We start from the raw sequence: 226,231 nt of genomic DNA on the forward strand, positions 1-226,231 counted from the left end.
ATAATCCTAGCCTAGCAAACCAGACATGTTAACCAAAGGGGGCCCACACCTAGGTCAAGGCAAAATAACCCGGGTTAAGTGACTAAAAATATGTACCTAATGGTATCCTGGTGCCTTTCTTACCTGAATTCCTGCAAATTTTGACTATGACATTTATGTGTGAAATTAAAATGGTTTTATTGATTTATATATTTTAATATTGTATTATAACAGAATGTATAGGCTGTTTTTTTTTATTTGTTTACTTTGCTTTGTAAAGAGAAAAAATAAACAATATTACAGAAAAGAAACTTCTAAAATGTTATTTCTATTTTAAAAAAGATGAATATAAATACAACCTGGACACAGTTGAAGCGATTTGTAATGATATTGCAAAAGGCTAATAGGAATATATGAGTTAAGTTTCAGTATTACATATAGAAACAATTGAATGATAAAATACACAGTAATTTGTATTAGTATACTGTATCGTTTTTGTCATAAAACAAGACATTTAATGTATGCTTTAGCCTGTTTAGACAAAATAAAATGTTTAAGTTTAATAAATAGGTAAGGATTCAGAGAACAAAACACCATAAACTGTAAAATTTTTTAATAATTTAGATTATGTAAATTTCAGAAATAATACATGAGATACGCTAAGTACAATACAATATATATAAAAAACACACACACACTCGACTTCAACAGACAACAGAACGCTGGTAAACAATTAACAAAATTGTTACAACTTATTTAAATAATTTACAAATTAACTTGTTAATGTACTATTAATACAAATTGACAATATTTTGATTACAAAAGAGGGTTTGTGTTAGGCCTACAACCAGTCTCTGCAGAAAAATACTACTTTTATTACACAAAGAATACTAAGACAGTACTATTCCAGTAATACATCTAGGTACATAACAAAACAGCTCATCACCAAGAGACCGCTGCTGTAACACAACCTTCGTAGCTCATTATAAATGCATGTTCCATTACAAAAAAAAAAAAAAAACAATTCTAATGAATAAAACATACATCAGGAAGTATTACGGAATAATTTCAATTTAAATTACAGTACTACCAAAACTTAGCAGTGGCTGTTTTACAATTTTTCAAATTATTTCTCCTAATTTAATTGTGAAGAGGATCTTCATAATAAAAAAAGGGTTGAGAAATGAGAGAACAGTTAAATACAGATAACTGTGAGGATGTTATAAGTAATTAACATGCTAATTGTACTTGTGATTTTTGCAGATCTAGAAAAAATTAAATTGAAATTCCCTTTGCAAATAATCAGATAGTTGATTCTGAATTTAGTAGTAACTATGAACTCTAGAATAGATCAACGGTAACAAAATCACTTGTGAAATTTACACCAGACACCCTTATTTTGTTATAAAACTTCATAACCTCTTTATGAGTATGCTTTCTGGCAAAAAACCAATTTATATTATTATAGCGCACTTTAGGACTATCCACAGTCTTTCCTAAGCTCGGAACACATCCAGCTGTGTTACAATGCACTCTACTTTTATTTTATTCACATGAGGCATAAATCGTAATTAGACTTTCCCAACCCTTTTTGTTCTGCTAGATCTAATAAAAAAAACAGCCACTCAAATACTGATAATTAGATTAAAATATTTTACTGAGTTTTTTTTGTTATGGACCTTTTCTGGCTATAAAAATGTAGAGTTCAAGCATAGTTGCATTACTAAATCGTAAGTAACAAAAAAAGTAATCATTGTAAAGAATATTTTCTTTGATATAAAAAAAATATTTCCAATGAACACCACGTTCTGATCCAACTCCAAAAAAAATTGGCAGAAATATGTAACTAATGTGATGCACAAGAAGTATTTATCTATCACATTAGTGTGGGCAACTATTTAATAAAATTTAACCCCAGTTTGCATCGTATAGCAACAGAAGGTTGCTTTGGTTAGTACAAAACTACTAATCAAACAATTGTTTCTAAGTCAATTGCTGTTATAAACACTTTTATTTTGGCATCACCAAAATGTTAAACTTTCTCTATAAGAACGAACGTAATGAAAGGTAAACTCTTTCTACAAGCATCTAACACTGGTAATTTTACATAATTATATGTGCTTAAATCTCGTTAAAAAACAAAAGAATCTCAGTGATTACCTACTAGAAAAAAAGAATTTACTGCACTAAAATTAAGATTTGTTGTAACCGAAAGCGTCAAAGTACCTTCATTGTACCAAAGTTTCTGAAATGTTGCTGCACCAAGTGGAGATTGTGTATTATGCATTTCTTGCTCCAGGCAATCATTGTACAACTTATTCTCTAATTAATAACATTAGGCCAAATTGTCTGGAAAGACTGTATCTGATTACAGTTAGACTTTTAGTAAGTACAATTTTGCTTGTTCCTTCATTTTTGCTAAATTTGAGTTTATGAGGTTTCTAAATCGTTCTACATTATCAAAATGCTATTCTTTCTCAATCAACTTTATCTGCAGAAACAAAAAGATATCACGATTAAAGGTATCATGTTTATTTTTTAAACCAGACCACCAGTATTTTCATTGCAGAAATTTCAACTAATTCCTTTCATCCCTAATAATTTGCTAACCAGAAAACAGTTTAAATTACTAATTTTTTACAGTTTCACGTCCATCTTCATCTGCAATTCGGCAAACTTTTGGTATTTACTTGAATTTAGGAAGTTGATGGGTGTGCTGAGATTCGTACTTTTATACCTGAAAACCACTTTTACTATCCAGCTCTTTCCGTCCTTTTAAATGATTTTCATATTACAAAAGTGATTTTCCCTTGAACCCACCAAAAAAAAAGGAACTAGCAAAACTGGTATCACAAAGGAGCTGCCTTTCAAGACGTATTGCTCAACTCCGAGTAGGTTGTGCACTGTTTACCTAGTACGAGTAGTGTATATACTGTCCTCAGGACTTTTAAACATTCATCAGTGAATGTGTAATTCGTACATACATCACCATAAAGTGTAACAGCTTGTAGATAAATATCAAATTACTTCTAGTCCATATTACATTTTTTTGCTTTGACTTATGTTTTTGATTGTATTCATACACTTATTTATAAAATTTTAAATACACATTAATAATCTTCAAACTTGCCTACAAAAATGTAGTATATTACGACTTCCAGAGACAATGTTTAAAATATATAACTAAATCTAAATTAACCATACATTTTTATACAAATACTATGACCATTTACAAAACTGTTATGCATTAACATTTTAGTCTAGATAAAATGTACAATAGAGTTAGTTGTAAACTTCATCTGTTTTTACTAAGTTTTATTAACTTTGAAAAAACAGTTGATGGTAAAAAAAGAGGTTTTTACAAACAAATATCTTACAACTTAACTTACTCTGTTTATGATTTGTTCGACCAATGCATTAATTAGTCTCTCTATAAAACCTATGATCTTTCAAAAAAAACTGCTAAAAAACTTCCCATCGAGGTTGTTAATTTACAATAACATAAAACAAATAAAATTCATGATTTTCAAAGCCACTGGAAAGATTGACTAAAATAATCACTATTACATTACAAGAGATACAACAAAAATCTTAACAATATAATACAATAATTTATTAACAATATACTGGTTGTATTATCTTACATGAAAGAAATTGTAAAAAAACTAGTACCATTAAATTATTTCGTAACAAAAATGCAACACAGCTAAGATTGTTGTAAGTTTCATACGCTACGTTTATATACTTTTAAACAACACAACCAATTCGATGGACAATCCAGAAAATTAATATCACGTTCGATACGGCTATTAAACGTTTGGTGTATTTTTCAATACTGTTAATAGTTGTAATTATTGTAAAACTAAGGATTAATTTAATACTTGAGCCTTATACTGAAAATGTAGTCTAAATCGTTCAAGTAAAACCTTACTTCACTTACGACGGCCAGAATACAAACACAAAAAGCTGTACTGTTGCGAACAGTGACACATATATCGTCTCTAACACTAGGAGTATATCACATGGTGGATAAGCTTATTATTTACAATAGACACCGAGGGGGGACAGAGATCAAGCTTGGTCCCTACAAACGGAATCAAGTACTGCTGGCTCGGGAATGTCACGGGTCCCCGGCTAAATGTCATGGACGCACTAACTAACACTACGGGGCAGACGACAACACAGACCTTTTGATTTCAAACCTCATTTTCGACGATAATACAGTACACATATTCCAAAAGTTCTGTAGGAACTAACCGAAAATAAATTAAATATAAATAGTTTCAAACGATCTGTTATACCATGCAGCACATTACGATACGATTGCACCTAAAAGACATTGCACTTGACGTTTCGATGGCAGTAGTGACTTGGCTAAATGGATTACATAGAATGTTACAAGTACTTGTCGACAGTAACAGTAAATTTAGTTTTAACACCAAACGATGAACACACAATGTACAATACGGTTTCTACGTTTCTAGAGCTCATTAATGTACTTTGTTCTAGCTACACTAATTTTCATCAAAACAATTATAAAAACCAGAAGTAGGTGATATGCTCTGTGTCGCCGGACCTGGGACTGTCTCCTCGGTCAAGTCTTGACCAGATCTGGACAAAAAATGGAAACAATTAAAATAGGAAGTAGCATTGAGTACAAATCACAAGAGAAATACAATTTTGTGCTTCTCATTACAGTAACTCTCAAACATTTTCCTATATATATATATACATATATATAAATTTACAATTGACAGGGTTCCCACTCAATCTAAATACTCAAATTCACGGCTAATTCACCGGTTTTCACGGTTAAAAAAAATTAAAATTCAAGGTCGGAAAGTTTTCATAAACAACGTTACCGGTACAAACAAAATCGTGTTGGAGAGGGGCGAAGTTGAGACGTAAACACTACAGACGCGGCAGAGCGGTAAAATACAATATAAAACTTCTTCCCATTTGACTAACGATGTCATTGGTCGTGCAGGAATTGACGGAAACGTCTAAAAGAACGAAATAACAATAGGCTTCGGTTTACGACGCAAGCAATGAGCGGCGATGCGCCCGATTTTATGTGCGATTTGCTACATAATAAATATAACAAGGCATATTTATTTTTACAAAACATCATCATAAACAGTCATCAAAGCAATGACAAAGACAAATTTCAATATAATTAGCATGCACATAGCTCATAATTTTCTTTAACTTACAAGTTTGTTGAAATCTCAAGAGAACTTTGTTGACACAGGTTAGACAAGATGCAGGGTGACAGGATTCGTACGTTGGCTAAGGCTAACTCGTTTGAGTCCATGAAGTACACTTGCGTGATTATTAAAACTATTTTCTTGTTTAACACATTATTATTATTATTTCGATCGATTTTCTTCCACAGGAAAATTTTTACATAATCACAGGTTCACATTTTAATTAGTACATAAGAAAAGGCAATTTTATTGAAATTAAAATAACATATAAACGTTAAATGTATAACAAATGATATACAACTTGTTATAAGAAAAGTTTATTTGGTACCAGTTTTATACAAAAAAAAATTATATTTTGTACACATAAGTAAAGAAATTGATAAAAATGTCTAGAATAAAAAGTGAATTACGATTTGCACTTTTTGCTAAGTTCCTGTATCTTATCGTCTAACTCAGCTGCCCTTTTCCTGGCGTCGGACAAAACCTGGAATTTTTGTGCTTCCAATTCTTTTTTTTCTATTGCAGCTTGCTTCCTCTCTTTCTCAGAATTAATTTTGTCTTTCATTTCTTCTCGTTGTTTTGCCAAGTGCTCCGAGTAGTGGGCGTGGGAATTTTTGGCAGCATGAACTAATTCATTAGTGATTTTCCATTGCCTCCAATCCTCCTGCTGCTGATATGCCGTCACAAACTTTTTCTCAACGGCGACTAAACTCTCCTCCTTCAAGTTTTCAACTATACACTGTTTGTTGACAGAGAAGCCTCTTTCAACAGAAGAATTTCCGTGAGAAAGTGTCAGAATGAGTTGAATGAAAAGCTTTTAAATCTTTATATCAATTCTCATAAATAAGAATAAGATTGGAGTGCCGTAGCTGGGGGAAACAAATCTTTCATGTTGAGACATGAAACCAGCTGTTGTCCCGAGGATGGGTGGAGTGGAGTACACGATATACCCCTTCCCCTTCCACTCTCATTGACAGTAGACAACAAAGGTTATTTTTACCATAACATCGCTGCACCACATTACAATAAATGAACCTTGTACGATATATTTTTTCATCTGCATGAAATTGATTAATAGCGTTAACGTAGTCGTATGGAACCCGACAAAATTATACTTGGACGACTTCCTCGATTTGTAGTAATAAAGCTTAACAACTACAAAGTTACTTGACGTTTGTTGTTTTCCTGGTTAGAAAAAATGCAATGGTTGGTTTTTTTTCTAACGTTTTTATAACATGACGGTTTCATTTGTAATATTTTACTAATACATTATACAATGTAAACACACATTCACCATAAAAGATTTAAAACTGTGTACACTCGTAATATCCATGCAGCTTAGGAAATCAATAAAAAATATTATTGATAAGGAAAAACGCATATCACTACCGTTTAATATCTAAAGAGATGAAAAATAAAATTGTTTTCCTCAAACGACCTTACTGGTAATTAAACAGTTATATAGGCCTATAAAGTTATGGTCTCGTCTGCGTTAATTGATATGTGTCGTGTAGGTTCTGCTCCGTCACATTATTATACTATGTATTTTACGCAAGACCCTAAATTAATTCAATTTATTGTCCACCATAAATTAAAATTTTTTATAATTATTACATTGTGTTAACAGTCATTACACACAACGATATAGATATCGTACTGAATAGCATTTTTCTCATTAATATTTAAATAAAATAAGGGATTTAATAGAATGAAATTAAGTTAAAATGTAATTTAAATTCCTTTCATTAGATTAAGGATTTGTATACTTTTTTTATTTTATGAAAACAATAATAGACTATATCTGATACAATAAAACTCCAATACGAAAAGTGTTTACATTAAACGACAATCTATCAAGTAATTAAATTGTGTTATTAATCTCGCGTTCAATCAGAGAATGCCTTGTTTACAGCCGCGTAGCGTAGCCAAGGCCCGGAACCTGGCGACAGACAAAGACAGGCCTCACGTGATTTGAGCCGGAAGCGTCATCTCCCACCGGCCCTTCCTTTTCCTCATTTGTTTATAAACCATATTATCAGTAAAATCGCTCAGATAGTAGCACCTGTCAAACTTTGTGGTCTATCCCCTAACATTGCGTGCTACTTTTTACTTTGCAAATAAGCGAAGGTCAACTCCCCCACCCCCCCCCCCCCCCACCCCCCCCCCCCCCCACCCCCCCCCCCCCCCACCCCCCCCCCCCCCCACCCCCCCCCCCCCCCACCCCCCCCCCCCCCCAAAACATCAAACCGATGAATTGGTCATTCTCACTCGTAATGGAGTGATGATTTTTCCAGTATAATCTTTGGGACAGAATTTTTCAGGTTAGCTGATAGATCACGTTTATTGTGATGCACCACATCAATGTTACTCTTAATATGATATTCTTTTTATTTATACCACTTTTAAAAGATTCAGAATTTATTAACATCTTACAAATGCTTACAAAAATTTTTTAAAATTACTTTAGGGGGCTTAGAAAATAAATTTCAAGTTTCAGGGGAAGATACCAAAATAGGAAAAAGAAACCTTTAGAATTTTGTTGATTTTATGAAAGCCAGGAAAATATTGAGTAATAAATTTAAGATCATTAGGATTAATAGCAATGGAATTATTTTTAGATGCTCAATTTGTTTATCAACAAGTTAATTTAGATACCTCCTTTAAAAAATGTACATTAGACAGTCTATTTAATGTAGGTATGAATGTCAGATTGATTGCTACAAAGATGTTTTGCCCTTATTGATACACTCCTTAGAGATAGATTTTTTTTAATGTGAATTGAATGGCAGCTGGTGGAGGGCAAATATTACATGTTTTTGCTGTCTTTGATATGAATTTTTGTTTTCAAATTATGATTTTTAATAAATACATCAGAATCCAAGAATGTTACTGAATCTGGTGAGGTAGACCATCTAAATTTTAAAATTTACTAAATTTATTGAGATTAAAAAGAAAGTCGTTTAAGTTTTTTTTTAAAACTATATAAATTCTGCAGATTAATGGCATGTATTGTACAGATTTATGACTGCAACCCAGTCCACTCTCTGGCTCTTCCCTCAGATGTTAAAAATGCATGCAATCATATAGGATAGAGCAACCAACCATTGCAATCGCCGGATCTTAGTCCCACCCAGCCAGTTCGTCCCTGGAGTCGACCAAGATGCCTGATATATCGACTCAAAATGTATCTGAATCTGATTCTTGAGGAGGAGATGAGCAATGCCCCTTGGGTTTACCGGTTTTGGCATATCCAGTCAGCCTGCCCAAGCTGACTAATTATTATGAAGATCTTACCTTATAGATAACATAGTGGTTACCTTATTTCCAACTCATCCGGTTAAGGAATACGAGTACATTCTAGTCGAACCCTAGGCATATACCCTTCTTCATTAATGAGCAGCTGTCCCGGGCCGTTGGATAGTAACTAAGGCGCCTGGCCCCGACGGTGTCCTTGTAGGAGTGCTGAAGGTAGAAGCTTGGAAACTGTCTACAGCTGCTGCTGATTATGTACAATCGCTGCTTGCAAGAAGGCACTTTCGATGATCGATTGAAGGTCCAACGCCTGGCCCTCATAAGTAAAGGTAAGGGAGAGATCCTGAAACCCCGACGGAATACAGATCTCTCTGTGGCCTTTCTGAGCGTCAGCACGGTTTTCAGATAGGTTCGGGCAGACCGCTCTACAATCGAGGCGGTGGCGTAGGTTTTAGATGCCTTTCGTGGCGGCTCAGCGGGGTAATCCATCGCACGCTCCGCCTAGAGACGTGCGTATAGCGTTCAACTCAGCTAGGCGAAGCTGATATGCTAACCGCTATGTGCGGAGATTTATTATTGATTGTTTGCGGTGGAGGCACCTGAGTATTACCCTGGCTGGCCCAAAGTCACTACAGGAATTTGTTTGCAGTAGAGATGTTAACAAAAACATTATTATTTAGCTAAAGATGTATACTAATTTAACACGTTCACTATAATTGTAAGCTTTTAGAAATAATTTGGTTGAATTTGAACGATTTTCCATCGACTTTTAAAACAAAACTGTACTGAACGATGGCAAGCGTCCGGAAAATCCGGTTTCCTTCACAATACTTCCATTGTCAAAAATAAACTTCAAACAAAAAGTTCTAAAATAGACTTTTGTACATATTTTTGCTATTATTTCATTCTTTGTTTTTGTAAATCTTTAGATTTATTTGTTTGTACTTTAACAATAAACTTTATAGTTTTTCTAATTGTTCTGTAACATTTTTTGGATTAGTTTAATTATTTTTGTGGAACAATATATAGATTCATTACATTTTTCTGACTCGGAAATAGTTTTAGGGAAATATGTTATATTAATAGATAGATATGTTTATGGTATTTTAGACAGATTTTATCTTTGAATTTTGAATTGCTCGAAAAGTGTCTCAGAAACCTTACATTGTCTACTTACGTGGATATATATATATATATATATAACAAATTTATTGTTAAATATACCTAAGCGACTCATACATTTTGTCATGTTAGACTTTTTATGTTAGTTTTGTTGATATATGTAAGGAAGTTCATAAATATATTTAAGGCAAACTTAAAAAGGATGAGCTAAACCAATAAAGCATATAATTATCAAATAAATGTAAATATATGTGTAAACGTCCCGTAATAAGGAATTTTAACTCAGAATAACTTTTATCTTGCTTATTTAATTTATTTAATAAGCCGAAATTTACTATTTATTTATACAATATGGTGAAGAAGCCATCTGTGCTAAATGAGTACCCTTGAGATCGGATGCTGAATACCTTCAACCAGTTATTCTGAAATATTGACAAGTTTCATCTTGCATCCTGGTGTCCAATGTTAGCTAGTGTTACGGGACAAGCGGCACTTGGCCCGCCGCGTACTGTTGTGTTACAGCACGAGCAGCGCGGCCTAGGATTCTAGTGTGACCTTAGTTAAGCCTCCCTAAAAGTGCGCGCCCTGCTTTTTCGTGAAATCTTTGATTGGAAGGTGACATACTTGCTACTAGATTGTATTATATTTTCTTTCTATTTTTTTTGCGGGGTGAAGATTTCAAAAAAAATTTTCTATTGTTATGACTTTTTTTATTATAAAGCAACGTATAAGAAATATTAAACATGGTAAATAATTTATGAAAATAAAGTAATTTTCTAACAATCAAAATGTTTAGATACTTACATATACTATATTTACATATAATTCTTCTTAATCTAAAATCACACAATGTAGTCTTCACGTTTATTTTCAAATGACAATACGGATTGTGCACTGTCACATGAAAACAATTGAAAACTATTTATAATAATACAACATAAATTAACAACAATTTGTATTAAGAAAATACGTACTTTTTAACTATTTTGACTGCCAACACATTTAAAAAAGGTAAAGATGGTATAATTACACCATCACAATAACCGTTTCAGCAATAAAAAAATTATTAAGGGGTACTGTGTTACTTATTTTCTTAATACATCTCTTATAATAGCCCTATACAGTGAATTTCAAACTACAACAGTTATTCAAATATATACAGTTTAAAATTTAGAGAGTGGCAACAACCTAATTTAATTAAAATTTGTCTCATATAAATTACTTGCTCCGCCTTGGATGAAACCCAGATCTCTCAAGCGCTGAGTGAATTTGTTACCAATACACCACAGATTTCTTATTGTTGTGGTTTAGTTGTTTGGCCGTTTATGTCACACGTGTTTAAATTACTAAACTTATATATACACAGCATTGACGGGATACGTGGAAGCATGACGAGCGCTTGTAGTTTGACGAAAATGGACCCAACAACGATAGATGGTGGCCCCCAAGCCATGCTTGCGCTCTTGCAGCCATGCTGCCAGTCACAACACCTCTGCTGGTGAACCCCAACCATGGCAGGAGAATGGGGAGCAATCGAAGGCACAAATAGTGCAACAGATCCAACTACTGTCACTAGGACGAATGCGATAAGCCCCATAGCCGCGCCTGTTCTTTTTTGTCTACAACAAAGATGAAATTTTTCTCTCATAAAAGCTGCTATTTGTATGATAACCCTACCCATAACAGGTGAGTGAACTATTTTCAAACAAAATTTAAAGTAATTAAACGTGTGTAATTTCTATTGGATCAAAATAATTTTGTCAAAACGAAAGTTCTGTTAATACAGAATAATCTACAAGAGTATCCGTTTTGTAGCCTGTCTGTTTGTTTTATGAATGGAGTACACCTGCATATATATGATCCCACATAGAAAACACATTGAGATTTGTTTTAGGCTGTGTTTTATAATAAATTAGTCAATTTTTTTAGTTGACGAAAGAAAAACTCTAGCCTGCTCTTGCCATTCCAGTAATACTAGTAGTTTGACAAAGCTTGGCATTTAAATTGTTAATGATGATTGGAAAAAGTAATTTTTCATAAGTCCTAATTCTACAGGATCGATACATAACTGGATTTGGTTTTGTAACATCGACAACTTTTCATTCTGAGTACAATAGCGTCTAATATCATAGCTCCGACGGTTACCGGAGAGTACCACAGCACTGGTACTTTCAAATATTAAGTCATTTTTATTGGGCGATAACAATTTGTGAATTGCTATGATTCTATTTATTTACTTACTGTTACACTCATATTTGCAAGCAAGTCCGTGATGTATATTAATAGGGTCTTCACAGGGAGTACTTTTTTAAAATGCACACAACTGGTATTATTCGGTTGATAAGTGATTGTAATAAATTCTAAGATATTCCTAAGTCCAAGAATCCACTTTCAAATAATTAGATATTTTAGTTTTAAGACAGTTGCGTCTAAATTTTGAAATCAGGGAGCAAAACAGCTTTTTTTAGGCACCGCTAAGATATTTCAAATGTCTAAGTGAATAAGCATGAATACGTTTCTTGAATATACTCGAAGAATTCAGTAGTTTGCTATTGACTTATATGACCGGTGGAGTGAAGCCTGTTGTTTGACTCTATTTGTATTATGTACTGAGGCTTTTAATGTTATTAATTACAGAGCCAAAATATAAGTTTCAAGCATAAATTGTGCATGTATAATGAACTTACATATGATATCAGTGATTAAAATAAGTTCATGAAAATCCTCAGTATAATAGTACGTAGGAATTATAGTGTGACAGAAGCACTGTAGGTTTTATCCCTTTCATTACTGGAAAGTATGCATCAGCCCTCTGTGAACCTGAAGCAGAACCTGAATTATCATACTACTGTGTAAACTGAGGCTGGAGATAATATAAATTAATTTTAATTTATATGTAAATTATATAATACCTCTAATCACTATAGCTCTGACTTGCTACACTCTAGTCCCTTTGCCCTTAAAATATTGCACTTTGTTATCGGTGTTTTTGGTGTATTTCGTATATACTTTGCAATGGACTGATGGTTAGTTGTTACCTGTGATTGCAGTCTCGAACATTGTAGGCTACTTGCCGGCAAGTCAGGAGTTTAGGACGCAAGTGCGTAAAAGTTTGGCGGATCTCAAGTTCAAACTTTTTGCCCTACTGTAAACTTCAGATTGGCGTTTAAATCATTTAGTTGTCTCTAACAGGTTTCCAGTAATATTAGTTCAAAATCCTGACATCCTCTTTTGAACTCCCAAATAAACATACTAGGCTTACAGTATTTTCAACTTCTTCTAAAACTTAATTTGGAATATAAAATATTGCCTGCACTAAAGTGTAATAACTGATGTCTCAGTGATTTAGTGATATAAATGGGTTGGTCTCTTGGGGAGTCCAATGTAGTTACTGAATCACTATTAAAATACTATTAAAGCTGAATTTTTGGTCTATCACAGTAGTTCTGTATGTGTTTCTTACACTACTGCAGTTTCGTTATAATAACATATTTGAGACCCTAAAGAATGAAGTAAAATAAAGACTTCACATTGAATTAATTAATGACGTTCGCTATTCTCTTTCTAACATACCAGAAATGTAATTCGGTACTCTGATAGTTACTTAGATAACGTTCTAGGCTCAAGCCGAGTACCTTCGTGTCTGCAAACGTAAGACACTCTCTACAAATCCTATGAAATGCTAAGTGCTATTATAAGATTTAAAACTTTTACCTATTCGAGAGCATTGTAAGTAAAAACGAAGACACTTAACGCACGATACGTAGACAAATTCTGAATAAGTATTACATTAAACAAATAGGCAAATTTTGAAAAATAATACATACACGAATCGTACAATAACAATAAATCTCCTTGCTCGGCGAGAACGGTTCGGTAGAGATTTGGATATTGAATGGAGGGATGGGGAATTTGTCCTTAAATTCTAGCCGTTATCAGTTCGTGCACTTTTCTCATTTTTTTACTGTTGCTACCGCTACTGTATGACGTCATAACGTTATTCACATAGTGTAATATTTATTCCAAATCTGTCTAAGTGTCGCTCTTAATGTCACTCAGATGAGAGAAAGTTTCACATCTCACGTTAGGACCAGAACTAGTGCAATGGAAACTGCAGTAGTGCAAATAACCGCATAAATGACAACTGTGACGGACCAGGCAAATTAAATTTGTATGGGTCATTGTTACGAACTGTAAGCAAGGAAAATGTGTGTGTATAAATAAACCGGGGAGATACCAAGTGGTCTAGACTGATGTTTACATATTGATTGCACATTTTTGGCCTCGCTTATCTCACGAATATTGAAATAGCTATAGCGCTGGCCCTATGCCAACAACCTCAAATCACTGATGTACATGACCACGCCCACAACCAAAGCTAGTGTGCTGGCTACAGATTAATTGATGGACGGTTTGTAATCAATTAAATTTTGTCTCGAACTCATATATTTCATGTTCAATAACATAATAATAATAAGCCAATTATAAAAATCGTTTACAATTCTTAAATCTGAGTTTGATTTCGCTTCTTAATTTGAAGTAAAAAAGAGAAAATGTGCATTATTAATGATTTTGTTTTCAAATTGTTCGTTACTGATGGACAGCAGTTCAGAAATTGCCTAAATAAGTCTAAAGTTTGAACACGTTTAGTTACACGGTTAGTCCATACTGTTCAGTGTGGAAATGGTACTGTACTTACAACATTACAGTGTTTGGCAGAGTCCATTTTGTCAAAGGAAGGGGAATCACATCATGAAGAGGCTCTTCAAAACTAAATATTTAGATCTGTTGAAATAAGACAGTTAACTTTATTATTACAACACGATTGGCCCTGTTCTGTTAACGATAAATATGTGATAAAATATTCATATTCGACAAATTTTCAAGCCCTGTTTTTTTTGCCTTTAGCTTAATGATTTTTAAATGTTGCCGGTAATTTGGCATTATGGAAAATATGAGTCTACAAAATACCTTAAAACTTCGTGATCATAATGCACTTTTATGATGAGCATACTTTAAAATAATATATTTGTCAACATTGGGGAAAAAGTGTGATCTCCACTAAAGTTTATAGTTGTGAGTAATCGCCAGATTAGATGTGGCAGGCGTGATGTGGTTTGAGTTTCAAACGTACTAATACATATAAGTTTAGCTGCACCAGTAGCAGCACTAGTTAGATAAGAGAGTAGTGGAGTGTTTAGTCTAATATCTGTGAGTAGAGAGCTATAGTTGCCTGCTACGCGAAGATCGTATGCCTCCTATAGTTGGCACACATACAGTTGGAGGAATTTAGCTGTGCTCGTAGGGTCCTAATACTACCTTTTCAACAAATAAACGCTATCTGTGTGGCGGGTTGCGTTTACGTGCTAGCGCTGAGATGAAGGCGCAACAATCTCTTTAACGACTTTAAACACACGATTTCGATTTGCAGATTAGTATTGACAAATACGTTATTTTCAAAAACACGTTAAACAACACTATAATAAGTTTAAAACAAGGATAAGTCCTATTATTGTTATTATTTGGTATTCTCTTATTATTTAATTCTAAAAAATCAGCACTGTCACAAAACAGACTGATTGTAATGAGTGTGATGAGTTATTTGGCTCAATACGATTCCTGAAAGGAGGGTTTTACCCATGAGTCACAGAAAATGTTTTCGGGACTCAGCGCATAACCCTACCCCGCCACCCCTCCCGCCTAATACCACACACGCTCAAGGTCACGCGCGCAGCTAAGTCCTCGAACTGTACCTAGGAATCTGCCAACAATTGACTAGACAAATCTGTAAAATCCACGAAATAGTTAATAGAAACACACGATTACAACTACAGATACCAAGAATGCCAGAAATACCAGATGTTCAGAATATAACTTCCAAATCCGTAGTTTAATAAATTAATATTCAATAGGTAACGGTATGAATGTAAATAGTAACAAACAGGCGCGTATACAGAGGGGATGTATGAGGAACAAGCCCCCCCCCCCCCCCCCCACCCAAAAATCTTGAAAATGAGCTAAATTATTAACTGCTAATTATTAAATGCTGAGCTAAATGAGAATAATAACTGTATATCCTTCGTTGTTAGTGTCTTTTTAGTTAAAAATTACTATACATGTTTAATTTTATAAACATCATTTCACTTGCATTTCCCTCAGTTTATCTATTTAATTTAAATATATTGGACCCTAAATACTTGGCATAACTATCAAAATACAAACAATTAAAAATATTAGGAAGCACTGCAAATGTTTTGCACTTAGTAAATTAAACGTAGCTTATCAAAAATTGATTACTTAACATCTCCTACCTGCTAGTACGCTTTGCGATTCTCTACTAACACTGTCTTAGGCCTACTTGAATAATGAAGAATGAAGTATAGTATTAGGTGCCCAGAATATAGCCTACGGTCAAAATCGTACTTTAATGAAGTAATATTCAATTCGTACTGGAACTATAAGCTGTAATTAACAGAAGCGTATTCAGAGGGAAGATATGAAGAATAAAATCTTACCACCCACAAGTTATGAAATTAGATAAATTATTAAATATTTTTCAAGCTTCTGTTATTTGGTGTTAGTATCTTTTTTTAGCTATACAGCACTGTATGTGTTTAATTGTATAAACATCATTTCACATTTCTTTCCCTCTGGCTATTCATTTCATTGTATTATATTGAACCCTAAAGATTATTTGACGTAACCTTAAAATACAACAACAAAAAGAAAACTATTAGGAAACGCCACAATTGTTATACATTTAGTAAAGCAATAAACTTAGTTATTAAAAATTGACTGTTTAACAACTCTTACCTGTGTTGTGAATAAGTGTTTTAAACACGCCAATTGAAATTTTGCAGTCAATCATTCATCTTTCAAGATACTCGTATGTAGAACCTGTCAAGAAATGGACTCAGCTACATGGTTACTGATTGACATATTACTTTAAGGACTTGATATTATAAATATAATGATTTACGACAGTGGATTGGTATCTGACAAAACGGTAAGTATGAGTATTTTCTTTAAAACCATGTACATTAGTATGCCTGTGCATGTATGTACTTTTAAGCTAAAATGTGTACTTTACAACAGGAAAACTTTAACAAAAATGTGGCAGCTATTATATCACATTTTCAAATATTAATCTATAAAAACTAGTCATCTTTTATAACAATGTTGTAGTAGCCTATGATAGTAAAAATATAAAATGAGTTAAAATGATCATGTTATTGTGGTTGATAACAGTTTTAAATACTTATATGTTGTTTATTTAAATGAAACACGATTGTAATAAATGGTGTTAGGAATTATGTTAAAACATAAAATTGCGACTTATTGATAAAGTACACAGTTAAATATTGAAGAAGCAGTAGTAGTACCAAAACTTAATAAAAGGTAACCTACCAGTTACTAACCCTTAGTATATAGGATGTGATGATTTCTGACGCCTAAGAGACTAGAGTGGTTCTGATAAGTGATAGGTTAGAAAGAGGAGGGAAGGAAATAAGTGGCTGCAGAGAAGATAACCCTTGCTAGGTGAGGTGCATCACAGAAAAAAAATTTATCCCAGAAATTTTACAGATTTTTAAGTTGGCGCTGTAATCCATCAAGGTTACATTGTGATTTTTTTTCACAATAATAATGTTTATGGACCACTAAAAAGCTATCTTTATTACTTAAAAATAAGTCTGAGCTCGTCATAGTTTTGCGTCTTGAGCTTCTTATCAAGTAAAATTATTGTAACGTGATAAATTATATGATTGACAGCAACATAATTGACTGGACCGACCAACTTTGCAATGTAGATGTAACAAAATATACTAAACATTTGAAACTCGTTGAACAAAAATGTAAATAACTCATTTAGATTTAAAAAACGTAACTTACAAACCTTAAAAATACTTGTATTTGGTATGTTACAAATCTTCCACTGTTAGAAGTCACAAAAACTACAACGAACTCAAAATAATGTTTAAAGAATATAAAGCTAGCTAGGTTCTCTCAGGAACCTTACACTATCTACTTACGTGGATACATGTTTTAAAGGTATTAAAGTCGAATAATTATAAACATTGTGGAAAATACTTTGTGGGAAAAAAAAAAGTTAGTCCTAGAAACAATGTATATAGTTTTTATTTACAGGCCATTGAAATGGGAAGTTTAAAGCACAAATCAAGTTTAGTTGGCTTACTCTTCAAACATTTTGTAAGGACAAGTATGAAAAATTATCCAATGTCCAATCAAAAGAGACACGTTTTGAGTAATTCAATGTTAAATACCTTAGCGACTCATTCGTTTTCTCATGTCAGACTATTTATGTTAGTTCACTGATATATGTAAGGAAGTGCATAAATTTATTTTCAGTAAACTTAAAAAGGAACAAGCTAAACCAATAAAGCATGTAATAATCAAATGTTAGTCACCTAAAAGAATATAGTTTGTATTATATTTTCTTTCTATTTTTTGTTTTTGTGGATGAAGGTTAATAAAACTGTATGCTATTTTTGTGATAATTTTGTATTTTTTGATCAAGGCATCATAAATGTATGTATTAACCTTAACATTATCCAAAATTTTTATGGAAAAAACACAACCATTTTTGACAATCAAATTAACTTTTTGAGATACACTATCTCTATATAATCTTCTTAGTCTGGTCACATAAACTATAGTCTTCACGTAATTTTTAAAGTGCAGTATGGAAATTCCGTGTGGCCAATGACCTAAAACAAATTAAAACTATTTGTAATAACACAACATTAGTAACAATAATAATTATGAAATAGCCTGTAGCGCACTAATGTTCAGAATACTTCAACTGATATTGTGTATTTTTCTTTTTTATATTTATTAATATTTTGTCAGATTTCTCTCTCTCTCTCTCTCTCTCTCTCTCTCTCTCTCTCTCTCTCTCTCTCTCTCTCTCTCTCTCTCTCTCTCTCTCTCTCTCTCTCTCTCTCTCTCTCTCTCACTCTCTCTCTCTCTCTCTCTCTCTCTCTCTCTCTCTCTCTCTCTCTCTCTCTCTCTCTCTCTCTCTCTCTCTCTCTCTCTCTCTCTCTCTCTCTCTCTCTCTCTCTCTCTCTCTCTCTCTCTCTCTCTCTCTCTCTCTCTCTCTCTCTCTCTCTCTCTCTCTCTCTCTCTCTCCTCTCTCTCTCTCCTCTCTCTCTCTCTCTCTCTCTCTCTCTCTCTCTCTCTCTCTCTCTCTCTCTCTCTCTCTCTCTCTCTCTCTCTCTCTCTCTCTCTCTCTCTCTCTCTCTCCTCTCTCTCTCTCTCTCTCTCTCTCTCTCTCTCTCTCTCTCTCTCTTCTCTCTCTCTCTCTCTCTCTCTCTCTCTCTCTCTCTCTCTCTCTCTCTCTCTCTCTCTCTCTCTCTCTCTCTCTCTCTCTCTCTCTCTCTCTCTCCTCTCTCTCTCTCTCTCTCTCTCTCTCTCTCTCTCTCTCTTCTCTCCTCTCTCTCTCTCTCTCTCTCTCTCTCTCTCTCTCTCTCTCTCTCTCTCTCTCCTCCTCTCTCTCTTCTCTCTCTCTCTCTCCTCTCTCTCTCTCTCTCTCTCTCTCTCTCTCTCTCTCTCTCTCTCTCCTCTCTCTCTCTCTCTCTCTCTCTCTCTCTCTCTCTCTCTCTCTCTCTCTCTCTCTCTCTCTCTCCTCTCTCTCTCTCTCTCTCTCTCTCTCTCTCTCTCTCTCTCTCTCTCTCTCTCTCTCTCTCTCTCTCTCCTCTCTCTCTCTCTCTCTCTCTCTCTCTCTCTCTCTCTCTCTCTCTCTCTCTCCTCTCTCCTCTCCTCTCTCTCTCTCTCTCTCTCTCTCTCTCTCTCTCTCTCTCTCTCTCTCTCTCTCTCTCTCTCTCCTCTCTCTCTCTCTCTCTCTCTCTCTCTCTCTCTCTCTCTCTCTCTCTCTCTCTCTCTCTCTCTCTCTCTCCTCTCTCTCTCTCTCTCTCTCTCTCTCTCTCTCTCTCTCTCTCTCTCTCTCTCTCTCTCTCTCTCTCTCCTCTCTCTCTCTCTCTCTCTCTCTCTCTCTCTCTCTCTCTCTCTCTCTCTCTCTCTCTCTCTCTCTCTCTCTCTCTCTCTCTCTCTCTCTCTCTCTCTCTCTCTCTCTCTCTCAGGGAGATGCAAAATTCTGGAAACCGGTTTAACAGGTCATGACTCCTACAAAAAACTAAGATGTCTTAAAATAAATTACACATTAACATTCCTGACAATGAAGTAGTAAAAATTATGTGCCACATGATATACCTCCTATTTCAAACATTCCACCCAAAATCAAGATAACCGCAATTTCAAAATGCCCACCGTTGCCGTCATAACTCATAAAAGTGGCGCATCCGCCTACATATAAATTAGGCGCCATTATGATGCCTTTTGGCTCGCCTTGTATATGAAATAAATAAATTGTGGTTTAGTGTATTCAATTTAAAAATAAGATTAATAAGAACTATAACTTACCATCATGCTATTATAGGCCTAAGTTTCAATTTAAAATATAGTTCGCACATCGTAACATGTGGTGGATTCGTGGCCATCGCATGTAGATGGGCGATAATGGATCCAGGAGGGATTTTGCCGCCATGCCATGCTACAGCCCTCTCAGCCAGACTGCCAGGCACAACACCCTCGTTGGAGAAGCCCAACCATGGCAGGAGAAAGGGAGCAGTCAAAGGAATAAATAGTACAACAGATCCAACAGCTGTCACCACAACGTATGCTATAAACCCCATTTCCACGCTTGGTCTACTTTTTGCCTATAACAAAGATTCGATTTTCCTTATAAAAAGTGCTAAGTTTATGCTACATCTCCCCATAACAGGTGAGTGAACTCATTTCTAACAAAATTAAAAGTAATTAGCGTCTAATGCAACCAAAAGTGATGGGATCAAAATAATTTGGTTACACGAAGATTAGGTTAATACAGAATAATTTACAATGTCGTCTTTTTTGTGTCCTGCCCTTTATGTTTTACGGATGGAGTACATCTGCATATCCATGATGTTACATAAAAAATACATAAAGCTTTGTTTTATGCTGCTTTTGTATAATAAGTTTTTTATGTATTTAAGTGATAAACAAAACACTACTAGTCTGTTCTTGGCACTCCAGAAATATCACCAAGCTAACAAAACCGGCATTTGGTATGTCACAGACTCGACTCTTGAAATCCCGAGCCATGTTCATCTGAAGAGATCCAAAAAAGGCGGCGACGGAAAAGGTAAAAATTATCTTTTTACATTGTTTCTGTGACAGAGTCTATTTCCAGACACTGCACTAAGAGGAAGGTGAACTGGATTTAAACTCCGAACCAACCCATCCCACCATAGCTACGTTATCTGTTTCTTATGTTAGTACAAAATCATCATAAATATTGTATATTGAAATACATTCTGTATTATTTTTCATATGGAATATATTAATGCTGGCACCACTTATTTAGCCGTGGCTGACCAATCACCTGTTTCCGTCCTTCCCTCTCCTAGTCTATGACTAGATGCCATTACATATCCCTGGAAGGCCTCGGTATTTAATACGAGTAGTAACGCAGTGTTTTTATTAATGCCGTCAATGTGCGTATATGTGAGGGATATTTAAAATCACATTATAACAAAAACATTACTATATATATATATATATATATATATATATATATATATATATATATATATATATATATATATACAAAACCTTAATGATGTTATTTACGAGTATAATAAACACAAGAATAAAAATATTGCCTGTAACTACAAAAAAATCTAAATTTGGTGGAGCTAAGTTTTAATCGTACTGCAAAATTTCAATAGATAACATCTTATTAAAACACGAATAGGTCCCGTTATATGACATGAACCACTTAAACAAAATGCTCCAAGCCTATTATGAGATGACATACAATTACAATTAGTTTGAACGTATAGGTAATTTACCAAACTATATAAGGTCACGTAATATTTACAAAATATCATAAATGAGCAGTACAGTGATTATGTAATTAAGGTTTAGCTTGCAACAGTATAGCAAACTCTGACCGCTAGATTGCATGAACATCGTCGTTTCCTGTTTTCTGCGATAAGCAGCCTTCTGGTTCATTCCACCTCCGCTCCAAGTACCTGAAATCGGTTATCTGTCCCAACTGTTCATATTTCTCTCTCCCTCGATCTTCCTGAACCCTAGATCTGGCAGTATCAGTATACTATTTTATGTTTAGCATTCGTTCTCTTAGAATTTCGGAAAAAATATTTTTATACTCAATTCATCAAGTAATCGGTATTGCCCCCTTATTTATATATCAATAAATATACACTTGTTTTGTTATATATTAATTTCATCAGGTTGAACGTACAAAATATGTAACATTTGTAAACAAAAACTTCAAGTTTAGCAGAACGATGCGAAGTAGTAAAATCTTTGTTTATCTCATTTAAGCCTCCGCGGCAGCTATGCCGGCTTCGAAGTTCGGTTTTTTATATTGTCAAAGTACATGATTGTACCTCCCCGGGATTTGAACCCGTGATCTCTCGGTTAGAGAGCCGAGAAACCATTAGTCTACGGGGGAGGAGGACTACAGTAAAAAGTTAAAATTGGTTTTTAGAACTTTAAAAATATAACACATATAGCCAAATTTATTAGTTTAAAAGTACTATAAAATTACCATTTTTGAACCTAATATAAAAAATTTCCCTGGAAGCCCCCATACTGATCTGGGGGTGGTTCTATACCCCCGAGTCAACGGTGTACCGGACACCTCCCAGAGAATATTTCTGGGTGCACCACTGACTCCCTCATGGATACTCCTGCCAATGGTAATCAAAAGATACCATCATATTGATATGTCAGATTTGTTTTGTCTCCTTTGAACAAACTGTTATAAGAATCTGAAAATGCAGTATACATGGAATCTATCAGGCATAGTTCGTATGGGGCATTTTTAACATTTTTAGAGGTTAAATACGTTATAGCCTAACCACCCGATTTCGTCAAAGATTTACAAGTGGGTTTGAAACACTTGCACATCCTTTAAAGAAGGATAATATCGATTTACCTACTGTAACTGTAAGTTGGATTGTATCAACACGATAGTATATCAGGATTTACGATAGTGTATAGGACAAAACGATAGCCTTTCATAAAAAGCTATTCCGGTAGACAGGGACAACTATTTTTTTAATACGTACACTGTAAGACACATTTTTACCCGTTTTTCAAATTGAGAAAGGTCAGATGGCGTTTTGTGTAAAGGGTAAGTTAATAATTTCAGCATTTTCACAAAATAAATAAACTTAAACTTCAAGTAAAGTTAACATTATACTCATAATTTCAGTATTATCTAAGTTGCCATGTTTGCATAACCCTCGGTTATTTTGATTTTCAGAATCACGTATTGAAACCATCATTGAACTGTGTCTTGTCTGTGTATAACCAAGGTAGGTGTACGCCACACCACGTGTCGAGGTTTTAGTCAAAATTTAAGTCTATAGCTCATTCTATTCTTGATATGCCCTGTTGACAGGCAGAGTCTAATACAGAAAATAAACTTTTCATCCCCACGGTAGACACACAAGAATTGTCAGTGATAGGCTTCAATGACGTTCAGTCAAATTTCGTGGTTGGAGATGCACCACCATTGAACTCGATGTTCATTGTATAAAAATGAAGTTTATGTAACAATTAATTTGTATAACTCAGTTCGTTTTTTAGATAGCGTTCGTATAGACAAGCAGAAATTAAAGAGGACAAACCTCGAGGATATGCCGTCAAACACAGGTTAACTTTTCAATGAATAGCTCTCTTTTAGAATGTAAAACGTATTTTCGGTCACTTTACAGGAATTACAGGCCTTTAAATTAGAAAATTTAGGCAATTGTGTAACCAGGCTCGAATAAAAACAGCTGAAAATATTTCTTTAGCAGTATGAATGTGAATTAAACCTTTTATTATATTAGTTGTGTAACTAATACTATTATACCTTCAGGAACTGATACATTCAAAATTATTTATGACCGAAGGAAATTATATTTTTTATAATCATAATTTCAGAAAACAACATATTTGTTAATTAAGTTATTATTTAAGAGATTAGTTATTTTAAAATAAAACACAGGTCAATTCCTTGTCCGAATGAAAAATTACAATGAATTCATGTTTTGGATTAGAGAATTAGAGAAAAGTGTTTTTATTGTAGATGTAATGAAAAGAGTTTACTTCAGTTTTATCACAAATGTGGGCCTTACTCTAAAACCTCTGTGATGGATCTAGTAAAAATACCTCACTACAAACTGCTGAAAAAGTACTTTTCAATTTTGAAAATTACTTTACTAGTATTATCACTAAACACTACAGTTTCAAAAGTAAATTTTTCTCACAAGAATATGATTTTGAACCCCATATGAAAACCATTTTTCAAGTATTAAAAATATTATTAACCTTTTCGAGGTGGTGGTTCAAAACGTAATAGAATTGTGGATTTTGTTTTTAAATATACCTAATTTTCTACGCTATTACACGTAAAATAAGAACATGTTTAAACTGCAACAAATTTCAATAAAAATGATGAACCGCATACACATATTTAATAAAAGCTTATATTTGTAAAATAATACACAGGTATTTCGGAAAGAGTTGAAGTAGATTATTATTACCCGGTACGATATGTGTCATTTAATTGCAAACGCGTATTTAATAAAGGTTTTATTTATATTGAAACAGTTTGTCTAATAGTATTTGAGGGAAAGTTTCTCAACCGTCTTTTGTTATTGAAAATAAATTCATTAATTCCGTATCTATATTAATAGAGGGTGGAGTGTAATACGGTGAGTAACACCACCCACAAGATATGAAATGTAGATAAATCATTAAATGATTTTCAAGCTTCTGTTATTTATAAACATCATTTCACTTTTTTTGCTATGGTTATTCATTGCATTGTAATATATTGAACCCTAAAGATTTGACGTAACTATAACATACAACAACAAAATAAAAATATTAGGAAAAGCCACAACTGTATATTTATTAATATAATAAACTTAGCTTATTAAAAATTGACTTCTTAACAACTCTTACCTGTGTTGTGAATAAGTGTTTAAAACACGCCAATTGAACATATCCAAGATAAAGAATCCAATCATTCACCTTTCAAGATCTGCAAGAACCTGTCAAGATAATGGTCTCAGCTACACGGTTACTAAATGACACATTACTTGAATATTGTAAATATAATAATTCACGACAGTGCATATGTACCTGCCAAAAAATTAATATAATTATTTCCTTTAAAATCATGCATGTGTGTAGGCCTGTGTACGACTGAACTCAGTGTGTTTACAAATTTATTTATATGCTATTTTCTCATTGCTATCTTTGTTACCCATAAGACCAATCTAAAAATGTTCGCTAACGCTCAGCCAAATCCCATAAATTGACGTGCGCCATCATTGAACTTAGTGTTGCTCGTACGAAATTGAAGCTTCAGCAAACTTTCAAGTCCTTAGATCAGGTTGTGTTCGATATATCGTGCGGACAAAAATGAATTTCCCAAGTTCTCGAGCGATAGGCTTCGCTGCAAAATTAGTCAGTAGTTAATATTTAATGGTAATAAAACATGTATATGTGTGGCACCCGGATCTCTCACTTGCCGGGTGAATGTGCTACCATTACACCACAGAGCCCTTACTTTTTCCGATTCGATTATTTTGTATTTGTATTTCAATCATTTATTGAAATAAAATCATGTATATATATATATATATATATATAAAATATATATATATATATATACACACACATATTCATTTAAAGTTGTCTGACGAAGATACTGAAAGGCCTCGCAAAATTAAATTAATAATGGAAAATGTGTTGTAATTCACTAGTGATATTCAATTTAAATATTTCCAATGCTCCAATAATCTTCATTAAATTTTTATTTAATTTCGAACATTTAAATCTTTGTTAATTATTTTTTGCTTTATAAAAATACACTGTTGACACTTAAAACAAATTTTAATCCTATTAGTTATAAATAAATGTTTTATCTATTTTTCTTAGTTTCTATTAGTACCACTGTATTTATTGATTAGTATTGTTTGCCCTGATCATTTTAGATTTTCTTATATAATTTAGAAAAATAATATTTTTTCAACTTAATTTAAATAAATTTGCTATTACTGATCTCTACTGGGAATGTAATACTTATTAGGCTAATCTAAATAATGTAATTCGTATCTTCGTTGATTCAGAAATGATGAAGAAATTATCATGGCTGTGACGAATCGTGGCTATCTGTCTGCTTGTTCGATGTCTCCACAACTATCTGAACTACAAACAACGCTGTAATTCAGTACATCATTCTCAGAGGAAGGTACTGGTGTGACAGAATACTTGTATATCAAGGTAAAGGTGCGCGGACTGATGAAAAATATAAATAAATATACGTTGATAGAAAACATATTTGAACAAACGTTGACTGTAAGTGGCAGCTGTTTAACTATATTTTGAAATATTACTGTAAACAAACTTCAATTTTCTAACAATTCTGTACTGTAGTCTATGTGTATAAAAAGAATAGCGTGGTGTAAAATCATCGTTTGGTCGATACACCAACAACTTTAAATATTGATATGTAGTTAATGTGAAGTAAACACAATTACAACAAATGGCGTTAGGGATGATGTCAAAACATAAATATTGCAACTTATTGATACAATTACACCATTAAATATTGCAGAAACATTTTAGTGGTATCAAAACTTAGTAAAGGGTAACCTTCCAGTTGTAAACCCTTTGCAAACAGGATGAGAGGATGTGTGATGCCCACCAACACATACAGATTAGGGTGGTTTCTGGTAAGTGATAAAGTTAGAAACGGGAGGGGGGAAATCAGATGTGCAGAGAGGATCACTCCTGACACATACAGATTAGAGTGGTTTCTGGTAAGTGATAAAGTTAGAAACGGGAGGGGGGAAATCAGATGTGCAGAGAGGATCACTCCTGACACATACAGATTAGAGTGGTTTCTGGTAAGTGATAAAGTTAGAAACGGGAGAGGGGAAATCAGATGTGCAGAGAGGATCACTCCTGACACATACAGATTAGAGTGGTTTCTGGTAAGTGATAAAGTTAGAAACGGGAGGGGGGAAATCAGATGTGCAGAGAGGATCACTCCTGACACATACAGATTAGAGTGGTTTCTGGTAAGTGATAAAGTTAGAAACGGGAGGGGGGAAATCAGATGTACAGAGAGGATCACTCCTGACACATACAGATTAGAGTGGTTTCTGGTAAGTGATAAAGTTAGAAACGGGAGGGGGGAAATCAGATGTGCAGAGAGGATCACTCCTGACACATACAGATTAGAGTGGTTTCTGGTAAGTGATAAAGTTAGAAACGGGAGGGGGGAAATCAGATGTGCAGAGAGGATCACTCCTGACACATACAGATTAGAGTGGTTTCTGGTAAGTGATAAAGTTAGAAACGGGAGGGGGGAAATCAGATGTGCAGAGAGGATCACTCCTGACACATACAGATTAGAGTGGTTTCTGGTAAGTGATAAAGTTAGAAACGGGAGGGGGGAAATCAGATGTGCAAAGAGGATCACTCCTGCTAGACGACGCGACGTGAATCACAGGAAAGAATTTTAGCACAGAAATCTTTACAGCTTTTTTAATTGGCGCTCTAATCTGTCAAGATTAAATCGTGAATTCCTTGCATAATGGTAATGTTTATAGACAAGTGAAAAAGCTAGTTTTATATTCTTTAAACATAATTTTGAATTCGTTGTAGATTCGTGACCTCTGCTTCTTATCAAATAAACAAAGTTATGTGGCTAAAGAACTCAAATTTATTTGTTGATTGAATCTCTAGTGGGAATGTCGTTTTTTTGTCTACAAGGGAAATATAATTATTTTTGGCTAATTTATCAATTTCCAGTCGGTCAAAAGCATTAAACAACTAGCCCTCACCCGGGCCTTTGTACGAAATTTCCTGCCGAATAACAAATTGGATAGGACTCAAATAAAATTATTATATAACCAACAATTAATACAAAACAAATAAATATCGTGAAAAACAAATTTGTTATTAGCGGTTATGTATAATATTTGTAGGTTTCGGCAAAGAACTATAACATTTAAAAGGGGAAATCTTATATTTAGATGGTCAAGTTTCCAAACAAAAAACTGATATATCATGTCAACATTCCTTAAGTTCATTCAATTTTAATTAGGTTTATGATTATGGCTCTAAGTGATAAATTCATTTTAAGTAAAGCAATTTTCAAAATTATTTCGGTTATGTTGAATTGCATGTTTAGATAATAGTCTCTCAGCGTTTTAGTAAACATCATCACACGAATAATTAGTTGTCTTACTCTTAAAAAAGTAGTTTTTTATAATATAATTTTCGGACAAAATATACAGGCACATGCGTTGGACTGAGAAGCCTAATATAATCAATAAAAGTTTACTTCCGGTAGTTGTATTCCACTTAAGATATACAGAGCAGAGTGAAAAATCCTAAATTCCAGCTGAGCCTTACTCTTCGATAGACCTCCATTGGTGATAAAATATCTTCACAGTACATCAAACTGTTATTGTCAAATGTTTTCGAGATAATGTGTGGACAAACATTCGCAGGCATACACAAAAAGGCATGCATTTTTAACTGTTCCACTTATTATATTAGTTTAGTTTCCTTGACGGACGCGTATGCCTAATTAGTAGGCCTCCCGCTTCGCTGTTTTCATTCATATCCTCGATGAAAGTTTTCGGAAGGCAGAAATATCAGTGAACCTGATACAGTACATTTTATGCTCTCGATTCCCAACCCCTGTTCGCTATATTACTTTATTTCCTTGGTGCGGTCCAGGAATTATAACAACATTCACATACCTAAACAGTATCGTATGCCTTATCAGAAAAAAGGACGCAACGTCCCCTCGACGATTTAACATCATAAACAACTGCACTTAGTATCTGGTCTTCCTTTGTGATTCCATTCACTATGGTCACTGGCTCTCTATTATTTCTTCACATTATTCTAGTGTCGGTTTGGTTCCTCCAGCTGTTGTCAATATGCCGTCCACAAAGTCAAAGAAACACATTCCAAGTACAGTTAGTACATGTACATATTTACAATGTTGCAAAAGCTCATCATGGTCCAGAATAAACCGATTTGCTTGAATTCGGCATTGCTGTCATCTACAATAAAAATACAGCAAACCTGATTTCCATTACTATTTGTATCACACTAAGACAGCTGACATCTGTTAATGCACATATAAAATACTGCAACACTGACAGACTAGCTGAGTTCTGTGACTTGATTAGCTGTAAAAAATATTGCTATTTTACGTTTAATACATTTTTAAATATGCTTTTAAGAGTATTTGGGATGCGTAGAACCAAATACAGATGTCACCTGAACTGAAATCTCCAGGAGAAGCAAAAACAGTAAACATGCTGCTAAGTTTAGAAAGAAACAAATCTTGTAGTAAAATTAATTAACATGTGTGTTCCCACCTCAGATGTTGAGATACATTTAATTAAAAATAGGAATAGGCCTACCTTGTTTTAAAAATAAAAATTAGATGTGCCTGTTTTTTTCAAAATTTATTTAATAGGATTTATTCACATTACTATCTTTGAATGTATAACCTCAAATAGACAATACACTGCTAACGACACAACCAGCTAGTTAGCAGAAATACTGGCTTCTGATTCTCTGTTAAGGGAAATACCTGTTGGTTGCAACTTCCCATGGATTTAAATGTATTTTATCAGTTTTTAATGTTAAGATAAGTAAGGATTTAATTGACACAATGAATTAAAATTTTGAATTTGAAAACACGCCTCTAAATACGTCTGAGTACTCTATAGATGCGTGTGTGGCATTTCTACTACCGGACGTGATCCTGAATGTATAATGTAAAAACATCACATATTTATTATAGAATGGGAGGAGATCAAATTGGACGAAATTATACTGGAAAAGTGATTTTTTTTTATTTATTTACCTAAATATGTAATCACTTCTATCTCGAAATAACGAAAGCATTACAATGAAAGTAGTTAACCGTACCGAAAAAATCCAGAGCAATAACATTTACGAGCTTATTTAGCTAACATAAACCTCTAACTACATCTACAGCATCATCCAAAATATTGACGATTGCCAAATATGTTTATCAAACATCTATCAGCACAAGTACAGAGATGAATCGTGACAGGAAGTACAAAACATTTTACGATTTAGATGAATATATCATAAAGGAGATTGTTTTATCCATTAACCATTAGATGCCATTGAGAGAATAGTTGAATTAAGCTATTGAAAAGCCTATATAGACACACAAGAAATCTATGTATTTATAAAAAATATTAATAATGGACTTTTCTGTACTGTTGTATTCTAACTTAATTCATATTTTTGTGTACTTATGCGCTACCACTATTGCGCTTGTGATGTTACTGAATTTATAATTATAACTTTGTAAAAATGAAGGGAGTTTTGTTCAATTTGAAACTGTTGTGGGCGACTGTTATGTGGCTGGACTTATTCGTAGGGTCGTTACCTCTCCTTCCAACCAAGTATAAGCAAATTCACAACTAGTTTCTTATGAGATCTATGTTTTTCTCACAGATCTCCCAGAACGTGTCACAGTCAAGAAAAACATGAATCAGGTGTTGTATATTTTGACTTGTTTTTATAATATCTGAACAATTAAAAACATTTTCAGGGCATCAACTTTAAGTACTGTGCCAATGAATGTTGGATTCTTGTAAACATTAGATTGCTGTTTTATAGTTGTACGAAATTAACTACACACTTTTTATAAATCTACAAACGTCTGTGCGGTACATACAAATGTAAAATGTGAGCGAATGAAAGACAATTGATTTAATAACCAGTTATGGCTTGTGTCAACTCAGTACTTTCAGTAAAGTTGCTGCTGGAGGCATATTTGTGGATGCGAGTATCTCACAACGATCGTAATTCGCACAATAAATGTGCATATATGAGTCCTATTTTGAAGACATATCTATAGCTCGGAAATGGAAGCTACCCCGGCCCAAGTGACTTTTAGCCTGCGTCATTGTCGGTTCATTTTCTTCCCACTCTTCAGGCTACGATCATTCAACTCAATAATTTTGTTATATTCATTAAGAAGAGTCTTGATGTACGTGGACGGACTGTCAAGAACTTCACTGTAAAGAACGGACTATTTGAACAGCCAGTAAACCGGACTGAATAAAAAGAGGTCGGCAGTGTTCCTGTGGTCCCTTGATCGTGATAATACGTAAAGCTTTTTTTGTAAAAGCAAAGTGTGTTTACATCGTAAAGCATGTCTCCACAGAAGGATACCATACATGGTATGGTTATGGAAGAAAGACTGATAGACTGTAAACAGTGAATTCTGCGTTAGCTAACCTTTTAGTTTTCTAAAGAAGTCGAGGACTCTATAGATATACTGCACGAATAGCTGAAATATATTCCAGGACCGGTCAGGATGCATGATGAACCCCTGAACTTTGACACTGTTCGAGAATGTTGCTGAACGACAAAGAGTGCAAAGCAAATACCGCGTCTTACAAGTGAATATACGATTATACGAACGTTGTTATTTATTTACACCCACGGGAATGCCATTTTAACATGCAAATATTTGTAAGTGTACTAAATAGGATATTACTTAACCATAAATTATGTTGATAACAACGGAAGTTAACTGGTTTTGGCGCTTTAAACACACTGCACCATTGACAATTCATAACTCGGTAAACTGGAAAAGATTTGGGTACTTTGGGATTATACCGACCACACCCAGACATGAATCGTTATTTCACATTTCGTTTCTACTGATTACTAGATTAGCGTAGAACAATATTTCGTCAATATAAAACAGGAATTGTCTTATCGCAAACACCTCCCCATCCTCAGACAGAGGTCAAAGTCGAGCGTCTAGTAGATAACGTGATTGCAGAGTCTCGCCGCCCGTTCAGCTGGTGCATCGCTTTGTTGTACTTCCGTGTTTTACCTCTACATTTCTCCAAACACAAAAATTCAACAAAAAACAAACATTTACCAAACTAAACTTTTTATTAAAAAAACACTCAACACTTTGTTTTTATTCTTGATCACATTCCGCCACCCAAAATGCGAGTGCCTCCGGCCATCAGCGCGGGGCAGCACCGAAGGTGCTGCCCCGCGCTGATGTCGACGAAAGAAAAACATCCCTCGAGATAGTACCTATCAGTAAAATATCAAATTCTAGAGGGGCTAATCAGAAATATAAATTGAATTGTAATGGAAAGGCAATGATGTACCGTGCAAATCACGTGATGCCGCGCGGCCTGCCGTAATCAGGGATTCTCGAGAAAGATAAGATAACAGCGACAACAATACCGATCACAATACCTGGAAATGCTTGTAAGTTTGTAATTTTGTAATTGAAGAGTTGTTTTTTCGTTCTATCATGTTTGTTTCTATAAATTTCTATTTTTGTGTTCTTCATACTGGTGTGGTCGGTATAATCCCAAAGTACCAAGATTTGTAATGTTTTGGAGTATGTAGTTTTAGAATTATATGGAAAAAGTTGCCACAAAATTACTATCTTAACCGACTGGCTCTAAAATTCAGCATTGATCCTGTTACGGAACTCAGCAATTGTTTTGGGCGTGTAATTTTGTAAACCACTGGTTACAAATTCACTTCATGCTGGATTAAAAAATAGGTTAGTATTTAAAAAAAGTGAACCAGACCAAATTTTATTTTGGACTCAAATAGCTTAGACAGAACAGGTGGGATCCCATTTCTTGGACAGTAATATATTACACTGCATAGGACAGCAGCTATGACTTTAATTGAACTTTGAAGGATGTGGATTGCCATTTGTTTTTTTTTTTTTTTTTTTTTTTTTTTTTTTTTTTTTTTTTTTTTTTTGTTCTCTTAGGACAAGAAGCTTATAAATTGCACTTAGTCCTGTAAGGACCTTTGCGCTGCTTCCGGAGTGATAGGATATTCAGGATGGGTAAGGTTAGGGAGTAGGGGCCGCCTCCTATCGAGATCCATGAGGAAGAATTAGGGCACTACATCTCAAAGTCATCCCGGAAGAAGGGAGGCCAGCTGTGAACCAGCCTCTCCAGTCAAAGTAGGCAGGGGGTGGCACACCCTTGTTGAGGTTAACAAGAGCCTCTGAGGTAAGGGAACAAACCCCACCAACTCCAACAGCCATCCTCCACAGTAGGCTAGACCTATCGAATTGCCCATGAATCCAGAATCTCAACATTTGCGGTTAGTGATGTGCCGCTACTGGACATCCATAAGGTTGCCCAGATTGAAGTGGCACATCGGTTTTTTGCTGTGCCCAGTGGTGGGTTCAACTGGTAGGTATGTGGATTGCCATACCATATATGTTAGGACTACAAGAGGTTTTTAGGTTTCGAACCATATCATTACATTTTGCAGGGGTGAGAGGAGTTCAGGTTTTTGGAACAGAGAATTTCGATGTTGAACTAACCCCAACTTATAAGGCTGAAATTTCATATACGGTGTTCCGTATATTTAAAAACCCCTGTTAAATACAGTAGAATTTTGCGGCAGCAACTGAATGTGTTCCAGGCGGCGTTACACTATCTGCATGTGGTTATAGTTTTTACTGTTTTTAGTTCTCCTAGCTAGGTTTACTTTGGGTTTATAACAATTCTCAGATATAAGATATGTTTTATGAAATTTAACAGTTTTCCTCTGTACATTCAGTATATTTAAATATAGTATTTGCCTGAACGAATATCTTTAGCTTATTAAGTCCAGGGGTACCGTGTTTAGACAGGATTTATTTATATTATAATTACGCTTGGATGTGCCAAGGGCATATCTACCTTTACTTTTTGTTGGGGAATTGTTGTTAAACAGAATCTGCACTTTACAAAAAAGATAATTTATTAAATTTAGATTCAGATTCAGGTTCAAGTTTAACAAGGGTTTCCAATTAACCTTGGAGAAGTTGGATCAATAAACAAGTATTTTCCGATAGGAGCAATTTTCTTTTCATCAATAAATTTAGAAGTAAAAGTACAATCTTTTTGCCAAAAGGAAGAAACTGCTTTATAAAATACTTACATACGCTGACATTAAGGAAATCACTGCAGGCACAAAAAGTTATGGTGTATATAATAGCTTATTGTATAAAAATATATAACTACTTTATTTACATTTGAATTGGACCATGTTTTTGCGAGTTTCAGCTAAAAAACTGGAATTTCACTGGGTCTACTCTCTCTTAACTTATAGTGGCCATAACATTACTTTTTACAGTACAAATATTTTTGTTTCTGTAATGTAATTATTGTTTGGGTACGCAAAGATATAAATGCTAAAAGTTTAATAGAAAAGCGTGTGAAGAAGGAAAACCCTAGAATCCAAACGAATCTTTGAACAAAGGTATGTGGAATTACATTCCGAAAACAGTATTTTGTTAGGCTAAACACTCAACTTTGGAGTATTTATGGCAGTTTGTATTTTTAATACAAGTACCTGCAGGTTTATTGAAATAGTTGGCCTAAAAGCAGGCATTTAGGTGAGACAATGAAACAAATTGACGAACGGTGAGAAAAGAAGGCGGAAAAGGCGAGCAAGGAGCTTGATAAAAGACAAAACAACACCAGAGTCTCCTAAAAAGAAAATCAGAGGATAAATTTTAAGAAGAGGGTGATGCATCTATATATACATCAGAAATGAATTAGGAGTAGGGTGTTAAAACAGATTTTTGTGTTTTCCGAAAATAAAAACTGTTAATACAAATTTTCTGCTATTAAAATTATCTACTTAAAATTTGTTTGACATACTCATAAGATCTACATACATAACTGGAAACTCAAATACATCTAAAATTATAAAAATGGATTATTGAAAAATAAATTAAGTTTTTATTTCAATTTCAAAGAATGTGTTTTTTGGGATCACATAAAAACTTTTTATATCATCAAATTATTTATTTCAGAGTGTTCACATGTGTAAAATACATGTATTTACAGATGAAAAAACCAGAAGCATGATACTGTTATTATTTCCTGAGAAAAGGGGATCTTAACATGGTGTAAGATAGAGCGCAGTGACCCCCTAATAGGCAACTTTGTGGTCGGCAATCACAGGATTTTCCCTACAAAGTCGATTTTGTGAAGTGAAGGTTATGTAGAATACCTTATAAACATAGTAAGTACAACATGTGCTGTTTAGTTCTGTGTCACTTTTGAAGTTTATATTAAAGTCACTACATAGAACAACAATTGTTCAATTAAACATAAAACTTCTGTCGAACAGATAGAAAACATCTTTCAGGTTGGGGAGTGGTAAGTAGAGATAAACAATATTTTTCGTTCTACAAAGCCAACAGCACCAGTTATTTTTCAAGGTCCAGTTCCATGCAATATGTCTCCTATAGTGTTAAGACTCATGTCACTTCTTGCGTTTATAGCAATTTCACCATTGTTACAAACATGTCTCACAAAAATAATTAGTTTTAAGAATGGTTAGTCAAACTTACCAGCTAATTAAACCAGTCAGATTGGTAATAACAGTAGCTTTTACCATCAGCCCTTCCCTAATTTTTAATACTGGTCGGACTTTTATTATTAAAGTTACAAGTCATGGTTGAAGCACTTAAATCCTCGTATAGAATGAAATCTGCGACCTCTGTAAGTTCATGGAGGGTAAGCTCCATCATTACGAGTCATCGTACTGTTGCTAAAACAGTATGAGTTGAGATCTGGTGCTTGGTAAAAGACGATGGTTAAAGACGCTATCTTCATTGGTCCCTTTTTCATAGTTCCCAAAATCCGGGAGGATTGAATAAGGAAAGAAGAAATAGAATTAGACAATGTTTACTTGGTCTGATATACAAATGGCTCTGTGATGCAAGGAAAATTGTTTTAATATTGTCTATAGTTCATCTTCCAGAATAGTACTTTGCGTATGACTGTAAGATTGCTGCATAATCCACGAGATTTGCAGACTGAAATATTTGCTAACTTAGCCTGAACCAATATGGAATTGACTAGGCGTTATCTCAATCAACGCGTTCTATCTGATAGCCAGACTGCTCTCATAACTTTTAAAAATGGAATTTACTTCAAGACTGGCATGGGTATGCTTTAAGACTTTATCACTTCTAGATAAGTGCAAATTCAATACATCTTAGTTGGATTCCTTTCCATACCGATTTTGATGATAATAAACGGACTGATAATAAATTGTCGAAAATTATAATTCTTGTGGTAAGTCAACTACCTTACCAGGCAATTTTAAGATTACCCAAAGACAAGAAATTCCTAAGTTTTTCTTCTTTTTTTTAAGCCTCAGCTTTAAGCTATGCTGGCTTCGATGTTCACTGGTTTATTATTATTATACTGATATTTATTTGCAAAGTACACTGAATCGTGTCTATGCCTGATTGGACCTCCCCGCGATTTGAACCCGTGATCTCTCAGTTAGAGAGCCGAGACTATATCCATTAGTCTACGGAGGAGGACAATTCCTAAGTTGGCAGAGCTTCTCTGGGTAGACATTTGGGAATAGTCGTTATTCAGACATTTAAAAGTATCAACATTGATACAGTGATCTGGCTGGTAAAACTTAGTATAGGCCTTGTGAAACACACAAGTTTTCTCATAACTATATACCGTACGTCATTTCAAGTAAGAAACACAGTTTTAAATACACTACAGAAAACCCTGGGTGTGGATTATTTAGTCGGTTTAAGTAGATTACCAAACACATAATCTTAGACTGTGAGGTACTTGACATTTGGTAAAGACGCTGTTTGGAATCTCTCAGTAGCAGGTAACGAATTTGACGTCATTATTGGGCAGAATATTCTAGACTTCGTTGAAATTACAGGGATACGTAAGCCCTAATAGCAAAACCTGTGTTGTAAAATTGTCTTACACTGAAGAGCTAGAAATTAAGAGTTCGTATACTCTTGTTTTAATACCATCAATGCTGTACCAATTAACCTTCAAAACTTTAAATACAGAGAGCCAGCCACACTGTAACTGTATTTAGAGATGACAGCCACACATAAATTTACTTTTCTCCCTACTGCTCGAGAATGGATTTATACGAATTAAAATGTAGCATATTCCGTGATATTGTGGGAAGTTTTATTTTAATTACTCAATTATGTAGAATTCAAAATAAAATTATTTTAGTTTTGTAGGCATATCAAGGATTAATTACCTGACAGTTTAACAATTTTACTTAATTATTTAACAGAGTTAATCACAAACTATCCACTGAGTTAATTTTTTTTTTTATATCATACAAAAGGCATGATACAAAAGTTGTATTTGTTCACCTATTTCAAGAGCACATTATATTATCTAATTAATTACTCACACATCAAAAACCATTGTGAGTGAGACAAGACAGTTACACCAGGGTTTTATAAAGGACATAAATAATGATACTAGAATATTATCCGGTTAAGCAACTATAATTTAATATTCATATCGCCATATTTCTTTATACAATTTTTCATATAAGCACGGGAATAATGACACACACTATATGTATATAATTGCTTCTACCAAAAATCTAACTTCTTTTAATTCTTGTGAGCCCCAGTACTCTCCAATATCGTGTGAGTGTGTGCAGATTAAGTAAGAAAGTAGTAAGATATTTTTATATTTTCGTATGGAAAACCTGAACAAAATAAGTGGGAACTGCTATGTACCGTAACCGTACCTTTTTGCGTCCGCGTCGTGATGCCTGTTCGCAATCGCTGTTCGTGATTCATGTTTGTGTTGTTATGTGACTATTGAAACAGGGGGTTTATTTGTGTTGTAATTCAATATATTATACGTTTGAAGATTATAACTAACAAGAACTGTTATTTACTGATTGATCAGTCATTAGTTCTATTTTTTCTGACGTTTTAGTTCGTCTTTATTGCTTTGAAAGAGTTGGTGTTCTAACCTATAACAGCATTATGTCCTAAATGTTTGTTGTTTTATAGCTTAGAAATCAGTGCGATTCTGTGGTAAAATATAATTTATTCGTATTATTAAGGTCTCTTAGTACACAAGATGGATATGGGAGATATGAGCAATCTTGATAGGCAAATTGAACAGTTGAAAAAATGTGAAATCATAAAGGAAGCCGAAGTCAAAGCCTTGTGTGCTAAAGCAAGAGAGATATTAGTTGAGGAAAGTAATGTACAAAGAGTGGACAGTCCTGTTACTGTTTGTGGAGACATTCATGGTCAGTTCTACGATTTAAAGGAGTTATTCAAAGTTGGAGGTGATGTTCCTGAAACCAATTACCTGTTCATGGGTGATTTTGTAGATCGAGGATTTTACAGTGTTGAAACTTTTCTTCTTCTTCTTGCACTAAAAGTACGATATCCAGACAGAATAACTCTAATTCGTGGGAATCATGAGTCACGCCAGATTACTCAGGTGTATGGGTTCTACGATGAGTGCTTGAGAAAGTATGGCAGCGTAACAGTCTGGCGTTTACTGTACTGAAATCTTTGATTACTTGAGCTTGTCAGCCATCATTGATGGGAAGATATTCTGTGTGCATGGAGGATTGTCGCCTTCCATTCAGACTTTGGATCAAATAAGGACCATTGACAGGAAACAAGAAGTACCTCATGATGGACCTATGTGCGACTTGTTGTGGTCCGACCCAGAGGATACTCAAGGATGGGGTGTAAGTCCACGAGGAGCAGGGTATCTTTTTGGCTCAGATGTTGTTGCACAGTTCAATGCTGCCAATGATATTGACATGATTTGTCGAGCACATCAACTTGTCATGGAGGGCTACAAATGGCATTTCAATGAAACTGTTTTGACTGTGTGGTCAGCACCAAACTATTGTTATAGATGTGGAAATGTTGCTGCTATTTTGGAATTAAACGAGCATCTTCAGCGTGATTTTACAATATTTGAAGCAGCCCCTCAAGAAAGTCGGGGCATTCCTTCTAAAAAAACCTCAAGCTGATTATTTCTTATGAGAGCAAGCATTTTTTGAAGAATGCATGGACGATTTGAAAAAAATTTATGAATACTAAAGGAGTTGTTTTATAGTTAGTTAAGTGAACAATTTTACTGTAGGCCTAGTTAACATTTTAGGCTACATGAAACAAAAATAGCTCTATTGTAAGTTTTATAAGACTTGTTAAAGTGTTTATAATTGTGTCTATTACTTGATTTCTATAAATGAAAAATCTCCAGACAGACTTCAACAATCCAATTCAGTGTGGTAGAACTTCTGATTGCCAATGGCTTATATAGGCTATAATTAATGTTTCTATTTTTGCTGGGCAGAAATGAATGATGCTCTATGTCATGAAATGGTAAGTAATTTTAAAGATGGAAAATTATATAAACATTGTAAGAATTCTTTGATATCTAAGTCTAGGCCATAGTTAGTTTTGTAATGTTATTGTTAATTTTTTTAATTGCAGTGTACGAGATTCTTCTTGTTAAGGTAGTTTATCTTAACTCTTATTGTGTTACTATTTTTACGTCTTGGAGTTTGATAATATATCGAATTTTTTGATAATAACAATCGAATAACAAGTGTAGGCCGCTTATTTAAGACTCCCCAACTATACTTATGGTAGTTTATCATAACTCTTATTGTGTACGATTTTTACATATCGGAGTTGGATAATATATCAAATTGTTTGATAATAACAAGTGTAGGCCGCTTATTTAAGACTCTCCAATTACGCTAAAAAAATCAGCTACAACTCTATATCGGTCCAATAAAACAATCAAATAAAATATTGAATTCACATAGCCTATTGATATATTGGGGTGAGTACGATAAGCGGACTCAGTTTTTTTTTTATATCAATATTGATAAACAATATTACTTAATTACAACTTTCTATATAACCAACAAATACAGATTTTTTTAATAATAATCAAATTGTATCAACTATAAACACTTTCATATGATTTATCTTTTTAAAATGTATAATCTTTTATGGGTAATAACAGATAGTAGAAAGCTCGTAGAGAACCGCAAAACAAAGTTTAAAAAATTGGCATATCGGCTTGCTTACAGATAATCTCTGTATTTTGTACAGAAGATAAATACGGTTTTCTTGAGAAGATTCTTCAAGAACTTCTTGAAAGCGGTTAATCATTGCTACCCAGGAGAAAACATACCGTATATATAATTAGACATATTTAGTATTTTCTGTTATAATATGTTGTTATCATTTCATTGCTATTTGAGTTTTTACTATTTCCTGTTCTTATCTAACTGTTTGTTTGATTTGTTATATATAATATTAATTATTTTATGATACTGTCACTATGTATATAATTTCAAATATGATTGTTATAATGACTATAGAAATGTTGATATGAATGCGTATTTAATATATAAATAATTAAAATATAACTAATCAATATAAAAACTCTGTCCATTTATCGTATTATACCCCATATATTGAATGTTGCCTATAAAATACAACAGAACAAAATTTCAATGTTTTATTCAATTAAAAACAGCATATTATAATATATGAAAAAAGGTAAACTTTAGCTAGTAAATATACTAAACAAAATTGGGCCTAATACACAAAACATCCATATGAATTAAAAGCAGATTAAAATTCTTATTGTTTTACTGGGTACAAATTTAAATGTTTCACGGTTTTTATGGAAATAAAAAAAAGTTCAAAAGTTCTTGTCAGAAAATGTTACTTACATTTTGTAAGGGTGTCCTGCAGTGAAATCTTTCAAAATAGGTGTGGCTTCTCTACAAAAATTAGTAAATCAATTACAGTTTTTGTCCTATTGAAAAATATTATGAAGTGAAAGTATTTAATAACATCAGATTACAGGTGTCCTAAAGATGAAATAAATCAAAAATCATTATCCAAAAATTTTAAATTGAAGCTTACATATTAATCTTCTGTCCCTACCCAGATTATTTATTATTATCCTATTCAATTTTAGGAGAAATATCTAAAAGTTTAGAAAAATATAAAGAGATCTTGAAAGTTTTTTTAAACTAATTTGAATAAAAATAAAGCAATAGAGTTTATAGTAAAAGAATGTAAAACAGTATTTAAACTTACTTATGTTTTTTAGACTGTATGTAGACTTGACTGATATTTTCCCCTTTATTTCCTTAGGTGGAACATAGGGCTGCCACAAAGTCTCCACCGCCATTCCTTTTCCTCATGTTCTCAGCCATTTCTGGCTTCACGTTTTGCACAGGTTTTTCTTACCAGTTCTCCAACGTCTGCTTTTTCTGCTGTCCGTGTCTCCAGGTCATGCCTTGGGCGGCCCCTTTTTACTACTGGCCTTGAGGGTTCTATTTCCTAATCATAAACTATGCTCTAGCTATGTTGTTATGGTCCCATCGTCTCATTGTATGACCCTATCCAGCCCCATTTTCTTTTCCTGCGTCGGGGGATTGGTCAATTCGATTGGTTTCTTGCCCACTTCCTACGCCATAGTTCCCGCTCGTTTGTCCACAGTTATCTGGCCACACATATCCTGTGATATATTACAGTAGGCAGAACAGCGGAGATTTTACAAACAACCCCAACCTGAATCTTCAATTGTGAGCGCCGTTGTAGTTACCTTCCATGTTTCACACAGGCGTATAGGCTAAACGATCCCCCCCACGACTTCACATTCACTATTAAAAATCCGTAAATCTTGAGTTGCGCTTTTTTCTTATCATTGCCGAATCCTCCAAATAGGCCACAATTGTGAGAAGGCTTGCTTTGCCTTGCGTAATTCTGCTGTGCCTTATGTCCCACGCGTACTGCCCCCACCATTTTCCACGCTTTAATCATGCTTCCCAAATAACAGAAATTAGGAACTCTCTCAATACTTTCATCCCCGATCTTGAGATTTTCCTGGTTTTGACTATTGACTCCGGATTTCTTTTCTGTCTTCTTAACATTTAATTCTGAGTCCACGCACTCTCTAGCTGCTTCCAATCTGAGGTCACTTTAACTTGGCTACTGCATATGACACCAAGCGTATGGGAAAGGAAAACATAGGTCCATCTGCACAAATCAAGTTCTTGCCAATCTCTCTGCTCACAAACTCCACTGTATACCTGCTCGGTCTGTTATGGACCTTCTCAAAACAGCGCGTCATATTGACAGGATATCATAAAGCCAAGAACATGAATAAAACGTCAACCTGGAAACTATATAATACCATAAGAAAGAGAATAGGAGACAAAAATACATCCTTGTTTAAACTCCTTGAAAAAGTACCATGAAATGGTTCAGGGAAACTTTTACCTCATGATCGTCTATTTTTGCAGGAATGACCCACTATAGCAATGCCCTAATCTTAATTTATTATTTGCTTGGGGAATACCAAATCGTCTGCATTGCCTCCCACTATTCTTCATCTATCCACACTATCGAATGCTTTTTCAAGAATCTATGAATGAAAGGTATAGTGTTGCTTGATACTCTGTAAATTGTTCTACAAATAACTCCTCAGTGTGTTGATCTGGTCTGCACAATTGATTTTCCTTCGCCTGAAAACGCACTTTGCTCCTCCTTCTTTAGCCTTGTCTGGTCTACAGACTCTCTTCATTCTATTTAGAAATTTATTCTACAAAGTATCTTGCTCGGTGACAGATGTGTGAGAGTTATTCCTCTCCAGTTGTCACAATCTGCATAGTTTTCCCCTTCTTTTGTATTTTCACCTAAAACCCAGTATTCCCCATAACTTTTGGCCACATGATTCATTCTCCCAGATATCAGTTTATTTAGGGGGTGGATTGAAAAAGTGCGGCTTCAGCTGCATTCAGCTAGAAAAACTCTTCCTGGATTATGAATCCTCTCCTGGGGCTTATACAATTTTTCCAGCTTTCTGATAGCGGCAGGCATTTTCCGTTTCTCCCCGGGGCAGTCACTGCTATTTGTCTCCCAAGAAAAAGAACCTGTTCGTCGATTACCATTGCATACATTTGCTCATTTGCATCTTGCTCTCATAGCTTCTTTCATCATTTTGGTTTACAGTGCGGTTTAGGGACTTACATGAAAATGTCTGTCTCCTACCTGTTTTCAAAAACTGCGCCTCTTCCGTCACCAACAAAGCTCCTGTTTTACTTTTACATTTTAGGTTTACTGGCCGCGCAAAGGCGTTCCTTCTCGAGCAGTCTCTTTAGTTATTCACAATAGAGCCGTCCTTACTACTCTCCCCTGTCCAGCTGCCTCCCTGTGCTAGACTGTACGTAGTGTATAGCCTAAAAATGTTGCATCAATAAATTATGGAAAGGACAGGAAAATGTAATATTTGTCGTGAAGGGAAGCAATTCGGGACGCCTCTGCACTGCTTTTAAAACAAAATAATGAATGTTGCCGCAAAATTATTAAACATCAACAAAATATTTTTTGTAATCACAGTTTTGCCAAAAAGACTAACAATTATATATTATTGTGAAACCCCCCCCCCCCCCCCACCCCCCCCCCCCCCCACCCCCCCCCCCCCCCACCCCCCCCCCCCCCCACCCCCCCCCCCCCCCACCCCCCCCCCCCCCCACCCAGGGGAAATTCATTTTTGTCCGCACGATATATCGAAAACGACCTGATCTAAGGACTTAAAAGTTTGCTGAAGCTTCAATTTCGTACGAGCAACACTAAGCACGTCATTTTATGGGATTTGGCTGAGCGTTACCGAACAATTTTAGATTGGTCTTATGGGTAACGATGATAGCAATGAGAAAATAGCATATAAATAAATTTGTAAACACACTGAGTTCAGTCGTACACAGGCCTACATACATGCACGATTTTAAAGGAAATAATTATATTAATTTTTAGGCAGGTACATAAGCACTGTCGTGAATTATTATTATATTTACAATATTCAAGTAATGTGTCATTTAGTAACCGTGTAGCTGAGACCATTATCTTGACAGGTTCTTGCAGATCTTGAAAGGTGAATGATTGGATTCTTTATCTTGGATATGTTCAATTGGCGTGTTTTAAACACTTATTCACAACACAGGTAAGAGTTGTTAAGAAGTCAATTTTTAATAAGCTAAGTTTATTATATTAATAAATATACAGTTGTGGCTTTTCCTAATATTTTTATTTTGTAGTTGTATGTTATGGTTATGTAAAATAACCATCTTTAGGGTTCAATATATTACAATGAAATGAATATATATATACATATAGTGCAGTGAAACTAAAATAGACACAAACACCAAATAACAGAAGCTTGAAAATCATGTAATAATTTATTTACATTTCATATCTTGTGGGTGGTGTTACTCACCGTATTACACTCCACCCTCTATTAATATAGATACGGAATTAATGAATTTATTTTCAATAATAAAAGACTGTTGAGAAACTTTCCCTCAAATACTATTAGACAAATTATTGTTTCAATATAAATAAATATTTTATTAAATACGCGAGGAGGTACAATCATGTACTTTGACTCACTTTGAAAAAACTCACTTCGAAGCCGGCACAGCTGCCGCGTAGGCTTAAAAATGAGATAAAACAAGCATTTTACTACTTCGCATTGTTCTGCTAAACTTGAAGTTTTTGTTTACAAATGTTACATTTGTACGTTCAACCTGATGAAATTAATATATAGCAAAACGAGTGTATATTTATTGATATATAAATAAGGGGGGCAATACCGATTACTTGATGAATTGAGTATAAAAATATTTTTTCCGAATTTCTAAGAGAACGAATGCTAAACATAAAATAGTATACTGATACTGCCAGATCTAGGGTTCAGGAAGATCGAGGGAGAGAGAAATATGAACAGTTGTATGCGTAACAATGGACCAGAAGGCTGCTTATCGCAGAAAACAGGAAACGACGATGTTCATGCGATCTAGCGGTCAGAGTTTGCTATACTGTTGCAAGCTAAACCTTATTTACATAATCACTGTACTGCTCATTTATGATATTTTGTAAATATTACGTGACCTTATATAGTTTGGTAAATTACCTATACGTTCAAACTAATTGTAATTGCATGTCATCTCATAATAGGCTTGGAGCATTTTGTTTAAGTGGTTCATGTCATATAACGGGATCTATTCGTGTTTTAATAAGATGTTATCTATTGAAATTTAGCAGTACGATTAAAACTTTACTCAACCAAATTTAGATGTTTTTGTAGTTACAGGCAATATTTTTATTCTTGTGTTTATTATAAATAACATCATTAAGGTTTTGTATATATATATATAGTAATGTTTTGTTATAATGTGATTTTAAATACCCCTCACATATATGCACATTGACGGCATTTAAAAACACTGTGTTACTACTCGTATTAAATACCGAGGCCTTCCAGGGATACGTAATGGCATCTAGTCATAGACTAGGAGAGGGAAGGACGGAAACAGGTGATTGGTCAGCCACGGCTGATTTTTTTGCTAAATAAGTGGTGCCAGCATTAATATATTCCATATGAAAAATAATACAGAATGTATTTCAATATACAATATTTATGATGATTTTGTACTAACATAAGAAACAGATAACGTAGCTATGGTGGGATGGGTTGGTTCGGAGTTTAAATCCAGTTCACTTTCCTCTTAGTGCAGTGTCTGGAAATAGACTCTGTCACAGAAACAATGTAAAAAGATAATTTTTACCTTTTCCGTCGCCGCCTTTTTTGGATCTCTTCAGATGAACATGGCTCGGGATTTCAAGAGTCGAGTCTGTGACATACCAAATGCCGGTTTTGTTAGCTTGGTGATATTTCTGGAGTGCCAAGAACAGACTACCGGTAGTGTTTTGTTTATCACTTTAATACATAAAAAACTTATTATACAAAAGCAGCATAAAACAAAGCTTTACGTGTTTTTTATGTAACATCATGGATATGCAGATGTACTCCATGCGTAAAACATAAAGGGCAGGCCACAAAAAAGACGACATTGTAAATTATTCTGTATTAACCTAATCTTCGTGTAACCAAATTATTTTGATCCCATCGCTTTTGGTTGCATTAGACGCTAATTACTTTTTAATTTTGTTATAAATGATTTCACTCACCTGTTACGGGGAGATGTAGCATAAATCTAGCACTTTTTATGAGAAAAACGAATCTTTGTTGTAGGGGAAAAATAGACCAAGCGTGGAAATGGGGTTTATAGCATACGTTGTGGTGACAGCTGTTGGATCTGTTGTACTATTTATTCGTTGGACTGCTCCCGTTCTCCTGCCATTGTTGGGCTTCTCCTACGGGGGTATTGTGCCTGGCAGCCTGGCTGAGAGGGCTGTAGCATGGCGTGGCGGCAAAATCCCTCCTAGGTCCATTATCGCCCAACTTCATGCGATCGCCACGTTCGGATGTATGGACTATGCTTTCAATTTAAAAACTTATAGCATGATGGTAAGTTATAGTTCTTATTAATCTTATTTTTAAATTGAATACACTAAACCACAATTTATATATTTCATATACAAGGCGAGCCAAAAGGAATCATAATGGCGCCTAATTCATATGTAGGCGGATGCGCCACTTTTATGAGTTATGACGGCAACGGTGGGCATTTTGAAATTGCTGTTATCTTGATTTTGGGTGGAATGTTTTAAATAGGAGGTATATCATGTGGCACATAATTTTTACTACTTCATTGTCAGGAATGTTAATTTGTAATTTATTTTAAGACATCTTAGTTTTTGTAGGAGTCATGACCTGTTAAACCGGTAAAAATGTGATAGTAGTTATGGGTGTTTCCAGAATTTTGCATCTCCCTATGTGTATGTATGTATGTATATATATATATATATATATATATATATATCTCGTATAAATGTATTATATATATATTGTGTGTGTGTGTGTGTGTGTGTGTGTACGTGTGTGTGTGTGTGTGTGTGTGTGTGTGTGTGTGTGTGTGTGTGTGTGTGTGTGTGTGTGTGTGTGTGTGTGTGTGTGTGTGTGTGTGTGTGTGTGTGTGTGTGTGTGTGTGTGTGTGTGTGTGTGTGTGTGTGTGTGTGTGTGTGTGTGTGTGTGTGTGTGAGGAATCAGAAAAAAAATATTAATAAATATAAAAATACACAATATAAGTTGAAGTATTCTGAACATTTGTGCGCTACAGGCTATTTCGTAATTATTGTTGTTACTTATGTTGTGTTATTACAAATAGTTTTAATTTGTTTTAGGTCATTGGGCACAAGGAATGTCCATACTGCACTTTACAAATAACGTGAAGACTATAGTTTATGTGACCAGACTAAGAAGATTATATGGAGATAGTGTATCTCAAAATGTTGATTGTCAAAAATGGTTGTGTTTCCATAAAATTTTGGATAATGTTTAAATGTATGATGCCTTGATCAAAAAATACAAAATTATCACAAAAATAGCATACAGTTTTATTAACCTTCATCCACAAAAACAAAAAATAGAAAGAAAATATAATGCAAACTATATTCTTTTAGGTGACTAAAATTTGATAATTACATGCTTTATTGGTTTAGCTTGTTCATTTTTAAGTTTACTGTAAATATATTTATGCACTTCCTTACATATATCAGTGAACTAACATAAATAGTCTGACATGACAAAACGAATGAGTCGCTAAGGTATTTAACATTGAATTACTCAAAACGTGTCTCTTTTGATTGAACATTGGACAATGTTTCATACTTGTCCTTACAAAATGTTTGAAGAGTAAGCCAACTAAACTTTATTTGTGCTTAAAACTTCCCATTTCAATGGCCTGTAAATAAAAACTATATACATTGTTTCTAGGACTAACTCTTTGTTTTCCACAAAGTATTTTCCACAATGTTTATAATTATTCGATTTTAATACCTTTAAAACATGTATCCACGTAAGTAGATAGAGTACGGTTCCTGAGAGAACCTAGCTAGCTTTATATTCTTTAAACATTATTTTGAGTTCGTTATAGTTTTGTGACTTCTAACAGTGTAAGATTTGTAACATACCAAATACAAGTACTGTTAAGGTTTGTAAGTTACGATTTTAAATTTAAATGAGTGAATTACATTTTTGTTCAACGAGTTTCAAATGTTTAGTATATTTTGTTACATCTACATTGCAAAGTTGGTCGGTTCAGTCAATTATGTTGCTGTCAATCATATAATTTATCACGTTACAATAATTTTACTTGATAAGAAGCTCAAGACGCAAAACTATGACGTGCTCAGACTTATTTTTAAGTAATAAAGATAGCTTTTTAGTGGTTCATAAACATTATTATTGTGAAAAAATTCACAATGTAACCTTGATGGATTACAGCGCCAACTTAAAAATCTGTAAAATTTCTGGGATAAAATTTTTTTCTGTGATGCACCTCACCTAGCAAGGGTTATCTTCTCTGCAGCCACTTATGTCCTTCCCTCCTCTTTCTAACCTATCACTTATCAGAACCACTCTAGTCTCTTAGGCGTCAGAAATCATCACATCCTATATACTAAGGGTTAGTAACTGGTAGGTTACCTTTTATTAAGTTTTGGTACTACTACTGCTGTTTCAATATTTAACTGTGTACTTTATCAATAAGTCGCAATTTTATGTTTTAACATAATTCCTAACACCATTTATTATAATCGTGTTTAATTTAAATAAACAACATATAAGTATTTAAAACTGTTATCAACCAAAATAACATGATCATTTTAACTCATTTTATATTTTTACTATCATAGGCTACTACAACATTGTTGTAAAAGATGACTAGTTTTTATAGACGGATGTTTTAAAATGTGATATAATAGCTGCCATATTTTGTTAAAGTTTTCCTGTTGTAAAGTACACATTTTAGCTTAAAAGTACATACATGCACAGGCATACTAATGTACATGGTTTTAAAGAAAATACTCATACTTACCGTTTTGTCAGATACCTATCCACTGTCCTAAATCATTATATTTATAATATCAAGTCCTTAAAGTAATATGTCACTCAGTAACCATGTAGCTGAGTCCATTTCTTGACAGGTTCTAGCATACGAGTATCTTGAAAGGTGAACGATTGACTGCAAAATTTCAATTGGTGTGTTTAAAACACTTATTCACAACACAGGTAAGAGTTGTTAAACAGTCAATTTTTAATAACTAAGTTTATTGCTTTACTAAATGTATAACAATTGTGGCGTTTCCTAATAGTTTTCTTTTTGTTGTTGTATTTTAAGGTTATGTCAAATAATCTTTAGGGTTCAATATAATACAATGAAATGAATAGCCAGAGGGAAAGAAATGTGAAATGATGTTTATACAATTAAACACATACAGTGCTGTATAACTAAAAAAGATACTAACACCAAATAACAGAGGCTTGAAAAACATTTAATAATTTATCTACATTTCATAACTTGTGGGTGGTGAGGTTTTATCCTGCATATCTCTCCTCTGAACACGCGCCTGTTAATTACAACTTATAGTACCAGTAAGAATTGAATATTACTTCATTAAAGTACGATTTTGACCGTAGGCTACATTCTGGGCACCTAATACTATACTTCATTCTTCATTATTTAAGTAGGCCTAAGACAGTGTTAGTAGAGAATCGCAAAGCGTACTAGCAAGTAGGAGATGTTAAGTAATCAATTTTTGATAAGCTACGTTTATTATTTTACTGAGTGCAAAACATTTGCAGTGCTTTCTAATATTTTTAATTGTTTGGGTAGTTATGCCAAGTATTTAGGGTCCAATATATTTAAATTAAATAGATAAACTGAGGGAAATGAAAGTGAAATGATGTTTATAAAATTAAACATGTATAGTAATTTTTAACTAAAAAGACACTAACAACGAAGGATATAAAGTTATTATTCTCATTTAGCTCAGCATTTAATAATTAGCAGTTAATAATTTAGCTCATTTTCAAGATGTTTGGGTGGCGGGGGCTTGTTCCTCATACATCCTCTCTGAATACACGATTGTTTGTTACTATTTACATTTATACCGTTACCTATTGAATATTAATTTATTAAACTACGGACTTGAAAGTTATATTCTGAACATCTGGTATTCTGGCAAAGGAGCATTCTTGGTATCTGTAGTTGTTATCGTGTGTTTCTATTAGCTATTTCGTGGATTCTACAGATTTGTCTGGTCGATTGTTGGCAGATTCCTAGATATGTGTGCCAACTATAGGAGGCATACGATCTTCGCGTAGCAGGCAATCATAGCTCTCTACTCACAGATATTAGACTAAACACTCCACTACTCTCTTATCTAACTAGTGCTGCTACTGGTACAGCTAAACTTATATGTATTAGTACGTTTGAAACTCAAACCACATCACGCCTGCCACATCTAATCTGGCGATTACTTACAACTATACCGTTAGTGGAAATCACACTTTTTCCCCAATGTTGACAAATATATTATTTTAAAGTATGCTCATCATAAAAGTTCATTATGATCACGAAGTTTTAAGGTATTTTGTAGACTCATATTTCCATAATGCCAAATTACCGGCAACATTTAAAAATCATTAAGCTAAAGGCAAAAAAACAGGGCTTGGAAATTTGTCGGATATGATTATTTTAAGATATATTTATCATTAACAGAACGGGGCCAATCGTATTGTAATAATAAAGTTAACTGTCTTATTTCAACAGATCTAAATATTTAGTTTTGAAAGAGCCTCTTCATGGTGTGGTTTCCCTTCCTTTGACAAAATGGACTCTGCCAAACGTTGTAACGTTGTAAGTACAGTACCATTTCCACACTGAACACCATATATCACAAATTACAACTAAACGTGTTCAAACTTTAGACTTATTTAGGCAATTTCTGAACTGCTGTCAATTAGTAACGAACAATTTGAAAACAAAATCATTAATATTGCACAATTTTTCTTTTTTTACTTCAATTGAAGAAGCGAAATCAAACTCAGATTTAAGAATTATTGTAAACGATTTTTATCATTGGCTTATTATTATTATTATTATGTTATTGAACATGAAATATATGAATTCGAGACAAAATGTAATTGATTACAAACAGTCCATCAATTACTCTGTAGCCAGCACACTAACTTTGGTTGTGGGCGTGGTCATGTACATCAGTGATTTGAGGTTGTTGGCATAGGGCCAGCGCTATAGCTATTTCAATATTCGTGAGATAAGCGAGGCCAAAAAGTGCAATCAATATGTAAACATCAGTCTAGACCACTGGGTATCTCCCCGGTTTATTTATACACACACATTTTCCTTGCTTACAGTTCGTAACAATGACCCATACAAATTTAATTTGCCTGGTCCGTCACAGTTGTCATTTATGCGGTTATTGCACTACTGCAGTTTCCATTGCACTAGTTCTGGTCCTAACGTGAGATGTGAAACTTTCACTCATCTGAGTGACATTAAGAGCGACACTTAGACAGATTTGGAATAAATATTACACTATGTGAATAACGTTATGACGTCATACAGCAGCTGTAGCAATAGTCAAAAAATGAGAAGTGCACGAACTGATAACGGCTAGGATTTAAGGATAAATTCCCCATCCCTCCATTCAATATCCAAATCTCTACCGAACCGTTCTCGCCGAGCAAGGAGATTTATTGTTACGTACGTTTCGTGTATGCATTATTTTTCAAAATTTGCCTATTTGTTTCATGTAATACTTATACAGAATTTGTCTACGTATCGTGCGTTAAGTGTCTTCGTTTTTAGTTACGATGCTTTCGAATAGGTAAAAGTTTTAAATCTTATAGCACTTAGCATTTCATAGGATTTGTAGAGAGTGTCCTACGTTTGCAGACACGAAGGTACTCGGCTTGAGCTTAGAACGTTATCTAAGTAACTATCAGAGTACTACATTTCTGATATGTTAGAAAGAGAATAGCGAACGTCATTAATTAATTCAATGTGAAGTCTTTATTTTACTTCATTCTTTAGGGTCTCAAATATGTTATTATAACGAAACTGCAGTAGTGTAAGAAACACGTACAGAACCACTGTGATAGACCAAAAATTCAGCTTTAATAGTATTTTAATAGTGATTCAGTAACTGCATTGGACTCCCCAAGAGACCAACCCATTCAGATCACTAAATCACTGAGACATCAGTTATTACACTTTAGTGCAGGCAATATTTTATATTCCAAATTAAGTTTTAGAAGAAGTTTAAAATACTGTAAGCCTAGTATGTTTATTTGGGAGCTCCAAAGAGGATGTCAGGATTTTGAACTAATATTACTGGAAACCTGTTAGAGACAACTAAATGATTTAAACGCCAATCTGAAGTTTACAGTAGGGCAAAAAGTTTGAACTTGAGATCCGCCAAACTTTTACGCACTTGTCTCCTAAACTCCTGACTTGCCGGCAAGTAGCCTACAATGTTCGAGACTACAATCATAGGTAATAGCTAACCATCAGTCCATTGCAAAGTATATACGAAATACACCAAAAACACCAATAAAAAAGTGCAATATTTTAAGGGCAAAGGGAATAGAGTGTAGCAAGTCATAGCTGTAGTGATTAGAGATATTACATCCTTTACATATAAATTAAAATTAATTTGTATTATCCCCAGCCTCAGTAACACAGGAGTATGATAATTCAGCTAGCAAGGATTGGAAAGCAAGGACTTACAAATACAGTCTGCTTCAGGTTCACAGAGGGCTGATGCATACTTTTCCAGTAATGAAAGGGATAAAACCCACAGTGCTTCTTTCACACTATAATTCCTATATACTATTATACTGAGGATTTTCATGAACTTATTTTAATCACTGATATCATATGTAAGTTCATTATACATGCACAATTTATACTTGAAACTTATATTTTGGCTCTGTAATTAATAACATTAAAAGCCTCAGTACATAATATAAATAGAGTCAAATAACAGGGCTTCACTTCACCGATCATAAATAAGTCAACAGAAACTACTGACTTCTTCGAATACAAGAAACTATTCAGTGCTTATTCACTTAGACATTTGAAATATCTTAGCGGTGCCTAAAAGAAGCTGTTTTGCTCCCTGATTTCAAAATTTCAGACGCAACTGTCTTAAAACTAAAATATCTAATTATTTGAAAGTGGATTCTTGGACTTAGGAATATCTTAGAATTTATTACAATCACTTACCAACCAAATAATACGAGTTGTGTGCATTTAAAAAGGACTCCCTGTGAAGACCCTATTAATATACATCACGGATTTGCCTGCAAAGGTGAGTGTAACAGCAAGTAAATAAATAATAAGTAATAGTAAATAATAGAATCATAGCATTTCACAAGTGTTATCGCCCAATAAAAAGGACTTAATATTTGAAAGTACCGGTGCTGTGGTACTCTCAGGACACCGTCGGAGCTATGATATTAGATGCTATTGTACTCAGAATGAAAGTTGTCGATGTTACAAAACCAAATCCAGTTATGTATCGATGCTGTAGAATTAGGACTTATGAAAAATTACTTTTTCCAAACACCATTAACAATAATTTAAATGCCAAGTGCCAGCTTTGTCAAACTGCTATTATTATTGGAATGGCAAGAGCAGACTAGAGTTTTTCTTTTGTCACCTAAAAAATTGACAAATTTATTATAAAATACAGCCTAAAACAAATCTCAGGGTATTTCCTATGTGGGATCATAGATATATGCAGGTGTACTCCATGTATAAAACAAACAGACAGGCTACAAAAAGGATGATCTTGTAGATTATTCTCTATTAACAGAAGTTTCGTTTGACAAAATTATTTTGATCCAATAGAAATTACACCTTCATTACTTTAAATTTTGTTTGAAAATAGTTCACTCACCTGTTATGGGTAGGGTTATCATACAAATAGCATATTTTATGAGAGAAAAATTTTCATCTTTGTTGTAGACAAAAAAGAACAGGCACGGCTATGGGGCTTATCGCATTTGTCCTAGTGACGGTAGTTGGATCTGTTGCACTATTTGTGCCTTCGATTGCTCCCATTCTCCTGCCATGGTTGGGGCTTCACCAGCAGGGGTGTTGTGACTGGCAGCATGGCTGCAAGAGCGCAAGCATGGCTTGGGGCCACCATCTATCGTTGTTGGGTCCATTTTCGTCAAACTACAAGCGCTCGTCATGCTTCCACGTATCCCGTCAATGCTGTGTATATATAAGTTTAGTAATTTAAACACGTGTGACATAAACGGCCAAACAACTAAACCACAACAATAAGAAATCTGTGGTGTATTTGGTAACAAATTCACTCAGCGCTTGAGAGATCTGGGTTTCATCCAAGGCGGAGCAAGTAATTATATGAGACAAATTTTAATTAAATTAGGTTGTTGCCACTCTCTAAATTTTAAACTGTATATATTTGAATAACTGTTGTAGTTTGAAATTCACTGTATAGGGCTACTATAAGAGATGTATTAAGAAAATAAGTAACACAGTACCCCTTAATAATTTTTTTATTGCTGAAACGGTTATTGTGATGGTGTAATTTTACCATCTTTACCTTTATTAAATGGGTTGGCAATCAAAATAGTTAAAGAGTACGTATTTTCTTAATACAAATTGTTGTTAATTATGTTGTGTTATTATAAATAGTTTTCAATTGTTTCATGTGACAGTGCATAATCCGTATCGCCATTTGAAAATAACGTGAAGACTACATTGTGTGATTTTAGATTAAGAAGAATATATGTAAATATAGTATATGTAAGTATCTAAACATTTTTATTGTTATAAATTATTTTATTTTCATAAATTATTTACCATGTTTAATATTTCTTATACGTTGCTTATAATAAAAAAGTCATAACAATAGAAAACATTTTTTGAAATCTTCACCCGCAAAAAAATAGAAAGAAAATATAATACAATCTAGTAGCAAGTATGTCACCTTCCAATCAAAGATTTCACGAAAAGCAGGGCGCGCACTTTAGGGAGGCACTAAGGTCACACTAGAATCCCAGGCCGCGCTGCTCGTATTGTAACACAACAGTACGCGGCGGGCCAAGTGCCGCTTGTCCCGTAACACTAGCTAGCATTGGACACCAGGATGCAAGATGAAACTTGTCAATATTTCAGAATAACTGATGAAGGTATTCAGCATCCGATCTCAAGGGTACTCATTTAGCACAGATACTTCTTCACCATATTGTATAAATAAATAATAAATGTCGGCTTATTAAATAAATTAAATAAGCAAAATAAAAGTTATTCTGAGTAAAATTCCTTATTACGGGACGTTACTAACATTTATTTGATAATTATATGCTTTATTGGTTTAGCTTATCCTTTTTAAGTTTGCCTTAAATATATTTATGAACTTCCTTACATATATCAATAAACTAACATAAAAAGTCTGACATGACAAAATGTATGAGTCGCTTAGGTATTTAACATTAAATTACTCAAAACGTTTCTCTCTTGATTGAACATTAGACTTTTTTCATACAATCCTTACAAGTTTGAAGAACAAGCTAATCAGTTACAATATTTACAACTAAACTTGATGTGTGATTTTAAAAACATTCCCCTTTCCATGGATATATATAGTTAACTATATATATATATATATATATATATATATATATATATATATATATATATATATATCTATATATATATATATATATATATATATATATATATATATGTGTGTGTGTGTGTGTGCGTAAGTAGACAATGTAAGGTTTCCGAGACACTTTTGGAGCAATTCAAAATTCAAAGATAAAATCTGTCTAAAATACCATAAACATATCTATCTATTAATATAACATATGTCCCTAAAACTATTTCCGAGTCAGAAAAATGTAATGAATCTATATAATGTACCGCAAAATAATTCAACTGAAAAATGTTACAGAACATATCTATCTATTAATATAACATATGTCCCTAAACTATTTCCGAGTCAGAAAAATGTAATGAATCTATATAATGTACCACAAAATAATTCAACTGAAAAATGTTACAGAACAATTAAAAAAACTATAAAGTTTATTGTTAAAGTACAACAAATAAATCTAAAGATTTACAAAAACAAAGAATGAAATAATAGCAAAAATATGTACAAAAGTCTATTTTAAAACTTTTTGTTTGAAGTTTTTTTTTGACAATGGAAGTATTGTGAAGGAAACCGGATTTTTCGGACGCTTGCCATCGTTCAGTACAGTTTTGTTTTAAAAGTCGATGGAAAATCATTCAAATTCAACAAAATTATTTCTAAAAGCTTACAATTATAGTGAACGTGTTAAATTAGTATACATCTTTAGCTAAAGAATAATGTTTTTGTTAACATCTCTACTGCAAACAAATTCCTGTAGTGACTTTGGGCCAGCCAGGGTAATACTCAGGTGCCTCCACCGCAATCAATCAATAATAATCACCGCACAGAGCGGTTAGCATATCAGCTCGCCTGGCTGAGTTGAACGCTATACGCACGTCTAGGCGGAGCGTGCGATGGATACCCCGCTGAGCCGCCACGAAGGCATCTAAAACCTACGCCACCGCCTCGATTGTAGAGCGGTCTGCCCGAACCTATCTGAAAACCGTGCTGACGCTCAGAAAGGCCACAGAGAGATCTGTATTCCGTCGGGGTTTCAGGATCTCCCTTGTCTTTACTTATGAGGGCCAGGCGTTGGACCTTCAATCGATCATCGAAAGTGCCTTCTTGCAAGCAGCGATTGTACATAATCAGCAGCAGCTGTAGACAGTTCCAAGCTTCTACCTTCAGCACTCCTACAAGGACACCGTCGGGGCCAGGCGCCTTAGTTACTATCCAACGGCCCGGGACAGCTGCTCATTAATGAAGAAGGGTATATGCCTAGGGTCGACTAGAATGTACTCGTATTCCTTGACCGGATGAGTTGGAAATAAGGTAACCACTATGTTATCTATAAGGTAAGATCTCATAATAATTAGTCAGCTTGGGCAGGCTGACTGGATATGCAAACCGGTAACCCAAGGGGCATTGCTCATCTCCTCCTCAAGAATCAGATTCAGATACATTTTGAGTCGATATATCAGGCATCTTGGTCGACTCCAGGGACGAACTGGCTGGGTGGACTAAGATCCGGCGATTGCAGTGGTTGGTTGCTCTATCCTATATGATTGCATGCATTTTAACATCTGAGGGAAGAGCCAGAGTGGACTGGGCTGCAGTCATCAATCTGTACAATACATGCCATTAATCTGCAGAATTTATATAGTTAAAACTTAACGACTTTCTTTTTAATCTCAATAAATTTAGTAAATTTTAAAATTTACATGGTCTACCTCACCAGATTCAGTAACATTCTTGGATTCTGATGTATTTATTAAAAATCATAATTTGAAAACAAAAATTCATATCAAAGACAGCAAAAACATGTAATATTTGCACTCCACCAGCTGCCATTCAATTCACATTAAAAAATTCTATCTCTAAGAGTGTATCAATAAGGGCAAAACATCTTTGTAGCAATCAATCTGACATTCATACCTACATAAATAGACTGTCTAATGTACATTTTTTAAAGGAGGTATCTAAATAACTTGTTGATAAACAAATTGAGCATCTAAAAATAATTCCATTGCTATTAATCCTAATGATCTTAAATTTATTACTCAATATTTTCCTGGCTTTCATAAAATCAACAAAATTCTAAAGGTTTCTTTTTCTATTTTGGTATCTTCCCCTGAAACTTGAAATTTATTTTCTAAGCCCCCTAAAGTAATTTTAAAAATGTTGTAAGCATTTGTAAGATGTTAATAAATTCTGAATCTTTTAAAAGTGGTATAAATAAAAAGAATATCATATTAAGAGTAACATTGATGTGGTGCATCACAATAAACGTGATCTATCAGCTAACCTGAAAATTCTGTCCCAAAGATTATACTGGAAAAATCATCACTCCATTACGAGTGAGAATGACCAATCATCGGTTTGATGTTGTTCATCAAAATTATGAGAGACCATTATCTGCTCTTGCGATTCAACACAATCAAAATCAATTATAAAATTGCTTCAGTCTGAAAGGAATTTCCATTTAGAGGCAAATCCCAACCAAAATACTAACCTGTTAAATTTAAGAAATGTTGAAATCGCACATCAATTAATTTTAAAACCAACGTAACCAAATGGGTTGAACGTTTGGAAATGGGCGATTCTCTTTTCCTTCTGCCATAAACTTTGAATTCTATATACACACTTACAAAAATATTCTACATGCAGCTGATTGGAATGTTGTTGTTTATGGTGTTTATTTGTTAAAATCCTTATTTGGTTGTTTTTAATTCTTGGCCTGCGTTCTGTTTCTGTTTCATTAAATCGGTGTGTTTCTGATGAAGGGTTCTGGGAATTCGAAAATTAAAATAGGAACACTGGGTTTTCTGATTTGTTTAAACTTTGAACTACTTGGAAGAGTATAGTTATATATGCGACACGATATAACTATATAGTTATATAATATTATTATCTAAGATAGTTCTAGAGTTGCTGAAAATGTTGGAACTATTCAACCAAACACACGGAACGTGACAGAAAATGTTAGCAAAGCCACGGGTAAGTATTAGTAATAAACATATACGTGCCTATATGATATATTTTAAACAAGACATAGAAAGTTGGTTTCGTTATCTTTAGATTGAGAGGTTTATATTAGTATTTTGAGCAATATGTTTTCACATTGAAGTTTTTTTAAACAGTAATAAATTGGATTACTCTATACCCGCTCTTGGGTTAACGACAATATAACACGTAATGCACCAAAAAGCCTGACATAATGTGAGTTTGAAGTAATGTGTTTTCAGTTATATTTAACAGTTTAGGGCACAGTTTTGAACATCTACGTAGAATGTACTGCGTATACGAACCAGGATGTAAGTAAAGGAAGACAGATTTGCTTATGTAAGTCTGGATACAACAAACTACTGCTAGTTTTAATATTTATCTTCCAGGCTGTGAGAGAGGGTTTCGTGCATTTACACTCTCCTTTATATAATTCAATTATAGAAAGTTTTATTTTAACGTATTTATTGAAATTAATTTATAAAATACTTTTAAAGTTTTTATGCTTTAGTTTGACTGAACAATTTCATGCGTGTATCATGATGTTCTTTGATTTGTGTTATGCTTGTTGTTTAAAAATTTACAATAAAAATTGAACTCATATACTTTATAGTAATATTTAAAATGCATTGGTAATCTATTATTATAATTTAACAACCTGGCTACTTATTTATGTGTAGGAATAGAAAATGCAAAGAGTCAATAGTCTTTACATTGCTGGAATTTGAATAGACAAATCGCTTACTACCGTATTATTGGCAAGGCAACAAATTATAAGGAGAAGATATAGATTTTAGAGTTCAGAAAACCACATTTCGTATGAAATCCGTTTGCTTCTTCCTATTTTAGAGTGCATGACCTGAGCCTTGCATCAACCCCCTGTACTTACAGTACATTGAAAACACTTTATAGCGATTCTGTTTTTATGAAAACGAATTAGCAAATTCTTACAACTTTTCCATTTGTAAATGACATGTAAGTATGATAGTGTAATTTATACTCTGCTTGTTTCATAAGAAGTATTTTTCACAAGTAACACATGTATAAATATTTGACGTTTAATGTTTTCTACGGATTGATTGCATTAGAGTACCGCTATTGTGTATAGGAGTAGATGGGAGCATAACACTAAAACAAAGGAGTACTATGAAAAACCAGTAATTTCAGTTAATTCGTCATTAATATATTTCTACTTTTTAGTAACCTAGATAAGTTTTCCAATGTCCTTTTAGTTAAATAAATAATATACAGAAATCAGTGCAACCAAGTAACGCCTTTAACAGTAAAAACGTATTTTATAATTATTATTAACAACGGTACTCCACCAATTCACAAACATTAGCATCAGTATTTTGTTACAAATATTTCTGAATAAAAAGAAAAAAAATTGTTGACTGTAACATATTAGATGTATACAAATAAACATATAACTTTAAATTTTGATAGCATTATACGTGTTATACGATTATATATTTGAATTCGAAGAATGAAGACTGCGTGAAAAATAGTTATACGTATTTGTGTACCGGTACTAATAAAAACCAAAGACATATAAACACTTAGATCGTGGGGGTTTGGCCACCTGTTAACGAATTGTCAAAACGATTCCATTCGTTGTCAGAAGAGGCGGACAAATTCGTGAGTTTTTATTGGCTGTAACATTGAATTCCCTCTTAAATCATCTTTTGAATTTACCGCTTCTCTGTGTATTTGACCCACAATTAAATAATTCTCAATTAAATTTATTTAAAAATAAACTGAAGTACAAATAATAATAGTTATATATTTTTTTGAGCACATTTCAAGTAATTATGCCTTTAAAAACGTTAACGTTAAAAATGATTTTTTATTACCTAACAATCTCTGTAATCATTGTCGTTTTTGGCGGGTGAATAGCGTCTTGCATTATTTGGATGTGGATCTGACTTGAGGCTGGTCAGCAATACAATTCTCTTGTAAATTTGACTTTATTTTCCTTTACGTTTTAAATTACGATATAATTCTTATAACAACTAGTATAGGAATATCAAGTAACTATTGTAATAGGTATTTCATTTGTACACTGATAAAATTACTGTAACCTAAAGACCACCATGCCACAAGCTAGAGTTGAAGTGTATGACAAAGAAAACACCAGTCCTAAATATATTCATGATGCACCTCACTACACTAAGGTAAGTGCAATTACAATTAAATAGTTTATTATTTTGTTTAATTATTCTTAGCTATTTACAAGTTTTATAACGAATGGCTACACCAAATAAGGCATCTAGTTTACCCTAATTGGTAATGACCTATAAATATTGTAGCAACTTGACTTTTTTCATAATTTTTGTTTTCAGTGGAATTAGGCCTGTGTGAAGGCAAGAAAACATGGGTGTAATGATATGTTCGGGTAGGGTACGATAAGCGGACCCGGTTTTTTATATCGAAGAATATAGTCATCGATATCTAATATTCGCATCTTAAATCCTAGACTATCAATCGATATAAAAGTACCTATAGTCCTCAATAACAATCATATGTTTTAAATTAAAATATGAATTTAATATTTAAAGTGATCAAACAAATTAGTATAACCAAAATTAGGAAAACTGAAGACGACCATATTTGCTACTCTCACAGTTGCAGTGGTTTCTTTCCCACAAATTTCACATAATGGGGTTTTCTGTACGAGTCCAACATGTTGAAGCCACGAAAAAGCAACGTCGTGTAGTTTTCTAAGATTGACTGCCATTTTTAATAATCAGAATTACTTTATGTAAAATTGAAATATTATTATCCTACATGTATTATTTTAGAGTGTTTACAACTGTTGATATAGATTATTTGTTAATAGTTCAAAATAATTAATCAGTATCGATTGATTATATCGATGGTTATGATTAAGTAATATCGTTTGCCAATTTCGATATAAAAAACCGGGTCCGCTTATTGTACCCTACCCATATGTTCATATGTATTTACGTAACCATACCATGGACAAAAATCCATTTTGGTCAAAACTCAGCAATGCCATGAAGCTGAGTTTTTATATTTGCTTCACAAAGGCTAATGAGACGTAACTGTTGGCAAAGATGATATTAGGCTATTAATGATTATTTTGGTTGTGCTACATAATTCATAAAAGAAAGTTTGTTAGTTTTGCAAAAGGTTACTTACTATTTATTGAGGTTTGTTGCAGGTGGATTCTCCTAGCGTTTCTAATGGAATAGCCAGTCTGGTTTTACGAGATTCAACTAATCTAGTCAAGAAGGAAGAGGCAAATGTAAGTGTTGTGATGCAGGATTTAGACTGATTTAAGTTAAACATTGCTTCTTAATTCAATAGATTTAAAATTTGATAATTTATAATCGTGTAGGTTGTATTTATTTTATATAATTCACTATAACCACTTAATTGTGTTAATTGCCCAAAATGTTATTGGGGTAGGGTACGATAGGCGGACCCGTTTTTTTATATTGAAGAATGTAGTCTTCAATACCTAATATTCGCATCTCAAATCCTAGACTATCAATCGATATAAAAGTATCTATAGTCCTCAATAACAATCATATTACTATGTTTTAAATTAAAATATGAATTTAATATTACAGTGATCAAACAAATTATTATAACAAAAATTAGGAAATCTGAAGACGACCATATTTGCTCCTCTCACAGTTGTTTCTTTCCCACAAATTTCACATAATGGGGTTTTCGATACGAGTCCAACATGTTGATGCCACAAAAACAATATATTTTATTCGTGTCTTATCATTCAAAGGAATGTCTTGCAGTTTTCTAAAATTGACTGCCATTTTTAATAATTGTAATTACTTATGTAAAATTGAAATATTACCCTACGTGTATTATTTTAAAGTGTTTACAGCTGTTGATATAGACTATTTAAGTTAATAATTCGAAATAATTAATCAGTATCGATTGATTATATCAATGGTTATGATTAAGTAATATTGTTTGCCAATTTCAATATAAAAAACCGGGTCCTACCCTGTTATTGTAGTAATTTTGGTCATTTAATCTACTGGTATATCATTTTACCATATCAGTAAAAAGGCTCTGAAGTAGGCTAATAAAGCTTAGGAGTCTTGTTTATATAAAGTTCTAGATGTTTGATTTTAACTACTGATTGTACACCCTTAAAATATCAAACATTTTTGTGTTTTGTTGAGTGGATGATTCTTTACTTTAAAAAATTAAATTGTAAATTGTAAACAATAACATTGTAGGCGGCATTATTAATAAAAAAAGATCAGTTGGGGTAATTGATGCAATTACTTTAGGCTCTGGCATTCAAATCTTTATACTAGTATGAGATGTGCCATTCACAAAAAGTGTCAGAAAATTAATTAAAGCAAGTACAATATTAGATTTTTTAGTTAATGTAATGTGACTGACCGATCTGCGAGTGGAGTACGATAAGCGGACCTGGTTTTTATATTGATTAGTTTAATCATTGATACTTAATATTCATATATATAAAATATTGAAGAAGAGTTTATCAACATAACTATAGTGATAATAACAATCATATTTGGAATTGAAATAGTTAATTTACTATACGTGATGACAATCTCATAAATAATAAAGGAGCTATAACATTTAGAACCATTACAATTGGAAAAATGAAAAACTCATAAATGATTACAACATAATAGACATATATAACAGATAATACTAAGTATGTGCAACTATTTTGGTTTCTCCTGGGTAGCAATGATTAACTGCTTTCAAGAAGTTGTTCAAAGCATCCTCTTTAGATAACCGTAACTCTCGTATGTACAAATACTCACATAGATTACTTGCACGCATTTCGGCTGATATGCCATTTTTTAAACTTTGTTTCATGAGCTTCCAACTGTGTTATTGTCTATAAAAGACAATATGTTAATTATATGAAAAATTTGTTAAAGTTAATACAAGTTAGTTAGTGTTAAAAAATTAGTTTCAGTTCATTATATCGATAGTTATAATTAAAAAAAAAAAAAACAGGTTGTTTATCGTACTCTGCCCTGATCTGCTTTTGGTCATAGGACAGTTCTTAGTGATGGTGAACTGCAGCTTACGTTGCTGGCTAGATGAATTTGTGATCAGACCTTCTGGGGTACTTACCTGACTGGTGTTATCTCGCAGATTTGTTAGTTACTAGTCAATAGTACTGGCAAGATGCATTTATAATCAGATAATTATTAAGTACATAAGATCAATTTTCCAGAAGTGAATTTTTCTGGAGTAGACTTTAATTAGCGGCCTACACTCTTTATTCGGTTGTTTTTATAGAATGGTTTGATTTTTTTTATTTTAATGAATAATTTGATATTAAAATTTATTTAACAAAATATATGATTCCTGTATATTAGTTAGTCATTTTTCATGTAAACAATAAACAGCAAGAAGTAACTAATTTGTTGAGAATTTGAAAATGACGATGAATATGGGGAAATTATGTGATATATTTCTACATATAAATGTAAGTTTGGTTACTGCCTTCACAAAAGCGGTTGCTCACTGATATCCACGCTATTTATAAATATTGTAACGTATTTCTGATTTGGCATAGTTGGATTTGTTATTTTGTAATGTTATTGTTAAATTTATGTTATAAAAAAACCGTTAATGTCTTATTATTGTTGTTAATGTATTAAAATTCTTGTTTCGTTGACGCCAATACCGATCTCTATGATTGTGTAAATAAAGAAAGATTGTCTAATGTATAATATTAAATTTGGATAATATATGGAATAGTTCAATAATAACAATTGAACAAGTGTAGGGCGCTTATTAAAGTATTCCCTTTTTCTAATCGTGAACACCATTGGCCAGCAGTGAGGTGGTGTAGTATCTTAACTTTGATCCCTCGCAGGGTGATAAACAAAAAAAATCCCTTGAGATAGTACATATTATTTGGTAATGGATCAAAAGTCCAAGTGTTTTTGATCATGATTGCACAAATTTATGTTTTATACAATGCTGTTGGTTTCATTTACAACGGAGTAGTAAATTGACATTGTTTCAGAAACATAACAGCTTTTCTAAAAACGATTTTGAAGAGATAATGCTCAGTAATTATTTTTTACCTTCAATTAAAGTACATTTTTCTATAATGTAAAATTCAGTCTACATATCATCTCAGTTTATAACTATTTGTGACAACAGTTACTGTATAAACAATTATTAAAAGTTAAATTAAACTGAATAATACAGCAAAATAATAATTTGTGTCAATGTTTTTTTTAGGAAAACAAGATTTTTATGAGAAGTAAAATAAAATTTCTTTCAATTTGTTTTATATTAACAATTACATCCAGTTCTTTCATTAAACCACGTACATTAGTGCTGAATCAAACATAATGTGATTTGACAAGATGTTAATCTAATTCTTTAATCTGATGAAATATTAAGAAGCTTACATGCATCTAACTTCAACCATTATTTGTTTTCATTAACATCAAGAAATATGTTCTTTTATATGTAAATGAAGTTACACTGTTAATTAAATACTAAATAGAACAGGCATTTCTTACTTTTTAAATTTCTTGGATTTTTGCCATGAGTTTGTTGAACATATCTATTAATTTATAAACAAAACTAATAGATCTTATCAAAAGAACTTTCTTTATTCCAACAAAAATAATTCATATCCATTACAATACTGAATTATATAAAAATATAAACACCAATATTATTTGTATATACATTTAATCTGTTGTTCAACTCTATATATTTTCCTATTGTCTTTTGGAACAGTAAGTACTCTAGTTCAGTTTAACCTCACTTGAGATGTTTCATAAATAATGTGTGTTTTCTGTATATGCTTACAGTGTTACTACTCTGTTCAGACTTATGTTTTCATTTGGGTTTTTAAAAGTTTAAATGATTTCTGGAATTCCTAAAATATTATAGTAATTCAGTTCATTTTATAGGTTATGTTTCCATATATTCTCTTTTTTATTAAATTAAAAATTTTAGTTCACTACATTATGTACAACACGAAGTCTCATACTAATTGTAATGCTGTTAAAACTGTTATCTCAAAAACTCACATGTAATAAAATACTGTATTTATAATTTAAGAAAATAAAAATAAATATTTAATTAATTCATATAAGTTAATTTTAAGAAAACTCTAACATATAATTTTATCTCTTTTAGGTAACATTTCTATTATTCTCATGCTCAATATCTTATAAAGCAGAATATGTGTGTAATAGACTATAATACATATTTTGAGTTAGGCTATTCTACGAATTCTGCTATAGACCTCCATGGGATGTGCAGAATTCTTGTCTTGTGATTTGCAATTCGTTACAGTATACATTTCAGACATTTTTTTTTTTTTCAATTTTACGTATTTTGCTCTTTCCACCATTTTTTTAACTGACTCCTACGACTACGGTACCCTAACCTAACCTTTGTTGTGTCTGTCGCCAGGGAGAGGGTAAGCTGGAAGTGGTGGAGGGAAAGTTTGACCCCCAGCTGGAGCCACTGTTGCGTGAGAACCCACGCAGATTCGTGGTGTTCCCTATTGAATATCATGACATCTGGAAAATGTACAAGAAGGCAGAGGCCTCGTTCTGGACAGCTGAGGAGGTGGATCTCTCTAAGGTACATTGTGGATTGATACAAAAGAAATAGTATGGTTGCTTGATTTTTAATTGTCTTTGCTCACGATCTAAAAATCTAACCTATGTGCTGTCAAGTAGTAGGTTTAGTTATTGTTCTTATTCTGTCAGGCCTTTATCAGATACATCAACATATCATAGACAAATATCATGTTTTGCTTTTTTATAAAATAAAATAAATGGAATCTTTTTTTTTATTTAAAACAGTAAACTCCTTTTATATTACAATTAAAAATAATTACAAGAGGGTGTGTTTTTATTGTTTAAATAAATAATAAATATACAACAATACGAATAAGGTAAAGATGTATAAATAAATACAAAAAAATGTAAACAATAATCTACAGCTAGAGAAAAAAAATCCTATGATTCTGAAATACAAATAATAAATTCCTTTTCCCAAAGATAATTTAGTTTTGGACAGTTATAAGTTAACCGTTTGTACCCTCTTTTGTTAACATGAAGATGGCTTATCAACTCTCCAGTTCAGTCCTGCTGTACAGCACCATTTTCTCACCCTGCTCGTATTTTAACTGCACGCACATCAACCGTTTTGCCCTCCTGTTTAGTAGTGCCGAAGAACTGCGAAGTTGCAGCCTTTTTACTGTAAATTCTCTATTACTCTTTAGTGTCTTGACAGTGTTGTAATGACATATGAAACTACTATAAACAAGCTTTATTGCTGAATTTTAGCTCTTTTTGGCAATATGTTACTGTTATAGACGAGCTATATCTACGGAGTATCGTTCAGTTTTCGACACTTCGTAATTAATTGATTAACATTTTCACTATGGCTGACTGGGAACATTATTCGAAAGGCTATGATAACTACTTTAGTAGGCTCTGTATTTTTTATTGTTACTCCTCTTCCTTATCGCAGTTCCTTATTGATGTTATGTTGACATTGAAAGACACAGATATAAACTAAGAAGTTGAAAATAGGTGGTACCGATGATTTGTAACCAAATTCCTCTTATAATCCACTAGCGAAGAAATTTGCTAGGCCACTGCATCTTATTACTTTTATTGCAAATGCACCTAGTAACAAGAACCATCACCATTGCACTCAGAGTAATGGTTGATATTATAGTGGTTTGAAAATCCACTAGAGAATTGGAAATTTCTGATTGAAAATGCCATGTTTAAGGTACTGGTGTGGAGATATGTGATAAGGGGCTAAACGATACCTACCTGACAAAGGAGTATGCCATGCGCCATGTTCAGTGGTACTGGACAGAAGAGTTATTAGCATAAACAAGGGCTAAACAATACCACATTGACAAATGAGTACGCCATGTTCAGTGGTACAGGACAGAAGAGCTATGAGCATAAACAAGGTTTAAACAATACTACACTGACAAATTGGTATGTCATGTTCAGTGGTATCGGACAGAAGAGCTATGAGCATAAACAAGGTCTAAACAATACCACACTGACAAATTGGTATGTCATGTTCAGTGGTACTGGACAGAAGAGCTATGAGCATAAACAAGGGCTAAACAATACCACACTGACAAATTGGTATGTCATGTTCAGTGGTACTGGACAGAAGAGCTATGAGCATAAACAAGGTCTAAACAATACCACACTGACAAATTGGTATGTCATGTTCAGTGGTACTGGGCAGAAGAGCTATGAGCATAAACAAGGTCTAAACAATACCACACTGACAAATTGGTATGTCATGTTCAGTGGTACTGGGCAGAAGAGCTATGAGCATAAACAAGGTCTAAACAATACCACACTGACAAATTGGTATGTCATGTTCAGTGGTACTGGACAGAAGAGCTATGAGCATAAACAAGGTCTAAACAATACCACACTGACAAATTGGTGTCATGTTCAGTGGTACTGGCCTGGAGAGCTATGAGGACAAACAAGGGCTAAACAATACTGTGCTGACAAATGAGTCTGTCACGTCCAGGGGTACTGGCCTGGAGAGCACAAAGGGTTAAAAAGCACTTATGTTATTGTCAAACTTGAACAGAACCAAGCATTAGTAGGCTTTGTTTATTTACAATTGATTACATATTTACAAGAGTCAGTACTTCAAACATTTACAGGGTACCTTCATGTGCACCTCAATTATTAAAACGAACACTCAGAGCACCCTTTGTTTATTAAAGAGGTTATATGACACTCAGTGAGTGCTAAAACACGATTATAAACCTAAACGATTCCAATAATTCCTTTGCACCTAGAATGTTACGGCAAAAATAAATAAATCATGTATGTATAAACATAATGCTCAGGTTATATAAACTGCTAATGTCACTTTTAGTATATTTTATAATTTTTGTTGAAGATATCCGAAGAAAAAAAATCAGATGCTGGCAATAATGATATACATATTATTTTTTATAGTACATTAGTATCAATAGTGTTGTTACTTTTATTCAGACAAAAGTGTGCTGTTCTATAAAAAAATAATTTGATCCCACTGTCACAGTCATAATTTAGAATTAAAAACAGACCACTTTTTTCAATAGTATCACTGTAATCTTTAAATTGTGTAAGTATAAACATTGATTATGAAATCTTTATCAAAGTAGTTGAAGTGGTGGATTATAAAACAGTGTGTCAATCTTACATGAGCTATCTATTGTCATCTTAATGTCACCCGTTTTGTCTGAATTATAAATATAACAACACGTCAGAGTTATATTTACATTAACTCAAATTTTATATTTGATTTTAAACTGGTGTATGCCTTTATACTTATGGTTTTCTTGTTGAGCCTAAAAGAATGTTTCTAAAAAAATTTTATTTAGCTACAAAAAAGGTTACTTTGCTTTAATTGCTAACATATTGTAATAGCGGGATATTTAAACGTATTATTCACAGTTTTATTTTTGTAATATACAAACATGCATTTTTTCTTTTTAATATATTTAGTATGATTATTTATTTAAGAAAAAGATTAATTAAGTACAATAACTAACTGAAACTTAACTATTGGTTAAGATTCATAATTACAGATAAAATTAATCTAAATTTATACTTAAATAAACCACAAATAAAAATGGATTCATAATTTCTCAAGTTACGTTGGTTTATGTTTTCATTTCTACTATTTTAAGTATTATGTCTAATACGCGAGTTTGTGTACTAAATAATTGCAAAATAGATAGCGAATTTTAGTTAAACAGTAAATCACTTCATTAACCTATTTAAAACTGATTGGAGATTAGCAGCTAGGGTTCCAGGATTAGGTTTTTTAGTATGCAGCACCATGTACATTTTTGTCATCTCTTTGTAACATGAACTGAGAATATATTTACCCAACATATTCTTGGATGAAAGTCATTTACAGATTATGTACACTACGGCTGAGACCTTGGATGGTTGCCATCAATTTACTCTCACCCAATTCTCCATCATTATTTTCATCAATATTTTCTTCACATTCAGTCTCAATCTCACTTCAATAAAATTTTTAAAATTATCCAGGTTCAAACTCCTCGTCACAATATCAACTGTCAAAGAACAACAGTTGCTTAGAGAAGATTATAGCAATCAATAACAGAGATCATTGTATGTACGGGGAACAAATGTGTTCAAAAAGAGAGTGCACACAGTAACAACATTGTGCTTTGAATTATGGTTGTAAACATCTGAACTAATTTGTCATGTCTGAGGGTGGGCAGTTCATATTTTTAGTCTTTGTGGCACACGAACTGGTGGACGGGCAGCACCCATCTTTCGTCTGTAGTTATAGGAGTTAATAACTTATATGATCAAGTTTTGTGTCCATTCTCGTAAATATTGTACGAGGGGTATTAGAAAAATAAGGTTCCATATGCCGCCGAGACAGAATGCGATATGTTGGGAGAAATCTGGCAACACTGTCTTACTCATCAACTGCCCCTCTCTCTATCCATACCACTCGCGCCTCGCTACATCCACCAGTGCCGGCCTAGCTGTCTCCGAAGATGGAGCTCCCTATCGTTGTTACTGCCAGATGCAAAATTCGTGCTGTGATACGTTTTTTAAATGCAAAACAGATTTCACCTATTGAAATTCATCGTCAGTTAATCAAAGTTTATGGGGAAAACTGCATATCTGTTCAACACGTTCGGAAATGGTGTAGAGAATTCAGTGAAGGCCGCATGGAAATTCACAATGAAAACCGAAGTGGACGGCCTCATGACAACCGGAAGGGCCTGCTTTTGATCAACTTTTTGCCTCATGGAACGACAGTAAACCCTGACAGATATTGCGACACGTTAAGAAAACTGAGACGCGCGATCCAGAACCGCCGGAGAGGAAGATTGTCCAGTGGTGTGAGGCTTCTCCGTGACAACGCTCGACCTCATGTCTCACGTCAAACTCAAGAACTGCTGACAAATTTTGGCTGGACTATTGTGCCCCATCCCCCCTACAGCCCAGACCTAGCCCCAAGTGATTATCACTTATTCCCAAAATTAAAGGAACACTTGGGTGGCCAACGCCTCAGTACCGATGATGAAGTCAAGGAAGAGGTTACTCGATTCCTCAAAGGATTGGTGGCAGAATTCTACAACATGGGGATAGAAAAGTTGGAGCATCATCTACAAAAGTGTTTGGACAGAAACGGTGATTATGTGGAAAAATAGCTTCACTTTTACGTTTTAAATTGATGTATAACACTAAGTAGAAATATAGAGCTGTCTGTTTAAAAAAATCATGAGAACCTTATTTTTCTAATACCCCCTGTGTATTTAAACACTTACACCCCTAAGCTAAGTGTCACAGTTATTAGCTGTGAACAAATAAGCTTGTATAAATTCAGGCAGCAAATGCTGAGGAATGCAAAGAAAATATCCTACATTGTATCTTGTTTTATATATGTTTTAATTAAGAAATATATTATTTGTACTTCCAATTTTTTATTTTTGTGTCTTCTTAAAAGAGTAACGTGTGGTGAAATTGTGTTGAGTTGAAATACAATAATCTACGTACATATTTTACTTACACAGCTAATGTGTTTTAGCAATGCTATACTCATTGTGTCAAAGCCATAGAATCCTACAGTTAAACTAATCAAAAGCACTAGCAATATTTATTATTATTATTATTATAGAACAGAATTTTTTAATTTTCTTTTTGTCACTGGTGATTTGGATGAAAATGTTGCATGGTTAAATGATTTTGAATTGAGATTCAGTGAAATACGTTAGGGTCCAGTCAACAGTTTCTTTGGAAATAGGTCTATTAATTAAGCTAAGAAAATGTCTTACATTACCATAATTTCTTATTGGTGAAACCAATGAGTCTTTATTAGTAGTCTTAATTGTAGAATTAAATGTATGGTAACTAAAATGTGGTTTGTTTTTAGTTCATCTATTTTTAACTTATTTTATTTAAATTTTGTGGAAATAACATTCCCATAAACTTTTGGCAGTGAGGGCTCATTTTGTAAATGCTTTTCAAAACTAATGATTAGCAAATAGTAATGATTAACACCTTTACATTAAGTGGTCTAGGCAGTAATTAATGGATCTGCCACAGTAAACGTGTTAAAAGTATAATCAACGAAGGCTACTAAAGCATACAACTCATTTAATCCAGCAGAATTTTAACAGGATGTGATTTTTAACAGGACATACTAGATTGGGAACGGCTAAATGACAGTGAACGTCATTTTATCTCTCACGTACTTGCCTTCTTTGCTGCATCCGATGGCATCGTTAATGAGAATCTCGTAGAAAGGTAAACACTTTTTTACTCTCTAATAATGACACTAATTTATTATTTATTGGATAAAGTTTTTAAAGAAAGATATGTTTATTAAATATTTTCATTCACCCACTTATCATATTTTTCGTTTATCACCTTTTATGAGCATCTAATGTCAGTTTTCAGTCGATCTGATCATTCAAGAGTACAATTGTCTTTCAAATGACATACCAAATTTGCCAGTAATAATGAAGTTATTATTTATCATTGACATTTAAACTGTAATACAATAAAAATCTTTGAGTTTTAGTTATGTTTTGGTCAATGGTCTTTATTTGATCTTTAGATGGTTACGATTCGACATTGCTTTCTCAAATGATTGCTTTATTTCTGTTGAGTCAACCGCAATGAATTTTTTATATGAATTTCATTGTTTTCATGACAAATTTGGTGTTTACGTCTAATGTCCCAGTTTAAAAAAATATGAATAAGTAATAATAGCAGTACTAATTGATATACATATTAATTGATGTTTTAATTCTAGCAATAGAAATAAAACAGGTAAGTCATTCCCACTTTAGGGCCTTTCCTGAAACCAGAAAAAAATTTAATTCATTTTGATAAAGAAATTCATGACACTAAGCTCCTACTTCAGGTTATGCACTCATAATCAATTTTCCACTGTTTATTAATCTATATTTCTTTTCCTAAAAAAAATAAATAAATAAAATAAATAAAAATAAAAAAAAAACCTAAATAGGAAGTTTTAGATTTGTTGATCAACTAAAGAAAATGTTTTCATCCTTAGAATAATTCTTTTCAGAGATTTGTTAAAATTCAGAAACATCCTGTTTATATTAATAGAAATTTAATAATTAATTTTTTAATAAAAACCCCTTTTTTGTTATTTTTAAATATGGAAGTTTACATTGTTCTGGTCTCTCTCCTCAGGTTCAGCCAAGAAGTCCAGGTGACGGAAGCTCGGTGTTTCTATGGCTTCCAGATCGCAATGGAGAACATCCACTCAGAAATGTACAGCCTGCTGATTGACACCTACATACATGATGCTAAGGAGAGGTTGGTATAGTGTGTACAAACAGTGCTAAGTGCAGGGGTCCAACTCACAAAAATTCTACTTTTTCCTACTCTTTAGCACTTTTTTATCAAGCAATAAGATCTCTATTAAAAGAATGTAGGTTAAAGCTGTTAAATTCATTTTTAAAATGTTTTCTTTCACTGTATAATTTAATAAAAAAAACTACGATTTTACTTTATTGTTGACAGGGACTTTCTGTTCAACGCCATCGAAACAATGCCCTGTGTCAAGCGCAAAGCTGATTGGGCATTGCAGTGGATCGCCAGCGAGACCGCAACGTTTGGTGAGCGTATTGTAGCGTTCGCTGCAGTCGAGGGTATCTTCTTCTCCGGTAGCTTCGCTTCCATCTTCTGGCTCAAGAAGCGTGGCCTCATGCCCGGACTAACCTTCAGCAATGAACTGATCTCACGTGACGAGGTAAGTGTATTACGATTTAGAATACTTCTCGTTTTTAATAAGACTAAAAATAATACAGTTTCCCCTACTGGAGACCTAAAGAAAATTACTTGTCATTATGACGGTTGGTTCTTTTTTTCGCCTCTCGAAGGGAAGTGATGTTGACGGGAAGGAAACCACTCTGTCCCTATCTACTACTTGTTATTAGCCTATACATACGTGCGTATTATAAATATAAAAAGTTAAAGTTAACATTTATGAGTGCTCATGTAATCTGAGTTTGAATGTAGGTACTATCTCGAGGGATGTTTCCTTTTTACGCCAGAAGTGCGAGGTGGTGCCACCAAAGTCCAAACTGATGGCCAGGGGCATTTCCAATCGGTACTTTCCCGACCTCAGATCGTCCAGCGTAAATGCTCCTGGCCATCAGTGTGGGCTTTGGTGTTGCCACCTGCACTTCTGGCTAAAAACACCATATTTATTGCAGGCGGAAAAAATTGATTTCTAGAGGCATTATTCACTATTATTACTCATAGTATTAAAATTAAAATGTGCTATGATAAAGTTGTTAAACTTTTAATCTTAAAATTTCAACATAATCTCTGATTAAGATACCCATGGTGTTTTCACAAGCCTTAACCCTTCCCATACCGTAGACGGATATATCAGAATGGTAGACTGATCAAAACGCCAAAAACAAGTATATCCGGTATTACACATTGTATCTCGTGGAGAGTTTTTTAGTTCACAAAAGACCTTCGAAATGGCAAGTGCTTGCTCTTGCCTATCCTGGTTGATAAGGAAGTATTTATAGACGACCTTCACTCCTCAGCAGGGTGAGGGGGGTGCCCTGCCGACCACCTGTTCCTCTATTCTGTCTCCTACAGAGTCATAACCAAATATATCCCTTGTCTGCCCAAATGATAAGACAAGATGATAGGCCTTATCTGTGAAATGTTAGATAAGGAAATTCTCTAATTACTAGTGATAATTTATTAGTTTAATTAGTTTGTACCAAGAATTTCAATTTTAATCAAATTCAAAGTATAGTGAATTGTTATTTTTAGATTTTTATCAATAGTTAATTTTAACTCAAATTCCCTGTTTAAATTTTTTTTTTTTCATTTACATCTGGATAGCGTATTTATAATAAAAAATTAGCTTTAAACTTAAAGAAAAATATATTTTATAGATGTCTTGGCGTTATAGGGAAATCAATGGCTTTATTATTAGCGGTGTGAATAATACTTAAATTTTCATATGTCAGCCTCAAACCTTGAAAATGTTTGAAGTTTTGTGGATGCCCCTAAATAAACTTATCTTCATTTAATATTTTTCTTCATTTTTTTATGTCATAGTAAATTAAGAGTTATTTGTTCATTTATGTTTTTGTTAAAAACTTTTTTTTATTTGTCTGAGAAAAAGTTCTTTGTTTGTTCACCATTAAGTTGATGGACTTTTTTGGAAGTCATCTTGGAAAGTGTAGAGCAAAGCAAAGAATGATCTCCAAACAATATCGATACTCTAAAATTATTTTGTCTTGTTGTTAGCTTCAATAAATGTTCATGAAGTTCTGCATTAGTTTCTATTGTTCATAATAGCATCTATCAACAAATAACTTTTCACACTTTTTTACTTAATTATTGTCAGTAATTTCAACAATTTTACTAAATTATTGTGTACATGAAATTTTAGACGGTTTTACTTATTTTTTAATCTAAGAAAGAGTTGCTGTTGGGCATTCATTAAAGACACCATTAAACTTATCTATTTAAGTTCAACTGTGTCATTAAAAAAACATCTATATGCACTTTTTTCCTTTTTCTAAAAAAAAAAAACTTTACAGTGTGACTCAGAAATAGTATAGGAGGTAAATTGAATAACATTTATAAACACATTCTTTCTCTGATGTATGCATATCGATTCAAAATGTAGTTTCTAAATTTTGTTGTTTTCATCCAAGACTCCTTCTTATTGTGTAAGATAAAAAAGGAATTTGTGTTCATATTGCAGTAGTGTGAATTATTTTACAGTTTTATCAGTATTGAGTTTTTTTAATGTAAAACTGAATCACCTTAAATGTGCATGAATGTTTCCAGCTGACATGGGTGGATATGTCAGGTAATACTAAACAATGTGGGTGGAAATTAATGAAGGATATTAACGTGGTGGAGGATAATGAAGGGTGGAGATTAACGTAAGGATAAAAGAACACAAAGAAAACACGAGAAAGGGTTTCACAGAAAAGTCAAAAATTGCAGACCATTGTTGGTCCGAAGACCATCATATGAATTGGGATGAAGCCCACATAATACATCGGGAACCACATTTCTTCAAAAGGAAATTAATTGAGGCAACATACATTAAATTGGCAGACCAACCAATCAGTCAACCATCAGTCGAGATTAGGCCGCTTTGGTTGCCAATTCTAAAAAATGAACTAAAGAGAAAACCAAAAGTATCAAACGGATCGGATATTTGTAATAAACCAATGCGGAGTCACAATATGGTTTTAAGAAGTTCATCTCGCATGAACCAATAATAACGAAAGGGCCCATTCCTGTTCCCCTTCCCTTGTATGTCCGCCATCTTGTTTTAGCCAGCCGTCACGATTGCCATTGGCTAGTCCCTCTGGTCAGTCGTAGGTGGTCAGTAGACGAGTGAAGACGCATTGTGACCTGTATTCCGTAGTTTACTTTTAATGATTAGTGTTTTGTATTAAGTGCATGTCTTTAGTGTTAGTGAAGTTGACAACAACATGTAGGTTGTGATTCCTGACTTAGGCGTGCCACAACGCTTTAGTAAGATTTGTTTATTTTAACTTAGTTTGTAATTATGTATTAGGTTAGTTCTTTACCTGAAGAAGAGATCAGATTTCAGATCTCGAAACGTAGTGTTACTGTTTTCTTGTTTCACTGAACGATGGCAAATGTCCGGAAAAATCCTGTTTCCTTCACAATCCTTCCATCGTCAAAAATAACCTTTAAACAAAGAATGGAAATTAATCCTTTGTTAATTTAATTTTGCTTTATTTGGAAAAATATATCTAGTTATGGTTATTAATTATTAATTTAGATTTAAAAACCTTACTAGTGCAGTTAAATAAAAAAAAAATTAGAACATAAAAAGGAGATGTGTTATAAATTATAATGATAGATATTTCTTAAGATAAATTGTATAAACAAATTTAGATTATTTAGGAATTTGTATAACTTTATATAAATGTGTGTATTTATTTAGTTGAAAACATAGCAGTTTCAATGAGAACCAGTAGTTTGTTGTTTAAGATCAATGCATTAGCACTAAATAAGTTAATGTGAGTGCTGTGTGCAACACCACTAAGCTAACTGTGTCCATTTACGGGGAATGATACAGTTAGTCACAATCATTTTGAAATGCATAATAAAATATTTTACTGTAACTTCAAATAAAGACCTAATTCAATGAAACGTTGTTGAAGTTATGCTCAATACAGGTCCTAGTTATTTAACGATATTTTGAAAGAAATCAAAATAATATTTTACTTCTTTTTTAATATAAAAAAGTGTTTAATTTATTAAAATAGTTTTGGTTTTCTAAGTAATTTTATAAAGCCTTGTGCTAAGTGAAATATCTAATTATATTCTTGTTCCTGTGTACTCATAGTACAATATGAATTATTTTAATTATTTTTTAAGATAAATTAATTTTTAAAATTAAAGAACATGTGCTTTATTTAAAATTTTCTTAATTATATGTACATTTTTTTAACTCACCACTATGATTGTAGTTCAAATTGCATCTGTATGTATTCTGTGTAACTCTTTGAGAGAGTCTTTGAGTTATGAAGGAAACCGGAACTATTTTAACAAATTAATAACTTATATAAAAAAGTAAAATGTATTATTTATTTCTTCCAAAACTTTAAAGTTCCATTGAATTTGGTCTTATTTGAGGTTATAGTAAAATATTTTATTATGCATTGCAAAATGGTTGCAACTAACTGTATTGGCTCCCTTAATATTTTTTTTAATCTTCAAAAGATGTTTGTATGTAGCCTATATCCACGTTGTGTGGCTGGCATTATATAGAGTAGTAAGTTATATTCTCTCGACATTCAAATTGTTTTTATTTAATGCTCTTTTTAATATTGGATACAAATGTAAAGGTGAACGTAAAATTTACAATTATTGTAATATTTTGGTTTGGCATTTGATTACTTGGTATAAACTCAAAAAGTAACTATTTTCTTTACATTCCATTAATTTGTGTCCTGGTTCATACGTTTCTCCAACAAACCCTCTTTAACACATTCGTCGGAGCCAGCAGACCAGCACGTGTGGTATGGACGGCTCCAATTGAGGCCATTGTGAAACGCTAAACAGATTGCTTCCACATTTTCCGAATTCGTTAGTTCTCATTATACTTTTTGCCACATCGAATGGGTTAATTAGTTATGTTTAGTTGTGTAATGTTTAGTTGGATGAGGCATTTTGAACATTGCATATACGTGCATAATCATGATTTGTATAGTGATTTGAAAGATATTTCAAAATGAGAATATTTTGATTGGTCTTGGAAATGAGAATCGCTCATTTCCAATTTCCTTTTTATGGATCAATCAAACATTATCATTTTGTAACAGAGCCGCTTGCTCAGCAATTTAAAATTTTGCTATGGAAGAAATTCTGGGTGTGTGCTACACGATCGGCTATTCCGGAAACAATTGGCGAAATTCATCTAGCATTGTTTCTCTCAAATTATACCACGTGTGTGGTTTTTTTTTTTCAATACAACTGGCGAGCATATAGTTTTTAGTATGAAATGAATCCAGTAGCTGTTGATAAATTCTTAAAACGATTTCTTGAAATTGTTTTAAAATGATTGTATACAGAAAGTAATGTGGTACGTCTGTTCAGGGACTACACTGCGACTTCGCCTGTCTCATGTTCAAACACCTGGTTCAGAAGCCATCAGAGGAAAGAGTGAAGAGTATTATCCGGGAAGCAGTCGTGATAGAGCAGGAGTTCCTGACGGCAGCTCTCCCCGTCAGCCTCATCGGCATGAACTGTGATCTCATGAAGCAGTACATCGAGTACGTGGCAGACAGACTGCTCTTCGAGCTTCAGTGCTCTAAGGTTAGTATCGTTCAGGCATTACAGGCTCATATGATAATGACTGTATAATGATTTTTTCAGCCTCGTTTTTATTTTTTAGAAACAATGTGTAAAATAGGTTTACTCATGTTATAGTTTTATTTTAAAGCCTCTAAAATAGTGTTCATAAGATTATACTTAAACATTTTAAAGTAAAACAAGAGCCATAGATCTATAATGTAAAACCACAATTTGTGTTTATTAAATCCACAGTGAATATGGTGTTAACAGAAAGTTCTCAAAATTACATACCAACATTATATAAAACTAAATTAAAAATTAAATAAATATAAATCAAATCAGATTTTCATACTTTGTTTGACCTGCAGCTCCCTTAATGTATAGACTACTTTCATCAGCGCCCTTCAAAGGAACCAATATGAAATTCATCCCAAATATGTCAGAAAATACCTTGAAACTAATATATATAAATATATATTTTTTATTCTAAAAAATAAAATTTCAATTAATAAAATATTTTAAATTTTTTCCTTTGTTTTAATGAGGACACATATTCTTTTTAATAAATGTGAAATAAATAAATGAAATTAACAATAGATGTCAAAGGATTGTTTTTCCAAAAAAAATACTTTTAACCTTCGCAATCCTTCTATTGTCAAAAATGGGCTTGAAACCAAGAAAAGGCTCAATTATTGAAAAATTAAAGCACTAGTATAACATTATGTAGTTACTTGTAGAATATAATTTGTTTTCAGTGAACCTGTTATTAACAACACTTTATAACATATAGGTAGATACATTCAACGCTTAAAAAAATTAGATTCCGTTAAAACAAAAAATTTGGCCCAAGGTCTATCACTACCCCATTTATTAAGAACCTGTAGCAAACAACCCTTAAATTTATCCTCTTAGAACAATGTTAAACTTGAAATGATTTTACACTCAAAAGGTCATAGAGTTACAGGAGATATATTAATATGCATCCAAACATTTTTTAGTTTTTCAGTGTGCCCTTTACATAAAAGCAATGGCCGATGTAGGACAAGTTCTTTTTGTGAATTGCTGTCCAGAAAGATCAGTGTAATACAGTGTAAAGATGCTTTTAAAAATATGAGTATTGAATTTACAGTTTTTTAAGATCAGTATGTTTTGTACAAAGTTTGATTTCTACTATGAAATAATTGCTTTGGTTGTTTCGATTACCAGGACCGGCTGGAAGAATAGTGAATGTCAAATGAATTTGTTTTCATTTTCTTAACGGTGCTTTTTGTTTTTTCAGATCTACCATTCTGAGAATCCTTTTGACTTTATGGAGAACATCTCTTTGGAAGGCAAAACCAACTTTTTTGAAAAGCGTGTCGGTGAATACAAGAAGAGCGGCGTTATGGATGAAAAGACCGAGAATGTGTTTGATATGGAGGCCGACTTTTGAACTAGGTCCTCGTAATCTGAAATTAATATTGTCTTTCATACAGCAAAGAAACCAACAGAAAGTAATCAGTTATATTTGAAACTATACTAAAAATCTCTTCCTTTGTATCTGAAATAATAACGTACTTATTTATTGTTTGACTTTGAATTCAAGTACGATTCAAGAGATATAGTTTTTAAGAAAAATTGTATTTAATGTTTTATATTTGTAAATACTAGATTATTTGCTCTTTATTATACTTAATAGTTTTAGTAACTCTATCTACTGTTTTTTCTCTTTTAATTTTAGTGAACTTTAAAAGTCACCAAGTTTATTTTAACATAAATTACACACAGCTATACACATGTTAAATTTGTATTTGAGTTCTGTTAAATAGACTCGCATTTAGCCCACCATTTAAATAATATCCCACTGTAGTATAGTTATAATGGATTGTTCAGCACTCATGTACCAAATATGGTACATAATATAATATTATACGGTTTCCTGTGTGGCAGGTATATTTAAATAAGAGATTCAGGAATAATATTAATATTAAAAATGTTAACTATACCAAAAATACATAATATTCAATTCTACTGTTGTTAAAATGATCTGCCTAGTATACATGAACTGTATTACGTTTTATCGTAAATGCCATTATATTTATATAAAAGAAACAGGAAATGTTAGAATGAAGGTTTATATTATTATTCCTGTTCATATTTTAGTTCATAATATAGTATTTTTTAAACTCTATTAATATCCTTTATTTTTTGTTTAGTCAGTTTCTCAGTATTTCACGTGTGATTTGTACATTTCTTTAGAATAAAGTAAGATAAGCTTTGTATAAAAATGTGTTTCATTATTAAAACTACCTTCTGTTTTCTAAGGTTGACCCTGCAAATTCCTTGTTAGAGATGGAATTTCATAAATGTACAATTTTAACATTTTTAATTCATTACCAGTGAGGGAGTGGTGGGGGTAAGAAAAGGAGTGTTTCTTGAACTGAAGAATAGGTTGATGCAAAACATGATTTCATTAAAATCTGTTTTCAGAAAGAATTTTCATCCCTTTGTTTGGAGTTTGTTTTTGAGGATGGAAGGATTGTGAGGCAAACAGGATTTTTCCGGATATTTTCCATTGCTCAGCGATACTATACAATCAGTAACACTATGTTTCGACACCTCCAATCTGATCTGTTTTCTTTTGTTTTTTTATTAAGTGCATGTTTTAGAGTTAGTGAAGTTGACACACAACATAGTAGTTGTGATTCCTTGACTTATGCGTGTTACAATGCCCTGCTATGATTTGTTTAATTTAACTAGTCGTGGATTAGTTGGTCATTTACCTGAATAAGAGATCAGATTCCAGATCTGAAAATGTTGTGTTACTGATTGTATTCACTGAACGATGGCAAATGTCCTGAAAATGTTCATCCTTTGCACAATTCTTATTGAAATGCTAGTAATCTGGCAATAATAAAGGAACAAAAACAGTACAGGTTGAATAAAAAGAAGAGAAATAAAAGCATAGTATTGTTATTGGTTTGTTAAAAATTCTAAAAAAAAAAACAATTGTTTACTTTCCTGTTTTTCAATATTCAAATATTGTTTGGTGCATGTCACTTGGAAGGATTTTTTTTAAAAAAAGGTCATGGGATTAAAGAAAAATGGAAACAGTCAAATTTTAAATTACTAATTCTATTGATCAATTTTAAGTTTAATTACAAAAATATTGAAACAATACAGTGTATGTAATTGCTTTCTCATTCTTGGTTACTGTTAATTTCTTGGTATTCAACTTAGCAATACAAGTTAAATTTTATGTAATCAGCATCATATCTTTGTCACAGCAACATGGGCATGCCCTGCACTTAATATTTTCGTCAGCCTTTGAAAAATGATCTTTTTTAAGATTTTGATACAGAATTCAAATGGACAGTATTAATACATATAAGTGTTTGTAGCTCCTGAATCAGGGTTACTTTGTAACTGTGACAAAAAATGCATTACTTCAAGCTACTTAAGCAAGGTTACAATGGAACACGCATTTCAATTCAGGATTATTTGGGACATTTTTGTACAACTTCCATGTTTCTTCCTTTAATAGTTTAGGAGCTGCAGCATTTTTAAACCCTTACCTCAAAAAAATAAAAATGTTCTACAGTTAAAAAAAAAATTTTAACTTCATGAAAAGAATCAGAAGTTAACCCTTCCCACGTCGTAAATGGATATATCAGAATGGCTGACTTTGACTAAAACGCCAAATACAGTTATATCCAATATTATAGATTATGTCTCTTGGAGAGTTTTTCAGTTCACAAAAGGCCTTTGAAATGCCAGGTGGATGCTCCATGCTTATCACGGTTACTAAGGAAGTATTTATAAACGACCTTCACTCAGCGGCAGGGGGACGGGGTGCCCTTTGTCTAACTCCGACCACCTGCTCCTGCTCGTCAGTTCTACGTCTCCTACAGAGGCATAACCAAACATTCATGGCGTGTATTACTGCTGTCTCAGTTGTCACGATTGTGTGCGCGTCTACTACATATCTCGTTATTATTGTTCATCGTGTGGTAGTGTTATGATTAGTTTGAAATATGTATTATTAAGTTATAATAAAAATTAGCTTTGTACTTAAAGAAACAAATTTTTTTACTTGGAAGTAAAGTTGATGGATTTATTAGTGGCATGTGAAGGGTTAAATGAATGCAATGTGGAGTCAAGAACAACTATGTAAATGCTCTTAAGTCTTAAGGTATTTTTTGTCACATCTGGGAAAAGTTGGCTCCACACGCGGGGGTCGCCGAATCTTTTTCAGGTAAAACTCTGCTGCAGCATGTCATCAATAATAATTTACTGAATGTTGAAGCTACCAAGCATGTGATGGAATGTCATCAAACCTCTTAAGTGAATGCTTCTCCAGCATTCCAATGTCACTTGAGAAAGGAACATTAATGTCTTGATCGCAAAGTTCTGACAACTGAAAAGTATTCAAGCTGGCCTGCCTGTAGGTAACAAAAGGACTTCATAAGGGTCAGGGTTTACTAGGGGTATCACTTCACCAACAAAGTGCTTCTTTTGACTTTCTAAATTTATTATAATTTGGGACTAAAATAAATGTGCTAGAAGTGAATAAACCCGTACATATTATGTTCACAAAAATGTATTGTTATTGTTATACATGTTTATCTTGATAACCTTATACAAAGGATTGATTCAGTGACTTACTTTACTGAATAATTCCTTTTTTGGCAACGCAGTAAAATTAAAAATACTTGTTCAACATTAGTCAATACTATACTATTGCTTTGCGTTTTCTTCTTTGATTTAACAAAACATTGGATTTTCAAATGTTATTTATAAGTACTTATTTTATGATTGATGGATTTTGTAACAATATTCTGAAAGAGAAAAAGACACTTTTTGAATAATATTGAACAAAAACTCACCATGGAAATTTCACCAACTTAATTTTTAAGGCTGTACACTAAAAAATGTACAACTGCGTTCCCATAGTTTGAACAACGAAATCAATTATGATCACAAGTACTCTCACTGGTTGTTGAGGAAGTCAATACAATATCTGTTCTCGCGTGACAGCGATCTTGGCAATGCTAAGATACGGAAGTTTTACTGTCTGACACAACCCGCAAGAGTTTGAGTGTCTGTTTACACTTAATTTTTACTATCGGACACAATATTTTTGTAATTTATTGGAAGTGTCAACTCTCCCAAAGTTGTGTAAAATAGCAATAGAAGACATAAAATATATTTGGATCTTTATCTAAAACAGTTACTGCATAAGTGTATATTACAACATATTTAATTAATTCCCAATGTAAAATTTATACTAAATAAATAATTTTCACATTTTGCCCAGTTTAAATACCAACTGATTCACAGATAATCGAGAAACTTCTTTTTATAGTGTTTAAATTAAATATAAACAATATTAGTACATTGGCTCTTCACTTGGCAGTATATAGTGACTGTGTGTGTCACATGGCAGAGAATATACACAGCCAGGATGATATATCTAAATGAATACATGGTAAGTAAAGGGTAAACATGTTTAATACATTTTGCTCAAACCGTTATCCGTATATTTAAACATAAAAATTGGGAGCTAATTTAAAACTACAGGTGGAAAAATAAAGGAAGATCTTTTCAATGACAATGTATTTAATTAAACAAGCTTAACCTAACTTACAAAAAATTAACTGTGCAGATGCTATAAATAAAATTTATAATTTCTCCATACAAAATTAGAAAAATAACATCAAATCAATAATATGCAAGTGATTGTGTCAGTTAAAGTACAAAGTAATAAAGATAATAAAAATTAATCATCTCCAATTAAGCAATAACAAAATAGTATATTTCATAACAGTTTTACCTACATGTATATTAGTACAAAGTTGTGTCTCCTATATCTACACTCATCAGATTTCATCAGTCGTTTGTCATATCAAAACTTACGCAACTACTAAGAAAAATATACACATCTTTAAAGAGAACGTTCTCATAATTGTAAATACTTATGATATGGTTTACCTTGCTATGTAATAATTGGGCTATCCAGAAAGTAACATACATTTTGACATGGCACGGCAATGGGTGGGACTAGCACCACCATCTTGACGTCAAAGTGTTTACACTCAGTACGCAACCAGCCGTGGTAGATTGTACATCGTGCCTACTGTAGTTGTATACAGTGGAGTGCTGGAATTTTAAATCCCACCAGTTGCGAAGTGCGATCTGCGATAACGTTATTGTTGGTAAAAAAATTACAAACCATTTGAAATTTATCCACATTTGTGATGTGTACAGTCAAGGAATAATGAGTGAAAGCCACAATTTTAATGAGTGGATTGATTTAAAAAATGGACAAACCAGTGTTAGCGATGAGCATCGCAGTGGTAGGCCTAGTTTTGTGAGTGTTGAATCGGTGGCAAAAATCAATAAAACAATCCTCTCAGAACATTTCCTCTAAATGTCATGGAGTTTAATTAATGAAATTGTGGTTGGTAAACTTGGTTACCAAAAATTTTGAGCCAGGTGGATTCCGAAAATTTTAACAGAAGACCACAAAAAACAGACTTGCTGCAGCACTGACATTTTTGGAAGACTACAACAAAAGTGGAAACAAAGTCATCGATCGTATTGTAACCGGTGAATAGACTTGGGTAAAGCACGTCAAGTGTAAAACAAAATGGCAGTTGATGGAATAGGGACACGCATTTGCCCAAGAAACCGAGGGAATATTCAAATCAAATCATTTATTGTTAGGACACAACAATAGTGTATAACAACGTCAACAAGTTATAGTTCAAAAATTCAAATGCTGTCAGCAAGAAAAATCATGACTACTGTGTTTAGGGACGCTCAGGGTGTGATTTTTGTTTATTTTCTTTAATGTGGCCAAACTGTCAACTTAGAGAGGTATTATCAAACACTCAGAAACTCTGCATGAAAGTTCGTTTCTTCTCGACAACGCTCATTCACACGTGGCCAATCGTATCCAAGAGCTCTTGGATGGGATCTTTTCAATCATCCGCCGTACAGCCCGGATTTAGCCCCGAGTGACTACCACCTGTTCCCAGTGATGGCTCGCTACACAACGATTCCAACGCCAAACTGTATGCTGTTGTAAACCAGAACTCGCAGGCGGCGGATTTCTACAGAGAGGTATTGAAAAGCATGTACCACATTACATTATGATAAATGTCTTAATTTAAATGACGATTATATACAAAAATAGCCTAAAAGTTTACCTTCAAAATGTAAATAATAACAATTTTTAACTTTGTTAGTTTTTTATTTCAAAATTTCTTACTTTCTGGACAGCCCTTACATGTAGGGGATAGAAAAATATAAAAATAGATTTCAATCAGAAATACATCAAAATGTTCTAACATTAAAATTACAAACTGACACAGAATATTAGAAGTACAAAGTTCAAATGCGGAAGTGATACAAAAATTATTAGTTTGAAGAAAAACAAAAACAGCACACTAAAGCTTTGAAAAACTTATGGCACAAACCCATAAAAACCTTAAACTAAAATCCAGAATTCTTCATTAAGATGAAATGAAGATTTTTTCAATTCATAGTAATTCATCAAACAAGCATTGTAACGTATTCACTTACGTCATGGTTGGTTTTATTTACATTTGAATGTTTAATTTTTCATGGTTGTCAATACGAAACAAATATAAAAATACTGAAAACACTAATATGCATATATAATACTTACATATAATGTACCACTATATAATAAATGCAATGACATCAATGAAATGGACGTTTCAAGATACAACCTACAATAAGTTCACCAAAACCTATAAAATATATATATTTCCTTATAATGCATTATTCTACATAATACAAAAATAATCCTAACCTTACTTTAGTTTTACATTGTGTTTTTGTCTTTTATATCTTGAAATATTGAATTGATGTTTTATATAACTTCATTAACATCCTCATTAATATTTAATTAAACTTCATTATATTAACTTTTGTAAATATTTAAATTCGGAATTGACAGCTACAACACAAGTATTACACACACATTTTTGCCATTTAAAAATGTAAAGACTATATGAAAAATGTAATACCTATTTTAGACAATTTATGTGTTTGGGTAACATTCTGGAAATTACATTTACATTTTTTTAATAGCACAGTACATAAATATATTTAACATTAATAATTTCTCTTTTATTAACCTTGAAAGTCTCTATCTCTTTTTATGATGAACTAGTAATTTTCAATTTGTTAAAACATGATAAAAATGATAAAAAAGACCTGTAACACCAGTTAATAGGATTTCTAACATTTGCTATCTTTACATGTCACAACATATAACACCAGGTTTCAAGAATTGAAATCTACCCTCTTCCCTCAAGTGTAATAATCTGAGTACATACATTTTGTACCATATAATGACGGCAAATGTCAGAAATTCTATTATCTTTTAAAACGTCCATTGCTAATAACAAACTTCAAACAAAGAATTTACCAGTTACTTGTTTTACTGTTTTCGGTTACATCAAATGAAGGTCTATCTGAATTTACCGCAATCCAATTGTATTTTTTTGGCAATTACAAGGCAAAATAGTTTATTACTCGTAGTTTTATCTCTGTATAACATATTTCTGTGATGAAAATAGAATGTTATATCAAATAAGATATTGTATTACTGAATTAACTAACAACAGCAAAAAGCTATAAGTTTCAAAGTTACTTGAATTAAATGTATATTTTTACAATTAATTTGCTATAGGTACTTAGCTTTTGTTATTGTTGTGTACACCTAACATTTGGTTACTTTTATGTAAACTTTTCAGATTTAAATTGAATTTTCAGAAACTACTGAAAGACAATTACAATTTTTTTATACTAATAGTAAGTGTTCAACTTAAGAATATTTTTTTACAAATTTTCAAAACTGGTATTTGAAGATTTCTATTGGACACTTCCAGGTTACAAGTTATCTGTAACTTGCCATTTTTGTGTGTTTGCAAAGCATATTACATTTATTCATACATTGTAATGCTTACTGCATATTTGTATAGTAATAATGATATATTAACCCATTGAGGTAGTAATTATTTAAAACCCTGCTCAGACTATAGATATAGCTTATTACGGATTTTGATTATTGTTATATCGATTTTTGATAAGCGACAGAGAAAATTTGCACCATTTTGAGTAAAACTGTCACTATACTTACTATACTAAATTGAATTCATTATACCCGTCGTAAAATGTTATTTGTTCACATATTATACAGGAAAAGTAAACAATCTTAAATAAAATACATGTATTGTTTTTCCCCTTTGTCAGATCTAAGAAAGAAGAAGGATGGCACTGTTTCAATTTATTTATATACAAACATAAAGCTCGCCTACACCAAAAATGTAATGTTTTTTAAAAGTCATCATAATTTTCTCTACCATTTATTGCATACTAACAAATTCCATATTGTCACTGAAAAGTAATTTTGGTCTTGATAAAGTTTAAATAACGAGTTATAATATTGTCATGACTGGCACCATTAATTGGTTATTTCAATCACATTCAAAATTACTATCTAATCACAATTTATCATATCAATCGAGTTTCACCAGCAAGCACTAGAGTGGAGAAGACTATCTCACGTCTGGGTTTATGATAATGATAGTGACTAAAAATAGTTGATAAGACAAACCCAGGAATTATTTCATCGATATTCATATTATCTTCACTGTTCCCCAGTTCTTTTGATTTCTGGGAAGACTAAAGAGGCACTTGATGTAGTCATACATCGCATTAAATGTTGGGAGCTGCACAGCAAATGACCTTGTTTTTAACTAATCAAAAACAAAAGAAATTGCCTTAAGCAGCACAAAAGAAAGACTGTCAGCATTTCCCAATTTTGACACTGTAAATACAATGGAACACCTGAGTGTTGTTTTCAGCGCCTTCTTTGTAATTAGAACAGTTAAGCATGTTGGCACAGAGGATACGGTGAGAACAGCTTACAACTCCCTGTAAGAGTGCCATCGTCTTTGTAGGGTGTTACGGTGATTGACAACCTGAAGCGTGTTCTGATCACTTAAAAAAGGATAATCAGAAGACTGGAGGGGAATCTGCAGAGGTGCTTCTAAAGAATTGGAAATCTCAACAGTTACCTACGTCTATATGCTGGAAGTGATCTGCCTTGCATCCTCAAGATAATTGTAGAGCCAGATGGATACTCAGGCCTACCAGACGAGAAATGCAAGGAACTTTGCTGTGTCGATTCACCAGTCGTCGGTACCAATCGAAGCCTTCATACGCTGGAGTCTAGTTTTTTAATGTCCTTCCTGATATACTCAACAGAGCTAACCCGGTCAACTTAAAGAAATCATCAAGTCTAGTTGCTCCAACGACTTTCTACACCATAAGTGAGTTTCTGGATTGACCAAATTTTACCATGTAAAGCAAGTTCTGGACTGGAATTATTATTATAATTACATTGTATCAAGTGACACCATTTTCAATCTTGAAGATTGTAAAATAAAGATACTCTCATTCTCACAAACAAAATAAATTGCAAATTCGCAGACAATGGATAAAACGATTTTAATATACTCAACATAACAATTTTGTTCTTTACAGCTGTTTAGCTAACAACCATACAGACACAAAAATAATATCAGTACAGAATATCCAAAGAGAATTGCATAGAACTTAGAAACAGCGCAAGTCAAATACAGATAATAAATAGACTTCAGACCCAGCATCCAGACCCCACCATGCAGCCAACTCTTGACTCTACCTCAAAGGGTTAACTGTGATTGTGTGTGGCATTCAATTTTTAAGTTTAATTATAAGAATATAGTTGTAAAAGTAATTCTTTTATTTAAGTTTACATATCATCAATTACATGTCACAAAAGTTATTGATTTTAAGCTCATAGGTTTTTCGTATTGTATTGGTGCAAGAACTAACAAAGCTGGAAATATAATTTCATTGTATACAGGGTATTCCATAACAAAGTGAAAATACTTCTGGTTTTCATTCTGTGTGCAAAAACAAAGACACAAGTTTGTTTAACATAGGTATAAAAATAGCTATATTCAACAGTTTTAGTTGATAAAATAATTTAACTCCAACCTCCGGAAATAGGTAAGGTTTGATGAATCCAAATTTAAAAAAATTTGATAGTTCAGTTGATTTTAATCTGAAAATTCAACTTTAATAAATTTCAAAAGTCATTACTCAATCAAATATAAACATTGTAATTATTGGAACACTACAACCATGTTTGCCAGCAGCGTCAATTTGCAAATAAACATCTATCCATAGTGTGTCTATAAAATTGTACAAAAGCTGTCAAAAGTTATATTTTGAACACAATTACACCTATAAAGTACAATGACTTGTTTTACTACGTAAGACTTTCCCAAACGACTTTCTGTGTTTACAGTTCTTTATTGACGATGGATGAATGTAAAATAAACATAATTACAGACATTTGTTATTGTTGTTCCAAACAAATTTAATTTAATATAAATCTATTACAGTACAATGGTACTACTTCACATAACTTTATTTATTTGATAATCTAACATGTAACAATTAATAACATTATTTAAGTGTACTGTATTCATACAAAATTGTCAACAGAATTAAACTCCCAGTAAATTTAACTGAATACTTGTAAGCTACTTGTTTGTTCAAGAGCTAACAAAGTTGTTTAAGAAGATTAAAAGTTACGATTTTTATTTCAAGTATTGTCATTTTTCTTAAATGAAACTTTATAAATAACACTTCTGGCATACACTTTATACAATATATTGTAGGTCAATATTAGATATACCTATAATATTCAATTAAATTACATCTAGTATCATCTAATTTGTCCAAGGGGATAAAATCGATTTCCAACCTAACACTAACAAAGCAATTTTGGATCTAAACATGTTTATTTCTTTATTTTCACAAACAGAGTGAGATCCTGTAGTACCAGCACATTATTGTACAACACCCTGTATTTTAATAGACAATAACTAAGGTACAGAACATACAACTAACATTATAAATAGAAACACTAAACTACAATAAATACATAGTTGATTTCACCTATAGACCATATTAAATAAAGTGTAAAAAAGTAATAAATAATCAAACACTACATTAATAACAAGTTATTCAACAGAGAAACCCAGATTTAGAGGAATGAAAAAAAAAAATTAGTGAATGTAGGAAACTTTCTCTTTGGTGAGAACAGACAGCGTACACAGCCAGAATATCGGATAGGTAACTCAAGTGATTTAAACCAAACAAACTAAGTCACTGAATCTTTTGTCATTTTCTGTTGTGTCGTGTCCAGTGACTTCAGGTCTCTCTTCATCGGCTTTGCGATTTCTGCGTCCATCGCACGCCCTGGCTGTAGTTTCTCTCCTGGAAGGACCAGCTTTGGATCGGACAAATACAAAGGACTCTTGATTATGGAGTCTGTTGCAATCTCCACTTTCTCCTCCTGGGGTTTTGAATCATCTGGCAGTTTCTTTTCGGAAGGTTTATCTTTATCACCACACTGTTCTACTCCCTCGTCTGTTTTCTGTACATCATCATTATTGTGGACAGTATTTCTCGTTTCCTTTGCCGCCTTTCGCATGTCTGACACCTCCTCAGTTTTTGTTCTCTCCTCTACCGTTAGATCCCGCTTCTCTCTCACCTCGTCCTCTGCGAGTATCTCTCTCCTCAATATTTTCGAGTCTACACCTCCATCATTGTCATCCACGACTTTAACGGCCTTTACTCCCTCGACACGGGGAGCTATGTGTTTGACCGCTATCGGAAGTGGAACACCGTCTGCCATGTTTTTCTTCACTATATCCATATTACTGGCTGCAATAACTCTAACAGGGTCTAAATTACTATTTAGATTATTTTCTATTTTTGGAATCTTTTCATCGTCCTCTACTTTCTTAAAAACAGCATCCTTTTTGTTCTCTTCAACAACCACTTCATTCTGAACTTTCAAATTCTCACTTTTAACAATTTTTACAGGTAATTCTTTATCTACTTCCTTCAACTGCTTGTTCTCTTCCACCAGCTTCTCTTTCTCTAGTTTTATATCCTCCAGAATCTTCTTCTGTTCCTCAAGCAGCTTCTGTTGTTTCTGTTCATTTTCTTCCAGCTTCTCAATTAGTTCTTCCTTTTTCTTGAGTATTTCCTGTTTTTGAACCTCTTTAATTTCATCATCTTCTTTTTTGATGGCATCACTGTTAATCACTCCCTCCTTCTTGGATTCTTGATTCTCTAAAACCATTGATCCTCGTTTAGCAGACGAGTTCATTAAAACAGGTTGATTTTCTTTGACAGACGGATTCACTAAAACTGGTTGATTTTCTTTTGCAGGTTGTACCACTAAAACTGATGGATTTCTTTCGCCAGGTGGGTTCACTAAAACCGGTGGATTTTCTTTGAGGGACGGATCCATTACATTAGGTAGATTTCCTTTGATGGATTTGTCTATTACAACTGGTGGATTTCCTTTAACAATTGATTCTATTATGACTGGTGCATTTTCTTTTGCAATTGGTTCTATAGCTGGTTGGTTTCCTTTAGCAGGCAGTTCCACTAAATTCAGTGAATCGCCTCTCTTCATCTCCTGAACCACCGCTGGAGTATCGCTGACCACTTTAACCACCGGTGCCTCAGGTACCGGTGGCTCTCTCCTCACATCTGCTACTTGAGGTGGGGCTGGAGGTACAGTCACCAGAGGCACCAGCTCTACATTCTTTACTGAAACATCATCAGCAAAACATAGAGAAACTATGTTACACAAACTGTATTTGAACAAATAATATATTTAAAACAAAGAAAGTAGAATTTTTTAATGTTAGTCATAAAGACTAACGTTTTCATAAATAATATTTTATTCCCCAAACCTTTCAGTCATATTTTCCTTTTATATTCTTTACTCTTTGTTTTCTTTGTGTTGTTGGAAAAGGAATATAAACTAACACTGCAACCTCGAGATGTGTGAATAGTATGTATTCAATGAAGATAAAATAATGAGTAAATCGTCAATAAATGATTTCAATATTTCAATTTTTTTCTGCCCAACATTTGAAATAGGACCACTGTAATGAGATTTTACAGAAGACTAAGGAGATGAAATTCAAATTAATTAAAAATAATAAACTAGTGTAAATAAAACATTTATAAACATAAATATCTGTAAATATAATTTTTTATTACTTTAAGCTGTTAAAATATTTGTTGCAATAACAAATGAACTATCTTAAAATCAGAATTTATAAATTTCGGAATTAGATTTTATATAAAAGTAATACTGATTATAAAACAAATTTGCCATTTCCCCCCATTAGTATTGACTCATATAAAAACAACTTCATCAGATCATTTCAAAGTCAAAGTCAAATCATTTATTGCCACAAACAATACAAGGATTGCACAGGCAGAGGTCAAATTAAAGTAAAATTATCTAAATTACTAAATTTAACATTACATACAGAACCAAAACATAACATACTAAAACTAGTCTTTCTTCTCAAGTAAGTAATCCTGGACACTGTAATATTCCTTTTGAATTAAAAATTCTTTCAATTGGCTTTTAAATTTGTTGGGCTCCTTAACATTCTTTAGATACTGTGGTAGAGAATTAAACAATGATATGCAGGAGGAATATGTTTTATTTCTGAAAAAAGTGGTGCTATGGCGAGGTAGGGTTATGTTATTGTTGTGACGGAGTTGGTATCTATGAGTATGTGTAATATGAGAAGTAAATAAACCAAAATTCTTGATTAGAAATGTCAGGCTGTTGAGGATGTATATTGATGGAAAAGTGAGTATGCCTTTCTCTCGAAATAGCGATCTGCATGACTGATTTCCGGCCAAGTGAAAAACTATCCGAACAGCTCTCTTCTGCAACCTGAAAACATACTGCGTCTTGGTGCTTTCATGGCCCCAAATTGGTACTGCATAAGATAAATAAGGGTAAAAACAACCATGATAAGCCAACAAGAGGATGTCAGCACTTTTGAAACAGGCAAGTCGAGACAATAAAAAAATACTGCTACTTAGCTTACCTGTAACTTTCTCAATATGGTTTGAGAAGTTCAGATTACGGTCAAAAACAACACCAAGATAATTAACAGTGGCTGACGGACTAAACTCGGTATCCCCTATGATAATATTCAAACATTCATTATCCAACTGGTTTCTGATTGCAAAATCAACTAGCTTGGTCTTTGCTGTATTAATACATAAAGAGTTTTCCTCCAGCCACTGAAATAATGAGCTCCCGTCTATGAAAATTTGATTTAGTTATTTTAGTTGCATTTGATTTAGTTTAGTTATTTTATTGCATTGAGTTATTTAATCTAAACATGAATAATGAATTTGAGAAGGCTCTGAATTATACATTACCAATGTAGTCAGATAACAAAGACTATTGTTCCAGCCTCTGACCAGGATGTTTATTTTCCTTGTTGGTTGATGTAACTTTTCTTACTTGTTTGATCTCAAACACAATCGTCTTGCTCATGTTGAATAAAACTGAAACTTACCCTTGGTGGCCTGCAACAGCGGGGGCGGCGGAGCCAAGTTGCCAGAAATTGCCTCTTCAGTGGCATACAGGTTGGCGTAGGAGCCCAGCACCATTATAAGGAGGCCTCCCACCCAAAGCACCTACATAGGAAAAAATAAGGCAACATCTTTCATAAAAATTATAAAAAACAAACATTATTATACAAAAAACAAAACATTTGACTACATTCGGTTATAACTAATTTATTTATTTGCGATTGTAATCATTTTAATATTACTTTGTATTCCTCATTCTATCAAACTTAGCACGCAAATTTTTAAACATGAATGGCAATTACAATACAACCTCGTTTATCCAGACCTCATTTATCCGGGTCTCTCCAGTTATCCAGATTAGTTTTACAGAACGGAGGGAGTCCAATTTTTTAAGAATAAACAATTTTCATTGAATTTCAAGAGTAATCTTTTTTTCATTGACACATATTTGGTGTTCAAAGAAATGTGTACAATATTATAACAAATTAACAATGATGTAGCGAACCTATGAGAGGTTGAGGATGTGAACGTGAAAGATGTCTGAAGCTTGCTTTGAGGAATTAAAAATATTTGTTGCAACCATCTTCTCGTTTTATCTCCTCAGTGAAAATATATAAAGTTTAATTTCCATGCAATACGAACATTTTTCCAGTGTAGTCAAACGAACAACAAACATTGGTACTTTGTTTTATTTCTAGAGTTGTGGACATGATTAGAACGAGCTTCTGTAAACAAATAAAGATTTTTCATATCAAACTTTAAGGTTGAAAAAATGTACTTTTTAAAAATTATTTGTTCTTTTTCTCTTTTCTAAAGAAACTGAGACTATTTGTGAGTATGAATTTGTCTGTTCCGAGGCACGGGTAAAAGTTTTAGAGTGGGTGAGTTTAAGTAAATAATTAACAACAAGAGACTCAGTAGGCAACAGGATTAGTCTTGACAGACAATGTCATGGTAAAGTTTGTTTTGTTGCAGAACTTTTAGTTTACCATAAAAGCGTGCTACTGTGTTACTACTATGTGAATGATTATTAAGGAGTTACAGCTCATTTCTTTTAACAATTAAATACTAATTTTACAAATAAAGAGGAAAATAATATTCATAAGCAATGTTATTGTTAGCTAAATATACAGGGTGATTCAAAACTAAACGGCAATCTCTCGGGAGCTTATTCTATAGCTAAAAACAAGTAAAAAAGTTCATATAACCATATGCCCGGAAACGCTTCGTTAGCGAGTTACGCCTAGTGAAAGATTTCGCCCGGATTTCAGAACCCTTGGTGAAGTCAGGCCGTATAAAAATGGTAAAGGTAGTTACAAAGATACAAATACGATTGTTTTTTATGTTTTTATATCTGACAAATTTATTAAAATTCGTCCCAGAGCTGTAAATGCAATACTTTCAGAGATATCTTACGTAAAACACAAGAATTGGTGCAAAGAAATAACACATTTTTGTGTTTAACGTAAGATTACTTCCATAAATGTTAAATAAAGGTCATTTTTTTCTTAAACAGATTTGTAGAACATTTAATTCTGAAAAGATTCATGTGAATTACTTAGGAAAAAATTTAATAATAGGTATTGAAATTTAGCTTTATTTAAAAATAAAACAGACGCACAAAAATGCATATTCTTATCTGCATAAAATATTAACTAATGTTTAGGTTGTGAGTAACAGCTGATCATTTATTCTAGACTGAACATTAACATAAAATGTATTTACCTTTATAAAACTGTAATAATCACCTATAATAGTTGCTCAAAGTGTCCTCCGTTGTTAGCAATGCACGTTTTCGCACGACGAATCCACTCTTTTCTAGCGCGTTTCATAACGTTTGGAGCATTCTTGATAGTTTCTGCCGCCTCTGTAATGCGATTACGTAACTCCTCTATGGTGTTAATCCGTTTTGAATAAACAATTGACTTCATCCAACCCCATAAGAAAAAGTCTGCTGGCGTGAGGTCAGGAGAAAGTGGTGGCCATTTTACTGGTCCATTTCGACCAATCCATTGTCTACCGTATGTATCATTTAAATAGTTTTTCACATCATTAGAAAAATGTGGAGGTGCTCCGTCGTGCATAAACCATGCATTTATTCTGTTTTGAACAGGAATATCTTCCAAGAGGGTAGGCAGGTTTGTTCTTAAAAAATTTAAGTACGCTACTCCATTAAGTCGATTAGGGAGGAAAAATGGACCAATCAAATTATCACCCAGAACACCAAGCCATACATTGACTGAAAATATATGTTGAAAATGCCTCGTCGCAGTTTCATGTGGGTTGTCGTACGCCCAAGTATGGGTATTACGAAAATTTACAATTCCATTTCTAGTAAAACAGGATTCATCAGTAACGAGAATACGCCGAAGAAAATACTGATGTCGTAAACAATTTCTTCTTAACCAGCGGCAGAACATCTTCCGTTTATTAAGATCTTGCGGTAATAAGTCTTGAACACGTGTTATATGGAATGGGTACAACTGTGCTTCATGAAGTGTCCGCCATACGCTTGACTGGCAAATATTTAACTGACGTGATAATCGAAGAAAAGAGTGGATTCGTCGTGCGAAAACGTGCATTGCTAACAACGGAGGACACTTTGAGCAACTATTATAGGTGATTATTACAGTTTTATAAAGGTAAATACATTTTATGTTAATGTTCAGTCTAGAATAAATGATCAGCTGTTACTCACAACCTAAACATTAGTTAATATTTTATGCAGATAAGAATATGCATTTTTGTGCGTCTGTTTTATTTTTAAATAAAGCTAAATTTCAATACCTATTATTAAATTTTTTCCTAAGTAATTCACATGAATCTTTTCAGAATTAAATGTTCTACAAATCTGTTTAAGAAAAAAATGACCTTTATTTAACATTTATGGAAGTAATCTTACGTTAAACACAAAAATGTGTTATTTCTTTGCACCAATTCTTGTGTTTTACGTAAGATATCTCTGAAAGTATTGCATTTACAGCTCTGGGACGAATTTTAATAAATTTGTCAGATATAAAAACATAAAAAACAATCGTATTTGTATCTTTGTAACTACCTTTACCATTTTTATACGGCCTGACTTCACCAAGGGTTCTGAAATCCGGGCGAAATCTTTCGCTAGGCGTAACTCGCTAACGAAGCGTTTCCGGGCATATGGTTATATGAACTTTTTTACTTGTTTTTAGCTATAGAATAAGCTCTCGAGAGATTGCCGTTTAGTTTTGAATCACCCTGTATAATAATTACAAATTATAGCAATTTTCAGCAATTTTGATACAAAACTCCTTTTTTTCAATGGGCCTATATAGACGATAGCCTATTTATGATCCTGAGTTGATATAAATATTTTTAAATCCAAAGTGTAGTTTTCACTGATATAAATAAGACTGATAGATAAAAAATCAAGAGTTGGGCGAGTTGTTATTAATTTATGACACAGATGTTACTAAAAAGGAGGATGAAGTTTGACTAAAAAGTAAATAAGTGGCACCAACTACCAAATATACAAGGCAGAACATTCAAGCCAATTGATTGATTAGAATTGGGGAGGCAAATGGTAAAGTTCATTATCTAAGTTGTATTACACAACGATCACGTAATGAATAAAAATGTAAAAGGGTCCGGAAGGTGGAACTCACTGATGTAAAGACGGTTGGTTACCTGAGCCAGAAGTCGCTCATTGTTCTGCCTGGTGGTGAGGCACAGGAACAGAGTGGCTGGCATCATGATGCAGATGAGCACTCCGATGGTGGAACCCACAAGCCCCAGCACCAACTCAATGTTGGGTATCAGTATGCCAGTCACCAGAGACACTGCCACAATGGCGAAGGTCAGACATTTGAACCTGCCCTCTGTCATGTGGTTGGTGACACTCAGCAGCTCCTGGTGTGGAGGGATGCCCTGTACATACCGGTTTACATCAGACATTTGAACCTGCCCTCTGTCATGTGGTTGGTGACACTCAGCAGCTTCTGGTGTGGAGGGATGCCCTGTACAGACCAGTTTATATCAGACATTCGAACCTGCCCTCTGTCATGTGCTTGGTGACACTCAGCAGCTTCTGGTGTGGAGGGATGCCCTGTACAGACCAGTTTACATCAGACATTTGAACCTGCCCTCTGTCATGTGGTTGGTGACACTCAGCAGCTCCTGGTGTGGAGGGATGCCCTGTACAGACCAGTTTACATCAGACATTCGAACCTGCCCTCTGTCATGTGGTTGGTGACACTCAGCAGCTCCTGGTGTGGAGGGATGTCCTGTACAGACCAGTTTACGTAATGTTCATTTATTACTGGATAGAGTTCATTTTACTTTTCATTCTCGATTGAGCTACTAATATGTCACGTATTATATGAAACAAAAATGATCGCCTATTATGCAAATTTGATGCACAACTCAGAAAAGTTTCAAACAATGTGAGACACCTGCTCATATACACAACACAATTTGTCCAGTTCTGAGATTAATGCTGATGTTCATAATTATAGAACTAGGCTGAAGGATAATGTAATTTTGTAATATTTATATCCATACTACCACTCAGTTAAGCTTTCTTCAAAAGTGGGTGAATTACCTCTTATAAATTAAATAAAAATACTAAAGTACATTAGGGTTAGTTAGCATGTACAACACAAATTAATATTTTGAAGTTGTAACCTCTTTGTTGTAAATTGAATTGTATTGATTGTTAACTTACTGATATTGTCATGTACAATTGGTATGTATCAACACAATCAATTATTGTATTTTATTTGAATGCACACAAGCTATTGTGCTAATATGATGCAAACCTAAGAATCTATTGTTTCAAAAGACAAACAAAGGTTATAGTGGTAATATGATCAAACACAATTTTGCTCATAAATGAATAACTCTGAAACTATCTTAAAAACACATTTCAGACACTGAATGTTTGTACGAGGTTATCTGAAAAGTAAGGTCCGATTTGCTGTAACTATTAGAGCGGCGAGCAAACAGCACAATGTGTGCAGCGCCCTGACTCCCAACTTGCCTTGCACTTGATGCCATTTTCAGTGAAATTATTGTAGAATGCTGTTTAATGTGCGAATTTAAGATGTTCAAAACAACTGATAGCCTTTATATGATGAGTGACAGCAAAATGCGGAATTGGGTGAGAACTCTCAGATATGGACGGGAAAATATCCATGATGAACTGCAATCTGGCCGGCCATTAGTGGCCACGGAAAATTTGGTCAATGTCATTGTAAAACGTAAGTAAAATGACATTGTCTCTTGTCAACATTTCAAATTGTGCTCACATTGGGTTCTCAGGCTGCTTACTAAGAAGACAAGATGCGAAGAATGGGTTTTTCTCTTGAGTTTTTGGTCTGATATCATGAGGAAGGCACAGACACAAACAAGAGTTTGCACAACTCTTGCCCTATACAGATGAGCAAGACCACAACTTTTAGAGAACACTGTCACATGTTTCGACATTGTGTGAGAACGAGATATGGGTTTTTCACATAACCCCAGAAACAAAACACCAGTCAATGAAATGGCGACTACCTTATTGGATATACATGGAATATTGTTAGCCAAGGTTATGGAATGGGAAAGAACAATAAATGCAGCCGCTTATTGCGCTACTCTGACTAAACTTTGACGTGCAATACAGAGTAATTGACGTGGCCTATTGACTTCTAGAGTTCTCTTGTTGCATGACAACGCCAGACCACATTTTTCCATCCAAACCCAAAATTTCATCAGATCATTTGGTTGGGAACAGACTGACCACCGTCCGTACAAGCTCGCAGAACGTTATGACAAATGGTAAAAAAAATTAAAACTATGTTGAAAAATAAAGAAAGATGTCAGGAATCAAATAAAACATTTATTTTTATAAGAAATCGGACCTAACTTTCCGGATGACCCTTGTATGATTAACCACATATATCATACCTGCGTAATTATGTACAGATACATCGTACAAAAAGTCTCTCTTTCTATATATATATATATATATATATATATATATAATTTTTTAATGTTTCTCTTGTCTTTAACAATTCTTAGATAAATTTATACAATAAACTGTAATGATATTTTAAAAGTTTCCTGTTTTTGTCAACCCATTCACTGTAACAATATAAAGAAACCATTTTCATAGGCTTTGTCAGGAGTGATTCGTCACAAAAAGGTGTATGAATTTTTCAGTTGTGGCCACTCTCCTTATGACAAATAAAACATTTTATCTGCTAAAATAAGTCTGATATCACTGTACCACAGAATTTGAGAGAAAGGAAAGTGGGAGATATCTTTGCACAACTTTTACTCAAACAGTTACAAGTTCCCACTGATTCATTAACTGTCGGTTCGTAGCACTTAACTCACCCGCCTGAACAGCAAGGAGTGTAGGCTGGCCCTGCAGGGGAAGATAACCAGAGGGAAGCTGACCGCGATACTCAACACAAAGCCCATCTTGATCACCTCACTGGTAGGTGTTGGAGAGAAGCTCAACATCAGGTTACCTGTACATACATTGACATTTAGCACAGGTAAGTCGCAGCTTAAAGGTCAGGACACACATACCCACACTGCGCCCGACACATGAATCGGCCGAGTGTTGGTGTGGGGCCGGCTCGGTTACTGAAACCACATGTGTCCGTATGCTGTCCGAGCGCAAAAATCTCACTGATTGTACCAGAGCAAAACCAAAGCATATTTCTTTTGGATTTTAAAGTGACAGATACTTCAAAAAAATTTTCAGCAAGTAAAAAAAATATTGAATTAGTAATTTCGTAAGTCTTTTTTTATAACTGGTAAAACATAGTAAATATTTGTAGTATATATACTAGAGTATAATGTTTTTTCATACTCTCGAACCTTATGACTGCAAATAAAACATTTTAATTTTAAGACTGTACTGTAATTAGAAGGATAAAATTAATATGAATGGTCATAGAAACATTTCAAATATAAGCCCTACAAAATACAGGAAAGATTTTTGACAATTAATTTTCAATACATCCAAAATAAATATAGTATTACACACAAAAAATAAATAAATTCTGGTTATTTTTTAATAACAAAATTATATTTTACATTATTTTAATTTAATTGGTTTAAAATCACTAAGTATACATCATATTTTATAATTTTTTATAAAATTCTTGTGCTGCAATTCTTTCACTGTATGACGGCCGACACATGGCCGACTCACATGTCGGGTGCGGAGCGGGTATGTATGTACTTGAATAATTTGTATTAACCATAAGTAGTTTCAAGCTCCTGGTTATACTTTGACTCCAGTTTAAAAACTACCACAAAACTAAAAATAAAACCAAAATCATTTCTCAAATATAGCAATGTTTAAAGATGAAACTGTGCATTGAAGCTTGCCACATCAGCATGACACTTCAATGTTTGTCAGCTGGACAAACAAGTTCCATTCACGGACACTCTATATAAAAAATCACAAGGTGAACATTTCCATTTCATTAATTTATAAACGTGTCATCTTCGATCTCTCATCTTGATGTATCAAAGCAATCTTGTGTAGGTTTGGACAATCGATCAAATTACCATTCATTACGGCAAGAATTTGCATGCATAAACAGAGTGATAGGTGACACCATGTTAGTAAGACAATAATTGTATCTTTAATACAAAAATGTAGTATCAGAACTGTAAAATGCCAATCAATTGAAAATTATCTCTATAAGAGTAAGTAATTTACCGATCTCAGAATTTCAAAATACCTGAATGTTTGAAATATTTAAATTTGAAAATCTTTTTTTGCAATCATGTTTGAAATTTGCATTTAGAACCCACACTTACCTTTTCAAAGTTCTTCTCAGAAAAAAATGTTCATAACATTTATTTGTAGTTCACGGAATGCTCAAACGAACAGAACAACATTCCAAACTATTTCGATTACTGAAAGCAGAACAAAAGTATTGCTGCTAACCTATGTTGTTTGTTTTTTTTAACTTAGTGTTACTGATTTTTTGTATCACTGAACGATGGCAAATGTCCAGAAAAATCCTGTTTCCTTCATAACCTATGTTATTATAATAATTCTAAGGCTCATATGGTAGGGATCATAACCAACATCAAAACTTTCCAGTTCACACTTCCGGTGCGTCGAAACATTGCTTACACAATTAATTTGAGAGCGTCACTGTGGATACCCATCTTCAGTCAACAGATGTTTCATGACAGATGTTAAACTGAAAATGGCTCACCACAGTGAGGGCGAAATATTTCAAAAATTTAATTGTGTAAGCAATGTTTTGACGTAGTGTGAACCGGGAGACTTTGATGCTAGGCTGTGGTATTATGCTTAGAAACTGTGATCTAAAAAGTTATATTTACTCTAATAATTTTAAAAATATTATCATCTTAACTTATTTAATTTTTTATAATATTTAAAAAACTACTTCTGACCTGACGAAAGTATTTGTAAAACAACTGAACACTACTGCAGATTTCAAATACGATTTAACTTGTTATGGGCTAAACAGAGTACATCTACATTTACAAGAACTGGGTATACTGATTCTGTATAGATTAATATTAAAAAAATTAAAAATAAGGAACTATAGTACAAAACATATCAATGCAAGCCTGCATTGTGGCGCAGTGTTGCTAGCTATAACGAAAGAATAACTAGTGATTGGATAATCAATTGAGTTAATTATCGAGTGATCGCTACTGCTCAACTTTACTTTTCATCTATCTTCCTGAATTCTTTACTTCCATGACTTCAATTAACATGTATTTACACTATGACACAAAAATAATAATAAAATTTAAAATATGCAGAATAAGTGAATGCCAAAAAACAAAACGGATGTCTACGACCGGTACGAATCAAGATGTCGTCGCATCACCTCATACTGAGAATCAGATGGTATAAGTCTCATGTTAAGAGGTGGAAAGTGGGGTGCGGACCCCATATGACAAGTTTGCAATGATGTCTCATACAAAAGCCCCCTTGGAGTTCTTTACAATCATAGAATATAGATGAGGTTTGGCACCTGAGAAAGGCTGTGTGCAGAAGGCCACGTAGCCAAAGAAACCCATTGCCATATACATGAGAGTGCAGAGGTTCACAGCAGAGCCAACGATAACAGTCATCTTGTCTAGCGAGGCGTTCGGTATCGAATCAAAAATCTCAAACAGCTGTCTATAACACAAGAAACACAATGTAAGGAAAAAGAATAAGATATGTTTAACAAGATATATACATATGATATGAAAATAATAGGAATATTTAATAAGATTATAGATCTTTAAATAAATCAAACTAATTTTCTTCAAGCTCAACTCAAATTAGCATTTAGAAATTCATATGTATTACAATAATGCCTTCTGGTGCACAAAAATGTATACCCATGTGTAAAAGATTTTATAAAACGTATCAAATGACTACTAATAAAAATGCCATTTGACATTAAAATTAATATCTGAGGATTTAACAGACCGCTCTACACTTATAACTACTTGATTTTATATTGACTTTATAATGATGAACTCTAATATAATCCAATTGTTAATTCGTGTTGATCAAGATTGATCGAGACTTTAACGTATCAGTCAAACAGAATCATTCTAAATCTTGCGAATCGATGATCCCCGAGAGGCCAAATTTAGGTAACTTACGTTTGACAAGACAGAGCCATGGAGAAGATGGGGATACACTGCAACAGTCCTGCAGGTCTCCAGAGATGTACTTTGTCCATCCAGTCCCAGGCCAGCAAGTGGGTAGTAGCTTCTCCCATCACCTAGTTAACACAAATTCTTTGTAACAGACTGTATGTTCCCAATCAACTTCTGCAGAATTGTAATTGGTAATATCATAATACGAAGGCTGGCAGGAAAATAAAGAACATTTTGGTCTAGTGTAGCAGAAGACAGGATTAGAGGGAAAATGTTCAGACAGGATTCTTTATGTAAGAACATCCTCATACTCAGCGCACATATCCCACTATGCTGACTGCTGCTTTTATTTAAGTCCGGAAGTACAAAGCAATTTGCATTTCATAAGATCACAACCTATTTTTGAGAAATTGCTAAAAAAAGTGTTTCTAAGAAAGGAATTTATGTCTGCCATGCTAATATTGGTTGAGATCGAGATAGGAAGGTAGCGATTATATTATTTACATTATATTTCCATCAGTAGCAGTAATGTGGTGCATCACTAAGACACCAGATATAAAAATAAATTTGTGATCCCTTGTCCTCATTTGGAATTATATAACAAAAAATACAATATATGTAGGAAATAAATTTTTAAGAAAAATTCTGGATTATATAAAAAAGTGAGGGTAAATTTAATTGTTAAAAAAAAGTTAAAAGAGTTTTTGGTAGGATTAACTTTATATTCTTTAGAAGAATTTGAGCACTTTCCCATAAGACCATAATATTAAATTTTATAATACTAAGTGCATACTGTTTAATACTTAATAGGTATATGTAAACTATTAAATTATAAATTTTATAATTTGACTACTTTTTTTATTAAATTGACACTATTTGATGTACAAAATGTGCAAATGGATGAATAAAGATTATTTTGATTTGGTATTAAATAATGAATTTTTCATGTCATTTTGAAGGTATTTTCAATGTATTTATCTGTTTGGCTGAAACTAATGTAGCTATTTGTGTTTTTTATGAATATGTTTGAGGCATATGTTTCTTCCTCATTTATATCCTATTGATGTTTGTCTCATTTGATTTAAAACTGGATTTAATCCCAGTCATGATGTGGCCAGACACCAGGAGCACAACAACACAAATTCCAAGTACCACTGATATACATACCTTGAGCACCAGACATATGTAAAATGCGATGGTGATTGCACTGATGGCTGCCAAACTGTCCACGTTCCTCAGCAACCCCAGGGGCAACACAACCAGCATTGCGATGGCTGCAACACAAATCACAGCCAACTACAAAAAGTGAAATAATGATGAACAGGGAGATGAACGGTTTAGCCGAGATTTACATATAATACTTTTACACATCACTTGTGGTACCTACAGTACTGATGCTCATCTTAATCCAATACTGAAGTTCAAATGACAGCCTCGGAGAATTTACAGTGATTCACGTAGATATAAATGACCTGGTTGGTTGGCACCCAACTTTTGTAATTCAATTAGAGTTTGAGTATTTAGTGAATTTGAGAAATTTTACACTAAATTTCCCATATTACAAAATCAAAGATGGAAGTCAAAAGAGCATAGGCAAATGTAATTTAGTTTAGGTAAAGGTATTTTCGAACCACGCACATCCTGCCCTAAGCCGTCCGTGTGCATTGCTGAACTCTTTATCTGAATAGATGAACTAAAAACAAAACATGTAGCAAGCCAAATATTTCAAGGTTTACACTCAAAGAATGTTTACTAAGAGCATCATAAAAAAATGTGCTTACCAAAGTGTGGAACAATAAATCACAAAAGGATAACCAAATTCTTTGCTTAATTTTATTCTGGTTCCGGCATTGTTGATATTAATAATTTATAATGATACTAACAATTCATCAATCTAATGCCATTTTCTTTTCCCTTACATTTAATTTGCATGCTTTAGATTTTACTGATCTCTTAAAATTATAAAAATCTTAAAACAATAAAAAGACAAATGAGTCATTCCAGTAACTGTGTACACAAACTGCAATAATGAGAGCATATGGATCTATATAACATAAGGTAATTGTTAAACAATTCAGCAATTTTGGACGTAAGCAAAGAGTTATACATATTCTATTAATGGAGTATTAATCGAGAACAAGGCACCGATGGTCAATGCCACGCCAATTCAAGGGACTGCAAATTAAATGTACAGAAAAAAATATCATGGGCCTACAACTTTTTAGTGCGAAGCAGACATTCTGCAGGCCTAAAGCAGGTTGTACAGTATGGTGTGACGTCAGAGGCATACAATAGACAAGATTTACTATCTCCCTCTCCACCATTCTACATTTAGTTCACCTGGGTTCAAAATGACACCATTACGGTGCAACTATAGTACCGATTACTGGATGTATAATTATTGTTAGGTCTACAAAATTCTACACCACTACATTGTTTGCTCGATAGGTCACTTATATAAACTAAATAATCTGAAACCAGTTAGTTCACATTCATCTTTTTTCAGTTATTAATGAATATAACACACTCTATTTGCAGTGACTTTCAACTTAACTGTGTCCCACAATGCTATCTGTGTTGTGTGACTTGTGAACTTGACAGTCGTGTATTTACTGTAACATCTACGTTAGATGTTTTGAAATCTCGAATCGATTCCTGAAACTTTCTTCTGTTCACGATAACAACTGTAATAAAGTGAATATCTAACGAATTCATATTTCCCCAGGAGGGTTCACTTCTGGCTGGTTTACACCTTCCATTTGAACCCACTAGGTACAGAAAAAACCGATGTGTCACTTAAATTTGGGCAACCTTATGGATGTCCAGGAGCGGTACATCAGTAACTGTAAATGTCGAGATTCTGAGGTGCAAGGGTAGCTCGATAGGTCTAGTCTACTGCGGGAGATAACTGTTGGAGTTGGCGGGGTTTGTTCCCTAAGAGTCAAAGGTCCTTGCAGACCTTGACATAAGGGTGTGCCATCCCCCTGCCTGCTTTGACTGGAGGATGGTTCAGAGCTGTCTTTTCCTTCTTTTGAGGGGACATGACTTGAGATTACTGTACTAAACTTTTCCTCGTGAATCTCGATAGGAGACGGCCCCTACTCCCAACCTTACCCATCCAAAATATCCTGTCACTCCTGAAGCAGCGCAATCGTCCTTATAGAACTAGGTGCAATTTTCTAAGCTTCTTGTCATAAGAGAACAAAAAAAAAAGATCTGATTCACATTCTTTTTCCAAAGACTTATCCGCCATAAGATAGTTACTCACCAATAAGCACCGAAGCTCTGATAGAAGAAGGGTTCCCTACATCCAGCAGAGGTCCTAGTATCGCTGGCCCCAGGTCTCCCATCACTACAAAGAATGCCACGCAGGTGCCGAGCATGAATCCAATGATGCTGAGCTCTACAGTCAACTTGCCAGTCGGCCCGAAAGTGTGGAACGCTGTTAGAAACACAACATACACTTTATTTAGACCTGTCCAGGATTGTTACTTTTGGTCAAATTCCAATATTAATAGTAAAATACATTTTCAGAACAGACAGTAATTGACTGTACATAAAAACTCAGAGTCCACATCCGTTCAAGACCTTCCTGAGTAAAATCACCTCATCCAAATGTACTTTTCACTGTTGATCACACAAGCCAATCTTAGATGCAAAAGCTCTTTGACAATTTGGGCATTCTATAGACTTTGTACTAAGTTTTTGGTATAGTACCATTGAACTGCACTCTATTCGTATTTCAGTTCAGTGATGGGTCCGGCTAAACAATAAGTGTCTCCTAGCTTTTTCCATCCGAAGGTGGGCCTGTGGAAGAAATAATGGATCAAAGAACTTCATAGTTTGACAGATGTTTATGGCAATGTAATACAAAATAGGAAATTATTTGTGAAAAGCAAACACACGGGTTCTTGACAGAGTGTTGTTCCCAGCTTACGTCCACAACTACTACAAAATTTCAGTTGGGTTAAACGTTTCCTTGGCCAAAAACATGATTATACTACACTGCTCCACAGTGATACTCCACATTTCTTGTTTTGATAGTAAAGAGATCCAAGAGTATTACAGTCACTTCTCTCCTCTTCCTAACACTAAAGACTAACTTTACTGTGCATCAACTGACTGTTAGTAGGTCATTGACTCTTTTGGGATTTTCAAGATAACCAGGCCTGCTTATATTTTACAAACCCTCGTAATTAATTTGTAATTTACAAATGAATTGAAATGCACACATTGTTTGAAGCACTTTTCTTAATTTGATATTATGTGTGATGTCTATATCCACATAAAACAGACTAGTTCTATTAATTTTCTTGTATGAAATAATATAATTAAATGTGTTTGAACACAAATTGATCTACCAACCTAGAAACTCAAAATTTCTTCTCCTGGCCAGTGTAGCAGCCTTGATGAGGTAGTAGCACGCCAGACGGGACATAATAGAGCTGACGACCAACATGATGGAGGCTAGCACGATCCCACACTGAAACACATCAATATTTTATTGGACACTGTAATAATAATATTTAAATGTTATAAATAAATATTAAGTATTTCATTTTGCCCTTAAAACTCATTAGAGCAACAAGTAAAACATTCCTCTAGGCACAAAGCCCTAAGAACACGTAGATTTCTAGCACTAAAGACATTGTCACTTGATTAGCACATAGGCTTTATTTAGATAGTATAATTTTTTTCAGATTAAACTGTATTTGAATTTTTACACAAATATATAAATAATGAGGCTGGCCAATAGATGATCCATTCGAAGATCAGTTCTACTAAATGTACACATATATATTTAAAAGCTTTTAGTAGTGCAAAAGGCTTGGAAGCATTCTGTGATACACAGCACAAAGTCACAATCACAAGCCAACACAGTCTTTATTAATCCCATTGTTTCAACACTATCAGAATTATCATAAAAAATAGTCACTTTCTTCATTTATAAAAATCTCCACTTAAAATTCATTAAAATGTTTCCTACACCATTCAATACAGCCGCATCTCACAAAATTGCTCATTCTCAAATTACAAATTGCGATTAAATTAAATGTAATTGCAATGTAAATTTTAAAATACCAATTTATTGGTTCTAATAGGGTAATCTTAATTAGTTTATGACTTCTATGCTATATTGAAATTTGTCATATAATAGCATGTTTTAATACTTTTCTAATAGAAAAAATATTTTTAATGTTAATTTTTACGTTATTTAATCATGTATTTGTATAGCTTATTTGATAAATGGTGTGTGTTTTTTTTATTATATGTAATATTTGTCTTAAACAGTAACGATGTAAATTGTTTTTTTTTTTTTTTTCCATTGTGAAAAATTGTTCATCCTTTTGCTGCAATATTATTATATTTTACCTCGGACTCAAGTTCAGTCAATCTGAGAGTTTGTTTGATTTGACTAGTATCAATTGTATTAGACAACATCAAGAAGAATGAATAAAATTACAATCCACCACTTTAGCAGAGTTTTTGGTTACAATTAGAAACATACTATACCGCTGTAATCATTCCAGTTGCATTCAGAAAGAAAATGTATACAGACAAGAATAATTTCCTGGTTTTCCACTTCAAGACCTCTACATTAAATATATTATGACAAATTACATCCAAATAATTACTAAATACTATTTGATATGGCAAACTGAAGCAAATTTCTATTCTTAACTGTCACTGTGATAGTTTTTGTGAAGATAATGTAATTTACCTAAACTATACTTCAAAAAAGTTTAATAACTCATCCTGAATTGGCAGGAGATAAGCTTATCTGAAAGTTACCTGCTTATAGCAGAACGGCATCGCCAGCACACTCACGCCGATGATACTGTTAGCCAGAGTCATCACGTGACCGGTGTTGGTCCCCATGCTGTCTGTCCGGCGCTCACTCTAAAATAGGAAGATTATATTTTATTTAGTTACATGGAAGTCAGAGCTGGTGAAATTGGAGGTGCATATTGTGCATGTGTACACAGTGGTAAGCCTGCAAGTAAGAAGGGATAGAAAAAATTAAAAGGAGAAAATAAGCAAAATAATAATTTGGCATTACCGTATTCTTAAATTTTCAACTTAATTTCGGAATATAAACTAAACATGCTCATAATTACTTATTTTTACAACTTACTTAAAGCAAATATTTTTCAATACACAACTACATTTTCATTTAAAACTAATTTGATTATCACATGTGTAACTAAATATTTCTTAAAACTAGACTAAATTTGGGATGTTTTGGCTATCTCAGATTTTAAATTTGTTTATAATATATAACTACTTTTTCTGGGCCATGCTGACGAGTGAGGCATTACTGTCAACGTTAACCTGTGTTAGTATGCAAAAAATTACGGCGATAGGAGCGGTAGTCGCTGATCTTAAGATTTACCTCAGTCCCTTTAACTTCAAATTCCTCTTACTTGGTTGATTAAAAATGTTCAGCCTTTCCGAAATTTAATCGTTTTTGAAGTAAAAATTTCTTTTGGTGGGTTATGGATGTATGTTTTGCATGAGGGGAAAAATTGTTGTTTCGCATCACTTAACGTACTGTCACGCTTGTTCGCTCTGCAGCCGCTAGGGCAAGACTATCTCGGCCATTTTGATATCAGGCAGGGCGTTTCTCCGTTCAGCGGATATCCAGGCATGCTAGCGAGAGGTTAATGTCACTCTTTATTGAAGTGACTACTTTTGGCAGGCTATGGATTGGTTTGAACAAAGCTACTAACTAATAATTTGTTTATTAATGAATCCAATGTAAAATTGATTTAAATTACTGCATCATTTAATAGCAGTATTTAAAGCTCATCGGATTCTAAATTGAATTTCAGCTCGGTTAATTCATATTCCAGTTCACTATACTAGTTTCATCCTGACGAGATTTAAAAAAGGACTAAAACAATTGATTAAATCTTTTCTAGTCAACAAAGATGTAGTGTAATTTAAACCTGGAAGAAAATTAGTCTTTCTGTTGATTATACTTATAATCTTTACTCAATTACATATAGACTTAACTTACATTCATTTAAAAAATAAATTACGTAAAAAAAGATTTTAATATAAATTTTTCTGAAGAAACATCAAACCCATTAATAGACTTTTTAAAAGATTTAAGAATTTCAAATGATAAAAACATAAGTACAATAAGATTTGGAAAAACAATAGATGCTGTATTTACAAGGTATTAAGCATGATTTTATTCAGAATTTTTATTTCTTATTTCAGTTATAATGATTTCATGTTAGAATATAATGATAATGAAAATGAAGTACATAATTGTTTTGGAAATACGAGATTAGAGGGAAAACGATTCTTACCAAATTATAGAATCTAATACCAATGATAATAAAGAAAATGTATAAATATTTGTTAGTTTAATATTTAGAAATATATTAAATGCTTTACTTTTTAAGCATTTTTCTCTTGAAAAATCGTGAAATAGGCTATTGTGAAATATCTAATGTAAAGATTTAACACAGCCTTATTCTTCATTCATGATCAGACCCTCTGACCTTTTATAATAATTATAATACCGGTACTGATAGGTACTATCTCAAGGAATGTTATTCAACCATCACCAGCAGTATGGGACAACATCAAAGGTATTACCACAGCCTGCATTGATGGCCAGATGCAGTTATGGTCAGACTGCCTATGTTACCTGATACATTTGATTATTTGCTATGTTTAAATTTGGACTGCAGTATAATAAGCAGCCACCACGACAATCGAATCACTGATACTCACGATCAACGAATGATCAATATTTATCAATAACGAATCCTCGATATAACTACTGAAACCAATTACGTTATCGGTATTACAAATTACAGTATAGTTTGGATTTTTTTATATCTTAAAAAGTAATAATTTAGTGGTGAGTAAAAAACTATCTATACTATTTAGGCATTTAGTTACTTTTTAGTATTTTGAAGGATGAACTTGTCTGATACCTTTTGACACAAATAACACATGTACATCGGTATTGTACTTGCGGCCACCGGCCATTACTGTCATAGCATACACACGATTTTACTTTGAATTAATTTGGAATAATAATGTCGAACCTTAAGATAAGATTGTATTAAACAATATTGTTTAACTGTAAAATAAAAACAGCCCGCAATTATTAAATTATGAATATCGAAAGGTAAAATGTTTAATTATATATTCCATAGTTTAGATATTTATAATCGATAGTTGATTTGATTGTTGTGGTGGCCACTCAAGTTATTTATATTGCAGACTAAATTTGTGCTGCTGATAAAAGTTTACATCATTATTAGAATTGTTGTAAAAGTGGCTTAATTATCAATTATTGGTTGGATCATTATCAATTTAACCTATCAACTCAATATTTACCACAGCCTACTTTAAATTAGCAATTGATATTGAAATATAATACCCTTAACATATCATTGACCAGTAAGCTATTGATATGTCAAGTAGCCTAGTTCTGATAAAGCAATCATTAACTCGTATAAAAATCTATTAGACTCAATATCATAACCTATACAAAAAAATAAAAATCCTTTAAAAGAATTATTTGTACTAACTATATACTAGTACCAAGAATAAAGGAGATACCTTATCAAATATGTATATATTCAGTTACTAAAGTGGCACATTTAGAAAGTTAAGATTTGTGAAGTGGCACAAACCAACAAAACAAAATTAGGCAAATTAGTAATGACAACAAACTACTTAGATGAGTTTCTATTCTGTTCCTTGTTTTTCAGAATGTTTTGTTTTCTTTTAGCTTGTGAGTGTATTCTAAAAACCAGATCGACTCACCGGTGACTATATGTAATGTACTGCAATCATAAAAGGATAGCCAGTTGAATTCAACGGTGACTAATTGGGTAAACAGGACAGCACAGAAGTTTATTTAATATGACCGATTGAGTAGAACAGTTACTGGTTAGTGGTTCTTCCACGTATAATACCACGATGTTCTTCCTCATCCATCTTATTTTCACGCTCCATGAGAAAGGTTCCAACTTCTTCAAAAAGTCTAAACTGTCAAAATGGTTTTTGAGATTTCAGTGTAACTGTTACATCACGTACTCAATAATAGGGACTATCAAACTATCACTCATGCAACAGGTATATTCTATTCTAGAATCTCGAATTCTTATTCTTGTATTTCATTTGATACGATGCAGAAGTTTCAATAAAAACAACTAATATACCACAATGTGACGAGCCAAAGGTGCTGGAAGTCGTAATTAAGAATTATTTTGCTCACAATATCAACTGCTAAATCTGTGTAGTCTCTGTTACTCCAGACAACAATAGCATACTCAAGATGGTTTGATACCAAGAATATGTAATGTATCATACAAATATATATATATTCCTTCTGTATCTCCATTAATTCTTTTACAATGCCAACAGGCTAACTCGGCATATTTAATTTGCTAAGAATATAAAAGTATTGAAAATCATAATTTAACAACAACATAATTAAATATAATCAAGAAATTCAACAAAACCAACAATATTAAAGATAGAAAACATTTAGTTCACTATAACTGAGACATCTATGGATCTTTAAAGTAACTTTGAAGTACTGCCACAGCACTTTTGAGAGGTTTATGATACATAGTGATGTGAGGTAGATACTAAAATAATTTATGGCGTTTTTTTGGGGGAAAGATTCCGGAGGTTCAAAAAGTCTATTATAGCTACCACTTGTTAGGAGCCTGGAGATTCCACTATTTATATTTTTGAAGTCGGTAGGAAGACATGATTATCGAACTATACACCAGGGCAGAACGCAAAAGTACAACGCAAAGTACATACATAGTGTAATAAGAACTTCAGGGATCTTAAATTTCTTAAGGATGTAAGGGTAAAACCTAAGAGAGAATAGGCTCTCGTTCGGTTATATGAGTGAGGTGCTCTAGAAGTGGTAATTACCCTCAGCTCTCTAAACGTCATTAATTTCTCGATTAAATGATTTTCCGTTGCTTCTATGGTAGGGAAAGACCTGGCACTCATAATTGAAACCATTCATAAACCACCATTCTTCGGTTTGATTCTATTGCATTAACCAAACGCCATTCCTGAGGTGATCTCTGAGACATTTTAGATACAATTGGAAATTACTTGGATAAAGCTCCATCGAACTTTTCGACGAGAAACAGCCCGCCAACTTAACTTTGCGTGTGCCTCATATGTCGGAAGTTTAGCAAGCAGAAGGTTGTGATCGACCTTGTGAAATCCTTTGAAAATCCCAAATATATGCAACCTACAAACTCCTGTAATTGAAGAAAATTTGTAACTGTGAACGGGCACCAGGAACCTACATTGCTCTAGAAAAATTAAGTTTTTAAAAGAAAATAAAGACTATATCGTATATTATGCTTTAAACAAGCTTTACTAAAAGAGATTGTATCACAATTTGTTGTTTGACTAGGACACAATAATTTACGAAAAGATTTGCCTTACTGTATTATTTCTTATATAAATGCATAAAATTTAAACAATTAAAGCTGTACGCTGAAATGTTGTTGTCGGCTGATTGCTGGTTAATCTATTTAGTTTGGATAGTGTAAACGAAATGTGTGTTTGATACTCTTCTACTGTCTATGGTTTTATTTTTGTACGCCGGTTTATGGTGGCGACTGGGGCTGAGGTCTGGTGTTTGTTTGTTATGGAGTAGACGAATTGTATAGGTTAAAATTTGAACTAAATCAGTAATGGAACAATCAGAATTATTGTTCTTCGATACATTTTCTCATGAGTCTTCAGAGGTATGTTGAGTTTTACTTCAAATTTTGTAACCTGCTTTAACATTGTGTTTTAGTTGAATGGTGAAAATTTATTAAACATAGGCTATCGTGTTCAACTGTGGAGGAAAGTGACTGAATCAATATCTATTTGTAATTAGTGAACATACATTTTAGGAAAATGTACCAAATTTTATTAAAGCCACCTTTAAAATATTCTGAACTATGTAAACTGTCATTATTACTGTGATGTTTTTGTCAGAAAGTATTGAAAAGATAATAGTACAGATCATGTATAATAATACTCTGAATTTAACATTAGCACACACTTAACAAACTAGCAGATATGTAGAGAATCAGTTTCTAGATGGGGGATAGCCTAACAAACAATATGACTTAACTTAATAAAACTCTTCACCCTAACTACCTGACCTACCCATGGGTCAACCACCGTAACTGAGGGCTGACCAGGGCTGTAGTGTAATAAACGAAGTGACCACAACCACATCATCGATATTCATGATTATCTAAAGTACCATACAAATGATTATACTTTGTTTTAATTAACTTGGAACAACATTGTTATTCAATACATTAAAAACAACTGCCAATAATGAATTGTAAATAATTATAATTATAATGTTTTTGTATTCAATAGTTTAGGTGTTTCTAACAGAGGGGAGACTTTAGGGGTAAACTTTTAATAAGCAGCCTACACTCGTTATTCAGTTGTTTTAAATGAATCGTTCAATGTTTTTATCCGAAGGCATAATTCGATATTACAATTTATTTAACTTAGCATATAATTTCACCTTATTACTTATAGCGGTTTTAATGTAAACAATAAACAACTAATATTTTGAGACTGAAAATGGAGATGAATATGAGGAAAATATGTGAGATATTTCTCACAAGTGACAAGATTAGTTTAAGTGAAGTGGCTTTAACATGTACGTTTGGCTCCTGTCACCCATGGGGAGAATTTATTCCTCCATTTCACAAAACCTGTTACTCATTGCTATCAAGCTGGCTAAGTTATACATTTTATAAGGTTTCTTTGATATTTAAGTTTCGGCCTTGGTTGGTTTTGTTGTATTGTAATGTGAGTGTTAAATTTATGTTTTTAAAATTGTAATAAACGAGATTCTTCTTATTACTGTAATTTATTATAGCTCTTATTGTGTAGGCTACGATTTTTTCATATCGAGATTGGATAATATATCAAACAATTTGATTAAAAAAAAACCGAATAACGAGTGTAGGCCGCTTATTAAAGTCTCCCTGACTTTAGTAAGTGACTTACACTTGTTAGTCGATTATTATTTAACTATTCAATATATTATCTAACTTCGATATTTTATAATAATCGTACTCAACAAGAATTATATTACATAAACAACAAAAATAATACATTACAGTTCTTAATAAAATAAATAGGTAGGTACTTTGGGATTATACCGACCACACCCAGACATGAATCGTTATTTGACATTTTGCTTCTACTGATTACTAGATTAGCGTAGAACAATATTTCGTCAATATAAAACAGGAATTGTCTTATCGCAAACCCCTCCCCAACCTCAGACAGAGGTCAAAGTCGAGCGGTCTAGTAGATAACGTGATTGCAGAGTCTCGCTGCCCGTTCAGCTGGTGCGTCGCTTTGTTGTACTTCCGTGTTTTACCCCTACATTTCTCCAAACACAAAAATTCAACAAAAACAAACATTACCAAACAAAAACTAAACTCTTTATTGAAAAAAAACACAAAACTTGTTTTTATTCTTGATCACACTCCGCTACCCAAAATGCGAGTGCCTCCGGCCATCAGCGTGGGCTTCCGCAGCACCTTCGGTGGTGCCCCGTGCTGATGTCAACGAAAGAAAAACATCCCTCGAGATAGTATACCTATTAGTAAAATATCAAATTCTAGAGGGGCTGATCAGAAATATAAATTGAATTGTAATGGAAAGGCAATTATGTACCGTGCAAAAAACTTAAATAATCATGTGATGCCGCGAGGCCTGCCGTAATCGGGATTCTCGAGAAAGATAAGATAACAGTGACAATACCGATCACAATACCTGGAAATGCTTGTTGATTGATGGAATATTAGTTCTGTTACTCAACTACATCGTTTTATAACGTTCTAAGTTCATTGAAAAAAGTTTAAGTGTTGGGGGCATATAACGGAATCTGACCCCATTAACAATTAATAATCGTTGTAAGTTTGTAATTTTGTAATTAAAGAGTTGTTTTTTCGTTCTATCATGTTTATTTCTATAAATTTATATTTTTGTGTCCTTCATACTGGTGTGGTCGGTATAATCCCAAAGTACCAATAAATATGACAATGACATTACCCAATAACAAAACCCACTTTTGTCCAGACCTACATTTCAGAGAAACGTTACAATATTTATAGATTGCCTGATTAGCCGTGAGATTACTTTTGTGAAATAGAGAGGCTTCTCCTTAGACAGGTGCACTTCCCTGCAGTCCAAAAATATCACAAAGATTGTCTGTTAGACAGTCTACTCTAAACACTAAAACATCAGCAGCAAAAGCCAAAAAATTGTATCATTATATCCATAAGGACAGATATTTCAACTAAAACAAATTGTTTGACTCCTTTAATGAAGGAGAAAGAAGATATTTCGAAGGAAAATAATATTGAATTTTTGTAGACCATCATTACAATTCAGTTTTTGACACATAACGTAGCTATGGTAGGAAGGGTTGATTTAATTGAATTTTGAGTTTAGCTCCAGTTCATTATTGCAGCGTCTGGTATCTGACACTATTTTAGACTTGACTCGTGGAATTTAGAGTCATGTTCGTCTGAAGAGATCCAAAGAAAGAAGAAAGTCGACAAAGAAGCTCAAGACGAAACATTTACCTCATTTTCACATCAGAGACACCTATAAATAGGTGAAGTGGTAGTCTCATTGTCTCAAATGTTTCGTTTTGAGCTTCTTTGTCGTCAACTTTCTTTGGATCTCTTCAGACAAACATCACTCCAGTCCCAGAGTCAATTCTGAGACAGCGTCAGATACCAGATACTGCAATAAAAGGAAGGTAAACTCAAAATTCAATCAGTTTTTTTATTTGTAAAATTCATATCGATAAAATAAAACACCAGCTTTTTCATATAACATTCTGCTATGAAATAAGCTTTGTTTAAGATAAACCAAACTTAAAACTTTGCACGTATTGGATTGAGCATGTGTAAGTAATGAATCAATTTCATCACATGAATCATAAAAACAAAATGTTTTGAAAAGAAAATGTTAACATCTGTAGGTACTCTTTCATCTAGCAATTTATTTTGATCATAGAACACATAATGGTTATTAAGTCCACATTCAACCTTCTAAATTCAACTTTAACCATTGTCAACAATCTGTATGATCACAGTGTTAAATGCAACAGCTCTAATTGAAGTATTTTAATAAGTAACCCATGTCTATTGTTACAGGAGTTAAACCTCGACCTGGTTCAGTTTACAAAGACAGTCTGTGTAACAGAGATCCGAGTGATTCCTCTGGGTGCCAGAGTCCAGGCTGATTTTCCTGGAGGAGTGAGGCTAGGGTAAGTAAATGACCAGTGACCAAACCTAATGTGTCATCGTTGCCACATCCTAATTATAGTGTTTACTTTGTTAATAGCTAGGTCTTATGTATAGCATGCTAAGAGGGAAAGTATACAATGAAAATTGTTCTCTTTCTAACGCAATCCTCTCCTTTTCCTGTACTTCCAACTTTGCAGACTCTTTTCCAATTCTAAGCTGTATGTATACATTCTTCAAAATCCATAAAATATTCATAAATATTCATTGTGTACCTGTAAATAAATTCTATTTCTGTTGTACAACTCATTACTGCAATCCTTCAGAAGCAAAATTAAAGAAACTATGTGTTGTCAAATTGTTTATCGTTTATTATTTCAAGTGAGTGGGTACCAATTTCATATTATATGTATGTTCTTCATTTTTGCTGTTATTATCTGTCAAAAGCATCGTTGATAATAATAGCAAGGTAGGTGTACACCACATCACATGTCGCGTGACAGGCTTCGTTGAAGTTGCATAATACTTCAACTCTATAGTTCATTTCATTGTCAAAATTTCTTGTGGAATGGCAGACAATCAGACAGAAAAGAAAATTTACAGCCTCCACACAGACTGAAGAGAAAATCTGCCAGTCTACTTAGTCAAAAATGACGCTCAATCAAATTCCAAAGAACATGCATCTTCATCGAACTTGTCCATGTAGTTGAAGTTGAAAGAAATGAAGTTTCATGGAATTTAAAGTCTACAGATGAAATAGTTTTGAAGATAACCTTTGGATAATTACGCTATGTAAAGGTTCATCTAAATTTCATAGAGGGATATGCCCACCATGAAATACCAAGTTGCTAAGATGAAATGATGATGTTAGATGCAAAATTTCAAGTCTGTAGCTCAATATTCATTTTTGAAATATCCAGTCAATAAGATATGCACAGACAGTAGAGAAACAGGAGAGAAATTTTGCCAGAACCTCTAATTTTGGTAGCTAAGCAAAATACAATTTCCAGTTTATAGCTCTCAATTCATTCTTGAGATATCACCCTGAGTTAACACTCAGCCAAATCACATGGGGGGATATGTATCATCATGGAACTCGGTGTTGCTTATGTAGAAATAAAGCTTCATACAAAATTTCAAGTATAGGGCCTATACATGTCAGCTTGTTCTTGATATATATTGCAGACGGACAGAAATGAATTTTTCCAGCATCTCAAGTGAAAGGCTTCGCTAACATTCAGCCAGGCATTGCCTGCACATTAGCTAAACCAGTTACTTGAGGGGATGGAAAAATTTCAATTCTGTCTGTCTGTCCGCATGATATCTCAAATATGAAGTGATCTATAGATTTGAAATTTCGCATGAAACTTCATATTTATATAGGCATTAGACAATAGGCTACTGAGTTCGGTGATGGCACATATCACTCCATAGAATTTTGCTTAGTGTTAGTGAATATTTTGACATTGGTCATATGGGAAACCATGATGGCAATGCAAAAATAACACAAAAAATAAATTTGTAAACTAACTTGAGTCGAATCGTTTGAAATTTTATTGTGTGATATTTTATTCATGAAGTAAAAAAAGAAATAATAAAGTGGAGAGTCAAAAGTTGGTGGCAACATATGATTTCAGTGCACTTTTGCATTATTGTGCCCTCTCTAGCTCACAAGAACATTATTATTTGAACACTGCTATGAAACCTAATTTAATAAACAAAATATGATGTATTATGTGGCAAAATATATCTGTAGACTTTAAATTTTGCATGAAACTTCATTTCTAAATAGGTAAGAATGAGTTCTATGATTGTGCATGTTCAGTCATGAAATTTGGCTGAGCGTTACTGAAGCCTATCCGACAATATAAACAAAGTATAAGTATTTGTATAAGGTTTAAGTATTTGTGGCTGTTGCAATAGTCCTTTTGTTGTAATCTTCTTGTAACGTTGCTGTACTTTTCTTTCCTCATTTTGTATAGGGTAAGTGTCCAAAAATTATCTTTCTTTATCTCCTTACCACAACTTGAGCCTCACAACTGTCTTGCAGCGCTTTCTTTACTCATATATAATGCATATGTTCTGATCAGGACCTGTATTTTTTTTATTTTAAAAATTGCCTCAGTTTAAAAAAAAAGTTTTAAAATTTTCAGTGCTTTATTCTAGTGACTTCAGACAGTCTACTAATGAGCCAGGTGAGGGGGTTTTGGTTAAATTACTACCAACTCTTTAAAAGGGTTAAATACATTTTTGGACATTCTACACTGTATTTTAGCTGTAAAATAACAATATTATTTGTTAATAGGAACTATTTGTTCCTTCTTTTGCAGGGTAATGAACGGTTTTCACCAGTTTAAACATATAAATAACACTGACTCTTAAGTCAACATCCACTAAAGTCGAATTGTTAGTAATAAAATATTTCAAAGCATTCTAACTTTGTTGCCAGGGCCACCAACCCATCCCAATTCAGTATTGAATTTTTTGTCAACGACCTGAGCAAGCCTGGAGCCTCTACATTTGAGAGTGTAGGAGATATCGAGTACAACCAGAATGGGAACATTCATGTTGAGTGTGAAAGCAGGGTGAGTGTAGTGACCAGAAAAACTTGTCTCAAATTTTTTATCACTTCACGCTAGGCTACATATTTAAAACATAAGAAATGGTATTTGTTTTTATTATTTTATTTAGTTTTTAGTTGTTTTTGTTATTTTATTTAGTTTTTAGTTGTTTTTGTTATTTTATTTAGTTTTTAGTTGTTTTGTTATTTTTTTATTATTTGTTAGCAAATAAAAATGCCACATCCTAACCAATATTTAATAACCTGGTTTTCTGTTTTAGAGCTGAGAGTATATACTTAAGAGTAAATACTTAAATACCAGGTTCGGATCTGAACTGTAAATAATGTATTTCATATTCCAATCTACCAAAGTACATCATCTAATTTGAAACACATTTTGTGTCTTTAAAAGAAATAATTTTAATACTATTTGTAATGTATTATAACTATTTTAATTGTTATTTTATATCTAAATATATTTAACTCTCTGGATACTGATTACAGATACATGGCATTGTTGGTACATGTTGCACGTGTTACAGTAACAATATAATAAAAGAGTTTTTAGTTTTGGGAAAACCAATTATTAAAATATAACTCCAATTTTAATCTCTGTATGTGTATAATAAGTATTAAAAAAATGATAATTATACATAATAATCTTGACAAACCAATAAATCAACAATCACATTGTTTTAACGTTCTTGGTTGTAACAAAATATGTAAAATAAACTTTTTTTTGTTTTCTTTTATTTGTAAATTTTAAATACACATTAATGCAAACACTGTTGAATTTAAGTTTGGAATCTCCTTTTTCCATTGGTAAAAAAAAAAAACAACTTGTATTCCACTCCATACAATATTTTATTAGGAACTGCATGGTTGTGTGGTCACACTGGTTCCATGAAAAATGGATACACAAAATAGTGTGGTCACATCAGAGCCTACCTATGGTTATATAGAAACTTTTAAAATTCAAAACATAATTTTATTTATTTTTTAGAAGCTTCAAACTTATATCTATTCCTTAATTTAGATAATTTTTTTCATATCACAAACGGATTAGAAGCCATCAGCTGTTTAGTTGTGATTATGACTCAGCTGTAACAATGCTAATTTAAATATAAGATACTAAGTGGTCACCTGTATTAAAACCTCCACATCTCCAGTTGTTCCCATTGTGTGGTGAGACAACCTCAACAGCTGGTGGCCCAGTTTGCACAGATGGCAAAAAACCCACACACACACACACACACACACACACACACACACACATACACACCAACACTTGGCACTACCAATGCAGTGTCAACATTCCCTTATCACTCAACTTAGTTCACAGTTCTATTGTCAGTTGTGAAATGCCGATGTCATTTATATGTCATATCTCTCAATTCTCTACTATTACAAAATTTATGACTTATTTCATGACTAATCATATCAAGAGATAAGTGTCTTACAGATTTGAAATAAAACTTAAATTTCATTAAGCAGGGATGTGCAAAGCCAATAGTACCTTATCTTTAACAAACAGTTAAAAATTTTGATTATGAAATCAGATAATAAATTATTCCCTATATAAATTATTTTCAAAAGTAAAAATTATTACCTTGTCTACAGTTATGAAAAATGCCTCAATCTTCAGGGTGATTATGTTGAGAAGTAAACTTAAACGTACATACATTTTGCTAATAAAATAACTTTTCTATTCCCTTGTCTTTTATGTGTGGCTCATTGAAGGTTGAAAAAAATACTACCCTTGTAATAATAAGCATAGAAAAAAAGGTCACAATAGAATAAACAATTTGTCAAACTTCCCTTTATATATTTGGTACGTATAGCTATAATTTTCAGCATTATATTTTAGTAATTGCAGTTATTTACACACTAAACCATCAAACATAGTGAAGAATTCATCTATATCAATTTGAATGAAGCTAATTGATTATCAAGCAAATAAATAAAGAACAGAGCATTACAGTGTGGAACAGCAGATGCTCCACTTGCTAATCGGCTACTCTATTACGCTTGGACAAGCAATGTCCCAGCCGACCCAAAAGGGTTAATAAACTCTGATTCTCTTTCGCAGTATACATACATTTCAAATACCTTAAAAGGTCAACTTAAAGATACCAGTTATAAAACACCATTTTTCTACTACACCGTTGAGGAATTCCAAAGAATAGAAATTCTGACACAAAATCCACAATACAAACAATGTTATAAAGTTCTAAACACGGTTATTCAAGTTCAAAATTGAACTGTGGGAGATTTGTTATAAAAAAACTATCACTTAAGTTTTTGTGCTACAGATAAGAACAGATGAATCACACCTTAATTCTGAGTTGTAACTAGCAATACTTTATAGCATGCTTCATTTGAATTCTTATATATCTGTGTTAGTATTATTCAGCACACCCCTGTAAGAAATCGCAGCTGACTGTGTTCACATATTTTCTTTACTTTCAACCTCGACAATTATTACTTGTTTTTGTGTGGCTAACCCCTGACTTCATCTTAGAGAATCAAGGCTTGGATTTTATTCACTGAATGTGAAATTCCATGTTTAGTATGTTTCGGACTTAAAGCACTTTGAAATTACTGTTAGATTAACTTTTACGAGTGAGAGGTCATATTTTCTGAAAGATGGTAAAAGAGTGCGAGACATTCCTTTGCACAAAATCCAACTGTTAATATCAATTGTTATATAAATTTAGATTCATGAGTTATAAATTTTGCTTTATGGTCCCTCTTTTGACAAAGTTTATCAAAATGAGCTACTGAATAAGAAAGTTTGTTTCTGGAATAATATATTTAGTATGTAATTTGAAAATTACAATTTAGTTTTTATTCTGGTCTGTGCATATTCTGTCAAATTACATAGTTTCATATAAAAAATCCAAGAGTATAATTAATCAAATACTGTACTTTGCTTCGTAAAACTTAATAATGCAGCAAGGAGGGTAAATATGCGTCACAAGAATAATTAATATGACAATAGTGATGCATTTTGTTACAGATACCCACTGATGGGCTGGTGTTGCGGGGTTGGTACACCACCATTACTCTGGCCGTTTACGGCTTCCTGACTAAAGCTGTGGTGACGGAGCCCCCAGGCCCTGTGTGTACTGCGGGGCCTCTGCAACCTCAGGCAGGAGCCCCACCAGCCCAGGAATGGGCCCACACTCAGGTACTACAGTGTAGGATTAACGTGGAATTTGTCTTAGAGCCTTAAAAGTGAGAAAAGTTCTATAAATGAATCAAGGAAAATGATAGGTTAATTTGTATGTTTAATATTTTTAATGGTGTTGAAATGAAATTAATGGGTAGTCTTGGATTAAAAAATGTTTTTATTAGTTTCTTATGTAAGACACTGGTTTAACCCAGCAGGGATCATTTTTGGCTGGTTTATACCTTCCAGTTGGCACTGGGCACAGCAAAAACTGATGTGTCACTTAAATCTGGGCAACCTTATGGATGTCTAGGAGCAGCACATCACTAACCGCAAATGTAGAGATTCTGGAGTGCAAGGGTAATTCGATAGGTCTAGTCTTCTGCAGGGGATGACTGTTGGAGTTGGTTGGGATCGTTCCCCAGGTGTCATTGGTTTTTGCTAGCCTTAACATAAGGGTGAGCCTGCCTTCTTTGACTGGAGAGGCTGGTTCAGAGCTGCCCTTCCCTTCTTTCGAGGGGACATGACTTTAGATTAGTGCTCTAAATTCTTCCTCTTGGATCTCGATAGGAGGCGGCCCCTACCCCCAACATTACCTATCCAGAACATCTTATCACTCCGGAAGCAGAGCAAAAGTCCTTATAGGACTAGGTGCAATTTATGAGCTTCTTGTCCTAAGAGAACAACAACAAAAAAGACACTGGTTTTCAAAGCATGATTGAAAGTGAGTTTTACTTTGATGTTATAGAGGCTAATTTGTATTGCTTAGTTGTTTGTTGTATTATATCATGTAATGTACTTTGTTCATGCACTGTTGTGCTCTCTACAGTGTTTACAGATCTTCAAACTGTGTTATGTTGAGTCAACATTCTTGATATTGCCTTTTTTGATATGTAGTGTCCAAATGTTGTTCACGCTCTATTTGAGATATGCTTTGAGACATGATTATTCTGAACTATTAATTATTTGAATGTAAAATTTAACAAACTTAAATTATAAATAGTATTTTTGGTGATTTCTTGTGTTAATGACAGTCAATACAATGACCATATTATTTTGAAGAATTATATTATTACTTTTTATATCAATCTGGAAATTGTAATATAGTACAAGAAATATAACCTCAAATGAAATCAGGATTGTACAATTTGAACTAATTTCCACAGATAACAAATACACTAATCACACTTTTCACTATAATTATGAACCAACAAAACATTGTCTTTGCTGTTTACATCAGGATATTGGTCAACTTTGAAGGTTTACAGTATGATGCTTCATGCAATAAGATGGTTCCATTGGATTTGCATTGGAACTCAAAAATATGAATATGATAAGTTGACTGAAAATCAATCAATCAATCATTTTCTTTATTTGGAATTTCGTAGAGAAATACAAAGGCGTCAATATGTTATAAATTACTAAAAGTAACAGTAAAACAATATGTCAACATAAATTTTAAAGTCATATGGATAACAGTACAGTGAAGTGTCCGTATCAGTTATTGGGTTTTAGAAACTCTGCTAGACTGTAGAAGGGTCGGTCTGTAAGCCATCTGCTCAGCTCCCTCCTCAAGTCCTGCCCTTTAAGTCCTCTAATGTTGTCGGGAAGGTGATTATGAAGCTTGCAGCCAATGTAGAGTGGTTGTCTTTCATACAAGGTGAGTCTATGTTGAGGTGTCACGAAGAAGGATGCATGCCTGGTATTGTAGTTATGTATTTTGTCATTACGTAGAGGTTCATGTTTGTCAGCATACATAATTGCCTCTTGTATATATAGATTGACTACTGTCTTGATCTTGAGATCTTTGAAAGAGTTACGGCAGGTTTCCAATGGTTGTAGATCCGCAAGAATCCGTATGGCTCGTTTCTGTAAGATCAATACTCTTTCCATGTTGCCGTGGGAGGTTCCGCCCCAGACAATTAGTCCATACCTTATGTGTGGTTCACATAGGCCAAAATATGCTGTTCTTGCAGTATTGATGTCGGCAACTTGTTTAAGTCTTCTCATAGCATAAAGGCCAGATGACAGTGTTTTGCATAAGTTATCTACATGAGGGGTCCACGTAAGTTTTCTGTCAATGGTCATACCAAGCAGTTTCACCTTATCTTCAAGAACTATGTTTTCGAGTCCCACTGTTTCAGCGTTGCTCTTCCAAAAACAGATCTGCTTTGTTTTTGTTGTGTTTGCGACTAGGTCATTGTCTTTACAATATTTATAGGCCTTATGAAGGCTCTGAGCAGAGCGTTCTTTTAAGTTGGCAGTTGTGTCTCCACTTATTATCAGTGTGGTATCATCTGCAAACATTAAACATGTGCTCAAGTCACCAAGTTGTTGTGGCATGTCGTTGGTAAAAAGAATAAATAGGATTGGTCCTAAAACCGAGCCTTGTGGCACTCCCCGGGTTATTTCCTTTGGACTAGATTTCACAAACTGAACCATGTTGTTTGCTGTGTATTTTATCTCAACCACTTGGCTACGTCCAGTTAAGTAGGATTGGAACCATGATTTAGCTGATCCTTTTATACCAAGTGCATCAAGTTTTGAAAGAATGAGGTCGTGTCCCAAGGAGTCAAAGGCCTTGCTGAAGTCCAGTAGAAGTCCAGTAACTATCTTTCCATCTTCAAGTAGATCAATTACATTTTGTATAAGACTAGTTATTGCAGTTGTGGTAGATTTTCCTTTGACAAATCCATGCTGCTTGTCGGTTAACAGATTGTTGTCTTGTAAGTGTTTTTAATAATCTTGCAAGGACCACTTTCTCTATTAATTTAGAGAAATTTGAAACCAATGATATTGGTCTGTAATTTGAGGGATCTGTGGGAGCACCTTTCTTGTATTTGGGGTAGACCTTTGAGCATTTTAAAGTGCCAGGGAATAGTCCTTCTTTAAATGATTTATTAATTATACTTGCTAATGGAGAAATCAATTCATAGGCGCAGACTTTGATTATTTTGGAGGGAATTTCATCCAGTCCTGCTGACCATTTAGGTTTAAAAGAGGCAATTATTCTTTGTAGCTCTTCTGGGTTGGTAGGAGTTAGTTCAGAGAGTATATGTTGCACCAGGAACAAGGTTTAAAATACTAATATCTGCCTCAACTAGCTTAACCTATATTTTAGACAAACTTCTAGCAAAAGTTGACGAACGGGCTTCTACAGTAAATTATACATAGTAAACAATAAAAAAAATGTTCCTAGTGACACTAAAATTATTAAGACAGAAATGAAGACTCTCCTTGTTAAACTCAGTGCAATTTAACATAAATTGACATATTTAATAGAGTCAAATCTCTTGGAAAACTTGAGTTCCCAAGTAGAATCTCATTGTTGATAATAATGGTTAATATCAATGAAAAAATAAGTTTCAGTCAGAAAAATGCTGTCTTGTGTTATGCTCCTCGTCAGTGAATAACTAGGCACAAAACAACCTGAAATTAGCGATGCACATTGGGTCCATTCCAGCATATTATTTAATGGGACAGATCTTCCAAAACTATTTATAATAAAAGTAATGGTGGTGTTATAATAGTAACACATAAAAGCCAAATTTATCTAAAGTTAATTTTCTGTTTATTTAAATAGAATTCTAGTGTTTCTGTCAAATCTGGTCACACTCATCGAGTGCTATTTGTTGTGTGCATTCCTTTTTTTTTCTTCAACTGAAGTTGTATACTTGTGAACGACGTATCAATGGAAGATGTGACAACTGCGTAATTCTGACATCTGAGATATTCTTCTGCTATTCAATCTGCAAGAGCAAATCCAAATTTAATTGAAAGAAAGAAATTTTGGAGATCATACAACAGTCATTATTAGATTTATTGGTTTTGTGAAAGTTCAGGCTTTCTCAACAAAATGATTATTTGTTTTATCCTTACCCACTTCCTCGCATTGTAAACTTTAGACGACACATCACTGTTATATTCTGTAGGTGAGTGGAGATTATATGGAGACTAGCCGGGACATGTACGGACCTGCGACTTACTCAGAGGACAGCTACCCCCACCCTGACTACCCCCCGTACCAGGACAACTGGCCTCAGGTATGTCATCTGTTGAATTGCTCATTACGTTATCTAAAAGCATAGTGTGAGATATAAAATTGTAAAGTACTGTGTGTTTTTGTTTTGAATTGTGCACAGAAGATTTTAAAAATTGTGTCACTGATCATTAACGCATTGTGGTTGAAGTTATTCAACCCTCTGATGTCCAGGTGGTCGCATTGAAACATGGTGAAAATTTAAGTTACATTTTATCTACAGATTAGTCGATTCTGGTACCAATACTTCTGTACTGGTGGATCTTTTTACTTGGTTCCAATACCGATATTTTTAGTTTATTACAAAAAATAATGATTAAGATCAACAGAACAGCTTAAAATACACTTGGGAAGTCACGATTTAACAATACCAAGAATGCACACTGATTGTCAGATGTACCATGCAATTTCGGTACACAATGACATTATCCAACACTTTGGATACAATACATTTTTTTTTTAGTTATTTATTAACAATATATTATTGTAAAACACAAACCTCAAGTAACCTGAAATGAGAAGTATTGAAATTCGTTACATTTCTGGGGATGCGTGAAGTCCAGAAGCAATTTATATATTTGTTGTTTTATCACTTTCTTCATCAAGGGCACAAATAATGAGTGTAAAGTTGCATTTGGGTGTTACATTCGGCTTGGTTCTATACCGTCTTCTGATAACGATATCCTCAGTACTACAGACTGCTCTTCAGTCATATTGTGCAATTCTTAGTGACCCTCTAGTTGCAGTAACATCATTTGCAGAAAACTTGAATCTATTTAAGTAAAGAAAAATATTGTATTATTTATTTAAACATGCCAACGGCTCATCCAATTTTTAGAAGTGGTGGTGGTGGATTAACAGGAAAAATAACAACATAACCAACATAACATCTAATAATTTTGTTACTTTACTATAATAACAACCACTTTCTCAGTTATCTTTTATTCCTAAACAAAAAAAAACCCTCACAATTAAAAAACTATAAAATTATTGAATTGTTTGGTATTAAATTAACAAAGAAGAAGTATCCGGTCTACAATGTGTGGTTAACATAGTCTTGATAACCATCCTGTATTTATTTTGTGGGATAATAATCAGGAAGATTTATCTCTTATCCACCTTTTCTTTTCATACACTAATTTTTATGTTACACACTACATGTAATGAAATAGTTGAATTGTATGTAATGTTATAGGCCGAAGGCTACAAGTATGAGGGTGAGTGGGACCAGAGACCCGGGGAAGAGAAGGCATGGGATCGGAAGGAACGAGAACGGGACATGAGGCATAGAGAGTTCAGGTATATGTAAGGCTTATCAGTCATTCTGTTTAAACATTAATTTGTGTCACAATGTCCACATAAACCTTTTATTAGTATAGCAATGTTTAAATATTCATTCACTGCTACCACTCATGGAACTCTTTAAATCTGCTCAGATGTGAGTGTCTAGATTGTGAGTGTGTGGCATTGTACAAGGGCTATCCAGGAAGTAGATTACGTTTTGATAAAAAGAAACAAAGTACAAGGGAAAAAATTGTATTATATACATTTGAAAGTTACATTAAAATACTATTTTTCAACATAATCATCATACAAATTTAGGCACTTATCATAGCGGTGAGCGAGTTTTGAAATTCCAGCGTTGTAAAATTCTGCCGCATGAGACTACAACTAGGTAGTCACATTCTCCCGCAGTTCCACGTTGTCATCAAAGTGCTGCGTCGCAAGCGAGATCTTCATTGCTAGAAACAGGTGGTAGTTGCTGGGTGCAAGGTCCAGACTGTAAGGCGGATTTAGGAACACCTCCCACTTTAAAGCATCCAGGACTTCTCGAGGCCGATTTGCTGTGTGGTCGGGCATACAAAATCAAAATTTTCAAACTTAACTTTCCTCTGTGCTTGTTTGTATTGCTCTTCTTAAGTTTTGCAAGGTTTTACAATACCTCGTAGAATTTATGGTTGTGCCACTTTCTAATGCGCCACGTTCTCCTTTCCTGTCCCACAGTTACCATAATCTTCCTTCCTGACAATTTTTGCATGCATTTCCTTGGTTATTTTGGGAATGTGTGTGCCCCTACTCCATAGACTGTAATTTGGTTTCACAATTCACATGTTTTACACAAGTCTTGTCTCTTGTAATGAATCAATCGAGTAGCAAGTCACCATCTTTTTCGTAAGAGTCCAAAAATATTGATGAAGCAGCCATATGCTGTTTTTAATGGGTTCTGTTAAGATTTTTGGTACTAATCTTGCTCAAAATTTATGGTAACCTAGCTCTGTGTAACAATTTTGTTACTCACTCCTTGAAATTTTAGAAGAACTAAGTGAGAGTTCTGTTATTTTGAATCGGCGGTCTTCTTTAATATCATCGAATTTAGAGAAAATTTAATTGGACACAATACTTGGCTGTCCACTTCGTTCATCATCATGCACATTAGTTCAGTCATTTTTAAACCTAGGGTACCACCCACCTCACCTTCAGTAATAACATCGCTCCCATAAACTTCACAGAGTTGTTTTATTTTGCTTAGCCAACAAAAACCGTATTACAGAACGTACTTCACAACTCGCAGGATTTTCAATTACGTCACACATTTTAAACTGCTATTGTAAAACAACAAGAATCAACAGTAACCTCTCATTAGCATGGCTGGATAGCCACTGAACGGAGAATCACCTAGGCATCAAAATGGCTGTGATAGTCCTGCCCCTAGCGGCTACAGAGCATAACGTACTCTACTTTCTGGATAGCCCTCATATAACCTGTGTAGTTTGAGGGGTCCTTAGTGTCTGGATCTGGTATGGAAGGCCATGTGACTGCAATTTAATAATAATTGGTCCTATTATCACATAGGAAAGTCACATGTATAAAATGTTATTATTTTTAAGTAGCTATGTAAGGTATTGTGATTTTGATAATTAATTTATTTGAAAATTACATATTGTGGCACTGTGGCATTTATGGAGTTGGTTGTATATTATTTTCAAAGCACACTATTACCTAGAGTCCTTCAAAATATTCTTGAACTGGATAAAAATACATTTTTCTGCACAAATTTCTCATTCACATTAATGCACTTTTTACAGTATTGTATTCTCTTTTTTCTGGTGAAAGTTTATGTATGTTTATCTGGTTTTATAAATCTGGCTTTGTTCACTGATGCTTAATCTGGTTTTGCGTAAGTAAACATTGTTACTTTACCTTGGTCTCACAGTCATATTATTCTGTGGTAAATTAACTTTTGAAAAGTTGCATTTCAAATCTTTTAAATTCTGCAATATGTATAAATTAAAAATTGTTTACAAATATTTGAGCTTTTAAATGATGGGTGCACTATCATTATTGGAAATTCAATTAAACATTGCTTCCATCTTTTTTGTGAAAGAAAAACTTAACGAACTTGAAATAAATTTCACTAAGGAAAAACTTTGAAGTTGTGTTTTGGTGAATTGCTCTGAGCAACAGTGTTCCATGGCCCAGATGGTAACAAAATGACAAGGATGATTTGCATAACATGATATGTGTTTCTGACCTGATCGCTATAAATGCAAATTGGTTTTTCAGTGAAGTTGCCTATGCAAAGTTGTGTGAGTGACAAAGCCAGAAAATATATTTGGGGGTGATCAGATCAATCAATTTTTTCCTGTGAATCAAACAATACTAATTATTTTAATCCATTTATTGATAGTCAACTATGCACAAACAAACTCAATTACTCATGGAATTAACGGGCAAATTTCGTAGGTATGCGAATATCATAAATTTGCGTCATAAAATTCTGATAGTAGGTGCAAAATAACCAATAATGGCTTAAAACTATGACTATGTTGATTTAATATACATTACAGGAGAAAAAAACTTATAATATTAAAAAAAAAAATAATATACAACAGAGCTTTAATAAATCAAAACTATGTTTTATGTATTTTACAATATTAACAGGAATTTTTAAGGTTTCTTACAATAAAATCATTTAACAAATTTGTTCTTACAAGTTTAATTTCATTTTTATCTGCGATTGAAGTTAATTTTACAACATTCTGTTACAAAATGATGCATCATCTTACCATGATCGTCATAATATTGAATAAGTTGATTAATTTCAGAGAGCATGGGAGAGAGTGCAGTCCTGAGTATGAGAGAGGGAGGTATTACCGTGGTTGGGGTGGCCGGCCTCGCACTCCTCCTCCTCCACACCCCCCTGCTGAAGTTGAAATGTCTCCGCCTGACCACGGTACCACCAAAAAAGGTGAGTGTTTGATCCTTCTCTCCTTTGAACCCTTTTAATGTCAAATTTGCAGTTCACTTCTCAAAAGTGTTACATATATTTTGCGTGCTTTTGAAATGTTATAAAATCTCTATTCCAACTTTTTATAACAATTACTTAAACAAAATGTTATTTGTATAAAAATTAAAAATTTTAGTGTTAAATTTTACAATAATACATTTTTTGATTGTTTTAAACAAGGTTTTTAAATGTTTGTGAACATTTCACAAAGTAACTAAAAAAAAATTAAATAAAACAATGTTTTGTACATTAGAATGTTATTATTTGAAAATAGTTGTGATTTTGAGTAAAAACATTAAATTTTACAAAATATTGTTTATAAATATATTTTGTAATAAAATTTATTATATATTACCTAAAATATGTAATCCTGAACAATATGTAACATTTTAGATGCAATAATCAATTTTATTTTCAGTGATTTATATGTTATTGTTTTGTCACTAATATTGTCATCCCAAATAATGATAAGGTTTTCCAGCACTTGACCTAAAATTATCAAACAAAAGACCGTTATCACGACCGGACAAAACTGTCTGGGTCACATGACAGTCTGTCAGGCCGTGTAGAGGCATAAGAAAAATTATATTACTTACTTTATTCATCATATATTTTACATGTTTTATAATACATGTTTTATATTACATCTTGAATGTAACCACAACATCCTCTTTTGTTCATTTATTGAGAGTTGTGGCCACAAATGTGAAACAGTTGTTTTAAAAATATCAACCTGAACTTATTTTTTATGATTGAAGTATGTTGATTGTCATAAAAATCTGTTATTTAAATCACAATTCTTTCTGGTTATTTCTAACTTATCATAATTTGACCACATCATTATAATTATCTACATCCTAGCAAAAATGGTAGCAAACATTTTGTTAGATTCTTTAATATTTTTTTTATTTATTTTTTTATTTAATATCTTTATTTATATTTTGCACATGAGTACAATAAATAGCGTCACTAAAAATAAGTTACTATAATAGTTATGAGTAAAATCATAATATTGTATAAAATTCTTCAAATGAATAAAATGCCTTTTGAATTAAATACTTTTTTAACATTGATTTGAACTTCTTTATGTCTCGAACACTTGATATTATTTTTGGAATTGATTTTAAAAATTTTATTCCAGCATAAGAAGTTTTTTTTTTATAATACTCCAAATTATGCTTAGGTAATACTAATTCCTTCTTATTTCTAGTGTTATATGTATGATTTTCACAGTGACTCTTGAAACTGGACTGATGAGTCTTAACATACATCACACATTCTAAAATGTAAAGGCTATGCACTGTTAAAATATTTAGTTCAGTGAAATGATTTTTAACTGATTCTTCCTTATCAATTACATAATAAAATAACACATAGAACCTGCTTGTCACATTGGTACATTTAGAAACAATGTACATTTTCATCTTCAAGTTTAAATTTCTCACAAAATGTTAAATTTTAAAGTTGTGTGAGCTTTACAATAAACCGTAAGAGGTCTTCAAGTTATATAAAGTTTATGGACTAGTTACAGAAGTAGGAGGAACGTTTAATAATAAAACTAGCTTATGGAGAAGACCAAGTGGTTTTTTATTGAGTGCTAGTTTATTTTTATTGCAATATCAGTAATGCATTTCACAATCAATAACATAAAAACCTTTGGTCTTCTCGTATTTAGAAATATTTATCAGTCTACTTAAGTATATAATTGTAGTTGTCAATTTCTTTACTCAACGTTACAGAGTCAACTTCACCTCAAGCGGCGTTTGACTCGTTGTCTCCCGGCGACGTGGAGTCCATCTCTGAGGGGGAGATACCAGAGGCGGAGGGGGAGGGGGAGGGAGAGCCACCACCACCACCTGCCGTGGCCACACCTCCCGCTCTGACTCCTCCACCCCCCGCCCTGCCTCCCACCCCACAGGCAGAGGACCACAGTCTGGACGTGGAGCCTTTCGAGCCAATCTTGAGCGATGAGGAGATAGCAGATGACAGTGACCCCCAGGTGATTTACTGTACATGTATGTCCTCCGAGATTAACAAGTAGAATGTAAACATACGAAGATTACTTCTTTGTTGTTTGCAAGACATCACAGTTACGTGTGAACCATCACAAATGTGTTGAATCTATTGCAGCCACAACACCCCATGCTTTCTTGAGTCTTTCCAGTGAAATGGAACTGACAATTAAAAATGTCTTTACTCCATAACTATACAGTATTTAGAGTCCCATACAGTTGTAGAATAACGGGAGCAATGTCACTAGTCGATATTAAAAGAATATCATCACAACACGTCCTAACCTGTGGCAAAGCCAGTCCCATTGTGTATACCCAGAGGTGGATCTTGGTGAGAGAACAGCCAGCCATTTTTGACGCTCTACGTTAATTAAGAACAATAAAACAACTACCAAAAAATACAGTCTTTATCCCCCAACTCAAACATTAACCAAACACTACTTTTTTAAATTAATCCCATAGTGCAGCCCGTCATACACCCTTCTCTGACCTACCCACAAATACTCACTCATCATTATTTACTTACTCTTTTTCACAATTATTATCACTAACGCTAAATTAACAACAAACATATAACTAAAAAATACAACATATCCCTGTCGTCAACACCCCACAGCAATCTGACAAGTCACCGAACACCGCCCTGCCCTGCTCTCCTCTTGATACGTTCCCGACGACTGCACCTGAACGACTCCGCCACACTTATCCTGCAGAGCTTATCATTCTGCCCTTTGCCAGACTCATCTCTCACTCTGTATCTCATGCATCAACCAATCACCTGCTCCCTGTTCACTGGTTTACCCCGCTAATAGAAATAACATGTGGTGAAAATAGTAGTACTTGATACTTACTTGATACTTGATGTCTTCGTCTTTGACTGATAAAACCAGATAGACTGTGTCAATTTTGTTTTAAAAACTGTTTGCAATTTGTTCAGAACAATTTTGTCAAGTATTTAAAACTATATACACTATTTACAAAGGTTTATGGTGGCAGGACTAGAACAGTGGGTCATCTTCAAGTTCCTGAGTGGTAGTGCATAGATAGGCCTACTTGTAAAGTCTGGACCATATAGCTTCCTTGAAACTTAATAGTGTTCATATTTCTGATGCTTTCTGGTAGGCTGTTGTATAGTTTGACCGCTGCTATTGGAAAACTGTTCAACGATTTTGAAAGTCTACATTTTAGGGTGTTTAGGTCTTTTGCATGGCGAGTGTTGTAGCCATGGACATCTTGTCTTCTCCCAAACAGAGATTCATTCTCCTTTACGTATATAAGCGAGTTCATTACATATTGGCCTTGAACCGTTTAATACCCTGAGGCGTTTGAAAATAGGCCTACAATGCTCCAGATGGTCTGAAGATGTAATGATGCGTAGCGCCTTCTTTTGGAGAGAACAAGTATTCTGCTGCATGCTGATGGATGCATGGCCCCAGAAGCAGAATACCATAGGCTAGGTGGCTGTGAAAAAGTGCGTGGTTACACCCGTTACCAGGCACCACTCTGGTACCACGTTTCTCAGTGTTTTCTCAGCAAGAAAGATAAACCCTGGAGAGTTTTTTGTGCAGACTTTGTCTATGTGGCAATTCCAATTTAACTTCGGGTCCAGCCAGAAACCGAGTATTTTAACGGCCTCATCACAGTCCTCTATGACATCTCCATTTTTTAGAGTACAGAATATCAGTTGTGTTTTTTCTTCGTTTAATTTTTAGTTTGTTTGTGGTGAACCACCTCTTGGCATCTGCTAACAAGTCCTCGGCTTCCTGAAGCACGGAGTGTATCAGCTTTCCTCTGGACAGGAGCGTAGTGTCATCTGCAAACAGCACTGCCCTGCCTCCCAGTCTTAAATCATTCACAAGAATTAAGAAGAGCAAAGGTCCCAGGATGGAACCTTGTGGCACTCCATGCATGACTTCTCTACTTCCTGAAGTAGCCCCACCAAGCGATACCCTCTGTTGTCTATTTTCGAGATAGCTGGAAATAGTTTTGTGAACTGTTCCTTCGATCCCATAGGAATTTAGCTTGCTAAGTAGTATCTTATGCGGCACACAATCGAAATGCTCGGCTCAGATCACAGAGCGCAAGAGCCATTGATTCGCCAGCCTCGAAAGCTTCCATTATCTTTGATGCTATGGATAATAAGGCAGTGGTTTGTAGAACGTCCACTTCTGAAGCCATGTTGGGTGTTGCTGAGCAGATTGTTGGACTCAAAAAAAATCAACAACTGTTTTTTCATTATTGACTCCATGACCTTAGACACCACTGGCAGAACTGAAACTGGCCTGTAATTCACCAGTTCCTCAGGGATTTCCTTTCTTGTAGATGGGGACTCTGCGTGCAATCTTCAAAGCATCTGGAAGATACCCTCGACTAAGACACATGTTTATTACTACTGATAGAGGGTTTGCTACTTCATGGATCACCGCTTTTTTTAAAACAAAGCAATGAACACCATAGATATCCGGGCTTCTAGAGTTCTTTAGCCTATTTACTATTTTTATAATATCTAGTGGAGGCCGCACCTCTAAACCAATGGTCTAATATAGGCTTTAGGCCTATTTGCAATATACAGAGGGTTAAAGTCCATCTCCGGAAGGTTTGTCACTATCTATTCAACAGCCTCTATGAAGAAATTGTTTATGTTGTCAGGGACTTTCTGAGCAGGAAGCATATGGCTTCTTAGGTCTGTGGGTGAGTTTATAATATCCCAGGCCGCTTTACACATGTTGGAGGATGACCTGATGGTCGTGTGGACGTTGAAAGGCCTTCTTAGCTTCTGTTACTTCCAGTCTGTATTGTTTATTTGTTTTACAATATAATGCATAGTACTCATCACGGTCTTTTGGTGAGACTGCTGATTTATAATGATCATTTAGAAGAACTACTAAGTTTTTAAGTCTGTGCAAGTCTGCTGTATACCAAGATTTATCTTTAAACTGACATTTAGTTCCGTTTTTCTGGATTTTTTTTTAAAGGTTTTAATGGAAAAAATATATCAAAATTGTAATTAAAGGTTTTGAAGAAATCTATCAAAGGAGTGCTCAGATAAATAGTGATCACCCAATTCAATTGGCCAGTTTACGTTTTTTAGAGCCCTCCTTAGTAAAAGGCAGCTGCTCATCCTTGATGACGCGCTTTGTAAAACTATAACTTATCATGCCATGAAACTTCTTTGTGTTTACCATTTCCCAAACTTGACTTTATTGTCATAATATAACTGCACTATGGGTCCGCAATCATAGGTTCAATGACTTCCACCTTATTAATCCCAAGAATCAAAATTTGTAGCCATGGAATCTATGCACGCTGTGCCTCTTGTGGGTAGTCTGTTTGAAATGTATAGGCCATGACTAATGAGCTATGTTTGTAAAAAATGTTCTCTTCCCGTGATTTTTTTCTGGTACAGTGTACATTAAAGTCACCACAGACCACAAGTTTTTTCTTATTTCGAGAAAGAGAAAGAAAAGTAAAACATTTGTCCAGAAGTTGGATAAACTCATCAAAATCACCATCAGGAGAGAGCGGTAAATCGACATGATGATCATTAAAGAAGAGTCCAAGAGCTCAATAGCGGCAATTTCTAAAGTTAGTTCTTTACAAAATTGTTCAAGGTTAAGTTTTTTATATCTAAGATTTATTTTTAACATAAACTGCTGTGCCTCCATTTTTATGTTCCTGTCTACAATAGGCATCCGCCAAATTTAAATCTTCAATTTTGGTGTACACATCCAATTTCATCTTTAACTAGCCAATGCTCTGAAATGCACAGTATATTTGGTCTAGTTTCCAATATAAAGAAAAGATAGAACCTCCATTTTTTGTCCTTAAACATTGAACATTTATTGAGGCTATTACCTTGTCTGAGCTATAATTTTTCATAGGCTTTTTTTAACTTAGGCCTATGTCTAGTTGTTTGGGAGGTTTAAGGCTAGGGAGGAATAATATTCACTAGACTGAATGTTAGACAAATGAGAAACTAAGTTACACTGAGAGTTTGTGTGTTTCTCTGAATAAAAAACGCTTCAGTGTGACATTTCTGGGCCAGCGGGTACAATCCATAACCTTATCTTTATGTAAAAAATCTACTCCTAGCTTGAAGCTCTTGTTTACTCCCTTGTTTTCAAGTTTTTCAACACTAAAAACTAATATTAGGAAAGGCTTTACTTACAAAAACATTGAACATCCTCTTCACTCGTTCCCATAGCGACTTTTCCAAATGAAACCAAGCCTTCGTCTTAGCACCGAGAAGGCTTGATGAGACACTATCACCTGTACCGATTATAAATAGAGTGTTTCTTTTTGTATTTGGATGACTCTGGGTATGGCTTACCCTATTTTTGCTTAGGCCTAGATAGCCTTGCCAAGTCCATTCCTAACCTCACTGTACAGCTTTCCTATTTTATTTCTCACATTTTTCCTTCTAGGCCCAACAGCTTGCCAATCTTTATTTAACTTATTTTCTGTCTTAGAAGGAGAAACATCGTCACTTGCAACCAACCGAAAAGAGGTTTCAGTCCGAGTAGTGTCCGAGTCACTATTTGAGCCTAGACTTGCTTCAACATTTTTTGTTATTTACATCTTGGCATATTCTATTTGTAAGCCGTTTAGAAGTTCGGGTTTTAAACAATATCTACATAAGATGGGGTTTTAATTTTGTCATCAGGTAATTTCATTTACCATATTCACTAAGGTTAGGTTCCATTCCTATTTTCTGGATTTATTACGCTGTTCGATGTATTGGGAACAACTCTCTTTCCCTGAACCGTTCCAGAACGATTCGGTTCTTTGGATTCGTTTGTGGATGTTTTCAATTTTTGAGTTGGCATGGAAATGTCGCATATTTTCATTTAGCTGTGTCCTAAAAACACATTATTTTCATTTTCAAGTTCACTTAACCTTTTAGACAAACAGGTTATTATTTTTGGTTATTTCTTCCAATTCTGTCACTACAACGTTAAGAATCGCGGAGCAGTCAGATTCGTTCGACGGATGCAGATCAGTTCCCGACGCAGACTCGGTACTTTGTTTGATAACAGCATTTGGAAGGCAAGAAACACAGTACCATTTTATTCCTGGCATACTTGAAATGTTTTTAAAATAGTCGTATTGAGGCTTTGAAATACTTGCACAAGCAATATAGCCACACCATTTTTTACAGATTTCCATAACACATTATCGCATTATGCCTATCTAACACTGCTTTTGAGCACGAGCCACCACATATACACTTTTTCAACCTGCCACCATCTTGCAGACGACTTGCAGTAAGAAGTTATGTTGTAAGAAGCTAGCTAATCTGGTAATTCAGTTAAACTGAACACCTAAATTTAAATAATAAGTCACTTAATTAATGAAGGATAAAAGAAATTATGTTTTCGAGTCAACTTCTCTTGTTGTCTTCTGATATTTTCTATTTCTTAACTTTTTTAGGAGGAATTAACAATGTACTGATAGTTTATCTCTTAGGCTTAAAAGACTAACTAATGTTCTAGTAGAACATCTGAAAAAGTCTGATAGCTGGGCTTCTTAAGTACACCAATCTTTCTTGTAAAGGAGAAACTGTGATGTTGGCAGCATTCGTTTGTCACTACTGACTCTTGGCAGTCCTCGTATCGTGTTGCAAATGACAGCATTAGCCAGCGGAATGAGGTTTTATGTTAAGTTTATTTGTTTTATTGATTATATTAATGTCTTCGTTTTTTACAAAGAATTAAAAGACATTTGAACAAGATAAGAATGTCAACCAATGTTAACATTTTTGTTACAGATTCATATTTTAGTTCTTAACCCTTATATTTTATTTTTTGTCCTCAAATTTCTGGAAGTATTTATGTTAAATTTCTTGATAACAACAGTCAATACAGCTTTACAATAGATCATATTTAATTTAACACGCAGTGTACTCTTTGTTAAACCAGAAACACAATAGTTTTACACATAGTGTATAATTTGACTTGAAAGATAGCTAGCAAAATTTGATCATATTTAATTTAACACGCAGTGTACTATTTGTTAAACCAGAAACACAATAGTTTTACACATAGTGTATAATTTGACTTGAAAGATAGCTCAAAATTTAACAAATTAACAACTCAAAATTTATTTTGAGTTGTTTTTTAATGTAGGATAGTTTAAATTAGGATTAGAGTCATCCTGTAAAAGTAATGAAATTATCAAAATTGACAGAACCGCACAGTTTCAGGACATGGACTACGACTTCTCAGAGTATCCTGACGATCCCCTCAAGACATTCAACCCTTACACTTGCGAGTTGCCGGCCTTGTTGGTGAGTAGGAACAACAATTACATAAATAAGTATAGGAACTGTTTTCAATTTTATTTTCTAAAATAAAAATGACAATCATATTTAGTGTTGTACTATACTAACAAATATTTCCCATCCTGTCATACTCCAATCTTCAGATGCTGCTCTTAATGATGAACCTTATAACAGTGTGATGTTCTATTGGGTATATAACACTTTTGAACTCAACAACTATACCAACTCAACAAATTTTAATGAAATTCGGTACAATGATTACTCAAATTCAAACTTCAAAAATCCTTTATTCAATAAAATATACATTGTACAATGAATAGCGTCAACCTACAATAAGTATAATTACTAATAATTAATAATATTGAATAATAGTTAAATAATAACAAAAATTTGCATATAATAATTAAATTAAATACGAGCAACAGCTGACATATAACTTAAACCAAACTAATATAATAATTAGCAAAAATTAAAAAAAAATTAAAATTTAACATTTAACAGGTCACCAAACAGAAAAAAAAAGATATTTTCCAAGACGTAGTTAGTTTCTAACATAAATTCTTATACAGAAAAAGGATCTTATCACAAAATTTTCTTAAGTTTATGGTGTATAAATAAACTACAACTTAAATAATAGCTTATAAGTAAATAAATAGACAAAGTGTATAAACAAATTTACCTAATAGTTACTTGTATATGTTTTGGACATATGGTAGCCTGTACTGAATAAATGTTCATTATGTTGATTGAATGTCCAGTGTAAAAATCTTTGGTCATATTTTAGGACGGACCTGTTATAGACACAAAGTACACAAACTTTAAATTCACAATGAAAAGTTTATAATTTTTATACTAATAATTTTGTTGTATAGAGAAATAGTTTTTATTAAACACTGCTTGCTTTGAGTTTTGTAAAAAGTGATTAATTAGTTCTTATCTTTGAAGCATTACAATCTCTGAGTAAATAGAAAGAGAATCATTCTTACTATTGCTGTAAAAAGATTTCAGTTGGTCGTAAAGTTTTAAAATGGATACTAAACCTATTAGTATGAAAATTTTATGGCTATTGTATAAAATCTATTAACGCTTGGAGCACTGTTGACAGATTACATCACAGTAAAAGGATCGTTCACGCTCTTAAGTTTTTAAACAAAAAATTAAGAATTTTTAATTTCTTTTAGGAAAAATATATTTTCAAAGTTCCAAAAAACTGTAAATTCAATATTGTTGAGTGAATTTTCTGTATTTTTACTTACTTTACTTTTAAGGATAAATACTTAATTTTCAATATGTGTGTACTGATCTTGTTCTGCAGTAAAAACAAGTAATGATAAATAAATAAATCATTGTTTAAGTGGATGGAGGTAATTTTTTAGTTTAATAAATAATATTCTTACGTCACTACCTACTCTCATGTGAGGTTTTCCATGCAGTTTTTGCCATAATTGTAGTCATGGAGAATTATTCTTGGTCGGTTAAGCATCAAAGGTAAACCTCACTTTGAGTTCACAGTTCCTTTTTTGAAATGTTTTTTCTTGTTTCATTATTAAATTATAAACTCATGCCTCTTTTCACGGGGTGTGAAGCGCCTTGCTTCACTGAATACCACTTGCCCAAAAACTACTAAAAAGGAGTGAATGTGTTGTAAATAGTATGTATAGTGTAAAATAATAATTTTTAGTGTGTAAAATCTTCCATTTCAACTTTAAAATTTTATAAGATTACAAAGGTAAGAGAAATAAATATGTTTTTTTTATTCCCCCTCCCCTTCCCACAACCAGATCCCCCCTCCGCAATATTAGAGTAACAACTTTTTCATGTATTACCTATTTCTACTATTCTTTCATGTGTTCATTGTTAGTAAATACCTAAACAATACAAGTAATTGTTTTTAATAGATCGTAACATAAATTCGGCAGAGAGCCATTACACTACAGCTAAAAACTCAGTAGTTAAGGGTTTAATTTAAGTTGGCTTCTTGTGACCATAGTTACAGTATTATACTGGAGTATTCTTCATGATAATAATTTACCTCTTTTGTGTACAGCACCTAAGTGATCCGGCGAATGAGCTGCTGCCGAATGTGGCAGCCTCACGTATCAGTGAGGTACTACGCAGTGCACCCACAGAACGCACCACTGGCGCGCACAAGGAAGCATGGGTCCACAGTGTGGAACAGTTGGTGACTCTACTGCCTTGTCAGCTGACTGATGGTAACTTCTAAACTCAAATTGTGCACAAGTTTCAAGCTACTTAAAACATGTAACTAGAAAAACAAATAGCTTACAGTTCAATCAAAACTTTTCTAGTTACTGGCTGAGGGTGAGATTTAAAAGTGCATGCTGTTTTATTTATAGTTCTATGGATCTCCACGATCTGGTTGCGACCTTCAAGTTGGCACCTAATCCTTCGGTTTTCCCTGAAAACCCAGAATTGATCATTTCTTCAATATCAGATCATGTTCCAAGCAATCTAACGCTTTACTGCAGTCTAAAAGGATGGCTCAGACAAGTTTGTCATCTTCCAGTTGGTCTGTAACATATTCTACTAAGCTTTGTTATGGCAGTGATTGTGATCTTACCTTCAGTAATCGATGTTGGTTTTTTTTTAGCAGTTTGTGGACTGCAAGTGTTCCATCCTTTTTAGGGAAATTTTTTCAATAATTTTAGATAAAGAGGAGATCAAAGAGATTGGTTGATAGTTTTTCAGTTTACTTGTAGATCTTGTGCTTTGGGTAAATTTGTTATACTTCCAGTTTCGAAGGGAATTGACCAAGATCAGAGGACGTATTGAGTATTGTAACAAATTTAGCTGCTAATTGTTTTACAAAATGCTTAGCTTTTGATTGGACTTCATCAATACCCCATGATAGTTTATTCTAACTTACATTGTAGTTATATGTTATGCTAGTCCACCAGTGGAAGAGATCAGATTGTAGATCTCAAAACATAATGTTACTGATTTATTGTATTATTGAAATACGGCAAATGTTTGAAAAATTATCACTATCCTTCCACTGTCAAAATGAACTTTAAACAAACAGTGGTATTTGATACGATTTTTTTCTAAAGTCTTGTAAATAGTCCAAAGTAGGCCTGGAGCTATATAGCAGTTTAAAACTGGCAGATATAGCGTTAACATGTGATAATAAAATGGTTTTAATATATCTAGTATGTGCTTTTAAAATCATCTTTGTTTCTTTTTGAATTAACATAATTTATAAATGTGTTCCTTGATAAAACGGTGCTAGTTCTAACTCAAATCATATAAGAATTGATAACAAATAAATTAACAAGTTATTACGCTTAGAAACATCGAAATTATAATAAATGTAAATATATTTGAGTTATTTCTTGTGTGATTTTTATTACTTTTGTTCATGAAGTTGAACATTTTTTCAATTACTTACAGTTACAATTTCTTGTACCTTCACACAATCTCCAGGCTTTCTGCAATCTGAAAGCCTTATCATAGGATAGATCACTGAAATCTGTATTCGACAACTAGCTGAAGAGATCCAGTTAGATCGAAACATGGAGTACCAGTGAAAGAGCATTCTTGTCTCTCTTCACTCTTATGAAATGAATGAAAGAAATGGTTCCAATCCATTTCTACTGTGTGCAAGAGCTAATTAACGACAGTACAGTCAGTCAGTGCTCAACGTACTCTCACAACACAACAAATGCACTTCAGCGACTGCCTGCGCGAAGATAACAAATGGTGCATTCACTGCACAATGAAATCATAATCGTCAGGAGGCATATGTTTGTGGCTTGTTCTTCTTCTGAAGCGATTTGTTCAAGAAGGCATGAAGGCACAAGAAATTGTAACCTTGAATAATTTATCTTGCCACAAAGCAGTACTGTATTTTAAGTCTTTTAAACAAATGTCTTAAAATTATCATCCACCTCTAAGAAGGAATGTCCCAAATCGCATGTCTATATTGTTTGAAGTTCTTGAATAATTAAAACTATGGTCTGACTCTTCCAAATTATTTTATGTAGTGCATGTGATAAATTTCATTGAATATTAAACTAACTGTGTTATAATGTGAATCAAAATGAGATGGACCAAGATGCAAAAGATTAAACTCAAAAAAAGGTTCTTAGCAGAATTTCATTACTTGTAATGTAGCAGGCATAATGTGTATTGGACTCTAGTTTTCCTCATGTATTGCCATTTTTTTTAGGTGAACATATCCTGAAATTTGCTTCCATGTTGATCCAAATGACAGTGTGGTTGTGTTGACAGAATGTGTGGACCAGATGATTTCGTGGGTGGAGGTCGGGTTAGACTTCTCGGAAGCTCTCAACCAACCACAGCCTGGATACAAGCTGCGGCACATCAAGGCGGGAGTGAGGCTGGCGGAGGCAATTTGCCGTTGTGGCGAGCGTGTGACTGAGAGGCTTGTGGCTGCAGTCGATGTGCATCAGCGTCTGCTGGACCTGTTTCACCAGGAGTACATGGCCTTGTCCATCAAACTGATGATCCTGCGGTCGCTGGACGCTGCCCTGCGTTACCGCAGTGCGGTAGAGCGCTTCCTGCGTGCACAGGGCTACCGGAAATTGGTGGAGATGGTACGAGGCCGACAGCTGGCTAGGGTGCAGTTTGCCATTACATCGTTGCTGCGGAAGCTCAATGTCTATGAGGTCCTCAACAAACTAAATAGGTCAGCAAAGGACATCTGTTTATTAGAGAAAAATCCAGTTTCATAGAAAATACATTTTTGTGCTGTGACAAAATGTTATTTTTCCTTTCTTAAAGATTTTTTTTGTAACAGACATTTTCAAACTGCAATCGGTTAGAAACTGTCCAAATGGTAAAAAAGATTTTTATTTTGAAGTTATTAAAAAATCGTGTTATTTTATTGTTTTGTTCAAATTAATTTGAGCTTGATTGCAGTATTGTTTTTTAATAGGACAGTTTTCATTTATTTTCTCAAGTATATATAAACAAATAACAATATAACGAGGCAGAATCTGGGCTAGTAGTCCTTTGTTATTTATATTTAACCTATTTGGTTATGTAATATCATTGAAGATGTATGAACAGAGTACTCACTCCAGCTGACTTGAACCCAGGTCTCTTACTTGCTGGTCAAGGATGCTGATTGTTACGTAATAAGGCTTTTAATTTTTGCCAATTAGTTATTTCATATATTGCTGTTACTATCAAATATGTATTGAAATAACCGAACTGATGTGTGATCAGGGGACCAAATACTGTTAAACAACTTTTAATAGTCATTAAAGTTTTATTAATAGCATTAATCTATTGTAATACCAATAAATAGGGACAACTCACTCCACCAACCAGAACGTGTCAGTGTGATGATGAATTCCTCAGCACACTTAATTTTTGAATACTTGCAGATACACAAATTAAACTTATGCAAAGTTTCTAGGCCAACATAGGTCACTTTTTAACATTTTTGTCCATTATAGGGAAGATCCCTCCAACATACAATTTTTAAATTTTAACCCTCCTTTTGTGATACATTTTTGAAAAGAGAATTTATAAATAAACAATTCAGTGCAAACTCCAAGTATTTCTTTTAGATCAAAGTAAAAATGGAATGCATTTATAAAATTCAATAAATACAATATAATCACTTGAAGAGAATTAGATATTAGTCCTAAATGCTTAGCTTCACAATCAATTTTAATGTAAAGATACAGGATTAAGTATTAAATATATTGTAATTAAAAATACACCTTTACTTAGTCTGGTAGTTGGTTATTTGCGGTTTATCATGCCAGAAAGAGTTTTTCTGCTTGTAAATTTCAAAAATTGAGAGGCAGTACATTTTTTGCAATGTGTTCAAGTTCTTCATGAACACATGATCCTTTTATACATTATTAAAATTGCTTCTACGAAATGGAAAATAATTTAAACTCAATTTTAAAGAACATAAAATCCAAGATTAATTTAACTAAGAAGGTTAAAATCCCACCTTCATCAATACCCAAATTACAATCCATTATTAATTATTTGTGTTAGTTTGTTTAAATGTATTAATATTATTTCAACATTTCTTTAAAAAGTAATTACATCTTTGCAGCAGACTACTTAACTTTTTATTTAAAAACCTTGATATACTCCTCTCTCAATATTTTACTATGTGGCTGACCTCCAATTCTGACTTCAGATCTGTTGGTGAACTTGTAATGGAGGAAGGTAAGGACAGTGAGGCAGAAACAGCAGAAATTGACTTGGAGAACATCGCAAATTCCTTAGAGGAGATCGTTAGGGTGTACAATGATGCCCCAATGTTGATCTCTCAACCCAAGAGGTTCCTGCCGGTCTCGGCACAGTTTGAGCTGAGCTGTGTTTCTGCGCCGGACCCGTATCCGGCACTGATGACCTACTGTCGCACTCACCGGCTGCTAGAGACGCTGCTGATCCTGCTCACACACCCGGCCACGTCCTGCTACCCTAGTGTGGTCACCCCGGCCCACGAGCTTCTGGCTTGCCTGCAGGACTCCCAGCAAGGGCTGAGATTTCTGGCGGCCATCCCGGACACCATTAACCCTCTGGTCCGTGGTCTTCTTGGCTCCCAGCCAGACGATTCTCAGCTCGGCTTGCACCTCGTCTACAGGTCAGTACATCGGCAATTACAATAAATCTGCCTTGTGTAGATTGTTAGAAGTATTTTATACTCACACAACACAATGCTCTAATGTAACATGGTTGGACTAATAAAATGTATTTATTAGTTATGTACTGTATCCTCTGGTGGAGATACTCCATGACAAATAATAATAACCAGATTATTCTTCATTAATAAATAATAATATTTAAATGGAGTTGGTGTTCTGGCAAATAAAATTATAGTCTTGTAATGTTAACAATTGCTTTTTTAAAATTTATCTTGTTGTAATCTCCAATTTACAATTTGATGTCTGTACAAACTGAACTCAATTATTAAATTATACTTTCTATAATTTATACTTTCTTGGTAGAATTATAATTCTTCCAGAATCATAATTCTGGTAAGAGCACATTTTAGAATAATTTTTTAACACTTAAATAATTTTATAATTCCTGAATTTAGCTTGAATTGGTACATCCCAACAAAAAGTAAAATACTTCTTATTATAATGAACTAAAGCAACTTACAACTTTTTATTTGGTTTCTTGTCCGGTTCACTGAAAACCCTAATAAGAAACAAATTATAAATTTTATTAGATTTTTAATAGTTTTAAATTTTATTACTTTGTTTAACCCTATAAGTGGCGGTCATTTGTGGTCTCAGTGGCAAGCCGTTTTCGGGTAAATTGCCGTGATCGTTAAACTTATTTTTTAGAAAATATTGTCTAAGTGATAACCTAGCAACATTATATATTTTTGTTTTTCTTATGAAACTATAGAATAAGAATAAATATAATATTTGGTTCCTTTACCTTTATTTTTAGATGAATATCATTGTAGATGTGTAAAGATTTTCTTTTAGAAAAAAATAATTGTTAAGTTCTACTGTCCGTCACTATGAAACTAACTACTGGAGCTACAAAATAATGTCAAATTCACATAATATATACAATTTTATTCTAATCAAATTACTTCTTATACATTTTTGTCTATTTACAAGAACAAAAAAAAGTTAGATGGGAAAATCTAAATCTATGTAAAAAACTGGTTTATTTTACTCCGAGTCACTAGAAGGGGCTTGCCTTTTCCTCCCAGTAGTGTAGGGCCTATAATAGGGCCAATTCCCAACAAAGCTTAAAAGTCTCCAAGGTCTATCCCCAGCACAAAAAAGGACCAAAAAACTGACCCCAAAAACTATAGACCCATTTCCTTAATATCAACGTTTTCAAAAATTATTGAAAAAATAGTATTGAAGAGACTAATGACACATCTTACACAACAGGACTTATAATTACTGACTGCCAGCATGGCTTCCAGAAGGGAAAATCTACTTTATCTGCCATCATAAGTCTGGTCGAATCTATAATTGACAGCATAGAGGAGGGACAATTTGTCACTGCCTTATTCCTAGACTTACAGTAAGGCCTTTGATTGCTTAGGACACAGCCTCATCTCTAAAAAAAACTTGCAGCTTTGGGAGTAACAGGTCTGGAAAACAAGTGGTTTGATAGTTATCTCAAAGGGAGATCCCAAATTGTGGAGAATTCAGCATACTACATCTGGCGTCACTTAGCATGTTCAGATCTTGTCCTCAACCAATTACTAGAGGAGTCCCACAGGGATCTGTGTTGGGACCCATTTTGTTTATTCTGCTGACTAACGACTTTCCCAGCTCTAATTCAAAATGAAAGTACGAGCTGCATAATGTACGCAGATGATTACCACTCTTCTTCTAAGAAATGACACAGCTGAACAATTGTACAGTAACTCTATCACATCATTTAGAAAGCGCCATAATCTACAGTAAATTAAATGACTTAGCAATATAAACCCTGACAAAACTACACAGGTACACTTTAGCAGGAAGAAAGAGGTACCAGCAAGCATTCCCAATATACCAGTGGCTAACCAGATCAAGTTTTTTTTTGGGAGTAACTCTCGATAGCAGACTCACATGGGCAGATCATGTAAACAACATATGCAATAAAATTAGTACAGGCATCTACGTTGTTAAACGTAATTAAATGGGTAGGCTCTCTGGTAAGCGGCAAAAAAAAATAGCCTACTATGCGCTAATAGAGTCTCACATTAGGTATGGCCCTTATAGTCTGGGGAACCTCCCAAGGAAACCTCAAGAGAGTTCTGGTACTCCCAAAAGAAGGCAGTCAGGACCCTTGCAAACCTTGAGCCACTACAAACTTGCCGACAGGCCTACCAGACCCTAGGCATACTTACAGTACCTGCACTTTACATTTATGAAGCCATCTTGCACGTAGATAAACTACATCTGCAGACTCACATGGGACCTCCATAATTACCCCACACGCCATGCCTCAAGGCTCACTCTACCTTCAACACAGAACAGCTTTATATGAGAAGAAACCTTCATACATTGGCCGGAAATTTAAAAAACCTTCTACCAGACTACCTCCGCAGCCTGACAGGAAACAGACTAAAGAACCTACTTCGAGAGTTTTTTGCTGAAGAGACCTGTATACACCATTGAAGAGTTCCTGGAATCTGCTAACACTGGAACCACGTGATTTTAAAAAATTAAAGCATAAACCTCCTATACTCACAATGATGACACTATTAAACTGTAATTATCTAACTTTGCATTATGTATTATATTTTGACAAATTACTGTACTTAATGTTCACGTAATAAAGACATTTTGATTTTGATTTTGATTTTGAATAGTGGCTTAGTTTGCCATAGCACAATATATTTCGTAAATATAAAACAGGAATTGTCTTATCGCAAACCCCTCCCCATCCTCAGACAGAGGTCAAAGTCGAGCGGTCTAGTGGTCTAGTAGATAACGTGACTACAGAAATCTCGCCGCCCCCGTTCAGCTGGTGCACCGCATTCTTGTACTGTCATGCCGAAGTGTCTGTCGAGTGCGTCGCTTTGTTGTACTTTCGTGTTTTACTGTAGTGTGTAATAGATTAGTGATGGGTGACACTATGAGAATTTGGGATTTACCCAGGAGCGAAGAGGGGGCCATTCGTTTTTTACAAGATCATGACTAGATGCCCAAATTTAAAATATGTGTGGGCGGCGTCGGCAGTTGCAGCTGAAGGCGGAAATCCACTACACTCACTCATCCTTGATATTGCTGCATTCTGGGCGTCACAGGAAACCCATTAACAATTAATAATCGTTGTAAGTTTGCAATTTTGTAATTGAAGAGTTGCTTTTTCATTCTATAATGTTTTTTTCTATAAATTTATATGTTTGTGTTCCTCATACTGGTGTGGTCGGTATAATCCCAAAGTACCCCCAAACATTTTCCATGACGAACGAATAACCTAAACATTTACCGGTAACAAAAAACAATGCGATAATCAATAATATACTGACAATAACAGTACGCAAAGTCGCCAAACAAAACAGTGACGAGATGAGTAGACAAGCTGTTCTCTCGTCTGCCACCAGGTCCAAACGAAAACTGTTGGATTCATTTAAGCCAGCAAACGTTAGTAACATGAATACACACTATACTATATGATAATATATAGGAAATTTCATGGAGAATTACGATAGTTCAAACTAGGCCTAAAAAATAATGGATGGTTGCGGAGCAACAGCCTTAAATGTGAAGCGATGGCTGTGACGGCGCTTGCCACTTCGCAGCGGCGTGAATCACGTCTCAGACGGTGCTTGCCACTTATAGGGTTAAACAAATTTACTTTCCAGTTACTAAAAACTTTTTAGTGAAGTTTTATTGGTATTAAAAATTTAACACAGTAGAGATATATATGAATTTTTATATAAGTTAAAACAATTAGTTGGTTGGTTCAAAGTTGTAATAAAATGTACTGTACATACCCGTAAACTGGGGTCTTCTTTCAATCCTGATCTAACTTTCTGCCTACGAGGCTAAACCACACTAGAAAGTAAGTAGAGCTCTCCAGTAGTTTTGTTGTAGCATTAAATCACATGTAACCAACTAGGTTTCCTATTGGTCAACAAGTTACAGAACTCTGGACCAATCAAAAAATTAGTTATTTACAATGGAATACCATTGTTTTAAATTTACAGAATTCAACTTGTCCATTCAAGCTACTTTAGGGAACACTTGTTTTAATATTATATCAATCTTAAATTTTATTTTTATTAAATTAAGCTTATTACATATAATAATTTTTTTACATTTTCCATTTTTTTTATAAAACAATGTATTGTTGTAACTATTTGCATACACAGTACAATAGAACAATAAGGTTCCATCTCAAAAACCTATTTACCATTACTTCCATCAGTTTTTAATTAATTGCTTATTGGCTAAGTTTATTGTGTACATTTACACCAGTTTGCCAGCTGACTGGGATTGTTATCCAATTGTGTAACATAATTATTGTCTGTTCACAGATTACAAGCTTTGTCCCACGTAGATGGCCTGCTGCACTGCTACCACCAAAACAAGACCGATCCGGATGACCCAGAAGTGTTTGATCACCTCCAGTCACTGTTCTGCCTCACATTTTCCGCAGTCGGTAAGATGGGGGTGGTACACGTTCTGAGCCGAGGTGACCACATGTCAGTGCTCCTCAACTACTTTAGAGCGAAGACGGTTGAGAAGGACACCAAAGTGAAGAAGTCTCCAGGAAAATCATATGCAGCCGATTTAATAACGATGACAGTAAAGTTTTCTGATCATGTTCCGTTCCTTCAAAAATACAGCAAGGAATTAATAGAGATGATTGGGAAGGATTCAGGTCAGGAGTTGAACGAGTTGATGCCATGGCTTAAGCCAGTGGAGAACCCTTCGGTGTTCGCCTACGATGATATTTCGTCACTGGTGGAAATTTTGAAGAAGAACATCGAAAATGCAACGTCACTTCCTGGAGAGTTGATTACTGCCGTCAGAGTGTTGAAGTATCTTGGGATTCCACCTCGTGACAAGGAGCTCTCTCTACCGGCTCCGGACTCTTTGGAGTACGTGGAGCTCAAGTACAAGTGTGTCATCATTCAGTTGTTCTCACTGGAGGGTGTGACCCATCTGGGTGCGGTACTGCAGCGGCTTTGTGAACACTACGAGCAACCGTCTCTCCACTCAGCACGACTGGTGGGGCGCCAGGGCCTGTCGCTGCTTGCGCTGCTGCACCCTGCTCTACAGCTGGTGCGCCGCGTGCTCACACAGGTCATCCGCTGTCGCAACACCGAATACAAGGACCTCACAATGATCCCTGTTTTGCTGCAGACCTACGCTCTCATGCAAGCCATTCCACTCAGCGCCCATGCTCACTTCCAGGCACAGAAGGTACACCGACTTGTTATTGTTATTTGTTACATTGTTGTTTTGTTGATTGTTATTTTGGAATATCAGATTTAGTAGAGTGAGCAAAAAGTGGTCATTTTGTTACCCATTCAACACTTGAATTACGGAATTTGTGATTATTAGTTTTAGTAAAAGTTTTGCGTGATTATAATTTGAAAATAACTTAAATTTATATCCAGCAAGACAAATTCACTGAAATTAATACAGATGAACGCTAAATATCACATATATATATATATATATATATATATATATATATATATATATATATATATATTAATTGCTAAAAAATTACATGATTGCCTTGGAAATGTATCGAATGCTTTGACTGCACATTTAAAATTTTAAATGAAAAAGAAAAGGCCAGTAATGTTTTGCATAGTTACAAGATGCAAGTTTTTTATGTATTAAGTCTTGAATATTTTTTTCAAACTATAGTTGGTTATAATAGTTTGTTCAGTATAATCACTGTGGAAAAGACTCCTGGTTCTATTTGTAAATTATAATCACTTATAATTCATAATTATCAAGGAATATGTAATACCCAAACACAAAGTGGTGTAACTGCCATAATTTTATATAATATTTTCCAGTCCTTGACTTAAAACCATCTGAAAAAAAGTTAGTGTATGATGTTATCACTTTTTATGAGTAGAAATAGACATGTAAACGTATTCATGACTATTATTGCATAAAGTCTAACTAACAAAGCTGTCAATTCCATTGAAATTCTCCTTAAATTTTGGAGATATTTAAAAAACGTTATACCAAAGGAAAAAATGTTTTGACTGAGTAGTGGGTAGAGAAGATATTAATATGCAGATTTCATGTGGAAAATGTTGCAATATACGTACAAATAAGAGAGCTGTGACAGTTTAGAATTTTTGACCAAAATCAGTTTTTGAATGCAGTGAGTGAATGACGCAACTAATAATCAACTTGACTACATTAATTTGTTGGTCTTGTTATCACACAAAACTTTGTCCATTTAATCTTTGTTGTATTTCTGATAGTTTCCAAGATCCCTTCAGTGTGCATAAAATTTGGAACTCACTGTTTGTATCTACAATAGGAAAATGATTACAATATTTAAAGAGCCAGGATTAATTATAATTAGTTAAAATACTTTCTTTATCAATGTTAATTGTAGGAAAATTTAGACGTTTCCTCAAATTCATACAATAAAGAGTGAGACAAACAATTTTCAGAGATAGTTGGTCATCCTGGCAGTTAAATACATTGGAACAAGAAGAGTGATACAATAAATAGCATGAATTATGAATAGATAATAGTCCAAATTATTGATTTCTCAAATAAATAAGTAAAAAGTGGAAAAAAATGTTATTATGAACTTAATTATGTTTTCTAAAGTAAAGTGTCTAAATATCTTATTTAATATAGCTGCATTTGGTATTAGTTAATTCTTCACACTGAACTTTGGGTTATGTCCTTAAAAAGTTCATTTCATTATTATTGGATGGTTACACAAATCGTCTTGATTGGATTAGATCCGGATATTAAATATCACATAAAACCCTCATTGATTACAGAATTAACTTTGATGCTTCAAAGAGGTATAAAGGTCTATGATCAAATTTAATCCATACCATCACTAAATGTATCTCTTTGTACTAAATGCTCATCTTGTTTGTTCTAGGTTTGCAGAGATATAGTGGAAACCCTTTTGGCCTTCACACAGCCAGTGACCTCGGAACCAAGTACAGAAACCGAGGCCCTTAACAAGAGCCTGTGGACTCTGATGATGACTGAAGTGTTTAAGTTTACTGTCTCTACACCCAACAATTTCCTGCCAGGACTGTCCCTACTGTCAGAGCTGCTGCCTTTGCCTCTACAGGTCACCATAATACTGTTATAATACTGTATATAGTAAAATCAAGGGTGTGAAAGTACTAAAAATGTATATAATTTCTAAAAATCAGCAATTTAACTTGAGTTGAATAATCTGTATTAATAAAATAATATTTTGATTTTTGTGCTACAAATTTTAGCTATCTAAAATATTATTTTAAATACATATTTGTATCAATTGAAAGTCCCTTACATTCTAGATGTGCCTTTTTTGGATTCAAAATGGGTATGAGCATAGGGCTATTAAAAATTCCAATGTTAATCTTATGAGAGTATTTTTGCTTAGTTTGAAGTAGCTGATTACTAAACATTGCTGTTATTCGGACAGTGATTCTCAATTCACTAACCTAGTTAATATCAACTCATTTCTTTATAATACTTATACTAATTAGTTGAAATTTGACTTAAAAACCAATACGTAAAGTTGTTTTGTAGCAATCAGTGTTTTTAAACATTTTGCATTAGATATTGTTATTGGTTGTAAAATTATATTGCTTTCAATCAGAACCAAAATTTTAGGTGTTCATCGTGAAAATGAAGGGCATGGCATAAACTTAAAAGTAATAACCAAAAGACACGGACTGGACTGGACAGATGCCTTAGAAATATATTATTGATTCAGGTCTTATTTAAATGTATTTATTCATCTGTAGTCAGGAAAGGAACTTAAATTGGAATTTCTGGAAAAATTATTTAGCAAGTTCATTACTCATTATTCCATCGTTTCAATTCAAAAAAAAAAACGACTCTTGTTACATTCAGTTAATACCATTTGTGAATTTACAATATATTACCACTACATTATGGTCAGAAGAAGACATTGTTACAATGACACAGGGATTCATAAATCAAAGAGGAAGAACAACACAAAACTCCCATATCAGAACCTTTCGGTATCATTATGGTCTGATGTGATTTAAATAAATTAGTATTTTTTTTTATTGTTAGCATCACAGCCTCTCGCACTTTTCACATGCACTAGCTAGAACAGACCTTGGTAGTCAAAGATTGAATAAAAATGTATCACTTTTTATAAAATGCTAAGAAGCTGTATGTGGTTAATTGTGGAAAATATTATAAATAGTTAAACTGATTTTTTAAATTTTGTAAATGTTGTATGTCATTCCACAAAAAGTACATACTAATAATGTATTCCTACTTCGGATATACAGGAACACCAAACAATATGTACTACAGTTTTGGGTAAATGTTGAAAAATCATTAGTTAACTGATATAGATAGTATTAAGCATAATATCTCTCCGAGGATTTTGATTTTTACATTTTTAACTTTATCTGTATATATATGAATATTTTGTTTCTGAGATAAATGTAATGCAATACCGGTAATTATTTCCTTTGTAAATACCTCATAAATAACTAGTTCAATAGATTATTTACTCTCAAGGAAAAATCAAGTTATGGCCTAAAGAATCAAAAACATTGCTACCTAAAAAGAAAGATAGGGCAAAAATTAACCCTTCTTCAATTTTCAACTATGTTGATACACTGTTATCAAGCTGGAATGGCTCTCTTTTATAAAATATGAATTGACAGTGAGTAATTAGGATTTATAAATGGCTCATCAATCTTTGTCAGTAACAATTTCAATAGTTTTTGAGAATGTAAAACAAATGACATAGGTCCATAATTTAGAAGATCTATTTTTGGTCATTTTTTGTTCTATCCTAAGATGCTAGACAAAGCCATGGTGATTAAGTATAGAATGAGTGTGGTTAGCCGCTGTAGTCTTGTTAATAATTTATTTTTAATCCTAAGAATCCATTAATGCACAGGTCCAGAGCCGTTCTCCGTTGCCGGATGAAGAAATTACTCGGGTTGTCAATTGTCGTAAATTATGGTCAGCCCATCTCCACTGCCTCAGCAGCCTGATACATGAGATGATCAGCACCATGTGCAGCAGCAGTTACAACCCGCTACTACAGCTGCTGAGAAGTGTCTGTGTCCAGTTGGCAGACCTGGCTGCTCCCACCGCTCTCACTGTACGTAGTGGTCATGAAACTATTATTGTATAATTCTGTCAACTTAAATTTAGAGTGGGAGCTTACATATGTTTAATCAAACTTAATTGAAATACAATCACATGAGTTTAATGGGACATTGAAATGAATAATGTAATTTAATATTAAATAAAGTTATATACTAATAACCAAACAAATGCCATTATTATACACCATCGACTTCAAACGTATTCAACACCAGATCTGAATAAACAAATAATGAAATTTAGTATAAGTGATAACATGATTATTTGTATGAGGTCAAACATTTTTAGCTATTAGAAATATTGTGGATATGAACATTTGGAAAATTGTTTCTAATTTAAGCTATCAGGCACTTGTAACTTATTAGTTAATAAATTTATCAAAGATTTATTTAACCCTCAAAGTGCTTTTGTCGCTTGTGGGATGTTTTCGTTTCATCATGCTATAGAGGAACTGTTTATTAAATATTTGCGTTCTTTGTACAGTAAAATTTAGTACAGATTGCTCTATGCACAAATGAAACTGGAAGTATTAATTCAGAAGATTGCATGAAGTACGAAAAATAAAAGTCGGTCGATTCAGTCAGCATGGTATGTACCAGCTGATTCAGTCAGTTGTTGGTGTATATAAAACTGTGCTTTTACATTGTTACTGCCATTTAGCTGTTTTGTGCTCAAATGTATAACTACTATCGCTGTTTATTTTGAATAAGTATTCATTGTCCAAGTACTTATGCTGTAGTTAACATTATCTGTGAATTTTGGCAGACAGATCATGTTTATTGTTGTAATTTTTATATTTTTGATTTTCATTACTACATTTTGAAAATGTTTATACCTCATCAGTTAAACTGTAATAAAACAGAATTTGCCATGTGCATGACAGGTAACTAGGGCAGTGCTGGACACTATAGTGAAAGCAGTGAGTTCAGAGTGGCCTGTGTCCAGCCACATGATGCGACTGTTGACGTTCCTGGCGTGTCTGGCGACTCACGCACCCGTCAAGGCCGCCCTCCTGCACCTCACCATTAGGAACAACAGTGACAAGACCCAGCGATACCCGGACTTGATCGTGAGCCTTTGCCACATACTGCGGGCCAACCACGAGTCTCCCACACATGTGCAGGCTCAGGTATGTGGTGTTTTATCTATGGATGTCTGTGCTTGCTTACTAAATAGGGGGTTTACTTACTAAACACAAATGAAGCCAGTAATAGTTAAAAGTCGTATTACTTATTTTAATTCAGTCGAGCTAGACAATGTGAAAAGGCACAAACAAGAATGAAACATGTACAATAAGTACAAAATTACGGTAAAAACTTTAAAAAGGTTTGAAAGAGCTATGGATGAGTATTATGGATAAAATTATGATGATCAAAGTGGTGTCTTATCAAACTCAAGTTTTAAATGGTAGGAGTGTTGTCTCACTGAACTAAAGTTCCTAAATGATCAAAGTGTTATCTCATCTAACTCAAGTTTCTCCAATACACAGGACACAAGTACCTCACAATTTTGGATTTGTTAAAAGGTTATTTCAGAAAAACATGAAGGAGAAAATTAATGGAGATTAACAATAAAACTACTCCCGAAAAAGAATGTTAAATTCAGCTCCAGTTCACCTTCCACTTAGTGCAGCGTCTGAAGTCTAATACTGTGACAGATTTGACTCCTGGAATCTGGAATCAACATCCATCTGAAGAGATCCAAAACAGTCGGTGACGAAGAAGCTCAAAACAAACTCTGTAATGTGTAATGTAATTAAGATGAAGTGGTGATCTACATTATGTGTAGAAAACTCGGCTGCTCCACCATGATTTGAGATTATCTCAGAAACATCGTAGTGCACTCAATTGTGTACCTGATGATACAATGAGAATACCACTTCATCTTGACTACACGTATATATATATATATATATATATATATATATATATATATATATATATATATATATATATTAGTATAATGAAAAGTCAACTAAAACCCTTTTTAACATACATATAACACAACAGTATTGTTTTTGCTTCTTGAAGTGGGTAAAAGTTCTGCAAGATATACAGCCAATTTTATTGTTATAGTCATATTTCTACTTTTGTAGGACTGTTTGGGCAATGTTTTCTAGAATCTTTTGAATACACAAACATTAGAAAATTATCTGTAATTTGGTAGGTATTTGTGCCACTGAACATAGGCTACTTATTTTAAATGTTGTAAACTTAACTAAAACACTTGCAATGGGTATTTAACACTTTCTAAAAAATGATTTCCTATATTTATCTCTATTAATATTGTAGGCTGAGAAATTTAAGTGCCACCACAAATGTATGGTATATCCCATTTGTTGCAGGAGTGTATACTGTCAGTGATCCAGTCACTGTGTCATTGCGAGCTGACACTGGTGCCACCGCCAGGGATACTGCAGGGGGGAGCGGTCTCCACCGAGATGTACTTGGCAAACACGCTGCCCCCACGTGATCTGCTCGGAACACTGACTCTGGTGATGTTGGAACACGCAGCAGACCCAGGACACAGCCAGACCACTGTGCAGGGCTGTCTGCGAGCTTTCCTCATGCTGACGGAGCACGACTATGGTTTCTTCCACCTCAAAAAGTAAGTCAATACTAAGAACGGAATGAGGAAGGATTGTTCCAATCTGATTAAAAACTTAGGTTAGAAACCCACAATAAGCTGCAAGTTTCTTGGTTTCTTCCTGGACCAGTTAACAGATATTTAAACACCAAATTTGGTAATTGATTTTACTTTTAAAATTTTGTGAGATTAAGAACATTTGGATGCAAATAATTTTATGTAATCTTTTAGGAGAAATTCAATTACTGTTTGTGAGCTTCTTCCAACAAAGTTGAAAAACTGAAGCTGTCATAGGTTGACCTCTGAAATCTTGAACTTCTTTCAACTTTGTCAAGATTATATCTGCAACGAAATGATTACTACTTTCATCATTCATTGAAGACGGTAGTACTGGCTACCGACCTACTCTGGATCTCTTCAGATAGGTGTACACCTCATAGGTCAACCTATGACAACTTTAGTTTTTCAACTTTATTGGAAGAAGCTCACAAGCGGAAGATGAAATCGAGCAACAGTTCTACTTTACGTTGAAACACTCTTCGCCCCAATGCTGTGGCATTTCCAGCTTCTACTGGTAGATTAACGCATCCTCAATTTAAAGGGTTGTACATTAATAGCAAACAAAGCATTGGTAACTTTAATTTGATAACTCTCCAGCTCATTAATTGAAAATTGCAAATATATGTTTTTCTGCTGTCATGTCTATTTGTAAATCAATGTAACTTGTAGGAAACATTATCAACTGCTTGATAGAAGTCTTAAAAATATGAATTTAATATATTCAAAATCAGTTATCTCTTACAGTACTTGTATAGCTTTCACTGTATGATATTAATGGGTTCTTTCAACAGTACCTTGTTATTTTTCAACAGTAAACTAAATTAATGGGTTACGTACTCAAATGTTTTACTTGATAACCGATCTTGTGTAATATTACTATTACGATACCTGCATTATTATATTCGCTTTCTTGGTTGACTCTGTGGTTAGCACTTCCAGGCGTGATAATTGCAGAATCATCAGTTGGGTCTAGCTGCTGGACCAGTGCTCAAAAACCTTCTGTCATTAATAGGTTGTAAATTGTTTCGAAACAAGTGTTATATGTGTTTTGAACCATTATCTGTGTGTCCAGCTGCCTGGAAAAGAAGCCAGATGCTTTGTACAACGTTGTGACCAAGATTGTCAGTGTGTGGGGACCAGAGGCGAGGGAGACACTCAGCTGTCTGCTGGAACTGCTCAGGGGATGTCTCACTCCGGATGCCCCAGATGAGGTGAGCTGTGGAAGAATTTGTTAAAATTCAATTTTTAAATAAATTTAGTTTTTAAAAGCGTTTTATTAATCTGCCATGACAAAATATGAATTTGAACTTGAAATATGAAATTGTCTTTTGTTTGACTGGTTTTATTTAAAAAATGTGGTCTAGTCAGTGGGAACTTTAGTATGATACAAAATCAAGAATAAATTAAGCCAAAATTTCTTGCTCAAAATACTTAGAGCTGCTAACCTGTAGGTGCTACATTTTCTACTTGTGGGTGCACATGTGAAAAACAAAGGAGCTCATATGATCAGCAATGATCATCATAGAACAAGTATATTGTTCTTTTCAAACACACATTAATGATAATTATCTGTCTTATTTTATAACCATATTGATTCGGAGATGAAACTTTAGGACATTTTATGAACGTACATTTTATGAAGTAAGCTGTTTTGATTTTGTGTTTAAGTTTTGACGAGAAATGTAAAAGCTTGTTTAAAGCGTATAACAAGTCAAGGAGATGAATTTGCAAGTCATTCTCATGTTGTAGGTTCTAGGACTACCGGCCCGCACATTCACTGTGACAGCTCCAGAGTTGGCGAACCTGTTGGGTTGGGGACGCCACTCAGACAGCAAGCATCCGCTCTATGCTGTCAACACTCTGTTGCAGGTGATTAACAGCAGTTTGTAACTGATCATTAATTAATTGGTTTATTTGAATAAATAGGAAATAATAATTGGAATTTATATTGGTGGGAGTTGAATGAATTCTATATTTGGGATGCAAAAGCGGGTTCTGTTTGGCAGGAACCATTGACTGTGGTCGGTTGCCGAATAAGGTAATGCTTGGTGAACTGGCTGCTGATTGGTTGGAAAAATCGCGTGAGATAGGGGGGTGAGAGTTGAGAAGTCTGATTGCAAGAGCGACAAGAATATTTATTTGGCAAGAAGAGCTCGAGTAGAAAGGAAATTTCTTTTACTATTTTTTTTAAATATGTGATCTTATATATTAATTTATATTTGAACTTAAAAAATAATTTAATTTTTAACTAAACAAGTTGGTATTTTATTTTGTCTCCTGTGTGAAAACTCGAGTGTTAAATTAGTGATTTAAATTGCTGCACCATTTTATAAATGTTACATCTATTTATCACCAACATAACCTCAAAACGAGACTACAGCAAGTTCTATTGTAACACGGGAGTGCCGTTGGCCGAGCGGTCTAAGGCGTTGGACTTTGGGTCTGAGTTACAGATAGCACAGGTTCAAATCCTATCTGTAACTGAAGCACTTTTTATCAGTACCATGGACCTTGTACTGTATCGACACTTCCCCCTTATTCTGTTTGATAAGATCCTTGTACAGGTCAGTGGCCTATGAGGGTGGACAGAATAAGGCTTGAAAGGGGATCGGCCTCTCCTTTTATATATAAAAAAAACAGTATGTTCTACTTATAAATTATTTAACTTGTTTCCAAGTTAGGATAGGATTAATTATTCTTACTAACAAAATCAATGATTCAATCCGAAATCAAATTTAAAACAGTTTAAACAGACTTTAGGTTTGCAATGACCTTATATAGCACCATGAATAAAACTACATACAATCCAAGACTAGATATCAAGAAACTATATGTTAGCAGAAGTTTGCACAGAAAATGTGTTCATAGAACTGCACCAAACATATTAACAATTAATATATATTCCGAAACCGGAGGCTGAGGAATATTGTGTGTATTAAGTAGGTATGTTTCATAAAGAGCTTTCATGAGCAAGGTCGAGGGAACTGAATAACATAACAACCAGAGTTGCTGCTTTGCGATGCCAGTGGCGGCTAGTACGTAAGGGAGCAGAATCAATGTTAAAATAGACATTTATATCTATATGTTTTCTGTTTCTGTTAAAGTAAATGGTTGTTGACAGGAGAGCAGAGCTGAAGATGAGAGTCTGGAGACTTTGTGTGAGAATGTGACAGAACTAATACGGCTCCTGGAGTCTGATGGATCTAAACCCTTAGAGCCAAAAGGTGAATCAGTTAAACTCAACATTTTTGATAATTTTTTTTTAATTCACAGTTAACGTTTTTTATGTGAGCAGTGGTTAAGTAAACGAAAGTTCAGAAAATCATAGTAAACAATTAATGTTTTTCTCGCTTTTATTTTTTAACCAATAATTATGTATTTTAATTTTGGACAATTTTCTTCACTATTTCTTTGAAGAGAAGTGATATATTTCATAAATTTGAGAGATACTGTATCAAATTGTAACAATAACAAATCCTTATGAGAATTAAAAAACCCAAAACTTTTGAAATTGTGTATAAAATTTACAAACATGGTGAACAACATACTATTTAGTAAAGGAATCTACATTTTTTAATTTATAAATTGAAAAAACATTAAATCCTATTGTTTTACAAATAGAACCACTGAAAATAATACATATTTAGGTTCTATTGTAATATATTTTACCGTAATAATAATCAACAGAAATGTATGACTAAAAAAGAATATATCATGGGGTTTGGTCTCATAGAGATTTTATGAAAAAAAGAAATAGTGAATTAAGTGAATCTCAGTATGAAAACTAAACACTGCCTGTTAATTGCGAATATATTATTGCACCTTTTATGATAAAGTAGAATCACAGTGTAATATGCCTGAGTCAGCGATGTTTTGGCATTTTTATACAGTTTTTAGGATTGCACTGCTTTCAAGTAAAGACAGCTAATAAAACAGCCTCAAAACTTAACTGTCTGCTTCACTCGTACATAATAAGGTAGTGTATTGGATACTGACACTAATACTATATAATAGTACGTCTTCATTTACAAAAATATAAATGTAATATATAGCCGAGTGGATGAACTTACAACATATAAGTCAGGATCGAAATAGGAAGACAAGTTAAGCACAACTAGGTCAAAAATCGCTTAACCCTCTGTGCTCGAAAGGCCAGCAGGACTGGCCACATCAAGGTTGCAGACAGCTCGCATTAGTTTTGCCTTAGTTTGTCCTTGCAACTCGTATGGCCAGTACAGATGACTACTACTTTCATTGGCAGATCAGCGGCCATATTTGTTGTCTGCCTCCCAAATCGGAGTTATTTTTCAATATCCTCAGTATTATTTGCATAGTAACTTAAAATGTTTAAAGAAGAAATAAAAAAATAATTTCAAATTTATTTTTAACGAATCTTTCAAATACAAAGGTAAACATACATTTGGGAAATTTAACTCTGATATGTAGCCTATATTCTTAACAAAGATATGTAATAAAATGTTATAAAGTAGGCATTTACATTTACAGTTACGGTATACTCAGACATGACCTATTTTACATTTTTCTCAGTCTATATTTTTTTGCGGAGTAAAACATTTTAAAATACACACCTATGTGTAGTCAGTTAGTACAGGACTTCTAGTAAAATTTTCTAGGTTTAATGTTCCTTCTATCACTTCAGTGTATAGGCCCACTACTCGTCATTCATCTTATTTGCGCAGACAATGTATAGAAAAGAATTATAGGCTAATTTAAAATTTACTACTTTACCTAAAAATGACTTTTAAAAAACAGCTGTTTGATAGGTTTCAGTACTCGCCATTCAGTATAAAACAAAGAGAATATTAGAAAATAACTGCTACATTTAGTGGTCAGTGGTGCTGGCCTTACGAGCTATGGACGTATTATATCTTAGCCAGTAAAGCTGGACATACAAGCTGAGATAACATTGCGGCAAAAATGAATCCGCGCTTCCAACAAAATGGCGACGGCCATTAGACCTGGCAAAACAAGCTCCAAGGACAAATTATAAATACTGCCTTCAAGTGCATAGGGTTAACACAATCTTTCTAGTCGAATTGCCTGTTCAGAAATCAGAAACTCTTTATTACAAAATTTCTTAGAGAAATGTATAGCGTCAGTTTTACAGTGGATACAATTCAAATTGTATACAAAACAAATGTCACTCTTGAATTTCTTTCCATTGCACATATTCATCTAGGGTGTAGAAGGGTCTTGATGTCAGCCAGTCATTCAGCGATGCCTTCAGCTTCATTCGTTTAAGAGCTTTTGTTCTTGTGGTAGTATGTTGTACAGCTTCTTGCCAGCATATGACGGTTTTCTTTCATACAGTGTAAGAATCTCACTAGAATCTCTAAATTGATACTGAGAATACCATGATACTGGCACTAATTGTATCTTATGTACATAGAACTGAGCGAGCCACTACTGCCTGCACCCGACAGTCTGCTGGCGCAGTGGTCAGCACGACCAGTGTTTGTGGTGGGAGACGTGGAGGATGACAGGCTGACAGTCAGTTACTGAGAATACCATGATACTGGCACTAATTGTGTTGTTGTATGATACAGAACTGAGCGAGCCACTACTGCCTGCACCCGACAGTCTGCTGGCGCAGTGGTCAGCACGACCAGTGTTTGTGGTGGGAGACGTGGAGGATGACAGGCTGACAGTCAGTTACTGGCTCACAGTGCCCCAGCCAGACGATCAAGACAGTGACATGCAACAGGTCAGTACTCAGTACTGTCTAGTGAGTGTAGTTTATACTCAAATAGACAGAACTCGCAATGAGCCAGTTCTTAATTCTGGAGTCATTTGATTCTAAATGGAATCAAAAGTAAAAAAATTTTATATTTAAGATTCCTTAGTTCAGAAAATCAACAAATCAGAAATTTAAAAATGTTGTGTTCAGAGTCACTTAATTCTAGATGGAATAAATATTGTTGCTCAAAAATCAATCGTTCAGTAGTTCAATAATGTTAAGAATGGATTCATTTATTTTATTTCATATTTGTTTCTACTTATTTTTATTTTAAAAATTAGTATATATCCACTTTTAAATGGTTTATACAAATTTGTTTAAGTTTTCCATATGTGTAGACAATTATATTGATTATAGTGCTTAATAAAAATTATATCACCCGGTATAAATAATGATTAAACAATAATTATACATAAAAAAAGCTATTGGAATCATTGTGGAAGATGTGCAAATAATTATATCAAGATACAATTTGTTATCCAAGTGCTATTTTGAAATTAGCTGAATAAAGAAAGACCTAATAAGCTAATTTAAAAATAGCACTTTCTTTAGGTCTTTCTTTATTAAAATGTTTTTAATTAATTGTTGAGATTTCTTTAACAAGGTAAAATCATGACTTTTTACCAAATAATAATTGTTTATCTTAAAGAATCTTCCATGTGGCAGCAAAATTCGTTCTTATATTGTTGAATTTTGAACAAAAACATTGGTTGATGAAAGTTGGTCAGGAATCACTAAATGAAGTCAACCACAATGCAGAATTGCTGAAATGTGTTAAGAAAGTTGATTGAACATGGGTTTACGGACATGACATCAAAAACTAAGGCTCAGTCATCCCAGTGGAGGCATTCTGGATCACCAAGACCAAAAAAGACTCGACAAGTGCAGTCCAACATGAAGGTTATGCTCACTATCTTCTTTGATTTTAATGGCATAATGCATATGAATTCTTGCCATAAAATCAAACCATCAATAAGGAGTACCTTCAATACTACCTTCAAGTTCAACGGTAGTATGAGTGAAATAATCCAGAAAAACTGCCAGGATTTGTGGCAAAATACTTCATGGCTTTTGCACCATGACGATGCACCTGATCACGCTTCATTGCTTTTCCATGATTTTTGCCAAAAACAGTACTGTAACGATGCCCCAGCCTTAACATGCTCCAGATTTTACTCTGTGTGACCTTTTTATTTCCAAAAATTAAAAGAACTTTAAAGGGTCGTTGTTTTACGAGCATAGATGACATTAAAAGTGCATCGCTGAAAGAGCTAAAGGCTATCCCAAAGATTGAGTTTGAGAAGTGTTTCAAGGATTGGAAGAAGCGCTGGGACAAGTGCATAATATTTAATGGGGACTATTTTGAAGGTAGACTTTAATGTAGACAAATACATAAATACTTGTTTTCAAAAAATGAAATTCCCGTTACTTTTTGAATGTATCTACTAGTATACTACAAGCAATATACAATTGAAGATTATAATATATATCCAATATAATCCTTACTTGAGATGTTTATCTGAGCATCAAAAATCTCATTTTTAAGCTCAGTGCCTCTTAATATTAAATCCAATGCAACTACTACATGGTTATCAGCTGAACTTTTAATGTTATTTATGACTTTGAAAGTTAAGTTGCTTTCAAACAAAATAAGAGCTGGTGCACTGGGTTGTAAAATTCAGCCAAATGACAGGTCAAAACCATACTTTTCAGATGTCTGTGTTAGTGAGAAAAATAATTGGTTAAAGAAATTGGTGATCTGACTACAGCACGTACTGCCTATTTTGCTCTATTTGAGGCACATATAAGATACGGTCTAGCTGTATGGGGAGGGACATCAAATGCTAACATGACCAGAATTCTAATCCTTCAAAAAAAAGCAATAAGAATACTTGCAAACCTTCATTTCCGGGAAAGCTGCAGAGAGGTCTTTGCAACATTAAAGATCTTGACCGTGACCGCTCTCTACATACAAGAAGTTATTTTATTTTATATGTTAACAGAGAAAACCTATCAAGGCTTGAAGACCTGCACTACTACAACACCCGCAACTCAACTATGTATCCACTGCCCATTCACCACTTAGCACAGTATGAAAAAAAACCATCCTACATAGGAAGAAAGCTGAGCAACTGTCTACCGATAGAAATAAAACGAAAAAGGGGAAACAGCTAAAGACTGAACTCCATAAACTGCTCTCACACCAGGCCATCTACACACTTGAAGAATTTTACCAAATGACCAATCATGGACATTAATATTCTACTCTAAATGTTTTATGTCACCAATTAGGTTTATTAATTTTTGACACTATCTCTGTACTTGATGTATATGAATAAAGAACATTTTTGACTTTGACTTTGAATAACATACAATGTTTACGTAATGGAAGGAACGTTTTGCTATGAAATGAGATTCTGAATAAATTCTTTGTTGTGTTGAACTAGCTTTCTTTCCCAGATCGCAAATTCCAAAGTAGGTTAATACATCTGACCATTGTTAACTTTGAGCATATATTGACGTACAGAAATAGATTTTCATTTTACCAAAACAACTTTACATAACTAATACTGTTTAGTCCAAAGTACATCAAAGGCTGGTAAACTATTTAGGTAGTTATTTTTATTGACTACTAAAATTATCCAATGTTAAAATATTTGTAACCATCATTGTGGGTTGATTTGTTCAGGTGGGATGTGACCTGATGGAAGTGGCCCGTGTGGAATTGCCCGATCTACCACTGGCGGAGAGATTGGCAACACTGTGCCGTCACAAGGCAGCGCCTGGAGACCTGGAACACGGGAATCCTCCTGGGAAGAAGCGCAGCAACAACATGGCCAGTGAGACCAACACCAGGCGGCCCTTCAGTAAGTATAGAAGTCTGGTACACTGTAGACAAGTTAATTAATTTGTCAGTCTTTTCTCAACAACTACACTATTTCATTTCTATGTTGTGATTAGTCATGAAAATCTTTGGCAGAGATGGTGGCCACATAATCAGCCCTCAAACTGACAATCATATGTGTACGTACTGCCACACATTTTTTAAGTTCCTCCAAAAACAGTAAATTTAAGAAATGAATTACAAATTTTGTCATCACAAACTCGAATTGGCCTATGTACAGAAACAAATTTTTAGGAAGGTACAAATAAAATTATTCCTGATTCCATATGAATGTTTAGTTTAGCTCCAGTTCACCTTCCTCCTATAGTGCAGTGTCTGGAATCTGACGCCGTCACAGACTATATTCCTGAAATCTAGAGTTATGTTTGTCTGAAGGGATCCAAAAAAATTTGACAACGAAGAAGCTCAAAATGAACAAATTACAATGTTTTGACATCAAAATATGTGGATTACGAAATATAAAAGTATGGTGTAATCTAGGTGAACTGGTATTCTCATTGTTTCATCAGGTACACAGTTGGGTGCACTACGATGTTTCTGATAATATGATCTCAAAGCACGGTGGAGCAACCGAGTTTTCTATACATAATGCAGCTGTGGTGGAAGGGTTGATGCAATTCATATGCCTGTCTACTACAATTTGACTAACAGAAAATGCAAAAAATTGTAATACTTCAAAAAATAACTGAGTGATAGTAAAATATGTAAATGTCTGCACATTGAGTACATTTCACTTGAAAAATGGTTTGTTATTACACGAGTTTTTGTTATTTTGTTTTGTTTAGTGGTATGATCAACAGATTGGTTCTAAAATTCTTTAAAACAAAAAAAATAGTGTAAAGCATCCATTGTAAATCAAATGTATTTGATGGATTGGTTTTTATTGTTTCAAATGATTAATTCTAAAAAATTTGAAAATTACATTCTACCATATTGGTTCATTCTATACTAGGCTTCTAAGTGAGATAAATCCATCATGCATCTTTACTTGTGTTGCTGTCATTCATACAGATGGTTTTGTTGCACAACCTTTGTTTGAACCACTGTCTTACTTGAAATTAAAATCTCTACAAGTAATTCTTACCAATGATTTTTCTTAATTTATTCATAGTTTTTTTTCTGTTCTAAACCAACTGAAATATATTACTTAGTGTCGAGTTTCTGTTAATGATAATGTCTACATTTACAAAAAATAATAAAAACATATGCTATTGAACTATTACAATACCTTTCTACATTTTAACGTTCAGGTAATTGTGCTCATCTGTAATGACACAATATATTTCTCTGTCTGTTCCAGTTGCTCCGATGAGGGGAAGAGGGTTCCGGGGAGCTGTTCAGCGTGGAGACATGTTCCGTTCACGACCGCCAAATACCTCCCGTCCCCCCTCCCTTCATGTAGATGACTTTGTTGCACTGGAGACCTGTGGTCAGCAGCCTACTGGTCCCACAGGTTACAACAAGATCTCCATGAGGGTGGCCCAGGTTAGTATCGTATCTACTGTATGGATAATCGGTTTTTTCTGGTTGAATAATTTTAATTTGTGGGGGCAATTGCCACAGAGTTTGTCGGTTAGATGAAATTATTGGTATGAGACACGTTAATCTCTTTTGCCATCAAACTAGAGTTGGAGGAATCAATTTGTCCCGATCAAGACAGACATGTCTCGATGCGTACCGCGAGATGGCATGCATGTCTGGATAAGATGGAACTGTGGAGTCAGTGTATGGTGACCGAGGCTTTCACATCCTTTCTGGACAGGTATCAGAAATATATAGAACATTCTTGTCTTGTTGTTTAATAATTGTGTTAGCATGACAGTCATCAGGTGGTTGAAAGACATAACGGCAGACTTCTGTGATTTTGTTAGCCCCCAAGTTCCTCAAAATGTATTGAAATTATGTTGAAAAATCTTTTTAAAAGTTGTACTTATTTTAAAATAAAATTATTAACGTACATATTGGGAGTTTTTGTAAAATTAAAACAGCTGTTTCTGTAAAGATTCATTCACATCATGCAACATTTTTGCAATTACCCATACTTTTGTACCTTTTCATCTCCTTGTCAGATCATTAGCATAAAATCAAATTATTTTGTTGTCTGTTTAATTTGAACCCATTTACAAAGAACTACTAACATGATTTTAATAGCAATACAGTGTGGTGAAGATGAGGTGTAACTATAGAAAGATCTTTTTAATTTTACAGGACATGATAGCTACAAGAGTGAGGGGTCGGGCCCGGCCGTTCAGCGGAGGACGGTTCTTCCCAACCCCTTATGCCAGGAGAGACAATGGTATGTCAACCATTTATTATTGTAATTTGTTGTGTCTTTTAAGCTGTTTTCTTAACCTGAACTGACTATAAAACAGTTTCAGTGGTGAAATGTTTTGGAAACCTAATACTTAACATTAGTTTAGTTTTGTTTTATATTTATGAATATAAAATGTTTTTTCTCATATTTTATTCAGAAAAACTCAACAATTTTTCATAAAAAAAATACATGATTTCTTGTTTCTGAATTTTCTTAATTATTACCACAATAATAAATATTTTAAATTCAAAGTTTTTATGATAATAGTTCAAAAGATAATTGTCATTGAAACATTAGAAGATCTATTTTCACAGATGAACAGATACATCACTTGAACTAACATGGAGTTTTGTGATTCATGTACTGCAATTTATTTAACACTGAACACTGTTTAAATAGCTTCATAAGATGATACCTGAACATTCATAACCAAGTATAAACAATAATAATTGTAAATGGCGAAGCAAGATAGGCTTAACTCTCCACCATACACTAACAAACAATGTGAACTCAACATGCATGCAGAATAAAATAAGTTACTAATTAGTTTAAACTATATTTTTATGGAAGAAATAAAAAATCAATGTTTTAGTCCAAAATTAACAAAGACATTTAATGTAGGGAGCTTTAAATAAATAAATCTTGGCTTGTTTCTTCTTGATACAATATTGGGCATACACCTTTGCATTTTTTGCAACATTGTGTCACAAAAAAATGTCTAGCACAGAAAGGGTTAATATGTATTGCAATAAAAAGATAAGTATTGTTTAACATCCAAGTTGGAGCTTATATGATACGCATTGTAAAAGTAATCCAATTCAAATACATGCATCATAATATGATTGTTGAGAATAGAATAATTTATTACTTCAAGGCTATCTTTGTAATATTAATATGAAACTGAATTATTTTTCACAATTGGAGGACCCTTAGTTCATGCTGTTTCCAATATTCCTTTATTGAATATAGTGTTGTTATATATTGTTCAGTAGTCAATACTAGTTTCACATGTTGTAGGTAACGGACGTGGAGGCCTTTCCCCTCATTGGCATGGAGAGGGGCCCAGTGGTGGAGGCTCAGGTCCTGGTGGGGGGGGATTCCGGGCCCCTCCTCCTCCTCACGGCTGGCCCCCACATATGCGCTTTTTCTCAAGATAACTAACAACAGTTAATTACCTCAAAGTGGAAAAATAAGAAAGAATTTTTAAAAGCTAGTTTGAAATAATTTCCACAACACCATAGCTCCTAACCAATACTTTAGCTGTATTTGTAACTTTTAAACTTTGCAGTCAAACTTGATCTCACACTGGAAAATGTTCATTTTGATTTTATCTTAATATTTTGTCAATGAGGTTGACAGAACGAGGTATTGACAAAAAAACTGTAAGTGGTAGTTAGTTTTTATGTTAACTAATTAAAATCTTTTTTTATATAAAACTATAAATAATATTAAATCAATTAGGCTCATAATTGTGTAAAAAGTTATTATTTTGAAACAATGTTAGTTTTTATTATTACAGTAAAACTCTGGTTAACCGAATTTGGTACAGTCAAAACCTGGGTCAACTGAAACGGATCCATGAATGGTAGTGTTTATAAATAAATGAAGTAATAGTTTATACGCTACAGTAGAACACTGTGCAACCAAGAATTCTTTGGCAGAAAAGTGCATGTGTGCATGGCTGCAGCGAATGGCCAGGAAAATAATGTGTCTCGATGATTTATCCTCACCCTCCTGCGCCAACCGCATCTGCACTGCGCCACACAGCATCTGCCGTTTTGTTGCGCCATGCCAGCACGCACAATTACTATTAGTCATCTCCCCCGCTTTTGCCTCTATTCCAAAATTATAATTTACAGAAATTGTTTGTATGAATTTCATTTCCCCTACACTCACATTCTAGTAGCTTGTTTTTTCCATGTTATTGGGATAACTGAATAATGGGTTATTTCAAATGGCTGCTACTTCTTTATTTTGGTTAATCAGGGTATTACTGTATTTTTAAGAATATTAATTGTAAATAAAGTTCAAGTAATCAGTTCTTGTTGAATTTCACTTGTTTAAATAAAGGATCATTTTTCACCACATAATGTAAATTTTATTTGGGTGAACAATAAACTCCTACAATTAAAAATACTGATATGAATGTTTTTAATTCCCAGATCTATAAACTATTAGGAACAAAATTTTGAAGTTTTGTTGTGGAACAGGATCACCACTTTAAAAACCAGTGTCATTAATTCTTATCCCAATAAAAACTGTAAGTTGCGGTACCCATATACTTAGTTCCGGACAGATGTCCCAGGTCATACGTAGAGTAGAGTATTGGAACCTGGTATTATAAATTTCTAAATTTGATCAAAATTTACCAATATTAGTCGGTCACTTCCAAACAATTTAAATAAAAGTTTTTATAAATTTTTCTTACAACATTTGAATTTTGTTTTTTTAATAATTTTAGCACATTTTGATAATTATAAAATTTTAAAACAACCATCTTAATGTTAAACTCAGAGAATACTGGTTGACAAAAAATATAAAGGAAACAATTTTACATATACTCTTGCAATGTTCTCACTGGTTAAATGCAATCTATAATTTTGGTTTATTTGTGGTGACATCACTGTCTGTAAGTATTATAATGTATAAATTTAGGCCTTTTTCTTTGATATGTGCATTTGTTTGGTCATACCCTAAATGTAAGAATGTTAGACTTCTTAATATTACATATTATTGTGTTCAAAGTAAAATATTTAAATTAAAATTTGTTTTTAATTTGTAACTATGATTTATTTTGCTAAGATATTTATTGCTATTTTAAGTTTAGTAAAAATTTAATTTTGTATAGTGAAAGAGTAATAAAAAAATATATAATGTATAACTAATCAATTCAGTTTTTAATAAAACCACATAAAATTAGAAGCGTGTGTTTGTCAGTTATATCCACTCAACATTCCTTGTCAGAAAGAAAATATATATATATCTACATAGGGTTAATAAAAAGTCTGAAGACCAGTGACTCTGCAACCTGACGATGACTGTAATACCAGCAGTCAAGTCGTATTCATCGTAAATAAGGTAATCTTCATCCATTTTCTACTGTAGTGGAAATTATTTAATTAGTGCAGTGAATGAAAACCAGTTACATTTTAAAGTATATACAGGGTTGATAAAAAGTGTGGAGACCTCCTGTTAATATTGTAATGGCTCATCCTAAAAAACTAAACTCTGCACACCTTTATTCATGTTATGAGGTACTTTTTGGGCATTATTATTACTTTGTTCACAAATCCAAAATGTGGGATTTTGGGGCAACTCAAAAAATTTCAAATGATAAGCCCCATCGAGTGACACTTCATTTTCAAGGTCCTGATAAAAATAAAAAATAAAAACAAACTAGAGGTACAAACCTTACCCCAGTGCAAAATGATGGCCAGTTCAAAATTTCAGAAGTCAGTATTAACTACTTAAAACTTAAATAACCCTTTGGAGCAGCTAAAAATTGTAAATTTTAAGCACCCAAGATATAATTTCTTCCCAGTCCAAGATCCTTCATTTACAGCATTTAGCCGTAAATAGACTGGGTGGTACATGGCACTTCAATTCCCAGCAGCTTGTTTCAGAACTTGTGGAGGTCTACGCCAATCAATACACAGCAGCAGTGGAATAAAGGTTGTTTTTTAAAAGCAGAAAATGTTAAAAATGGAATGCTTGCTGGGGCGTTGGATGATAATATGGAACTATTTGGAAGCCCTTCAACAAGTGGTGTAGACAAAAATGTGGCTAATGTAAAATAAATCTTCTGAACTCCGGCTATTGTTTGCGTGCAACATTACTTGTCAAAAATTTAAATATGTGCCATAAATTTGCAAAAGTATTTCTGAAATTTGAAAACTTTAGCTGTCATTTTGTGAATATTGGATAGAAATTATTGGATAGAGGATTTAAATTGCTAGAAACTCCACCAAGACGATGCTTCTGTCCACACCGCCTTTGCAGTAACACCTACCTGACTCAAATAGGCGTTGCAAATTTGCCTCAGCTATCACATAGCCCTGATGTGAGTCTGGCATATTTTTTCCTGTTCCAAAAGCTCAAGATAAGCCTGAAAGGCCACCATTTTGAAGATGATACTATAGTCATTCAGCTGAGAAAGAGGTTTTCGCAGGTGACATACAACGAGCCTTAACAGTGTGGAAACTGAGTTAGCAATGATTTCCAAGGATGTTATTTTGAAGAATTCAATATCCAATTGTTTCAATAAATTCTTTTTATTCAACTTACTTTTGGAAAACACTGTACACACTTCTCTTAATACTTCCAAAAACTCTGATGGCTAACAATTCCCTGTGCCTAATGGAAGGAAGTTGTTTCTTTCACCTTTTACTTTTCTAGCCATACCTATGACACATTGGAGGTAGAAAATATTGTATTTTTGGTAAAATACCAATTTTTTTATTATAAAAAATGTTATAAAAACTTAAATGTAATATTTTTTAAAAGCTTTCAAACCATGTACCATGCCATTTGTGTTTAAATTTGAAAATCCAGTGTTCATAATTTATAGCAATAATATTGGAAATGTTCTTATTTTCAACATTGAAAAAAACAGTTTTAGAACTCCTTTTCTTACTTGTTAGATACCGGCCACAGTCTAAATGTAAATAAAATTATTTTCGAAGAGGTTTCAAATAAGTATCAAATAATATGATCTACCCATTAACATTTATTTTTAAATCAAGGGAATTTTGCTTTTCTTTAAGGGAAAGAAAATCTTTATAAATTAATATGGTTACAATGCATTAATTTTGAACTAAATTCTGCAGACTAAATAATTTGCCAGTTTAACTATTTTATATTAAAACCCAATATTGTTACACTTTATTCTGCTGTTTTTAAATAAAAACCGTTTATCGAATAAAAAGTGTATCAAAATATTGTTTTACAACAGCTTTGAAACCATATGCTGTGCGAATGTTGAGTTTAGCTTCAGTTTACTACGATGTTAACTGACACGATCCCAAAGCAACCAAGTCTTCTATACATAACACAGCTATGGTAGGAAGGGCTGATTTAATGCAAATGTTCAGTTTAGTTCCAGTCCACCTTCCTCTTACGTGCAGCATCTGAAGTCTGATACCGTTGCAGACTTGACTCCCGAAATCTGGAGTCATGTTTGTCTGAAGGGATCCAAAAATATTCTGTGACGAAGAAGCTCAAAACGAACGCCGGCATAGTTTCGACATCAGAGACACCCAAACTACAAAAAAGAGTGCAATATAGATGAAGAGGTATTCTCATTGTCTCAATTGTGCACCTGATTTCAAATGTACACTAAAGTTAATTTCTTAAACGGATACTAACATGAAGAAAATTACTTTAATCAACCCATCATTTATGTAATATAATATACAAGAAGTTATAAAAGCGCCTGTTCAGATTTCCAGTATGAATAGAGTATTTTGGATCACATTTCATTAGCTTCTCTAGCTATTACATGTGTTATAATCATCTCAAACTTTAAACATTGGTCTCATTGGAGGAACAAATATATTTTGAAGCTATCAGTTACCCGCGGCTACGCACACAGTTTTGTAGGCTTTGCATATGTATAAGCACATCTGGTTCGAGTGAATTATATTTTCGACGCAAATGTTGAGATTGCCTTGTTGCCTCAATCAAGAAAATCTATAAAAAATTGTATATTTATGGCTATTGTAATTTACATCTTAATTTGGTTTTTTTTAATAGGTGATTATGCCTTGTTTCCCAATCAAGAAAATATACATACATACACAGGTCTGAGAAGCCTGCTTTTGTGAAAAGAGAACTAAGATGGGTTTTGTAACAGTCTATAAATTTATAGTCAAAGTTAGATAGTAACTTTGTGTATTATATTTGCATTACACTACTGACCAAGCTCTGCACATTTGCTAAAGTGTACGGTTAAAAGTATATTTTTATAGAATTTTAAATTTTTTCTGGATAATTTCTTACTCTGTGCTCAATAGCAGTTTCATTTCAGGTTGAAACGAGAAGTATTACTATGAAGCTTACTCTATGCTTTCACACCATAAATGTAATCAGATTGAAAATAGTGGTTAAATTAATTAAACATATAAAACCATTTTTACACAGAACAGTCTATTACATTTAACAGGTTCTTTCAATTAATATTTGTGTACTGTAATGCAACTTTAGAGACAAGTGGGGTGTAGCCTGGAGGGATTTTCAAAATGAGAGTAGGCCTATATGTTAACCAAGGACCCTAAGAATTTTCATGTAAAATTTCAGTACAATCGGGGAATAGTATACACATGACAAAAAACTCACTTTCGCATTTATAATATTATTAGGACTAGAATATCAAGAAACAACTCAGAACTTCAAAGAAAGTCAGCTATTGGAAGCTGGAAAATTAAAGAATTAAAATTTAGGCCAGCTAAAGTATGCATGATTTTTAGGTGAATTATGTCGGGTAACACATTGTTTATCCAATATATCAATTTCTATATTCTTTTGTTTTAGAAATTATTTATTCTCGTAGTTGAATCCTACCCACACAGAACTGTTGCACATAAGATGTATTACAGTGGTGTAACTAAAGAAGGGATGAGGGTGATAGAACACAATATAATTAATCCCTCAAGGATAAAAAATATGTATAACAGGGATTAAACTTGTTTGGAATGCAGCATTTAAATGTCTTACTTTGAATTAGACCTACGTAATTTATTTAAATTTATTCCATATCTTCTGATGTGGTGTGCTCATCAATCAGTTTCACCCTCCCCCAGAGCCAAGTCCTAGTTACGCTACTGGTGTATTCTTTTTCAGAACAGCAGCATCCCAATGTTTTATGACTGTATTGACAAAGCCAAACCTTGTGAACCAGTATTAAATCTGCTAATGGGCAATTACAGTCTAAGTTCTTAACTTTGACAATGGTATGAACATCACAAATTAACCACGGTGTGTTAGCTGGTTTATACCTTCTCAAGTCTATTGTAGTTTTATAACTCCATTCTGTTATCCTACACAATTTTTTGAGAGCATTTTTTAATAAATTCCGCTTTTTAGAAAGAAGACATTTTAGGTAAGTTTATACTTTTTAAAGCTGATCTTTGTTTAGTTAGTTATATTTTAAATCAATCAATCAATAATACTTTAATCATAATCATAAAGAACAGAAAAAGCGTCAAGTTACAGTAAGAAAGACAGGTAGAATAGAAACCAGAATAAGAGGGTTTACAAAGTGTTTTCTTCCGGTATTTTGTAGTCAATGCTGAGGAGTCCCTCCAGCATGTGTCATGAACTCGTCCATTGTGTAAATTGATTTATTGATTAGCCATTCTCGAAGTTGTCTTCTCATTGTAGCTGAATCTTGAGTCTTCAACTCGTCAGGTAGAACATTAAATAGTTTTGCCCCTGCATATGAAGGCTTTTTTTTCAAACAAGGCAGTCCGGTGGGATTGAAGGATGAAATCGTCGGCATGGCGAGTTTGTCACCCATGTATGTCTTTGTTTTTTTGGTAACTTGAGTCTGCAGGCAAATAAAACAACTTCTAAAATATACAGGGATGTCACAGTTAAAACATATTAAAGGTTCTTAAAGACTTCACGACAGCTGTCAAGGGGTTGAAGGCTAGCCATTGTTCTAAGGGCTCTTTTTTGAAGGACCAAAAATCCTATTTAAATTACTGCATGAACTGTTTCCCCATAAGATTATGCCATAATCTGATCTTTGATTCAAAGAGTGCAAAATAAGTGATCCTTGTTGCCTCAAATGTACTTGTAGCTTTCACTCTTTTTATGGCAAAAATAGCCGAGCTAAGTTGGTGGCACATCTTGTCAATGTGGTGGCTCCAAGACAGTTTTTCATCTAGAGTGACACCAAGGTGTTTAGTTGATAAGACACGTTCCAACCCTGGAGTTTCGCAAACTGCATCGTCATGTCTTCCTAAAATTAACTGTTTTGTTTTGCACTCGTTGAAAACTAGATCATTGTTCAGACAGTACTGTTGAGCCATATTAACAGATATGAAGGTGCTTATTTCAAGTTGCTCTATTAATTTGTTGCTAGATACAAGAACTGTGTCATCAAGCATATATGACAGGATAACTAAAGTGGTTTATATGGGATGGAAGATCTGATATAAATAAAAGAAACAGTACTGGGCCCATTACAGATCCTTGGGGGCACTCCTCTGGTTATGGGTAGAGGGGAAGATATTCCAGTTTCTGTTTTTCCATTTAGAGTATGCTTGATGATACTATTTGTTTTCGTCCTGTTAAGTAGCTGCCAAACCAATTCAAAACAGAGTGCTTTATGCCCAATGAGCTCAACTTGCTTAAAAGTAGGCCATGATCTAGACAGTCAAAAGCTTTACTGAGATCAAGAAAGGTGCTTGTGACTGTGTTTGCCTGCGTCAATATTGTCAATTATGTGTTCGATTAGGTCTGTCAATGCTGTAATGGTTGATTTCCCCGCTAGAAAGCCGTGTTGTCTGTCAGGAATTAAGTGGTTTTTTGTTAAGATGATCCATTAATCTGCTCAAAACTATTTTCTCCAAAACCTTTGAAACTGTTGGAACTAAAGAAATTGGCCTGTAGTTTTGAATCTTCATATTTGCTTCCTTGTTTGTGTAGAGGAAACACCTTTGAGAGTCTCCAATTTAGAAGGAAATACCCCTTGGCTCATTGATTTATTGATAACATCGGAAAGAGGATGGCAGAGTTCCAGTCTGCAAGATTTTAGGAGATTAGCTGAAACTTCATCTATTCCGGAAGACGTAGAAGATTTCAATTTGTTAATTGTGTTAAGTAACTTCCGTCAACATTTGCAGGTTGAAAGGATGAAATAGTGTTAGCTGTAAGGTCAGGTAGGCTATTAAGTGTTGTCCTTTGTTGGTAACTGTTATTTTTCTTTAAAGTTTTCTCTGCTATTGTAGCGAAATATTCATTGAAAATATTTGCCACCTCACCAATGTCGGAGAGACTGTTTCCAAGCCAGTGTTAATCTGCCATTCCTCCTCTTGAGGTGATTCTTTCGAAGGTCTTACTTTATTTATTGTTTCCCAGATTGCTTTGCTTTTATTAGAGGCTTGGTTAATATGTGCTTCATTTGTTTGTTTTTTTTACTTCTTTTAACTTAAGGTCATATGTCTTCTTCTTTGCTGAGGCCCTTACTTTGTCTTCTTGGCTGTGTTGGTTGACAAATAACGATCCTGAGCTTTCAGGAATTGTTTCCTTAGCAGGTCCAATATCAGGATTTAGTAGTTCAAGATTATTCTGTCGACTAGGCTTGACTCTTGTTTTGGTCATAGGACAGGCAATGTCCATAGCCGATGTTAAAATGGAAAGGAAGTTGCAATAGGCTTCTTCTGCACTGCTGGACTCATATACCTTTTCCCCAGCTCTGGATAGATAGTAATCCCTTGAGGCATGTAAGGTTTATTATTATTAAAAAAACCTTTTTGTCAATGATGTTCCTTTCAGCTGTTTCGAAGGTATGTCCACAGACGTAAATTGCCCTGTATGGTCTGAAAGTCCTGTGTGCACAACATCAAACAGAAATAGAGTTAAAATCGAAGTTTGTACAAACCATGTCAATAGAAGTTGAAGAGGTGTGAGTAATTCTGGTAGGTGGGAGATCTAGTCGAATCATGTCAAAAGGAGCAAGAGCTTCATCAAATAGTAATTTTTTTCTCTTTTTGTCTTATCTAACATGTCAACGTTAAAATCCCCAACCAGGCAAATCCCGCTGTTCTCCAGTGGAATTCTTTCCAGAAGATCGGAAAGGATTAAAAGTGCCTGGCTGAGAGATGCTTTAGGTGGACGGTAAGCACCAAGAATATACAAATGCCGTTTCCTGGTTATCTGGAGTTTCACAGCAGCGACTTCACATGTTAGTTCAATACTTAGGTTCTCTAAGTTGAGACTTTTTGACTTCATAACCAATCATGTTATTTCTGTAGATAGCAATTCCTCCTTTTATATGGTGTTCTCTATTGAAAGAAGTTATTAGAGAATAATTTGGAATTTTTTCCAATTTTAATTGTTTCACAGTTTTAGTCCGTGTTCACTTATTACTAAAATGCCCGGGTTTAGAAGTATGTAAAAAATGAGCAAGCCGATCAATTTTATTTGCCAAGTCTGTCAATATTTTGATGAAAAATTGACAGTTTTCTTGATTTTTGAGCCTTTGTATTAGTTACAACTTGGGTGGTGGGATATATAAAGGGGAATTCAATTTATGAATTATCAAATTAGTAATTTAATTGAACTCATTTAGTTGTTTTATTTAATAATGCTTGTAACTTACATTTTGTTACTTCGAATTAGCTATAAAATCTTTAACAAAAAAAACAACGTAACTATTTATACTAAATATTCATAGAAATACTACGAATAATAGAATCTTCACTGTAAAAGTGCCACTAAAGAAGTCCTTTGAGTAATAGCCAATCACAGAGTAGCACATGGTTGCCACATCGAACAGCTGGTGACTACTTTTAAAACGTGTTACAATCAATATTTGATCACAATATCTCTCGGAATATAAGGCCTCAGGTGCTCTTCTCGGCTGAGTTCAAGCGGTGTTTTGTTGCACAATGTGCAGTGTGTTATATTTTAATCCTGCTCTATAATAATGAACTTCAGCTATTTATTCCATGAATCATGTTACGCTAACGTCTACAATCTTGGTTTATACAGCGCTAAAGCATTACTAACAAAACTTGACATATTTTAATTGTGTTACCTAACTTTCCATGTGGTGTGAACTAGAAACATATTATGTGATAGCTATGACAACGGTCATATGAGCCTGAGATCTGACATACAAAACAAAGTTTAGTGAAATATTTACAGTTTAGTTTATTGACAATTTTATTTTGTTAGTTGCAGTTTTATAGTTGCTAAGCTTTTATATCATACCACAAAATTAGGCTATTATGTTAGAACTACTAATGATAAAATAATTAAATTTTAATCAAATAATGTATGCAATTATTAATTATTTTCAAAGATTTTGAGTTGTTCTAACCATTCAGGCATTCATAATTGGAGTTATTGCATAGAAAAATTCAATGATATTTACTCTTTGGCTAAGCTCACTGAAAATTTAAAGCTAAAGTCTATAACTATACATTATGATCACAATGATGATAGTTAATTCAATGCGATCTCAGCATAATATGATTGTGGTGCATAGACAACTTATTTCTAATACATGATCATTCAGTGGTGTTACTTTGTAAATATACATTCAAAAACTTAAACAGTTCTTATAAAAACCCCCACTTACATTTCTTTAGTTGAGATCTCACTTGAGGATTCCAGAGAGATTCAAATATTGAAACCAACCAACCTAATATTTTGCATGCAGTTTCTTGAAGATCCTATTTGAGGATTTCAGGTACATTTGAATATTCAAACCTTCCAGTCTTATATTTTGCATGCAGTTTCTTGGCAGGAAATGTACAATTGTATGAAATTTCAGTGAAATTTCTCCAGGAGTACAACCTGAATCACCTAAAAGCCTTCAAACTTATAGCTGCACGTATCCGATGCTGTTACTGGCGTTCCTCACCATTTTCTCGTTCTCACTGGCCGATATCAACGAGAAACTGCTCAACATCCAATGTGACCAGCTCCAGTGTGAGTATAAATAAGGCAGACGCTGTAAATTCTATACTTTATCAGCACTATTATACAAGAGTGTATTAAATATAAGCAGGAGTCCTTTCAGATCTAACTTTTTCAACTGCGTTTACATATTTGTACAATTTTTCTATTTGGATTTTTAGTCTCTCTCCCTATAAATATATTTTCCATCATTTCATTATCATTAATTTTTAATTTATCTAACAATATGATTAAGAAAATGTATCATACAATTTTGAACCCTTTAACTATATGTATAAATAAATGCATGAGAGATGGATTTTTTCCTGATGAATTGAAGTTGTCAAGACTGTGCCCAATTTTTAAGAAAGGGTCTAGAAATCTTACTGAAAGCTATCGCCCTATATCAATTGTTCCGGTACTATCTAAAATTATAGAAATTATAGTACATGATCAACTCATTGCTTATCTGGAAAGTAACAACTATCTAAATTCAACACAATTCACATTTAGAAGAGGAAAATGTACAATTGATGCAGTTGATGCACTAATTAGGGAAATCCTAAATACTTTTGAGAATAAGGCCTTTGTTCAGGTAACTCTCTGCGACCTGAGCAAGGCTTTTGACTGCATTGAACATGATGAATTAATCTCAAAACTAAACTATTATGGTATTACTGGTATTTCAGCCAAGTTCCTTAAAGATTATTTAACAAACCGCAAACAAAAAGTGTTTTTAAATGGGGAATGGTCCAATGAATTAGTGATTGAGAATGGAGTACCCCAAGGGTCAGTACTAGGTCCCCTTCTATTCTTAATTCATATAAATGACCTCCCTAGTGCTATAAAGGCAAAATCTTTATTATACGCAGATGATACAACTTTCTTAAATGTTCACACAAATTTTAACACACTACAAGACCTTGTAAATAAAACATTTACCAAAGCCTCATTGTGGTTCAGGTCAAATGGTTTTTTATTGAATGAATCCAAAACCCAAAACATTTTATTCAGCTTAAGGCAAATCCCTCCATCCGACATAACCAATGATTTCTTTTCTTGTGTTAAATTTCTAGGACTATTTATTGACAATAACTTAACATGGACCTCTCATATTGAATATATTTCCAAAAGATTATCAAGAGTAATTTTTCTTCTTAAATGAATAATGAATTGTGTGCCTGAAAGCTATGTAAAATCTGCCTACTATGCCTTTTTCCAATCTATAATTAGATACGGTCTTGTAATATGGGGCAATAGCACTAGAATTAATGACATTCTCATCCTGCAAAAGAAGGTGATTAGAATAATGACTAAAGCAAATCCATTGGACCATTGCAAACCACTTTTTATTGAACTAGAGCTGCAAACTGTTATTAATTTGTATATTTTTGACTCGGTCTCATACATCCTGAAAAATATTCCAGCTCTCACTTTTGGCAGCAACATACATAGCTACAATACCAGAAATAAAAACAACATTGCAATAGAACACTGTAGGTTAAGCAAAACACAGCAGAGTCACATTTTAACTTCTCAAAAGATTTATAACAAATTAAGAAATGTAGTTGATAAGTATCCAACAAACATTTTCAAAGCTAAATTGTATACTTGGTTACTGAGGAATCCTTTTTATGATCTGACTGAGTTTTTTAGTATTCATGAAGTGAATTTCTAGTTCCTGTTTATTCTTATTTCTTTCTTCTTATTTACTATGAACATATCTACATGTAATAATTTGGGTACTGGTAGGATATTGTTTTTGACTCTTGAGATGTATACACAACTTTGCCAATGCTCTTTGAAAAATGACAATAAATATTAGTTATTATTTATTTATTTTGATGTTTTAATTGTATAATATTTTAATGTTTTTAATTCTAGATAGATATAATATTATATTATAGTTTTATTTACAATTTTTAACAGTCCATTTTAAATAGTTTGTAGTAGGGATTGATCAGGATGTTGTTTAGTACCCAAGTTTATTTCCGTTGATAGATGCTAATATTATAGGTTATAGTTTTATTTACAATTTTACAGTCCATTTTAAATAGTTTGTAGTAGGGATTGATCAGGATGTTGTTTAGTACCTAAGTTTATTTCCGTTGTATCATTTATGAAATTGTATTATTTATTATGTATGAAGATAGGTGGAAGAGGGAAATTCTTGGCAACTTTTGGTAAAAATGTTTATATGTTGGATTAATAATATTGCCTCCAGACTATACCACTTAGGTGTATATTTGACTTTGCTGATGCAATTTTGTAAGATGGCAATAAACATATATTTATTTATTAAAACTCTTCTTCTTGCACAAACGATTCCAACGTTTTGATGTTTTTGAAATGACATCCTTGACTTCAAAAAGATGCAAATCAGAGCATGACAACTCCGGGCTATAAGATGGTTGTTCTAGGTTCTATCCGATGTTATGCTTAAAAATTTGCCTTGCATCATTAACCACAAGAGATCAAATAATTTGTTGCAAAAGAATGACAGTTCTGACCAACTGCTTGATTATTTTCTATCAAAATGACACTTTTTCAAGATCCAGTATATTACAATAATAATGTGCACTAATTGTTCATTGGCTATGGAAAAAATGTGAAAAGCATCTTGCTGTTAGATAAAAACTAGCCATTATCCTTTTAGCCAAAAACCACATTTTTTAATTTACTGGTGGGAGCCGTTTTACTAATCTTCCTTACCGGTTTTGATCTTGATACATCTAAATATTAAATGTCTATGAAATATTTTTTAAAATATCATAGGATGGAAACACAACTAACAAATCAAATTTTGATAAATTATAGATTTTTTTGTTATAGCGTGTTTAGGTGTATAAAGTTCAATTCTCTGGTTTTTATTGTGTTGGATTCAATTCAGTCTCTATGTCCGTGTATACATATGTATATAAACCAGAAATTGGGAGGTTGCAGGATAGTGATGGACAACATTCTCCACCACATCAGTCTCCGTCATTCTTTAACTGTACAAAATCAGCTGCAGAAACAATCTTGCTGAAAACTATCCTCAAGACTAGGTCTACACTATGAGGTTTAAGGTCTTTTTTAGTGCAATTTTGTATTGTCAGGTTATACTCAACACATATGTACTTCTTGTTGTTTTTTACATTTTCCCTTTGATTACAGATTAATATTTTACTCTTATTTTTCCGTACGGTTTTTTCCACCATATTTTTATTATAACCATTAGCCTTGGCAATATGTTTTATGATATTTAGTTTCTTGTTATAATTAGTTACATTCAGTGGTACTCCAAAACAACAATCCACACCAGGAAGATTTGGAAGATGTAAATATCAGAACTCGTACTAAAATGCACAAACCAGCGTTTATATATAAATTATTTTGTTCCGATTGTCCTAGATTTTACATCGGACAGACAGACAGGTTCTTTAGTCAAACATTTAAAGAACATTGCCTGAAACCTAAATTACAAAAGCAGATTTCATTGTTCGTGCAATATCTGATGGATAAGAACCAAACAATAAATGACAATTGGAAGTTTTACATCAATGTTGCAAAGGCAGCAAACTATACGTGCTTGAAGAATACAAAATACATAAACTTTTTTAAAAGAATCCATTACACAAACTCATGTTAAATGAGAAGCTACAATTCAACTTTTTGATTATTTGTTCAACACAATAATCCATCGTAACAGCGCCATCTGTTGTTACCAAATGACCGATCAGCTGATAACGTCAATGCACCGAAAACTGAAATCACTGAGAATCGATTATCCTGTCTTCTGCCAGTCACGATATCATGTCTTGTTAAATATTCGTGTGTGATAGGACTACAAAATGTATGTTTTGTCATTTATTTATTTGTATTATTTCTTGCTGTCTTTGTAAATTTAAAACTATTACAACTCCAAATGGATAATCCTTTCTTTTAATACTTATTGATATCAGAAGATTACTTATTAGAAGTTGAAACTATAGTAGCCTTATGACTAATGTTTGACGAAGGTTTATGCTAATAGTAATTAGCAATTTGTCATACCTTTCTGTTGATAACTACCTATATATTCACAGACCAACAATGAAAACTGCCACATCCCAACATTGAAACTACCTAGGTGCTTTGCAGGTTTCCTATCGGAACTAAACAAACTTGGTTAATCTAATCCTTAGGAATACAATCAACAGCAAAAATATATTTGTTGAGTTCTTGCAACAACCTTTTTAGAATAAATTGTTGGTTACGTTCAAATCTAATCCAAAGGAAAGTGCCACAACCAAGAATAACTTACTCTTTATCTTCATCACCTACAAAATATTTCTAGTCAGGCTCCTTATCCTTTGGTAGAACCTTGGTTTGGTGTGTTTGCAGTCTTTACTTCTCTAATCCAAACAATTAAATTTGAAAGCATTCTTTTACTTTGCTACTTGCTTTCTTGAATATAAAATTAATTGACACATTATTTGTTTAAATATTTTAGTTCAACTATTTTCAATTAGGTTTAAATTTTCCTATTCTGTTGTTTCTTTTAGTAATATTATGTGACAGCACTGAGTATCTTATCCAATTATTTTTGATTAAAATTCTGATTTCTCAAATTCACTTACTGTTTCCAATAAATGTTTATACACGTGTAACTCTTTTTTACATTCCAGTTTTGATATCATCAAGTATTAATGAGACAAACATATGAGATTTTTCTCCACCATTATAACCAAAAATATTACATTTTTATATTGATTTTGACAGATATATTGAAATTTGTAAAATAAAGTGTTTAAAAATATATTTCACATAACTATTTTCTTTTTAAGAGCTTCAATAAATTCAGTATCAGAATTTAAAACTGTCAAGTCTAAATTAATAAAAGTAATTAAATTATACTATCTATATTTTATGTTAAAAGAACACGGGATAGTGAAAAAACAAGCCTTAATGGCAAAAATCTGTAAAGGATTGGATTAAAAAAGTATATGTTTTTATTTCATATCTACTAATTGAAAGTTAAAAATCTTAGGTACAATGTAAACAAAAATATGATGTTGGACATTTATATTTTTATTGAAAATATATATTAGATTGATTTTAAAATAAACAAGTTTTGATGCTGCAAAAACACAGGTATAATTTCTTAAGCACTAGCCCTGCTTTGATGTAATTTTGCTGAAGTTCAACTGTGAAGTGTAGCAAAATGAGAGAGTGCAAGGACATCTAAATAGAAACTGTTTCTGAACCATCCCGTTGAGGAATCTGTAGTAGTTCAAGTCAGGAAACAACTTTGTCGCTAAACCAGTACCTTTCGAGGTTCCTTTTTCTTCCATACTTCCACTTCATGGCACAGCACCAGGTACGTGAAACCCAGGATCCTGTAATATATAATTGAAACACAACACAAAGATAAGATAAGACCATGATTAACAGAGATCAGCATGTTAAAGATTGTGTAGTCTTATATGCTAACACGAGTTTTACTAAGGAGATTACAATTCTGAACAGAACAAAATACAGTACAGAGCTTCTGTATGAATTTGCAGCAGTAAAAATCAACACCAAGTCTTGCGAAACATATATTATTGGCATTTATCAACCTGACTACTTCCTTGAAGATGTACTAAACCTCTTAGGCCCTCTCCTTGACACAATACCAGTCTGGAAAAGCAGAGTGATACTCATGCATGTGGTGACACAAATGTCAACGGTCTTAGCAAAAACTCAAAATAACCAAACAACTTCAAGAATTCCTAGCCGTGTACAATACTACTAGACTAGAACTCCTTCCAACGAGAAACACACCACACTCTGAAACCTCAATAGATTTTGTTTGTTCAAACTTACAACCCACTCTTATCTCAGTAAACGTAATAAATACCTGCATATCTGACCATACAGGCCAAATCTGCTCCATACTGTTAGAATAATCTATAAAATCAAAGCAAGCCCAAGAATAAAGACAATTCAACCAAAGAAACATAAGAGAGAAAAGCTAGCTCAACAACAGTGGGACAAAGTCTACAACACTCAAAATGCCAACGATGCCTTTGAAAACTTTGAAAGAATAATAAAAACACACTCAGTGCCACATGCCCTATTGTAAAGTCCAAGCCTAGGAACTATGGAGCAACTCTACTAAACAACATCCAAAGAGTGCTTGTCCAGCAGAAGAGGCCCATCAGAACCATTACAAACTTGGGACCTTTAGACTCCTGCCGTGAGGCATTTAAAGAATTGAAAATCCTTACAGTAGTTTCGCCATACATCTTGGAAACAATCCTTCATGTATCAGGAGTCTCTGTGCCTCGAGGAGCTGATATCCACTTGTACTTCACCAGAGGCACAACCAACTACACCTTGCCAATTCACCGCCACACACTCTTTGAAAAGAAAACCCTCTTACAGTGGTGCCAAATTTACAAACAACCTACCAGAGGAACTGAAGACCATCCACGATCTCAAGAACAAGAGAAAGGTAATAACCAGATGGCCAAGACCACCCTTATACAGCATTGAAGAGTGCATGAGTTGAAGGACACTAGGACCACACACACCCACTGTACATCATAGTTATATACACACACACTAGTATAATTCTATATTATGTACTGACACACACTTTCTAAACTTGATGTTTATGAAATAGTTTTCAGATTTCTGATTAACAAAAGTGTTTTTTACCATAATTTTTAACAGCTTTTATGTACACCTTCACATGGTTTTTGCTGTATCTTTACAGTATCTAAAGTAAAGTGAAATGTCTGTTTGTGCAGTGTGTTGAAGTTATAACCATAATTCTTTATTCATTAAGAACAGTTATCGTAGCCAGCACCATACGTACATTTCAGTGTTTTCATAAGACTTATACTTGTAACATAACACACAAGTATTTAATTTCAAATGTTGATTGGCATAAGGAGTTTTCTGAAATTATCAGGGTTTAAATTTTGATAGTTAAGAATAACACGGAAATGTTTTCCGTTCAAATATGCTTTGAACCTCATGCTTTTGACTCCCAGTACATAACTTTGAACCTCATGCTTTTGACTCCCAGTACATAGTTCCAAAACAAATGTAAAAGGATGCCAAGGTGAATTTGACATTCAAAAGGAAGTATCTATACCTTCCACCTAGAAAAAGATTCACAGATGTTAGGTCTAAACATGTCTATGATACCGCCACACAATACAATGATTGATTGTGGTTGTAGGCCTGGAAATTCTTTCATTTAGTGGTTATTGGAACACAATCGGTCTAAATTTAATCTACAATTGATACGTTGCTGTACATGAAGTAGGAACATTATAAGAATAGGCACGTGCGATCACCACAAATATTTTTTAACTGAAGAGAAACATGTATGGCGTTATCTACAATAATTTCGTGCTCAATGTTGTGGTTTCTTGAACATTTATGGTCAAACTTAAAATTATTAACCACAAATGTACTCTTTAAGAAAAATCTACAATAACCAAAATACAGAATTGGATGTATAAGTAATTATAAATAAGATAAAATAAACTGGCAGAATACAAATAAAAGTTATGCTTGAGTCTTAAATTACAGACACAAACAAGTTGCTCTTTTACTCATTCTTTAGCAAGCATCTAAGAAACCTTTATCTGTTTGTTTGGTGTTTACAGAGATTCGGTGATTGGGAATTTGTATATACAGGGTGTGTAAAATGCATTGAAACACCCTTATATTTTCTTTTTACTAACTAAATTCAATGCTATTAGTTTCAATACCTTTATGAAATACAATACTTTCAATATTCCAAGTGCTGTATTTTCTGATTAAGCATTTTTAAACTTTTATTCTATACAAAATAGTGGTCATTTAAAGGTTCATTATTCATATAATATAAAGTCACCATATTGTGATGTTTATGAAGTGTGGTTTGTGGCATTATGCTCTAACAATAGACCTATAAATGTCATATTGAAAAATAGACGCATTTAATATATCCATGACAGTCACCCCAATGTAGGCATGTGATAGTTATTACGTAAAAAACAGTTAAGATAGCTGTATAACATTGCACAGCAAGGTTTGTTAGATTTTATCTGCTATGGTTTAAATAATATTATGGTGATACCAAACATTTAACACGCCCTTTCAATACCTTTATGAAATACAATACTTTCAATATTCCAAGTGCTGTATTTTCTGATTAAGCATTTTTAAACTTTTATTCTATACAAAATAGTGGTCATTTAAAGGTTCATTATTCATATAATATAAAGTCACCATATTGTGATGTTTATGAAGTGTGGTTTGTGGCATTATGCTCTAACAATAGACCTATAAATGATATTCATATTGAAAAATAGACGCATTTAATATATCCATGACAGTCACCCCAATGTAGGCATGTGATAGTTATTACGTAAAAAACAGTTAAGATAGCTGTATAACATTGCACAGCAAGATTTGTTAGATTTTATCTGCTATGGTTTAAATAATATTATGGTGTTACCAAACATTTAACACGCCCTGTATATATGTCGTGTAAGATTTATTGGGTGCAGGTGTGTCCGATGATTCCTCCTACGTCTACAGGAGAGTGAAAACCGTTGCTACGAAAAAGTACCATGCTGTCACATTTATGGAGGTAATTAGAACAAATTTTAACTACTGTTGTGCGCATCTTTTATGAAACATGTTTTAGTGAATAGACAATACACTATCATAACTAGAATTTTAAATTCTATATATACACACTAGTGTGGATATACACACAAGTATCTCCTCATTATTATATATAATTTTTTTTATTTATGTTTGATGTATCATATCATAACGCTTACTTCTGAAGGATGGGTCTAAAACCCTACACTTCAAATAAAGTCTTCTGTTTCTTCCTTAATTAAAGCAACATATTATAATATTAAATGTTTAAATTGATCTAAAGCTAGATTCAGTTTTAAAAGTAAAATACAAACGAGGTATTGAAACATCATCAATTTGATTTTATACTCTTATCTAATGTGCTTTACACAATTATAAATTGTAACCAAAGAAAAAATTCAACATAACAAAATATACTGTATAATAAACATTTTTGCCGGTTTGTTAATATTTAACATTAATTCTTCCTTTAGTAAAACCATTTTCCATTTTTTTTTTTAACTGAATTACTCTCAAATCAATTGGCATATTTAAGAGAAAGAATGATGAATTCAGAATTGTGATTATATTAAAATATGTGAGAACACTCAAAATAGATGAGATATGTTTTCAAGCTGGAGAAAGAGAGAACATGCTGAAACAAATAGAAACACCCATTTGAGAACCAATTAAATAATTTCTTTAGCATTATTACATGTAAATGTTTGTACGGTTATTTATTGTATTATTTTAGTGTTATTTATTTTATGTTATGTGTATGTGTAAAACATTGTTTTAGTCTTAGTTGTATATTATAGTCATAGTATTTGTATTCATGGTACTATTCATTGTACGCTGTACAAACTTATGAATAAAGCAATTTCTAATTCTGAAGAATAGGCAGGTCCTACCAGCAGAATTTGGAGTGTGCAATAAGCTTAGGATGACACATTGAGAACCACAAGTCCTTTATACCCCCTCTTTAATGTACTGGGTACATAACAAGGATCTATCCCTAAACCTTGTTGCAGACCAACTGGTTCAAGGCGATGCAGTACTGCAGTCTCCACGGGATGAGGCTAGCCACCATAGACTGCAAGCAGGACCAGGCCCAGCTGGAAGAGCAACTCTATGAATTGGGTAACTTGTCAGTAGTAGCCTTCATTCAATGTTCGTGAAATGAAACAATATAGAGTTCAACTAATGAACACAGAATCTGTGCAAGAACTAAGGAAGAAATAAAACATTCCACTAATGGTGTATTTCTTACCATAAACAGTGTAGAAACATTAAAAAATATTCAAATCTAAATAAACATGTGCCAAATTATACATATACACGATTTCTTTAAAAGCAATATAGGTGGACTGGATAAACATTGTTTGTTATACACTCAAAAACAATTACTTTTGATTCCCAATATTCTGAAATTGATCATTTCCACCAAATTTTTTATTACAAAAGTTATGATAGAAAAATTTGTTTAAAAACTGTAAAAAACTATAATTTAACAATAATTACAAAGTAATTTTATGGACCTTAGTTTACAGACATATCTTATCTTTTTGAAGTTCTAATAACCAGAAAATTACTTAATAAGTAAAAGATAATGGGAAAAAATTGAAATTTATAAGAAAATTGTTACTACATATCACTAGCTCACTTATTATTAACACTGCTGATTGTATAGTAATTGAATGGACAAAATACTAGAGAAAATGTCACAATACAGAAAATTTCTACTTAGTACAATAAAAAAAAAAAAAAAAAAAAAAAAAAAACATATTCATTTCGAACCCTCTACTCAAAAATATTGCTAATATTCAGATTTTTATTTTTACAAGAGAAACACAATTAGAAATATCAGAAACTGAGTTATGAATCATTCATCAACTATTGTTCATGTCAGTATGAATTTTGGGCTGACGTCAGCTTTTACAACCGTTTAATATATAATCTATTACTTGTGGCTCTTAACCTCTCATTGCAATGGTACCAAAACTAGGACTGTTCTTTGTACCGTAACAAACCCTAAACTATCAGTGTAACATGAGTGTCTAGTGTGATATAATAATTAATATATGATATACTAGACCTCATTGATTTAGCTTTGAATACAATTTTTTAATTGTTATTAACGTTAAACTAATTAAAAATATAGCAATTCAAACAGGATCTGGTTCCAGTTAGTTTGAACTTTAAAAATACTCATGAAGACAGTTTTCAACTAGAAATGGAAAATGGTATAACTGGATTTTTATCAAATTTAAAAGCCTTATCCAAATAAATTATTTTCTTAAAGAAACATTTAGAACACGATTGATTGAATGTTCTTTAACGCATCTTATAAAAATTACTTTATTTCAGCTCCAGTAGCATCTCAGCTGTGGATCTCAGGAACCAGAATGGGACATGAAAAAGACTTCTTCTGGATGACAACTGGGAAACCCATCACATTCGCTGATTGGCAGCCAGGTTCCAATAACGAGAAGTGTGTATTCCTCACCAAAACTGCTTCCAGCTACAAGTGGGCCACAAGCAACTGTGACGTAAAGAAACACTTCTTGTGCGAATATTATGCTTGAACATTGCCTGTTCCTCTTTTCTTCTTGTTGCTTAAATTAACTTCTACTTCAGATGCTGATATTCATTTAATTGATATTCTTATTGATTAATTGTAATAAAACACTCAAGAATAGTGCAGTAGTAAATCATTATGTATCCACAACCCCTTTCATAAATAAGAGTATAGTCACCATATATAAAAAATTATGTTATTCTTAGACTATTTGTCTTTGTTCAATAGTTTAGATGGATAGATTGTTCATAGCCAGATTCAAAATTTGACGTTGAAATTAACAGTATGGTAGTTTAAAGAAATCTTTAATTCTTATGCTGAAGACGTTACATGGGTGTTCCAAATTAAAATTGAACTTTGCTGCTTACTTTTTTGTTATACAATTTCTTATTTTATTTTGACGTTGAATCCACATTTCTCCTATTGAGACATAACCCTAATTCTCTTAGGCTAATTCATTCTGTCACGTTATCAATAATTTTGTTGTTAAAGTCAATGTTTTCTTTTCTTAGCTTTTAGCAGATTTCCCTTTTGTTTATAGCAGCAGTCATTACACCAACGTACAATATATTCAAGACTGCAACTATGATTCGATAGGTCACAGGTTCGATTTTCGATTAGGTCAAAAGATTTTGTCAATGGGTTAAAGAATGTATTCATTTGAAGTGTCTTTTAAGACATTAAAACAATTTATGGTATTGTTGATTTTGCTCAATCAACCTAAGCACTTGATTGCAATTATGTGTATTTTATATGATCAACTCACAATATTATACTATAGGTGTTTTGATGAAGGTCTTATAAAGCCTTCCAAAACAGATCAATTTTACAGCTTGTCGTCAGTTGCATGAAGACCACCAATAATAATTGTAAAAATATTTAAAAGTCACACTCCTTATATAAAAACACTTGGTAGGCCTAAATAGGGAATACATTTTTAAGTACGAGCCACCATTTTCTATACCCTTCTAGTTCAGACAAATTCTGCAATGAATGTACGCTTTGCCTCTTAGCATCTCTTGTGAACAAGCACATATCATTAACCTATAAGCGTGTCTTAAAATGTTCAAGATTTGAACATCCGTTAAGATAGATAAGGTCAGTGATATGTTTTAATGCAATAAACGCATTACCCACGAGGCACACACTGCTATACAGTGGATCACCCAACATATAACTCAAACCTTGCTCTAAGCGATTTCCACTTGTTTGGCACCTGAAACATTAATTTGACTGGAAGCACTTCAGTGGGGAGGAATAATTTATACTGGGATTCAAGCAACTGAGGATGACCTGTAATATTAATCCGAAATGTGTTTTATAACAGGAAACCTCATCTTCTTCTTCTTCTATGGGGCGGCCTGTGGACTTAGGGCTCAAGAGCCTTTTGCGCATCCCGGAAGCACACCATGATGCCTACCAGTCTATTGATTTCGGCAGTTCCACAAACCGCCGAAAACAACCTATCAGGTCCTCCTGGGGAAATTCACCACCCTTGTCCATACTACCAAAGATGGCATACTGCTCCCTTGCTATTGTAGGAAAATCAAAGTGCAAGTGTTCGGCAGTTTCATCCTGCTCATCACACATTCTACAGAACGGATCCTCCTGAAGGATGCTGACTCTGTGAAGATGCTTCCTCAGGTGACCATGACCTATGATCAAACCTATAACCCGAGAAGACATTGATCTACTTAGTGAGAGAAGGTCAGACGCCACTCTGGAGGAAGGTGACTGTAGAACCATTCTGCTCATTCTCATATCCGGATGCAACCTCCACCTTCTCTCATGTTCAGCACGAACCTATTTCGAGACAGCCCCAAAGGATTCACACCTTGGAATACCACAGAACGGTTGAGGGCCTGTCATAATTGACGCTGAGCCCCGGTTGGCCAGGGCATCAGCTCTTTCATTCCCAGGGAACACCAATTTAAAACACCCAATTCTGCAAGTATTGATAATGTAAAATTCATGAAAGTTATTATTGTTTATTGTTTACCACAAGGAGTAAAGTGGAATTATTGTAATCTAGTCTAGCAGTGCTACTAATCAGATCCACACTGCGTGTATTCAGATTTATAATACGTTACTTTTTCACACCTAAATCCTGGAGCAGATTACAAACACAGTTTAACCCTTACCACGCGTATTACGGTAAATGTCGCAATAGAAGTTCTTATTTTTTGTAGTGAATTATAGTTGGTAAAACTGCCGATAGAATGAGGTAGAATGTTGTCCGAACCTCAGACAATGACTGCGCTCGATTCATTGTTCTCGGCCACCCCTTACAGATCCGAAACTGGTTGTCAGCAACTGAACGCCATTCTGACCTGCACATCTTACCATACTGGTGCATCTTACAGGATATCCCGCGTGGTGAGGGTGACAGTGCTGTTCACAAGACCTGCGCTTGTTCCTGTGTTGAGTTGCGTGTTTTACGTTATTTCTGAACATTTTTTTACAGTTATATTGTTTCAACAATTGTGACTTCAATTTAAAACATTTCTTGCTTCGAAGTGTTTCATTCACAAAAATATTTTTGAAATTGGCAAATTCCGTGTTTTGTTTTGTTATACACTTTAATCTGTAAAAATACAACATTCTTTAAAAACATTGTTTTTTTTCTTCCTATAATTACTTTAGAAATATTAAATCAAATAGGACTTTAAACAAATTGATATTTTCTTTTTACGCCAATAGCAAGCTAGGGGAAAATTTAAGAATTTGTATTCAGCGCTCTAGGGGTTAAACAACCAGGAGTGGGCAGAAATAAAACACACGGTCTCTTCTCCCTTCAAATATTATTCTTTGAATAAATTAACACAACTGTATGATACACGACTCTTGACTACTACTTAACCTAACGCATACAAAAACACAAATCTCCAAACGTCACACCACTCGTCCGTGTAAAACTACTTAAATCAAAACAAATATTTACAATTGAGAGACGACATCTATACAATAGTAATTAGCTATAATTAGTTACCGGGTCTTCGATAAAATAAACTTTAAAACAGTTAAGATAACAAAACCACTACATAACAATCTTTGTATAATAAATACAAGACCAGTCTAGTTTCCCCAAACAGAGGAACCCGAGGTAACATAAAGAGGGCTGAAACTGATAAAATTTATCACCTTACACAACAATAATAATAATATAAATTTCTAATAATTATGTATACATCATGCACTTGCTGATTTAAGTAATATTCCAAGGAGCTGAAAAATAATAATACACTTCCGACACAATATTATGTACAATTGTAAATTTAAAATTTCTAAAACAGGTACAAATCGCATCTGTTCACTTAACTCTGAAAAATTGTAAAAACTCTTACGAGTACCTAGTAGCAAATAACCTAAACAAAATCTGTACAGGGTATAAAGCCATTAAATATATACAACTAAGGACCTAAAATTGGCAAACAATCGTCTGTCTCTTTCAGTTATGGTTACATCAGTTCACACACAAAATATACACCTATTACAACCCAATATTTCAATAGTTTTGGAAAATTTTCAATCGATGATGTACTCCAATAAGAATGTATACGGATTGAACAATAAAAATAACAGCAGTAGATAGGTAGCCTAACCTTTGATTTAAGAACACTCATGAAATTGATTAATACCCATCTAACACTGAGGAGTTGATTACATTTTCAAGTTCACTACATTATGTCCAAAAGACACCTTGGGGATTAGCCCCCACAGAATATTCTAACAGGTTGCCTATTTTCTAGTAACCAATGAGGGATTACAAGAATTTTAAAAATAACTTTGAAAAAAATCTTAACTTTTTAAGTTTTTGTTAAAACTAGAGGAAATTTTGGAAGCAGTTTAAGGAGATTTAAAATTCCTAGATTCCTGACAAACTATTCATAATTTGAAGGCCAATATATTACAGTTCTAATGCTTACGAGGCATTATGAGTAAAATTTGTTTTTCACATATTATATTCTCCTCTTGTGAAACAATTATTAACGGGAAGAAATATTTTTTTAAATTAGTGTTTTTATTACATCCATGAATAAAATTTATTTTTACAAATACAATTATTGAAACCATCTTGAAAATTCCTTAAAACCCATCTCTTACCTCTATATAAAGTTTTGATGTCCACCGAACTGAGGCAAAGAAATCCTATAAAAACAAATAATTTCAATTACTAAAATGACATTTATGCAAATGTTCTTTCAAACCAGAATTACTAGGACATTGGCGAATGAGGCCAGCAAGGATTTGCTCCTAGTATCTTGTAAAAAGTCATTACAAGTGTTAACAATTTCTGACCAGACACTGGCTTGAGATAAACAATGACACTATGCTTTATGACGTAAATTATGTATCCAAGTTTGTTGCAATTCATAACCTACGTTCTTTTTTTTTTACATAAAGATAAAATACTTTGTTGACCATATCAAATTTAGCCAAAACAGGATAATTCTGTCAACAACCCCAAAGCTTCTCTACAAATGATGGCAAGAATAAACTTTTGCTACACCAGACTTACAATTTTGCAATTAAATACAATTTAATAAGCTTTTTCCTTATAGTACCCAAAAATAGGCTTCCAATCCACTGCTATCATTTCAACAAAATTTTGGCCAGAGTAAAGTTTTACCTGATTTACAATATTTAATTTCCAGAGAGAACCAGCTGCACCGACAGCATGAACGCCGGGGCACTGAGAGGAAAGTTAGTGGTAGTGAGGGTTCAATAACTTTGTTGTATCGGTGATCCGCCCCTTGTATTGTCTGATAAATACCTCCCAAATTGGAGCATGGTGAAACAGATGTGTGTCAGTCTTCCTTTTAGCAGGTAAAATTTTATTTCTATAAGCGGTCATCAGTTGCTCCACCTCCAGCACACAGTGGTAGAAACTGCACCAATCAGGAAGGCACATCAGCTGCATTCATTTCTCTCTGGTTAAAAAAAACGCCAATCATCAAGTACAATTTCCTTGACACTTCACAATTTGATGGCATTTTTTGTTGCATTAGACATTTTGTTTATATAATGTTTAAGGTCTGTAAATTACGCAAATTCTATTTAATGTTTATAATAGATAAAACAATAACACAGTGAATCTGAACTGTATTAAATGTAGTAGTAATAAAGGACAGAGTATGGAATGGTAGTTAATAACACAAGTTATTTGCTTCATAATATAGATCTTGTGTTATATCATATTTATTTCAGGAAAGCATGTAGAATAATATTCTGACTAAATAATTGTACTATTAGATAATAATTTGTAAACTAACTTAGAGCTAGTTTCAAAACGTTTAAATTATAAACGTTTGTGGAGATTTGTAAAAAACAAACACGTTTTAATGTTCAAAATCAAAGGTCAAGGTCAAAGGATCTTATATGTGCAGTTTTGAAAATAACATATAACAGGGAGCGTAGTTATTGCTCCATAAGCAACATTACAATGTTACTAAATGTTAATAAAAACAATACTTTCCAAATGGTTTATTTTTTGGACAAAGCCTTTCGAAACCAAAGGTTTCATTATCAGGTGACTCCTGAACATTACAATGGGTTAAAATTAGACATTTTGGAAAATAAAATAATAGTTATAACATTGACATACCCATATAAAATGAAAGTAACATAGCCTAATTTGGAATACATTTTTTCCACACTATACAAATTTTGTTCAGTAACATCTTCCTGATTGGTGCAAGTCCTACCAAATAATTTATTAACATTGATTACTACTTGTGTCACTTAAAAGAACTCATATTTTGTTAACGAGCTGCCAAATCTATCTATTTAAATAGCAATAAAACAACTTACAAATATTTACCGTTTGAGACAGATAGGAAATAGAAAGATTAATAAGGTAAAATTACAACAAATTTTAATCTATACTTTTATCTCATCAATTTATCACAAAAAAACTAACTAAAGTGTTTAATATACAAACATAGAGATTTACCTAATATTACGATATATGTATAAAGCACTAGAAGTCCCAAGATAAAGTAGTGAAATTTCTTTTTTTTTGCATCAAAAAAGCTTACATAACCGCATTGGAAATGGACACTTAATACAAAGGTCTTTCAAGATGGAGATTTCTTTTCTCCGTACTGAAGATTCTTGAACAGGTTTAGTTATTACAAAAGCTAGCTTCGTAACTAAGCAACGTTGTAAATAATATTAATGGTGATAAAAAAATAAATAAATACACAAAGTTAAATGTCTTTATAAAAGTATTTTTACAAGGATCACACAAATAACAAACAGATTTTTGTGACCACAATTTAACAGCATCGAGCAGCTGTACAGGATGATTGTGTGTGCGAGATAGCTAGGTCTGATACAGAGATTACACGCACGGGTCGGGCACACGTGTTATTGTCAAACTTTTCATGACGGCAAAGTTTGAAGATGAGCATAAAGCTGTAGAAAACAAACTTTATTCCAGTCACAGAAATGAAAAAAATCCGTTTATAATTGAATGATCCCTGTATTACATTGTAATTGATATTCAGCCACAAATCAATTTAAATTTACAATCAGTTGTGTAAAGTTTACTTTATACAATATATTTGGTTCGATAGAATTGCAAGCTTTATTGCTGTTAAAATATTAGTGATAGACAGAGATGATGATAAGGAGACATGGTCAGGACCACTTACGACATAAACCATAATTTATTTTATTCGCTATACAACCAGACCATTCCAGGCACTATAAGAGGAAGAAACAAAACAAAATATACAGAAAGATCTCATATAACAACAATAAAATAAACCTTTAGGATCGTAGAGAGAATGGAGAGGAGGTGCACAGCGCGGCGCGGCGTAGCGTGGTGCACGGCGCAGTGCAGCGCCAGACTAGGGGGAGGAGCGGCTCACAGGTTGGTGCTGGCCTGTCAACACTACATACAGAACAAGTTACACATTTAACTGTGCTACTAAGGACAGAATAATCAGTCCTTTCACTTAAGATCTACAATAAATTGGAGCATCTCATTCTTATAAACACCCTGTAAAAACATTTAAACACAAATTTTACCATTGGTTGTTAGCATCTCCATTTTATTCAGTTGAGGAATTTCTCACGACAAATTATTTATGTTTCTAATCTGTTGTAGGTTTTTGTATGTAATTGTATTTGTATAATTTTATATATTGACTGTTAAATTTTATATTAGTTGTTGAATTTTATATTTATTGCAGAATTTTATACCTATTAATGATTTTTATATTTGGTGGGGACTTTTGTAAAATTGTATAAATTTTGTTTTAATCTTGTTGCTTTTTACAATTGTTAATGCCTTGTCTGACTAGTTTTAATGCAGCCTGCTTAAAAAAAAGAAGTATTAGAAAAACTGTCTCAAACCAATAAGTTCATATAATGTTGCTGTAAATGCTACTGTTACATTTACTGTTACATGTACATTTGACTCGGCCATCTGGTGGCAAATAGACATTGTCAATACTTGTAGAAGTCTTCCGGCAATAAACATGATTTTATTTGGTTAATACGTTAAACTAGGTTTCTCTTGTGGTGATATGACTTTTCAAATTTTCAAATCTATTAAATATCTTTTAGAAGACATTATAATATTAATAACTAGCTGTTTCCCGCGGCTTTTCGCTTTGCCCATGTATGTGAACTTCTGGTTTAATTGAATTTATATTTACAACGCCGATGTAGAGTTTGCCTTGTTGCCACGATCAAGAAAATCTGTTTATGTTTATAGCCATTGTACACGTACATGTACTTTATTATAAAGTGGTCTAACACTCAAACTTTAAGTTCAATCAGAAATGTATCTTAAAGACAAATATACATAATAGGGCCTTCAAATAGTGTTTGGCTATGTAATATACGTAACTGTCTCGTAATTGCAGTTTATAGTGTGCAGGCGCTTTTTAAACCTTTTATCTTTTGCAGCGCCGCTTGGTGGTGAGTTACATCAATAGGCATAGCATATAAACCTTCTCCGTGGAAAAATACGTATACATACAAATTTTCATAATGGTCTGTCTAATATTTTGCGATTCCATAAAGGACAAATACACACATTCATTTATATATATATATATTGTTGTAATTTAATATCAAACACCAAAAATACTGCTGAAAAAAATGAAAATGAGCCTAACAAATTGTTAAGAACTTTTTAATGTACTGACCTGAATGTACTGTTAGTTTTATTAACCGACTTTTATCAAATTTGGTTTTCAGTTCTGGTAAGAACTGGTGGAAGCAAGAATCGTAACTGAATCATTCCAAGTCAATTTACTGCGGCATGCTGTATTTAGTGTATATTTTCCACACATTTACCTCATAGAATACTGTCGTCACTGTCTTGTAGCTGCATAGAGTTGACCTCTTGCGAGCTCTCAGCTGCCGGTGGGAATACTTGGACAAAATCTAGAATACAACAAAATAAATAAAACTTGTGTCAGAGAGTTAATGTGTTCTACAGACTCTTCCGAGCCTATAGAACAAATTCTACAGACTTCGAAGTCCACATTCTCATCAGATTTAATGACAATTTGAGGAATTATGTATGCTCTTTAGTGACACCCTACTTAAATATATTTTTACTTTAGCTAATAGTTCTTTAGGAATTTTTATGTAGTTTCGACCATATTTCAAGAGACAAATATACTAATTCAAGAAAACAACATGAGTATGGAGGAATCAATTGTAAGAACACTAAATCAACTTGATGAATGGTTTAATTCTGCTGTTCTCTAATTAAATCAAACTAAAACAAATGTAATACATTTTAAAACAAAAATTAACATAACGTATGCCATCTTTGGTAGCTTGGACAGGGGTGGTGAATTTTCCCAGGAGGACTTGATAGGTTTTTTCGGCGGTTTGTTGAACTGCTGAAGTTGTAGACTGGTGGGCCTCATGGTGTTTCCGGGGTGCGCAAAAAGCCCTTGAGGCTTAAGTGCATGGCAGTAGGCCCACCCCAAGGGGGGGGAAAAAAAAACATATCTTAAAATAAAGCTAATTAAACCTAATTGATTCACATACGTTTCTAGAAGTGAAAATTGAAACGAAAATAAACTGGAAATTTAATATTAATTATCTAGTAAACTAACTAAGCTCTTTTCGTTTAGCAATGAAGATATTAGCAAATTCGGAATCTACTTGTATGTGTGAAATAATATACTTTGCTAATGTACAATCGATTCTAAAATACAGTATTGTACTCTGGGGTGTATCTCCTGATTTTGAAAAAGTATTTATAGTCCAAAAAAGCTGATCTGAGAGTAATGGTTGGTGCAAACCTTACTGAAAGCTGCTGACCACTATTAAAAAAAAAATCAAAAATACTCACACTACTGTGTTTATATATTTTTTAATTGTTAAACTTAGATATTAAAAATCCTACAAACTCAACCTATTACCTTACCACTGCAAAACTATATACCTATTTATATTTTTAAAGGAACTGTTAAATTCATTGTCACAGTAGGCAAGTTATTCTTATTGTCTAAGTTTGTGTCTTATTTTACTACACTGTTTATTATTAACACAAACGTTTAGGTAAATAGAAATCAACACGATTTGATTGAAAAGGTCTACCACAGAGATATTGGCCATTATTTAATGGTAACAAAACTTATGAGACCGTACTCGGGGAAGAGAATGGATGATATCTACTCACCCGAGTCCTCTGTGTGGGACCTGGACACCGAAGGGTCGATGGCATCCTTGATCTGGTTGTTGGCACCCTTAGGGTCCAGGTCAGTGGCCCAACTGAAGTGCATGAGTGCTAGGTGAGTGTTTCCCAACTTTTTGTGTACCTGTTCGAAACCCAGAGCTACTATAGTGATTGTGGATTTTGTGCTTACAAAAGATCATTTTATTGAATATAATAAAATTTAAGACTAAAGTGGTCCTTAATTTAATTTCTTAAAAGTCATGTTTTGATGGATTGTAAAAGTACATATCGGTATCGATCTCCCTTCCTACCAACAGGGTGGGCTGAAACTTCCACTACACATAAAACTGTATTAAGTTTCTAAATGTTTAAAATCTTCATTGTAGTTGGTACCAGGTTAGGGGGGAACAGAAGAAACAACAAACTGTTGTCATTTGGCAGTTTAGTTCATTAGTTTGCAGAAAAAACCACATTAGAGAGTTTTTAGATTTGTAAAGCGTTTGATTACTAATTTGTTCAATTGTTCAACAGTAAATATAAAATTTTTTGTAAATCATACATTACAAAACAAACAATTTAATGATCCGTCATGTACAAATTTTAAAGGTTCTATTTTAAATCAATGAGAAATAAAAATTACATACTATGTGCTTTTCTTTTCTGATAATTCTAAAAGATTTGAATGCTTTAAATGGTACTGGCAAATACATTTTGCATTCAAACACAAATATGAGAAGATATGAAAACAAATATATAGTTCCAAGCTTATCTAGTTAATCCACAATCATAAATGCATTTCGGATGGAGCTGTGTATTAATCCTGTCACCTTCGAAACATTCTGCCAACGGTCGAGTTGTGGAAGTCACTTTTACATCATTCGTCTCCAAACTAATTATTGTTAGAGAGGGCATCACAGCCCAAACCTTATAACATAAAAAACAACCTCATTTTAATTTTTAACTTCCTCACTTACTTTTCCAGTTAAATAGTAGACTAGACTCTCTTTGGGCACTATTTCTTTGAGCTGTTCCAACTCCTGGAGGGCATCTTGTAGCCGACCGACAGCAAAGTATATGGACGCCCTGTGGAACTTGCAGAGAGGGTTGACTGGGTCAGCAGCGATGGCGGTGTCCAGAGTCTGCAGCGCCTGGTCTGTTTTCTGCTGGCAATTCTGTACCTGTGACATCATGCCTGACAGTTAGCTCTCTACTTCAGAAACAAATACACATAAGAACTGACTTGAAAAATACTTATATTGAGAAATTTAAAAAAGTCACTGTTTTATGGTGGCTTGACTTTTAAATAAACTACCTGATTGTGTGTGTGTGGACAAGTCTCAATAAATTGTAAATTGTTCTTAAGAATTGGCTTACAAAAAAAAAAATATATACACTGTCAACTATACAAGTCTTCAATGCCTCCGATAACAGTACCTTGATGTTTACACTGTGAACTTCGAATGTTTTTAAAATGATTGTATCTGTTTAAACCTTATGTTTTTATTTATTATGTTATTTAGGTAATAACTTTAATTGTATATATTTTAAGTCTTAAAGTTGAAGCTATATAGTTACACTGTTGGTAATTACTTTTTTTATTTCCCTTTATAATACTTTTATATAAATTATAATTTAATTTATGTAAACATTTTAATTTCAACACTACAAAACATTAATAATGTTGATCTTAAGACCATAAATACATGAACAACATTATAGAAAATGGTTTTTATCAGTATTATAGTAAATGTTTTACGTTTCTGACAATGTCTATTGTACTTTAGTGTATTTAATGACGATAAAACTTCTTAATTCTTGAAGGATCTGCAGATTTAACACATTTCGAGGTTGCAGAATGTTAGATGAACACACAGCATGCAACTAATATAATAATTCTCTGTTTATCTCAAAACACATCATTATGTACAATATAATACGATATAACTAATGTAGCCTATATACCTATCAATGTACATTCCACCATAAATTCTGTGTAAAACAGCATAAAACCAGATAAATAGCTAACAATTATGCTGTTTCGTTCATATTTACTACATCATACAACACAGACTGTCACCACTGCGACCTAACTTTGAACTATGTCACATACAACGTTAGATAACCAAGATAGTGACGTATCAAACAAACTCAACAGTATTGTATGTCTAGGCCAGTGGGTTGTTGTACTCACCACCCCGATGTGACACATGACCACTGAACTTGAAGGGTTGATGGCCAGAGCTCTCTTAAAGTGGACCTCAGCCAACTGAAACCTTTCTTGTTTTGAGTAGATGGTACCAATCCCGAACCTACAACAAAGTTATATTAAGTTAGATAGGTATATAGTTACATATAGTTGATAGATATATAGTTACATCGAGTTAGATAGATATATAGTTATATCAAGTTAGATAGATATATCAGGGTGGCCACTCAAAACCTCTTTTCAAATTCCCGATTTTCCCGGTCAAAAATTTCCGATTTTCAAACCAAATAGACAACTGTAATACTGTATTTAATCCTTACAAAAGTGCAACTATGACGGTTTATCATCACTAGCAGTATTTGCAAGAATGCCAAAGCTGCGGTGCTCTAGCATTTCATCGCTAGCGATATACGAGAAATTCGGTGACGATTTATCGCTATTACCTATTTTAAGCTCTTTAGTTTTTATATCTGTGTCTTTCGATGTGTCGACATAACATTGTGTATACCTAATAACTTTCCTTTCTGTGGTGTTTAGAAAATAAATTAATCCAATTTGTAAATACAAAGATAACAAATTCATACCAACACGGCGCTACCATGAGGCAGACTGCAGCCCAGTATTGCGGGTCAGCGGTCTAGCGGTGGACGAACATTCGGTACGAGACAATGATTTCGCTGGTACACAAGGTTGGTTCAATACAATCAACAAATAAACCAAATACTTCATTTGAACTCTACTTAATTAATTACTATCTTTTTGGGGGAGAGGGAAGCCTAAGAATACCACGCTACTTCATAAGAATTTGCAGAGATTCAGGGAAATAAATAGATTTAACCTTTTAAGTTATAGAAATGGTAGGTTATAAAATGAGCTTCGAGAATATATTACATTTACATAAAAATGTATGGTTGTATACTTGTAGACAATATATTTATTTACAACTATGCAAAGTACAACGTACAGATAAAATTTGCACAAGTTAATTCTCAACAACAATCTACAAAGATGTAAACGGATGAGTTTAACTCACCAAGCTATGTAGTGTCTTGAGTCTATCCTAACGGCATTCCTATAACAGCTCATGGCCTTCTCCAACTCCTCCGTGACTAGGTACTCGTGGCCTAGTAGCGTGTAGACGTACGCACAGTTGGGGTCCACCTACAAACATCCTCATTGTTCACACCACTATAGTACTGACGGAACATTCGTGTTTATAGCCAAAGCAAAAGTATCACAGGGTTTGTTGCAGAAATTTTTACTAGAATCAAGAATCTTTATTGTTGTCCCACTTAAAAGTATTAACAAATGTCAGAGCTGGTATGAGTTAGGCCACATCAATTGCCACATTTCTTATAAACTAATTAAAATTCCTTAAAACCAGTTTTAAAATTCAACATTTACAACTAATTAAAATTCCTTAAAACTAGTTTAAAATTCAACATTCAATGTTATTAAAATCACTTAAATAAAACTTCCTCAACTGAATAAAAGGCTTTCACTTTTAGCCACTTAATTAACATATTCTTAAAGTTCTTAGTGCTCATTGTTTTGGCCTTGAGAGGTAACTTATTAAATAGTTTTGTACCAATGTAGATATAGCTATGTTGGGATTTGCTCAGCCTAGTATATTTCACATCAATTAAGTTTACAGATCTGGTATTATAAGAATGTACAGAGTTTCTTAGGCTAAACGAAGTAAGATTTTCTTTGATAAAAACCAGGCTTTGCAAAATGTAAATACTTGGCAGCGTTAGTATGCCTAGCTCTATAAAAAAAGGTTTACAAGAATCTGTTTCACTTATGTTCACAAGGCATCGAATAGCTTTTTTTTTGACATTTAAATACTTCCTTTGCACCAGCAGAGTTGCCCCAAAGAATAGTTGCCATACAAAAGGTGAGAGTGAAAAAGAGAAAAGTAGGCATTGATAAGTATACTAGGACTTGTACATAACTTGAGTTTCTTTAAACAAAAGATAACTCTAGAAAGGCGAGAGCAGAGTGAGTTGGTATAGAACACCCCAAGTAAGGCTAGAATCTAGATTAATTCTAGAAGTTTCACAGATTTATTTTCAGAGCCTTTAGGTCTACTACTTAAACTAAATACAATGTTTTCTGTTTTTTCTTGGTTAACCTTTAATTTGTTTGCATGAAACCATATGTGGGATCTTTCTTTCATGTAATTCAAAATTACATTATTCAGGTTACGATCTTTACCTGATGTTAACAGAGTTGTGTCGTCTGCATAGAGTATGGTTTTGTTAGGCACAAAGGCAGGCAAGTCATTTACAAAAACAGTAAACAAGAAGGGGCCCAGGAACGGAGCCCTGAGGCACTCCACAAGTAACATGCTTAAGACTAGACAGGTCTGCGCCCACCCTCACATACTGCAAACGATCAGTCAGGTAAGAAATGAACAGAGACAGTTCCTTGTGCTCAACACCATAGTAAACTTAGCTTTTTCTATGAGTTCATTATGAGGTACCATATCGAATGCTTTTACTTAAGTCTAAAAGTAGTGCACAGGTTTCTTCCTTGTTTTCAAAACTTTCTAATACATGAGATACAACATTTTCCACTGCCTTTAACAGTTGTCAAGTTATTCCTGAATCCGTACTGAGCAGGTGTAAACAAGTGGTTATGCTCAAAAAAATTCACAATTTGCTTTTTCATAATACTTTCAATTATTTTAGATATAACAGCCACAAGGGCGATTGGACGATAATTGCTTATATTTGACCTATCTCCTTTCTTGTGGATAGGAACAGTGACAGTAACTTTTAGACATTGAGGGTAAATGCCTATGCTAAGAATAAAATTAATTAAATACGTTAATGGACAGGATATGTTTTCAATAATTTTTTTTAGCACAAAATTCGAGAGGCCAAAGACGTCCTCAGATTTAGAATTGCTTAGCTTATTTACAGTATTACACACGTCAGCAATGCTCACTTCAGACCCAAGTGAAAGAGGGTGAATTGGGTGATTTAATACCCGATGATTTCAATACATCTATAGGACAAGCAGTGCTTACACTATCACTATTTCTATTTACAATATCATTAATATTTACAAAGAAGTCATTAAACTCACCAGCTGTAATAGGTGTATCATGGTTTCAGACCTTTTTTGTTTAAGCGGCCAGTAACAGAGTTAATAACCGCCCATGCAAGCTTTACGTGATTATTGGATTCCATTATATACTTATCATTTGCCATTCTTTTTGCATTGTCTATTTGCTCTCTGTAATATTTCTTCAAATTTCTGTGGATACACACTAGGCTAGGATTAGACTTACTTCTTTCGTAGCATATATCTAGGAGTAGCCTAACTTTAGCAAGGTAAGGAGTATACCAATTTTTTGTTTACCGTGTTACGGCTTTCATTGCTATTCTGTTTGATAGTTTTTGTTTTTAAAGGACAACATTCATTGAATTGTCAGTTAAAATTTGCATAAAAGACTGGAAAGCTTCGTCAACTTTACTTGCCAGTAAAAAATACATTTAAACCATTAATCTGACTTAACCTACATTTAAGCCTATTAATACAATTTTCATTCAATAGTCTGTAAGTTATAGTTCTCGGTGTACTAGAGCAGTCCACACCAAAATAGTCTGTTGTGGACGATAGATCTCAATTCCATCTCTACACCCCGTGGCCAACACTGTTGCCCGTTATACGTGTCGAAAAACTTATGGATCAGCCTCATTATCTGTTGCAATAAACACCACAGTTGTTAACATAAACAAATATACATACGTTCATTTTTATTTGTCTATTTTGCAGAACATGTAAATCAAACAGGCAGTAATGAACATAGCGGGAACAGCTGGTAATCAGCAGCAACATGGCAAAACCGCCAAAAGCCATCAGACTATTATGGTGTGGACTGCCCTAGTTGTTCTCAGAGTCTTTTAACAATTATTATCACATGGTTTTTAGCGAATGGAGTATAGTTTGATGCCCCAGAGCTGTACCCATTTCTGTTTTGTAGTTACAGTAGACCTAAGAAGACTGATGTGTTGAATTAAGAACTCAGATGTAGTTAACCCTTTGACTAGTAATCCCACAACAAATTTGGGAGCGCACTACATACCATATGCAATCATTCCGATATGCATGTGGGAAGCGATATGATGCTAAACAGTTTTCACAATGTTTAGCGATGAATAATCTCTAACCTGAATACATAATCGGTCTAGCAGAATAAATAGAAACACTTTCAAGTAGTTTCTGATGTTCCCACCAGATCGCAGTTACTTTTTTGCTCATTTCTTTTCAGTTCCAATTTAACGGCGTTCAATAAGTTGTTCCAAGTAATTAGCTGATTCTATTTCTATTTGTGTACAATTCTGTTGTTACATCTGATATATGTTAAAAACTCATTTTTACATTGCCGGTTGACCTTAGTATGTTTAAAAGAAACTAATGACAATACTTTTATTTTATATCCGAACTTTGTAAATAGAATAACTGCTGTGCATAGTAATAATAATTTGTGTAAATACACAAAAACCTTCAAAAATTTCATATTGAGAGTTTTTTCATATCACTTCTCTTGCAGTAATCCCAAAAAAATAACTCACTTTTTAATGCAGAGACAAAACCCACCAGTCAAAAGGTTAATCTCAGGTACATTTTAAATTATTTTTACTAAATGTCATATTTAGTCAAAAATAGAAGATAAAAATATAATTTTAATGACTTTGATTACATTTTTGCTATTTGTAGTACTACATTAAATACCATAAACTACATCACTCTAAAACTACTCTGAAAAATATTACAAAAGAATGGTTTTGACTTAAATCCAATTAAAACCACATAGTTTATCAAAATAAAATGTGCCAATTGCCAAATATCCTACATACAGCCATTCTCAAATTTTCAGTTGTTTAAAATTAAAAAACTGTACAACAGCTAAGACACAGCATATGGCATCAGTACCTGAACGGCTCTGTGAAGGAATTTGATGGCCGTGTCGTGCTCCTTGTGCAGACTGAAGCAGTTTCCAGCAACACACCACGTCTCAGGACAGTCTGGGTCCAGAGCTATCATGTCCTGCGCCAGAGAAGAGAGCTCGGACTCCCGCTGCAGTTGCCACAGCGCAGTGCTGTAGAACTCCATGCCTTGAGTGCGGTACGGCTCTCGCTCTCTAACCTGGGCGAAATAGCTGCAACCAGACGCACACATCAACAACAGTACAGCAAAATTTTCATTAATAGCACGCAGAAACAGAATAAGTTTTCCATTACTATAACCAAATTAACAAACACTTGATTCAAACATTGTTAACCAAACAGAAAACCATCTTATCTATATATATAAAATGAATGTTTGTATGTTTGTCCTTTATGGAATCGTGAACTATTGGACCGATCATGATGAAAATTTGTACGTATATGTATTTTTCCACGGAGAAGGTTTATAAGCTATGCATCCCTTTCCCGATTCAGGATTCCGCCCCACTGGTTACAGAAATACCCATAAGAAATGCATTGCAGCAAACATATGTTAACGTCTTTTCAAATTTTTAATCAGCTGTTCTTTGTAAACATATATTACACTTATAGTTTTAAAGCATAGAGTAAGCTTAAGAGAAACGACAAATTTTGTTTAAACTGTTTTTGCAATCACTGTTAAACATAGACTTTACTATCCAGATAATACAATTCAAATTTGACGTAAAAATTCACCTTTAACTGCAATATTTATTTAATATAAACCATGCTCATGCTTGATCAGAAGAGTAATGCAGATATCATAATTACTATCTTACGTTGGCTACAAATATAAAGAATGTTATAAAATCAACCTTAGTTGTTTTTTTTGACAGAAGTATGGTTCTCAAAACTCCGTGTGTACATATTCTCTCGATCGAGACAACAAAGCAAGCTCAATCGTGGCATCGGAGATATAACTAATTTAATCTAAAATTTATTATAGTAAAAAAAAAAAATTTACTAAGTAATATAATGACTTCGGTTCTTAAGATTTGTGTGCGAAGCCGTGGGTAACAGCTAGATAGAGGCAGGAATATGGTACATACCTTCATAATACGCCCAAGAGGCTCACGATGGAACGACTATCAATTATCTCAGCAATGTTTAGAATGTGATAGAAAAAGAATAAGTGAATATAGTGTACTGTTTTCAACGGGAAATTGCGTGCGAAGCCGCGGGCAACTTTTGCAAAAAATTATTGAAATGCGCAGCAAAGCGCGCCGGGCCCGCTAGTAAGAAAATATTGACAAAAGCAAAATAAATACATAGAGATAACGAATGTATTTTATTGTTTTGGAATAATCTTTCCAACGGAAAATCTTATTATGTTATTATTTTAAAGTGACTCCACTACACTCCACGCGGCTTGGCAGTCTGTGCTATTCAATCAGCGACACACCAACCGCGCAATGGATGCGAATGTCGACAGAATTATTTATTTCTGTCATCTAGAACCAACTGGCGATGTGGGATACAATGTCTAAACTGTCACACAATAGAGTTAAGCAGAGAGAACCCAGGACCCCAGTCCATTGCCTGCGAAGAGTTCTTCAAGGAATTTAATGAAAAATCCAAGAAAGAAAGAAATTAAATAGGTATGCTTTACCATTAAATGACACCTGGTGTCACTTTTGATGCCGTCATGGAGTTTAGCTTCCAGTTCATTAAATGTTGAAATACTCATTCTGAAATAACAAAAAATGTCTGTCTTCTCGAAAATCTTTAAAAAGTTACACAAACACCCCTTTTAACCTGTTGACGAGTGCACACAGCATTTGCCGTGCCGCTATGACGGTCCATACGGAGTGCCTCATTGACCGCTGACAGACTTGTAGGGAGTAAAATTAAAAAAAAGTTTTAAATGTTAATAAACTTGTTTATTATAGTTTAAATGTATATAAAAGTACATTGTAGATTGTTAAAAGCAATAATCTCGTTTTAAATCTTTGCTAGTGTGCGATACTGCTCAAAACAAGGATATATACAAAGGGTGACCTCACATGTTGAACATTCATAGCTGGTTTCTTTTCTTCTTTGTCCAGTTCGAGTGGTGTGTTTGCACACATAGCAATGCCTGAGTAGTTTACGCTTCTTTGTGTCATTCTCGGGGAGTGGCCTTATAAAATGGCGGAGGCGTAGCGGGTCTTGTGTTCCGCCTCCGTAAAATAGTTTTAAAAGTTATCACCATGTGCCACCATGATACAGGACTAGCAACACTGTACAGCAACACTATTAGGAATAACTGAAAAGTTCCAAAAATCTCCGCTAGACATCACAGTAAGTCAGTGAGAACGAACTGACAGTCATTAGTCTGCAACGGAAAATGCCGTGTTCCCTAATATGGGACCAAACGGCAAATGCCGTGCGCACTCATTTGGATACATTTTGCTGCACTCGTCAACAGGTTAACAGATAAGCACTAAGAGGTAATTCCATGTTGTTCCTTCTCTATTATTATATAAATACTCATATACGGTAATCACAAAGGTAACTCATTGCCTATGGTCATCCATTGAGTTTGGAAGTAAGATAGGGACTGAGAATCTCAAATAATAAATTTCTCTGTAAAGTAATAGCTTTCTCAACAGTAATCATGTAGATAATGTACAGCCTGTTAAGTTGTTAGGCATGTATATTGACCCAAAACTATCGCCATTTTACACATATTGAACATGTTAGTAATAAACTGGCAAAATTAGTGTACCTGATTAGAAGATAAAAAGAAATTGTACTCTCAAACTTTTTAAAACTATGTTATTATGCTTTCTTTCACTCTGGCTTGCTATATTGTATTTTGTACTAGGGGAATGGTATATAAAATGCCCTACTGATACAAAAGAAAGCACTAAGAACCCTAACCTTCCCTAGGCCTATTGACCATTGCAGACCATTGTTTTTCATAGAAAAAACTCCTAACTGTGATCAACTTGTATATATTTGTATATTTATGTCATGTTAAAAATAACTTGGATGTGACCCATTTCATTGCCATAACCACTTTGCCAGGTCTAGTGTGTGCCTCACCATAGACTAAGTAAAACCATGTCTTCCCACAATGTTATGAGCATTAAGTTATTTAATAGGCTGCCGCCAATTGTTCATCACAGAAGTTTTGTTAGATTTAAGAATGTTATGTATAACTTGGCTTTTATTAAATCCATTTTATGATGTTAGTCTTTTAAATTTTACTTCTAATGAGACAACCATTAAATTTTAATCTTTGTTTTAACTTAAAAATGTTAACCATATATTTTAACTTTAATTCAGTTCATAACCTTAGAACTTAACTAATTTTTTTTATATGTTAACACAAGGTAGTTTAATTGATAAAGCTGTTATGAGATATTAACTCATAAAAATGTTCAGTTCTGACATACAACTTTCAACGAAGTTTTTGTTTACTACGATATATTAGGTTAGGTTAGATTTACATTTGTTATGTGATTCTGCCTATTACACCCCATGTTTAATGGCAATAAATAATGTATTGTATTTTATTGAATTCATACACGGCTTGAAAAAAAATGTAAATGTGCATCAAACTATATACTCACTGACAAGCTTGCTGGTAGTTGGTCAATTCCAGACAGGCCTTGCCCAGCTGACTGAGGACCCACCCTGTGTTGTACTGCTGTGGTGGTAGACTAGTGAAACACTCTATCGCCTTGCGACATTGTGATTGACATAGATGGAGGTATCCTGTCCCGAGCTGTTTCAGCAAAGATAGCAATCCTTCTGCAATCACAAACACAATCATTTTATTATAGACAAAATAAAATCAAAGACACAACTGTTAAACGAATTGGCTTGTATTGATTTCCCAGTTTTAACCCAAGAACTTGCAGTCATTTTTCCCCGTGATGGCAGGTCATTTTTAGAGTTTTGTACCTGTATTTCAAAAGTATTGTAAAAAATAAATTTATATGTCACCTACGTATGTAATACACTATTTTTTCAGAAGGAACGCGGATAATTTTGAATAGTGGTGAATCTGCACTTAGTAAAGTGTGATAGCAAAATATTTTAGGATCTCAGAGAGAAAATTTATTCTTCATTTTATCTAGTTTCAGCAAATATATAATGGTGTCCAGGTTGTTTAAAAAAAATTTAAATATATTGTATAAACCACAAAAAGTACAAGAAAGGCAAAATTTGTTATTATGATTAAATATATTTTAAAAATAAAAAAATTAAATTCTAACATTAAATTTTAACAAAATATACCAACATTTAGAGAATTATATGCACTGCAAAATAATTAAATTAACAACTAATTTTAAAAGTTTCTAAAAATGGTGTTGGGAGCAACAGGTTTTGATAAACAAAAATTCTCCTTACGTATGTTGTTTATTATATGGCAACATTTTAGCTGATTATTATTTATATATATAAATTTTAAAATAAATAAATACTAACTTTGAACTTTTTCTGAAATATTGGCATAGTTTGGGATTCCAGAAAGCACAATCTAGGTAACATCAAACGACCTATCAGCTAAATGTTGGGTCATTATTGAAATCAGAGCCTAAAACAATCTAAAACAAGCTATAAACCAACATAATAAATCATACTGACGATATATTACTAATATTGTAACTCACAAACACTTTCACTGTACTGCACAACAGCCTAGATTGACTTAGGCTTATTAATTACAACATATCACATATACAACCATGAAATTACTAACAAAAACACTACATATCAATTTTAAAAGATCCCTAATAAACCCATTTATGAGTGATTAACAACACTATCTCGTGAAGTAAATACCTTTTGTGACTGAATCAAAACAGACAGCCACTGGATTCAAAATGGCTTGACGAAGACGATCTCTTCTGAGAAAAAGGCAAGTTTTATGACATCACTGTTGCCAAAACAGCAAAACAAATTTCGCCATTGAAATCAGAAATTCTTTCTGTTTGAAATCACATATAAAAAGTGGTTTTAGTGTTGACTTATGTACCTACTATATGAACTGTCAATTCAGGTGCGCGTCGGATCAACATTATGATGTCAACCACCATTACGGAATTAATTCGGATCAACATTATAATGTCAATTGCCAATTTAATAGTTAAGATCTATAATATTTTGGAAATTTACCATAAGACCCTAGTCACTATCTCAATACAGTTTACCAGTACAAGATGGTTAACATGGACAAACTAGGTTAACATCGCACCTATGGACTGTTTCTGCATGCCCAGGTACTGTTGACTCATAGCTTGTGATGTTAACTGTCCATTGTCTCCCCCCACGATGGACTCCGGCCGCTCTCCGACCACTCCCAACCGATTCCTTTCGTTCAACTCAAAGTTCTTGTTTAGATTCGCCTTCGCCAGCCGTGACTTTGTCTTTCTCGACGGTGATTTGGGCGTTGCAAACTTGTTCCTGTTAGGACTCTTGTTATTCTCCTGTAACAGAGTTCAAACTTGGAATAGTTATCCACAGTTGTATACCAATTGTCCAATAACACATTTGGAAACATATCTGGGAATTCAAATAGAAATAACTGATATCCACAATATCGTTGAAATTAATTATAAGGTGTTGATGCGATAACTGAACTAACTGTTGCAGTGTGCAACTTATACCAAACAATCTATTATTAAGTTGCACGTACCTTGACGCTGTAGCTGCTGGTGAAGAGACGAGAAGAGCGGCGCACGCTCTGTGCCGTATGTACTGCCGGCGTGGTACCACTGGAGGGTAGGCAGTGTGCTGTGTTACATGACTGACTAAATACTGTGGTCTTGGACTGCTGCAGCGGTGTCTCTTTGGCTGAGATTAATTGCTGCACAGACAAGACAGAAGCTGAGTAATTAACTCAACAAAACTACTTACAACAGTCTGAACAAAAATAAATAAAAAATTTATTTAAAATAAATAAAAAATAGAACAATTTCGAGAAATAGAGGATATGTATTTATAAGAGCTTTTATAATGTTGAAGATCACATCATGCACAAAAGATTGCTTAAACCATTAGGGTAGTGTCAATCTAAGCTTGTTAAGCTTTGTTTACAGAATTAGTGCTTCCTTAAACACTTGTCAGAATTGCATCTAAATATAATGCCAATATTGTCAATGTTTTGCTGACAGATAGTACTGACACAATGTTTCAAGAGATTTAGAAGGTGAATTGCCTTTTTGATCAACAGTCAATCAGGTGTTTGTTTATGAAGTCAGCAGTTTGCTTGCATACTGTTATGTTTGCTATGTAGCAGAACGTGTCTTGTTTCGTATAATTGGGTAAGAATTGGTCACTTGTCCCATACCACTGTGAAGGAGAAATGGAATCACTGACCCCCTTCCAGTCAAAATGGGAGCCACTCACGCAAAGTTGGCTTAACGCTAAATCTAACAATTCTTTGAGACTGAAAGAGGGGAAAAGGATTTCCTTGCCAATTTGATCCATATAGTATCTTCCTCAACTGGATCTACAGTTAGATTAAAACATGATTATTGTACTAGGACTGTTTATTTTACAAAACAATCAACTTTTCGAAATTAGGATGTTTTACTATGAAAAACTACAAATATTCTTAATCTTAACTACAGGTTTTTGGTATGTGCACTCTTACATTTAAGATTCCAATTGGGAAAAACACAAAGTCATTTCAGTACAGCTCTTAATACGTCATAGCAAAATAGAGATGTGTCACCAATTCTTAATACCACATTGTTACAACACACAACTAGGCTCATAATAATTAATTGTTATTTCTCAATACTACTTGGGATTGTCTTCACTTTTGAGTAGCAAGTGAATAAAACCATGCACATGGTTTCTTTATTCATCACTTCTTTATAGTATTAGAAACTTTAAAAAACATTTGACTCTAGAGGTTCGAATTTTTTGTATGTGGCTTCATGAGGAAATTATTCTCAATTTAATGTTGACCGAAAAGGGTTAAAACACTGTAGATACTTTCTTTCTTATTGGGTACATTATTTTTTATCATCAGTTATAAAATTAATCAATACAATAATTTTCATTTTCATCAAGTTCTTGTAGATCTGATGATGTTCAATTGTAGACGAAAAACCTTACCAAAAATAAAGTTACCAGTAATACAACAGAACACTACTGTATACAACTTGATCTCAGATTTCACTATTCGCACAGTTGTAAGTCACTACGACTCACCCTTTTCGTCAAGCTCTTCTGGTCGTTGGCCTCTGTCAGAGTCGTGTTGGAGGAGTGGAACTGTGGCAGGGGGGAGGGGTAGAGGTCCTGTGGTGACCAATCTACTAGTGGCATCACTCCAAAACTGTAACAACACAGATAAACAATAAAGTTGTGTTACAAATTGTACACACTTCCTTTAAATATTCTTTCCAAAATAATTTAAAGTCTTATTCTAACTAATAAAATTTAGATTTAAAAATATTGTACACTGTAATTTTGTAACTGAACATTTTGTGTTTCATTAGGCATACGATCAGTACGCCACATATTGACTGGTTACTTGGCACTAGTCAACGAATTTCAACAGGCTAAGTAAGACAACCAAGACAACCATAGAAAAGAAAATACACCAAGCCTCAATGGATCAACTCACTGATGGAACATTCTGAGAGTACACAGACTTGATATTGAAAGGGTTATCGTATATTACACACTAGATAAATGGTTATTCAGGACTTCCATCTTGACACGTATTTTTCATATATAAACAAGTTCCAAAATCTTATCACTCAACCCATATCACTGACACACCGTGTCTGCTGAGATCCAAAGATCCTTAATTCAAGTTGCATAACCTTTCAAAGCCTTTCAATGCATATATGACATACAGGCTCTTTCTACTAAATAAAAAATGTCAAATAGTGTTTCAGCAAAAGCTGTGAAGAACTAAAGCTGACTCAGCACATACTGAGCTTATTCTTTCTCTAAGAGTAAAGTAATATTCAACATGACAAAGTTCTCAATTCAATTTTTTACAACACTAATTAACGTTTTAGGCCAGTGTTAACCTGTTGAGTCCCGGGTTATGGCAGCACAGGGGCATCTGCTGGCCCGGGTTTTTTCTGGCACTTGGTTACTACTTTGCATTATAGTTATTTTTTGCATCTGCATAATCATATACTCATAAGTTTTATTTTTATGTTTATTTATTTCATATTATTGATATTTCTAAATTCAAATATACATATTTAAATTTTTATATATATATATATATTTTGATTCCAAGTGTAAGTTTATTTTTTATAAATCAATAAGACTAGGATAAACATTGGAGGTAGCTTTCTACGTTTGGGGTTAGGCCTACATTCAGTTCCTTCATTACCAGTAAAGTCATTTCTGGGATTATAATTTTGAACTACCTCGTTTATTACCAAGTCAACACTATCCAAAGTAGGCTTATTTGGACGATTATTAGAATAAACAGTATCACCTGATGGTCCTGGTACTGGTTCATCGAGATAACCTAAATCGTGGTTGAAGTCTGCATCACGAACTAGTTCACTAAAAATAAAATCACCACTTCTTACACGACTGAAAATATCCACATCACTTTCGTCGTCACTATCAGATAGTTCACTAAACTCACTGCCCAATAATTCATTAATATCTTGATCAAACAACTCATGCTTACGCGAAGCCATAATTATTGTGTACAAACAACAGCAACCGGCTGAAACGCCTCGACGTTTAGAGTAAAAACAGGCTGCCAAGTATCGTAGCGCGAAACAAAATATACCTCACGAGAAAGCCAGTGTTCTCCCGAGTAACCCGGTATATTGAACGTCATTTAATTTAGCGAATTGAGTTGAAGAAAACGCAAAAATAAAACGCTCTGCGCGCGCGGCCGCAACAGTACGGCAACGGGCCACGACTGCACACTTGCCTCAGTCGCAACTGTGCGGCTACGGGATCCAACAGGTTAATGTTACTCTCTACTCTTATAATTTACCCAACAACCTTTTTCCGGAAGCAAGGTTGAATCAAATTTGGCCCAAGTTTTATCTACAATCTTCAACTCTTAAAATTCAAGCGTTAATCTTTCTCTCAAATTCGATATCAGTTCTAACTTGATTCACATAAATACTATAACAAGACTGTAAGGTTTACAGTGGATGTTTCACTGCTTGGCATACCAAAGCAGCAGAGAGTGTTGATTGTTTAGAATTCAGCATTATCTTTTACAATTCACTGCTTCCCACATACCTGGGCGTGAGAGGTGTAGCACTACCAGAGAATATTTTGCGGAATCCTGAGGTCTTGGCGGACCGGAGAGGCATCATGGGGCTGTCATCTGGAGAGAATGCTCTGATACCGCTGCAGTGGAGAGAGTTAGCAGTCAGAATGTTACCCAGTTGTACTGGCGTCCTGCAAAACAACGTTGATTACATCACTACCAGGAGAACCCTTTATAGTTGTCTTATTGGTAACCAACTTGAGAGTCAACTCATTAGCGATCACACACACTCTCTATGTAAAGCACTTTCTGAATTCCTTCCTGTCGCACATTGGTCATCAGCCAACGTAGTATTTCTCTGATTTTTAATACACATTGCCAACAATAACAAAACTTTTTTCCATTATTTATTGAACAAGCCAATTGAATTTTTACAAATTTATTGGATTGAAATTTTATTTTGTCCATATTAAAATAGTCACTTAATGATTTGCACAGTTTTTTAATTGTTAAATATACGTCCACGTTGACTGTTCTACCTTAATTAGAACTAAAACTAAAGATATCAGAAGACTTTAAAAAAAAAAAAAACCACAAATGATAACTTCAATAAGGATGAACACCTCTTTCAATGTAAATGTATGGTTCAGAATTGTAAAACACTGTCTAAAGGATGTATAGTGCTTATAGGAGAGAACAAGCTACACTATGACTTACTTACCATTTAGTATTTCCTCTATAGATCACTTTTCATAAATATAAACAAAAAGAACTGTGACCTCTACCATATCGGGCACTAACCCTAAAGATTTACTATTTGTTACCCTAAATAAAAAATTCCTACTGGCTCAGTTGGAGAAACGTAGATTTCACTTGTGATCATCACTTTTAATGTCAAACTAAGCGTTATTTGTTTAGATTTTTAATTTACATAACACTGAGGAATTTACATAACTCTAGATGTCGGTATGTTAACACTTTCAATCATTTAGAAACTCCTTCATCTTAAAACCTTCTTACGCTTGTTTTAAGCATATATATTGCTTTGTAAGACGTAAACTTGTTTCAGCTACAATTAAGCCGGAATTAAGTTTATAAACATATTCACTTGTAATGGTTCAATTAGATACTTCTATAACTGTATACAGTCACAATCTTGAAACTTGGAAAATTATCAAAAAATAAATAAGAATAAGTGTTGCTTAAAATTACTTTAAAATTATAAAAAAGTGTTAATTTTAATTTGTTACCCAAGATAAAATTGTCCAAATGTGGATGAAAGCCATCTTGAACGTTTTACTGTCCACAACTAGTTAACGAAATCATCCAAACTATATATAAATATTGCCTCTGTACCAAATATAGTCTAAATCTATTAAGACCTACAATAGTTTTTGTGTTCACAATAATTTCCACAATGTTTTATACTACTTAAAACTTGCATGACCATTATCTGCAAATTTTACGAGATATAAGAAATAAACAAAAGAACAAACATTAGTGTAAATGACCTAAGAATTCCAATAATCTTTTTTGTTTTGCGTTATAATGCCTAAATTATAAACAACCATTCCTTATCCAAACTTTGAATGGTCACCATCTTGAAACCTTAAGAGATATCGAAAAAAGTAATAGAATAAAAGTTGTTTGAATTATTTAATATATTTAGAAAATATATTGTTTTCAGTCTATGTTGGGAATTAGTTAAGTTACATTTTTTGTTCAAATGCGAATAGCCGCCATCTTGAAACTTTTTTTTGGTTAAGACTGGCTAACATCCAAGCTATGTGCAAGTTCTGCCTTTTTACCCAGTTGATTCAGAATATGTTAAAAATTAATGCAGTATTGTGTTCACAAGCTCGCGTTAAATTGCATAAGCCCACATATAAACATATATAATAAATTTTTGTATTAAAGTAGTTTTGGACTCTGGAGTTCATAATCAGAGAAAATGCTAAAAATCTCCCGAAAATTCCATCATGAGGGCGATTGTACCATGCAAATTTCTATGAAATCTACCTTCAAATATTGTTGTGGTCTATGTATGGTATGACACTAATTAAAGTGTACTCACTGTATGGTGAGATTATTTTCGAGCCCAGCGGGTACAGCAGTCTCGTGCTGCGTGGGGCTCACAGTTCCCGTAATGTGGCCCAAGCCGTCCAACTGCGTTGCACAGAACACCTTGCTCGGGTCAGGCCGTTCTCCACGCCTACACAACTCCTGGTACGAATGCCAAAGCAGAGGGTTGAGTCGCAGAGCACGCTTATAAGCCTCCACGCCGCGTGGCACGCGTTCCGACGCACAACACACTCGTCCTACCACGCTGAGCGCAAAGCATGACAGGCTGCCAAATTCTGTTATTATGTCATCTAGGCTACGTGACCGTGTAGGGTCCCCTCCAGTCAAAACTGCCTCCGCTTCAGCATTTCTGTAAAAAGAGATAGGTTGTTACAATCAGTACTGGCATTTGGTCAATACTATCAGACCTCTCAATCTAAGAAGTTCACACTAATGTTTAAGTTGATCCTAATCCTTTACCATACATTATTTTAATATTTATTGTTTAGAAAAATGTAAATATTTATTCATTTGATAAGTTGCCTGATGATGGAATCTTCAATTCTGAAAAGTCAGTGCAGAAATAAAATTTAGATTGGAAAACATGTAGTAATTTACTAGTGATAATTAATATTATCTTGCAAAATCATGATAAAAAAAAAAGAAAAATGTTCAAATAGACCAAATTTGAGCAAAATTAACCTAATGATTTAACATGTAGGTCTGCTTATTTTTAATAAGAAAATGAGTTAAGAAAATTAATAACTTTTTCGTATTATTTAAACACACAAAACAAGGTTTTTACATGAAAACATGCATTTTCTCTTCCATACATTATTGGGAGTAAATAATAAGTGAAACGGATGCTACTCACTTCTGCAGGTCCAGACAGCAGCGTGCCATGAGATATTTGCACTGCGCAGAGGTGGGACCTTTGTCTCGCAAGACATTGTAGGCCAGTGCAGGCTTGCCACTGCGATAGTAGCACGTGGCTAGCAGGAATAGTGTCTCATCCGTATCCACTGTACAACACAGAGAGGTCAGATACATTCTCCATACTCTATAACTGATAACTTGAAAAATGCTTTAAGAATAAATTGAATAACTCGCTGGATTTGCGATTTGTACGCCAGAGAACAAAATACAATCAAAGGAACTGACCAATCCCAGAGACAGAAAAGACTTATGTCAAGTGTTTATTCACCGATGAACATTAAATGTATAGTCCATAAAAACAAACAAAATACAACAAAAAAATAATAATAAGAATGGAAAATATTGTTCAGTTACATTTATCCGGTTTAACCCTACATCGGGCGCTAAACGGCGTTTTCCTCTGTGTATTTTTTAACTATTAAAAATAGTTCTACTTTTATGATGTTGGCAGTAGTTTTCCGCAGTGTACTTCACGAGCATCTTTCGGGGAAGCAAAACAATAGCCTCCCGCTCATCTTTGTCAAAATCTGTCAGTATGAGGTCTACTTCCGTGCGAGACCGGACGATTCCTCCGTGAGCGCCCGATGTTGTGTTTGTAGTGCTAGGACGAAATCTCCGTGAGCGCCTTATTGTGTTTAGTTTTTATGGAGTAATAATCCTTGTGCGCCTACATGTGTGACCTGTGATGGTTTCTTTTTTAAGTTTTACAATATATTTTATTTACATTTTGTGAAATGGAGAATGAAGACGAGAGACTTGTCAGTACAGTACCAGTGTGCTAGGGAACATTTCAGTACTGTTTATGGAGTGAACATTGTATTTATAAGAACCAGAAAGAAAATGTTTTTAAACTTTGTATAGTGTGTAAAAAAATTTTTAGTAAAGAATAAATTTGGATTTCAGAGTAATAATCGAAATTACAATTGTATAATATTTTCAAGAATTGAAGTAAGTTGTTTTTATAAGAAGTTAAAAACTAAGTTAATTTCCATATATTATTACAGTAGGTTAAACATTTTTACAACTAATTGCATTATTCCTTAAAATAAATAATGTTGTTACTGTACAATAACATTTTTTAAGATTTTGAATTTCTTATCTGGAAAATTCACTACATAACAGAGTAATTTTTATTTAATTTCTAAAAATGAATATATTACATTGTAATTAAATCAGTATGAATATTTAAACAAATAAAAACAGTTTAAACGACTATGATATCCATTATTTGCTAACCTGGAGAAAACCTCCGTGAGCGCCTGATGGTGTTTCTAATTTTAAGCGCCTGATGGAGGGTTAAATGGGTGATCGTAACACATCAGTAAAGTCAATATGTTGAATAATGGTGAACAATATCTCTCTGTGGTTGACAAAGTAACATTAACACAGAACAAAAGATTAAATGAGGTAGAACTATAACTCTTAGTCACCACACAGTACAAGTCACTCGGTAAAGACCAAAATATATCAACAATGTTTGATGTGCAAGATATTTTTGATATTAAAAGTAATTTTTATGTTAAAAAAACCTCTTTTCTTGCATATGAATTATGTGTTTTGGATAACAAATGTTTCACTCTAGTTCAAATATTTGATTTTTAACTTACCTTCAGCCCTTAAGCGCTCAGCTAGAAATGTTGCATCTGGGTAAGCGTAGTTATTTAAACAATGCCAAATGGCCGCCTGGAACAAAGAAAAAATAATACTGTTCAGACTAACATTAACATTTATTTTGTACTTTACAGCAAATAAGCCTCTGTTTTAGGCAAGAAAATTTGGTTATATGAGTAGCATGGTAAACAGGTTTTGATAGATGGTAGTTCTAATATTAATACGAACTTATATTTATTTATTTAGCCTAGTTGGCGTACATGAACTACACCGTCTGATTGATTAAAGTTGACTCATAATATAATAATAGAATTTAAAATTTTTGTGTAGAAATTTTATTTTATTCAATCTATTCCTTTATATTTTAACTGGGTCAGTAAGCAATACCTTTATGTTTACTTGGACTTGGGCAGATGAAACATCTACTGCACATTTAAACCTTCTGCGTGGTTCATATATAATCATTTTAGTAACAATTTGACCTTACATGGTTTATTTATTAAGTTTATTGAAATAAAATTTTAACATTTATTTGATTTATAAGCGCTCAGTCTTATGTTTAGTTTTAACTCACCATTAATAAGCTCAAAATGAAACTTGAATTTCCCATGTAGAATGCAACAACAACAAAATGAGAAGTTTGTAATAACATATGTTTGGAGGGATGTGGAATCCATCTTTGTTCTCAATTCAATAGATAACTTCAGTTATCGTTACCATCTGATTATAAAAGTTCAAATATTTTCTATATCAATCACTTGCATTTAGTCTTTTTCATTGATTCTTGTAGTTATTGGTTATTATCTTTTCAATATATAATTAGCTCACAGAATCCCCCTTGCTTTTAACCTTAAATTTCTATTTCAAGCTATTACCAAGTTTTAAATTATATAACTATATAACATATCTAATTTTAAATTGGATTTATCCCAAAATAACCCAAAGGTTCTAAATTTGATATTTCAAGATCTGGATTTTGGCCAACCATCTTTTTATCTAGACTACATGATAATGTTTTATATTATGTATTTTGTTGGAATAATACTAAGAGGCAAAATTTGTTGTAATGGATAAGATTGTGAACAATTCCCAAATATGTTACAATAGACACCTTTTATTCTCCCAAAAAAGTTCTAGTATTGAAAGACACCTGGAGCAGAATAAAATAGGGCTACTATTTTCATTAAGTATGATTCTAATTAGGCCTAGTCAATACAGGCCCAAACAAAAATAAGCCTGGAACAGAACATAGGCCAATAATAATAGATGAAGTTACGTAGGTGGCCACTACCAGAATCGAATGATCAGGATAACTTACCAAACTAAATGCTACACTGTTTTGTTAGTTACATTTTATAAATACAGATAGCCTAGATATTTTCTTATTCATCACTAAATTATTACTTTATTAAAAACAGCTGAACTATAAGTTACTGTACTTTTAAATACCTATAACATAATTTGGTTTGACATTTTGGTTTTGGTAGTTTAGATAATAATTGTGAATATCAATTATTTAATTGTGGTGGTAGCCACGTTTATTATATTGCAGCCTTACACCTATTTCATGCTTGGCTATCGAATCATGAATTATATAATATTTAAAAAATTTATATTAAATAATTAATATACATTATTATGAATCACTATGTATCATCAACTATCAATTAATACAAAAAGACTGACGAGACCTGTTTTGAAAATTATATGGGCTTACAATTAGTATTTGTGACAGTGCACCAACTGTGGGAAGTTTAAAAATAAAATACAACCATAAAAAAACTGACGTAAGATGAAAATGATTAAACCATGTTTTACACTTCTAATTTTATAATGTTAAAAGCTACAGCCTACAGCACAATAGGCAAATTATGATGGTAGCCAATAGAACAAAAGCAAATTTCACCATTGAATTAAAAGCAATTCTTAATCAGGCTGCAGTATAATAAGAGGCCACCACCACAACAGAATTAATCATACTGATGGTAAATAAATAAAATTGGTTGGCCATTAAGTTAATTGTGAAAGTATCGGCCAGAGCAGCAAAATACGTGTTTCGCGTTATTAACTTATTGGAATCGTCATACTGAACTAAACAATACGAGGTTTCACGGAGTGGATATGATAGATAACGAATTTGTAGAACATAAAAAATGGAACTACTTTTCACATGCAGAACAATATTTCCATGTTGTAAATCCGCATCAGGGGTCACGTGATCTTTTGTCAGCACACAAACAAAACATTAAAAACAAACTATTTATGAATATACCCCTTAAACCATGTTACTTTTCATTTACACCCCCTAAACCATATATATTTTTGTTCAGAAAGATGAGCAGAATACGTTAATAATGTCAAATTCCTGATTTACCGGGTCGGCCTTTAACCTCATAGATACCGACGTGTATTTCATTATACATTACACTATACACAAGCCTGTGACATATTAATATAACATGTAGGCTTATTATGTGTTCTATTCACCAAAATTCAATCAATGTCATGGTGCTTAGAAAACACTAGTGTTGTGTGAAAATTAGATTATACCATTTAAATTGTACGAATTCATTGGCCTAAATATAAGACTATTTGTAGGAAATACACAGGAAGACAAATAGTAAGAAATAGTTATATGTAGACAAAACAATATGGTAATCTTTTACTATTAAATTGTAAGATAGGCCTATTTTCAACAAGATTAAAATTAGCATTAAGGTGTATGATAATGTAATGAAGGACCAAAAATTTAAATTTGTTCATAGCAAGAAATATTCCCCTGCACAAAAATAGAGATGAATGAACATTTTTATAGGAATATTAAAGGGCTATAGTCTACACATTCCAGACTACAGTTACAATGACAATTTTGACTGGTTAATGGTTAGCCTAGATTTACTGCACCTTACTGTCAATCAGTATAAGTTATAAAAACTTTCAATGAAAAATCTATAACAACAATGATATCAAGTAAGGATATATAAGGTGAAAACATTATTAAACCATATCAATTCTTTAATTAGAGCATCCTTCTGAGAGGATAGCTAATGTTTTGAGAAACGACTGGAAGACAGGCCATTACAGTGAAGGAAGATTACCAAACAGTTACATAAACAAAAATTAATTCCGATCTACGTTAGTAACTACTTTAATGGAAGTAAATCACTTATGTTTTAAAATACATTTAAATTTTAAAAATAAAACATTACTTCCAAACAGACTAAATAAATAAATTTAGACATATATAAAAAACAAGGATTTTGAACACACCCATGAAGGCGTAGTATAAATTTAATTCTTACCTGGACAGGCTCCACAATCATCTTCTTCAAACACTGATTTCACAAATATATAATTCCAAAATACAATTTTAAATCACACAATCACAATGAAGATGAACCAAGACAAATAGACAGTCTTGGTAACGGGAATGTAAGTTTTTCAGTTCAATTACAGTATCACTACCATCTTGGGACGGCTGTCGCGGGGGAGGGGGAAGCCAACTTGATCAATTTCTAAAATATCGTCAATGACCTTCAACGGTTTTGTTGTTCAAAAATAATGCTTGCAGACTACATAATTTATCTGCACTACATAAAAACTATATCTCCTATGTATTATCAATGTTTTAGTCATATTTAAAAGCGTTTAAATAAATATTTGTAAATTAACTAAATGAAGTTGATTTAACAATTTTAAAAATCAATGTTTCAACATTAAAACATTATGAAATGTCATTTTGAGTAAGTTTTTAAAATATCCGTGACTCACGGTTTCTAGATTACAAAAAAC

General features: G+C 33.5%; 6 protein-coding genes and 1 long non-coding RNA gene across 11 annotated transcripts; 4 read left to right on the plus strand and 3 right to left on the minus strand.

The window, feature by feature from the left end:
• Window positions 1-18,070: 18,070 nt before the first annotated feature.
• LOC124356216 lies at window positions 18,071-24,623 on the minus strand. The gene is made up of 3 exons (XR_006921832.1): window positions 24,603-24,623; window positions 19,998-20,293; window positions 18,071-18,286 (listed from the first exon to the last, which is right to left on the minus strand). It is a non-coding gene; the product is annotated as an uncharacterized LOC124356216 (long non-coding RNA).
• A 12,670-nt stretch (window positions 24,624-37,293) lies between these two features.
• On the plus strand, window positions 37,294-38,918 carry LOC124353677 (serine/threonine-protein phosphatase 4 catalytic subunit-like). Its single transcript, XM_046803636.1, is given in 3 exon segments — window positions 37,294-38,044; window positions 38,046-38,516; window positions 38,518-38,918. Coding segments are annotated over 3 exon segments (930 nt in total). The 5' UTR covers window positions 37,294-37,615; the 3' UTR covers window positions 38,548-38,918.
• A 20,683-nt stretch (window positions 38,919-59,601) lies between these two features.
• LOC124353678 (ribonucleoside-diphosphate reductase subunit M2 B) lies at window positions 59,602-80,125 on the plus strand. Its single transcript, XM_046803637.1, has 8 exons — window positions 59,602-60,161; window positions 61,172-61,255; window positions 65,422-65,595; window positions 71,194-71,303; window positions 72,222-72,347; window positions 72,555-72,783; window positions 77,661-77,879; window positions 79,138-80,125. The coding sequence occupies exons 1-8, from the start codon at window positions 60,081-60,083 to the stop codon at window positions 79,288-79,290; spliced, it is 1,176 nt and encodes a 391-aa protein (XP_046659593.1). The 5' UTR covers window positions 59,602-60,080; the 3' UTR covers window positions 79,291-80,125.
• Window positions 80,126-83,502: 3,377 nt separating this feature from the next.
• LOC124353681 (putative sodium-coupled neutral amino acid transporter 10) lies at window positions 83,503-121,115 on the minus strand. Of its 3 annotated transcripts, none has more exons than XM_046803640.1 (11): window positions 120,996-121,115; window positions 108,786-108,893; window positions 107,358-107,475; window positions 106,261-106,434; window positions 104,160-104,266; window positions 102,996-103,117; window positions 102,371-102,519; window positions 99,723-99,859; window positions 97,029-97,268; window positions 93,350-93,470; window positions 83,503-91,559 (listed from the first exon to the last, which is right to left on the minus strand). In XM_046803640.1, the coding sequence occupies exons 1-11, from the start codon at window positions 121,029-121,031 to the stop codon at window positions 90,094-90,096; spliced, it is 2,778 nt and encodes a 925-aa protein (XP_046659596.1). In that variant the 5' UTR covers window positions 121,032-121,115; the 3' UTR covers window positions 83,503-90,093. The 3 variants fall into 3 exon arrangements, with proteins under 3 accessions (XP_046659596.1, XP_046659599.1, XP_046659597.1); XM_046803643.1 differs by lacking the exon at window positions 120,996-121,115 and adding an exon at window positions 111,789-111,899; XM_046803641.1 differs by lacking the exon at window positions 120,996-121,115 and adding an exon at window positions 111,582-111,762.
• LOC124353680 (protein virilizer) lies at window positions 113,622-171,105 on the plus strand. 2 transcript variants are annotated; one of them, XM_046803638.1, is made up of 26 exons: window positions 113,622-113,752; window positions 117,203-117,315; window positions 119,742-119,877; window positions 122,872-123,042; window positions 126,957-127,067; window positions 128,259-128,362; window positions 131,170-131,312; window positions 133,091-133,350; window positions 139,560-139,649; window positions 141,691-141,856; window positions 143,895-144,312; window positions 145,792-146,241; window positions 150,610-151,501; window positions 153,177-153,374; window positions 155,184-155,390; window positions 156,279-156,524; window positions 157,740-158,002; window positions 159,114-159,252; window positions 159,791-159,910; window positions 161,163-161,265; window positions 163,452-163,545; window positions 163,703-163,766; window positions 166,489-166,666; window positions 168,005-168,189; window positions 168,913-169,000; window positions 170,036-171,105. In XM_046803638.1, exons 1-26 carry the CDS (start codon window positions 113,699-113,701, stop codon window positions 170,173-170,175), a joined length of 5,133 nt encoding a protein of 1,710 aa, XP_046659594.1. In that variant the 5' UTR covers window positions 113,622-113,698; the 3' UTR covers window positions 170,176-171,105. The 2 variants fall into 2 exon arrangements, with proteins under 2 accessions (XP_046659594.1, XP_046659595.1); XM_046803639.1 differs by having other exon boundaries at window positions 139,566-139,649.
• Window positions 171,106-175,956: 4,851 nt separating this feature from the next.
• LOC124353682 (lectin subunit alpha-like) lies at window positions 175,957-191,939 on the plus strand. Of its 2 annotated transcripts, none has more exons than XM_046803644.1 (5): window positions 175,957-176,114; window positions 180,522-180,679; window positions 189,163-189,245; window positions 190,273-190,381; window positions 191,609-191,939. In XM_046803644.1, exons 2-5 carry the CDS (start codon window positions 180,589-180,591, stop codon window positions 191,824-191,826), a joined length of 501 nt encoding a protein of 166 aa, XP_046659600.1. In that variant the 5' UTR covers window positions 175,957-176,114; window positions 180,522-180,588; the 3' UTR covers window positions 191,827-191,939. The 2 variants fall into 2 exon arrangements, with proteins under 2 accessions (XP_046659600.1, XP_046659601.1); XM_046803645.1 differs by having other exon boundaries at window positions 175,958-176,114; window positions 180,576-180,679.
• A 2,662-nt stretch (window positions 191,940-194,601) lies between these two features.
• Window positions 194,602-225,937, minus strand: LOC124353683 (cell division cycle protein 27 homolog). Its single transcript, XM_046803646.1, has 16 exons — window positions 225,742-225,937; window positions 222,436-222,511; window positions 220,767-220,914; window positions 219,906-220,262; window positions 217,861-218,022; window positions 215,836-215,959; window positions 214,310-214,480; window positions 213,869-214,100; window positions 212,238-212,418; window positions 208,628-208,853; window positions 204,714-204,841; window positions 203,666-203,783; window positions 202,449-202,652; window positions 201,478-201,616; window positions 200,133-200,222; window positions 194,602-198,717 (listed from the first exon to the last, which is right to left on the minus strand). The coding sequence occupies exons 1-15, from the start codon at window positions 225,760-225,762 to the stop codon at window positions 200,134-200,136; spliced, it is 2,376 nt and encodes a 791-aa protein (XP_046659602.1). The 5' UTR covers window positions 225,763-225,937; the 3' UTR covers window positions 194,602-198,717; window position 200,133.
• Window positions 225,938-226,231: the final 294 nt, after the last annotated feature.

The sequence above is a fragment of the Homalodisca vitripennis genome, chromosome 2 (genome assembly GCF_021130785.1).
Source record: "Homalodisca vitripennis isolate AUS2020 chromosome 2, UT_GWSS_2.1, whole genome shotgun sequence".
NCBI classification, from domain to species: domain Eukaryota; kingdom Metazoa; phylum Arthropoda; class Insecta; order Hemiptera; family Cicadellidae; genus Homalodisca; species Homalodisca vitripennis.

Coding starts and splice junctions, on each gene's coding strand:
- LOC124353681 (XM_046803640.1), bottom strand. CDS start 121,031: ATGGGAACAACTGGAGATGTGGAGGTTTTAATACAG. Junction 107,476..108,785: donor TGCCGTTCTGCTATAAGCAG/GTAACTTTCAGA, acceptor GATGTGTTTCAG/TGTGGGATCGTGCTAGCCTC. Junction 97,269..99,722: donor ACTCCTTGCTGTTCAGGCGG/GTGAGTTAAGTG, acceptor CGGTATGTACAG/GGCATCCCTCCACACCAGGA.
- LOC124353678 (XM_046803637.1), top strand. CDS start 60,081: ATGCCACAAGCTAGAGTTGAAGTGTATGACAAAGAAAACACCAGTCCT. Junction 71,304..72,221: donor AATGAGAATCTCGTAGAAAG/GTAAACACTTTT, acceptor CTCTCTCCTCAG/GTTCAGCCAAGAAGTCCAGG. Junction 77,880..79,137: donor TCGAGCTTCAGTGCTCTAAG/GTTAGTATCGTT, acceptor TTGTTTTTTCAG/ATCTACCATTCTGAGAATCC.
- LOC124353682 (XM_046803644.1), top strand. CDS start 180,589: ATGCTGTTACTGGCGTTCCTCACCATTTTCTCGTTCTCACTGGCCGAT. Junction 189,246..190,272: donor ATGCTGTCACATTTATGGAG/GTAATTAGAACA, acceptor ACCTTGTTGCAG/ACCAACTGGTTCAAGGCGAT. Junction 190,382..191,608: donor AGAGCAACTCTATGAATTGG/GTAACTTGTCAG, acceptor ACTTTATTTCAG/CTCCAGTAGCATCTCAGCTG.
- LOC124353680 (XM_046803638.1), top strand. CDS start 113,699: ATGGAACAATCAGAATTATTGTTCTTCGATACATTTTCTCATGAGTCT. Junction 117,316..119,741: donor CCTGGAGGAGTGAGGCTAGG/GTAAGTAAATGA, acceptor CTTTGTTGCCAG/GGCCACCAACCCATCCCAAT. Junction 159,911..161,162: donor CTGTCAACACTCTGTTGCAG/GTGATTAACAGC, acceptor GGTTGTTGACAG/GAGAGCAGAGCTGAAGATGA.
- LOC124353683 (XM_046803646.1), bottom strand. CDS start 225,762: ATGATTGTGGAGCCTGTCCAG. Junction 220,915..222,435: donor TGAGCGCTTAAGGGCTGAAG/GTAAGTTAAAAA, acceptor TGTGTTGTACAG/TGGATACGGATGAGACACTA. Junction 204,842..208,627: donor TCCTTCACAGAGCCGTTCAG/GTACTGATGCCA, acceptor GGATGTTTGTAG/GTGGACCCCAACTGTGCGTA.